The sequence below is a fragment of the Thamnophis elegans genome, chromosome 2 (assembly GCF_009769535.1).
Source record: "Thamnophis elegans isolate rThaEle1 chromosome 2, rThaEle1.pri, whole genome shotgun sequence".
NCBI lineage: Eukaryota > Metazoa > Chordata > Lepidosauria > Squamata > Colubridae > Thamnophis > Thamnophis elegans.
Window position 1 is genome coordinate 141,881,414 of NC_045542.1, and position 227,466 is coordinate 142,108,879.

At 40.0% G+C, this 227,466-nt stretch overlaps 5 protein-coding genes and 2 long non-coding RNA genes across 16 annotated transcripts; 3 read left to right on the plus strand and 4 right to left on the minus strand.

Moving 5' to 3' along the window:
- Positions 1 to 26,588: 26,588 nt before the first annotated feature.
- Positions 26,589 to 29,605, minus strand: LOC116502825. The gene is made up of 2 exons (XR_004254598.1): positions 29,454 to 29,605; positions 26,589 to 27,044 (listed from the first exon to the last, which is right to left on the minus strand). It is a non-coding gene; the product is annotated as an uncharacterized LOC116502825 (long non-coding RNA).
- A 19,423-nt stretch (positions 29,606 to 49,028) lies between these two features.
- On the plus strand, positions 49,029 to 89,146 carry FAM107A (family with sequence similarity 107 member A). Of its 2 annotated transcripts, XM_032208528.1 has the most exons (5): positions 49,207 to 49,274; positions 72,536 to 72,663; positions 76,758 to 76,932; positions 85,627 to 85,777; positions 87,480 to 89,146. In XM_032208528.1, exons 3-5 carry the CDS (start codon positions 76,763 to 76,765, stop codon positions 87,576 to 87,578), a joined length of 420 nt encoding a protein of 139 aa, XP_032064419.1. In that variant the 5' UTR covers positions 49,207 to 49,274; positions 72,536 to 72,663; positions 76,758 to 76,762; the 3' UTR covers positions 87,579 to 89,146. The 2 variants fall into 2 exon arrangements, with proteins under 2 accessions (XP_032064418.1, XP_032064419.1); XM_032208527.1 differs by lacking the exon at positions 72,536 to 72,663 and having other exon boundaries at positions 49,029 to 49,274.
- A 4,532-nt stretch (positions 89,147 to 93,678) lies between these two features.
- On the minus strand, positions 93,679 to 94,398 carry LOC116504922. Its single transcript, XR_004254869.1, has 2 exons — positions 94,357 to 94,398; positions 93,679 to 93,966 (listed from the first exon to the last, which is right to left on the minus strand). It is a non-coding gene; the product is annotated as an uncharacterized LOC116504922 (long non-coding RNA).
- Positions 94,399 to 94,943: 545 nt separating this feature from the next.
- On the plus strand, positions 94,944 to 127,407 carry ACOX2 (acyl-CoA oxidase 2). Its single transcript, XM_032209556.1, has 15 exons — positions 94,944 to 95,111; positions 98,850 to 99,026; positions 104,284 to 104,446; positions 105,367 to 105,518; positions 108,019 to 108,126; positions 108,457 to 108,576; positions 110,412 to 110,527; positions 111,673 to 111,845; positions 113,963 to 114,125; positions 116,600 to 116,790; positions 117,676 to 117,837; positions 119,353 to 119,458; positions 120,524 to 120,741; positions 123,777 to 123,909; positions 127,243 to 127,407. The coding sequence occupies exons 2-15, from the start codon at positions 98,867 to 98,869 to the stop codon at positions 127,303 to 127,305; spliced, it is 2,028 nt and encodes a 675-aa protein (XP_032065447.1). The 5' UTR covers positions 94,944 to 95,111; positions 98,850 to 98,866; the 3' UTR covers positions 127,306 to 127,407.
- A 6,085-nt stretch (positions 127,408 to 133,492) lies between these two features.
- KCTD6 (potassium channel tetramerization domain containing 6) lies at positions 133,493 to 150,731 on the minus strand. The gene is made up of 3 exons (XM_032212366.1): positions 150,626 to 150,731; positions 137,647 to 137,748; positions 133,493 to 135,011 (listed from the first exon to the last, which is right to left on the minus strand). Exons 2-3 carry the CDS (start codon positions 137,671 to 137,673, stop codon positions 134,325 to 134,327), a joined length of 714 nt encoding a protein of 237 aa, XP_032068257.1. The 5' UTR covers positions 137,674 to 137,748; positions 150,626 to 150,731; the 3' UTR covers positions 133,493 to 134,324.
- A 4,455-nt stretch (positions 150,732 to 155,186) lies between these two features.
- PDHB (pyruvate dehydrogenase E1 subunit beta) lies at positions 155,187 to 169,898 on the plus strand. Its single transcript, XM_032211749.1, has 9 exons — positions 155,187 to 155,344; positions 159,883 to 159,990; positions 160,088 to 160,150; positions 160,300 to 160,335; positions 160,609 to 160,894; positions 162,417 to 162,527; positions 168,173 to 168,264; positions 168,689 to 168,830; positions 169,396 to 169,898. The coding sequence occupies exons 1-9, from the start codon at positions 155,231 to 155,233 to the stop codon at positions 169,539 to 169,541; spliced, it is 1,098 nt and encodes a 365-aa protein (XP_032067640.1). The 5' UTR covers positions 155,187 to 155,230; the 3' UTR covers positions 169,542 to 169,898.
- Positions 169,899 to 170,795: 897 nt separating this feature from the next.
- On the minus strand, positions 170,796 to 223,560 carry PXK (PX domain containing serine/threonine kinase like). Of its 9 annotated transcripts, none has more exons than XM_032209936.1 (18): positions 223,315 to 223,559; positions 210,160 to 210,210; positions 205,996 to 206,043; positions 200,861 to 201,047; positions 199,739 to 199,816; positions 198,522 to 198,595; positions 196,615 to 196,689; positions 195,641 to 195,745; positions 194,272 to 194,373; positions 193,305 to 193,466; positions 190,551 to 190,668; positions 189,639 to 189,717; positions 188,432 to 188,480; positions 185,983 to 186,060; positions 185,244 to 185,330; positions 184,233 to 184,302; positions 181,948 to 182,007; positions 170,796 to 171,821 (listed from the first exon to the last, which is right to left on the minus strand). In XM_032209936.1, the coding sequence occupies exons 1-18, from the start codon at positions 223,414 to 223,416 to the stop codon at positions 171,616 to 171,618; spliced, it is 1,731 nt and encodes a 576-aa protein (XP_032065827.1). In that variant the 5' UTR covers positions 223,417 to 223,559; the 3' UTR covers positions 170,796 to 171,615. The 9 variants fall into 9 exon arrangements, with proteins under 9 accessions (XP_032065827.1, XP_032065825.1, XP_032065826.1 ...); XM_032209934.1 differs by having other exon boundaries at positions 170,796 to 171,824; XM_032209935.1 differs by having other exon boundaries at positions 181,948 to 182,010.
- Between the last annotated feature and the right edge of the window lie 3,906 nt (positions 223,561 to 227,466).

Here is a 227,466-nt window from a genome sequence, read left to right on the forward strand (position 1 = left end):
TAGCCGTCACAGCCAAAAACGCATACTGGGGAGCCCGTTTTCGCTGGCAGAGCGCTCAGGCCACCACAGGCGCCCCCGACACAAGTGACGTCGAGCTGGTCAGGTCCACCTTAGCCCCATGAGATCAAACACAACTTTAATGCAGCCCTCAATGAAATTGAGTTTGACACCCCTGCATTATCATGGTTTTCCAGATATCCACAGACTGAAGCTTGAAATAGCTCACTTGTGATTCCATCCTATAGTTTTGTTCTGTATTTTGGGGAATAAAATATAATAAACTTTCTTTGCAACAGGACTTTCAGACAAAGCTGCTGCCCTAGCTTGCCTCGCTCCAACCGACTGCTTCAGAGGCAAACATTTCTACACTTATTTTTTTTTTTTCATTTCAAGGTAAACACTTTATTGAATAACCAAAATGTTTTGAATTAGGTACAAAAGTAATTGGAAGTTGGCCTGTCAAATTCAGCTTCTGAAGAACAGGCTCTGTTCCGTGAATCGAACTTCATATTTTGCTTTGAGATCATTCTAATTTGTACAAGATGGATTTTTCATGCTTTCTCATACACTCGAGTGGAGACAGTTTTGTTCATAACACACTCCACAACCAATTTACCATCCACTATTTTTCTTTTCATTATGGTCTCTTTGCCATCCCATTTCTGCACCTGATTGAGTGAGCCATTGTCTAGTGTCACAACACTCTCTGCACTTCTATTTTTTCCAAGGATAAAGCAACAAGTTGCAATTTCATCTTATAACCAGCAGGTGGAAATCTTTCCTTAGGAAGAAATAGAAAGAAAGAAAATGTTGGAACTTTATAGTCCTAGGTTGATTTCTTTAAATCCAGGGACATATTGCAAATGACAAAACCTGAATGGACACAAAAGTGCTAGCCCAAATAAAGCTCTTTCATGCCCCAATAATTTGAAGATGCAGTCCATGCTTTTTATATTAAAATCAGTGCATATAATTTACATTTCTATTTATAGCATATTTAGACGTTGCATTTCAGTCCCATATGTGGCAAACAGATATCACCAAGTTGATTTGCCCCATTTTTGACATGACTCACCATTATCCCTCTCCCCTGAGGCCCTTCCTCTACTATAATATCCATCTTCCAGATCATCAGCACACTCCCCCAATTCGTCTATCGGGACATTTCTCTTGGATCAAGTCCACTGCCCATCAGGATTCCAAATAGCATCCAAAATTAAATCAGAGTTAAAGGCAAAGCATTCCTCAAAGTTCCAATTTATTAAGAGAGCCATGTTGGGACATCTGGGAAAACCCGAATCTGAAAGCTTCCCAGGTTTCCCCACCCAGTTGAAAGTTCAAGGCTTTGCCCCCACACCCACAAGTCCATCACATGGTTCAATCTTCCACTGCCATGCTGGCAGCTCCACCCATTCAGTTCCAGTCAGGTGCAGGGTGCAAAGACAAAGGATGACCTTGGCTTTTTAGAGAAAATTTTGTTATGGCTACATAGCATCTAACTCCATATAACCCTGTCACATTTTCCCACAATAGAAAATGCATAGTAAGATAATCAAAAGTGTGGAAGGCCAAAGATCCAAAAGAAAAGATAGCTACAGACTTGACACTGCCTTTCCTCCTAGCATGTATTTTTCAGAAAAACTTCCAATATTCATTTCTGGACATAACACATCACCCTCGCCATTTTCTCCTCCATAAACACCCAATTCTGCTTTATCTTCAATAGTACGGACTGTGGTACTAGAAACTTTTAAGGAGAGGGAAAGAATCAAAGCTTCAGAAAGCAAGAATCAGAATGGTACATTCCTTAAATTTTGCAAAAAGGAAGATATTATATTAAGTCATGTATGAGCCTTTACACAACTTCATGGGGACATGGCTTAAGGTGTACCATTCTGACACATGATACAACTTCAAGGAATCATTTTTTTAGATGACAGGGAAATTTCCCTATTTTCATATAGTGTAAAAGGTAAAGGTTCTCCTCACACATATGTGCTAGTTGTTCCCACCTCTAGGGGGTGGTGCTCATCTCCATTTCAAAGCCAAAGAACCAGCGCTGTCCGAAGACGTCTCCGTGGTTATGTGGCCAGCATGACTAAACACCAAAGGAGCACGGAACACTGTTCCCTTCCCACCAAAGGTGGTCCCTATTTTTCTACTTGGATTTTTATGTGCTTTTGAACTGCTATGTTGGCAGAAGCTGGGACAAGTAACAGGAGCTCACTCTGTTACAAGGTGCTAGGGATTTGAACCGCAGAACTGCCAACCGTTCTGATAGACAAGCTCAGCATTTTAGCCACTGAGCCACCGCATCCCTTTCATATAGTCTATATCCTATATAATGGTTTTTGTTATACCAATCCTGAAGAGGCAACCTGGCAATTCTCAGCAAGGATAAAAATTGTTACATACTACTTTCTAGCAGTCAATATACGGAAAGGGCAGAGAGAATAACCTTGAAGAAGATCCCCTACCAAGGCAATGGTTAGATAAGAGGGATTTGAGCCATGGCCAAGAGAGCATCTTGAAAAAATGTCTCATACAAGCCTCTCCCTACTTCACCTGTAGATAAAGGGAAGGAGGAAAGAAGTACATTCAGAATTGAATGTGAATGCACAATGAAAGTAATCCCGGAATTACTGCGGAATATGGCATTGGGTTCTTAGTCTGGTCTAACTTTTAGCATTGACAATACAATACGAAAGCAAAAATATTAGTAGACGTTGATACATCCTGGGAACCAAGGAAGGGGGAAACCTATATCTAGACATAGATGAACCAAAGAGGCACTTGATTTGTTCAACTGCTCCTCTGGATCAACCTGTTGAAGACACAAATTATTTGCAGCCGCTCTAAGGCTCAGTGCAATTGATTCAAAGCCCTCCACCCTCCCAAGTCTTCTACAAATATAGAAGATACCAGGTGTGACTGCTTGATACCACAATAAAAGGTTCCCGGTAGATCCCAAAGGTGCTTTTTCAGGAGGCACCTAGATTTTCTTGTTTTTTCTGTGAAGACATTTCATTTCTCATCCAAGAACCATCTTGAGCTCTGACTGGATGGTGGGGAACGGAAGGATTTATATATCTTGCAGTCAGCTGGTTATTTGCATCCTTTTCGAGAGTTGTTGAAGCACTTGGAGATTTATCTATATCCTCAGGGTCACCTGAGTATCTGTGTCCTCAGGGTCACCTGAGAAGCAGTGGTGGGATTTAAAAAATTTACTACCAGTTCTGTGGGCATGGCTTTGTGAGTGTGGCTTTGTGGGCATAGCAGGGGAAGGATACTGCAAAATCCCCATTCCCTCCCCAGCCCACTAACCTGCTTTCCAGCTCCGTTCTCCTATTCAGGGCAACAAAAGAAAATCAGCTATGAGGCTGGGAGGCCGTGGGGGTGGGGCCAGCCTATTTGCTCGCTCAGCTGCTGCCCCTCCTGGAGTTCACAGGCAGAGAACAAAACCACATACTCTTCTAACCCTCCAGCTCTCCTACATTCAGCTCGGCGCGACTCAGGTTACTGCTTTCTTTGGCTTTTTTAAAAAAGCTTCATAGCATATTTTATTTCCCATCTCCAATCTGAAGCATAAATTTGCTAAGGCACGCCCACAAAATAACACCCACAGAACCAATAGTAAAAAAAATTGAAACCCACCCCTGCTCTGTGGTAGACCTGTCTCTTGACAGTCCCAATCTACGTCATGATAACTCTGGGGTTCTGCTCCAGTTGAGGGTTTCTGGCTGGCTTTCTACAGGAGAATGGAAAGATTTGGAAGGCAGCTGCAGCAAAACGTACACTGGACTTGCCTCTTCCACTGCTGGTGTGCTTGAGTGGGATTTTTTTTCTCAAAAGCTCTGTTCCTGCATTACCATCAGAAGAAGGTTGCAATGGCCAACAGTCAATGCATTAAAATGCATCAAAAGGTACAGTGTGCAACCTGGGTTTTGTGTTGTTGGCTACAGAGCCAATGAAATTGAGGCCTTTTCTTAGAACAGTATTTCAAATAGTAAAGTCATCTTCTAGCCAGGAGGTTGTCTTATAAAAGGATTATGAAGTTGACATTGAGCTATTTTCTCATCTCGAATATTATTTCATGTTCTCAAGACTGCTATGAAACTGTCATTACATGCTTTGGCAAATCTAGTCTTTCCACATTCTTGTTCCTGCGTTAGGTCCTCCCAGAAATCCAACATTTTGAAAGTACACTATATTGCCAAAAGTGTTCGCTCATCTGCCTTTACTCGCATATGAACTTACTGTAAGTGACATCCCATTCCTAATCCATGGGGTTCAATATGACGTCGGTCCACCCTTTGCAGCTATAACAGCCTTCAATTCTTCTGGGAAGGCTGTCCACAAGGTTCAGGAGTGTGTTTATGGGAATTTTTGACATTCTTCCAGAAGCGCATTTGTGAGGTCATACACTGATGTTGGACGGGTTTACGTGGCCCACCACTTCGTGGCGGAGTTGCTGTCATTCCCCAAACACTTCCATGTTCATATAATACAGCTGACAGTTGACTGTGGAATATTTAGGAGCAAGGAAATTTCACGACTGGATTTGTTGCACAGGTGGCATCCTATCACAGTTCCACGCTGGAATTCACTGAGCTCCTGAGAGCGACCCATTCTTTCACAAATGTTTGTAAAAACAGTCTGTATGCCTAGGTACCTGATTTTATACACCTGTGGCCATGGAAGTGATTGGAACACCTGATTCTGATTATTTGGATGGGTGAGCGAATACGTTTGGCAATATAGTGTATATCAAGTGTCCTGGATTCTGCATAGTGTCGGAGATTTATAAAGCTGTTTGAATAAAATAACAAATGTGATCTTGTTCTGCGGTGACAAATTGGCCATTGGTGGTAAATGACAGTTTTGGGAAAGTGGAGGCTTAAGAGAAGATTGCTGCCATGGTACCAAGCACTGCCTACAAACATCTTCTTCTGTCGAATCTATCCATTTACAATTTGTGAGATAGATAGAATTAATGCGGGGGGGGACAATAATGAATTGATCAAATGATTTGGAGATTGAAAGAGCCCTCTTTTTTCCCTTCTTAATTTGAGCTACGGCTGTAACAATAATGGTTGTGGTTAAAATCTGGCTTACTCAATAAGCTTTTCATCCTGGCACTGATGATGTGAGATTCAGCTGGTTCAGACCAGTTTAGGCCAGTGGTGGGTTTCAAAAATTGTTCAAACCTACTCTGTGGGTGTGGCCTCCTTTGTGGGAGTGGCTTGCCATCCATGTGACCGGATGGGAGTGGCTTGCTACCCATGTGACCGGATATGAAGATGCCAACGACACTTGTCAGAACCACCTTAAACTGCCTCACACACAGCACTGGCATGCATAAGAATATGATGTAAACTTGTTTTTTAAAAGGCATCTTTGGTTTGCGTTAAAACAACTTCAACACACACAATGTTCTGATTGCACCACAAACGCAGTCGTCATCCTTACCTTTCACAGAGGTACTGAGTTTTATAAATATGAGCATGATAGTCAGTGGTAGGTTTCAAAAAAGTTTGGAACCTCTTCTGTAGTTGTGGCCTGTTTTCCGGGTCCACTGGTGGAACCTCTTCTAACCGGTTTGGTAGATTTGACGAACTGGTTCTACCAAATAGGTGCAAACTGGTAGGAACCCACCTCTGGTTCAGGCAAACCGGTATTTACGGTGATCAGTTGGCCCCGTCTACCCACCCCTGCCTTACTCTGTCCTATATTTCCTTTGTTTGAGCAAGCCCAGCTGATCGGCGCAGCAGATTTACTGCTTTTACTGTTTTCTCACTGGGGCTGTAGGAAAAGGTAAGATTTAGAGCGGATTTCAAATGCAATGTAGGCACGCGAAGCGAACTGGTTGTTCCACTGATGTTACCTAGTTTGGGCAATGAAATATCTGCAAGAAAACAATCAACCAAGGACTCCTTATTTCAACCCTGAGCTACAAATACTCTCCTTATGTTTCTATCCATCACGCCACAAAAGCCATTATCATGTAACCCAGACAGGTAGATGAAATCTTAGAGACTGGAAGCAACAAGAGGAATGAGTCTGTCTCAAACTACATGCAGCAGCAGCAGCCCCTTGCCCTGATGCTCCTTGGGGCCCTTTGGTCCACTGTGGTGTTTTGCTACATTTCTAGTGAGCAATGCCATCCGACGGCACGGGATAGGATACCACCAATACGCGGACGATACTCAATTGTATCTGTCCGCCCCATGCCAACTCAGTGAAGCAGTTGACGTGATGTGCCAGTGCCTGGAAGATGTGAGGGTCTGGATGGGGGTGAACAGACTGGCTCTCAATCCTGACAAGACCGAGTGGCTTGTGTTTTTTCCTCCCACAAATTGGCTCAGTATTCCATCTCTCAGGCTGGGGGGTGAAATTATACGCCCCTCAGACAGGGTGCGCAATTTGGGAGTCCTCCTGGACCCACAGCTGACTTTAGATCATCAGTTGTCAGCTGTGACCGGGGAGGCGTTTGCCCACGTCCGCCTGGTGCACCAATTGCGTCCCTACCTGAACCGGGAGGATCTTACAACAGTCACTCATGCCCTCGTGACCTCAAGACTGGACTACTGCAATGCGCTCTACATGGGGCAGCCCTTGAAGAGTGTTCGGAGACTCCAGCTGGTCCAGAATGCAGCCGCGCGAGCGATTGTGGGTGCACCCTGGTACACCCACGTTACACCTATCCTCCGCGAGCTGCACTGGCTACCTATTGGTCTCCGGATACGCTTCAGGGTGCTAGTTATTACTTATAAAGCCCTACATGGTATTGGACCTGGGTACTTGAGAGACCGCCTTCTGCCGATTACCTCCCACAGACCCATTCGATCCCACAGATTAGGCCTCCTCCGTATTCCATCTGCCGGCTGGCGACTACTCGGAGGAGGGCCTTCTCTGTGGCTGCCCCGGCCCTTTGGAACGAGCTCTCCGTGGAGATTGTTCGTATTGTCCAATTGTTTTTGTCTTACTTTTTGTAATTTCCCCTCCCTTTGCTTTTGTTCAGCCGCCCTGAGTCCCTTCGGGGAATAGGGCGGCCTACAAATTGAATAAACTCCAAACTCCAAACTCCATGCTTTGGGCCCTTCTTTGAAAAAGGCTGGGTCAGACTATGAGGCCAGCTGGGAGTCTGAAAGTCAGGCATACAGGATGTGTAGACAGCCTAGAGCCCATCCAGATTCCCTCCTCCTCTTCCTTCTTAAAGCAGCTCCTGGGACTTTGATTCCCTTGCTGTTGTTTTTCCCAAGGCTGCACTGAAGTGAGGAGCAAATTGGGGGCAGAGGGAGGGGAGAGGAGGAGGAGGAGGAGGGAAGGATGGCACAAATCCTTGATCAAGTAAAAGGGCTCCCGCTGCTGCGGCCCAGCTGTGTGGCACAGGTTGGGTTCCTCCTCTGATCAGCTCTGCTCCCAGTGACATCTTGTTGTGTCAAGTCTGATTAATCTAATCTTCAAGAGGCTTTCACATACACGCACACACACACACAAGAGAGAGAGAGCTCTGTTAAGGAGATGGCCATCCCCAGCATGAAAGCTGCCTTTGTATGTAGCCCCGGGCAGCATGCAAGCCAGTTGTTAGGTATATTCAAAAAATGAATTCTTTACATGCCAGGATCAGCAATCAAGGGGAAACTGCTTCGCTCGTCCTCTTGAACCTCTGGCTGCTATTTTCTGACCCTTCTTACGCGATGAGTAAATGGGAGTGCAAGGAGCTACATAACATCACTCTCTGCAAGACTGAAGACCGGAGGCATCTCTCTGGGAAAAGTGCCCTGGACTTTTTGAACCTGGCAGAATAAGACGACTCCATATATAGGGCTGGTGTGTTCTGGCTTTCTCGCTCGTCCACATGCAACAAAACCCTGGAGGGAAATTCAAACTGCTGCAGGGGGAAGAAGTGAACTTCGAAAATCATGGGCGCAGCTCAAGGGAAAAAGGTAAAGATTTTCTATTTTGCATTTGGAGTTGGGTAAGAAGACACGGTGTAGCCAGCAAGGGGGGGTGGGGGATTGGGTTGGATTCATCCATTGAAATGGGTCAACTCGTAATAGAGCGAATCTTTCTATTTAATCCAAGTGGGGAGAACAGATCTGGTGGGCTGGAAGGAAAGTTTCAAAGGTGGCTCAGTGGCTAAGACGCTGAGCTTGTCGATCAGAAGGTCGGCAGTTCGGCAGCTCGAATCCCTAGCACCGCGTAATGAAGCGAGCTCCCATTACTTGTCCCAGCTTCTGCCAACCAAACAGTTCAAAAGCACGTAAAAATGCAAGTGAAAAAATAGGAGCCACCTTTGGTGGGAAGGTAACAGCGTTCCATGTGCCTTCAGCATTTAGTCATGCCAGCCACATGATTACAGAGATGTCTTCAGACAGTGCTGGCTCTTCGGCTTTGAAATGGAGATGAGCACTGCCCCCTAGAGTCGGGAACGACTGGCACATATGTGCGAGAGAACCAACCTTCATAAAGCAATGAAGGGGACACAATAAGAATTACTGAAATATTGGACATCATTGGGGATGCATTTTGAAAAGCTCCTTAAAGATATTCTTAATGAATGCCTGCTAAGAAAATTACTTTGTTCCCAATAAGACACCTGACTAACATAGCCATATGCGCTTTAATGAACTGGAACCCTGTTAAGATTTTTATCTTATTCTCTGTGGCTAAATATGGTAGAAAATGGAAGAATCTGGGGAAGGGAATATTCTACACTAAACTTAAGCTTCTCTAACATATCCTGGTATGATTCTGAAAATTATTTTTAATACATTTACACTGGCAATTCACAATTACACTGTACAGCAAGGGGGAAGGGGGGAGTAGAAAGAAGAAGGTGAACTCAAGTGCACCTCCTAAGAGTACTTCAGTGGGCTGTTCTAGGAGAGGAAAAGTCAAGTGGCACTTAGTCCCACTTCTCCTTCCATTGGAATCTGGTCAAGTGGCTGCTAATGAAAAGAGTCCTTGGAAGGGAGGAGTTACCAGCTGCTTTTCTCCAACCCAATCTGGTTCTATCCAATCTGAAGCTTGGAATGTCATTGATTGGGCCACCTCCCCACTTCTCAAAATTGGAAGGAGTTGCAGGGGAAGCTCTAATTCAGGCCTGTCAAACTCAAGGTTTGCAGGCCAGATATGGTCTGGGAAGTGCTTAGATCTGGCCTGCGGGGCCGCCCTGGAAACAGTGAAGGACCGGCCTGTGGTTCCTCTGCCAGCAAAAATAGAGCTCGGGAGGGCTGTAGGCAGCCCTTGCAAGCACCATTTTTGCTGGCAGAGGGTTGCAGGAGGTCGTCACAGCCAAAAATGGAGCTTGTAGGGCCACGCACAGCCCTCCCGAGCTCTGTTTTCACTGGCAGAGGATTGCAGGAGGCTGTCGCAACCGAAAACGGAGCTCTGAAGCCCATTTTAGCTGGCAGAGCACTTGGGCCCCACAGGCACCCTGAGACAAATGATGTTAAGCTGACCACGCCTACCCTGGCCACGCCCACCCCAAGATCAAACACAACCCTGATGCGGCCCTCAATGAAATTGATTTTGACACCTCTGCTCTAAATGGTTTCCTTTGAAAGAGGAAACCACTCAGACTATCTCATTCGCCTTATTCAGTATTCAGATTATCACAAAGGGGTCATTTTGTTCAATAAACCCTGAACGTTCCCACACCTCTATGAATCCTTCCCTCTTCCCTCTTTTCATTTTAGCTTTCTTCTTGATCTCCTGTCATCCTTGGCTCTTCAAACATCAGAAGGTTGAAATTGAGGTGAGAGAGAGAGAGAGAGAGAGAGAGAGAGAGAGAGAGAGAGAGAGAGAGAGAGAGAGAGAGAGAGTTTCCCAGCTGAACTACTCTAACATTGGAATAGCCATCTGCCTTGTCCTGGGAAATGTAGGGTTGAGTTGAGTTGAAGGCTTGACCTGAGCACCAAAGTGCTCTGAAATGAAGCTATGGAAAAGACACTTTTCATATTTTATAATGCCGTATGGGATAGTAGTTTCATCCCCCAAAAGATAGGAAAGTGTTGCAACATTTAATGAAATATACCTTGCAATCGAAGAAAATCAAATTATTCCTCATTATCCTGAGAACTGGCATTTGGAAACGGCCTTCAAACTGTCAGTTTGTCCCTATAGTCTAGACTGATGCATTCTGACCTGCAACAATCCTCCAGATTCTCAAGTAGATAGTTTTCCACCAGGCTTTTAAAACTAAAAGTACAAGAGTTTGAATCTGTGGCCAGCAAAATACAAAGGAAAAGTTTTGGAATGAAGGTATGGCCTCTTCTCTCCTATATAGATGTTTAAATGCCTCCTTGCTTCCCCCCCCCCCCCACCCAATCCTGCCAAGGGCCCTACTAGGGCACCTGGGAGACAGTAATAAGTAAGTGAGGTGAATTTTATTTCACAAAATTTTACATCTTGTTTATGTGATTCATGGAAATCTCTGCTGTTTTCCAGCAAGACTTCCTCCCTCCCTCCCTCCCTCCCTCCCTCCCTCCCTCCCTCCCTCCCTCTCTCTCTCTCTCTCTCACACACACACACACACAGAGAGAGAGAGAGAGAGAGTTTCCCAGCTGAACTACTCTAACATTGGAATAGCCATCTGCCAACAAAGCAAGCTTCCTGCAAATGATTCCAGTTCTGATTTCTCCTTTAAATTTCTCCTCTTTGCCCTTTCCCTTCATCCAGCCTCCCTCTCTCCTATCTGAGGGAGAGAGTTATTTTAAGCCAAAGCCTATTAGTTTGGCCAGCTTGCCTCCTAATCTAATCTAATCTAATCCATTGTCTGGTGTCTTCCTTCTTGTTTACAATTCTTGCCTGACGAGGACTAGAAGGCTTTAAGCACCCCAAAAGCCCAGAACTGCTTCAGCCTTGTGTGATGCACCCCAAAAGGAAGGGGTGGGCAACCTTTTAGCAAGAGCCACATTTCACTTTGAGGGGGAGAAAAGTATAGCATTGATTGTGGTGATGTGGGCAGGACCATGTCACACAACTATTGAGAACTAGAATATTCTTTGTGGGGTACTGCCCTTTTTGTCTTTGTTCGTGACATTTCTTTGTTAACTATATAAAGCCACAGAAACTGTTTTAGATTGCACAGGATGTGTTTTCAACCTTGAAATGGGGTAGCTAAGGTATTTGAGAGACCCAGATAAATGCCCAGGAATAAAGTGTTCTAACTGGGTATTTATATGAACATATAGAAAATTGAATCCATTTTTTTGCAGTTGGCATTGTAATTTATAATGAGGCTCTAAGAATGATCCCTCTACTAAAAGTATATTTATCATATACATTTGTTTAAAGTAGTGTGAAGGAATAAAAATAGATCTCTTAAAATAAAAGTCAGGCTCAGAGTTAAATTCATCTTGAACACATTTGTCTTACTCTAAGTACTCAAACAAGTTCTAGCTCAATTGTCTAGATATGCTTTTATTTGTGTTAGAGTAGAGTTTTATCCTGAGCTCGCTGTACTTTATTACAAAAGAAATCAAATGCCAAAATATTGACCTGGAATTAGATGTTCCTACATTGTTTGAAGGTCAAAAACATTACTGTGAATTGGGACTGGAAGCAAATTGATAATCAGTGCAAATGCAATAAATTAGAGTAACTTGCAATGTACAAAAATATCAGAGAATCAACTGTCTGCTATCTTTGGATGGATTATTTGTAGGCCTTTTAAAATTGGGGTAATTCTTCAAAGCAGTGACGTGTGGTGAGTTTTATACCTGATGAGGCTCAGCTGGGCATCCTTTTGCGAAGCAGCGAAGCAGGGCAGTGGTCGGCCTCGGCGCAGGGGGGGGGGAATTTGCATCGCGGGAGCAACCAAGCGCCCGGGTCTGCAGCAAAGGCGCTTGGCGGCTCCCGCGATGCAAAGTGCCCCGATGCCGCCGCCCACCCGCTGCCCCGGCCTGCGTCCGCTGCTTCTCCAAGTTCCGCTGCTGGAAGTCCCGGATCGCCTCTGGGAGAAGGCTGAGTGAGAAGCAGAGCGAAGCTTCTCCACGGCCTCCCGGCACTACACAGAGGCTCTCACAGGAGCGCGTGCCAACGGCTGGCGGCCCCGGCTGCGAGACAAGGCAGTGCTTAAAGCAGCCACTGCCACTGCCGCCGCCACCGCCCCGCCGGGCGAAGGAGGGGCGGTGGCGGCGGCAGCAGCTGCTTTAAGCGCTGCCTTGTCTCGCAGCCGGGGCCGCTCCAGGCCGCCGGTTGCTGACACACGCTCCCGCGAGAGCCTCTGCGCAGTGCCGGGAGGCCGCAGAGAAGCTTCGCTCCGCTTCTCACCCAGTCTTCCCCCAGAGACGATCCGGGACTTCCAGTGGCGGAGCCTGGAGAAGCAGGCCGGGGCAATGGGCGGGCGGCAGCATCGGGGACAGTGAGGCACTTTGCATCGTGGGAGCCACCAAGCGCCCAGGTCTGCAGCAAAGAGCCAGCCTCCTCCTTCTCTCCCACTCCTCTCTCCTCTGAAGCACGCCCCACCCAACATAAGCGTGCTCAAGAAGACATGTTTCGCGAGCTTCCTGGGAGGAGCCTACTGGTGGAGGCAGCAAAAAATCAGCTGCCTCCGAATTCCTGGCTACGTACCTGTTTAGAGGATCTTCCATCTGACGTCTTATCAGGTTTTCTTATCCTTCAGGCAAGAAGGAAAGAAGAAACTGTTTTGCTGGCAAATGCTCTTCGATTTTTGCAGCTTTTGTGCTTGCAAGGAAAGGGGGGCTAGCCCAAGGCAGAACGGCTGTCCGTGCTGGGAACTTCAAACTGCCTTGTGCAGGACAAAGTAGGTCTCTCCCACTCTGCTCAAAGTTTTGTTTGATTTATTCTTATCACGAGCTGAATCCGTTTACTGTGGACAATAATTGCTTATCAACATTTTAGCTTCTTTTCTTTTTCTCCTCCGAAAAATTATTTACTCAGAGGCTTCTAAAATGGCGCCGAGCAGGCTGGTTTCTCCGGTAATAACGAACACTTTTTGCTAAATCCACAAGAATTCAAAACAAAAGAGATTGCTTATCATTTGTTTTGGTTTCACAATAGAAGAATTTTACTCCTTCATTAACCTTGCTTATTTGGAAGTTAAATGGTGATGAATCTGCTGAATGGTCTTGTTACAATGTTTACTCACTGAAAGTTTTGCCAAGCCTTAAACTTCAAAATAAAAGCCTCTTTACTTAAAGCTGCATATTCAGGCAATAGAGTTTCATTAACTGCAGGCAGATAAATTTTGAAATGGCCTCAAAACCAAATATTAACTTGAAGTCGTCACCCTCTACTTCCAGGGGCACATCTTCAGTGCCTGGCACAAAGCTGCAGCCTCCGCTTCCTACACCCCCTGCTGGGGATGTGTTAACGAAAGAATTTTTCCTGAGTAATCTAAGCGAGGCTCTTAATGCACAGACAATTAAAATGGAAGATAAGTTTAGAGATAATAGAGAGGTGGTAAAGCAAGAGAGAAAAGGGGAAATGAAAGAAATGAAAGAAGAAATTAAAAGTGAAATAAAAGGACTTAAACAGGAGCTGTATGAGAAATTTGATGCTAAGGTTGATAAAATTAGAGACGACATGCTGAGTCTTGTAACTGTATTAACAGAACATATTTCTGGAGTGGAAGATACTCTAGAGGTTCTTAATGATGCCAATGCTAACTTAACAGTGAAAACAGAGGTGGTGGAACAAAAAGTGGAAAATGCTGAAAAAGAAATTATTATGATACAGTACCGACAAATGGAGTTCGCATTAAGAGTAAGGGGGCTGCGTGAGGAGAAACAGGAGAACCTGAAACAGATCCTATCGGAAGCTTTTGACCGCCTGATGGGAAGACCAGGGACCAATCAAGACTGGCAAATTGACAAAGCTTACCGCGTTAACTCCTGGCTGGCAAAGCAGAAGCAGCTTCCTCGAGACATCGTTATATACTTTACTACAAGAGAGTTTAGAAATATGGTACTGCAAGCATCTTATAACACTAAGCTTCAAATTGGCGGTCAAGACCTGGCTGTTTTGAAAGAGATACCACCTGAAATGTTAAGAGCCAGGAGAGACTACGCTTTTTTAGTCGAAGAACTCAGAAATCGTCAGATACAGTATAGATGGGATGCACCATTTGGCATCATATTTACATTTGATAAGCAAAGGTACCGCCTCAACTCTGTATGGAAAGCCCGAGATTTTTATTATAATATATTGAAGGCCGGACACCCTGCACCATCTGGACCTAGAGAAAGACTACAAGAAGGACAGGATAGACAGCAAACTACACAACCACCAGATAAGATGGAGCATCTCTCTTCTCTAGAAGTGCAAGGTGCTATGGAACCAAGACCAAGCCGCATGACTACTAGACGTATGGAGAAACAAGCTAAAAAGCAACAGCATCAACAATCATCGGCCATCGATCAAGGATCTACAACAACAAATCTGGAAGCAATGGGAGGAGCTAGACCTAAGGTTAAACAGGCCGTGCAGGAAGCTCTAAAAATGCTTCAACCAACCAAAGATGACAACTAAGATTTTAACATGGAATGTCAACGGACTGAACTCTCCACAGAAGAGGAAGAAAATATTTCATTATCTCAAACAGTTTAAGAACGATGTAATTTGTTTGCAAGAAACTCATATCAAGTCAACTGATCAAAAATATTTGATCAACTCAAAACTTGGTCAACATTTTGCAGCTTCTGCTATGGAAAAGAAGAATGGTATAGTTGTATACTTAAGAAAAGATATGAAAGCTGAATTAATAGAAGCAGATCCCTTCGGAAGATATATTGCTTTAGACTTAATCTTAGAAGGGAAAAAGACATTACTTTTGGGAATTTATGCTCCCAATCAACAGCAAGATAGATTCTATAGAAATCTTCATGCTAAATTAGTACAGTGGGACTATAGTTCCTGTATACTGTTGGGTGACTGGAATGGAGTGATAGACACTAAGAGAGATAAGAAGATTTCCCGCCTAAATACCAAGATGCGAGCAAAGTTACCCAAATCTTTCTTTGACATTATGGATGATTTTGAATTGAGAGATATTTGGCGAGAAAGAAATGCAGAGGAATGTGACTTCACTTTCTTCTCGGACAGGCATCAATCCCTCTCAAGGATTGATTTTATTCTAACCACTAATGATTTGCTTTCTAGGGTCAAGAAAACAAAGATTGCAGCTAGGATCCTTTCGGACCATAACCCAGTTTGGATGGAGTTGGGAAGGGTAGTGCAGGCAAGAAGGTCTTGGAGATTGAACGAAAACTTATTTAGATATGAAAAGTATATTAATGATTGTAAAAAATTACTATCTGAATATTTTGTTTTGAATATGAATAAGGGTACATCTATGGAATTTGTATGGGACGCAAGCAAAGCGTATATGAGAGGAGTTTTGATGAATATAAATAAAACACATAGAAATAAGCAAGGGTTAAAACGAACAGAACTGGAAGAGGAAATTAAGAGAAAAGAGCTCGAGTTAACAATGAACCCAGATGATACAAAGGTTAAGGAAGCTATTAACATATTAAAATCTCAATTTGACATGTTGATCTCTGACCAGGTGGCTACTAATCTATTATATGCAAAACACAATACTTTTTGTAATGCAAACAAACCTGGCAGATGGTTAGCTTATCAGATTAGGAAAAAAAGGAAAACTCGAAATATATCTAAACTGATTTACAGAGGGAAGGAGGTGTTTCAACAGGAAGAGATTCAAAAGGCTTTCGGGGAATTTTTTACAGAACTGTATAAAGGGGATAAAATTAATGGTTTAGACATAGACAAATATTTAGACAAAGAGAAAATACCTTCAGTTAGAGAAGAACACAGGCAAAAACTGAATCAACCAATAACCTCGGGGGAAATCCTGCAGGTAATTAAGCAATTAAGGTCAGGGAAAGCACCAGGTACAGATGGCTTGACAGCGGTTTACTATAAAAACTTACAGTTAGAAATGGTAGAACCTCTTAGAGAATTATTTAATATGATTCAAACGGAAGGTAAAGTCCCTCCATCTTGGAAGACAGCGTTTATATCTTTGATACCCAAAGAAGATCAAGATACTACTCAACCCAAAAATTATAGACCTATTTCATTACTGAATGTAGATTATAAAATTTTTACTAAAATATTAGCAAATAGGTTAATGTTGGTCACTCAACAATTGATACATACGGACCAAACAGGTTTTATACAAGGGAGACAGATGAAAAGTAATGTTAGATTAATTATTAATGCATTAGAATATTTGGGAAAGAACAACCAGATCCCTGCTGCATTTATATTTTTGGATGCTGAGAAGGCCTTTGATCGAGTTAACTGGCAATTTCTGTTGAAGATATTGCAAAAAATGCAGATAGGAGATAATTTTTTACAGTCAATTAAAGCAATATACCAACAGCAAACAGCACAAATCATAGTCAATGGAAGTTTAACAGACTCTTTTCAAATTGGAAAAGGTACAAGACAGGGCTGTCCTTTGTCCCCATTATTGTTTATTATAACTTTGGAAGTATTGTTGAATAAAATACGGGGCTTGGATGGTTTAAAAGGGATCAAGATTAGGCAGCAAGAATATAGAGTCCGCGCTTTTGCGGATGATTTGGTCATAATATTGGAACAACCGCAGGAATCCAGTATGGTTTTAATGAATATGATTAATCAATATGGTCAAGTGTCGGGCTTTAAAATAAACTTAGGAAAAACCAAAATATTAGCTATAAATATGAATATTAAACAAAAGGAAGAATTAGGATTGATGCTAGGATGTGAGGTAGTTAAAAAAGTCAAATATCTTGGAGTTAACATTTTAACTTCAAATGGGAAATTATATAAGCATAATTATGAACCACTTTGGCATAGCATACAGACAGAGATGAAAAAATGGGAGAAATTGCACTTATCTTTGCTGGGTAGGATAGCGGCAGTGAAAATGAACATTTTACCAAAATTTTTATTTCTCTTCCAAATGTTACCTATACTTAAAAAAGATGCGAACCTTTTAGAATGGCAGAAGGGTATCAATAAATTTGTGTGGGCAGGAAAGAAGCCGAGGGTAAAGATGAAAATAATGCAAGATGTACGTGAGAGAGGAGGATTGAAGCTACCTAATTTAAAACTATATTATGATGCAGTGGCATTATCTGTAATTAGTGATTGGATTCACTTAACCAATGATAGAATATTGAACATTGAGGGACACGATCTGGTATTTGGGTGGCATGCTTACCTGTTATTCAACAAAAAATTGGATAAGAACTTTAAAAGTCATATTTTAAGAAATGCTTTATTGCGGGTCTGGAAGAAATACCAATATAAATTAAATGACAAGTTACCCATGTGGGCAATTCCTAGACACGCAATTGAAAATATGAATACAGCACAAAAACAGGACAGAATTACCTACAGACAGCTTCTTACCTCGGAAAGGGGGGTATTACAATTAAAATCTTTAGAGGTATTAAAAGAGGAGAAGGTAGTTCAAACATGGTTCCAGTATGGGCAATTACAGGCTAGGTGGAAAATAGATCTAAAAATTGGTTTTATTCAAGTTGAGGATAATCTGTTTAAACAAATAAGAGATCAAAGCTTAATGCATATAAAGAGGATATATAATGTATTAATACAGATGGATTCGGAAACAGAATTAGTTAAAGATTGTATGATAAAATGGGCTCAAAATATTGAGGAACCAATAATGTTGGATACATGGGAAAGAATCTGGGTAAGAAATGTGAAATTTACACAAGCTCAAAATCTGAGAGAAAATTTTTACAAGATGTTCTATAGATGGCATTTAGATCCTAAAAAGTTGGCTTCTATGTATCCGAATGTACAGCCTAAATGTTGGAGGTGTGGTTCTCTCGATGCTACATATTATCATATATGGTGGACCTGCCAAAAGGTTAAGGCATTTTGGATAAAAATATGGTGGGTCATGCAAAATGTTTTTAAAAGAAGGATAAAGTTTAGTCCTCAGTTATTTTTACTAGGTATATGTACTGACTTTACAGTGGTAGAGACCAATTTGACTCTGCACCTGATAACTGCAGCAAGACTGTTGGTGGCGCAATATTGGAAGAAGGAAGACTTGCCTACAATCCAAGAATGGACATTGAAAGTAACAAACTTAGCTGAAATGGCTAAAATATCGGCATATCTCAAAGATCATTCAAATGAGAGATATAAACGAGACTGGAAAAAATGGATTGACTATATACAAAATAAATACGGGACTAAGAAATTCCAGTTAGCCTATGCTTAAGATCAGAAATGATTTAAACTGTTAAAAGTCAGTTCAGTAAGAAGAAGCTAAGGTCAATCTAGAATGTTATTAATTTCTTTATTTCTTTTTTCTCAATAGATTTTAGACTGTGTTAGTTAAAAATCCATACCGTGTACGGGTTCTGGGAAGTCAGGGGGGGAAGGAGGAAGGGGGGTGGGGGGGTGGAGGGAGGGAGGGGTACACACAACAACAAAAAATTGTACTTCAATGTCTTAATGATTGACAAATGATGACATATTTGTGTTTTTTTTAAAGAAAAATAAAAAAGTTCTGTTCCAAAAGGGGACATTCTAGAAAAAAAAAAAAGAAGACATGTTTCGCTACTTCCAGATCAGGAGGCGGAAGAATTAGTGCTTCTTTTGCATCTGAACTTTTTTGCCTTTTAACTCTTTCTTAACTTTTAGAAGGCGAAAACTTCCTTATGGAAAGGAGGCCCCGAGTTCTCTCGCCTCCTGCTTTGGTTAACACTAAGCAGACACCAAGCCACTGTGACCTGGAATCTGGTAGCAACTATCTTGGCTTTAATTATTTTTTAAAAAATATTTAAATTTCTTTCTTTTTCCTGAGGAGACTGGTGAGGCTCCGCCTCCCTTGCCTCTAGTGACTGCACGTCCCTGCTTCAAAGGCAAACTAAGAATGGAATGGAATGGAATAGAATAGGATAGGATAGGATAGGATAGGATAGGATAGAATAGAATAGAATTCTTTATTGGCCAAGTGTCTCGGTTGTATAAACTCTCAATCTACATACAAACAGCAAAGTAATATAATCAGAAGATACCAATAAAAGATTAGAAGTAGTAATACAACACTACCAATGGGTAAATATCCATAGGCATAATACAATGGTACAGGAATTAGGTGTTCAGCAGAGTGTTGGCACAAGGGAAAAAACTATCTCTGCGTCTATGGTAATTCTTTTGGCCAGGGGTGGGTTCCTGCCAGTTCTAACCTCTTCTATAGAAGAGGTTCCACAAATCTACTATGCTGTTTAGAGCCAGTTCCAGCTCCCTCCCCCCCCCCATCTGCACCACACTTGCCCCGCCCGCCGCTCACTGATTGGCTGGCTCACCAATCGCCCCACCCACCTCTAAGAGTCCTATCTAAATCTTAAAGACTTAAAGCTGTCAAATTTGAACACCCCTGGGGTTTTTTTTTCTAAAGGATTAGGCGTGCAAGGGTCTTGTAACTTAACAGCTTTAAGACTTGCACACTTCAGTGCCAGAGTTCCTGAGCCAACATGACTGGAGGAGGAATTCTGGGAGTTGAAGTCCACAAGTCTTAAAGCTGTCAAGTTTGAATACCCCCTGGGGTTTTTTTCTAAAGGGTTAGGGGTATAAGGGTCTTGTAACTTGACAGCTTTAAGACTTGTGTGCTTCAAATGCCAGAGTTTCTGAGCCAACATTTTGATTGCTAAACAAGAGGGTTGTTAAGTGAGTTTCACCATATTTTAAAAGTTGCCCACACCTACCCAGTCACATGGCCAGCAAGCCACTCCCACAAAGCAGGCCACACCTACAGAAGAGGTTGTAAAAACTTTTGAAACCCACCACTGGTTTCGGCATATATAAAGCACATGACCTAAATTCAGTTTTGCCTATCATGATGCTCTCCAGAAGTATTTACATCTTCCAGAATCTAAAACTATAAGCAATAATGGCTAGAGCTGTTGGCGAACCTTTAAGGCACCAAGTGCCAAAAAGGGAGCACACACATGGGCAGGCGGCACTGAGTGCCGAAAAGGAAGCACTTCTCGTTTGCGCGTATACGCATACGCATGCACACATGCTTTGCATATGCGTGCACGCTCATCTGAGCCGCAACCAGGAAGGGAAGCTCCCCAGGAAGCATGCGTGTGCTGGAAAATGAACTTCCAGTTTCTAGCGCTCACAAGCGCACCAGCCAGCAAGTCTTTCAGTTACTGGCCAGTGCGCATGCTCATGTTGCAAAACAGAAGACCAACTCTTCCGGTTTCCAGCCTTGCTGCCCGCATGCCAGTTGATCATTGCGTGCACATGTGCACCAGAAACCCAGCAAAGGAACAGGCGATGCTGCGCATGCCAGGTGACATGGCTCCACATGCCATAGGTTTGCCATCACGGAGCTAGATATTCTACGAGTTCTCATGCCTTCTGGAGAGCACCAACCTTTACAGTCTCATAGAATCATATTAATATCCCATCTGCTTTTGATTTTTGACCTAATTCTGGGAAGGTCATTTCCAATAGGGATATATGTCCTTCTCTCCCTTTGGTAAGAAATCAAAAGTATCTGCCCCTCCAGCACCAAACTGCCGCATCTTCCATCTGTAGAACTTCAGAAATAATCTAACTCCAATGACCCAAATCTCACAAAAAAATTAGCACTCCTACATGAGATCAGATTTTAGCAATCTCATGCGATCTCAGGGAGGAGAGTGACCAGAATCTCACGAGATTTTTGCTTATAAGTCTGAAAAAGATGGTCTAGTATTTCCTGGGGATAAATCAAACCATTTCTAGTTTTTTCAGTCGTACCTTTTCCATTGCAATTTCCTCTGAGATACTTATTCCGCATTCTTTTTGCTTCTTCTCGATTTACTGTATCTTTTTATCAAGGGAGTTGGAAGAAAAAGATAGCGAGACAGAATTAATGCAAGCAAGCAGAACACAATACATGAGTCTAGCAGAAGAGAGGAAAGCTTTATCACATCTGAAGGAAAGGCCTCTTTCCATTCAACGGAGGAGGTTAATGGCAATGTCCAATGTTCCCAGAGGTGAGCATATTACACTGGCCACTTAGACAATTCAGCCCCATGTTTTCTGCCAGAGAAATGGGAAAGATCCCCTAATGAAAAGCTAGACCCCCTTCGGGTTTCTCCATTCCCCTTGCTTTTATCTATTCCTCTTCTTCGAGGCTGAAAATAATGTCTCCCCCATAACCGAGATGGGAAGGTAGGTTCAACTTCATTCATAATTAATTTTCAGCTAGTGTAGAAGAGTTTAGCTCTCCCTGGTTGAGCATTTAACACAATGCAAATATTATTTCCGTGGCCTAGCAACAGGTAAGGCCAGCAGCAGCAGCTGGGCAACCTGGGCAGCTGCCCAGACTTATTAGGCTGTGAAGAGGCCTGTTCCAGCAGCCACTGCCAGCCAAGGGGAACCGAGAGAGGGCTAAGTTTTGTCCTTTTCTCTAGGGCTTTAATTGCAGGAGGAGAGAAGCATTCATGGCTGGCTTCTAGGAGCATGAAGGCTTTGGATAGCCCTGAATGCAGGATGCTGGCAAGGAAAATATTGGATGCTGTCAAGTAAAACCAGGGGCAGCAAGATGCTAAGCCCTACAAGGGACAATAGCCTTTCAATATGGGGCTGTAGAAGAGACCATGTGTGCCCAAATCAGTACTGTGAACAAAGGAATGAGATGGAGAAACTGAGAAGCTCTCTATCCAAGCAACCTATATCTCTAGAAAGAGTGCAGAGAAGAGCCACAAAGATGATTAGGGGGCTGGAGACTAAAACATATGAAGAACGGTTGCAGGAACTGGGTATGTCTAGTTTAATGAAAAGAAGGACTAGGGGAGACATGATAGCAGTGTTCCAATATCTCAGGGACTGCCACAAAGAAGAAGGGGTTAAACTATTCTCCAGGGCACCTGAGGGTAGAACAAGAAGCAATGGGTAGAAACTAATCAAGGAGAGAAGCAACTTAGAACTGAGGAGAAATTTCCTGACAGTTAGAACAATTAATCAGTGGAACAGCTTGCCTCCGGAAGTTGTGAATGCCCCAACACTGGAAGTCTTTAAGAAGATGTTGGCCAGCCATTTGTCTGAAATGGTATAGGGTTTCCTGCCTAGGCAGGGGGTTGGACTAGAAGACCTCCAAGGTCCCTTCCAACTCTGCTTTGTATTGTATTGTAATATGGGGCTGCAGAAGAGACCATGTGTGCCCAAGGAATGAGATGGAGAAACTGAGAAGCTCTATCCAAGCAACCTATATCATCATTAGACATCAGGAAGGTGGATGTGGATCATTCTTCTTGCTTCATCAGCTCTATCATTTGATGAAGGTTGGATAGTTCTACTGGTGTAAGAGTTACAATCCACCCCTCCAGGATATGGGGAAACTACATGTACAGCACAGGCTCATCCACATGGCTGGATCAATAACCTTTCTCCCTATGCTTAACTTGGGAGGAAAATAAGAGCATGTTGATCCTACAGCAGCTATTTCATGCTAGCAAGAAGAGTAGGCAATGTTGCAATTCCATATTGTCCCTTTCCCTTCAGCCCCAAAATCATATACTCTGTTTCCAGGTGCTTCATTTCATGTTCCTCTTGTACTCCATCAGCAAGCCATTTGGAATATTATTTCTTCTTCTTCTTCTTCTTCTTCTTCTTCTTCTTCTTCTTCTTCTTCTTCTTCTTCTTCTTCTTCTTCTTCTTCTTCTTCTTCTTCTTCTTCTTCTTCTTCCCCCACTCCCCCTTCTCTTTCTCCTTCCTCCTCCTCCTCTTCCTCCGCCTTCTACTTTTTTCCTCCTCCTTCTCCCCTCTCTTTCTCTCCCTAAAAGGGTCTATCGGTCATTGCTGATTCACTGATGAATCGATTGCTTGTCACATGGTTTCTGTCTTCTGGAAGGATAGATGAAAGTCAATATTGACATGGTTAAAAATGGTATTTTTCAAAGCTATCTCACTAAAGTCCCTTGCCAAATTATTTCTAACAATAGCCCTTATTGTTTTCAACATCTCCACCTAATATTCCAACTCTGGATGAAACAACTCCCTTGGGTTTCAGCAAACCCGTTCTCCCAGATAAATTTATCTGAAGATCACCATCTGTGTTGAAATGGGGAGATTTCTGGCCAGTCAAATTATATGCTTTCAAAAAGAACAAATATATCTTTTGAGACTCTTTTTTTATAGATGGGTGTGCACCTATCAATCCAGAATGTAATTCTCAATATTTAACTGTTTTAATTGATCATGTTTCAACTATGGGAACTCTCAAAGGAGATGTGAATCCTGCACTAACAAGAAATCCAAAGGTTTAAGGCAGTGATGGCAAATCTTTTTCGGCTCGGGTGGCAAAATCACACATGCATGCACACTATTGCATGCGCTCACATGCCCACCCCCCATAATTTAATGCCCCCTGATCCAGCACACGTGACACCACCACCACGTTGCCCTGCGCATGTGCTCATGGCTTCCTAGGAGCCTGGGGAAGGGCGAAAAATGGCTGAAAATCAAGGCCAAAAATCAAGCCCAAAAGCTAGCTGGCCAGCATGTGCATGCGCGCGCTGGAGTTGACAGGGCAATGCCTCGCGTGCCCTCAGAAATGGCTCCGCGTACCCCCTTTGGCACGTGCTATAGGATCACCATCACGGGTTTAGGGGATTACAATATCAAATCTACAAACATCTAGATTTGATTTAGTTGCTAAGAAGAGCTGAAATAATATGTTTTTCGTTTTCCCATTCCTATTTGTTCTTATTTGTTCAGCTGCCTAGAGCAAAGGAGATTCTTTTGTCATTAAGGTCCAGGTCATCTTATTCCTATTTATAGGCTGCATTTTATTTTATTTTTTTGCCATTCCGAAGGTATAATAACATGCCCATTTTTTGGCAAGATTACTTATTTATGTATTTATTGCTTGCTTGCTTGCCTGTCATGGGAACATTAATCTCTCCGTCTCCATTTATTACATTGTTGTTAGAGGGCCTGGTAGACTGTCTGCACTTTAAGTGTAGTAAAAGCCATATCGTCTAAAAGAAGGCTTAAGTAAAAATCTTGGTGTTCTCCAACCCCATTCACAAGAAAGCCCCATTGAAGATCTGTCAATCTACTTAAATCTGAAATATCATGATCTATCAGGAGATCAAGAGACATACTTCCTAGTATGTCTCAAAAGCATCCTATCTCAAGAACGTATTTTACCAGTCATTGGGGGGAAAGTGAGGTGGAGAGTAAGAATGGCATTTGTATTGTTAAGCAAATTAAATACCCAGACAACACGATGTTTATCAAGCACTAATTAATAGAAAATCAATAAAATTTAATTATAAAAAAAGCATTGTGTCACGGTTCCAAATAGCATTCAAAAGTAAATCCCACCACTGTACTGAACCCAATGAAGCTACTTGTCAGGATTCCAAATAGCATCCAAAAGTAAATCAGAGTCCAAGGCAAAGTATTGCTCAAAGTTCCAATTTATTAAGAGAGCCATGTTGACACATCTTGGAAAACCCGGATCTGAAAGCTTCCCGGTTTTCCCCACCTAGTTGAAAGTTCAAGATCTTGCCCCCACACCCACAAGTCCATCACATGGTCCAATCTTCCACTGCCATGCTGGCAGTTCCACCCATCCAGTTCCGGTCAGGTGCAGAGGTGCAGAGACGAAGGATGACCTTGGCTTTCTAGAAAGAATTTTGTTATGGCTACATCGCATCTCACTCCTACAATCCCCTCTCCTATTTTCCCGCAATAGAAAATGCATAGTAGAATAATAAAAAGTGTGGCAGACCAAAGATCCGAAAGAAAAATGGCTGCAGGCCTGACACATCGTATCTCAAAAAGGGGCTGTAGAGAAGTTACCTGGGGCAAGCTATGTGGAGAACATGTAAGCCCAAGAAGAAGAAATGATTGGGGAGAAACTCAGTCTGGTGCTACCCTAACTCCTTCAGATATAAAACAGGAAAAGGGAAACTCTGTTGATCTTTCAAGATTCTGTTGTTGTAGCTTGTATCAATAAATACAGTTGTAGTCAAATTTGTGAAGTCAGTTTCCTGGTTTAGCCCTCCTCCAACAGTTGACGGCCATTGATTTAGTATTAACATAAAACTATTAGTTGGAGGACTGATGGGTTGATCACCCCACCATTTATTTTATCTCTGTCCAAATAAAAATAAAATAGAAATTCTGTCATAAAGCAGTGCTCAGTGTCTTTGAATGTGTCATTTCCAGGTTTGTCATTCTAGATTATTTTTATGGAAATCTTTGCCTACTGAGAAAAATGAAAGCCTTGTTTCCACACTGGAACAACTGAAGCCAATTCTGGGTGGTGTCAACAGTATTTAGAAGTCAAGGCAGAGGTAATGTCATGAGGTTGTGTCTTTCAGAAACAGTTAGTGAGGCATGTTCTTGCTGTGGCAAATATGACACATAGATGAGCCCCAGGCTGGCTATTACTTTACTTAAACTGAGGGAGAAAATGTCCCAATTACAATGAAATGTGGACTACTCTCAGCCCTATGTGAGATCAGAGACCAGATTAGGAAACTGAATTCAAAAGAAGAGTAGATCTATCTTCATCGAAAGATGATCTGGCTATTGTAGCAGAATCTTGTTATTCTACCTTTTTTTCTTTTTCCTCTATCTTAGACCTGTCTCATAATTTTCCCCCTCATAATTTCCACTTCTATTGGGTGGTTTAATGCATACATCTTTAGCACCTATTGTTGTCCTTGTGGCTTCTAGATGCCTTCTGCAAGGTCATCTCCATTGCTCCCTACAATTGCCTTAAGGTTGCGCATTGCATTTATTAGATACAGGAATATGCTTAAAAATGAATGAAGTAGAATTATATGACACAAATAAATGTCATGTGGAAATTTGAAACAGGTGATGTGTTTGATCTCTCCATTTGATAGCTGGGCAACTTTAGTTTGCTTGCTCAGTTGTTTTTTTTCCCAAAATCTTCATTGGTGGGGAATATAATATGGCTTTATATGAACCCTATACTCTTTCTCTACTTTCTTCGCAAGGAAATATTACTGGATATTTCATTGGATAAACATTACTTTGCAATGAAATAGAGGATCTAGGTTGTTTCTCTTTCCTGTCATTTACTGAAAGTCCAACTATGATAGCTCTAGTCAAAAGGAAGCCTTTCTGGCAGTTCTTACAGACTTGACAAAAAAAAAATTCTGAGCACAGAATGAGCTTGAATTTGAGGTCTTTTTTCGGTATAAAGTTGTTTTTTTCCTTTTATATACATTCACAAATATACATTCTTGTAAATACTATTAACATTTATCTACTAATATTAACATTTATCACTATCTTCTTACAAATATAGAAAACACAGTTGGGGTCACTTTCTTGCCACCCAGTACCTCCATCTTTGCAATAATCCTACTCCTTCCTTCTTCTCTACCTCCCTTCTCTACCTTCTTCTTTCCTCCTCTCCTTACTCTTTTCTTCTTCCCCTCTCTTTCCCCCACTCCTCCTCTCTTTTTATTTCCCTCCCTTACTTCCGCTGCTTTGCCCTTTCTTCCTTTCCCTCCTCATCCTCCCTCCTTTCCGTTGGTGCCCTTACTTATTTTCTTCCTCTGATGGATTCCCGGGGTGGCATTTCAGTGATCCCGAGTTTATATTTGCATGAAAAAATAATTTTCTCTTCGACATTTTACTTTCCAATAATAAATCCACTTGTACCATTTTTTTACTTGTATATTTGTATTTTAATACTTTTCTATTTTTCCCTTCCTCCCTGAAGTTGAGGTCCTTAGTATGCAAAGCATGTTTTACTACTAAGCAACAGGCTTTTCCTCAAGTACTTCTCATTGTTCCTATTAGGAGGGAACTCTTGTACATTCTTAAATTGCACCTTTCATATGCAAAGAAGTCCTTCCATTCTGAAGAAGTATCTCAGATTTGGTTTCTTAAACTTCCATCACACCACCCTTTCTCCATTCTTCCAGCAGTTCCCCATTTCTGTGGAACAGGAGGATTAGTGGGGGAGGGAGCCACATTTCATTGAGTCTCTGAATCCGCTCTTTAATAGCAGCAATAATTTCCTAAAATACAAAATAAAATTTATTAGGGAGCTTGATTCCTTCCCAACATTTCCTGCTGAATACCAGCAAATTTTCTGCTGATCCAACCAACTTACCTTTCAGTTGGCCTATCTTCATTCAACCTGTTACCAGACCCAGAAAGCATCAATTATGTTTAACAATTTACTTAGAATTATATAATGTTACAAATGCTGGTAGCATTTGTTCTGGTAATATAGATGGCTAATAAATGTGATTGACAAATAAGAAACAAACATAAGCACCTCACTGCTGTTTTCAATGTCACCTCTCAAATGGCAGCTAGAAGCAACTTCAGTGCTTAAAAGACTTCCTTGTTTGCTAAAATATAAAATGAAAACAAAATAGCAATAGCACTTAGACTTATATACTGCTTTACGGTGCTTTACAGCCCTCTCTAAGCAGTTTACGGAGTGAACAGATTGCCTCCAACAACCTGAGTCCTCATTTTACCCACCTTGGATGGGAAGCTGGTGAGATTTGAACTGCCAAATTGCAGGCAGCCAGCAGGCAGCAGAAGTAGCCTATAGTACTGCACTCTTACCACTGTGCCACCGTGGCTCCAAATGATAGCCTTGCGAACTCAAGTCCTATGAATTCAGCATGTTCCACTCTAGTATTATTTTTATTGTGTGCCATCACAACAGTGTCAACAACTACATAGATATTCTCCATGGTGATGTGCTCTTCCCAATGGCACACTCATGGCCACTAACTGAGTCCATCCACTTTGCTGATGGTCTTCCCTTTTCTTCCATCTTTCCCAGCAAGAGAGTCTTCTTTTGAGAACTGGCTCCTAATATCATATGTCCAAAGTAGGATAATTTGAGCCTGGTCATTTGTAGCTTGAGTGAGAACTCTGGATTGATTTGTTTCATAATCCATGTGTTTGTTTTCTTGGACTCTGGTACTATTACACAAAACACATTTGTGCAGGTGTTCCTACTCCTTGGATTAAATATGATTTTGTGGCCAGTTTGCCTAAATTAGCTAGCTTGGATAACTTACCATTTCTGCATGAATGAAAATGTGTTTAGGTTACTATGATACTAAACTAAAAAGGTTGTTCTATGGAGTGTAGACATTGTATGTAAATAATGGAATTATGGGGAAAAAACCTCCTACAGTTAGAATATTCTTTGTTTGTAGCCAATTTATCTTTTACATATCAAAGAATGAAAAAGGATACTATTACAGTGTGTCCCTTCTAACATAATTTGCTCTGGTGGAGTGTTAGTTTGATTAGTGTCCTACTGTGAGGAATAGGGAGTTCTAGCTCAAGAGCAAAATCTAAACTAGAATTCCTCCCCTCCTGTCATTCACATTTACTACATATTGCCAATGGGGAATGGGCACCAGCACTAGCAATTTTAGTAGGCATTTGGCAATTCCAAGGGCAACAAGGGTGGGAGCAAAAGTTTAAGTCTTTCTTTCATTTTTGAGTAGCGAGTATAGGAAATCAGAAGCAGAGGTGGTATTCAGCCAGTTCTGACAGGTTCTGGGGAATCGGTAGGGGAAATTTTGAGTAGTTCGGAGAACCGGCAAATAGGCTGCCCTTGCCCCTGCTGCCTCCCTGCCTCCCAGCTGATCTTCTTTTGTTGTCCTGAACAGGAGAATGGAGCTGAGAAGCAGGTAAGTGGGGGATGGGGAGGGAATGGGGATTTTGCAGTATCCTTCCCTTGCCACGCCCACAAAGCCATGCCATGCCCACAGAACCGGTATTAAAAAAATTTGAATCCCACCACTGATCAGAGGAAATAGGAATAGGCATAGTAATAGTAATAGTAATAGTAATAGTAATAGTAATAGTAATAGTAATAGTAATAGTAATAGTAATAGTAATAGTAATAGTAATGGAATGGAATGGAATAGAATAGAATAGAATAGAATAGAATAGAATAGAATAGAATAATTCTTTATTGGCTAAATGTGATTGGAAACTGCAAGGAATTTTTCTTCGGTGCATAAGCTCTCATTGTACAGACAAACAACAAAGTAATATAATCATAAGATACCAATAGGAGAAGGTGGTACAAAAGATGAGAAGGATAGTAGTAACACAGCCATACTACATGAATAAATATCTTCAGACATAAGATAGTACTGTGGGAATTAGATCTTCATCAGAGTGATCACACAAGGAAAAAAAACTCATGGAAAAAACTGAAATTAGGAGAATAGTAGAGACAAAACGGCAACGCTCCCTTGTTCCATTATCATGATCCCAACCCATCCCACCACTTGTGCTAGTTAGCAATAGAGCATTAGCAACAGTATTTAGACTTACAGTATATAATGCCCCATAGTGCTTTACAGCACTCTCTGGGCAGTTTACAATGTAAGCATTCTTTACATATTGCCCCCAACAATCTAGGTCCTCATTTTACTGACCTCAGAAGGATGGAAGGTTGAGTCAATCTTAAGCCCCATGAGGATCGAACTCCAGTATCTGCTTGCAATACTGCGTTCCTTCTACATATAAAAAAAAATTGTGAGGATGCAAACTGCCTTAATTGTATTTCTTCCCCGGTTCCCCAGTTTGGAAGTCCAGCTGCAAACAGGGTAAGGCAGCTTGGCATCCTTCTGAGCTTTCATTGTTATCAGCCTTGGCCAGCATGATCAAAGATAAGAGAGTTGGTGTTTTGCCAGATGTCAATATAGTGATTGGCAGTTGGTTCATTTGGATCCAAACTAGAAACAATAATAAGCACACCATTAAATAAATGGATTTTAAGCTGTACTATTAACTCAAGCAAACGGAGTTAAAGCAGAACATAAAAAGCATAGATACCAAGCAAGATGTCACCCATATCTCTTGTAAGCTGCCAGGAGCTCCTTAATAACGACAACAGAGATACCCCATAGATGGCCAATTTCTACAGTACTTAATGCTAAATTCTGTGCAGAAGCTCCCACTATAACAATAACAACCCCACCATTTGTATCAAAACCTGGCACCATAACTATTCATGATCTGTTATGGTCCGGAGACTGTAAGATCTGATCTTGAATGGTTGGCATGCAATTCTGGGATGAGAATTAAAAGTCTGAGACCTCACAGTGAGGAAAAAAAACTTTGAATCTACATTAAGATTCTCTCACCTTCTCCTTTGTTCAGCAAGCAAGGGTGAAAAACAAGCAGGGTGGCTCAGAATGAACTCTAAACTCCTAGACTTTTCTTAATATGGAGAAGTCAAAATCTGTCACTAATTCCTCGCAATAGCAATGGTCCTCCACATTGCCACTACGTTGTAGAGTTGTGGTTCAAAACTTCTGGAAGACACCAAGTTGCCTACTCATTCATTTTAGGCACATCTTTTACATCAGTGGTTCTTAACCACTGTGGTCCATGGACCCATGATAGGCCATGATGTCATCACAGGAGGTCTGTGAAGGCTTGAAGGAATGTTATGATTTTAATCTTGAGATAAGTCAGGGGTGAAATTCAGCAGGTTCTGACCAGTTCTGGAGAACCGGTAACAGAAATTTCGAGTAGTTCGGAGAACTGGCAAATACCACCCCTGGTTGGCCCGAGTGTGGGGTGGGAATGGAGATTTTGCAATATCCTTCCTCTGCCACACCCATCAAGCCAAGCCCACCGAACCAGTAGTAAAAAAAAATTTGAACTTCACCAATGAGTTAAGTCTTGGAGGTCCATGGCCACAAAAGTTATTTAAAGAGGGTCTGTGGTGAAGAAAAGGTTAAGAACCACTGATCTACATTCTTTCAAGTGGTAGGAGAGAGAATATTATCCTTGAGTAGGTAAATTTGTCCCTGGATTGTTCTATTTCAAACTTTAATAGTGGGCTCACAAGACTAAATGTGAATATGGGGGAAAACTCACAACCCCATCTCAAAGGAAGAAATGTTCTGTGTTAATCTTGCTCCCAACATGCTACAATTTTCTAAATTGATACTTATTGGCATGATTATGGTAGCTGTAAGCCAAATTCAGCAGTTTACTAAGAGAATATTCCGCTTTTTTCCCCAGTGGAATGTGTTAATCTGGCAGCTTTCCAGAAATGATAATTTTAGGACAGGAAAGTGGTTCATATATTATTACAGAGTGATGCTCATTTTTATGTGTGCATACATATATAAAAAGAGCCGGAAGCACCACACATTCAATTGAGTCCCTAAAATAAGATCAAAGACCATATTATAATACACAATCATTTTTAGAAATTCTCAAAACGCCCCTAGAATGCCAATTCTTCATATAATTAATTTTATTCAAGTTTTGCCAAGTCAGTATGCATATGGTTTGCATTCTTCATGGCTCATTTTTTACACCATGGAAACAGAATCCTGTGATAATATCCATATTAATGAGCAGTGTGACTGATGCTGATACAAAATCTTAATTTAAAAACTCATCATTATTGTTATGGTCAGTCAGAATATAATTTTACATAAATATCCCCACTCCGTACTTTCTGCACCTCTTTCTTTCCAGCATGGAAATCATGCTAAGATTTTCCTCTAAAAATAAAAAAAATAAAAACTAGTAATAGGGCAGTGTTACAACCACAAGCACTCATCCCTCTTAAGATGTAATGTGATATCTACTGGAACCAACTGTGCTGAGGAAAGGAACAAAGGTAATCTAATAGTTGAGTATTGCTTTAAAAAAAAGAGCCAATATCTTGCCTACCATTTGTCCAAGAAACTGGGAGGACAAATAGAAAAAAGAAAAGCATATTAGCCAAATAATGAATAGAATATTAAAGCATCATTGTGAGCAAAGCTGAGGCAATAGCCAAATCCACTCAACATTTGCAGCCCAAACTATTGTAGTTTAGTGTGCTCCATGGATGAGACCATAGTGAAACAAACCATGGCTTACTGACTAAACCACAATTGGATGGAATCCAGAGATGGGTTGCTCACGGTTCGGAACCAATAGTAGTGGTGGTGGAAGGCTCTGCCCACCCACCCAGACACTTCTGCACATGCATAGAAGCTTCTGCGCATGCACAAAAGCATTGCACACAAGTGCAAGTGCATGAGAGTGTGCAATTGGACCAGTAGTAAAACATTTGGAAGCCCACCACTGATGGAATCCCCTAATATGCTGAGACATTGGCTATGATTTAGAAGTTGCAATATCTAGATTCACATAGTTTATCACTCCTGCAACACTATGGTTTTCAATCCCAAACCAAAAGCAATTTGAAGCTGAGTAGCAACCATCTTCATTAAAATTAGCCTCAAAGTAGGAGGTTTAATTAGCAACCTGCTTCCTTTGGTGATTTCTCCCAACAACTGGACGGGTGTTTGGTACCATATCTTTGCTGCAAAAATCCAGATGACCTGCAAAGGCTCTGCAGAAACCGTCAGGCCCCAGAAGTAAATTGGAGTAGTAGTTAAAGGCACCAGGCTAGAAACCAGAATAGTATAAATTTTAATCCTGCCTTAGGCAGGAAGCCAGCTGGATGACCTTGAGCCAGTCCCCCTCTCTCCATCCTGAGAAGGAGGTAGTGGTAGTGGCAAATTATTTCTGAAAATGTTGCCAAGAAAACTGCAGAGATTTATCCAGGCAGTCCTCTCAAAGGCACATCAAAGCACTAGAGCCCTACTGAATGGCTATGACAAAAGAAGCTGCAGAAATATCACTGCCACCTCCCTCAGCAGTATTTAAAAAATTTGCTATTGTATTTAAGAACCTATAAAATACAATAGCAGAACTTCGACAGATGGGGGGGGGGGGAATGTCTCAAGCCCGAGAAATAAGGAGATGAAAAAGTTCCCACTGAGGAGAAAACAGGCCACCCTCAATCTCTGCAGAGCTTCAATTGGGATATCATTTTTAGGGTCATCCTGGATACTTACAGAGCCAGAAAATAAATAGGCTTATCTGCCAAACACTAACAATGCCACAGTCAGTCATTTGGTTTAGAATTAATGCAGTTTTCATAAGTCAAAACCACATAAACTGTATTAAACAATCTGGATAAACCCTGTCAATGCTTTCCTTCCTTCCTTCCTTCCTTTTCTTTTCTTTTCTTTTCTTTCTTTCATTATTTAGTTATTTACTTTATCACTCATGTACAAGATAATAGGAATAAGAATAAACATGAATAAGAACACAGGAAATGGGTACAAATGCCTGCTGCCAATTACCTCCCAAAGACCCATTAGATCACACAGGGTAGGCCTCCTCCGGGTTCCGTCTACCAGCCAATGTCATCTGGCTACGACCCGGGGGAGGGCCTTCTCTGTGGCGGCTCCGGCCCTTTGGAATGAACTCCCCGCAGAGATTCGGACCCTCACATCTCCCCAGGCCTTCCGAAAAGCCATTAAAACCTGGCTGTGTCAGCAGGCCTGGGGTGGATGAGTTCCCTTCCCCTCTCGAATTGTGTGGCTGTTGGTTATTTTTAAATGCCCTGTACTTTTGTAGTTTTGTGTTTTTCCCTTCCCCTCCTTGAGTTTGTGCGCCGCCCTGAGTCCCGCCGGGAATAGGGCGGCATATAAATAAAATGAAACTCGAAAATGAAACTCGAAATAAATTGGGACATTACAACAGAGATGTTAGCCATGCACACCCCTACTGACCTCTTAGGAATGGGGTGATGTCAACAGTAGACAGTTTAAGGTTAACATTTTTGGGGTTTGAGGATGTAACAACAGAGTCAGGTAGTGCATTCCAGGCATTGACCACTCTGTTGTTGAAGTCATATTTTCTGCAATCAAGTTTGGAGCGGTTTACCTTGAGTTTGTATCTATTGTGTGCCCATATATTATTGTGGTTGAAACTGAAGTAGTCATTGACAAGTAGGATGTTGTAGCAGATAATTTTAGGAAGAACATATCCTATAAAGCTAATTTAAAATCTGATAAATTAGAATAAACTTCTAAAATAATATTTTTTTAAAAAAAACTTTATTTAGTGTAAACAATTTGCCAAACTGCTCTATTTCTTGTGCTAAGGTTTGGATTATATGGAGAAGAGGAACATTTATCTCAGATTTATTTAGTTTCTTGGGCCAGAAGATTCCAAGAGTTTAAGATGAAAATGAAGGGGATGAAGGAGACAGAAATACATGGCGACATTAGACATAAGACAAGGATTATAAGATTTGATTATAAATGGGGGAGACAAAGCATGAATTGGCATCTCTGATTGAGTATTGAGTTGGGATGCTAAGTATTAAGTCCTGGATTCACATGTAACATAAACCATTAAGTGGCTTGACTTATACATTAAACTAAATCAGTAAACCTGTGGCTCAGATTTGTGGCTCACACATGCACCCCATCTGGGGGCTCATATATGCATCCCATTTGAGGATCCCTAGGAAGGATAGGCTAAAATCCCCTGACCCTTACAAGAGTTTGAGGTACCCTGAGGGTGGACTGAAAGGCCAAGAAAAGATGCCTTCAGAGCTGCCAAGAGAGAAATCTCCAAACAGAGAGAGATTTCTCTCTCCTCTAAGCTTCTGCCAGTCATTAAGAACGCAATGGATCAGTGAGCTGGATCAGAATAATGGAGTTTCCTTGTTCCGTGAATAGCAGGAGCTTTGATCAAATGTCAAAGGGCATCTCAATGTCACCCATTTCAATGCCATTCTCTTTACTCGGGAACTCTGAGTACGGTTGAGATTTCTGACAGAATTAGTCACCAGAATTATTTGGGGAGGATAATGGAGAACCTTCCTAGGGTGGTCTGTGATCATAATAGCAATTCGATTGATCAAGGTGAGTGGAATGTCACAAGAATACCAGTCAGTGGAAGGGGGGAAAGGGGCATTAGAATAATATTCAAAGGATAGTGAAGAAGAGGCAATGAAACTAGTACACCATGAAGGCTTATTGGGTACTGGAGAGATCAAAGCGGCCTATGAGAAAGACCAAATGAAGAATAGAAAAGAGACGTGACAAGGCTAAGTATTACATGCCCAATTCACCAAAAATTAGATAAGGACAAGACCAGGCAATGGCTAACAGCAGGAAAGTTGAAGAGAAAAGGGGGCTAATTCCAATGCATACTCGGTCAGAATTGAGAAAACAGCAACAGACAGTAAATGCTCTGTTTGCAAAGAAGCTGAAGAAACAGTGGATCTCCTAATCAATGCTGTAAGATCACACATACTGACTACAAACGGCGGCCTAACAAAGCAGCAACAATGGTGCAGTGTAACATCTATAAGAAATGCCATTTGCCTACAAGCAAGAATCGATGGATCCCCAAAATAGACAAAATAATAGAAAATGAAGAAGCGAAGTGCCTTGGAGCCTTAGAATTCAGACAAACAAGCGCTCGACACATTACTCCCTAGACTTAACAATTGTTGATATGGAAGACAAAAAGGGTCTGGATATTGGATGTTGTAGTACCTGGAATCAGCAGAGTAAAACAGAAACAACAGGAGAAAATCAGATAATACAAAGACCTGCAAATAGAAGGACAATGGTAAAAAGAAAGCAAATACAGCACCTCTAGCAATAGGTGCCCGGGGTGCAATCCCAAAATTTATTCTAAAGACATAACTAGCATTGCATTAAAAAAAAATGACCAGCATCTTGAACTGAGGTCGGAAAGAACCTGGGAACTTTGATTGAACAAATGTCTACCCCAATTTAAAAAAATGTCTGCTTGATCTGTGTTATTTGGTACTGATTAAATGAGTCCATCAGTCAGGGAAAAAGCAGGATGTCTAATACCTTCTCCAAATCATAATATGCTTTTCATATCCTTTTTCTGCTTTTAACAGGAAATATACATGATGACCACATATAGACTGATCCTGGGAGTTTATTGTATTACATTCTATGTAATATCCTGATTGGAAGTTAGTTAATTAACTTGTTCCCAAGAGACATGTAACCGAATGTCATTCAGAGTGTTATTTTCAGCAAAATGGCTCAGTGGTGTCATGCCACCTTATGTCACGCTGTACCACTCTGCAAAGGAAATCTGAAATGTCAATTTTCTGAGAAAAACAAGGTTACAAGATAGGGATGATAAAAGGGAATAATAAAATGGTTGGATGGCCTCCCACACAGCTTGCATTTCTTCCCGCTTTATATTTTATTAATTTCATCATAGTTTGGCCTTTGCGGTTTAGATCTGAGTGGTTTTTTAAAAGCTACCTTTTGACTTTTTAAAGAAAAAAAGAACCAGCCACAAAGTAGTTTATGGAATAAAAAGAAAGAAAATGTTTCTTAAGAAAAGGATGATCACATTGTTTTTTTTTTAATTTAGGGATATGGTGGCACAGTGGCTAAGATGCTGAGCTTGTCGGCAGTTCAGCAGTTCAAATCCTTAGGAGTGAGCTCCTGTTACTTGTCCCAACTTCTGCCCACCTAGCAGTTCGAAAGCATGTAAAAATGCAAGTAGGAAGGTAACAACATTCGTGCACTTTCGGCATTTAGTCATGCTGGCCACATGACCATGGAGACGTCATTGGACAGCGCTGGCTCTTCAGCTTTGAAACAGAGATGAGCACTGCCCACTAGAGTCAGGAATGACTAGCACATATGTGTGGGGAACCTTTACCTTTGTTGTTTTTAAAAAAAAATAGGAAAAATTTTAAAACAATAAAATTGTTTCTGTTCAAGAGACTTTTGCTTTTCTCTTTCTGTACCTCTCTCTGTGTGAGAAATTTAGATTTTCAGGTTTTCAACATAGGAGCCTCAAACATTTAAGGTACAAATAGAAGCCACAATTAAACTTTTTGAGATCAAGGACAATGTTCCTATGCTTTAAAAACAAGATTTTCTGGCAAAGAAGGATTAATTTAATTTCATCCCATATGTGACCTGAAATGATAAATGGGCTTTATGTGCCATCTTTAGGAGAGAGTATCCTTTTGTTCAGTATCCTTTTACTGAGATGTTTAGTGAAGATACAACATTAAAAAAAAAAACATTACATAAAGTTCTTTGAGCCATTATATTCTAAGGCTAGAATAGGCCCTTGTGCTTTGTCACATCATTTGATGTGTTTTTAAAAATCACAAAAAAACCATGTTCGGCAGCTATCCACTTATAAATTAAAACAGGGTCAAAATGGCTGAGATTTTAGTCCAAACATATAATGTCTACAAATTTTTCTTGGTAGATGGAGATTTTCTGCAAGTTTTTTAAGAGCAGCATTTTATCAGGGTTCCAAGTAATATGCCAGTAGCAAACAGAACTCTGAGGCAAGTAGGTTCCTCAAAGAACAGGTTTATTGGACATATCATATTGGCACAGACTGGTGAAAACTGACTCTAAAGGTTCCCACAGTTTTCACCTAATTAAAAATAAAACTTATTCCCAAAAATCAGTTACATGGTACAATCAAGGTGCTGTCCAGTTGCTCCTCCTCTTTCAGCCACCTGTGGGAATGTCCTTGGTTCTCAGGGGAAATCTATTTTGTTTTGGCTATAAAACCCCAACTATCTCTATTCCCCCCCCCCATCCCTCAGCACCATTGTGGCAACACTGAAGCTTCCAAGATGGCCTCAGTCAGGCCAGCTTCAGAGTTGACACATTTCTTCTTAGCGGTTATAGAAGATTACCAATAGGATGAGATCCGTCGGCTTTATTATACCATATTGTTTATCCATGAAATTCAGCAGAAGACTCAGAAGCCAAGAAAACTGCAGATTGTTGAAGAAATGACTATCAAGAACTGAGCATTCTCACCCAGACCTCTTGGCAGTCTCATAACTAAACAAGTACAAGAATTGTACAATGATATATGAAAACATATGATGAATTGGGTATGGCTAAGGTAGAGAAAAGTAGGACTAAGGATGACATGATAGCATTATTCCAGTATCTGAGGGGCTGCCACAAAGAAGAAGGAGTCAACCTATTTTCCAAAGCACCAGAAGGCAAGACAAGAAACAATGGATGGAAACTAACCAGGGAGAGAAGCAACCTGGAATTAAGGAGAAATTTCCTAACAGTGAGAACAATTGGCCAGTGGAACAGCTTGCCTTTAGAAGTTGTAGGTTCTTCATCATTGGAGGTTTTTAAGAAAATACTGGACAGCCAACTTTCTGAAATGATTGAGCAGGGGATTGAACTAGAAGACCTCCAAGGTCCTTTCTAGTTCTGTTGTGTTTGAGTGATTGATTGATTGATTGATTGATTCCTCCCCGGGAGAATTTCTCCAGAGTTCTCATGTGAAAATTTTCTTAATCAAATTCTCTTTCACCAAATTGAATAACAGCAGATAGGGAAACAAAGAAAGACTGCCTGCCAACCTTTATCAAACTTCAACAAACTAATAAGCTATGTCATAAAGATGGGATGTGGGCATCTGGATAAATCAGTATCCACCTGCTGCTTAAAGTTCAACCCTTTTATGGCCTTAATTTTAGGATTTTTTGCTACTTGACTAGAATAAAATTGCATCAAATAGGTTAATAATTGAAAACAGCTTCCTCTGCCACTCACCCACCAACCATATGCCCTCCCATCTTCATCTCCCCACCACACATATGCTGAGCCTCTCCATGGATGTTGGCTGAGAATTCAAGAATTACGGGTACCCGTTCATCTGGGGAATGGCAAGTTGGGGGGGAAAACGGGCAAAATAAATGGAGGAAAGAACAGCCCTGTTCTCGGAGAAATGAAATGGGCCTTGTCCAGAACTTCTCAAGATATTAGGGCCAGCATTCTTTTTGAATTATCATATTACATGATAACCCACTGATTTCCAGGATTCTTCTGATTTAGAATGAAACTTTCTTGGAACATACCATGCTGGATGTTAAAATGCTGCAAAAACTGATTTTGGAGAAGAGATGTGTGCAAATGTCATCATCTCAGGGTGTCACGTGCAGGAATTTCACTTTTGTAAGTACAGTTGTGGGAGGAAAAGTCTTCTTTTTAACCACAAGACACAATGTCCAAAGGAACAGCTCCAGATAAGCATCACCTAGCAACCAGTTGTACTGACATGCGGTAACCTTCAGGGAGCCATGGAGAAAGACAAAGCCTTTTTGTGCAGAAATCTGTAAGAGGACAGGTTGGGACTGTTTCTTAATTCTGATGCCAAGCTAAAGCCTAAACTAAATAACTTTTGGAAAACTGGATCTCGATGTGAAAGTCATCTCATTAATGGGTGCCCAAGATTAAAGCGGCCAGGAGTATCTTGTTTCCTTTAACATGGTTATTTTGTGCAAACCAGTGGAATTAATCTGATATATATACAGGCCAATTTGTCTACTTTTCATGATACCTGGATTGGCAAGAGTAGCCCCAGATACTTGACTGAATTAGACATAGAAAATTGTTTAGCTTTACAGGGAGAGGCTGTAGGAAGTGAGCACCCAACCCCCTCCTTGAAAAATGATAAATGAAATATCCTGAGAAATATTGAAAAGGCAGAATATTGTATTTCCCTGGATAAGAAATGGAGAAACATGTTTTTAGACAGGAAACAGACTCATTCTTAATAGCCCCCACCTTTGTCAATGGTCCATTAAAAGGCCTGAGCCAGTCTATTCTACATAACAAAGATCCCCCTTAAGCTCCAGGGTGATGGGTTTAAGACATGATAGTATTAGCCCTTTACCCATCTTACCAAAGGGCACCTGGGAAGAACAATGCTTAACCAAACATGGACTCAAAGCACAGCCTACAGAGTTTCCCCTGCATGGCCTCATGGGAGTCTGACAATCAGTCAGAATACAAGATCAAGATCAAAGGCCAGAGAGGGCATAAAACCAGGGACTTTCAGCATCTTGGCCTCTTTTCTTCTTCACCCAAAATCTTGAAGCATGTGTTCACCTTTTCTGCTCAGGAACTCGAGCCCTGTGGTCCTGTTCGTCATTAAACCATCTTTCCAAGCAGCCTCCATGTTTCCAGTGTCTTTTTCCCCACTTGGAACTGAACCCAGGAGGACATTTCTTCCAACAAGACCATTTGCAGTCATCTTCTTTTTCAAAGCAGCATTAAGCCTATTCAGTAAGACTCTTTTAGAACTGCTGACCTGTTTTTCAGGTATTTGGCACATCAAATCACATTGGCTTCACCTTAGCCATTATTTGCATAGGGTTAAATAAGATGACTAGGACAACAACATAAAAAGTCATCTGTGGAGTCTCCAGAATAACTCTCAATAGTAAAAGGAAAAGCTTTGAGATGAATCCACACTCCACAGAGCTTCTTCAGGCAGCCGTTACGTGACTGTGTAATTGGACTCTTCTTTTGGAGAAAATGTACTAAGCAGAAGATGCACCTTCTGCTGAAGAGGTCTTCTCTTGGTCCAACCTCATTAGACAGTTTCTACTAATCCGCCATCTCTTCTCTGAGCAGGTGGTAGGGGAAAAATTCAGAAGATGATAGTGAAGCACAGATTCCTACATAAAAGTAGATTATCTGGATTCATTTCAGATATGGAAAAGAGACTGAAACAGCACTAATCATTAGTGGGTGACTTTCATGGCCCCTAGATGGAACAAGCCCTATTAAGTTCTAATTCTATGAAACCTTTCTCAGCAATATTTGACACCACCAATTAAGGCAATAGTGAAATCATCACTGAGTGAAATTGTGCTGCCATCCTCCTTAAAAGTAGCAATGGTATAACTACTTCATCACTTGACTCAGATATGCCTCCATCCTTCCATATTGAATTTGGCTAGATTTTTGCTACACAGTGCATGTTGTCATTGCCACATATTCTCTAATTTGTAGCCATTGTATTTTCTGTGGTATTCATCCAATTTACAGAGTGGGAATTGTATACATAGTTGGAATTGCCTATAAGATCTCTAAAAGTGAGTGAGTGAGTGAGAGTGAGTGAGTGAGTGAGTGAGTGAGTGTGTGTGTGTGTGTGTGTGTTTTGGACATCCTGCAAAGGTTAAGATTGGGAGACGCTGTTTTATGATAGTTCCACTCTTTCTTGACTGAACATTTTCAATGAACAGTTAATGAAGAAAAACTTCTGGCTTCTTTGTTGTGAATTCTATAGGACTCAGATCTTTCTCCCGTTGTGTGATTTAATGCGTAGACCTCTGAATACACATTGCTTTAAAAATTGTTGCTCTCACTGTTGGTCTAAGAATTCACTCCCACCCTCGTGCGATTTAGCATCTACAGTGCATGAAATTGCTAAGTGATATTATGCATGGGTTGGGATGAGGTACTATCAATACGCTGATGATACATTGTCACTATGAGAGTGTTTACCTTCTGGAGGCTATGAAACTAAGATTGGGTACAGTTCTTACATAACCATTTTGGCTTGATCCTGGGTCCTTGGCTGATTCTAGGTGGGATCATACTACCCCAGAAAGAGGACTGTAAATTGAGGGTCTTCTCAGATTTATGTCCATAATTCCTCAAGAGGTGAAAGCAACAAACAAGATGATATACTAGTTGGAACAGCAAGCCTGACAATGTTAACTCATGTCCTTAACACCTCAAAGATAGACTACTGCATCACACTTGCAGTCATCTTTGAAGACTACCTAGAAACCAGAAGTGGCGCAAAAAATCAACTGCCAGTCAATGAGAGATGCTTTATCCAAATAATACCTTCCTTTTGGCTGTTGCATTGGTTACACAATGTAACCCTGGAGCTCATCCCATAACAAAACAAAGAGAAAAATGTTATTCAAGTTGGCAAAAAAAAATTCTAAGCTTTAGAGAAGCATTAGGAATTGAAATAATGATAAATTGTGAATTCATGGCCCTTTCTGTTCCCCACTCTTTTTCCTAGAAAGAATACTCTCCTCGGTCCAACTGTCGCCAGAGAAATAGAAAACATGTTAGCAGTCACACAGGTGAGTCTCTGAAATGATACAAATCCTAGCGAGGAAAACTGTAACAATATTCAGGCTGAAATTCTTTTATAATTTTGGATTCTGGCAGCAGAAAAATATGAGGTACAAATAAATATTTTTCCCTAGATGTCTCACAAAAGAAGAACCATATTCTCTTGTCTTTCCCTCTCAATTTCAGTGAACTGTAAGTGGCTGCAATTGGGGATTTCATTTTTGAAATCTATTAATTTTGATATTATGTGGGGTCCTTGGTGCTGTCTGAGCCTGCTTGTTTTCTTGAAGACATTTCATTACCCAACTAGGTAACATCATCAATGCTAGAGGGGAGAGGGGTTTTTCTCATTTTATAGACTAGTGGCTTGCCCTGTTGGTGTTGGTGGGAGTGGCCTTGGTGGTTCCTTGATTAAGCTATTGTTTACTATTCGCTTGTTCGTCTGTGATGGTAGTGGTGTTAACCTAAATTCATCTGGGTGTTGATTATTGCTGAAGAGATGTTTTGGTCTTTTCACTTCCTTTTTGGTTTTTTGATTGTCTCATTTAAATTTAGACATTTTCGGTTTTAATGGATTTTAATGGATTTAATGGATTTTGCATAAGATCAGCTCTACTTTTGATCCTACAACTGGGTTTGATTCAAAGTATGGTGACTATGACCTTCTCAGGTATGATGCCTGATTGTGGAATTTTCCTTGCAGGGAAACACAACTGGATCTCCCACTATTTAGTCCAAATAGTATTAGATATGTTTATTCATGCAGAAATTGACAGTCACATGATGACCAATGTTCCAGGAACTGACTACTTGTTAAATAAATATTATTTTGAACTCTTATACAATTAAACTGTAAACTGTATTTCATTTGTTTTATCACACACTCGGGTTTTCTGGGAGGGAGGAAGGATGATGATGATGATGATGAGGAGGAGGAGGAGGAGGAGGAGGAGGGGAGGAGGAGGATATCTATGGAGATTCTTAGTCATCCAGGTCATGGCTGTCCCAAAGGTGCTTTTTCAAAAGGCAACTGGACTTTGGTTTTTCTTGAAGATGTTTTGCTTTTCATCCAAGAAGCATCCCCAGTTTTGACTGAATACTTGGGAATGGAACAGGGGTGGGGTTTTGCCAACATTACTGCTGTTTTATGCATGCACCAGTTTGCGCACACAGACACTCTTCGCTTGTGCATATGCGCAGTTGCTGAAAAACTGTTCTGCACATGCGCAGAACATTTTAAAAGCAGTAAAAAAACATGCTGGCAACAGCATGGACAATGGGGGATCGGTTCGGGGGTGTGGCCAGCCAGCCGTCCCTACCGGTTCAGTGATCCAGTTGCAATCTCCACTACCGGTTGGCCCGAACTGGTGCAAACCAGTAGGAACCCACCTCTGGAATGGAAGGATTTATATTTCTTGTAGTCATCTGGTTGTTAGTACTTTAAAGGTGGGTCATTAGGTTTCTGAGAATCATTGAGGCCCCTTGGGAGTTTATTTGTGACTTCAGGGTGACCTGAATCAGAGGGCAAATGGGTGTGGAGCCTTCTTTGAACTGCTGAAAGGACTGTGTTGTAACTAGGAGATGGGTGGTGTTGTATCCCTCCCCCTTTGTTGAGAGAGGACTATTCAATCTTAATGTAGATGGTCACTTTAGCAATAGCAATAGCAATAGCAATAGCAGTTAGACTTATATACCGCGTCATAGGGCTTTCGGCCCTCTCTAAGCGGTTTACAGAGTCAGCATATCGCCCCCACAGTCTGGGTCCTCATTTCACCCACCTCAGAAGGATGGAAGGCTGAGTCAACCTTGAGCCGGTGAGATTAGAACCGCTGAACTGCAGATAACAGTCAGCTGAAGTGGCCTGCAGTACTGCACCCTAACCACTGCGCCACCTCGGCTCTTCTTTGACCCCTCTTTCAGACCACTGGTCCTCTCTGTCCAGAATGAAGACTGCTGCCTTCAAAAGAGTGGTTTTTGTCTCTCAAATGTAGATGGACTGCTGAATTTTCTCTGGATGATTTTTTTTCTCCTATGTTGTGCCATGCATTTGTGGATGGGTTGTTTCATTTCTCCAATGTACAGATCTGCATATGTCTTAAATTATCCTTGGGCAGTGATGGCGAACCTATGGTATGCGTGCCACAGGTGGCACACGGAGCCATTTGTCAGGGCACGCGAGGCGCTGCCCTGTCAGCTGACCAGCACGCATGCACGCGCTGGTCAGCTGACAGGGCAGCCGGTCCTACGGGTAAACTAGAACTTCAGGAATGGACTTACGGTTTGCTTGGAGGGTCATTTTGACTGCTCCGGAGGCTTCAGGAAAGCCTCCTGAAGGTCCCTGAAGCCTCTGGAAGGCTTCTGGGGGGGGGGGGCGGGGGAGGCTGTTTTATAAAGCATCTGGAGCCTGGGGAGGGCAAAAAAAGCATGCAAAAAATAGGGGGCTGTAGTGCATGCATGCACACTGGGGGGGTCGCGCATTGCATTATGGGTACAGCACGCCTGCACATGACCCCCCTGCGGTCCCCCCCCCACTTATGGCATGTGAGCCAAAAAAGTTTCGCCATCGTTGTCCTAGGAAGTGTTTAAATTGCATTTTTTCCTCCTTATTCTAACATCGTTCAAGAGCAGTTTCAATATATATATGTGTGTGTGTGTGTGTGTGTGTGTACACACACACACACACACATACACACACACACACACACACACACACACCACATATACACACATACGCATATATATATATAAGGTTTTGCAGCCAAAATCTAAGATTTTTCAAAAGAAAGTTTCCCATCTACCAATGATCTGGGATATGTTTTCCTCCATTTTGTGAGATAATTTCCCATGTTTGTCTTTGCCAATTCACACTGTGTATTAATAATTGGTAACCTTATATTCTGTGACTTTGACATACAACAGATTTCCAATAAATGGTGCTAGAACAGTTCTATGAGATCCACAGAGAAAGACTAAATCCCAAGGTAGGAGTTGATGTCAATGATTAATTATCTACAGCACGCCTGTCAAACTCCCAGGCTGCAGGCTGGATGAGTCACATGCTGGCCTTGCCCACATCCAGTTTAGTAAAGGGGGGAATAGTCAATGATGCCGCTGTGACAAGTTTGACACCCCTGATCTAGAGGATTCATAAGACTATTCTGAGGTAGTGAATGAGACGAAGCCAATAATTTTCTCTCCCAGTGAATTTTGCCCAACAGACCTTTGAAGTGGTCCAACATGACCATTTAGAACAATATTTCTCAAATCTGTGAACTCCAAGACTTGTGGACTTTAACTCCCAGAGTTCCCTAAACAGCCTGCAAACTGGGTTAACCTGGGAGTTGAAGTCCACATTCCTTAAAGTTGCCAAGGTTGAGAGATACTGGTTCAGAACCCTTGGGAGCTTGGTGTCAAACATTTGGGTAAACATATCACTTTCAGGATAAAATTAATCATCTTAATCATGCCTCATTCTATAGTATTGGCAGTTCATCTTCTAAAGTATGTCTAGGATACCTGCTAGTCAGATTTGTTTTTGTTACCTTTTAGATTAGTTTAATAGAGTTCAGCCATTTTACCTGTTTACTCAATCTTTCTCTTCTTGGCTTATTACATTTAATATGACAGAGATATTCACCTTGATTAAGGAGCTTATAAATGGCTCCTTTAAAAAATGATCTCATTTTCATTAAAGCCAATCATAATGTGGACAGTTTGGAACATAACATACTTGGACGGAGAAGTATAAGCTTTTCAATGTTCCTTTCCTGGACAAAATGTTCAAACAAGTGACGGTTAATTAGAACCAGATATCTTGGATGAAGATAAAATCAGGTGCAACTCACCTAACCACTATGGGAAGAAATATCCATCTGGTTCATTTCCAAGTCAGGAGAAAGGCACTGGAGACAAAAGGGAGGCTGGAAGCTGATTGGAAAGAGGGTCCATTTATTGATGAACAGAACCATGTGTTTATGGTTTGGGTGCATCTGACCACTTGGAGCTAAGAGTGGGTGGCTTTTATACCGTCTTTGGGCTTTGCACTTGAACTTCCTGTTCCTGTGCAAAAACATGTATTCTATTGGCTGTTGTAGGGGTTATGCAGGGGTCATAGCTACATAGAGCTACATAGAGCCATGGTGGTGCAGTGGTTAGAATGCAGTACTGAAGGCTACTTCTGCCGATCACCGGCTACCAGCAATTTGGCAGATCAAATCTCACCAGGCTCAAGATTGACTCAGCCTTCCAAACCTCAGGTGGGTAAAATGAGGATCCAGATTGTTGGGGGAAATATGCTAACTCTGTAAAACTGCTTAGAGAGGGCTATAAACCAGATTGTTGGGGAAAATATGCTGACTCTGTAAACCGCTTAGAGAGGGCTATAAAGCACTGTGAAGCAGTATATAAGTCTAAGTGCTATTGCTATAGCTGGCTCTAAAGGATGTCTGAGCTCCCAAGTTTGCTTGAAGTTTGGACCGCTGAGATGATGCAATGAAGAGGCTGAAGAGGCTTGTGTTCTTAAAGGGTATTGGACAGGAGTGTCAAACTCACGTTGGCACAGTGGTGTCACATGACGCATCAGGACTTCCCCCCCCCTCACTAAACCAGGCATGGGTGTGGCCAGCAGGCCGGGAGTTTGACAGCCCTGATGTTGGGTAATTCCTATTTATGGCTTAATGGCTTTTTCTTGTGTTGGATCTTGGGTGGGGGTATTTGCTTATGAATAGAGCTATCTATCTCTTTATCACTTATCTCTTAATCTATCTTTTTATATCTTAACTGCTGACATCTGCTGTGGGCTATTAAGAAAAGATGGGGGCTGCTTTCTCCCTCTAAAAACCTGTTTCTTCATTTCTAATCCAGGGAAATATAATATTCTGCTTTTTTATTTCTCAAAATATTTCATTCTTCTAGGAGAGGGGTGGGTGCTAACTTTCTACACCACCTTGCTTAAGGACAGAAATTCTGGTCCTAATTGTGGTTTTAATGCAAGGACTAGACTGCATTGGCTCCCAGTTCATTTCCAGTCCCCATTAAAACGGCTGAAAATGATATAGAAAAATGCCCTTGGAAATTATACCATGTTTCCCTAAACATAAGACAGGGTCTTGTTTTCTTTTCACCCCCAAAATAAGTGTTTGGCCTTATTTTTGGAAGGTCTCATTTTTGAGGTGCAGAAGGAAACGAGTGTGGTCACCTCATGGCTGTTGCTGTGTTGCAATACTTTTGGGGAGGACTTATTTTAGCTCATGCACTCAAAAGCCCGATTGGGCTAGAAGATGGAAAGTTGGAGGGGGGCGAAAGAAAGGGTGTATGGAGGGTCGAAGAGGTACATTGGGTTTCTATTTTGGGGGGGTATTGTTGACAAGAGGAATGGCTGTGTTTATTGTTTAATGTTATATGGCCCCGGTTATGCACAGTATATATGTGACTGTACGAAAATGAAAATGGAAAATAAAAACATATTTACAAAAAAAAAAGCCTGATTGGGCTTATTATCTGTGGAGGCTCATTTTCAGGAAAACAGGGTAATATCTGAAGAAATGTTTCTTCCTCTACCATGAAATCTTGATTTATTTGTTCAGCTTCTTTGTTAATTAGATTTATGGATTGTCCTTGTTGTTCATTTAATGGACTAATTGGGGAAGGAAGAATCCATCATTCTTGATTGTCTTGTTAAAATCAGAATGTATGTTGCGCACCGGGGATACAATTTGTGCAAATGACATAATCACATGTGCACATTAGCCCAGATAGCCTTGTTAGACAAATGACACAAATGCACTGCTGTTGTTTTTTATCCTCCTTTTCCTAAATTCATTGCATTAAAGCTAAAGTTTCCTTACTCATAGCTTGCGATCTTTGCTGGAGTCTTATATCATTCTTTAAGATCTATGAGTCATGTCAGTGAGCCTTGGGCAACCGAGCTCTGTCAATCTAAGGAACAAGCCAGAACAACCACCAAGGAACAAAAATCTCTGCAACTAACATTCACACATTTGGCTCAGCGTTTTGACTGAATCCTGCCTGCCTGTGAGTTCATTCAATCAGTAGGGAGTTAAGAAAAATCACAGAGGAACGGGATTCATATCTGATGCTCTCAAAGGGTATTAGGTAGTGGTGGGGTTCAAAAATTTTACTACTGGTTCTGTGGGCGTTGCTTAATGTGCGTGGCATGTCTTGATGGGCATGGCTTGGTGGGCGTGCAAGGGAAGGATGCTGTAAAACCACATTCCCATCCCACTCCAGGGGAAGGTTACTGCAAAATCCCCATTCCTTCCCAATCACCTGGGACTTGGGAGGCAGGGAATAGATGGGGTGGGGAAAGTCAGAGGTGGTATTTGTCGGTTCTCTGTACTACTTAAAATTTCCACTACCAGTTCTCCAGAACTGGTCAGAACCTGCTTTATACCACCTCTGGTCTTGGGTTTTGCTAAGCATAAAAGTCTGTAGAGGTTCTCAGTCAGCCATATTGCCCCAAAACGGGTGGGGGTTTCAGGAGGCAACTGAACTTTCTTGCTTTTTCCTTTCGAAGAGCTTCTCATCCAAGAAGCTTCTTCAACTCTCACTGGATGGTGGAGGAATGGAAGGATTTATATTCCTTGCAGACAGCTGGTCACCGGAATCCTTTTTTTAGAGGGTCGTTGAAGCACTTGGAGGTTGATCTGGGTCCTCAGGGTCACCTGAGTGCCCAGCGTGGGTTTTTTTGGGGGGGGGGGGGGGTTTGCAAGCATTTCTAAACGGCGCTGCAACCTGAGCGCTGCGGATGGCGATGACGCCGGCTTTGATTTGGCGACTGCCGTTCGCAGCGTAGGAGTTGCGCAGAGCAAATGTTCCTGCCTGCCTTCATTCCCGTTTCGAACCAACTCCACGCTCAGCTCGTCGTCGTCGGAGGCCGCTTTCTATAGGTCTCTTTTTCTCGTCAAAGTGCTGCCTAATTGCTAACATTGCATGGGGGTGGGGGGGCGCGGTGGACCTCCCAGAAAGAAACACAAAGATTCATTCTCAATACCGAAAGTTGCACGCCTTTGTCACCAAAGTTCCCAGCAGGAGTGAGCCAAACCTGGCACAAAACGCGTCTGCAAGCCTCCCACCCCCCCAAACCTTCCCCAAAGTGTGAGCTTTGCACAGATTTTGCACAGCGACTCATGCCACGTTACAGGATCCGAGGGGGGGGGGCGGGAAAGGTTTCGTAGGGGAGGGGAGGGGGAGGCGGCGGCTGTACAGAACGGCCGCTGGCGCCTTTCACGTGACTCGTCGCCTGAGAAAAAGATCCGTGCGGGAGCGAGAGGGCTTCTCCGACGATTGCCCCAAAGTCATGCCCACTTAGAAACCCCGGCGCAATAAGGCAGAGGGGTTTGGCGCAGCCCGAGTAGAGTTACGGAGCCCGCCAGGAGCCACTTGCCGGCGCGATGAGCCAGAGGAGGGGCGACCAGGTGAGAATCCCACCTGGAGCGACGGGGTTGTACAGAGCGGTGCTAGTCAAATCAGGTAAGGATTTACCTGGGGGGGAGGTATTGACTGAACAGGAGAAGCCAATGCTGGCTTTGCAAGGTGGAGCTTGCCCACCTAGTCCAACGTGATGCGCCCCTTTTCTTTGCAGATGTGCGTATGGGAGTGTGTGTTCTTTCGCTTGCACCTCCAATGCACCCTTGAGCTTTGACTGCTGAGTTTCCTAATGCTCCTTCCTTCCCGTCCTTTCCCCTTTGTCCCCTTCCTTCCTCACTTCCTAGACTGTGTTGTTTCTCTTGCATATAATTTATGTGGACATATGCACGATTTTCTATTTATTTTGTCATGTTTATGTAGTGTATATTGGACCTTTTGTGAGCTGTATGCATATAGAAATTTCATTTTGATGTATGCCGATTAGTTTATATTCAGAGTGACAATAAAGTCTATTCTATTCTATTCTATTCTATTCTATTCTTCCTTCCTTCCCTTCCATGGCCAAATCTGAAAGCTGTGAAATGAGTTGTGCTGAGCTTTGCAAGACATTTTTCAGTGGAAAGGCAGCCAAGACGTTAACCCACATTTTGACATTTGTCTCACATTGTAAACTGTGTAACTGGGGGAGGGGAGGACTGTTTTATGACAAGACTGTGGGTAATGATGATCTAATAATGAAATGAGGAGGCAGAGGATTAAAGATGTATAGTGATAACATAGTTTCACAGCGCTTATCACTGTTTAAACTTATTAGGATTTTATTTACAAAATATAATATGTATGCACCGGTAATTGGATTCCTGCAAATAATTTTTAAATACTTACAGCTGGTTGCGGGAAAATCAGCATTGTTACTCCTTTCCCCTTTCCCAATAATTTTTAGAAAGATAATTTGTTACTGGAGTAATGAATTGTAGCGTGCTTAACCCTTTAGCAATAGAATAATAGAGGAATAAATGTGCGTCATGATACTTAACTTGGCTGCAATCTTTTGACCACTTTTTAAAATTCAGTTTCATTTTGGAGCAGGGCATGCTTGCCACTAAGTAAATAAAAAATTGAGTTGCACCTCTGTATTAATTTCCAGGTGGATTACTATGTGCATGCTCAGGCATGAGTCTTTGTAGCAAAGAGATTCATTGGAGAGCTCCATAATCTGTAGAATTTAATGCGAATTGACTCCAGAAATATGAGGAAGAAGTTTGAATACCCAAGATGAAATCAGCTTCCAGGTGCCTTGTTGTATTATAAATACAAAGCAAAATTATGCTATTTGATGATATATTTGCAAATATCATCACAAAAAGGTATTTCAGAGGTTACATACTTAGAAGGTACATGAGGATGGGCGATAGCAGAGGTGGTAGGTTCTGACCCAGTTCTGGAGAACCGGTAACGGAAAATTTGAGTAGTTCAGAACCGGTAAATACCACCGTTGACTGGCCCCACCCCCATCTATTCTCTTCTTCCTGAGTCCCAGCCCATTGGGAGGGAATGGGGATTTTGCAGTATCCTTCCCCTGCCACGCCCACAGAACTGGTAGTAAAAAAAAAAATTGAATCCCATCTCTGGGCAATAGACAAACAAGAAAGCAGCATCTAAAGTTATACTATGCTTGGTTCTGGTAAGCAAAGTCACGATGTTGGAATTGCCGCACGCGCCAAAGGTTTGAAGCAAACATACCACAGATAAAGAAATTGCACCATGTCCCAGGTGCTTAAAGAGATAACACTATGGAATGGGTTTGCCAAAAGTTGGCTAGACAATCAATTGTGATTGTTGTTGCTGAGAAAGAATTGTGCCTAGTCCTGGAGTCAGTCTAACCCTGATCTAATAAGAACTCCAACGCCTGAATTGTAGTCCCAACCCATCTTTAACAGATAACAGATTAACAGAGTTGGAAGTAAGAGGGTTAAGAATGGTGAAATCCAAATGAAATACAATAGTAGGGGAAATATTATAAAGTGAGTGGTATCAATTGATAATTGCTATTATAAAGAACAGGAAGTTCCTGTTCGTATTGTATTATATAAATGTGGTGTACGTCTAAATCCCTATACCAGTGATGACAAAACTATGGCATCCCCCCCCCCCGCTCTGCTTTTGGTGCCAGGAGGTTTCAGGGATGGCCTCTGGAGCCCAGGGGAGACTGTTTTCGCCCTCTCAGAGGCTCAAGGAAAGCCTCTGGAGCCTGGGGAGGGGAAAAAATAAGCCTCCTTGAAGTTCTGATAGGACGGAAACGGGTCTGTTTCCTGCCTCCAGAGGGCCTGTGGAGCCCCGGGGAGGCCATTTTTGCCCTCCCGGATGCTCGAGGAAAGCCTCCAGAGCCTGGGGAGGGTGAAAACACTCCCCTACCCAGGCTGGTGCAGGAGGTTGAGTATCTTGCAGGGGGGGGTTGTTCATGCATGCATGCGTGGGGGGTGGGGTTGCACATGCGTGTCCAGGGAGAGTGCATTGCATTGTGGGTGGGGGCATGTGCACGTTTTCATCACACGAGGACAAAAAGGTTAGCCATCACTTCCCTACGCCATTTCTGACAAATGGCAGCCCAGTCTCTTCTTGAAGGCTTCTAGTGATGAAGCTCCCACAATCTTGGAAGGTGCCCAAGAGTGCTGCAATATTTACATTATTAGGAGTAATGCAGATGTTTGCTGGAAGCTGTCTTGCTCCAAAAGCAGCTGGAAAAGTCACAACATGAGAGGCTTCTGTACTAAATTCAAGTATTCATGGTTCGTTTCACAAAAATAAGCTACCTGACAGAGCAAATCTCCTAGGAATCCAGTTTACACCATTGTAGCAAGAAATGAAGTTTTTTAACTGGTCTGTTTTAAAAAAAAAATAGATATGTCAAAGTCCAGGAGGCAGAGAATGTTTGTTCCACCTATTCTTTATTGTTCTCCTGTAGATGCAGTAGTTGGGTTGTTTCTCTTGGCTACTAGCTCCATTTTTAAGCAATATTAAATATACTGCAATTTCATGGTTATATAACCAGCTTACCACAGTTAAGCCAAGGTACAGTATATAAAACATAATACCATCAATACAATTGAATTTAAAATCAAGTGTTGGTTGAAAGCTTGGGGGAGCTGCACAGAAGCAAGCTGTTTCCTGTGTGGTCTATGAGTAAGCTGCTGGTTACAGGAACATCTTTAGAAATGATCTCCTTTGCTGATCTAAATTACCAAACAGGTTTGTAATGAAAAAGGTGATCTCTCGGATAGATTACGAATTAACAGAATTAGAAGGGACCTTGTAGGTCATCTCTTCCAACCCCCTGCCCAAGCAGGAGACCCTATATCATTTCTGACAGATATCATTTCTAACAGATGGCTGTCCAGTCTCTTCTTGAAAGCCTCAAGTGATGAAGCTCCCACAACTTACGAAGGGGAAGCTGTTCCATTGGTTGATTGTTCTCACTGTCAGAAAATTTCTCCTTATCTCTAAGTTGAATCTCTCATTGATCAGTTTCCATCCCTTGTTCCTTTTCGGGCCTTGTCTGGGATAGTCTGGTCCTAAACCATTAGGACTTGAAGGATCAATACCAGGGCCTTAAATTGTGTCCAACAGGTAATGGGCAGGCAGGATCAATTATTCCATTCAGACATGAAGTCTAATGTTCAGTTTTAACTGTTTGCCACCAAGAGTTCCTGCAATAGTCCTTCCTTGGAAACATGCTCAATTAATTGGATGGATTGTGCTGTGGTCCACAGTAGCTTACATGGTGATACGTTGAATAAAATAGTCCACAAGACTTTTGCAAAGTTTATGTAAGTGAACCTAGAAGTCAAAACCATCTCCAACAAGGATGCAGTGGGAGATACAAGATCTCCACAAGACTTAAATGCCTGCAGCTCTATTGCAAAGGTACCATGAATCTGAACTAGGACTATTCTGACTGCAGGGAAGTTTAGATTCTTGTTTATGATTGAACATTTACTAGTTTCTCTCTGAGATAGTGAGACCCAACTAATAAAAGTCTAAACAAGGGACAGCATAGTGCCAAGTCTTCCCTATTATGCAGGGGAGGGCTTCAAAAAATTTAGCAAGGGGATTTCTGCCTGGTTGCTGGGTGGGCGTGTCCATGGTGGGCATGGCCTAGTCAGCCTCCTGCATAATGGTAGGGTGTGTGTGTTTTTGCTCTTCCCAGGCTACGGAGACTTTCCTCGAGCCTCTGGGAGGGCGAAAATGCCCTCCCCAGGCTCTGGAGGTCCTCTGGAGGCTGGAAATGAGCCTGTTTCCAGCCTTTCTGAACTTCCGGTAGGCCCGTTTTTTGCCCTCCCCAAGTCTCCACGCACACCTTACACTTACCTAGATGAGTTCATATCACCAGGATCAGATGGATTACACCCAGGTTTCTGAAGGAACTGGCAGACGAGATCTCAGAACCAATGAATTGTATCTTTCAAAGATCCTGGAGCACCGGGGAACTGCCAGAGGACTGGAAAAGAGCTGATGTGGTTCCCATCTTCAAAAAAGAAAAGAAAATAGATCCAGGAAACTACAGACCTATCAGCCTGACCTCAATACCAGGAAAGAGTCTGGAAAAGATAATCAAGCAACGAATTAGCAAACACCTAGAAGTAAACAAAATAGCCAAAAACCAACATGAGTTTGTCAAAAACAGATCATGCCAGACTAATCTTATTGCATTCTTTGACAAAGTGACAAAATTAGTGGACCAGAGAAATGCCATCGATATAGCTTACTTGGACTTCAGTAAGACATTTGATAAGGTAGACCATAACCTACTACTAGATAAAGTAGAAGAATGTGAATTGGACAGCATCACCACCAGATGGATTCGTAACTGGCTGACCAACTGCACTCAACGTGTAGTCCTCAATGAAACTGCATCTACATGGAGGGAAATATGCAGTGAAGTACCCCAAGGCTCTGTTTTAGGCCCAGTACTCTTCAACATCTTCATCAATGATTTGGATGAGGGAATAAATGGGGAACTCATCAAATTTGCAGATGACACTAAGCTGGCAGGAATAGCCAAAACTCCAGAAGATAGGCTTAAGATACAGAAGGATCTTGACAAACTTGAACATTGTGTACTATCTAATAAAATGAAATTCAAGGGTGAAAAGAGTAAGGTTCTACATTTAGGCAAAAAAAAAACCCAAAATGCACAGGTACAGTATAGATGGTACTTGCTCAATAGTAGTAACTTTGAGAGGGATCTTGGAGTCCTAGTGGACGACCATTTAAATATGAGCCAGCAGTGTGCAGCAGCTGCCAAAAAAGCCAACACAGTTCTAGGCTACATAAACAGAAGGATAGATCACGTGAAGTGTTAATACCATTTTATAATGCCTTGGTAAGGTCACACTTGGAATACTGCATTCAGTTTTGGTCTCCACGATGTAGAAAAGATGTGGAGACTCTAGAAAGAGTGCAGAGAAGAGCAACAAAGATGATTAGGGGATTGGAGACTAAAACATATGAAGAACGGTTGCAGGAACTGGGTATGTGTTGTTTAATGAAAAGGACTAGGGGAGACATGATAGCAGTGTTCCAATATCTCAGAGGTTGCCACAAAGAAGAGGGAGTCAAACTATTTTCCAAGGCACCTGAGGGTAAAACAAGAAGCAATGGGTGGAAACTAATCAAGGAGAGAAGCAACTTCGAACTGAGGAGAAATTTCCTGACAGTTAGAACAATTAATCAGTGGAACAGCTTGACTCCAGAAGTTGTGAATGCCCCAACACTGGAAGTCTTTAAGAAGATGCTGGATAGCCATTTGTCTGAAACAGTATAGGGTTTCCTGCCTAGGCAGTGGGTTGGACTAGAAGACCTCCAAGGTCCCTTCTAACTCTGCTATTGTATTATTGTATTACATTACCTGCATCCAAAATGGGCCATGTAGGGACTCCTGGGAAGGGAAGGGTGAGCAAGGCCAGCCAGGAGTGGGATTTGAGGGTTCTCCGAACTTCACAGAATCTTAGCTAGAGGTTCTCCCAAATCCCAGCAGCTCACCCCTGCTGTTATGCAGCCCATTGGATATGTTGGAACTACTATTCTTCAAATTCAGCACTGGAAAGGTTTCGTTTAGGTAGGCAATATTTAAGGGGTTTTGGGACCTGCAACTCAACTGCCTGGTTTTTCCAAAAATCACAGAAGGCTATCTAGTAATATAGCATCAGTGAGAAAAAATTCCTTTGTGTAGTAGTTTAGGGTGCATGGTGGTTAATGTGGCTTAGGGGAGGAAGAGTTTCTTTTTAATAGAAAACCAGTCTCACTCACCCTTAGCCCACTCTTTCTAAAAAGAATGAAAAAAATTGTCATATTCCTGTAACAACATTGCACCTATCTCTGTATTTGAATCATCGGTGACTATGTGGAAATAAATAACCAACACATTTATCTCAAATACTTGTTAGCACTCAAATACTTGTTAGCACTCATAACACTTATCGTTTGTGGAGCATTCATAGAAGCTTATCCAAGCATAACTTTTTAATTAAATCAGTCAAAGAAGACCCTAAAGAAGGGGTGTCAAACTCAATTTCATTGAGGGCCGCATCAGTGTTGTGTTTGAACTTGGGGGGCTGAGTGGGCATGGCTGGGGTTGGCGTGGCCAGCTTGACATCTGCAACCAAGGTGGCGCGGTGGTTAAATGCAGCACTGCAGGCTGACTGCTAGATCAGCAGTTCAGCGGTTCAAATCTCACCGGCTCAGGGTTGACTCAGCCTTCCATCCTTCCGAGGTGGGTAAAATGAGGACCCGGATTGTTGTTGGGGGCAATATGCTGACTCTGTAAACCGCTTAGAGAGGGCTGAAAGCCCTATGAAGTGGTATATAAGTCCACTGTTATTGCTAATATTGTCATCTAGTCCACTCCCAACAAGCTCTTCATCTAGCTAGGGGTAGCTTAGTCCCACCCGGATCTTCTCTACTAAGGTCAGGTGTGAACACTTTTAAAATGCCCACCTTACTCTTGTTGTTAAATAAACCCAACTCTGTTGAAATGTTGACAATGTTCTCTTTTTCTGAATCCCATTTTAGCAACATAAAAGTAGAAGTAGCCTTCTTTTGAGTTAGAGCTAGTCATCTAGTCTGTAGTCTGACTGACAATTACTTCTAGACAGGAAACTTCCTATTTTTACTTGATGATGTAAATGGTTGTACCTAGAGATTTTCTTATCAAAATCTATGCCCTCTGCTCTATGTTCCATTCTCTAATCATTCATTAAAGGAAAACCACATGATTTTGTATATATGAACAAGATACAGGAACAATTCCATGCTAAAAATACTGCTAAGAGCTGGTGTCTGATTTCTTACTCTTATTTTTTTTAAACTCTGCAGTTTTAGATGGCCAAGGACAATGCTTTGTGATATAGCTCTTTTTTTACAAAGCAAGAAAAACCATTCAGGATCCTATTCCTTCTTCAAAGAACTGAAGGTAGCACATTTCATCTTTAGGACAATCTCCCCCTGCTCAAAACCATCCTACAGATAGGCTGACAGTGACTCTCACAAATCATCCAAAATAAGGTAGGAATTAGTATGTTGGACTAAGACCAGGAAGGCTCAGACTTAACTCCATATTCAGTCAGAAGTTGATGGGATGATATTGGGCCTCCCATCTTTCTCACGTCAAGGTGATTTTAGGTAGAAAAATTGGAGGACATAATACTTTCAACTCAAGTGAAAGAATGTATGGAAAGGCAGTGATTTCCTTGTTTTAGGAAAGAATTGGATCAGGTATCTTTGGCCAGGATATTCTAAATACATAACCAAGAAGGGTCAATGGTCAATCAAAATCAATGGTCAATCAAACCCAGAGAGCTTCTAGTTACTTTGTAAGCCGTCCAGATAACACCAAGCATGCCACATATATATGTAGAATATATACTACATATATTCTCTTCTATTAGACTTTTTTCTTATGGTCGGGGCTTTGGGGAAAGACAAGGGTTCATGTAAGTTAGATATTTCAGGCCTAAAATGATATATTTATTTTTAAAAGACACAGCACCAATATCAAACTAGAGGGTCTCCTAGTTGCTATCCTTGTATTATAGTATGTATCTCGGCATTCTAAAGACAATGATGGTGAGATTACTGGTTATTCAGAGAATAAGTTGAAATGCTCTATAGGTTCCATGGAGCATAGAGACCCAGAGAGATTTTCTGTCCAATTGTTCAACAGTGGAGGAAGGAGAAATCCTAAATAGCCTGGAAGAAACTCATCACAAGAGTCTTCTTTCAGGGGGGGGGGGGTATGTAGAAATCTTAGAAATTAGGCAGTGGAAGAGGGTAGAGGTGGGTGGAATACCTAGACTGAACATCCAAGAAGCAGACGTAAACAGAGATAAAGAGCAAAGAGGGGAATTTGGAAGGCAAGTCAAAAAACATAGCAATTAAAGTATTGAAGCAGGCGAGAGATGATGGATAGGTGATTTTTTTCCCCATTGTTGTTTTGATTTCCTATACCTTTCCCTCTCTCTTAAAGCATAGCAATTAAAAGTATTGAAGCAGGCAAGAGATGATGGATGATTCCTCTTTTTTGTTGTTGTTTTGATTTGCTTCTCCTTTTCTCTCTTTGCTTATCACTTTTTTAGGTAGGTGACATGATTAGAAGTTAGATAGGAAAGAAAGGAAAAATCTTTTAATAAAGGGTGATATGGTTAAAAGCTAGACTAAGTGATAGAAATAAGAGAAGGGGGAATTTTAGTGTATACATTTTTATATAATAAAATGAAAGTAATAATAAAAGAAAATGTGGAATAACTGAACAATGATAGATTGCAACCTAATGTAAATATGTATTACCGTATATACTCGAGTATAAGCCGAGTTTTTCAGCCCACTTTTTGGGCTGAAAAAAGCCGCCTCGACTTATACTCGAGTCTACAACTGGATCCGGCAGTGCTGTTGCCTGTTGGAGGAGGAGGAGGCGAACCAGCCTGCCATCGCCAGCCACCGCTAGCCCTGCCGCTCTTCCCACCCCCTTCCAAGCCCCACAGTCCAGCGGATGGAGCAGCGAAGCCCCGGGGCTTCGCTACTGCTCCCCGCATTTTCTGCACAGGGATCCCTTGGAGAGGGGATTCCAGCCTGCCATCGCCAGTCACCGCTAGCCCTGCCGCTCTTCCCACCCCTTTCCAAGCCCCACAGTCCAGCGGATGGAGCAGCGAAGCCCCGGGGCTTTGCTACTGCTCCCCGCATTTTCTGCACGGGGATCCCTTGGAGAGGGGATTCCAGCCTGCCATCGCCAGCCACCGCTAGCCCTGCCGCTCTTCCCACCCCCTTCCAAGCCCCACAGTCCAGCGGATGGAGCAGCGCAAGGGATCCCCGTGCAGAAAATGCGGGGAGCTTCGCTGCTCCATCCGCTGGACTGTGGGGCTTGGAAGGGGGTGGGAAGAGCGGCAGGGCTAGCGGTGGCTGGCGATGGCAGGCTGGAATCCCCTCTCCAAGGGATCCCCGTGCAGCAAATGCGGGGAGCAGCAGCGAAGCCCCCGAGCTGCTTCTGCTCCATCCGCTGGACTGTGGGGCTTGGAAGGGGGTGGGAAGAGCAGCGGGGCTAGCGGTGGCCGGCGATGGCAGGCTGGTTCGCCTCCTCCTCCTCCAACAGCACTGCCAGATATCCGCCCAACGCTGCGGGGGCGCCAGCGGGAGCTTTGGCGGCTTCACCTCAGCCACAGCGCTGGGCAGCAAATGTGCTGGTGCTGTTGGAGGAGGAGGAGGCGGCGGCAGCAATAGCACCTGAGGACAGGACAAGAAGCAATGGAAACTTGTCAGAAGGAGACTCAAGCTGGAAATAACGAGCAATCTGACAGTAAGAACAATTAAAATCCTAGGAAAATGTCCTTTCATGAAAAATTACTTTTTCAGTTAACTCTGCCTGACATTAGTTGGGTGAACAGAAATATTAGTTGGCCAATTCTAAAAGGGAGCACCAGAAAGAACTTAAAATATTTTTTAAGAGAGCTGGGTTTTTCATTTATATTATATGTATGAACAGAATTAACACAAATTGCAGATACCAATCAAACATAAAGAAAAAAAGGATGAAATAATGCTCATTTTAAAAAACTCAGTGAAAATAAAAACAATATACCAAGAAGGTGGCATACTGGTTGTGATTTGATCTCTTCGGGGGATCCCGGGGATCCCCTATACAAGTATTTTAATATTGCAGACTTGCAGTATTATAAGTCATACTGATATTATAGAACACTTTAATTAAGCGGGTCCCTTGAATAAACATAACTTTGAGTTTCAAATAACACTGATTTTTTATTTTTGAAATTTACCGTAGCTGCTGCATTTCCCACCCTAGGCTTATACTCGAGTCAATAACTTTTCCAGCTTTTTGGGGTAAAATTAGGTGCCTCGGCTTATATTCGGGTCGGCTTATACTCGAGTATATACGGTATTATTATTAGAAATATATAAGTTGGCTGAATGTAATAATTATGACTAACTTTACTTGTTTTATTTGTATTAGAATGTATGACACCCAGGCGCCACACTGTTCCCGCATTGATTTGATGCATTTATAAAAAATAAAAAACTTGGAAGAGGGAGTCTTCTGTCAGGATTAACCTTCCTTTTCCTTCTCTATGCTGTTTTTATTGCCCGAGGATAAATACAAGGGGTGAAATCCAGCAGAGTGGGGTGGGAATGGAGATTTTGCAGTATCCTTCCCCTGCCACGCCCAGCAAGCTATGCCCACCAAGCCACGCCCACAGAACCAATAATAAAATAATTTGAATTTCACCACTGATAAATACGCTTTTTGATTTGATGAAATGTATACTCTGCATTTTATAATATGAATATACTAACTATGACGTCCTTAACTTAAGTGTCCCAAGATGAATCTAGTTAGAAATTTCTAATTCCTGCATTAGAAGTTTTGGAAGTTTTGTTTCTTTGCTTGTTTTCATTTATCCAATTTTAAAACTGCCCATCTCCCTCACCAAGAGACTTCTCAGATTTCCATGTTGAGGAGCAATTCTGGCTCATTTAACCTCAACCTAGAGAATCGGTGTGGTATAGGAATAATGGAGTGGGATTGGGGAAACTCAGGTTATAGTCCTTTCTTAGGCATGGAAATCAATTGGGTGACCTTGGTCCAGTCATTCCCTCTCAGCCCAAACTCAGCATCAGGAGCGTGACAAGCTGATGGAAAACAAAGCCTGATGTGACAAGCTGATGGAAAACAAAAACAAGTCTGCACCTTGCGTTACTGTGAGACTGCAATTAGTGCAGTGCAAATTCTAGTGGACATAGCTTGTGTCATAATGCTTCAAGGAAGGAATTATCGGCTTGAAATAGCCACAAAAGGGCAGAAAACTGGGGCAACCTACAAAGAAGTCACACTGAACTTTCCAGAGAAAGTGGCTACTTTTGTACTTATCAGAAAGATGCCTTACTTATGCCAGTATGTTTTGCAAACCACTCCTTTCAAAATGCTCCTAGCAAATAGGCAAGAAAACAGCATTAAAAATTAGTGAAATGCGTATATATCCTTTTTACTTAACTCACTTAATCTGGTTACTTGGATAATCTGTTTTCTGAATCCGTGAAATACTTTGAACCATAAATTAATCATAATACAACATGCTATATCAAATATGGCCAAAATGAAGGTTAAAACTAGTAAAACGCCACACACTCTCTTCCAGATAAACATACTGTATTGTACAACCACAGCCATCATCTCACAGAAATGTTTTATACGTGAGAAGCATTCAAATTGCAACAACTATTATTTATATCTATAAAGCAATGAGGAAGAGTGCACTTCTGCTAAATCTAGGAGGGCAAAAGATTTTAGAGAGGGATGTACAAGACTGAATAATTCATATGTTTTTTGAAGCAGTGCAATGGATTAAAATTAGGGCAAAATTGCTTACAGGGAATTATATGATTTCTACATTTATTTCACTTGTCATGTGGACTAGTAAAATATTTTTATGAGATTTCAATTTGCATATTTTGAAGGAAATTGATTTGTTGAAAAAGAAGGGGATTCATCAATTCTGGTAACTTTAGAAATCAGATATAGGTTTACTCATAAACCTCTCATGATGGTTAAGCCTGAGAGTCTTTCAAACAACCTATAACTATAAGACATATAGTTTAAAATATTTAGCGAGTTTCTATTTGCTGCATTATGGATATTGTAACATTTCATCCAGAAGTCATTTTGCAGCTCAGAAATTTCCATGAATTTGGGTGGACTGAGCATTCAAGACATTGTTTCTCCCCTTCCCAAAGAATACTCATTATCTACTGCTAACAATGTTTATTTGTTATCTTCTTTCTTTGCTTCTGCTGCCTCAATTGTTTCTTCTAAAGCATATGACGTGCAGTTTGTCCTTCATCTAAACCTAAAAATCTCTCCCATGTATGTGCTTAAGTCGGTTTTGCACATGGAGCTGCTATTCTCAAATAACTTGACCATGCAGTTCCCGTATAGATATTTTCCACTATGCAGGTGATCATTTTTAGATATTATTCTATTCCCAACCTGCTGTGATAACTTGAAGGAATAATTTGGATCACATTAAGGATTTTATCATTTTATAAATTTTGTAAGCCATTGTATCTTCAATTAACCAATTAAGCATGCTGTTAAGTGCCATAAAAAGTATCAAAAAGCAGTGAAGTCAGAGATTATAGGTAGTCTGGTGGGCACCAAGGAAAATGTCCACTGACACTAAGTGTCCTTAGACCCCAAAATATCTAGGCTGGGCCCATAAAATTAGATAAGTAGACAATTGATATATCATAGTGATTGGTTATTGCTTCTCAATTAAGTTGATATTTTTCAAATCCCTGATAGTAACATGAATATAGCCCTTGCTGCAATATTCTCAAGCTAATTCTATAAACTAGGGATGACCAACCTTGGCAACTTTAAGACCTGTGGACTTGAACTCCCAGAATTCTCTAGCCAGCCATACCAACCATGCCAAGGTTGAACACCCCTGCTATAAACTCTTCTGAGAAACCAGTTCTCTTTCAAAGCTATTGGTAGCAAAAGAGTTTGAGTCATCCACATTTATAGTGCTTTCTACCAGATGTGTAATGTGGGGGCGATAAAGCTTTTAAACCAATTAGTCTACACAATGGGATCACCACATCAACTTGTTGCAACATCAAAAGACTAAATCAGCCATTCCTAATAGTTAGTTGGGCTGGATTTTAGAAGACTTTTAAAATAGTGAAATCCTCCTCAAACGCCTTCATATTTCACCCCAGCAATCGCCATAGTGCCTACTTTTAGTGTTAGTTCAGAATTAGCTAAGGAACTGTTTTATCCTGTTAATGCCCCATCTTTTCAAGTCAAATGATTAAAAAAGAACATGTTTCTTTCACTATAGCCCTCCAAACCTAAGAAGAAATCTACGTGAAAGATAGTGTCCATTTTTAAAAGGACTAGTTTTTTGTGGAATTTTAAAAAATATTTTAAAATATTTTTATTTAGCCTTTCCCCACTACCACTACTCAGCTTCCTGTTACACAAGAATTTGTCAAAGATCAGACTTGGGAATGAAATTTTAACAAGGGAGAAACTGAGTTGGTATGGCAACCTTTTTTTGTATTTGATATTTGTACTTGGCAAGTAAAATGATAAGCTTTGTTTAATGGACCATGATGATGTCAGCTTCTCTGATGTAGCAACTGCCATGTGTAAAGGTAGCAAAATATGAGAAACTTTTCCCAGGCACGTATTATATTTGCTTGTTGAAATAAAGTACGATTTTTGCAGGGAGAATTTGAGATCTTTATAGGATGATGGGATCTTTAATGGGCACAAGATTGAAAGATAAATATAGGTCTGTGAAGATACACTATATTGCCAAAAGTATTCGCTCACCCATCCACATAATCAGAATCAGGTGTTTCAATCACTTCCATGGCCACAGGTGTATAAAATCAAGTACCTAGGCATGCAAACTGTTTTTACAAACATTTGTGAAAGAATGAATTGCTCTCAGGAGCTCAGTGAATTCCAGCGTGGAACTGTGATAGGATGCCACCTGTGCAACAAATCCAGTCCTGAAATTTCCTTGCTCCTAAATATTCCACAGTCAACTGTCAGCTGTGTTATAAGAACGTGGAAGTGTTTGGGAACAACAGCAACTCCGCCATGAAGTGGTAGGCCACATAAACTCATCCAACATCAGTGTGTGACCTCACAAATGCGCTTCTGGAAGAATAGTCAAAAATTCCCATGAACATACTCCTGAACCTTGTGGACAGCCTTCCCAGAAGAGTTGGAGCTGTTGTAGCTGCAAAGAATGGACCGACATCATATTGAACCCTACGGATTAGGAATGGGATGTCACTTACAGTAAGTTCATATGCGAGTAAAGGCAGGTGAGCGAATACTTTTGGCAATATAGTGTATATATAAGTCTAAGTGCTATTGCTACTACTAGAAAACTATGCAGTGATCAGTCTGTGTGGTTCAGGGAATGTGTATGAAATATTTATCTGTGGCTCTCAAGTAGTCTATCTATATAATGCAAATTCAGGAGGATAAATTAAGGCCACCTCCACAAAGCCACTGCATTCACTCTCTTGCTCACACTTCAGAAAGCATCCTAACTTTTGTGAATATACTGTTTCCTTCAACATGAGAGTGAGGTGGTGGAAACTGGGGATGCAGAGTGAATGGTGAGACTAAATCTTCAAGTCCTTCAGAAGATTATGAGAATGGGAAGACACATAGATAGTCCTCAATGTACGACTGAAATTGAGCCTGGCAATTATGATCATCAGTCATGAAGGTTGTACAAGCAACTAATCACATGACTGATCTGGCCCAAAGGTGCTTTTTTGGGAGGCAATTGGACTTTCTTGTTTCCTTTTGAAGACTTTTCACTTCCCATCCAAGAAGCTTTTTCAGCTTTTACTGGATGGTGGGGAATGGAAGGATTTGTACTCCTTGCAGACAGCTGGTTATTTGCATCCTTTTATAGAGTCACTGAGGCCACTTGGAGGTTTATCTCTGTCCTCGGGGTTACCTGAGTAGTGCAAATGGGTGTGGAGCCTTCTTGGCTGCAGATGTTTTCTGCCCTGTGTCCCTTCACCGTTGAAGACAGGCATGGGCTGTTAGGGATGAGTCTGTGTTGTCTGCATCTCAAGATGAAGTGCAAATGATTCCTGTAGTCTGCAATTTTTCTGGAAATCCATTCAAGCTCCCGCACCATTTGAAGGGTGTTCATCCCAAAGTGATTTTCTAAAATTCTACGGAGATTCTCAATCATCCAGGTGGACTTTTCTTGTTTTTTTCTTTTGAAGACGTTTTGTTTCTCATCCAAGAAGCTTCTTCAGCTCTGACTGAATGATGATGATTGACCTGTTGTTTTTTTCCAGAGGTCGTTAAGCAAATGCCATGGTTGTTAAGCAAATCCATTCTTAACTGTGAACATTTTTTGTCTGGAAATCAGAAGTAAATTCTGAAAATTGGAAGTAATTTTCAGCAAAGATGTTGTAAATTGTAGTCATGTGAGCATGGGTGTTGCAAACAGCTGTAAAAATGTGGGATGGTTGCTGAATGTCCAAAATATAGTCACGTGAACTGGAACCTAGTTAAAAATCTTTTGGAGAGTCTATCATAACATCAAACAGTTACCAAGCAACTGGTACTAAACTGCGGACTATCTGTAACTGGGAGCCACTGTTTAGATCTTCAGGTCCAAAGCTTTTCTCAGTGAAGAAATCCAAATTAAATCATCCTAACAGGTATATGTCTAGCATCCAATTGAACACATCCAGTTAAGGAAAGGCTATTAGCTCCCTCAGTCATTCTCCTATCAAACTGTTTTACAGTCAGAAATATTTTTTTTCAACATTTATTTGGAATCTGTCTTCCTATAACTTAAATCCCTGTCTCTGTGCCATATTCTCTGAACATGTCCTGAACTTCGTCTTGCCTGTTTGTCTCACATTGCTGACTCATACTCAATTTGTAATGTACTATTCTGAGACTTTTCACAAGTACAAGTATGGTCTCACCATACTTACATATTTTCACAAGCACAAGTCTCACCATTCTTATGTATTTCACTTCTTTTTCCCAATTTCTATAAAATGGAACTCTTATTAGTTTCAGTCCATATCCTAACTCTGTGATGGCGAACCTATGGCACGCCAGAAGTGGCACAGAAAGCCATCTCTGTGTGCATGCGCGCCATCGCCATCTGCTCTTCATGAGTGCTGGAGCACCAGAAAATGGCTTGAAAACTGCCAAAACCAAGGTTGTTTTCTGGGCTGTTTTCAGGCCGTTTTCTGGCACTCTGGCACCCGCAAAGACCAGCTTGTGCCTGTGAAGACCATTACAAAAATGGCATGAAAACAGCCTGAAAACAGCCCAAAAAATGGCATGAAAATGGCCCCAAAAACAGGCATGTGTGCGTCAGGCAGCTGGTCTTTGGGTTTCCAATGTTCCAGCATGTGAACACAAATGCACACACGTTCCAGTTTGAGTGCTCAGTGCCAAAAAGATTCGCCATCACTGTCCTAACTTATTATTGTATTTTTCAGAGTATAAGATGCACCTTTTTCCCTCAAAAAGAGGCTGAAAATCTGGGTGTGTCTTATACACTGAATACAGCATTTGTTGCCTCCTGAAACCCTGCCTCTTCACCAAAATGGCCGTGCATAGCTTTATAGAGGCTTTCAGAGAGCTCCTGGGGGCTGAGGAGGCCATTTTTTGCTCAATTTTGCCCCCCCCCCAGCCTCCAGGAACACTCTATAAGCTTCCTAATGCCCGTTTTTTGTCAAAAAACGGGCCTGTTTTTGCGAAAAACAGACCGGTTTTTTGCTTGTTTTTGGCTCCCACCCCCAGGAACACTCTACAAGCCTCCTAAGGGCTTTTCATACCCTTTTCAGGGGGGAAACGGGCCCATTTTTGCAAAAAATGGGCCAGTTTTGGAAGGTTTGCAGAGTGCAAAAACTTTTTTTAAAAATTTGCCTCTTCAAAACCTTGGTGCATCTTATACTCCGGTGCATCTTATATTCTGAAAAATACAGTAATAGGATTCTGCATTTTATTTCTGTTTTCTAGTATTATGGTAGCTATCCCTCCAAATTTTATGTCATTTGCAAATTTCATAAGCATTCCCTCCATCTCTTCCTCCAAGTTATAAACACAAATGTTGAAATGTTCAAGTCCAGAACTGAAATCAATAGGACATTCTCTGTATCTCCCTCCAGTTGATAAATATTTTTGAGCGCAATTTTCAACCAGTAATATATAGCCACTTCCTTGTCATGCTACGCAACCATAGCCAAGTAGCTTGAGAATCCAAATGTCATGGGGTACTTCATCCAACACTTTTATGAAACCAAGATATATTACATCAGCATTTCCACAATCTATAATAGAAGCACCTTGGATCAAGACATGTCAGGCAAAAGCTACTGTTGACAATACATGCTAGCTTTTGATGATTTTAAAAGTGTTCACAGAAGAGACTACTTGTGATTTGCATTATGAGTAGTCCTCAGTTAGCAATTGCCTCAGACAGTTAGTGTTTGCAATTACAATGATAAAGAAGTAACTTTGCAAATAATGCTTCTCTCATGTTCACAATTAAAGTCTGTTAGTACCATTGTCCTGTGCAGGGGTGGGTTCCGGCTTCTTCTACTGCTAGTTCATTCACGAACACACTTTGGAGGTGCACACACTACAGGTGCATGTGCAGTAGGTAAAAACCTGTAGGTAAAAAAACAAAATGGTGCCACGTATGGCGCTGCCGATAGAACCAGTTCAGGGGCATGGCCAACCAAGTTACTACCTACTCGGCCGAACAGGTGCAAACAGGTAGGAAGCCACATCTGGTCCTGTGCCTGGCCCAGGCATATTCCCCCCCCCCTCTTTTTTTTTTTTTTTTGCTTCCTCACAGAACAAAGAGCTGTTTTTCTCCATCTCAGATTTTAAAAAGTTAACTTGAGCTCTGTGATCTTAATTGATTAGAAGCTGGGTGCTTGGAAGCTGTTGGCTGAAACTGACATGACCCTAAACAGTTTCACATTAAAGGCCTTTGTTTGCTTCCTCAAAGGCTGGCAGCAAGCACTTTAGGCAAACAGCCGGTTCTGTTGCATTGCCTTTCATGTATATTTCCCCACTGTGTGTCTGCTTACTCTCTTGCAATCTCTTTCTCTTCAATGAATATAAATATAAACTCTTTTTTTCTAATTACCATATCTCAGCACCGGGACCAGCATTCCAAAGGGCGGGGCAGTTGTGGGAAAAGGACTACAAGATTTGCCCTTTGATCTGGTTTTCTCTACATATGAGTTCTAGAACCCTTCTCTACCATGTGGGCTTACCCAGCTGTTGGAGATATATAGTTCTCCTCTCCAAACCACCACCACCCTCGGGCTTCCAAGCCGCAAAGGTTGGGGACCATACCTTTACAGCCCTGCCTAAGCAGTTTACAGAGTCAGCATATTGCCCCCTACAATCAGGGTCCTCATTTTACTGATCTCAAAAGGATGGAAGACTGAGTCAACCTCAAGCCCATCAGGATTGAACTTCCGACTGTGGGCCGAGTTAGCCTGCAACACTGCATTCTAACCACTGTGTCACCACTGCTCTTGAGGCATTTAAAATATTTAAAGAGGATGATGAGATGCATGAACTTTGAGACAGAGCAGGCGCATGCCAGCAAAAGGCTGTGATGCCCCACCTTCAATTCAAGATTAAATTTGTTGAATACTTGCTCAACTTGTTGTAGGAGTACATACCTTAATCACGGTGAACTTTCAGGGATTCGGTCAATCTTTCAAGAAATCGTTCAAGGAATTTTAGCATCAAGATTCTGTCCTTTTTCAATCTTTTAACAGCATTTTAATAGTATTTTGATGTACTCTGGCTTTTGCATATAATGATTATCGATTTGCATTGCTAACAATATTCCCGCAAGGCCCTTGTGTAAAGTGTGCAAGTTCTGGTGGTTTTGCCTGAAATCACAAAGAAAACACATGGATGAATCAAAACATTTATAAAGCTCTAATGTATTTTTGGTTGGCCAGTTCCCAGAAATCCCTAAAACTCTTGTCAATCTACTGACCATCAGGGTAGTGCAGGGATGTCAAATTCAATTTCATTGAGGTTGTGTTTGACCTTGGGGGGCTAAGGTGGACATGGCCACCATGGGCTTGGCCAGCTCAACATCACTCGTGTCAGGGGCGGCTGTGGTGGCCCAAGCGCACTTCCAGCAAAAATGGGCTCCCAAGCTCCGTTTTCAGCTGCTATGGCCTCTTGCAACCATCTGCTAGCAAAAATGTGAGCTTGAGAGTGCCACCCACAGCCCTTGCGAGCTGCGTTTTTGGCTGCGAAGGGCCTCTTGCAACCCTCTGCCAGTGAAAACAGAGCTTGGGAAGGTGACACACAACCCACCCACCCCCAAGCTCCATTTTCGCTGACATAGACACCGCAGGTCCTTCACTGTTTCCAGGGTGGTCCCTGGGGTCAGATTTAAGCACCCCGTGGGCTGGATCTGGCCCCCTGGGTCTTTAGTTTGGCACCGATGGGGTACAGGGATAATGTCAGAGAGCCGGTTTGACTAGTGGTCAAGACGCCAGGCTAGAAAGTGAGAGATGGTAAAAAAGGGCTTCAAGTCCTGCCTTAGCCATGGAAAGGTGGGTTTTTGTGTGTGGAAAATAAGAGGAGAAATACTGGATATGTTTGCTGTCTTAAGTTTTTTCTAAAAATAATAAATGTGAGATACAAATGAATAAATGCAAGCTGATATCCATCAAGTAGATGGCAGACGCTCTAAATTAAAGGTGTGGAATTATTGACCTAATAGTCACTGCACTACAAATCCCAGCTGTTCAACCAACATGACCAATTCAGAGGTGGTATTTAGCAGGTTCTGACCAGTTCTGGAGAACCGGTAGTGGATATTTTGAGTAGTTCAGAGAACCGGTAAATACCACCCCTGACTGGCCCCGCCCCCATTTATTCTCTGCCTCCCGAGTCCCAGCTGATCAGGAGGGAATGGGAATTTTGCAGTAACTTTTCGCTGGGGTGGGGAGGGAATGGAGATTTTACAGTATCCTTCCTCTGCCACGCCCACCAAGCCATGCCACACCCACCCAGCCATGCCACGCCCACCAAGCCACACCCACAGAACCAGTATTTAAAAAAAATTGAATCCCACCACTGGACCAATTGTAAAGAATGTGTATAGTTCAGAAAGATATAGACAGCCATAAGTTCTGCCTCCAGTATCTGCTGTAAATGTTTATCTTGACACATGAACTACCATATCCATAGAGATTTTACAGCTTTTAATGCAGCCATGTTTAATTTCTTAGGATATGGACAGCTGAAGCCTTAATATACAGAAACTCTTTTAATTTGAAATGGGTATCCAAGCCGTAAAACCAAGCTAAATTTCTTTTTGAGAAACTTTGTAAATTTAGAGATCTTTTCAAGCGGAAAAGCTGAGAACTTGTTCCTTCTGTGACTGAAGCAGTGCAAGGAAGTAAAAGCCATTTTTCTAACTAGCAACTTTTTGGTATTTTTGTAAAGATTTACCTTCACATGAATTGTGAGCATTAAAAATTTGTTCCCTTACACAAGAGAACATGTAATATTATATCGGTGTAATAGGATTCATAATTTATTTCCTGCTCTTTGGAACATGACTAATGAGCAAGGAAAAATGCATAATATGTGGTGCAGAATTCACACAATCAATTGCAGTAAATAGGACAGCAGAAAGGGATTTTGTATAAAAATAGGTTCAGGCCTACCATTAAGCAAAATGAGCAGCAGATGCCACGGTGGGGGAAGTAATAGTAGTCTCTGGGTTTTTCTTATCAGCTACATAATTGTTCTCTCTCTCAGGGAAAAAAAATCAAAACTGGAGGTCTGGAATTGAATATAGGAACTAGGACAGCTCTCAGACTATAATTTTATAGGATTTGTCTGGAATTTATAATCTGCAAAACACCAGAATGAAAATGGGGCAGAGTACAATGTGAAGCTTCTAATGTTCTAAGGCTCAAACGTCCATCAATTTCCTCTGCATGTTCTATGCCTCGTTTATGGGGGCATTTAAATTGAGCCTACTAACCTTCCCTCAAGAAGGGTCCTATTTTAAGAAGATTCCTGCTTCAGCTAAACCTACTTACATCAATCTTACATCTGTATTGCTCAATACCTCAAACAGGTGAGAAAAGCCGAGACGGTAGGTCTGTTGGTGGTAGGCCTTGTCTCACCATATTGAAAAATGCCCACAGAATTTAAGGATGATTCTCTGAAAGGCGTGCCCATCCAGAACTGTCATCTGCACAAGTAGTGGAGATCAGAATACGTCAAGATAGAAATGTCAGAGCCTAAAAAAAAAATCTGGCAATTGAAATCCAGAGTAGGTCTATGTCAGAGACAAGTGAAGTGGTGTAAGAAGTTGGGCAAGATCTAGATCAGGGGTGTCAGACTCGCAGTGTCATGTGTCATATCGTGACTTTTCCCCCTTTGTTAAAATGGAGGTGGGCGTGGCCACCATGTGATGCATCCGGGCTGTGAATTTGACAGCCCTGTTCTAGATCAAAAAAATTAGGCGTGGTTGCATACCAATTTCTTTCCCAAATAAATTGGTCGGAATTCTGAGGAAAGTAAGGCATGAAGACAGTTTTTCTCAACCTTGGCAACTTTAACATGGGTGGACTTCAACTCCCAGAATTCCCCAGCTGGCTGGGGAATTCTGGGAGTTGAAGTCCACCCGTGTTAAAGTTGCCAAGGTTGAGAAACATTTGTGAGGGCCTCATTTGGGCTTTTGGGTCCCTTGATTCCCATTAAAATGGCTAGCTGGATTTCTTTTTCCATCACTGTTGGGATAACAAAGCTCCCAAGAATCTGTTCCTGGATACTAGGGACTACAGTACATATAACCCATAACCTACTTACCCCTAGCCTTGGTACCAGGTTCTCTGGTTGAACCCCAGTGTTATCAACCGGAGCTGAAAAATGAGACATCTCTACCATTAAAATAAAAATTGCTTCATTCGGCTTCAAATTAGCAAGCAGTAATTTCAATAAGCAAAGGAGCTGCAAATGCCAGCCCTGAATTTCTCTCATGTGCCCTTATGCCGTGTGATTTTAAAGATCTTGAGCAAGTAACAAACCAATTCAACCTTTTTGCAAAAAATTCCTTCTCCTTTTTAAGGAACAAAATGGTCACAGAAGAAATATTTTGTTGTTGATGCTAATCAGTGATAAGTTACTGAAATTCTTTGTTCTTACGATGAAGTGGGGAAGTCATCTTTTTATATATCCCTTTTTTCTTTATTATGTTTTTTCTTTGTTTTTGACTCATATTTTTCTTAGTTTGCATTAATTCTTTTTATCTTTGTAACTGTAAACTTTAATAAAAAGTTATTAGAAAAAAGTTTACAGAAGAGTGGTCTGAATTATTCCTTTCTTCTCCTGCCAAGGTGACTAGGAACTGTGTCTTTCAGTACCTCTCATTTTACAAGAAAAGGTCTTAATAGAAATTCTTGGTTATTGCAAGCAACAAGGGAACATGAAAACATTCCTCAGCTCTGTCACTTTGCTTTTCATCTCATGTTTACCAAAAGGGACATCATTTTACACACATGCACACACAAAGAGAAAAAAACATATCACACTCCCTATTGAAGACTGTTTTTGTCCATAGCAATATCTGGTCTGAAACAACCTTAGGACTTACATAATTCAAGGACAAAACAGTGCATTAACAGAAAGGCAGTTTCCTTTGCCAAAGGCACTTTTGTGCAAAAGAGAGAGATGATAGGAGATGTTGATCACAGCATCAGATTAAGCCCAGAAGATATAAATCTCCAGGCATGAGGCCTAGTACTGCATCCAGGGGTGGGCTGCTGGGGGTTCACAGGGGTTCGGGAGAACCTCTAGTTAAGATTATTTGCAGTTTGGAGAACCCCCAAATCCCACTCACCCACCCACCCCTCCCCTCCCAGGAGTCCTCATGCAGCCTGTTTTGGATGCAGGTAAGTGCAGGGAGGCTCGGAGATGGCAAAAAATGGGGCTACCAGAAGTTTGGGAAGGCCTGAATCAGGCCATTTCCAGCCTCCAGAGGGCCTCCAGAACCTGGCATTTTCACCATCCCTGAACCCAAGGAAAGCCTCCGGAGACCCGGGGAAGGCAAAAATGCCCCCTCCCAAAACTGTGGTGCAGGAGGCTGCCTAGGCCATGCCCACCATGGCCACACCCACCATGGCCACACCCACCCAGCAACCGGACAGAGAACCCCTTGCTAAAAATTTTGAAGCCCACTCCTGACTGCATCTCAACCCAATTTACCTTTCAGAGCAGAGATGAGGACAAAAAACGAGGGTGAAGCATAAGAAGACTATTTCTTGCAGAAGGGCTGGGGTGAATGTATTGAAATTGGGAAAGAAGAAACAAATTGCAGGTTCAGGAAGACCATCTAATCATGTAAGTTTCAGAAGAAAAGGCCCCTTTCAGTGTGCTTGAAGGACTCTGTCTCAAAAGTCTCTGATAACTTAGCTCCACGGCTTATCTGGTTCAGCTGTTTTATGGTGATTTATGATGTTGGCAGGAACTCTGTAGGGCAGGGGCCCCCAGGCCACAGCCCAGGAGTGGGCCACAGACCATTTGGACCCAGGCCCTACAAGCAACAGGTGAGTGTACAAGCATACATAGCTCCACTCACTCGAGCCCTGGGAGCTCATGCATGAAGCCCCACTCACACAAGCGGCGGGCACGTGCACCTGGCATTCACTCAAAGGAAGCTATGCACACACACATGTGCCTGCCCCTCATGCAAAAGCATCTGCTCTCCCCCCCCCCCTGTGCCAGGCTGCCAACCTGGAAAGGTTAGGGACCACTGCTCTAGGATATCGGACAGAAATACTTCAAAGTTGAGATACTTTGTTGTAAACCACCTAAGAGTTGCCTCTTAGGCAAGATGGGCAGCATATAAATTTAATAAATAAATAAAAATAAATTCTGGGAACTAAAATGGAATCCTTCATGGGCAAACAGTGGGGTCTATCACTGAGTTACCAGTCCTTCCCTAATCATACCACCTCACTTGCTGCCCATATATTTGAGGGAGAACATCACAGATGTTTTTCTGCTGTCTGTACATGAATCCTTTTTCTTCTTGGAGAAGGGTGCAATGACCCCACTTACCCAGAAGTGAGAATGATGGGAGTCGTTTTATTTAAAGGATGAATAGCCTCCCTCTTGAGCAATTGGCCCTCTGCATCAGGTTTTGTTACGTGTCTGATCCAATAAAGGGATCTCATCTTTTTCATCAAGAAGCCATGGATGGCTGAATAGCATTTTTCCATTGTTGTAAAGTGAATACAATGTACAATCTGTCTCTAACCAATTTTGTTGTATACATCATGTACAATGACAATAAAGGCTATACTATACTAACGTGGCGACCTCTCATGCAGATCCAAGGTGTCTGGAGGGCACCAGGTTGAGGTAGGCAGATTTCATCATCTGCTTTTGCTATGAACTGTGGAACTGTGGATCATTTATTTGATATACATCATAAATGGTGTTCAGTTTGGCTTTCCTTCACTTTTCTATTGATTTGAGCCTGGGTATTACATATTCATGTTCATGTCAGGGTTCCAGATAGCATCCAGAAGTAAATCAGAGTCCAAGACAAAGTATTGCTCAAATTTCCAATTCATTAAGAGAGCCATGTTGGCATATCTGGGAAAACCCGAATCTGAAGGCTTCCCAGTTTTCCCACCCACTTGAAAGTTCAAGATCTTGCCCCCACACCCACAAGCCCATCACATGATCCAATCTCCCACTGCCATGCTGGCAGCTTCCACCCATCCAGTTCTGGTCAGGTGCAGAGGTGCAGAGACAAAGGATGACCTTGGTTTTCTATAGCATAGCATCTAACTCCATATAATCCCCCTTCCCATTTTTCCACTATAGAAAATGCATAGTAGAATAATAGAAAAGTGTGGCAGGCCTAAGATCCACAAGTAAATATGGCTGCAGGCCTGACAATGCATATAATGAATCTTGTCTCCTCCGTATTACCCTTGCAAACTTCTTCTCCCATTTCTGTGTCCCAAACCCATGATCTTAAGAATATCGGGTATTGCAACATCTTGAAAATAACCATCTGCCTGTAAAAGCAAATAAAACACGTTCCTTAGGCAAACATTTCTAAATCTTGAATTGGTAAGACACAGCCTTCCTGATTCCTGTATTTTATTAATGGGCTTGTTTTTACTAGGCAAAATTCTGATTTTAATTGTTCTAAAATAGCATTGGGAGTTCAATGCTATTCCCAGGTATTGGCAGCACAAGGGTTTTTATGCAAATTCTTCAGTCTTAGTGCTGTAACTCTCCAGGAGCTATATTAGACTCAGCTACCCTCCCCTATAGTTTGTGGACTCCCAAACCAAGTTGAGTTTTCCAAGTTACAGAAATAGTCTGCATCATTTCAAAGCATAACCAGAAAATCTTTCTTGAAAAAAATGGAGTGAGATAAATAGGCAACCTCCCTTGTGGCTTTCCACACCGTTAGCAATTTCCTTGGACCAAAATGGTAATAAAACCTACTCGTACTTGGTGAAAGGAGTCACAAGACCCCCTTATTCCTCCTGTGGTGCTTAATTGTAGCACTGAACTTTTCACCCCAATTATAGGGATGTAATCCATGGCGGTTGGCTTTGCTTGGGTCTTTTTTCCATAGCCATCAGAGAGACCTGTCATTGTACCAAGGCAGGAGGGAACTGTTGTGGTGGTATGAATTGAGTCACTTTCTCCTTTTACAAAAGAAAAAATAACTATGAACGTTTTCTGTTTTTCAGTACTAAATGTGCCCATCTCCCTTTCAGCTTCCTATTGGACTCTGGAGATATTTGATAAAAAATAGAACAAGTTCAATAATCAGAAAGGGAGAGGTAGAAGAGCATCATGGAAAGGGATCAAGTGCTGCTGTAGCTCTGTATAGGTTTTCAAAATAAACATTCCTTGAATATGCCTCCCTCTCCCTCCCTCTTCCTCCTTCTCTCTCTCCCTCCCTCTCTCTCCCCCTCTCCCTCCTTCTCTCTTCCCCCTCTCACTCTTTCCCTCTCTCTCTCCCTCTATTGAATGCCTCCCAGTCATCCCATGCCCATGTCAACCAGATATCTATGGCCATCTGAAGTATATTTTTCCAGGATCGTTCCTTCAGGAGACAGACAATTAAAGCTTTTAGATTGTCCAGGGAGACTCAGATCCATGTCCACTTTCAGCCATAGATTAGCTGAGTTGCTTATCTTGCAGAGTCTGGTCCACCCCACATGGTTACAGTTATGGGAGACTGATGAAAGAGGAGGACTTGCAGTGAAGAGGAAGAGGAAATGTTTTGGGGGCATTCCAGATGAACTCTTTAAAAAGGAATACATTTTTCAACATGCATCAAGCCAAAACATTTTTTTTAACTGCCACTCCTTCTGCCTCTTGTTTGTTCAATTTATGTATAAACTCTCAGAGAAAAGATGGGGTTTAAATCTTATCACATAAATCTCACATATCAGATGAAAACATAAACATGAGCATACCAACCATTTGCCACGCCGGTCAGGGATTCTAGGTGTTGTCGTTCCAATTTATGAAGGGGACTTCTGGTTGTAGGAAGCTAGTGTGGCTTTTTGATGAGCGTACAAACTTTTGTGCATTATGATCCTGAGCTAGGCATGATCTGCTTCCAAGTTAAAGAAGTCATTTACAGGTAAATGTGGCTCTCAGCACTGACTAGGGGAGGGGAGAAATTTGGATAGCATGCACTTGAAGGAAAGCAATTCCAAATTTGTATTTCTGGAACCAATTCCAAACTGAAGAATTTTTATTCAATTTAGAATTATTATCATTCATTTATGACTATGTACACGAGGGAGTTTAGGCATGGAAGAGATTGATTTACTTTGATTACTAAAATATTAACACAAATTAAATGAGAGAAATTGATATTGATTGCTTGTCCAAAATTCTAGTAGTAATACAGTATCCCTGCACGTCTACCACTTGTACTAATCAAAATCACAGGGGTTCAAATGATATTTTACTTAATTAGTATTCTGGGCCTAAATCAGAGGTGGTATTCAGCAAGTTCTGACCAGTTCTGGAGAACTGGTAGCGGAAATTTTGAGTAGTTCGTATTGGCATTTGAGTAAATACCATCTCTGACTGGCCCCGTCCCATCTTCCCGAGTCCCAGCTGATCAGGAGGAAATGGGGATTTTGCAGTAACCTTCCTCTGAAGTGGGGAGGGAATGGAGATTTTACAGCATGCTTTCTCTGCCACGCCCACCAAGCCACCCCCACCAAGCCACCCCAGAGAACCAGCAGTAAAAAAAAATTGAATCCCACCACTGGCCTAAATAATTCTAAATTAAAGTGTACGATTGCCAATATAAATGAGTGACTTTCTTCAGAGATAGGAATTTAAAATCCGGAGGTTTTGAGTTTGATGTATGCCTGATTTCTGAGAGTTTCTTTCAGTTGTTGTGATGCATTGTCTGATGTCTCTTCCTCCCCAAGCATCTATGTATTCAGAAATACAATCGGAGCGGCCTGATATTGGGAATATCATGACTCATCCTGATTATCTTGATGGAAACCCTGATCTTATCAAACCTAAAAAGCTGCTCAATCCTGTAAGAGCCTCAAAAAGCCACCAAGAACTTCACCGGGAACTACTTATGAATCACAGAAGGTGAGCAGAGGGTTGGAGCCAAAGGCTTCCTTAGGAGGGATGGAGTGGGTATTGCATTATGTGTGCTGTGACATCTCTGGTTTTGTCTGAGACATTCTATGAAAAAGAATGTTGAAGAAGTAGGATAGAATATTAACACTTTGATCAATACTTTGACATTGGAGATAACCTCCAAGTATAGCAGGGAAGCCAAAAGAAATTAACCCAATGCATCCTGGAACAAGTCAACACAGAATTCTCACTTGAAACTCAAATATCCAGGCTCAGATTATTATATTTCAATTAAAGCAGTGATGGATGCTCTTTTTTGGTCCTGAAATTTATCGCATTGGTGACAAATTGATCTGCAGAAAGTCTACACATGGTGTCTAAAAAATAATACTAACCTGATGACACTTATGCCATAGATGAGGTATAGACAATCTTACAGGTAGAAGAGGTTTGCAAAACAGGTTACATTTATTGGGGCAACTGTGTTCTATGTTGTTTTTGAATGCCTGCATTTGTAGGGAAATTGATTAAGGAGTTAATATTTCCATTCTTTTAAGTTCAAAGAAGTATTTTTATATTTTGATTCTCAGAGCCCTGCCTTTACACCTTGAATAGATGCTATGTCACTCTATCTAATGAATTTGCCTTCTGTAAAATGGCCTTGCCTGTTTGTCTTCTGGGTTTCTGGTGCGCATTTGTGCGTGATGATCAGCTGTCCTTCGCATGCACAACAGTGCCAAAAACCGGGGTGCACATGCACACCAGCCAGTTGATTGTTGGGTGCGCATGCGTGCCAGAACCCAAAAGTTCAACTTTTCCGGAGCGCCATCCCTTCATGTGCACAGCAGTGCTGAAAACCGCCCTGCACAAATGCACCAACCAGCTGATTGTCAGGTGTGCATGTGCTCTAGAACCCAGAAGTTCAGCTTTTCCAGAGCACAGCCCCCGTGAGCATGCAACATTTTCACACGAACCTTTTGCACTTGGTGCCAAAAAGGTTCACCATCCACTGCTCATCATATGATTTAGCCTCCAGGCCCTTTTGTGAACCTCAAAAATGGATTGAGAAAAGCATAATTCAGCTAATCATGGAAAGGCAGCATTTATTACAAAATAAGATACATATACTAACATTTTTATGAATCATGTATCTGTGATGATATTGTGTAGCTCCACATAAAACTTTGAAGAAGTTTTTTTTTTTTTAAATTAAAAATCATACATAGGTTCTTAATCCTGGAAAAAAAGCTCTCTCATGATTCAGCTAACATTTTGTCCTCATTTGGTCCCCTGCAACATCAAAGAACACCAAAACCGAGCTGAGATTTTCCAAAGCCTCACAGAAAGGTAGATACTATATATCTGTAGATGAAAGGCAAATGATGGACTCGTCAAGAGCTGTCTAGATGAAAAGAGAGAGACGATCGGGCCAATATCCTGTTGGTTTCTCAGCCATATCTGCTAGCCTTATTAGTTTTATGAAACACAACTTTCCTTTGCAAAGAGTAGAAAGGTAGGAGATGGAGTGAGTCATCCAGACCTAATAAAGAAGGCCTGATGCGATGGGAGTTTGATTAAAAAATAAAATCTCAAAAATGCAATTCTGAAATTAAAAGGAGGGCTGCTGATCTATATCTTTTTAATAACAGTTGTACTTTAACAACAGCCACTAGTTTAATATACCACCTCCTCAAGAAGGCACAGCATTTTGAAATGCAAATATAAAAGTATACAAAATCTAGATACAAGATTGGGAAAATAATGGTATATGGAGCACATTGTGAACTATATAAATGCAGACTGAGGGAATCTGGGTTATTCAGTCTGATGAAAAGAAGAGTTAGCGGAGACATGATGGGAATATGACTGCCCATCTCACCAAAAAAGTGACTGGGCAGCGTACAATATCTGAACCCTTCCGTTTGTTTACTGCTTACTTAACTTTACTGTAATAATTAATCACACAGCTGTTTGTTTGTTTGCCATATTTATAAGCCATCCATTTTTAACCAGCCGAGGTGGTAAACACAATAAATCAAAAAGAGCAATCAATAAAATTCGACAACATCTTAAACTTTGCAGTATAAAATCCTTAAATTAGCTCAGTACTCAAAACCATGCTACAGTATGGCACGTGAAACATCTGTGCAAAAAAACAAAAATCCTAAGGCTTGAATGTGATATTGAGCCTTCAGTCTCCTCTTGAATTCAGCCAGGAAGGGATTAGACTGCACTTTGCAAGAAAGGGACTCCATAAATCAAGTGCTCCATAAGAAAGTTCTTGTCCTAGTTGATTCCATCAGGCTCCCTGCTGGTTATATATAACCCACAAGAAATTGTCCTTTGAGAATAATAGGTTGATGTTTTCAAAAAAATCAACTAGTTTGTTGCAGTTCCCTGTTCCTTGAAGGGACATTGTAATTGGGAAGATTAGGGATGGGATTTGAGAAATCTGTCCTGCACATGCCTAGATTGATCTAAAAGAGGTTGAAAAAAGTGTTGGCCACGGAATTATAAATAGAATCCTTCCTTTGCTATCCATCAAATTATCAAGCGCTGAGTCGTCCCAAAGGTGCTTTTTCAGGTGGCAACTGGATTTTCTGTTTTTTCTTTGGAAGTCGTAGTGCTCTGATGAGAGAGAGCTGAAAAAGCGTCTTGGATGAGAAGCGAAATGTCTTCAAAAGTATTGGAAGAAATGTCCATCTGGGTTCAGTTCCAAGTGGGGAAAAAAGATACTGGAAACATGGAAGCTGCTTGGAAAGATGGTTTAATGATGAACAGGATCACATGGCTTGAGTTCCTGAGAAGAAAGAGTGGAATCATATGCTTCCAGATGTTGGGTGAAGAAGAAAAGAGGCCGAGATGCTGAAAGTTCATGATTTTATGCCCTCTCTGGCCTTTGATCTTGATCTTGTATTCTGATTGGTTGTCAGACTCTCATAGGACCATGCAGGGGCAACTCTCTAGGCTGTGTTTTGAGTCCAGGTTTGGTTGAGCATTGCTTCTTCCCAGGTGCCCTGTGGTGAAATCGGCAGAGAGTTAATCCTATCCTTGTTATGTAGAATAGATTGGCTCAGGCCTTAATGGCCTATTGACAAGTGGTGGGGAGGTGAGATGAGTTCCTACCTCTCTTGAGTTTCTACTTCTCTTTTTAGGGGAAATATTTTTCCTTTTTAATATTTCCTAAAATATTTCATTTTTCTAGGAGAGGGGTGGGTTTTGACTTCCAACAAAAGAAAAACAAGAAAATCCAGTTGTCTCCTGAAAAAGCACCTTTGGGACAACTGTGACCTGGATGACTGAGAATCTCTGAGCTTGAAAACATAGAGTTAACCCAGTAATTGATAGTGAAATGTCCCCAAAATATATAGTTTGTCTTAGTTGTTCAGTTTGCAAGACTGACCCCTCGGAATATGGAAACCAGTTAAGAAAAACAACTTTTTCATCTGACCCATGTGACTAAAGCCAGCAACTGGAAAGCCCATTAATTCACTGCACTTCTAGCAAATACAGTAGTGAAAGTTGAGATCTTCCTTGGTGGAAACCACACCAGAACTTCTAATGCTAAATTCGGTCATGAGATTGTTGGTTATATTACTCCCCCTGCTGGACAAGGGGGGAAATAGAGAATATATTTTTTTGTCTTGTTTCTTTTAATTAATTCTAAGAAACAATATATTTTTGAAACCTAAGTACTTTCTTCTCTGCCTGGGCTTCTCCTGCACTTTTGCAGGTTGTATTTATACATAAACATTCAACAGGTTATGCATTTGTCTGAAATGGAAACAAGGAAGCTCTACTCTGCCAAGTTTTCACTCTTCCACGTGAAGAAGTGCTCAGACCTTTAGCAATCTTATTTCAAAATAAACCGTTTTCCTCCTTGGCACTTCAGGGCTGCCAATCAGTTTATGAGAAATGTTTAGGTGCTATACTTTACATGAAATTAAAAGATAAAAACAAACATTGCAATTGAGATTATATAGCTCATGTAAAGCAGCAGATCCAAACATTAACCAAGATTGATAACAATTCAGTCAGAGGATGATGTAACAATTTGTTAAGCACAGATTGTGTTTTTGGAAATAGCACATATGGTATGTTTTTGGCATGTGCAATACTACTCCAAAGTGCCCTGTTTCCCTGAAAATAAGACCTGCCCGGATAATAAGCCCAATTGGGCTTTTGAGTGCATGCACTAAAATAAGCCCTCCGCCAAAAATAAGCCCTCTCCGAAATATTGCAACGCAGCAGCAGCCATGAAGCGACCACGCTCGCTGCCTCCTGCACCTCAAAAATAATAAGACCTCCCTGAAAATAAGACCAAGCGTTTATTTTAGAGGTCAAAAGAAAATAAGGCCCCGTCTTATTTTCGGGGAAACACGGTAATTTGCTGGGATCCATAGTCTAACACAGTGTTTCTCAATCTTGGCAACTTTAAGATGTGCGGACTTCAACTCCCAGAATTCCCCAGCCATCTAGCCAGGGAGTTCTGGGAGTTGATATCCACATATCTTAAAGTTGCCAAGGTTGAGAGACACTGATCTAATGTAACGGGATCATAAAATAGTCCAAGGGTCAAGCATAATTGACTAAACCACAGACTAGACAAATAATAGGTCAACATCCAAGGAAAAATCTGAAGGTATTCCTAATACAGAGAAGGATGGAGAAGTCAAAAATTCATCTCTTCAAAGGCTAGTTCCTAAATGATGTTGGAATGCTGGTAGGAAACAGACTGAAGGCTTCTTTGCTTCACACTACCTCAAAGGCTAGTTTCTACTAGTTAGAAACTAGAAAGATGATGAGTTTTCATCATGGGCAAAACACTTCCTATTTTCTGTTTTCTGTAACCTAACATTGGCCTTTCAAAATATATTAGCAATAGCATTTAGACTTATATACCCTTTCTCAGTCCTTTACAGCCTTCTCTAAGTGGTTTACAGAATCAGCATATTGCCTCCAACAATCTGGGTCCTCATTTTACTGACCTCCGAAGAATGGAAGGCTGAGCCGGTGAGATTTGAACTGCTGAGCTGTTGGCAACAGGCAATCAGCAGAGCATTCTAACCAAGTCGGTCTTGTCTTGTTCAGTGTTATGATCTGACTCAAAATTAGACTCAGGTCTAAAGTAGGGATTTTCAATAAGCCCTTCTATCAGGGTTGGGATTGAAAACTTTTAGTAACTGGTTCTCTGCCCGGTTGCTGGGTGGGCATGGCCATGGGTGGGCGTGGCCTCCTCATGGTAGGGGGGAATTTTTGCCCTCCCCAGGCTCTGGAGGTTTTCTTTGAGCCTCCGGGAGGGCAAAAATGGCCTCCGTTGGGCTCCAGAGGCCCTTCAAAAGTTTGAAACGGGCCCGTTTCCAGACTTCCAGAACTTCCAGTAGGCCCATTTTTCACCCTCACAGAGTCTCCACACAGGCCCTGCACCTACTGGCATGATGAACGGGCCGCGTGGAAACTCCTGGGAGGGGCAGGGTGGGGCCATCCGGTCCTTGCAACTATCTTCCAGTTCACCCAAACCTGTCCAAACTGACTGAATCCCACCCCTGCCTTCTATAGAACTCTATGAGTTCCTTAATTCTGTTTTTATTGTTTTAGAAATACTTATAATTAGGATTTTGATGTTTTAATGCTGTAAGCCACCCAGAGTCATTTCAATGTGGTCAGCAAATAAATTTAGTAGATAAAGTTTCCCGATGGGTTCCCAGGAAACTCGTGAAAGACTAAGGGGAAAAAATCACTTGAATGCAGCCAGAGGCATCAATAGTGATTTTTTTTAAAGGTGAAAGGGTGAAAATGATGACAATGAACCTTGCCTAGAAGAATGCCTCAGGTGAGAAAAAAGATCATAAGCCTTATTTTGCTGTGCTTCCTACAACGTCATCCTACCCCAGCCCAGCCTTCTTGTGCAAATACCAAGCAGGTGAAAGATAGCAGGAGCATCCTTCAGGCAGTGATTTCTAATTGGCCTTTTTGTAGGGTCAGCCAGCAAGTGGCAGTTAGCACAAATTTCATTAAGGAAGGAAAAGGATGAGAGCAACCCTTTAATTATCACTGCATCAACACTGCATCAGGCAGTATTATCAATTCTATACCTTAATCAAACTGGTGGGGCACTATGCATTTCTATTTATCTGTGTTTAGTTTCATATTTTACTTTGTTTTGCTTTTAAGGAGAAAATGAGATTTAATAAAAGTAACATGTTAATTTACACATTCACATTTTCTTCTAGTGCTCTGATACCCATTTTGATTATGCTCTTTGCAATTAATTATCAAACTTCAATGGGGGAAAATATCTGGAGACATTTGGAAATTCAAGGCTTCAGATCTCTTCTGCTCCACCATAAGGGGATGGAAAAATAGGGGAATGAACCCGTTTTAGGAATATGAAAAGAAATGATCTTTTAATGAAGCATTCTGAGCAATTTTGTTATTTTATAACACACTATAAGAAGTTTGTTATTTTATCCTAGCAGTTTTTCATGTGTCCTTTGACTTTACACATTCTGATGTTTACTTTCCTGGACGTTCCATTGAACCTCAACTTCTGTGTTGGATTCTCCTCTCAGTTCTTAGAAACATAGATATTTTTCCTCTAGACATACAGTAAACTTTCTACACATAAATAAACTTTCTCCAGAGTGACCTTTCCTCAACTTGGCCTATTCAGACTTTCAGTTCTACATCCATTGCTTTGTAATTGATCCATTTGGATTGTAGGTCTTTTCATAATCTGTCCAAAATATGATTAATTGACCCTGGTTATCTGTTTCTCAAGTGAGAACTCTGAGTTGATTTGGAAAAACAGTTCGGTTGCCTTTTTGAAAAGACAACTATGACCTGGATGACTGAGAATCTCCACAGACATTGATCTGTTTGCTTGTTTTCTATGCTACCCTTGGCACTCTCAAATGTCTTTTCCAATACCAAAGTACAAAAGCATCAATATATTCCTATCCTACTTCTGCAGATCCATCCTATGCTTTCATGGAGTGTCTCAGGGAATATCTTGTATGATTATTATTTTTGTAGGTGTAGCCACATCCCTAAATAATTTCCAAGGACTTCATAGCTACTCTACAAGTGCTAGTCTGTGGTGTATTTCTTTAGTGCTGGTAGCTTTACTGTTGATTGTTGATCTTAAATGTACAGGCTATCCACCACTTTAATTTCCTCCTTGTCAATTCTAAGACTAGTTGTTGCACCTGTTGCCATTTCTTGGGTCTTCTTTATGTTCAATTGTTTATGTCTTTCCGTTCACTTCCTTTTTCACTTTTTGTCTGGAGCACCATCAAAAACTGACCTGCCAATGGGTGACATGGAGAAGGACCCCAAGAAAAAGGATGCAGACAGAATATTGAGCTTCTTGTATTCCATATTCCCACCATAATTCTATTTTTACAGCTTCGGATTATTTTTTACTGGCATTGTTACATTAGCAACCATCTGGAAAGCTTTCATTTAGCAGTGTCATAACACCATTATCATTCTGAAAGATCTTAACTAGGCTGCTGTGTGGCACCCAACTTGAAAGGCCTATATCAACATTTACTACATTTGACTACCCATTTGATTTTCTCAATCAAGTGGCTTCCCATGCCTTCTTTTATGCAGTATGAAATGATGCCTTTGTGGTTGTCACTAAAATGATCACCCACTTCCAGCATCTGTTGGTTTGAGTTGAGCAGCTGGGGTGTGAAATATATGCTCTTGGCATGCATTCCCACTGCAGTTTGCTTACTTCTCCAAGGAACATCTTCCCCCTACAATGAGGCAGCATTGCAGGATACTTGGAATACTGCACCCAGTTTTGGTCGCCATGATGTAAAAAAGATGTGGAGATTCTAGAAAGAATGCACAGAAGAGCAACAAAGATGACTAGAGGGCTGGGGGCTGAAACATATAAATAATAGTTCCTGGAACTGGATAACTAGTCTTATGAAAAGAAGAACTAGAGGTGGAGAGAGCCGAGGTGGTGCAGTGGTTAAATGCAGCACTGCAGGCTACTTCAGCTGATTGCAGTTCTGCAGTTCGGCTGTTCAAATCTCACCGGCTCAGGGTTGACTCAGCCTTCCATCCTTCCAAGGTGGGTAAAATGAGGACCCGGATTGTTGGGGGCAATATGCTGACTCTGTAAACCGCTTAGAGAGGGCTGAAAGCCCTATGAAGCGGTATATAAGTCTAACTGCTATTGCTATTGCTATAGGTGACATGATAGCAATGTTCCAATATCTCAGGGGCTGCCACAAAGAAGAGGGAGTAAAGCTATTCTTCAAAGCATCTGACGGTAGAACAAGAAGCAATGGGTGGAAACTAATCAAGGAGGAAAAATTTCCTGACAGTTAGAACAATCAATCAGTGGAACAACTTGCCTCCAGAAGTTGTGAATGCCCCAACACTGGAAGTCTTTAAGAAGAGGATGGATAACCATTTGTCTGAAGTGGTGTAGGGCTTCCTGCCTAAGCAGAGGATTGGACTCAAAGACTTCCAAGGTCCCTTCCAACTCTGTTATTCTATTCTATTCTATTCTATTCTATTCTATTCTATTCTAAGACTAGGGTGGATTAGGAACAGAAACCTATCTAGAAAGTTGAATTTATTTTACAGGGCAGAAGAGATACATAGGATTACCCTGGTCGTTATTTTACTGCAGTATTTATCTTTTTGGCATTGAAATTCACTGTCTACCTTATCTTTTAGAGGAGTTGAGAGTAAACCAGAACTGCAAAGAGTCCTGGAACATCGTCGACGAAACCAGCTGTTGAAACAGAGGAAAGAAGAAGATGAGGCAAAGAAATTAAAATCTCCATTTGAACAGGAGCTCTTGAAAAGGCAACAGAAGCTTGATGAGGTAGAAATAATTGTGGATTCTACTAGGCTAAATTCCTTTAAAAGACAGAGAGGTTTTTTCCAATACTGTTAGTTCTTGACTTACAACCATTTGTTTAGTGACCATTTCAACAGCACAAAAAAAAAGTGACATGATCATTTTTCACATTTACGACTATTGCAACAGCCCCGTGGTCATGTGATCAAAATTTGGATGCTTGGCAACTGGTTCATATTTATGACAGTTGCAGTGTCCTGAGGTCATGGGATCATCCTTTGCAACTTTCTGACAAGCAAAGTCAACAGAGAAGCCAGATTTAACCATGTTACTAACGTAACAACTGCAGCGATTCACTTAATAACTGCAGCAAGAAAGATTGTAAAATGGTAAAACTCACTTAACAACTATCTCGCTTAGCAACAGAAATTTTGGGTTCAGTTGTGGCCATAAGTTGAGAACTACTAGCAGTGTAGAGGGCAAGGGAGGTGGCTTTGAAAGAAACAGTCAGAAACTCTTCTGTAAGTAAAAAGGACTAAAGTATTGTAGAAGTCAGTTAAAAGCTAATATATGCCCAGGTAGGAAGATAGAGAGAGTCTGTTTGGTAATTTGGTGGTGAGGACATCAGGCTAGACAGTAGGGGACCATGGGTTCTAGTCCCGCCTTAGCCATGAAAGCTGACTGAGTGACTTTGGGCCAATCATCAGAAGATTGTGAGTTCTAGTCCCACCTTAGCCATGAAAGACAGCTGGGTAACTTTGAGTTAGTCATTCTTTCTCACTCCAATACTTCACATGTTGTTATAGGAGAATATAGGAAGAGGAAAGTGTGCTGGATATTTCATGATCATAAGTTATTTATAAAAAATAATAAAGGCAGGATACAAAGGGGGGGGGTGGAGAGATGATGATGAAAAAGATTGGTAGGTAGGTAGGTAGGTAGGTAGGTAGGTAGGTAGGTAGGTAGATAGATAGATAGATAGATAGATAGATAGATAGATAGATAGATAGATAGATAGATAGATGATAGATAGATAGATAGATAGATAGATAGATAGATAGATAGATAGATAGATAGATAGATAGATAGATAGATAGAATAGATTAGATTATACCTTTGACTAGGAGCTGTAGATGAAATTGCTGAGAAAAGAGGGAAAAAGAAACAACATTTTCCAATGCAGCACACATGTTAATTTAATACATGTCTGGAAGAAAAAGAATTAAACACTAATAAAGAGTTGATCTTTTTTTAAAAGAAAGAGTTTGAAACATACATGCAGGTACCTGAGGATTATTTATTACTGAATCTTATTACTGAGCACAATTAGAGACAAATTTTGAACTGTGAAAGCTTTACATTTTACAACAGTTATTGCATCAAGAAAATAGAAGTGACCTTAAGGTGTGGGTTGAACTGAAAATCAAAGCTGATGAGTTGATAAACTATTAGTTGCCTGATATAGAGCTGAGAATTCAAATAACCCTTTAGGTTCTAAACTGTGATTAACAAAAAACAAATGTTTGTTTTGGTGACTGGATGCAGAAGGTGACACTTAAGGCCAGTTGTCTAAGCATCACCGAGTGACACATCACATAGCCTATTAACTTCCCTTAAAAGTTTGGCTGGTCTCCCATTTCTATAACTCATAAATGTTGCAGGGATTATTAAAAAATTACCAAAAAATTCATCTAATTATTTCTTCTGCCTGGTTTTTTTTAATCAGCTGGAAAGGGAAGATGTGAAGCAAGAAGAGAATGCACCAGAATTTATTAAAGTCAAAGAAAATCTGAGGAGAACATCTACGCTACCTGGGGCAGAGTAAAGCATCAGCTAAGACCAAAATAGATTAAGACCTTCTGCTTTGAATACCTACATGCTGACATTTTGGTAAACAGTGGACATTCAAAGTTTTGTCTCGGGGGCTACTTACTGTACATTAATGCTTGCTCCAATTTTTTTTTTTTAAAAAATGGGGCATTTTCACATCTGGGAAAAGAAGAACACCCAAACAAGGTGGCTTTTCGTTCACAAGGGTCCTCAGATGAGAAAAAGACAGGGAAGGTAATAGAGACCTCACCTTCCTTTCAAGTACTGAGATAATACGGTGCCCTTTCCCATCACTAACCCTTGGCTAATCCTTTGAGATTCAGCAGGACAGGCGCACGTGTGCAATGGGGGATGTTGTCTGAAGAGAAATTACTAAACATTTGGGATTCAGATGTTTATACAGCAGAGCAGTTCTGTTGCTGGTGTTGAAATCTTCAGTTTAGCTAAATTAATGCTTGAAGGAGCAAGTTGGGAAACTAAAAAGCGGGGTAAAAAGAGAAGTTGCAATCAATAAGGAAAGTACTAGCTAAGATTTAGAGCATACCAACCTTAGGCTGGCATCTTAGGTGCTGTATCCCATCAACAATAACCAGTAAAAATATGTGTGTTTCTTTGTTATTGGGATTTCAGCAGATATGAAATGATGTTTAAGATTCTTGTCACAAATTAACACCCATGATAGTTATATAGTCAAGTTTACTATGACAAATAGATTCTGAGTTATTTCCAAATAGTGGGATTGTCAACCAGTCTTTCAGCATTTAGTTCTGGGATCCAGAATGAGAAGCAGTAATAAGATACTTTCTGGAAAGGATCCTTAAGAGCTGCAGAGAAAGCAGGAGAAGGTATAGTCCTCTGAATGTGTAAAAAAAAAAAACTATGAGAGCGACACAAAAAGCATACATCTATGTGTATGTCTCACAAAAGCAAGTGACAAATCCACACAAAAAAGGGATTTGCAAGGGAAACAGCAAAGAATTCTAGGGAGAAAGTCAAAGAACAATAGCAGATGCAGGGTCATCTGAATTTTACACAAACAACATATTAAAGTAAGATCCTTTTTAAAAAGATATATATATATAATAAAATTGAAGATTATTTATAGACTTTAGCTACATGAAGTCTATTCCTCCCAGGTGCCCTTCCCTGTTTTTAAAATCCTGAACATGCATACTATACAGATATTTACTATAATACAGACTGTTTTAGATGGATTTTAAAATATATGATAAGAGGAAGGCAAAAAAGGTGAGTTGCCAACCCCTCTTCATTTCTGTTTTCTGGAGGTGGAGTCAAGAATAGGTCACATGTCTATCCAAAGGAGGACCACTCGTTTTTGGTTTCAGAAGGATAGCTGTGTTTTTTAAACCAAAAACAAGAGACTTCTTCTAAAAACTTCTTAAAAGCCTTTGTTATTCGTTTATTATTCATTTAGTCTTGAATCAAAGATAACCAAAAGCCACAATAGGTTTTTTTTCTTAGTTTCACAATTTATATTACAGATTATGGTCAGCTTTTCTGGTAGGGTGGACCCTCTGAGATGCAGAAGACCACCAGGGAAGGACCAGCCAAAATAATAAGTAACACATATTATCTATATGTATCATCTAGAATTCATATATGACTTGATTGTAACCACAATTTTTTTTTGGGGGGGAGCTTATTAATAAAGAGCAGTTGTATATTTTGTGGAGTCTATATTCTGTGAATTAAAGCAGGCAACAACCAAATAAACTTAATTTTACTGTTTAAAATGAATAAAGTAGAAGGATTTGTGATTTCATTTTTAAAAAGTTACACCTTCAGAAATATCAAGAGGAAGAAGTTTGTTTTCTCGTGCCTTACGTGTTGCTTTTGAGACACAAGGAGATCAGAGGTGGTATTTAACGGTTTCTCTCCGGTTCGGGTGAACCTGTAGCGGCGGCTGCAGGAGGCTCCGCCCATCCACCCTGACGTAATGCTTGAGCACTGCACATGCACAGAAGGTGGTGTGCATGCGCAAATGAGCACACTCACGTTTGTGAACCGGTAGGGAAGGTAAATGAATCCCACTTTTGATGGAGATGTGTTGGGACCACAACATCATGGCAAGAAATCTGAGAAGCTGATTGTGGTAGGATATAAAGATTGGAGCACCACTTATTAAATGGGATTATAGGAAGATGAGCTCCAGAGAGAAAAAAACCAAGCAGAACATAACAAGAAGAAGAAATTCCTGGATTTTCAAGTTGCAGAGCTACCAGGCTTGAAGTCAGCTAAAACCTCACAGGAACGATGTGGCAGAGTTAGGCAAGGATCTTGATTAGATTCTGCGATGAAGCTGCAGAAAAGAACACACAGCACTGTGTCAGAACGTTGCTGTGTTTTTCTCCTCCTATTCTAGGGCATTTCAGGTCTAGTGCCTCATGGCCTTGAAACTCAGTGGTTGCTTAACTGTTGATTTAATTGTTAAGTGTGCTCTGAGGTTTGCTGGCTGTAGATTTGCCTCTCCTACCTGACCTGAAGCTATTCTCTGCGTATATAAAATAGCCTTTACATTGAGTGGATGGGTTCATGCATGATTTTCTTATACATATTTCTTTTTGAATAAGTCACAATTAGCCAGGTTATTCACTCAGCAAATACTCTGCAAACACAATGGATACATTTCTAACTTACTAGGCCTATCGTATCTGGACTACTAAAAATAAGGAGTTTAAAAGACAATGAAAGCTGGTGTGTTTTCTATATTTCTCTGCTACTGTCTCATGATCCTTTGGATTTTTGCAAAGATCTATGAATCACGCTGAGCCATATGTAGCCTTTGACTTGTAGCATAGCGCAATGTAGAGAGTCAAGCATCCAAAACCATTTCCAGTGTAAAAAAAAAACAAAAGCAGAATGCTCTTTAAATAACTGGAAGCAATCACATTGAATTGGCTAGCTAGATGACATGCATATTGGGCTATTAGATCCTGTCTTAATGAATTCAGTATGTAAGTAGGAGTGCTTAGAAATAGGATACAGATGCATCAACATTCCTGCTGTGTGCGTAGTTTAGCATTTTGGAAATGTTTGGGGGAAGGAAGTAACATGAACTTTGCATTTCTTCAGGGAAATGTTTCTAAATCTCAGTGAACTTAAGATGTGTGATGACCCAGGGCTGGGCATAGAAGCAACACAGCTGGAATGAAAGCTTAATTCCTCTTTATTGCTCCAACTTGCCTCCTAAAGTCCCACTGTTCACTGCAAGTCCAGGAGCCAATCTCTAAATACGCACCTCCAATAGTTCCTGCCTGCTGTTTTTCCAGATGTCCAAGTAAAATCAATTTCCCTCTAGCATAAATCCATTACAGGTAGACTTTGACTTACAGCTGTTCATTTAGTGACCATTCAAAGTTACAACAGCACTGAAAAAAAGTGACTTATGACCGTTTTTTTTACACTTATGATCATTGCAGCCTCCCCGTGGTCACATGATCAAAATGCTTGACAAATTGTTCATATTTATGACAGTTGACACGTTCTGGAGTCACATGATCAACTTTTGCAACCTTCTGACAAGCAAAGTCAATGGGGAAGCCAGATTCACTTAACCACCATGCAACTAATGTAACAAATGCAATGATTCACTTAACAATGGTGCAGTGGTGGGTTGCAGGCGGTATGCCCCGTTCTGGTACGGTGTTACGGAGGGCCCACCCGCCTGCCCGAGCTCCTTACCTGTCTTTTAAGTCTTCGGCACTTCCGTGCACGGGCATGGCATGTACAGAACCTGCATGATGCTCCACTGAGCAGCTGGAGCATCGCGGAGGCTCACAGAAATGCTAAGATGCATGCGCACGCTGTGCAGATGTGCGCTGCACAGATCCATGTGGACGCCGCCGGGCCCGTTCCAACCGTACCTGGTGGAACGGGATCCAGAACCCACCACTGCAATGGTGCCAAGAAAAGTCATACAATTGGACACTTCTGAAAACTCCACCCTACGTTCCTCCCAACAGCCATTCAGCTACTGTGTTTTTCTGCAGACTTTTCTAGGCTGAACATCTCCAATACCTCTAACTTTATGTAAGTTTTTTTCCTTCTAGGTTCCGATCAGGCAATTGCAACACATTACAATCTGAATGTACAGCTATATTGCTTTTGGGGTGCATTTAAAGTTTCCTACTAGTGTGACTTTTAAGATCTACAATTTTTATCGTGCTCAGAGGACCGCAAAGTCAGCAGAGAACATGAATTGCAGAGGTGGTATTCAGCAGGTTCTGACCAGTTCTGGAGAACCAGTAGCGGAAATTTTGAGTGGTTTGGAAAACTGGTAAATACCACCTCTGACTGGCCCCGCCCCCCATTTATTCTCTGCCTCCCGAGTCCCAGTTGATCCAGAATTTAAATGAACTTAATATATTTAATTAGTTAATGGATCAATTATTTGAGAATCTTCAAAATACATTACTTCTGCAACTAGGTTATACATGATGTGTTAATCAGCCACATGATGATTTAGTGAGATGTGTAACTCAGGTTTCAAAGCCCTGCAGTGTTATTAACCAACAGAAGGCTTATTTAAAATCAAATGATTTCTCCACCCAGCACACCTTCTCGTTACATGTCCTTCAGATAGGCCAATAGGTATCTGCAGAACATCTACACCCTATCCTGCTGTGCTGTTTCTTCATGGCAGGGGTTGTTCCTAGGAGAGAGGAGTGAAGCACACTGGAAGTGTACACTAAAGTTGAGCAAGAGAAACATAGCAAGCAATGCAGGGGTGGGTTCCTAATGGCGTTGGTACCACTGCATGCGTGCTTCACTTATGTGCGAGTCAGATATGTGTTGCATGTGCAGTTCACTGTAAATTGTTCTGCCCATGCACGAAGACCATGAAAAGCTAATAAAAAACATAACAGCAGTGGAGACCAGGGAACAAGTCCAGGGTGTGGCCAGCCTGGATCACTGCCGATTCTGTGATCCACACCAAATTACCCAAACCGGTGCGAACCAGTAGAAACCCACCTCTAAAGCAATGGAAGGAAAGGTTTTAACCAAACTATACCAGCAGATCTGGAAAATGACACAGTGGGCAACATGTTGGAAGAAGTGGGTCTACATGCAATAAAAGCAGAGAAAGGAGACTTAATGGACTGAAAAATATTGCAAAGTATCTTTAATTTCATATGCTAGCAAAATAATGCTTTAGGGTTCTCCTTGAAAGCAGGAAGACTCCCTCTAAAGGAATTTGACTCTTATGTGCCATGCAAGAATACCTTGTTCCAAGATTTATTTTTTACTTCCTAATATACTATGGTAATTCAGTGGAGGCTACATTGTGACTACAGCACATTGGATCACATCCAGGTAACCCACTCCTAGTAAGCCTCTGGAACCTGGGGAGGGCGAAAAATGTGTCCATTCGCAAAAATGGGAGGGGGGGCCACACACACATGCGTGTGAGGGGGTCGTGCATTATAGCATTATGGGTGTGCCACGCCAGCACATGACCCCCCTGTGCTCCACCCAGCTTTTGGCACGCAATGGCAAAAAGGTTAGCCATCGCTGGCTTAGAGAGTTGACCCTGCATGGCCCCAATGGAATCTGACAACCAATCAGAATACATTTCTTACACAGGAACAGGAAACAGGTAGGTGGGGCCGAACAGATTATTAAAAACCCTGCAAGCCCCTCCCTCAGCCTGTGAAAAGTTATCACCCAGCTTCTCCCAGAAAAATGAAATATCTTAGTGTAGTAAGGTAGCAGAAATAACCCAGAAGGCATGTACAGAAAAATTAATAAACACGCAGCCAGGACCCATAGCCAGATAAAGCCACACACATAGCCAGGAAAAGGTTACACTCAGTCACAAAAGAAACATGAGATAATAGGATTAGGAAATTGGGGAAAACCCCAAATCTAGCAATGACCAGTCAGAATAATAAAAACACAAAATCCAATTCCAAGATGACAGAAACATCATGACTCTTTACATAGAGCAGACACCTTTGTATAAGCTTCCAAACAGGAGAACACCCTCCTCATGTCTTATGATAGGATTAGCCCAAGGACAAGACGTCGGGCGAACAAAATCTGAAGACAAGAGAATCAAGATCAGAGCAATCATCTGGAATAAAATAACTTTATAAAATCAAAATTTACACAATAGCCTGAAGTAAGAAAAACTGTATAAAAGGGGAAACCAAACTGTATATAGGGAGTTGCAGACCCGGGAATGACGGAGCTGTGTCTCATCCTTCCCGTTCTTTCTTTCTTCAATAAAACTCATAACTTCCAGGCAGCTGTCTTCACGAAACTTTCTTTTAGCATCGGTGTTGACTCCCAGCTGGGAACGGACCGGAAACCTTTTCCTTCCAACATTAGGAAATATTGAAATGGCAGAATATTACATTTCCCTGGATGTAAAAAGGAAGAAACATGTTTTATTAAAGAGAGAATAGCTCCCTGCAGCTTCCTGCCCCCACCCACTTTGTCAATGGACTATTAAGAAGGCTAAGCCATTCCTTTACATAATAAAGAGTTCTCCCCTTCAGCTCCAGGGGGATGGGATTAAGGCATGATAATATTGGCACTTTACCCAACTCACCACATGGCATCTGAGAACTCAACCAAACCTGGATTCAAAACGCAGCCTAGAGAGTTGCCCCTGCAATGCCCCATAGGAGTCTGACAACCAATCAGAACACAAGCTCAAGATCAAAGGCCAGAGAGGGGATAAAACCAGGGACTCAGCATCTCAATCCTCCCTTCTCTTTTTCTCCACCAACATTGAAGCATGTGATCACCTTTTCTGTTCAGGACTCAAGCCATGTGGTTCTGTCCACCATTAAAACCATCTTTCCAAGCAGCCTCCATGTCTCCAGTGTCTTTTTCCCCACTTGGAGCCAAACCCAGAAGGACTTTTCTTTCAACACCTTCTTTCTTTCTTTCTTTCTTTCTTTCTTTCTTTCTCCTTCCTTCCTTCCTTCCTTCCTTCCTTCCTTCCGCCTTTAAAAGCCTTCTTCTTCTTGTGCCATATCCCTCATTGGACATTGTTGGCCTATTTTCATCATCAGCCCCATGAAAAAGTGCTGCTGCGTTTTTTTCAAACAAGTCCAGTCCTTTAGATTTTTATTTAAAAGCCTACACCTTTTATATAAGATACACTAGTCTGAAAAGATATTACCAGACTACTAATTTTTGCCTCTATAATGACTCTGTAACTTTTCATTTTAACCCTTTCTATGTAAGGTTCCCATGTGGTACTATCTGCTAAACCAGTTCTTCCTTCCTCCCTTCCCTCCCTTCTCTCCCTCTCTCGCTCTCCTGCCTTTAAAAAAAAACTGCTCTCTTTCCTCCCCTCCCCAAAGCAGCCAATTGGATTTCCCTACCAGTTGCTGTAACTTGCCTTCCCTCCAGAAGGAAGCAGTAGCGACTCCGCCAGAGAGAAAGAAGGAGAAAGCAGGGAATCATAGAGAAGAGAAGGAAGTCTGAAGGGTTACTCTAGTGTAGGAGTTCGATAACCGCAGCGTGCTGGGATTCCTTTTGGAAAGCCTGCAAGGTAGGTTCGCGCCCGAGGTGAGCATTCAAGCCAAGGCAAACGGGACGCGTCTGTCGCCGTTCGCTGATCGAAAGGAACGCAAAAGATTTATTTTCTTCTTGAAAGTTTCTTGAAAGTTTCTGCGAAGCATACCGACTGTCCAAGTTGACTCTTTTTTTGAGGTTTCTGGGTGGGCTGCCTAGGTTTCTAAGATTAGGATGAGGTTGAATTGAGTTTTCTCGAAGAGATGCAAACGGATCTGCTTCTGCAGAGCTGTCAGCTCGTTGGACGGAGTTTGACCGACACAAGGTTGACAACACTTTGTCGTGCGTAAAGCTGCAACGAAGCCATTCCGGCTTCAAAGCGGGGCGGGGGGCGGGAATGCTACTAGGGTTGCGAGTCGAGGCACACTTCCCTGATAGTTTGTATCTTTGGAGATTTAACTCCCGAATAAGAAGTCTGTGCTGAGGCAACGCAATGTTTTGCCTGCTGAGACATAAGGCCAATTAACTTGATGGAATGCATTCAGAGAAAACTCCTGTAAGTTTTCATTCGAATTAGGCAGCTAAAGCTTCCCATGAATTTGTGGTAGAGGTAGCAACTTCATAACTGAACCTCCCATAGGTGGTTGCCTGCAATCTTCATTTCATTTCTTTTTGACTCTTCGATTTTGTTTTAGTGTAATAAATTTATTCCCGCCACCCTATCTTTTCTACTAAGTTGAAAGATGGCCTTGCAAAGGTTTTTTCTCTCCTGGGCTTAAGCTTCATTCCTGTAAGTAAGCCCCATTCAATTCTGTGTCATCTAAGGTGTTTGAGATAAGTTTCACACTCCTTGACTTACACATTCCTCTCTTTTGAGGTTATTACATTGGAATAAGTTGTACTTTCTCCTCCCTAACTATGCAGATGTTTGAACTACAAATGTAACTGGCAAATTGCCTTGATAGTCTTGTGTAATGATCAGAGTTGAATGTAGCTTTAAAGGGCAAAATGGTGGTTATAGTAGCTTTGCTTCTTCTTTGTGTGTGTTGCATGGGAGACATACATTAAACCAAGGTCTCCAAACTTGGGAATTTTTAGACTTGTGGACTTCAAGTCCCAGAATTCCTCAGCCAGTCATGTCCTGCTGGGGAATTTTGGGAGTTGAAGTCCACATATATTAAAGTTGCCAAGTTTGGAGACCTGTGCATTAAACATTGGTAGAACTTTGATCATTCTGTCAGGGTACTAGCCTTAGGCTAGAAATTGAACCATCTAGATTAACATCTCCATTCATTAGTTCCTTCCATTTTTCCTAATTTGCAATTTTACAGAAGGCTGTTAGAAGGAAGGATTCAAAGGTTCCTGTGAAGGATAGATTGGATAAATGATACACAGTTAAATTATCAGTTGTAGTTAGATGAATTATCATTTTAATAGAGACTTTGCAATTTAAAAAAATAGCTTTAGTTGCGATCTTGTTGCTGAAGTCATGTAATGATGAAAATAAAAATAAAGTATGTCTTGGGATGTAAAGTAGGTGCTATCATTTTAGCCATTGTCTATCCACTGCTGGATGAAGGCCTCTTTCACATGTTTCCAGCCTATATAGTCCTGAGCTTTCTTTTGCCAATTGGGCCCACAATATTTGCTGATGTCGTCAATCCATCTTGTTTTATGTCTCTTTTGTGGATGGTTTTATCAAGTGGGATCCATTCTATGCCTGCCTTGGTCCACCTGCCATCAGTTCCTCGCCATGTGACCAACCTATTTCTCTTTCAGTTCTTTTACTCACTTGATAACATCATATATTTTTGTTTCTTCTCTAATCTTAGTCTTTTTGTCTTGTCTTGTGATGCCGAGCATTTATCTTTCCATGATTCTTTGCACCATATGTAGCTTTTGTATAGATTGTGAGGTTTGCGTCCATGTTTCACTGGCATATGTTAGAGCAGGAGGTGATATACAAAAGGCTTTATTTTTCTTCTTTTACCGTGAACATTTGTCTTTCTTGTAGTGCTCTATTAATTTGTCACGCATAGCACAGTGCAAAGGTTAACTTGTGCAGTGCAATACTTGTTAGTTGTCAGGTGGTATGAGATGGCTGACAAAAAAACCCAACCATTTAAAGATGACAGATTTTTCAGTGGCTATCCTTCATAATACTGTCTTTCTAATAGACTTTTATAGGAAATAATATTTTCCACTTGGATGTTACAGAAAGCATGAACTGAAATGTTTTTCTAAAATTATATAGGTTATCAGATAGTATTGTGGGATGTGAATATGTATTTTAAGAAACTTCCTAAAAGAAATACCAGTATGTAATTATATCAAAGAAATACCAGTATGTAATTCACATAGAGTGCCAAGCCAAATAGAACATTTTTATAGCTGGACATACATAGAAGCCAAAAACACATTTGAACTGGTCTACAGATTATGAAACATATGAAGGTCTGAAACACGTGTGAAGGTCTCTTACCTTGAAACCTGTTTCACCTGTCTAGGGACTTAGTAGTGAATACTCTTGACTAGCATGAAGAGATAATGGTGGAATTTATTACAGTAATAAATTCACCCACACACACTTTCAAAGGAGATAAAGGAACTCAGGATCTTATGCAATAAAGTAGCCCTTGGTTAATAACTATTCATTCAGTGACTGTTTGAATTTATGATGGCAGAGAACATCTATGACCAGTCCTGGGAGTTGTGGCCATTGACATGTCCCTGTGGTCATGTGATCAACATTGGCAACCTTCCCTGGCAAGGAAATCGGCAGGAGGTCATAAATGATCAATGGGGAAGCCAGCAGGAGGTTGCAAATGGCAAATGTCATATTTAACAACCTAAAGTGCCAGAACATTTGCCATAAGTTGGCATAATCAATGACTTCATGCTTTACATGCTTTACAACTAGTTGACTTAGTCAACTGTCACTGTTAACCAAAGACAAGTGAGGACATTGTGTACTTAATTATACGATGAAAAACACAGCATACTGAGAATCATTTCAGGTCCTCACCACATCATCTAAAGCATACAAAGAATTTCTTCAGCAGCTTTATCTGAGAGCAACTGCCTTCCCTGCTTTCAGAGGTTTTATCAGAAATCATGGAGACAGCCCTAAAATGGCGGCTCCAAGCCTTCAAGAGTTGTGGCTTGTGAAATCTTCAAGTAGTAGATTTGAAGAAATGATTCAATTGCTTCACAAGCTTCTCACCAAAGGGTTTGTACGGGTAGAGCTACAAAAGTGTATAGCTCTGTTGCATAAAAATTATCACCTCTTTCAACAGCTTCATATCTGCATAGTATAAACTTGGTGGCAAGTTACTGTATCCTTGAGCTATCTGAAGTTTTCTGTAAGGTTAGAAAGCAATTCTAAGGGGTGAGGTCACTGAAATCTTGATAATTTAAAAATTATTTATTTACAGCATATAAAAATTTGGCAACTGTAGCTCCACATTGCCAACAGAACATAACAATGCTATTGGTAATCACAATAAACAAGCTCATTCCCGAGAGTTAAGTAGATTATATCAAGTCAAATAGACTCTTGCAATGATAGCACAATCTTGAGAATGATTGTTTAGAATAAATCCCACTGTATTTGAAATTGGTTACACCCAGCAGGAAAGTAGAGATAAAATTGTTTTGACACTCTCCTAGACCCATTTCTAAGAAAGCCTCCTTTCTATACTCAAGTCGTTGGTCAATTACATATTTTTATGAGATCTCAGAATCTAAGATAACTAATTTTGGATGCTTTTCACAGGTGCTAAAGTATTCAAAATGGAAGCAAAGAAAGCAAATATATTTTCTCCAAATTCTCCGGGACAAAATGTGAACCCTGATCTCGACATTGAACGGAAAAATATCTCTTTCCCCATTGAACATCTTACTAATATACTGGACAGCGGAGCAAACAACACCAAGCTCCGGAGGGAAGTTGGTTAGTAGATAAAAGAACTCGTGACAAATTTAATTTCTATTTATTTATTTTTATTTGACTCCTACATCTCTGTGTCTCTTTATATACAATGTCTTTCTTTTTCTCTATCCTATGGACATCTTCCACCATTGCAATATTGCATATGTTTGTTTGTTTATTTGAATGTTTGCTTTAAGACTGGAATCATCTCTTTGATTTTAAGCTACAGAAGCCAAAAGAAGCAGCAAACATTAAAACCAGGCCGACTACATTCTGTGTAGTCTTTGGAATTTAGTTCATGAAATTATCAGTTTTAAAACAGGAAAAAATATGTCCCTTGATCAAGGAGAAAAACACACACAAAAAAGCATACATCTAGGATTCAGAAAGAAACCATATCTGGGTTGAGAGTTGAGGGAAGAATCTTTTTTTTATTTTTTATTTATTTACAAACATGTAAAATACACACACACACAAAACTTAGATGTACACCACATTTACACAATACAATACGAACAGGAGCTTCCTGTTCTTTCTAATAGCAATTATCATCGATACCGCTCGCCTCACATTATTTCCCCTTCTATTGTATTTCATTTGGATTTCACCATTCTTAACCCTCTTATTTTACTCATAACTATTGTTTTGAGTGTTGTTGTATTCCTTCATTGACTCCTGTTTCTTTCCTCCATCCACCTATACCATTTATCCCATATCTGGTAGAATTCTGATTCTTCTTTTCCCTTGATTTCTTTAGTTAGTTTCTCCATTTCAGCACAATCCATAACCTTTCTTATTATTTCATCTTCATTTGGGGTTAATTTGTTTTTCCATATCTGGGCAAAGGCGATCCTTGCTGCCGTAATTATATGTAGTATTAAATAATGGATTTCTTTTTTGTATTTCGCAGACATTATTCCTAATAAAAAAACTTCAGGTTTCCATTCTATTTTAACCCCTGTTATTGCCTCCAGCCAATTTTTGATCATTTTCCAAAAAAAATTAACCTCCTCACAGGTCCACCATAAATGGTAATATGTTCCATGTATTGATTCGCATTTCGAACATTTGGGGGAGGTATTTGTTAAGATTTTACCTAACCTTGTTGGTGCCAGGTGCCATCTGTAAAACATTTTGTACTGGTTTTCCTTGTATGCAAAACTGATAGTGTCATTTTTAAGTTTGTTCCCCAAAATTTTTCCCATTTTCTAATTCAATATTATAGCCAAAGTTCTGGGCCCATTTTATCTTTTGTTCTTTCACAATTTCCTCTTCCATTTTATACTTCAGGAGAAATTTATATATTCTCCCTATCATCTTTCTGAGCTTCGAATAATTTTATCCAATTCGTGTGGTTCTGTCATTTAATTCAGTATCATTATTGTATTTAGTTTTGATTTGAAGGTAAGTTAGCCAGTCAACTTTCATGTTCTGTTCTGCCAATTCTTCAATTGTTTTTAAATTTCCCTGTCTGTCAATTACTGTAAGTCTCTGTATCTTAGCTTTTTGTTCATATGTATAAAATTTGGATGGGTCATCCTTTCTGGCAGTGAGAGCCAATTCAGGATTTTCACATAGTGGATTTTTTTTATTTTGAGCCAATTTTGCAATAATGCTCTTCTAATTAAATGATTTTGAAAGTATTTGTGCGTTTTATTTTTATCATCCCATAGCCAGCCTGCTTGCAAATCATGGCCTTCTAAGGTCAAAATTATTTTATTCTTTAGCTCTATCCAATCCTTCACCCATGTTATTGTTATTGCTGATGTGTATAATTCCCAATTTGGTAATGCTAAACCTCCCCTCTCCTTGCTGTTTTGCATTGACTTTAGTTTAATCCTCGCTTTTCGTCCCTGCCAAATGAAGCTAGCGGTTATTTTGTTTAATTCTTGAAAGAATGTTTTACCCGGATTAATAGGTGCGGCTTACAACAGGAATAGGATTCTTGGTAAAATATTCGTTTTAATTGTCGCTATACGTCCCATGAGTGATAGCTGAATATTTTTCCAATTTTCTAAATCTTTCTTTATTTGTGTCACTAATTTATTATAATTATCGTCTTTAATTGTAGAACATTTTGCTGACACTCAGATCCCCAAGTATTTCACTTTCTTAATTATTTGCATTCTGGTTGCTACTTCCAGTTCCTCTTCTTGCTTTTTTGTCAAGTTCTTGGTTATCATTTTTGTTTTGTCTTTATTCCTAGAGTCCTGCCACTTCGCCATATTCTTCTAATTTTTGAATTAATTTCAGGCTGGATTCTAATGGATCTCTAGAACAAATACTAAGTCATCAGCATAGGCTTGGGCCTTATATTCTTCATTTTTAAGTCTTAAACCTTTTATTCCCTGGTCCTTCTGAATTTCATTTAATAAAATTTCCAAAGTTAATATAAACAGCAAAGGAGAGAGGGGGAATCCCTGTCTGACTCCTTTTTTATTTCGATCTTCTCTGTTAGTTCTCCATTCATCAGAACATTGGCTGTCTGACTGTTATAAAATCCTTCTATCATTTTTATAAATTTTTCTCCAAATTTCATCTCGCCTAATAGTTTTATTATAAATTTCCAGATTACGTTGTCAAATGCTTTTTGTGCATCAAGGAAAACCAGTACCATTTCTTTTTCTGGATGCGCCTCGTAATACTCTAATGTCTAGGGTGACTCTCGTATTATTTTTAATGTGTCTGTGAGTAAAAATCCGTTTTGGTCTGGAGGTATTCTATTATTTAAAACCTGTTTAATTCTGAGGGAAGAATTTTTATGTTCTGAAAAATTTCTGTTGCTAAAAATAAAAACATGGTGTTCCACATTAGAAAATGTATTATACATTCAGAAGATTGGAAGTTCAGTCTAAGCCAGAAAAGACCTTGTTCTGAAATTCTGAGTATACACAATAATCGGACCTAAATTAGTTACGTCAATCTTCTGATTCAGCATTCCTTACTAAACCTGTGAGCTTTGCAACAAATTATCATTACACATATTATATTCATATTTTCAAGAGGGAGATATGTAATATCACAGCATTCTTAGTAGTAATAGTTATTTCTTTGCCCTATGATACAAAATAGAATGTGAACTCTAATAGTAACAAATTCCTTCAGTGTGCAATTTGTCCTTAGACCAAGGTTGAAGAATAGCTCATGTGACACCTAATTGTCACATCTAAATTAATTAAGGGCCTTTTTATTTATGTTGTCATGTGAAGAAAAGCCTGAAAACTTGTGTAATCTTTTGTAATACAGTAGTTGGCTTGGCTCTCATATATCATTGTGAAACACTGGTAATTTATTCTTTAGTGAGCCAGTTATTGTAATAACTTTTAACGTATTCATCAGTAAGTCCCTTTGGAACGATCTCCCCGTAGAGATTCGCACCCTCACCACCGTCCAGACCTTCCGCACAGCCCTTAAGATCTGGCTATCCCGGCAGGCCTGGGGATAAGATTTTTATCCGCCCCACCCGAATGCTGAATGAATGTTGTGTTTTATTGTTCTTATTTTTATTCACATATTATTTCATGTTCTGTCTTGCACTCCCTTCCCACGAATTGTAAGCCGCCCTGAGTCCCCTCAGGGAAAAGGGCGGCCTATAAATGACAATAAAATCCTAAATCCTAATCCTAAGTCACTGTAACTATTATTTTAAAAATAAATTAAGTCAATATTTTTGGCACATAACTCAAATTCAAAAAATATTCATCTTTAGAGAATTGTGTACGTTGAAGTTGGAGCTCCAGCCTTGGCAACTTTAAGACTTGTGAAGAATTCTGGGAGTTGAAGTTCACAAGTCTTAGAATTGCCAAGATTGGAGTCCCCTGTGTGTATGTGTGTGTGTGTGTGTATGTGTATGTGTGTATGTATGTATGTATGTATGTATGTACGTACGTACATACGTACGTACGTATTTAGTGTCACAACCCCTGGTATGCCCAAATATGGGAAGAAGCCTACTGTTTCCTTTGTCTATCAGCTCGTCACAAGAGACCATCCAGACAGAAACCCAATATTTTTACTGTTGCCTTTGTTACATTTGTGTTGTATTTGTGCTGATAAATAAATAAAGGGAGACTAGTATAGATCTATTTCAAGCTATTTAGCTCTCATCAGCTAGCCATACCCTTACTGGGATTCGAACCTGGGCTGTATTACATATTAGGCAGATGTGTTAACCACTAAGCCACTGTCAGCGAAGTTAGCTGATAAAGGAGGAGAATCTTGTGGCTTAGTGGTTAACACATCTGCCTAATATGTAATACAGCCCAGGTTCGAATCCCAGTAAGGGTATGGCTAGCTGATGAGAGCTAAATAGCTTGAAATAGATCTATACTAGTCTCCCTTTATTTATTTATCAGCACAAATACAACACAAATGTAACAAAGGCAACAGTAAAAATATTGGGTTTCTGTCTGGATGGTCTCTTGTGGCGAGCCGATAGACAGAGAAAGGAAACAGTAGGCTTCCTCCCATATTTGGGCATACCAGGGGTTGTGACACTAAATACATACCTATTTCCCTGGCTCAGCTGATAAAGGAGGAGAACCTTGTGGCTTAGTGGTTAACACATCTGCCTAATATGTAATACAGCCTAGGTTCGAATCCCAGTAAGGGTATGGCTAGCTGATGAGAGCTAAATAGCTTGAAATAGATCTACACTAGTCTCCCTTTATTTATTTATCAGCACAAATACAACACACACACACACACACACACATATTGTGTGTGTGTATGTTATGTATATATATATGTGTGTGTGTGTGTACACACACACACACACACACACACACACACACACGACTGGCCCAAGGTCTTCCTGTTAGCTTCCGCCTCAGGCAGGACTAGAACTCAAAAATCTCCAACTTTCTAGCCTTAATGCCTCAACCATTACACCTAACAGGATCTCATTAAAGTCAAAGGTACTATAACATAATTTTTAACTGTAGCTTATGTCTTCTTCACTGCTTACTCTTGGCATTAAGTGGGGCATTCTAAATAAACCTGACCAAATTGTATGTTACATCATTTTGTGATTTCTTCGCCATTATATTAGACTTTTTTTTTTCCATTCAAAAGTACTTACTGGTCAACATACAAACCTTATCTGTTAGAGGCATCTGTTTTGGAAGTAACAGCTAAGCAGAAACAACATGAAATTCCTACAGTCATTTGCAATGCTCCGGGGAATTCTTTGGAGCAAAATCTGAGGAGATAATTGAAGATGTTGTAATGTTCTTCCCTGTGTTCCCATGTGTTAAAAGAATGCTTATATATTCAACAGAGGCTGTGCTTGAGGCTGATCCAGAGTTTAGCCAAGAAAACCAGTATTTCCAGAACCAGAATGAAAGATATGAAAGTGCAATCCGAAAATCTGTTTACCTCTCACAAAAGATGGCTAAAATGGGATGGATTGAAGATAGCCCAGAACAGAACTACTGCTTTAAGTAATTTTAATTTGGTAGTATATTTTTTTCTAAATCAGTGGGTTCAGAAACACATTGTATTCCTTAACAGAATTGGAGAAGGGCAATTGTAACCCCATGTTACAAGCCACGTGACCTATAGAAAGCAGTAGAGCTTACATGCCTAGGGTTTCACTATAAAACTAATTGATTTACTGGAAGCAATTAGGAATTATTTTTGCTTTCTGCTCTGAGTATTTTCTTGGAGGCTGTATGCAGAGATAATAAAAGAGGCAGATGCGGCTTTCGAAAAGGGTTAGCAAGATTTATCAAGTGGTTTGGGTTATGATTTTTAGAAAGGAGAACAACATCTAGAAATAGATCTCACTTATGGAGGCTAAACAAGGTTGCTCCACTGAAATTTTAAACATCTAGCCCTCTCACTGACTACTAATGAATTGTATATTGAATACACATTTTTTTAAAAAAATTATTTAAACAAATCATACATCATTAAGCAAACAATGAGTCATCTGAGTACAGTTTTGTGCCAACATATTTAACATTTACTATCATTTTTAAAATAATTTTATCTCTCTGCTTACCTTTACATTTCATTTACATTTCAATTCAGCTTCTACCCTATAAATCTTCTTTCCTTCCCAGTTTATTTAATTTTATTATCTCTTTTTGTCTATATTTGTTTTCTATTCAGTGATAAAAACTCCCCCAAATATTATAATACTCCGATTCTTCCTTCCCCTTAATTGCCAATGTTAATGTATTCATTTCTGCACACTCTACTTAATTACCTCTCCCTCTGGAGGGATTTTTTCCATCTTCCAATTTTGTGCAAATACAATTCTAGCTGCAGTTATTACATGAATAATCAAGTACCAGTATATTGAATACACATTTGTGAATCATTGTTAGAGGGCATAATGGCATCTGTGTTTTTGCAGGTTTCTTAGTGACGATTTGGCATTTGGCCTACATATAATCTTTATGAAGAGCATTTTGGCTTTAGGCACCGATGAACAGATTGACAAATGGATTCCTTTAGCAAAAAAGAATTTCATCCTAGGGACCTACGCCCAGACTGAATTGGGACATGGTAAGTATCTTTGGCTGGCATCGTGATCCAGATTTCTGATTTCATAGACTCTAAGCCAAAGATTCATAAAGTGCCATTACTTGATATGAACTAATTTGCAACACACACACACACTTCACCCAACACCCAGGAAGGCTGAAAGAAGCTAGATTTTTTTTTCAGTAGGATTTTTATTGGGTCTTACTGAACAGCAAGAGAGAGGAGAAATTGCTCCATTTTGTGGCATCTTCATCTGAGTGCTTTCTCTTGTTTTCACATACACAATGAGGTTGGATTAAGAGGCTGACCTAAATGCAAATCAAGTGCTCTAATATCCAAGTTGTTTACTGAAATTTTATGGAGGAGGCTGTAACCATAACCCTTAGTGATTCTGCAATGGAAAGTAGGAGAGCAGCAGCCAAAAAATGATTTTATCAGGTTTGCTCAATGGTGGCAACTTTAAGATATGTGAAAGTTTGTAGAGATTGTCTACCTTTGGGTCAACCATGACCTGGATGACTGAGAATCTCTACAGATGTTTAGCTATACAATTTGGGATGAATACCCTTGGAATGGTGTGGGAGTAGGAATGGATTTACAGAGAAAAAAAATGCAGACTACAGGAACCAGGAGCACTGCTCAGGTGACCCTGGAGATACAGATAAACCTCCAAGTGCTTCAAGGACCCTCTAAAAGGATGCAAATGACCAGCTGTCTGCAAGGAATATAAATCCTTCCATTCCCCATTATCCTTTCAGAGCTGAAGAAGCTTCTTGGGTGAGAAGCGAAATGTCTTCAAAAGAAAAAACAAGAAAGTCCAGTTGCCGCCCAAAAAAGCAACTTTGGGTTTAAGATATGTGGGTTTCTTTTAAGAGAAGCTCTTGTTAATATGACTATTTTTAGTTGGTTATTGTTAGCGGTTATACTTTTGATTTGCAGAAGTTCTCCTTAACATGAACATTTTTCACGGGTTTTCATTTATGATTTTCTCCATTGTTGTATGGCCACTTCCATTGCCAAATAGTATCCCATTATCATCATCATCAATCTTCACAATCAACTGCAATGCAAATTTTGTACAGAAAAATAGTTATACAAATAGAATGTAACCTTAACCCTAAAGAAATAAATGTTCATAACCTCCATGTCTTCCACTCGGTTGGCCATAAGCACTTGAGAATACCCAATGCTAAAGAAATAAATACTCATAACCTCCATATCTTCCAGCCAGTTGGCCATAAGCACTTGAGAATAACCTAATGCTTAGGTAAAGCGGCCTAGCAATTGACCAAACCAAAACAATACAAGTCTAGTGTATATATAAAGTAGTTCTACATTCTGGATACTGCCAGAGAAGATCTTTTGCTTAGTTAACTTTTAGTACAAAGACCTTCAGTTCAGTTGTCCTTTACAGTCACTGAGCAGTATGAGGCACTGTCTGTCAACAAAAATGAAAGCAGAATCTTTTCTCCAGTTATCTATTGTGTCTGGTCCCTAAGTGATTTGGGGACTTATAAGTCCACCTGGACAGGCACCCAGCCTTCCAGCCTATAACTAGAGCAGGGGTGTCAACCTTGATTTCATTGAGGGCCGCATCAGGGTTATGTTTGACCTCAGGGGGACATGGCCAGGGTGGGTGTGGCCAATTCAATGTCACTTGTGTGAGGGTCGCCTGGGGTGGCACAAGCGCTCTACCACCAAAAACGGGCTCTCAAGCTCCGTTTTCGGCTGCGACAGGCTCCTGCAACCCTCTGCCAGTGAAAATGGAGCTAGGGAGCACCGTGTGTGGCTTTCCCAAGCTTCATTTTCACTGACAGAGGCACTGAAGGCCGGTCCTTTGCTATTTCCAGGGCAGGCCTATGGGCCATATCTAAACATCCCGTGGGACGAATCCGGCCCCCCAGGCCTTGAGTTTGACACCCCTGAGTAGGTGCAGAATGATTCTAATTTTGTCACAAAGGTTGAAGCTGATCTTTAGGTCAAAGCTGTGATCTCTGAAGGATGGAATGGAAAAATTAGTCATAATAAGCTATTAGACAAATCCAACCAGACAGTGATTTTATGATTTTGTATAGATGTTTTAGAAACCTCATATTTATTGGTGTATGTATGCATGTGTTTTAAGAATTGAACTAGAAGTCCAGACAAAATGAGATGATCATTCAATGAGTTCTTATACCAAAGTCAGCTCTACTCCCAAAATCATGTTAGGAAATATTAAGTATGTCTAAAATATTACCTTACTTTTAACTGAGATCTTTACAAAGTTGGAATTTGCTCACACCAAGAGAAACTTTACACAAATTTCATTCTTGAGGAAAGAGCAGCTAGGATTGCTAAATCTTGCTAGCAAACATCTATGGAGATTCTCAGTCATCCAGGTCATGTTGTCCCAAAAGTGCTTTTTCAAAAGGCAACTGGACTTTGAAAATGCACTTTTGGGAATAGTTAGCAAATATTCAATCTGCTGCTAGTTGTCTGATATGCAGAAAATGGTCTGTTTTATCTTTTTGTTGCAAAGGATCTAATCTTCGAGGCTTGGAGACCACGGCCACATTTGACGTAGCCACTCAGGAGTTTATCCTAAACACACCAACCCTCTCTGCCATGAAATGGTGGCCAGGAGACCGTAAGTACTAAGCATGCTGATGAATTGGAATTAAATGGAATGAACTGCTAGATTCATTTATTCTTTTGTTTCCTTCCAGCCTTTATTTAATGTGAAGGCTAGAACTTTCTTGGTACAATCACTGTTGTGGAATGTGGAACACATTCCAAAATCAGTCAGGACCAAGCAGTGAACTTTTCAAGTCAGTTTCAAGTGTTTGGGTCTTGTCTTCCTTATGACGACTTCAACAATTAAATTGAATAGTTAGTGAGATCATATAGTAAGATACGGATATTCTGGACCATTATTTTTAACCAAATGATAATTTCTTTTCTTCCCATCTTCTTGTAGTGGGCCGGACTGCAAGTCATGCTGTGGTTTTTGCTCAACTTTATCTGAAAGGACGTTGTTATGGCATGCATCCATTCATCGTACAAATCCGCAGTCTCAGGGACCATTCTCCATGTCAAGGTGATGTTTTAATGAAGCTCTTGAGAAGAATAAGCTAGTCTTTCTATTCTGCCAGGCACTGGAGGAAGAAGAAGAAGCCACCCTTAAACAAAGAATGCCATATTCTCTTTTTGATCTCTGGAGAATCTTCTAGATACCAATGGAAGATTAGTTTGTAATTTCCTAGATCTTTGTTTTTCCCTTTTCTGAAGACAGAGTCAAGATGGGCTCTCCTTCAGACATCTTGCACTTCACCATTTCTCCTGGATTATTCATGGGTTCAGCCAAACCATTGATTAATTCCTTTATTACCCTAAAGCTGTGATGGCAAACCTATGGCACGCAGACCCATTTGTCCGGGCACGTGAGGAGTTACCCTGTTTTGAGGCCATTTTTCACCCTTTAGAGGCTTCAGGAGCTTCCCTGAAGCCTCCAGAGCATGAACAACCGGTCCTATGGGCAAACCGGAAGTTTGGGAACGTACTTCTGGTTTGCTCATAGGGCCAGTTTTAGCCCTCCGGAGGCTTCCCTGAACACTCTGGAGGGGAAAAAAATGACCCTACAAGCAAACTGGAAATCAATTCTGGGTTGCTCATAGGGCCAGTTTTAGCCCTCCGGAGCCTTCAGGGGCCTTCCGGAGGCTTCCGTGGAGGCTCTAGAGGGCAAAAAACAACCCTATGAGCAAACTGGAAGTCACTTAAAGGCTCCCCAGGCTCCTATAAAGCCTCTGAAGCCTTTGGTGTGTGAAAAAAGCACACCAAAAATGGGGGGAAGCGCTGGTTGTGTGTGCATGCGCACTGGGGTCATGCACATAGCATTATGGGTGTAGCACGCCTGCGCATGACCTGCGCTCCCCCCACTTTTGGCACATGAGCCACAAAAGGTTCACCCTCACTGCCCTAAAGTGTAATTCATCCCACCTTGGAGATTTAAGCAAAGAGGTACATCCTACCATGTTTCTAGCAATTTCAAAGATTTAATCTTGCCTCAACACTCTGCTTTTTGGGGGTTCTTTGGTTTAGTTGCCTTTAGTTGAAAAAGACTAAACAAATGTAAGAATTAAATAGCTCTGCCTGATGATGATGTTGATGATGGTTTCCCCTTATTTTGAATGCATCTAAAAAAGCCCTTTTTGTTCTTCAAAGCATCTTTTTCTAGCCTCCGCTCATTCTGAGCTTTTTGCTTCCCGACACCATTTCTATTGTTCAAGATTATATGCTTAAACAGGTGGTCCTTGAGTTACGACTATTATGGAGCCTGCCCATTACAATTGTAAATCATAGTTGGTCATGTGACCAATCTGATTTTATTGCAGCAGTCATTAAGGGAACCTATTGTTCACTATGACATAATTTGGCTAAAACCTAAAAGTGCCCATTTTGGGCAAAATTGTCATAAAATGAGACTATGTGACTTACAGGATGCTGCAAATAGCCATGAATATGGCCATGTTGCTGAGCACCCAAAGTGCGGTCATGTGACTAGAGGAGGGGCAACCATTCAAACTTTGGATCTGGGTCATTAGTTCCCTTTTTGGGGTCTAACTTCAAATGGTTGCTAAGCAACTGGTCATACATTAAGGACTACCCACACTTTTTCTTCTTCTCATATAGATTATTTCCATACCTAAAGAAAAATGAGAAAGCTTATTTCTCTCTCTCTCTTTTTCTCCAAACCACCTAAGTTCTTGTTCAACTTTTCCAGTGGTGGTTTTAAGGTCTTCCCCACACAGCCTTCCAATACTTGCCCCCTTTTGCATTTATTTTAACAGATTAGCTTTGTATCCTCGTTGTGCAATGGAAGATTTCCATTTTATGAAATCATGTTACTTATTGCTTTTTTGTTTTATTCCTCAGGAATAACTTTAGGGGATATAGGTCCCAAAATGGGCTTTGATAATGTTGACAATGGCTTTCTCATCCTGAAGAACGTCCATGTTCCAAGAGAAAACATGCTGGCCAAATTCTCTCAGGTATACAGTAGATAGATAATTCTCATGTATTCCAATCAGTTTCAGAGTACCAAAGATCACAGAATTCTGATATCTGGTTCAGAATGTTAATAAATATTCCTCTCCTCTCCCCACCCCTCCCCTCTCCTCTCCCTCTCCTCTCTGAATTTGTAGTAGCCGGGGCTACAGAAGGTTGAAATGCAAAAAGTTGTGCCCTGCATACACTACCTACTATTACTACTAGTATTGTTGTTTGCACAATCAGCCAGATTTTTGGACTGTATTTGGCATATTTATCCACCTATCGTCCTTCCCAAGTACCTGGGCAAGACATGTCGTTGTTTGATAGTGTTAAAGGCATTGTTTCAGGAGTAAGCGGTTCCTAGCAAAGCTACCTTTTGCAATTGACAGATGGAGATTTTGTCAATGATGAAAGTATTCAAATAGTGCTCCAGAGGTTTTTGGGATTTCCACCCAAGGTGCCTATTATTATTGGTACTATGTTTTCTGTTGCCACAGTCATTCTACTTCTACAAACAGGTCTTTGCATTTTGTTATTTTCTCCAATTCTTTCTGGAGTCAATCATCAGCTAAACATATACCAATGTCACATTCAATCTAGACAGCATCCTATTAACCAGAAATATTTTATGGAAGAACTAGTTTTGATTTCCCTTTTAAACATACATTTAAAAAGGAATGCTCAAATCATTCAGCTTTTGTTATGATTTTTCCTTTTCAGTGTTACTTTGGGGGGGAGTGTGCTTTTGCAACTAGACTTTGTTTCTCCAGAAGCTTCTTAGATGAGAAGCAAAATATCTTCAAGAAAAAAACAAAGTCCAGTTGCCTTTTGAAAAAGGACTTTTGGGGCAACCATGACTTAGAATGTTGAGAATCTCCTTGAATATTTGGGGGAGGGGTATTACTCTCGTACACTTGGGTTCATATTAAATATACTACATTCACCCATACTTTTTATATAGGATGAAGAAGCAAAATTGGCCTATATTTGCTTCTCAGCCTCAATCTTCACTGGCAATGTTGCATTTTCTTTCTGATACTCACAAAATATGCAGGATTTAAGAATAAATTCTGAAAATTATTTTTTTCTTGATGCCTATCAGCTCTGTTCCCCAATATCTTTGTCTTTAAATCTCATCTTCCAGGTTCTACCAGATGGTCAGTATAAGAAACAAGGATCTGAGAAAATCAACTATTTGACTATGGTTGTGATTCGGGTGACCATCCTTCGGGGTTCAATTGTTCCCTGTCTGATGAAGGCTTGTACTATTGCTATCCGATACTCTGTGGTGCGGCGGCAATCTGAGTTAAAGCCAGGGTATGATATGAAAAGAGAGAAATGCTTCTGTCTGAATGTCATAGTTTCCCATAGTTACATACCCACAAAAGGGGGACATGGTGGCTCAGTGGCTAAGATAGTGAGCTTGTTGAGCAGAAAGGTTGACAGTTCGAATCTCTAGCGCCACGTAACGGAGTGAGCTCCCGTTACTTCTCCCAGCTTCTGCCAACCTAGCAGTTTGAAAACATGTAAAAAATGCAAGTAGAAAAATAGGGACCACCTTTGGTGGGAAGGTAAGTGTTCCGTGCGCATTCGGCATTTAGTCATGATGGCCACATGACCATGGAGACGTCTTCGAACAGCGGTGGCTCTTTGGCTTTGAAACTGAGATAAGCAGTGCCCCCTAGAGTCGAGAATGACTAGCACATATGTGCGAGGGGAACACACACACACCTAATGCTAATCTCTTCTTACAATAGTGTTTTTTTATTTTGAGCAGGGATAGATTTAGATTTAGATTTAGATTTTATTAATATTTATAGGCCGCCCTTTTCCCTGAGGGGACTCAGGGCGGCTTACATAAAATAGGGAAGGGGGGTACAAGACAATAAACACAAAACAATACATAAGAGTAAAATAGTACACAACATTCATTCATCATTCGGGTGAGGACAGATTATCTTTATCCCCAGGCCTGACGGGCTAGCCAGGTCTTAAGGGCTGTGCGGAAGGTCTGGACGGTGGTGAGGGTACGAATCTCCACGGGGAGATCGTTCCAAAGGGTCGGAGCTACTACTGAAAAGGCTCCCCTCCGTGTGGTTGCCAGTCGACACTGACTGGCAGATGGAACTCGGAGGAGGCCTAATCTATGCGATCTAATTGGTCGCAAGGAGGTAATTGGCAGGAGGTGGTCTCCCAAGTACGCAGATCCACTACCATGAAGGAAATTGGTACTGTTTTGTATGTTGCTAGACTACAATTTTCAGCACTTATTCTGAACACTATTGCCTAGAATTGTTATGTTTCTGCTCAAGTAGAAAAAAAATATTTTAGAAATATTTGGGGGGATCCAGATGCCCTACAATCTGATTTTCCCATGGATGCCATAGTCACAGATTAATTCTCCCAACTTCGATTAAGAAGCCTTAACGGCTTTTTTTTTGCAGACTTCATAGAATTGAATGCAATATTTGATTTTATTGCTCTGGATGGTATAGTAGAAATTGAAGAATCTACCACTAAAAGGCTATTTATTATTAATGCTCTTTGTAGCATATCCTGCTTTGGTTCAGATTTGGCTATGCTGGACATCAGTTTGCTATTTCTATGTCTAGGGCAGGTGTGTCAAGCTTAAGGACTGCGGGCTGGATCTGGCCTGCAGGTTGCTTAGATCTAGCCCACAGGGCCACCCTGGAAACAGCGAAGGATCAACCTGAGATGCATCTGCCAGTGAAAATGGGCTCCCAATCTCCGTTTTTGACTGGGTCTGCCTCCTGCAATCCTCTGCCAGTGAAAATGGAACTCAGGAGGGTCCCATGCTGGATCAGCCTTGTAGTTGCCTCTATGGACCAGCTGGGGGGATGGACGGGACGGAATGGACGGCAGATGGGACGGACGTGTCCTGCAGCACTTTGGTGACCCATTTTAACTGGCAGAGTGCTACAGGAGACCATCCAGGCTGAAAATGGGATGCGGAGGTGTGTGTTTGTGCACACAGCCCCCCCCCCCCCCCCCCCAATGTCCCATTTTTCCTAGCAGAGGCACCGCAGGCCAGTCCTTTGCTATTTCCAGGCTGGCCCCGCAGGTCAGATCTAAGCAACCTAAGGGCTGGATCCAGCCTGCAGGCCTTGAGTTTGACACTCAAGTTTGAGTTTGGGATGAGGCAAGTCTATTGGAGGACCAAACTGTATCACCCATGGCTATGTCTCATGCTAATCTGCTGTCTTAGATGAAATAAAGAAATGTAACTCAATCTTTCCATTTTCCTATTGTGAAAAAGAGGGAAAAGAAGCTGAGATTTTGTGGTTTGCACTAAGTTTGCTAATGGAGGCCAAAAGTGTAATCAAGTAGAATGCTCCTATTGTGAAGATAGTTTGAAGATATGTGGGCAAAGTTTCCATTCATCATGGTTAACCCTCAATATTTCCTTTCCTCAGTGATCCAGAAGCTAAGATTTTGGACTATCAGACCCAGCAGCAGAAGTTATTTCCTCAGCTGGCCACTGCCTATGCCTTTCACTTTAGTTCTGCCTATCTGGAGAAGACTTTCGAAAAATGCTACAACCAGACCAAAGAAGGAAAATTTGACTTGCTTCCAGAGGTAATGTGAAAGAGACATATAGCATCTTTTCATGTATTTAGAATGAGCCACAGTGACGCAATGGTTAGAGTGCAGTACTGCAGGCTACTTCTGCTGCCTGCCTGCAATCTGGCAGTTCAAATCCCACTAGGCTCAAAGGTGACTCAGCCTTCCATCCTTCTGAGTTGGTCAAATTAAGACCCAGATTGTAGGGGGCAATAGGCTAACTCTGTAAACTTAGAGGGGGCTGTAAAGCAGTATATATGTCTAAGTGCTATTGCTATTGCTAGAAAACCTTTGGCCCATTTCATCAGTCAGCAAAATTATTTTTCACTTATCCACTCAGAAAAAATATCTCATGGTCTTCAGTAAAAATTACTCACATGTCAGTTGCTATTGAACTGAGCTCTGTCCTATGTCTTGAGAATCCAAATAAGGATGCTTAAAATATTAAAATACAGTATAAAATAGAAAACCCTCATATACTCCAAACTCTAATGCAAGCACTATTACTCAGACTCTGGCAGCAATTCCTGTAGGTTCAAGATATGTGCTCTTTATAGATTTTAAAGATGTGATTATATCTAAAGATGAAAAGATGGAACAATATACTTCAATATGGTCCACATTTAAAAGCGTAGGCATTAACTATATTTGTATCATTATGAGGACTGAGATTGTTGGGGGCAATGTGCTGACTCTGTAAATCGCTTAGAGAGGCCTGTAAAGTGCTGTAAAGCGGTATATAAGTCTAAGTGCTATTGCTATTATTATATGGATCCTTTTTTTCTTTTGTTTAGTTTCCTTTTAGTTTAGTGCTGTAGTGTTCCAGATTCCATTCCAACCGTACCGGTTGGAACAGCCCCGGAGTTACCCACATGCACGCATGCAGCGTGTGTGTGCCATCTATTGTCAAATGATACTTCCGCAAGCCTCTGTGACGCTCCAGCTGCTCCGTAGAGCATCACGCAGGCGCCGTACATGCCATGCGTGTGCGCTGAAGCACCAACAGCATAAAGCACCGGTAAGGAGCGTGGGTGGTCCCTCCAAAGCACCGTACCGGAATGGTATCCGGTGCTCTGGGCAGGATCCGGTACGCCCGTACTGGGGCGTACCGCTTGCAACCCACCACTGGTGCATACACATTATCAACTGTAAGATCTAGAGCAGTGTTTCTCAAACTTGGCAACTTTAAGATGTGACTGGGAAATGTTGGGAGTTGAAGTCCACATGTCTTAAAGTTGCCAAGTTTGAGCAGCATTGATTTAGATTTTTTAATTGAAATGTATTTTCTATTGTTTTCTGTACTTCACTAATAAAATGAATTTTAAAAGCAATCCAAAGGGACAGTTTCAGAAGGAATGTGAGTGGAGCTTTTTCCTTGTTTGAAACAGAAGACTTTGGCTCAATGGAGAGTTGTGGTTTCAAGAGATATTTGTGCATTGGCTTGTTTCACAACCACAAAACAAAGGCTTCGGACATGGTCCAAGTAATGTTAAGAGCTTTTAAACCTGTTGTCCAGTATGGATGCTGTTATTAATAGCACTAGTGCTTTTTTAATAGATGCAATATTGATTTAAGAAAGTAGGGAGAGTTTTAAGTGTGTGCTTAACTCTCTCCAGTATGAATCAGTGGGACTTGATCTAACCACTGGTAAGCATTTCTTGCCTACATTTGAGCGAATAAAATATTTTCCAAGCTGATGTCCTCCAGATGGAGGGTCATTCCAATAGGAGGTTCTCAGACTTACTGTGCAAGACTTTTGAAGGCTAGAGAAGACTAACCTAAAGAAGTTTTTTTTATTTATACTGTACTTTCTCCCATCCTCCAATCCCTGGTCTGAATTTACCATATAAAGTGTGAATATAAAATGGAAACAGATGTAAAGCCTCATAAATGTACATGAGAAAATGAAAATGTGCTTGCTTAATCATTTATTTTTCATGTTCTGAATGGAAGTATTGGAGTTATATACCATTTTTTAAAAATGTATTTGAGCCTGTGTTTACTCTTGGCAACATCATAGGCAAGTTCCTACAGTTTTTTTGGCAAGATTTTGGAAATGGCTTGCCATTGCCTCCTCCTTAAGATGAGAGAGAGGGACTGGCCCAAGGTCAGCCAAATGACTTTGTGCAGTGGTGGGATTCAAATTTATTTTTACTATTGGTTCTGTGGGCATGGCTTGGTGGGTGTGGCATGGCTTGATGAGTGTGGCAGGGGAAGGATACTGTAAAATATCCATTCCCTCCCGATCAGCTGGGACTCGGGCGGCAGAGAATAAATGTGGGCGGGGCCAGTCAGAGTTGGTATTTACCAGTTCTCCAAATTACTCAAAATTTCCGCTACTGATTCTCCAGAACTGGTCAGAACCTGCTGAATACCGCCTCTGGCTCTGTGCCTAAGTACAATTCACAATCTCCCAGTTCTAGTCTGATGAATTCACCACTACCTCAAACCGGATCTATCTTACCATTTTAATTTCTGCCATTTCGCAGCTTCATGCCCTGGCAGCAGGCCTAAAAGTGATCACTACCGAGTATTGCTCAGCTGGAGTGGAAGTGTGTCGAAGGGCTTGCGGGGGACACGGCTACTCTCTTCTCAGTGGCCTGCCTTCTATTTATACGAAAGTGATCCCGTCGTGTACTTATGAGGGAGAAAACACTATCCTCCTCCTGCAAACAGCCAGGTAACCTCAGTGAAAAAAATGTTAACTTACATCTCTGAACCTTTGCTAGAAACATCCTAGATCTAAGCAACCTAGAACGAAAAATAAATTTCCTGACTATTAGAACAATTAATCAGTGGAACAACTTGCCTCCAGAAGTTCTGAATGTTCCAACACTGGAAGTTTTAAAGAAGAGATTGGATAACCATTTGTCTGAAATGGGTGTTTCCTGCCTAAGCAGAGGGTTGGACTAGAAGACTTCCAATGTCCCCTCCAAATATTCTATTCTATTCTAAAGCTTTTCCAGAATACCTTTTACAAGCACTTCTGCAGCTTGTTTATAAAATGAGCGGTCTCTAGCAGTCCAGCACTTGCATATAATGAAAGGAGTTCCTGCAGGGAAATGCTGCAGGGAAAACTTACATTTGCATTCTTACTTCTAAGTGTGTATATTCCTTTACTTAAAGATGGGGAGCTATTAGTGCTCATTGGCTCCTGATATCTTAAGGAACAGAATATCCGAGAACATTCCAACTTCTTAGGAGTCAAAGCTGCAAGAATACTTGAATTACAGCTTTTGTGAGAAAGGGGGTGGGGGGGTTGGCTGGAGTGGGTTGAGTGTCTCTCTAAGGTTCCAGAAAAGAGTACTTTTCCCTTTCTTTTTATTGTTGTGGTTATCTTTAAAGGGGCAGGGCTGAACTAAGAAGTTATGGAAATATAGTGGTGTAGCATTTATAAGGAAACAGGGAAAATAATGTGAGCACAGATTACATAGTAAAGTTCTTTTCTGTATTCTGATGTCCAAATCTTTTTTTTGCATCCCTATTGTTCATCTCTGAAAATAATTGTCATCATTCAACTCATCTTAGGATGTGTCTTGGTTTTCATTTTTCTTTTTATTTTCAGATTTCTTATAAAATGCTATGGAATGGCACAAATGGGCCAGCCACTTCCTTCATCAGTTGCCTACTTTTCTTCGGTGGTTTTTGGAAAATGTCAAGCCCAGGGAAAAAATGATTTCTTAAATCCTGATATTTACACAGATGCCTATAAGCATCGAGCCCTCAGGTTGGTACAAAGAAACTGGAATAGGGTTCAATATATACAGGTAGTCTTTGCTAAGTGAATTCCACCTGATTTTATGAGTCTTTTTACACAGTCCTTAAGCAAATCACTGCAGTTGTTGAGTGAATCATGCAGTCACCATTAAGCAAATTTGGCTTCCCTTGCTGACTTTACTTGTCAGAAGCCAGCTGGGAAAGTCGCAAATGATTTATCTGTTATGTACCTGGGATGCTACAGCTGTTGTAAATACATTCCAGTAACAAGCACCTGAATTTTGATCACGTGATCTTAGGAATGCTGTGATGCTTGTTCAATGCAAGGACCCAGTTATAAGACACCTTTTTTTAGTGCTGTTTTAACTTCAAACCGTCAGTAAATGAATGTTGCTGGTACATCTATTACATGCCAATCCAATAGTAGGATGGTAAAAGATCAGAGAAAATTAAAGATGAGGCAGAAGACTTTAGCCTAAGGTCTTATTTCTTAATATAAGCTTCTTCCCAGAATTCATATCTTTTTCAGTTGGTTCCCCTAATTCTTAGGATTAAACAAATTGGTCATATGAATATAATAGCAGGAGAAAATCTGTGTTGTCACTAAGAGTTGACACCAACTAATCGCGCACCATCATTAAAAAAAAAACGTGTCATTCAGTACTATACATACCAAAGGAAGATGATTCTTCATCTCCAAAGGAAGAATAAACCGAGGTGTGTGTGTGTGTCTGTATGTGTTCAAAAAATAGAAATCTTGTGTAAAATTCTCTTTCCTGCCTTGTCCATTTAAGGATGCCAATTGCAGCTGAAACCATACTGAAAACATTGGTGTATACTTCTGTCCACTGTCCCATTAAAGTAAAATGTTAACTACTGACTAACATAAACTCCTTGTAAATTAAGATTCCCCTTTATAAAATTAAGTGATTTACCCCATCATTCATCACTTTACCTCATAAACAAGAATGCATGCATGGCCATGCATGCAGTTTCCTCTCTCCTTCTAATGAGGAGGAGGAGGAAATTATACTTTTAGCAAACAGATTCCATGCAGGCCTGCTTTCCCAGCCAAGTAAATAGGATCAAAGGCTCCAGTTTTGTTAGCAGGACTGTTCATAGTCAATTTCGTCTCCTGCTGATCCTTTTGTTTCTATCAGCCTCTATTTTCAAAATGATGCCCCTGTCTCATTCATAAATAATTGGTCGAAAGAGGATTCTATTGAACTTACTTTCTGGGAAGGCCACTGGATACAATATTTTTAGATTCCATGACTTCAGGACTGTTGATGAAACACCTCAACTGAGATGTTTTACCCATAGCATCACAATCATCTCCACTGATTAACATTAGACCAAATACTCACATAGTCAGAACTTTACACAGATGGTACAGAAAAACAATCCATATTGAAATGTAACCGACCACGGAGACGTCTTCGGACAGCGCTGGCTCTTCAGCTTTGAAACGGAGATGAGCACCGCCCCCAAACGTTAATATTTGTTTGTATTCTTCTCTTCTCAGGTTTATAAGAAATGCAGCGATGAAGCTTCAGCAGTTGGTTCAGGCAGGAAAAACACAACATGAAGCCTGGAACCAGTGCACTGTGCAACTAGCAAGAGCTGCAATGGTTGGTAACTACATTGTGCTTTTCTCCCAATTAGTTATTTTACCAGGAATTGAGAATCCACCAATTAATCTAGGCTCAGGCAATGAAGCCAAGGAAAATAAGGCCATTCACACTTTGCAAAATCACCTTTCGTGTAGGAAGAATGGAAGGGAAAGATGGCATTGATTTTTTAAGCTTTAAGCTTCAAGGTGTGCAAGTTTTTTTCCTAATCTGCCTTCTCCCTATTGCGAATGATTCCACTGAATCCTGGTTTACTGATTTCTGAAGCTGATAATCTTGAAGCACAGGCTCAGCTGGAGTAGCATTGTAGTATTCTAGGGTAGGGGTCTCCAACCTTGACAACTTTAAGCCTGGCGGACTTTAAGCCTGGCAGACTTCAACTCCCAGAATTCCCCAACTAGCTTGCTCTGGGAGTGAAAGTCTGCCAAGCTTAAAGTTGCTAAGGTTGGAGATGCCTGTTTTAAGTCAAAGGCAGACTGTGAATCATGACTTATAACAATTGTCAAATTGGTGTGTGTGTGTATGTGTGTTAGAAGAACAGAGTCCTACCTTACAATAAGCAGCTATTAGGGCCAGCTGTTTCCTGCATGGTCCACCAATTTGTTCTTTCTTAAGTTTTCTGTTGACTTTCCTTTTTTGTAGTAATATCTCACGCCTTGTGTTAAGGTCTGTTATATTTTCTTCGAGGAGTTAGGTGAATGTAAATTCAAAATGGCGGACAAAAAAGGATTACTTAGGTTAATGCTGCTTAACAGGCCTACTAATAAAAACATAGGGATTTGTCTAGAGCCACCCACCTCCAACCTCAAACTGGCCAAATATGGAGGGACATTAACCAGTTTGGAGAAAACATGCCTTTCAAATGTACCTCACAGATATGTGAAAATATTTCCAGACAAATTTTCTGACTCCAGTTACTAAAATCACTTTGATCAGCTATTGCAGATATTGAAATGGAAACCCTACTGTGTAGAAGTAGAACCTCTCCAATTGATATATTTCCCACCATCTTTGACATACAGACTTTAGAAGATCAGGGATATGACTCTCTGTTAACTTTTTCAGGCTCATTGCCATTACATCGTGATACAAAAATTTGCTGAAGAGTTGGGGAAACATGCAAAAGGATCTGCTATCGGGAGGATTCTCAAAAATCTCTGTGATCTCTTTGCACTACATGGGATTTTCTCTAATGCAGGAGATTTTATGCAGGATGCCTATTTTTCTACAGAGCAAATTGACAGGGTGACTGAAACTTACCTAGACCTCTTAGCAGTCATTCGGTGAGGTGATTTTCTTCTTTTTGCAAAAATGCATTTAATTGCGTATTTGGGTGGTGTTCTTGCAAACCTAACAAATTCCCTAATCTTTGGGTAAACTAAAAGGGAGGTTGGCATATTTCGGGATCCTTCAAGAAGCACTGATATCGCTTTATTGTTCTCCATAAACCTACTTTGCATGTGCTTCTCTATCAAGATTCACGGTATCATGTGACATTTCTGTGGGCATTGTATGAGTGAGTGAATATGAAAATGGAGTTACTGTTTACTTGCAGAGTCTGAGCAAAAGCCAATTTGCCCAAGAAATGTCTATTGTTATACAATTTAATTGTATCCTGCCTTTATTATTTTATAAATATCTCAAGGGGGTGAACATCCTTCCTTCATCCTCTAATTTTGTCCATAACAACCTTGTTGGTGAGCTGAGAGATTGGCTGAGAGACAGTGACTGGCCCAGGGTCACCCAGCTGGCTTTCATGCCCTAAAGTGGGACTAGAACTCATTGTCTCTGGTTTATAGCCTTAACCACTAAATCAGACTGGCTCTAGACCACAGTCACTGAGGAACACACTAGGTGCAATGACTTCCTCATTGAATTTTCCTTGTGGAAACCTGGCAGTGAGTGTTGGAAATTCCTTTCCTTCCTTCCCACCTTCCTCTTTCTTTCCTTCCTTCTTCCTTCCCTTCCTTCCTTTCTCCTTCCCTCTTCCTTCTTTCCTTCTCTCCTTTCCTCCCTGTTCCTTCCTTTTCTTCCCTCCCTCCTCTATACTTTCTTACCTGAACAGAAAAACAGAAGACTAACTTACTTACTTCCCTCTCCTCCCCAGTAGGCTGCTGCTGGGTGGGGGACTGAAGGATTATGTAAATGGCTGGGAAACTGTCACAGAACATTAAAAAACAGGAGTGTCAAAATCAAGGCTCGTGGGCCGAATCCAGCCCATGGGATGCTTAAATCTGGCCCACGGGGCTGGCCTGCAAATAGAAAAGGACTGGCCTCTTGGTGCCTCTGGCAGCCAAAACAGGGCACGAGGGTGTGTGTGTGTTTTGGCCTGGACGGCCTACTACAGCATTCTGCTGGCCAAAACGGGATGTGGGATTCTTTAAGATTTAAGCACACACCCCCAGCCAGCCCACAGAGGAGAACTACAATGCTGATCCATCCCTTGAAGAAATCCAGTTTGACACCCCTGTTAAAAAAGAATCACATGACCATAGTCGCGGCCCAGCAGTGCTGAAGCAGCCACAACTTTCCCATATTTAATTCCCTCAGGAATAATGGGTCCTGGCATTCTATAAGTTAGCCCAATACTGTACCTTTGCTGACAAAGTTTTGCCTTATGACACAATATTTTGCCCTCTTAAAGGTTACAGACAGAAGAGTTTTAGCAATATATACATCTTGTTTGACAAGAGTGAAAATAAATGGAAGAAGCAACATCTGTTTGGCAGCAGATAAGACATGTTGATTTTTACAGAGTGCAGAAAAGCAGCCTAGATCTAATGTGCTTGACTTATTATAAACAAAACCATAATTACTACTTTTTTCATTTTGTGTTCTATTGCTACCATTGAAATACTATCCTAGTATTCCCCCCACCTTACCCCAACCCATTCCTTTCCTCTGTAAAACAGGATTATATGTCTTTTGGGGGGTCTGAGAATCATCCTAGTCTTTAAGATTGTAAAAAGGCTGATTTGTTTTGGGAGCAAACTAGGGTGAATGAAACCGCTGAGAAAAATTTCCAGTGGTCGTAAGAGGGCATAGCTCCAATAAGCTTCTTGCTTTATCTTCAGTTAATAGAACAATTATATTGTGAAACAAATGGACTGTGTATATAATTTATAAAGCTTGCAGAACCTGGTTATATTGGCAGACAACTATGGCACATAGTTTTAGTTTTGTTGAAGTGATATGTGAAAGAATGTACTGTAATCAAACAGCAAACGAAGAAAAAATGTAGAGGGAAATTAGAAGGTGAGATTTTTTAGAAGTGGGTGGAAAGGGTAAAAAAGCAGCCTCCAGTAAAATGAATGGAATTAAAAATGAAAGTGATGATATTATTTGGGAGGAAATTAGGAGAAACTCGTATTTTAGAAAGTGGGAATTATAATGTACTTAAAACCAGAATTAAAATTAGAGCCATCAATGTTAAACCCCACCCCCCAAAAAGATGCAATTGAAGTCTGCATAAATAGGGGGAGGAGACAAAAGTAAATGCAAAGGGTATGGGGCAAGGGGTTAGGTTTCTGGAAAGGAGAGGGACAAGACTTGGATTAAAATTTAAAAGAGTTGACAAGAGCAAGATATATGACTTTATTCAGCTGGTATGCCGACTAAATTTTTGCTCTAGCTTGCCCAATACTTTTTATATCAGATGAAGGATAGTTTATGCTGCACTACTGTTTATAATATAATTATTGTTAATTATATTAATAAATGGGAGTTGTATTGTGAACAAAATTAACTCTTTATACTATTGTTTACCTTATGCAAATTGTTAATCAAATTACCTTTTTCATTCTGGCTCATATGCATAACTTTCATTAGCTTCCATGCTCAGTTACTGATTCTTGACATTTGCTTCTGAATTCCTGTTGTTCTAGATTTTACAAACCTAGAGGCACATGTGCTTCTGTAGAGACAGAAGTCTGGGACCCAAATTACTACTAGCAGGAACTTAAGGCCAGGGCCAATGGCAAGAGATACTGAGAGCTGTAGTTCTGTAGTATTTGGACAGCCACAGATTGTCTCTCTAGGTACTTCAATTCCAGTGGTGATCTATCCATTTCCTGCCATGAGTGACATGTTCTACTATTGCTTGATTTTTTTAAAAAACTTATTTACATGGATGCTTAAAAATTGCTGCTACCTCTGATCTGTACCTTTAGTTCTTATTTTCTCTAATCTGAGTTCAGTCAAGTTTGATGTCTATATGAAAACTTCTGCTGGATATTTGGGTTGTACTTTGACTACTTTATAGGGTAGAACTAATGACTAATAAATTATGACTCATAAAGTATTTTCTGTGCTCTTTCAGGAGAGATGCAGTGCCACTGGTGGATGCTTTTGACTTTTCTGATGCACTTTTAAATTCAGCCCTGGGAAGCTATGATGGCCATGTCTATCAGAGGCTTTATGAGTGGGCCAAGAAGTCACCAACCAATCACCAGGTGAGAAGAATCAATGAAATAACAGTAGCATTAGTACTTAGATTTATATACTGCTTCACAATGCTTTCCAGCCCTGTCTAAGTGGTTTACAGAGTCAGCATATTGCCCCCAACAATCTGGGTCCTGATGGAATGGAATACCAGGTTTGCATTAAAATAGCAGAAGCACTTAGACTTATATACTGCTTCATAGTGCTTTTACAGCCCTTTCTAAGCTGTTTATAGAATCAGCACATTGCCCTCAACAATCTGGCTCTTCATTTTACCCACCTCGGAAGGATGAAGGCTGAGTCAATCCTGAGCCAGTGAGATTTGAACTGTCGAACTGCAGCTAGCAGTCAGCTGAAGTAGCCTACAGTACTGCACTCTAACCACTGCGCCATCTCGGCTCTTAAAAGGCAGTGTTTAACAGGAAATATTTGCTTTTTCAACATCAGATGAAGACAAAATCTATTTTGCAGGCTGAAAATATATTTGCATGATTCCCCATAACCTGGTTAATCCTATATAAGCGTATAAAATATATACAAATCTGGACATAAGAAGTGATAGGATAGAACTAACTGAAACCTAACAAGGGTTCATTATTAACAGAACTCAGAACAAACAGAAAAGGTTAAATTTGAAATGATTTGGGATGCGCCTTAGAACGAGAAAAAAGGAACTTGAGGGTTGATTCGGAGGAGAGAAAATGCAGGTGGCAGCCAAAGAAAAAGGCAGCTCTGCAAAGGGCGAGAGGCAGGATAGCCGGGGGGGTGGGGGGTGATTGTCATCACAAGAATACAGATTACCTGGTACAAAGAGAGATGGAAAATTGAAGCAATCATCCTGAATAACTTTAAATTCTGGATTTAATAGTCTAATAAGATTTGAAATGGGCATGTATATTACTTCTATGCCTCAAGGCTGATGCAGAGACCTTCTCAATGTTGCTAAATAGGATCTTGTACTCTTTTTCTGAAGTCCTTTCATGACATGTTGAACAAGAAAATGCATTAAAAGGCAAAACTATGTACCTACATGTTTTACAAACATGGGAACAGGCAATAGCCAGTTTAGTTTGTTTTACATAAGATAAAAACTTGCATTAAGAAAACATGGTACCTAACCAATTTTACAAAATATACATATACAGAATAATAGAGTTGGAATAGAGCCTGGAGGTCTTCTAGTCCAACCCCCTTCTCAAGCTTACTGATTGTGAAATGTTAGTAGGTTTAGACCTGGTTAGTATTGAATAGGAGAGCTAAAGAGAAAAGCAGGGCTAGTGGTTGGTCTGAGAAGGTGGGAAGATACTTTTCTAACCTTGTTTTTTTCCCCTCCCTGAGTGGAAAGTTAAAATGAATTAAGTGTTAATACCACTTTATAATGCCTTGGTAAGGCCACACTTGGAATATTGCATTCAGTTTTGGTCGCCATGATGTAGAAAAGATGTGGAGACTCTAGAAAGAATGCAGAGAAGAGCAACAAAGATGATTAGAGGACTAGAGGCTAAAACGTTTAAAGAATGGTTGCAGGAACTGGGTATGTCTAGTTTAATGAAAAGAAGGACTAGGGGAGACATGATAGCAATGTTCCAGTATCTCAGGGGTTGCCACAAAGAAAATTTGTCAAACTATTCTCCAATAGGGTAGAACAAGAAGCAATGGGTGGAAACTAATCAAAGAGAGAAGCAACTTAGAACTGAGGAGAAATTTCCTGACAGTTAGAACAATTAATCAGAAAAGGGGGGAAAAACTAGACAGTTTCATAAATCAAGGACAAAGACTTGGCATAGGAAAGCTCTGCAATAATAGACAAGGCCTGCATTGCCACACTATAAGTAGTCCTCAACTAACAACCATTCGAAATTACAACGCTGCTGAAAAATGTAACGTATACTCAATCTTCGCACGTACAGCTGTTGCAGTATCCTCACAGTCATATGATTAAAATTTGGCCACTTGGCAACTGGCTGTATTTGTAACAGTTGACTTCCCTAGGGCAGTGTTTTTCAACCACTGTGCCGCGGCACACTAGTGTGCCGTGACATAGTGTAAGGTGTGCCGTGGGAAAATTACTTTATATATAGTCAATATAGGCACAGAGTTAAATTTTTTTAACATTTTCTAATGGTGGTGTGCCTCGTGATTTTTTTCATGAAAAAAGTGTGCCTTTGCACAAAAAAGGTTGAAAAACACTGGACTAGGGTCATGTGATAACCATTTGTGACCCTGTAACCTTCTGACAAGCAAAGCCAATGGGGAAGCATGATTGTATGATTTACTTATTAGTAATGATGCATTTAACAACTGTGGGGGATAAAGGTCATAAAATCAGGTGTGACTCACTTAACAACTGTCTTGCTCAGCAACAGAAATGCTGGTCTCAATTGTGGTCGTAAGCCGAGGACTAGCTATAATGGATTGCCCTTCATCCTTGTCAGCTCTGATCATCAGATGCTATTTGTGACAGCATACAATTATTCTAAAGTTCTCAGAATGTAGCATACAACCTGGGCTTGCAACATTCCCCTTTTTGTCCATTTTCAAATATTTGAGGGGGAATCGTTCACTCAGGCCCTAGCTCCCTTGCTATAGTGGCCATAGAGAAAGGCCTTGAAGGACAAGAGGAAGAACTACCAAAGCAATGGTCAGATAAGTGGGCTTGTGTCCATTCCAAAAAGTAATTTGAAAAAGCATCAAACACACCCTCCCCAGATTGTACAGATAAAACGAGGGAGGGGAAAGCACAGTCAGACTTGTAGGATTCTATTACTGTTACAGTGAAAGCAGCCCTGATTCCTGACCTATATGGCATTGGTTTCTTTGTCTTAAGATTTTTAAGGACTATTTGCAGACTGCTATTTTGTTTTGGATAAGAACTTGTTCTAGCTGGGTTTATCAACTGGAAGGTTGGCAGTTTGAGATCCAAGCACTGCATGACGGGGTCCCAGTCTTGCCCCAGCTCCTGCCAACTTAGCAGTTCGAAAACATCTAAATGCAATTAGATAAATAGGTACCACCTCAATGGGAAGGTAACAGCATTCCATCACCTCGGCGTATAGTCATGCTGGCCATATAACCACAGAAGCATCTTTGGACAATGCTGGGCTCTTCAACTGTGAATTGGAAATGAGCACCGTTCCTTAGACACAACTGGACAGGGGAAATTTTTACTTTCTATTAAGAACTTAGGAGCCCTGGTTACACTACATTTAGTTTAACACAGTGAAAATATAAACATGGAGTTAGTTATGAAGCTGTAATGAGAATATCAAGCTATTATGTTCTGTCTTGTCTTTGCCAGCAAATCATATGTCTAATGCTTTCCCTTCCCTTTCCCTTTCCAACAGGGTGATCGGGTCTTCAAGACATACTTAAAGCCACTTTTCCAGAACGCTCTCTCCAAGCTTTGAAGAGGAGTCTGGCATGGGAAAACTCTTTTCCAAACTGCCTTCCAAGCAACACTATGTTTTCCTTAATAAGCACATGAAATGTAATTGCAGACTGCCTTTAAGCTGGATAAGCAGCAGACTCAATTCTCCCAAAGGTGCTTTTTCCAAAAGGCAACTGGACATTGGGGTGGGGGTGGGGTTCCCTTTGAAAATGTTTTGTTTCTCATCCAAGAGGCGTCTTTCTTTGAAGAGAAGAAGTTTCTTGGATGAGAAGCAAAATATTTTCAAAGGGGGAAAAAATCCCCCCCCAAAAATCCAGTTGCCTTTTGGAAAAAGCACCTTTGGAACAACCATGACCTGGATGATTGAGAATCTCTATAAACAGCAGAGTTCTTTTGCCATACAAAAGGCAGGCAGCTGATTCCTAAAGAGCATATGATGGTGGGATGTTCACAAGATGTTTCACCACCGGATAGTGATTCACAGATTTTGCATACAGTCAAACGAAATCCATCCAGTTAGAACTAGGAAAAAGTCATACATATTCCCAAAAGAATCTTATCCATCCTGATGCCCTTCAAATATACTAGACTGCAACCATCCACAGGGAAGTTGTAGTCCAAGTCATTTGGGAGCCAGTAAGCTAGAAGAGGATGCCCTAAAGCAGCACCCCACAATCTTTTGGGTGCCAGAGACCAGTTCCATGGAAAGAGGTTTTTCCATGGGCTGGAGGGGGTGTGGTTTCACATGCTGCCTGCCTCCTATAGATGGGGCTTCACTTGTTTGCGTGGACCAGCTTCTGGCATCTCTTGGACTGATGCCTGTCCAAGAACCAGGGGTTGGGGACCCCTGCCTTAAAACAGTGGTGATGAGGTGCTAATAGGAAAGGGTTCGTAGAATTGGATTGCTTTTGAGTCAGTGCTGATTTCTAGCAATTGCCTAGACTAGTACTTGCAGTTGGGATAATAATAATAGTAACAGTTGGAAAGGACCTTGGAGGGCTTTTAGTCCAACCCCCTGCTCAGGCAGGAATCCCTATACCATTTCAGACAAATGATTGTCCAATCTCTTGTTTAAAACTTCCAGTGTTGGAGAATTCACAACTTCTGGAGATAAGTTGTTCCACTGGTTAATTGATCTAACTGTCAGGAAATTTCTTCTTAGTTCTAGGTTGGTTCTCTCAATGATGAGAGGGAGGGACTGGCCCAAGGTCACCGTTGGCTTTATGCCTACATTGGCATTAGAACTCACAAGTCTCCCAGATTCTAGCCTGGTGCCTTAATCATGACACTAAAGTGGTTCTCACAAAAGCTTTAGGGCTTATTTAATTTTTGAAAAAGTTCCTAGTGAAACTCCCTTTGGAGGCTTACTAGATTTATGGACCAAATCAATTTCACAAAATGACCCTGAGATAGTATCGCTGGGGGGCAATTAGAAAATTACACCAGCTGTCCTTACTGATTGAATACACACTGACCTCAAATCTAATTTTGCTTTACTTAAGTGCATTCTCAGAACCAAACACATCATATATATTGTGCTGCCTCTCCCTTCCATCCCCTTCCAAAATCTCAAAACTTGGGATGCTTTTTCTTACAGCGCATATTACAAATGTTTGACGTTTTATCTTGCGATTGTTAATACTGGATTCAGATCTGTATTCAAACTGGATCTCATCTCAAGTGTGTTTTGGACATTTGCTATTTCTCCATCTTCTACAAATAAAGCAACAAAAAAAATCACTAAGAAGTTAAAAGGAATATGTTGAAATATAGTGACCTTGAAACATAGATGAGAATTGAATAAAAGAGTTAGGTACAGCCAGAGGTATTATAAATACATTTACAGCCCTCTGTGTGATGAGCTAGTAAATTTAAACTGGAATATGGGATTTGTCTGCGACTGCTTTGTAGTTATATTATATTTGTCTCTGTCCTACAATCCCATTTACAAAGGAGCTTTTGAAGGACAAAAGAACACAATCAATACACGATTAGTTATATTTGATATCTAGTTTAATTAAGAATAAAATTACTGACAGTCATTATATTTTTTTAAAAAAACTGTGTTCAACATGCCCTGTTTCAAGTTGGAAACGATTGTTCAGACCTTTCTGGAAAGTTTCCAATAGTGTTTTATTTTTTCTGGAGAAGTTACAAGTTCTAAATCAAGCATTGAACATCTTGCAACATCCAGAACATTTCCAACAACCTCAGAATAACCCATTTCAAGCTTGAAATGTTTTGAATATAAAACAGTCTCCTCTTAACATTCCACTGTGTAAAGGCATGTAAAGGCATGTAAGGGCATAAAGGCATCAGGCATGTATTTTAAATTAGGAGTGAAAAGGTTCCTTTTTAAAAAATCTAAGGGGTATCACAAAATACATACCTACAGAAGCAGCCTTAGGTTTGTTCCCCTGAAGGGTAGCAACCAGGTGAAAAGGATGGATTCGGGCAGATCAGGTGTCACAACCAGGGGCCTCATTTGGGTGCTGCTAAAAGTTATAAAGGCAGCTTAATTCACCTCATAAAGCTATTAAAAAATGTTTCTTGACGCACTCAACTGAGGGACCTGATTGGTACAGTGTTGAAGGTGCAGGCCAAGAAACCAGAATCCCAAACCAGGAGACTGTGTCTTCTAGTGCCCCCTTAGGTACCAAAACCAGCTATGTGACTTTGGGCCACTTTTTCTCAGGTGAGTCCACCTTGCAGGCTATTGCTATGCAGCAAATGGGGATCAGAAGCATTAGATATGCTGCCTTGAATTACAGAAAATAAAGACATAGAGATCAAATGATAAATTAAAATTTGGCAATCAAGTGTAAAGATTTAATTACTATAGTCATGAGGAATTGAAATTTTAAAGTTTAAGAGGTGATATTTCAGAATCTCGACGAAGTGCTATGAGTAATAAAAACCATATTTTATTATAAAAGATTTTAATTAATAAATTATGATGTGGGCTAGGCATAGATGAATGACTCCTGTGATTTACAGACAATAAAAATTAGCTTGCTCCAGATTTACTTTGCTCTACAACAGTGTTTTTCAACCACTGTGCCGCGGCACACTAGTGTGCCGTGACATAGTGTAAGGTGTGCCGTGGGAAAATTACTTTATATATAGTCAATATAGGCACAGAGTTAAATTTTTTAACATTTTCTAATGGTGGTATGCCTCGTGATTTTTTTCATGAAAAAAGTGTGCCTTTGCACAAAAAAGGTTGAAAAACACTGCTCTACAACATTTAACATTTATTTCAAAGTTTCTATTCATTTTTAGAGATAATTTTCCCTCCCCAGCAAAAGAAAAGAAACAGCAAAAATAATAATTAACCACACAAAGATTCTTTACGGTCAGAAGTAGAGGCACAATTTCCTGCAATGTCAGCAGCAATAACAAAAACCAAACCATTGTCTTTCATTGCATATTTCAGTGCTTACGAAAATCTTTATTAAAACTGCTATTTTTTCTCAAATCCAATAACATACACACACCCTGTTGTGGTGACAACAGAACCAGATAAGTCACTTGATCAGCTCTGAGTGGGATCCCCAAGCCCACTGACAAAAGGATGTCTTCAAGGCCTCGCAAAAAAGCAACAAGGTGGGGGGCCAATCTTATCTATGAGGGAAATGATGTTCCAAAGGGAGGGAGCCACCCAGGGGTGATTTCCTGCCAGTTCTAATGTCTTCTATAGAAGAGGTTCCACAAATCTACAGTGCAGTTTAGAACCGGTTCCAGCTCCCTCCCCCCGCCTGTTCGGACATCATCAAGATGAAGAGCGAGAGGAGGAATTCTGGAAGTTGAAGTCCACAAGTCTTAAAGGTGTCAAGTTTGAACACCCCTGGGTTTTTTTTCTAAAGGGTTAGGGGTGCAAGGTCTTGTAACTTGACAGCTTTACTTGTGTGCTTCAAATGCCAGAGTTTCTGAGCCAACATTTGGTTGCTAAGCAAGAGCGTTAAGTGAGTTTCACCACATTTTACAAGTTGGCCACGCCCACCCAGTCACATGGCTGGCAAGCCACTCCCACAAAGCAGGGCAAACCTACAGAAGAGGTTCTACAATATTTTGAAAGCCACCACTGGAGCAACCACAGAGAAGGCCCTTTTCCTAGATTCCACCGGATGTACTTTCCTGATAGTTGGGACCTGCAACATGCCCTGCCTTTCTGCTTTGTTGGGCCAGAGATACGTAACCGGGGAGAGTCACACTGTCAATTAGCCTGCCCAAAACCACCTAGGGCTTTAAAGTTGATAACCAGCCCCTTGAATTACACCTGGAAGCAAATCAGCAACCAGTGCAGCTCCTGCAAAAGAAGTGGCACAAATGCAAATTTGGACTCCCACAAAACCATGCAGGCCACTGCATTTTGAGCCAATTGAAAGATTCTGGATGTTTTTCAAGGACAACCCCATATACAGTACACTGCAATAGTCAATTACATTGTGCATGATGCATCCCTCTTGTTCCACATCGTTTTATGTTTAGGGATCATGTTGGAATGGATGCCACCTCTTTCAGGAGAAACGTGTTTTTTGAGTGAAGTATAGCTCCTGCTTTGTTCCTTATGCAATGCAATGCTGGCAATGCTGACAGCATGGTTAGGTTATATCAGGATACCTGATACTTTAGTTTCCTGTTTCAAAACATTAAAGGTGTAGGCCTGAAATAATAAGTTGTTGTAGGTCTCCATCCTCTTTTTATTTCCATTACCAATAAAGTGTCTTTTGCAATTTGGGGGTAGGAACTGAACACAGTGGATGTAGCCTGAGCAGTTTCAGTGTCACAACCAGGTCCTTCTAAACTTACAGAGGTGAAATGGGAATAGTTGCTGGCATTCAGAGAATCTGAGGTTTGCTTTTCAGCATGACAGCTGCCCTTATGCCCTCTTCCTACCGGTATTTGCCTCTCAAGATTGTCCCAGGCTAGTCTGAATTTGGTAGATTTATGGGTTTCCGGCCACCACCCAATGCCCTGTAGCCTATAAGCTCTGTAAAATAAAGTAACTTTTCATGACAATCTGCCATGATCTGGTACATCAGTTTAAATAGCCTAGAATCAGCATGCTTAGGAAACACCTAAACTTGACTGTGCATCTCTTAAAATAGCATACTCTTAAATGTATTTTAAAGCAATTTCTGTACTGTTCTATATAGTTGTCAAAATATTGTTCCAGGATTCAAAATTATGTATTCAAGTCAGGAACATTTAGGCAAGTTAGTAAAAGCTTTGGAAATATATAAGAAAGGCTTGGACTCATAGCTACATGGCTTAATTCCCTAAGGATGCCGGTCAGCAACAGCCTTTTTCTGTTCCAAATTGCAAACAACATGACTATGAAATCAAATCCATATGAAAAGTACATACATACAGACTTACTGTCTACATTTGCGCATATTAAACTATGATTTAATATTATATATGAGTCATGACAAACTCAAGGAAAACTTCCATCTTCTCTATATGGCCACGAAGACAAGAAAGATTTCAGTTTCCATAGTTTTTGCTTTCTGGCTATAAACTATGAAAAAATCACCAAGTTGTTTAAATATTCATCAAGGTTAGTTCTAAAGTATAATGCAGGGTTCATAAGCAAAAGTAAACCCCTGGAAATTTTAAAGAGCTCTGGGCCCAATGGACCAAGTATTCAGATTCTATACTGGAAAGAATAATATTTCTGTATCTGAATGGATCCTTGAAATTTTGAGATCATGTTGGGGAGATTGTCAACAAAGGATTGCCATGGAAAGATAACTTATTCATGAAACAATTGCTCTAAACGGCATAGGCAGAAATGCAATTTATCAGAACCAAAATAATAAACTCGCTTCTGCAACCAGTTTTTGCTCTCTACACCCCAACCTACTTCATTTTCAAAGAATGCCTTACATGAGGCCAAAGGCTCCCCTAGGGAACAAACGCTACACTAGAGAGTAGGGCTTTGTATAGCATGCCAACTTCTCATTTAATTATCAGATGGGGCAGAGATCAGAAGAGGAGGTACGGCATATTGGTTCCTATTCTAAGAAAATGTCATTTGCATTGTCCAGCCTATTTTCCATTTACAAGTGCTTTGAAAAGCCTAGCCAATAATTTTAAGTTCTGTCTCTACTTTAAATGTTCTTTCCTTTGCTATTATTACATGTCCTAGAGTATAAAACAAATAAGTAGGAAAATAGATAGGAATAAACAGCTTGCAAATATAATTTCCAGACTGTGTTTTATTAGCGTTTTGTTGAAAAGCATTACATTTGGACATAATATTGCACATGGCATTAAAAAACAAGGATTTCTACCACAGGATGGATTTGCATTCAGAATCCAATATAAATACTTCTAATTGTACTTTCATAGCTGCAGATATAATATTTGGTTGCTTGATTTATAATGCATAGAAAGGAACAGTTGCCATAACTGCAAAATGCTGCATTTTGGAAAATAAAAGCAATGGAGGTTTGTTGGTAACTAAATTGTTATAATACTGTTCACTCACTGATTAAGGAAAAACAAGGTTAGGTTACATGATGGCAGTATTTCATCTCCAAAAGCACCGTAGCCATTTCTGGGGACAATCCAGATTCCAGAAGGAATTTCTCCAGTTTTAACTCTTTATTTAACTCTTTAACGCTTTTTCCCAGACGTTGTAATAATAAGGGGATGGATTAAGCAGTTTAAACCTGGACGCTGATTTTTATCATTCTATATTGTGGTCCATGACCATAACAAAACACAAATGTTATAATGTGATCATCTGCCATGTTTTTAAAGGATGCCCTCTTGTTTATCCCTTGTTTTTAAAAAGTCATAATATTAAGAGCAGCCACATGCATACGTTTCTCACGAGACAAAAGACAGAAGAGTCCAGCACATGTCCACTCTCCAATCTTTAAAAACCAATAATAAATATTCATAACAAAATAAGAACAGAAAGCCTCCAATACTGTTTTAGACAAAGCCAGACCCATTCCTAATGCATTGTTCTAAGGATGCTGGGTCATCTTCTTGAAAATTAAAAACAAGAGAATGAATGGAAAATCAATCATCTGATTTCCGCGCCAGCCTGCAGAAAGTCCAGTTGTGCTCGACTGTGTTTTCATTGGCTCGTTCACTCATGTGGTGGACCCTCGTGTTTCGGATGGTGAAGCCTTGCTTTGTTATATACTCCATCAGGTGGACTCTGAGAGAGACTTCTTGGTGGTAATCGCAGGGCCCAAATGTGAAAGAAACTTGGCAGTCCCTGGTGTCCATCATATGCTTATTCCACTTGGTGAAATAGTTGGAAATGCCTTCCAGCAATGAGTGGACCTTGGTTGTGATGGTTAGCTGTGTGATGATCACTGCCACTGGGTTGGAGTACTTTGATAGTTTGCGTGTACTAGACAACTCTACTACCTCTTCAAAAGTATCCACCGAATACAAAGGTTTAGGATCATTCAGACATTGTATTAAGGGTTCGATCTGGTAAAAATCCGCCTCTTTCCGAAGCAGATCGAATTCCTTAAAATCCAAAGGTAGTGTTAGCTCTGAGGTTCGTAAAAAGTTGAGAATGTACCGGAAAAGTGGCCCATCTCGGTCAATGAAGTAATTGCCCTGAGAATCTCTGGCAGTCGGGAAACCGCCCCTGAACATGGCCCCCAACATCGAATCAGGATACCTCGAGAGAGTTGTAAACGATGTCGTATACAAGTGTCCACCCACATTTAGAGTGATCGGCTCAGTCATCTTAGGGAGGAAAAAGTAAGTTTCAGAACTCTTTTACACTCATTTGAGTACACATTACCTGGTTTTAAATACAGGTAGTCCTCGACTTACAACAGTGGCCATTCAAAGTTACTTATGACCATTTTTCACCCTTATGACCATTGCAGCAGCCCCAAGGTCATGTGATTTACATTCGGATGCTTGACAACTAACTCACATTTATGACAATTGCAGTGTTCCGGAGTCATGTGATCCCCTTCTGTGACCTTCTGACGAACAAAGTCAATGGGGAAACCAGATTCACTTAACAAACATTTTACTAATTTAAGAACTGCAGTGATTCATTTAGCAAATGGGGCGAGAAGTCGTAAAATGGAACAAACTTGCGTAACAAATTTCTCACTTAACAACATAAATTTTTGGGCTGAATTGTAATCATAAGTTGAGGACTACCTTTATTTAATAAATCACCATAAGTCATCTGCATATCAAAAAAACAACTCTTATCAGTCTGAACTAATGTTATTGTTAAGAAGTATTTTTCAAACATTAAGTGGAAATTGCCTTTCTGTAATTTTAACCCATTATTCCATCTCTCTGGAATGGGAAACAGGTTTAAGCTTCTAATTAACCTTCTTTCAGATATCTAAAAAGCTAAGCAAATCCAATAGATCACAATTTAAAGTGGTATCCCTGTACCCTTTAACTTCCCTTACAGGCCTTGTTGGTTGAATTCCAGGATAGCTTAACAACAACAAACCAATTGAATAATATATTTAAAAGAATGCAATGTCAGAGGACCAATGTATCAGATTTGACTGCAGCTTTCAGAAGAGTCAAATAACCATTTGACTGAAATGGTGTAGTGCCGTGATGGCGAACCTACCGGTATGTCACACGTGCCACATGTGGCACACGGAGCCCTCTCTGTGGGCATGCCAACTGTTGCCCAGCTCAGTTCCACCACGCATGTGCGTGCGCCTCCCACTGGTCATCTGATTTCTGGGTCTCTGCCATGCATGTGGAAGATGCATGCACATGTGGGGGGGAACGGTGCTGTGCTCCCCCCCCCGTGCCCCATTTTTGGTCCCACAAGGCTTCAGAGAGGCCTGCTAGGACCAAAACAGGGCACAGGGGGTGTCATGGGCATGCGTGGAAGCGCGGGGAGGTTGCATGCATGCACGGGGCACGGGTGTGATGCATGCGCAGGGGCGCATTGCATTATGGATGTGGGCACGCTCGCACGATTTCAGCACACGAAGACAAAAAGGTTACGTAGCCATCACTGGTATAGGGTTCCCTGCCTAAGCAAGGGGTTGGAATAGAAGGCCTCCAAGGTCCTTTTCATTATTATTCTATTCTAAATAACAAAAAACAACCATCCCTCACTGAAATAATTTATTTAAAAAATTGTACCACTGAAAAACAGTGATTCTGAAATGTGCATCAGAGAAAGAATACATTGCTTCTGGCGTGTAAGGCTCTTTTAAATATGACATACAGGCTCTAGAAAAGGTAAACAACTTGCAACATTTCCTTGTTTATTGGAGGAAATAGTTGAAGTAGCAATGGTTATTTAAAACACAATTGGAAAGTAGTTTGTTACTGCTTCACTGAAAAAACAATAATGCAGAAAGAACATGGGGCAGAATCCAAAGTACACAGACATTTTTTAGAATACAGCGCTGTGAAACTAGAGATGTTCACTTGAATTAACTAGAACATCCAAGGAGGACAACTGGGAAATTCTCCAATATAAGCTTTACTGAATGAGGTTTCACCACACAACAGCCATTTTAGCAGGCAGAGATTAATTGAAAACAGGATCACTACAGCAGATTTGCTGAAAAAAAGGGTTGCATGAAATTTCTCCTCTTGAACCTCCATTTCAGCTTAATATCATTTAATTTCTGTCACCTCCACTATTTAAGCATCACTTGTGTTAGTCCTCTCCTTACCTTATACATATGTGCATGTGCTCACACATCCATTTCAATTCTTCTCGTGATTTAGAAGTTAATTTGCTTATTTATATCCTATCTTTATTATTTTTACAACTAACTTAAGACAGTGAACATTTCCAGTAAATCTTCCTCCTCCTATTTTCTCCATAACAACTACCCTATGAGGTGAGTTGGGCCAAGATAGAGTGACTGGCTGAAAATCACCCAGCTGGCTTTTATGGTGGGACTAAAACTTATGGTCTCCTGCTTTCTAGTCTAGTGACTTAACCCTCTAGACCAAACTGGTTCTCACATGTTTGGTAATGGCAGAGTTAGGAACAACAAAGATACTGTGCTAAACCTCAAAACTCCGAGGCATCTGTTGGAGGATCCAAAACTGAGGAAGACCACTCATAGGGGGAGAAACAAGAATTTTTTATGTATAAACTGACAGAGTCTGAATGCTCTCCGATTAACCATTTCAAAATAACCTAACTTCATCCAATGCATAAAAAGGGCTTTCCAATCAGCATAAACAGGGTCTCTGAATTCTTCTAATTAGCTTAGCAAATTAACTTTTGCTATAGGTCTGTGACGTCTTTAATATTTTAAATGTGGCTTTAGGATTAAAAAAAACTATAACAGCACCACTTTGTATGAGAATTTTTTTATATTCTGAAAAATGTATGTTATTGAACAATAGAAATACTTACTATATGTCCCCAGTCTCCATTATCCATCTGTTCCAATGCACGGTCTGCACAAATCTGGATTTATCTGGTGTTTTTGAAAAGATGTAGAATTCACCACTTACTCTGTTTGGTGGAGAATTGGGGGGGGGGGGGGTGGAGAGAAAGCATTGTACATTAGGAGCACTTACAATAAACATAAAAAGCAAGTTGTCTCTATCTTGGATGCCAGCTACAAAGAAACACAAATTAAATCAAATATGATAGAATTCCTTCTGCATCCTGACTATTCTGAACCTTATACAGCCTCTCAGGAAATATGAAAACTGGTTGAGAAATGGAAAGACAGAAATTTTTCAACATAAACCATGCATGTGTTTTCAGCCTGATTTTTTAATAATAAAACAAATTATTTCAGCATATATTTTAACAATGTTCTAATCCAGATCACAACACCCGAATTACTAAAGCATTTATTATCAAGTACATTTTTATGGATTTCAGTCCAAAGTCCACAAGAAGATTTTGCAATAATAATATCTTTTAGTCTAAAACATTTTTAGCTGTTTTTACTGGAAAAGGTTAATACAGCTACTGTTCTAGAAACAAACACAGATAAGGTCTTCGAAACAATTCAGATTTTTCAAAACTCCTATCCCAAAAAATATTCTAGGAATAAGAATGCTAGTACCAACTAGTATTCTTATTCAATCCTGCCTAACATACTAGAGATGAGAAGATTTTGATATGAAAAATAACTACAACTTTTATTTTTCATTCACATTTAAGTCAGCTATTGTATGGGCCAGACTAAAGTCCATCTCAAGTAGAGCTCAATTCCTGGTAATAATATGGTCTGTATATTTTTCTTGGCAACAATACTCTATGAAAATGGTTCATTCCTATCTTCCCCCAGAATACTTTTTAATTTCCCAAGCTCCAGCTCTGGTGTTACTTTCTTCTCCAAAGCTAAAATTTTGCTCTCCAATAAATAGCAAGCTGGGAATCGGCCATTATTATGGAAACCCACGGTTTCTGGTACCACGTAATGGGGTTGCCTTTTATTACACTGCATAAGCAAAAACAGAAGTTCACATATATCATTCTTTGCCTCTTACAATGGGGAATTATTATAAATCACCCCCAATGGTGACCCACGCCCACAGCAGAACAAGACTCCTCTGCAATATTTAGCGAAAGATCAATGAGAGCTTAATGCTTAGTTAGAAACAGCAGTGTCACACTCATTTTTTTTAACTCTCATTATACCCCAAAAGACAAGTTTCCTATACTGAAAAATGTAATTAAAATGTATCTTCACAGAAAAAGTGTGAGGATAAAGGAAAAAAGAGAGAATAGAGAGCCGCTAAAGCAGATCTAAAAATGGTGACCTATTTCTAGATATTGTCTACTTACAGTACAATACATTTGCACCATCCCATATCTTTGGTATTGCCTATTTAACATCCAAAGTTGCAAGCTGTATCATCAGAAGAAAATGTGTTTTAAGTCATTAAGTCCATTACCAATTATTCTTACCTCTGAAAGATGCAGATCTTACCAAGGTCTCAATTTCATCACATGTGCCTTATTGCAGTGATTCCCAAACTTGGCAACTTTAAGACTTGTGGACTTCAACTCCCAGAATTCTCCAGCCAGCTGGCTGGAGAATTCTGGGAGTTGAAGTCCACAAGTCTTAAAATTGCCAAGTTTGGGAACCATTGCCTTATTGGAATTTATTTAGAAACTAAGTTGATCCATAGTGTAGTAGCTCAATTGCGAAGCAAGATTGGGTGCATGGAGCATGATGGCTCCCTTGTTTGAAAAAACTGACTCCCAATTTCTAAATGCTAAGATCCACTAAATTGTTTAGGGTCAGAATACTTAAATGGCTATTTTCTCCCATGTATTTTATTTTTTTATTTATTTTGTCAAGCATGTATTAGACAACATATATAAGTATAAACATGATTTGGATCCATGAAATGGATATGAATAAAAAGAAACATTAGGACAGAGACGGTAGGCACATCGGTGCACTTAGGCACGCCCCTTATTCATCTTCTATAGTTACCTACCCTGTTTCCCTTAAAATAAGGCCTCCCCAGATAATAAGCCCAATTGGGCTTTTGAGCGCATGCGCTAAATAAGCCCTTTCCTGAAAATAAGCCCTCTTCAAAAATATTGCAACACAGCAGCAGGCATGAGGTGACCAAGCTCGCCACATCCTGCACCTCAAAAATAATAAGACCTCCCCGGAAATAAGACCAAGTGCATATGTTGGGGATCAAAAGAAAATAAGACCTTGTCTTATTTTTAGGGAAACACAATATTTGTCTATTGAGATCCTCTGCTATGACATTTTCTATGACCAAACAACTCCTAAAGCATGGCCTTTTGGTGACTCACTTAAGCTTGGTAATCCATTTCACTTTTTGATGTATTCTTGACAACCCTGTGGCCCCTTGGCTAATCCTCTGAGAGAAAGTAGTGTAGTATGATATGACGAAAATAAACATTTGTATTTTTTTTTACCCCAATCAATGCCCATGAAAAAAAACAACCCAAAAATGTATTGTAGTGGCAAAACAATATTTACTAACCTAAAGAGATAAAAGAATTAGCATGGACAGACCAAACAGAATGACTATGTGTGGTCCAATTATGACTTTCTACTGGCTTCCCAATTGATTTTGCTGTTGGGAAACCAGCAGGGAATATGATTGCTGGAGTTCTAGAACAGCCACAACTGGTGTAAATATCATTCAAGTTTCAATTCCACAGGGTATAATGGATCCTGAATTGTTTACTTCTTAACATTACATTTATATTAACGGATTTTAAATACATTGAGACAAAAAAATGGTGCAGTATAATACACCATTTGGGCTAACTAAAAAGAACAAACAGATAAATACAATGTGAGTTTTAGTAGTATGTAAATTATTTACTGAAGATCTTGAGGAAAATATATGTATATAAAAAGAAGAAAAAGACTCCAGAAAGTGAAGGACCAAGTAAATAAACAATGGATTTAGAAATGTGTTAAAATAACTAATAAATTAACTTTTCTAATATTTCAATAAGTGATTAAATTACACAAAATACAATATCAAAAGCAATAGAATACAAAATAAATTATAATTAAATTATGAAATGTAATAAATGCCATTATTTGAAAAATACGTATTTAAAAAGCCCATAAAAATAAAGTAAAGCATTTAAGAAACTACTTGGTTGCAAATTATACTGTTCACTCTCACTGTACCCAAACTATTAATTTAAATCCATTTATTTGTAAGCCTTAGGAATTAGGAATCTAGTTAGGTCCCTTCATCTATTTTATCCTCTTAGAAAGTGTGATAAGATGTGTATATAAAAGAGCCGTTCTTGCTTGCATTTGAAGGGGGCTCAGCCTCAATAATCTTCCAAAATTAACATTATTTATATAAGAAGGAATTAAACATAATTATAAGTTACCATTTTAACCCAGTTCTTTTTAATACTCCAAATATTTTGATTGCTGGGTTTTTGTGTTTCATACGATGCTATAATTTGGAAGCATCCTTTTAAGTTACGATTTGGTATAAACCACCTAGTGCTTTTCAGAGACAAGATTCTGTATATATATATTTTCAAACATATCTGTTGACTAGGCTGGACAAACCACTGCCAACTGCAGAGGTTAATCTCAGTTCTCAATTCCCTTTAATATGAAAAGAAGTTTATGAGGCCTGAACATGTAAAAGCCTAATTTTTCTCAAGGCAGTAAATCAAATTCGGGTGCAATCACATTTGACTACTTGGTTAGTTCACTTGATCAATAACACATACAAGAAAAGAACAACTAAGCCTATGCTTCAAAAATGCTTTCTAAAGAATAGGCTGTTTCTTGAAAGAAAGAACAAATGAATGAAAATCCCTTCAGTTATACAAACACATAATGGAAAACAAATGGGGCCTTTGGTAGAAGCTGCTAGTAGCATTCATTCTCTCTTTCAAAACTTGAGTAACCTACTACATATTCATGAGAAAGGTTACCACAAGCAACAATATTTTCTTTTTTTTTTAAATCCTATTGGAAACTGTCATAGAATTTCACTGATGTTTCATTGTATGGGACAGGGTGGCCTTGGAAGTCCACCGACATCCCATGTAGACTCCTTGCCTACATAGAGCAGTCTGACCAATCTATTTAAATTCACTGACCAATTTCCATTACCTTTAATATCCCTGAAGGCCTTAAATTGATGAATAAACAACAACTCTGGGGGAAGTAGCAAAGATTTACATCTTCCCGTCTTCTCCATGGCAGACGAAATAGCTTTTGATCACAATGTTGTGCAGCATCAGAATGCATAATTTATTAAAGCAATTGGTTCAGGTGAGCGCTTCCTAACCCTTTTACACATGTAGACATTTGCTCTGCCCCACACAAAACACACACACACACAGCCTTATTGATTAAAGTAGATTTCCAGAACTATGCAGAAACCTTGTTTTAAAATGCAGCATAAAGCTAAAAAAGAACCAAGTAGTCTGTCTTGTACAAGAAAACACAGCAGGGCTGCTGATTCTGATCAACAATTCTAATCTGGAAATAATAAAGCTGCATTTAGGAAGGGCATTGTTTCACCCTGGTTTTTTTTCCCTTGCAGCTTTCAATAAAAGAAAGGCCTGTATTTCTACATAAACTATAACCATCTTAAAACTGAAAATGTGAAAAATATGCAGAATCAGTCCCTAGAGTAGAAATGCAAGAATAGTACATATAGGACAAGAATAGAATAGAATAGAATAAACAGAATTGGAGGGGACCTTGGAGGTTTTCTAGTCCAATCCTGCTTAGACAGGAAACCCTATACCACTTCAGACAAATGGTTATCCAACATCTTCTTAAAAACTTCCAGTGTTGGAGCATTCACAACTTCTGGAAGCAAGTTGTTCCACTGATTATTTTGTTCTGTCAATAAATTTCTCTTTAGTTCTAAGTTGCTTTTCTCCTTGATTAGTTTCCACCCATTGCTTCTTGTCCTGCCCTCAGGTCCTTTGGAGAATAGTTTGACTCCTTCTTCTTTGTAGCAACCCCTGAGATATTGGAACACTGCTATCATGTCACCCCAAATTCTTCTTTTCAGAAGACTAGACATACCCAGTTCCAGCAACTGTTCTTTATATGTTTTATCCTCGAGTCCCCTAATCATCTTTGTTGCTCTTCTCTGCACTCTTTCTAGAGTCTCAACATCATGGTGACCAAAATTGGATGCAGTATTCCAAGTGTGGCCTTACTAAGGCATTATAAAGTGGTATTAACACTTCACATGATCTTGATTCTAATCCTCTGTTTATGCAGCCTAGAATTGTGTTGGTTTTTTTGGCAGCTGCAGCACACTGCCGGCTCATATTTAAGTGATTGTCCACTAGGACTCCAAGATCCTTCTCACAGTCACCACTATTAAGCAAGGTACCACGTATACTGTACCTGTGCATTTTGTTTTTCTTGCCTAAATGTAGAATCTTATTTTTTCACCATTGAATTTCATTTTGTTAGTATGTTAATATGAACAACACACCACAAAGCAAATTGCTTGTACCAGGTTCCTGGAATACAAAAATGCATATTCATTTGACATTTTCACATCGTGCCAAGTCTCATTCCATAAAAGTAACAATAGGTCTGATTATTATTATTATTTATTACAATAACAAGAGTAAAATTATATATTTTTGGACAATTCTAAACAAAACATTTTTATTGGCTTATAAGGAATGATAGATTGTCCTTCTTCTCTCCTTTACTTCAAGAAATAAGTTAAATAGATATGTGATTTAGGTTAAGAATGAATTCATACCTCCAAATATAGGGCCAAACAAATAAGAATGTCTCTTTCATTACCTGTAAAGGATCAGTGAAATTACCTTAAGGGAAATAAGCAAGAATTACTACATCTGTATTTTTACACTGCTAAGGCATAATGTGGTTTTTTTAGTTTCAAGTATTCTGTGGCCGTCATGTTTGTAAGATGATTTCTGGATCAGGCAACACCATAAACCCATGGTTTACTACACAGTGTAAATTCAGACCACTGATTTATCTCAAGCAAGATGTTTTCCATATTTTTTATCCAAGTTCCTTTTAGCCAAAGATCCCTGAAATGGAATATGGGTTGGCAAACTATGCACAAGGCACATTGTTCTTCCCATTCTGCCACCAATGGGCAGGTTTTCTACCCATCTAGGACATTGAAAGCATTTTGACTTTTTAGTCTTGACAAAACCCAAAAATTCAAAAGGTCTGTTTTAAAAGAATTTACCTAACAAGAGGCTGAAACCTTCATTACACAGCGCTGTCAGGCCCTCAAGCTGTTCCCAGACTGACAATTACATCCCATTATACCAAGCTTCCTGCCTCTGGCACTGAAATGTTTTATATATTTAACAGATGGAGCATGTGTCCTAGCTTCAAGGAGAAATACACTGCTATTTCTGCTGAATTTCTTCCCTTATAAAACAGAATTTGGCAGAAAGAAAAAAGAAAAGAGAAAAATGTAAGAGGAGATGGAGGAGGAAAGGTATTTTTAAACAGCTTCTCAAAGCAAGAGGAATCAAAGTTAGTACAAAAGATAATAATAGTACAGAGGAAGTTTTCTGGTGACTTTGGGCAAACTGTGGCATTATTGATCTACCAGGTCACAAATGGGAGAAATAAATCACAGCTTACTCCTTGATCCCCTTCTCTCTATCCAGGTCTTGCTGATTTTAGGCAAAGAATGCTAACTAGCAAAACCAAAGAGATTCACTACTAAGCGATCCTAGAACTTGGCAGAAGTTTTGTTAGGCTTCCAGACTGTAAGATTTGAAAGACACACTGAAAAAACTGTCCAGGCATACAACAAAAGACATGATTCTCCCAGCAACAGTGTTCTACTACCAAAGGTATATACCACCAAAACCTTAAGTTACAATACAGGTAGTCCTCGGTTTACAACAGTTTGTTTAGTGACCTTTAGAAGTTACAACGGCACTGAAAAAAGTGACTTATACCATTTTTCACAACATACCGTATTTTTCAGAGTATAAAATGCACCAAGATTTTGAGGAGGTAAACTTTTTTAAAAAAGTTTTTGCACTCTTCCAAACTCTCTGCATGCCTCATTTTTTGTGAAAAACAGGGCATGCAGAGTTTAGAGGCCTGCAAAGTGTTCCTGGCGGCTATGGGGTGGAGCGGGGGAACTGGCCCATTTTTCATGAAAACGGTCCTGTTTTTAGGGCATGCATAGGCTTTGGGAGGCTTGTAGAGTGCTTCTGGAAGCTGGGGGGGCGGGAGGCAAAAAACGGCTCATTTTTTGCTTGTTTTTGCCCTCCCCAGCCCCCGGGAGCACTTTGCAGGCCTCCCAAACCCTCTGCACATCCATTTTTGCGAAGGGGACGGGGTTTCGGGAGGCAAAAAATGCTGTATTCAATGTATAAGATGCACCCAGATTATCTCCCTCTTTTTTGGAGGGAAAGGTGCATCTTATAGTCTGAAAAATATAGTAGCTTGCAGATGGCTGCACATGGACCGATGCACACCTCCCAAATACCACCTGCAAATAGTGAGAAGGTGTGCGTCCTATGTGCTGATTGATTGATCTGACTTCCTGTTCTATGCTTTGCTGTTTAAGCACTCCCTAGCCAGAACTAACATTTGCAGATGTATAAATGCAACAGCTAGCCACCGTCTCTGAACGACAGGTGCATATGTTCCCTGACCTGCAGTGATGGAGAAGTCCAATCCAGACTTTACTCTGATGCAGCAGAATCTACTCTGAAGCAAAAATTAGTAGTGGCACATTCCAGCTATGCCGTAACAGTTAAGCAACCCTTATTTTGTAAATGAAATGAAATCAGATTTAGATTTTGTGGCTATTTCTACATTTTGGAATGTGACTCTCTTTCTTCACAATAAACGTGCCTCACAATAAAATGCTATATTCCTTTCCAACTACAAGCAAGACATTTAAATCTTCAGGATTCAAAAGTCTTCAGCTCCATTCTACTATTTCTACCTTGCATATCATTACAGCAACATAGTTTAAATTATCTGTAAATCCACTGGGGCCATGGAGGGTATGAAATAGCAAGATTTTGTTGACACGACTTCTATCTATGAAGTACAAATGGACAGCAAAAAACCCCATCATGTATCTAATGCAGGAAATACCTGCGCAGTACAAAGATAGATTGAGTACAAGATGAAAGGCCAGGAAAGGAAGGGTTACTGTAGGGCATACATGCATAAACAAGACTCAGAATAACAAAAACAGTTTGTTCATAGTCTTGAAGAAATAACTTCTCTCTGATTTCCACTGGCCAGTTCACTGCTTTAATCCTCAGCCCTTCCTTCTGACCTATTCTCCAAAAACTGAGGTTCCTGCTCAGGTAACATTCAACCACCCAGGACCAATGACTGATCTAGATAGCATTTGGCTGTGGAAATTGCTTGAAGGTGTTTCTTACCCAGACACAAAAAGGTTGAATCAGTCTCTCTAAAGTCACAGAGTTGGAAGGAATTAATTGCCGCCAGCCTCCTGTTCAGTGCTGGCATTCAAAAAAGATGGTTGTTTAGCTTCTCCCAGAACTCATCCAATGAAAGTCATCTCACCACTGTTGGAAAATTGCATCTAACGTTCAATTAAATTTTGCTTAAATCCACTATTCTATTCCAGAAAAAAATTCTAATCGTGACCTTTTTTATGATGTTTTTGAAGCATGGATGTTGAAACATACAGGATCATCTTTTCCCAAGGTTAAATGTTGATACCAACATACAAAAGATTCCATCTTTCTGTAAGTATTGGTTTCTAGTCTCCTGATCATTCTGGCTGCCTTTTCTGAATCCTTTTTATAAGAAGCAATATTTGAAATAGATATTTAATCAAGGCAGAATATTGCGCAAAAATTAAGTCTGCTTTTTTTTTATAGCCCTATCATTCTGCTGGTTTATATTCAGTTCACAATCAACTCTTAGTCAAACATCTTTTTCATAAGTATAATTTATTTACCCCTCTAGGTACCTTCCAAATCAAATAAGCAATCAAACTTGGAATGTGTCTGATTTTATTCATATCAGCAGCTAATACCTTTGTATTGCAGATTCGATTCATTCAGAGCAAAAAGCCATTCCCAAGCCACGTTGTTATCCTTTCCAAAGCATCAAATATGCCTTTTCATTCATCTCTTCAGATTTTCTGATGAAGACATACTTTTTGTTAGAAAATACCTAAACCAAAATAAGATCTAGCGCTGCCTTTTTGTTCACTGAGCAATTGCAATCAGTTGTATCAGTATATTGGCAATATATGAATTCTTTTTTCTCTTTCAATGTGAACATTTCAAAATAAGCTCTTTCTATTAGTTTCCTTCCCTAACCTCAGTTCATATTATTATTTGTCTTGGTACCAACTTCACAGTTATAGAGTCTGCATGATTCTGTGTGACCTAAACCTCTTTCCATTTCCTATTTGTTCTTACAGCTTTATGTTTTCACTAAACTTTTCGTGTAACTACATTGGCTTCTTCTCCTGTTATTTTTTCATTTCAGTAAATTATTTCTAATTTCCTTTTAATATCTCCATCTTTAAAACCCCTTTTTCCAGCAGTTTTTCTTTCAAGGGCATCCTACTTTTAACTACTGTTTATTTAAAATTTTTAGAATACATTTGTGGTTTCACTAAGTTTTAGGTTCCTTAAAATTAAGCATTAAATATATTATTTAAATTGTAAGTCAACCAGAGTCACTTTGCAGAGTGAAAAGGATAGCATGTAAGTTTAATAAATAAATTACATATTGTCAGTTTTCCCCAATGTTCCTACTCTTTCCTCAGTGAAGTCTTTTCTAGCATATAGCCTCACCAGGAATTTTTTTCTGGCTGACAAGCCACACAGCAATGCTTTAAATTAATAAAATCCCTGTGGAAAAATACTAAGATTCATAGCTTGAGGTATGATTGTTTTTCAATAGGTGTGAGGAATGAGACGGGTACATTTAATATTCCTAAACGAGCAATGATAGTGTTCCTCCAGCTATACTTACCACTATCCATTATCACTAGCAGAAAATCAGCTACTCTAGATATATCAGAGATCCTGCTTGTGTGTGGGGAGGGGTGGGGGGGGTTGGAGTTTTCCTTAGTATACTAACCACCCCCAAGGCAAAAAAACAAAAGAACAAAACCACTCAAAATTATTGACAGAGCAAGGAAGACCAAAATGAAACCCAAATTTTATTTTTGATCATGTACATTTAAAATAATTAGATATACTCAATTATTCATGTATATAGCAATTCCTCCTTACGTTAGCCTGAAAAATCTTTCATAGATGGTGCCACCCCTCACAGATTTTCCGACAACCTATTAGCTGATCAATAACCTATTAGTTGATCAGTAAGAGATTGGTTTTTGAAAAGAGGAAAGGAAAACCAAGAGAGAGAACTGAAAATTGCAATATTTCTTTTGCTAATAGCTATTCAACATTGTATTTCAGGATGCATTACTATTTCTGCATTAGCAATACTACACCAAAGAGTAGTCCTGGGTAGGTAGAATATGCAGCAATCACTTATGGAATGTCACAAACCCACAAAATCTTTTATTCATAAATGAATTATGAATTACAACTCATTGATTGAAAAGAGGTTTATAAACCTTCAACAGTATTCTAACTGGCAGGCAACCATGAACTGTCTAACAGAGCACTAAGACCAGACATCGGAACTTGCTTGAAATTCTAAGTTAGCCATGCATGAGCCTCAGGGAAATCTTCCAATTTTTACCCTCAATTTATGTACTTTAAATTCAAACAATTTGAGGGGCATAGCTGTTATTTTTACAATATACATTTTTACATAATTTGCATGAGGGATACATAGAATATGCTGAACAAGGAACATGCATGGACATGGCTGGTAGGGAGGGAATAATAAATGAACTGTGAAATAAACAGCCATAAATGTGTGAATATCTGTGTCACAGCTAAATACACTTTTGTGAATCACCACTATTAATTTCTACATTTCACTTCCTTCTGTTTATCATTTATCATTCCTCTAACATCACATAAACTTGTATGACACCTAATTCTCAATTTATTGGACAGTTCACAACAAAGAAATTACAATAATAAATTGATCACTTTCAAATTCCATAAGAGAATCATAAATGGACTAAAGCTTCCAAGTCAAAATTATGAGAATGTTATGAAAACTAGTAGACCATTAAAATTTATGCCAAGCTGCTACATAGATAGAATTACTGAAATTAGTTTAATGTCCCTGATTAAGAACTCTGGTCATCCAACACCTATGAAAGCTTCCAAATTAATCCATCAATTTCCAACATCTACTTATCCTCTTGCTGAGAAGTCTGAACCTGTCATTAAGCAGGTTGAAATAAACAAAACCTATTGACTCAGCTCAATCATCAGGACAAACAACTCGCTGCTTATTTATTAATTAGTGTTAAATATTATATCATCACAACAGGAGCTGCCATCTGAATTTTCTGACCCAGGCATCAGGATTTGCTTGAAACTGATCTTTTCCTATCAGTACTTACTGCACAATGTGCACCTCTATTTTGATCTACAAAGCAACCAGACTAGCTCTTCTCAGATTTAGGCTTTATTCCTATGAAGCAAATAAAAAATGAAGCTAGATCATTTTTAAAAATAACTTGACTGCATTAGACTACTGAAATCCTGTATCACAAAAGCCCAGTTTAGGTTGGTGTTTACATTCAGTGCAGAAAAGAAAGTGAAATGTAAGTGAAGTCTGCTGCACTTGAATGTTAAATGGATTTTCTGCAGTGCAATAAATATTCTGATGGGGGAAACCCCAACTGACAAGCAACAAATTAAAAAACCCTATTATTTTATCTCCCAAACTACTTAATGTAATAATGCTAGGCTACCTTGTGACTTTAAAAGGAATGCACCAATGATTGTTACAGAGGAAGTTGGATTTGCAAAGAAAAACGCACACTTTTCTTCTGCACATCTTTCCCTGCTTATACATTCTTGAGATGTCTCCCGCAGGCACACCACGGATTCTAATTCCTTGCGGATGCATCCTTTCCTTCCACCTCACCTCACCAGCTCCCAAACCACCAGGCAACCCTATTATTTCAAGGCAATCAACCCACTTTTTTTCAAACGTCCTCCTTTATTGTTTTTTTTTAAGTTTAAACTTTGTAGACACACATTCTGCTAGCCCTACCTAGTCCCCAAAGAGGGAATTACTGTACATGGCTGACTCTTCCTCGCCGCGGCAGATGGCTGCGATGCGAGGGGCAGCCCTCACGCATCTAGAGGGCTCCCGCGGGATGGATGGATGGATGGGATGGATGGATGGCTTGCCTTTCTCCTAACCGCGCTTGCTCAAGCACTTTTTATTTCTTGAAAAGCAAGTTTAGGATCCCTCTTTGGTGACAGGTACGAAAGTCACACGCCCTGACGGGTTCACGCGTTCTTCAACGGGGGAGGGAGGAGAAAGTCCATCGAAAAGCTAGCACACTATGGGGAAAGGAGGGCGAGAGGCGGTGGGGAATTAACAGGCAGAAGCAGCAGCATCCAAGGTTGCAGAACTCCCTCTTCGCCCTTTCATATGCCGTCCGCATTCCCCCGCTCCAAGTTAGCCCTCCCGCAAAAGAAAAGAGCCAACCTGCCTCGCTCTCCTCGAGATGAGCCCAGGGACGGAGTTCCCCCTGCCCCGTTTCAATCCCCGCCCTCGCCCTCCCCGCGAAGAGCCCGGGAGCTCCGACCTCCCCTTCCCTTGGTCTCCAAAAGGGCGCCCGGGCTGCACATCCCTCTCCTGCCTGGCCCTCCACCCCCATCTCCAAGAGCGCGGGGCTCTCTCTCTCGCCCCTTCCCCTAAAGCGCCCGACCCGCCGTCCCAACTCATCCCCGCGCTAAAGCAGCACTCCGCGCTTCCCGCGCCATCTTAAACCCCGCTGGATTTACGCACCCGGGGATTGTGGCGTTCCGCAAGCTCCATCCGTCTCTTCCCGCTCTCTCTCAATCTCCGGCTGTGTTCGGACGCAGAAGAGGCCGGTGGGTGCGAGCACAACCGAGCCTGAATCCGCCTGCGTGTCTGGCTCCTCCCCGACGCCGCCTTCTCCTCCTCTTCTCCTCCTCCTAGCCTTTGGGAGCCTGCTCGCTTCGGCTGAGCGAGGAGGAAAGGGAGGAGCGGGTAAACCTGGGTAGCGAGGCCGAGTAGCGGCGAGGCCAGAAGCAAGGCTGCCGATGCGTTTCGCGCCCCGCGTCTTGCAAGGCCTTTGTTGAAGAGAGAGAGAGAGTGTGTGTGTAGCTCTCGCTCTCTTCCTCCTCTCCCTGTCTGGGTCCACCAGTACCGAACAGCTGGAGCGTATTTTCGACGCTGAGCGTGTTTACTCAAAGGCTTGATGAAATCTGCTCTATGTAGCAAACTGGTTTATCTGGGGGTAAATGGCCGCATAGCCGGCTGCAGTCAATGCGTTCCAAAGGTATTCCAAAACGCGTGAAAAATCTAGTTGTACGACATATTCTTTCATGGTTCATATGTTATATGCCCTATTTGTCGACCTCTAGTTCTGATTTATATCCTTCCCTCTCACATACCTTTGTAGCAATCACACATTGGGCTGGATTTTGCACATGGCTGTATTGTTTCACTCATAGTGAGGCCTGCGCTGCAGGATGATTAAACAAGGCTATTGAAGAATCCAAGCATGAGACTTTCACTTAAATTTCATGCAACTCTTTTGTGAAAGTGATGGCTTATTTGTATATGATCACGCAGGTAGTGGGTTTCTTCAAAGTGAGGTCAGAACTTCAGCTGATTCTTTTAATCCTTTTTGTAAGTTGTAGCAACTTCTTTAGTTAATGGAAAACATGTCTTCTTATTAGAAATCTCAAAGTTCCTGTTATTTCTTTGGCAGCCTAAAGAGTTCCTTCCAGTTAATTCATTTTCAGCTTTCCAGAAGGCAAGATATTCCCATACAGTTCTTTCATTAAACTATTATCACCATTATTATTATTTTGCAGGATCCAGAATCCTGGGACATGTATATTCTCCTTCATTTGTGACCCATTTTTCTCCCTGTTGTAGATTTTCCCATCTATCTTCCATTCGTGCTCTAAAATGCTGAATAAAATAGAAGTTGCTGTAAATACAAATTAAGAACTTTAACTACAGAAATTGCAATGAACCAAATAGCTATGCAAACATCAATATTTTATGTATGTTTCTCCAAAATGTGACAAGCCAAAACATACACTGGGTGCACAATTATTAGGCAAGTTGTATTTTTGAGGATTAATTTTATTTATTTCAAAAAAACAACAACCAAGGACCAATATAACCAGTCATCCTTTCAATAACAATCATAAGCCTTCCATTGATGAAGTCTGTCAGTTTCTTGTTATGTTGATGTTCAACTTTTTGTGCAGCAGCAACCACAAGGTGTACTGTTTTCCTTCACCGTAAATCTTCCGTTTTAAGATGGGCCCACAAGTTCTCAATAGGGTTTACATCAAGAGGAAGGGGGCCGTGCCATTGTTCTTTCATTTTTAAGGACTTTAGTAGCTAGCCACACAATGGAGTACTTTGATGCATGTGATGGAGCATTGTCCTGCATAAAAATCATGGTTAGACTTGATACAGACTTTCCTGTAGCACTGCTTGAAGAAAGTGTCTTCTAAAAACTGGCATTAGGTTTGGGAATTGATTTTGAGTCCATCTTCAACCCGAAAACATTTCACTATTTCATTTTTAATAATACCAGTCCATACCAGTGCCCCACCTCCACCTTGCTGGTGTCTGAGTATAAGTGGAGCTGTGTGCCTGTTACTGATCCAGCTAGGGTCCTATGTATCTGGTCCATCAAGAGTCATTCTCATCAATCCATAAAACCTTTGAAAAATCTGCCTTCAGATATTTCTTGGCCCAGACTTGCCTTTTCAACTTAAGTGTCTTGTGTGATTGGATTTCAGCTTTCTTTACCTTGGCCATGTCTCTGAGCAATTAATACCTTGTACTTCTGGGCACTCCAGGTAAGTTGCAGTTATGGAATATGACAGCACTGGAGGATAATGGGTTCCTGGTAGCTTCACATTTGATTCTTCTCAAATCTTTGACAATTAATGTGGATCTTTTTTTCCTAACACATTTCTTGTAACCCTGTTAACTATTTCCAACAAAACATTTTCTTAGCTTAACAATTTCAAGAGTGCTGCATCCCTCTAAAAGATTTTTATAATGTTTGACTTCTCAGAGTCAGTTAAATCTCTTTTTTTGGCCCATTTTGCCTGAGGAAAAAAAGCTGCCTAATAATTATGCAAACCTTGATATACAGGGTGTTGCTCTCCTTAGGCCACATCCTCATTACACAAATACACGTCACCTCATAAGCTTACATCCACTAAGCATTCAAGTTTATACAGCTTGGAGGTGGAAAATATGCATTAAAATGAGATACAGTCAAAATACACATTTGCCTACTAATTGTGCACACAGTGTAGACTTACTCAGTTGATTGATTAATGTGGCCACCACCCATGTCAAACATGTCTCTAGGCAGCTAAGAGGCAATAAAAACAAAAATATAACTGGGAAGTTACATTTTTAATTGTTCTAATTGTTTTTAATGGTTCTGTTTTAATCGTTTTGATTGTTCCTGGTTTATGTTTTTGTGAACTAGCTGGAGTCCTGTAAATAAGGAACTATAAATTTAATTAATAAATAATAAAACTATAGATAAGGAATATAGCAGCCAAGATAAAACTAAAGAGCATAATCAACAGAACCACAATATGGGCTTAACTGCACTCCTCAGGCTCCAGGCTTACTATTTTGGCTTTGGCCATTAAGTCAAATCTTGTGTTAATATATTAAGGTTTATGGAACTATTAAACACATCATTCTAAGAGAGTTTTTTTTCTGAACCACACTTGAATGCACCTATAAGATCATGACAAGCTTGCAAACTCAGAAGAAAAAGAGTTCTTACTGATATATTGGGTCTTAGTTCAACTTTGCTTCCCAGAATGCTTCATTCTTGGTTCTTTCGTACACATAAGATGTACACTTGGACAAGGTTATGGTTATTCAGGAAATGTACGTGTGTGCATATATAGTTCCATATGTATGAGGCCCAATTTAGCATATTATTTCTTGTAATGGCCTCATGGATACAGGTATTCCTGAACTTAGGATCGCAAATGAGCTTGGTGCAATGATAACATGAAAGATCCTGTGGGCTAGGAAAAAACCTTGCATATGAGAGACTAATTAGTTCAAAAATCAAAGACAGATACTTATTGTATGTGCAAAGAAAGAGAAAGCTGCAAAGAATCTAGCTGAAGAGCAAAGAATGATTTATTTGAAAAGAGCCACAGCATATATATGCAGAGTAAGATGGTGTAAACATTACAGAAATGTGCCTTGCATATGGCGCGGCTATGGGATTTCTTTTAACATGCGCAAAAAATTGTAGCCATAGCTGACAACTGGAAGAAAACTATTGTCGTTTCCATATACAAAAAAAAGGCAGCAAGAACGAATATACAGAGGAATTAATTTGTTCGATTGCCTGGGAAGATATTTGGCTGAAATCTGATTGAAAGAGTAGATCATTTATTCATAGTGAATACTGCAAGCCCAAGGTAGCAGTGCTAAACAATTAAGTTGGAACTGAAAGATGCCTTTTGTATCAATTCCAGCTGCATATAATGCATTTTCATATACTTGTAACAGAACTTACATCAAAGAATGGGTTTCGTTTCCAAACTATGATTAGCAAGTGTATTCTATCCATTCTACTTTTTCCTTTTTTTGCAAAGTAACTATAAAGAAAACGTCTTTTCCAGGAGAAAAAACAAAATATCCAAATGAGTTCTGATATGAGGGCTCAATAATCTTAGATGAGCTTCCATTCTAAAGCTTTATTCTTCGAGTCCTACACACACAACCTTATGGCCTTATTTATTATTTTGGAGTGAGGAAAGGTATGCAAATCCTCCTTAAATAGCATTGTTTTACAGTTTAAAGTTGTTTACAGCTTTTTCAACCTTCTTCTACCCGATCTCTTCTTTATTAACTGTGAAGCTTTTTCTATTTAAAATCTATTCAAATACATAAAATCTGCCCTGGAATTGGAACGTAGGGGGATTTTTACGTAGGGCTCTGAATTGGAAATATCAGCTGATTCCATTAGGGTAAAAGGTGTTAAGGTTTTTTCAATTATCTGGCTGAAAAATTGGGCTCTTTTCTATGTTCCCCAACCGAGACAGGTTTCATAATAACACATATTTTTTTCTCTCTGTCTCATCCAGCCAACTTTCTGTGACCGCCTCGAATTACAGCTGGAGAATATTCTCTGACGTTGAAATCCCAGCGTTCTCAACTGTGGGCGGAAGCGGGGCAAAAAAGTACCAACCAACAACTACAGGGGCAGTTCTCGTTGGTTCAACCTCGCGAGAAACTTTCTCTCGCCGGGTTACTGGGCAACCGTGGAGAGCGAAAGCGGGGTGGCTGGGCGGGCTGCGCAAAGATTACGTGACAGCTGCGCGCCGGGTGGAGGGCAGCTTCAAGATGGCGGCGAGTCCACTCCGAGGTCTTGTCCGGTGCGTGTGGCGGTTGGAAGCCGGCCGGTTCTCGGCACCTCCAAAGCGAGGCTTCCGGTCGTCTGGGCTTGCAGCTGTTCAGGTAGTAGGGCTCGTGTGAACTGTTAAGGAAAGATTAAAACACCTTTAAAATCCACGGAAGCAAAGGTCAATTTCTCCCCAAATTAAGGGACAGCCGAAAAGATGCTTGTCTGGATGGAGGTGACCTAAATGGGCATTACTTGCTTGACCTAAAGGGAGAGCAGGAGCGAATAGGAGCATTTGCTGTGTTTTAATTTTTCAGACAAGGTCAGTTTAGCTTTCTATATTTTTCCACTTTAAATCTGGCACCTAATAATACCTATTTTGTTGTGTTGCAACATTGGAAATGTACCGGGAGAAGAGAGATATGTGTAATTTCTTCAAAAATGTTCAACCAAAATCAGCTGAAATGGACACTGCCATCAAAAATGATTAACATGAATCTTAATCCTCCAGTTTAGAAACAATATAATTGATAGAATACAACTGTAAGGAATGGGTATTGGCACCCAAAACGCTAATATAAGTGGTTCTTGGTTAACAACCACTTGTTCAGCGACTGCTAGAACTTATGAAGGGCACTGATTGTACATACTGGTACTTGCAATTATAACTGTTGCTTGTTGTCTCCCTTAAGTTAGGACATTGCAGCATTCCATGTCATGGAAATAGAACAGGAATAGGAATAGAAATAACTGTATTTTCACTTTGAATGTACACTAATTGGCATGCATTAAATGAAATTTTGTTGCATGCAGCTCTCAAAGGGTCACCACCTCCAATATACATTACATGTAATGTAACTGCTAAGTGGTGTGGTCCTGTGATGTACTGTGTTGCTTAGTGACAGAAATTCCAGTCCTAATTGCCATTATTAATCAAGGACTACCTATACAACCAATCTAACCACCTAGTTTAGAAAGATTATATGGTAATTAAAATAACAGTTTTAAGGAAGTGTACCAAATAGGAATTGAAAAGAGTTGTTTATTGTACATATTATGGATAAATGTCCAGGGGATGCTAGTGACTTTCTAGTTGTGTTTTGGGGTGTGTGAAAGCATATGTACTTTTGTATGGAGACAATCATGTTAATGGCCAAGAACCTGAATAACTTGTAGCAAAGTTCAGATTGTGTGATACTACAAGGAAAGCGGACATGGCAGTTAATATGGAAAAGAGGTATATAGTTGTACTTGACTAGAAAAAATGGAGTAAATGATTATAAGTAAATAGAGAGAAATTAAAGCAATGTATGCATCATTAGAATATTCATTGAAGAAAAAGGTTGGTGACATTGCAAGATGTGCAAATACAAGTAGAGATGGTATAATAATTCACAAAAGTTATAGGAACTATTTCAGTTTTAGCAGACCAAAGACATGATTATGAACTTCCTATTCTCTAAACATTTATCAAATACCTTCAAAAAGAATCTAGTTATTTGGCTAGTGCCTCTAGGTAAAGGAGTTATATCCATCAAAATGAAGGAACTAATGTTATTCTCTGAGATTTTGATCAGCTAAGTATTCCGTTGGAAATATTTTCTGCACTAATAAAGGAAAATATTTGTAGCTCACGGCTGACATGAGGGGTCCTTGGTGTTCTCTGAGCTTGCTTGTTTTCTTGCAAACATTTCATTACCCAAACTAAGTAACAACAGTGCTAGTAAGGCAGGAGTATCAAACACAAGACCCATCAGATGCATCCTGTGGGGTGTTTAGCTCTGGCCTGCAGGGCCGTCCTGGAAACAGCAAAGGACCGACCCACAGTGCCTCTGCCAGCAAAAACAGAGCTCGCTGGCAGAGGATTGCAGGATGCTGTCATAGCTGACAACAGAGCTCGCAAGGGCCACGGGCAGCCCTCCTGGACTCCGTTTTTGCTGGCAGAAGGTTGCAAGATGCCATCACATTCTAAAACGGAGCTCAGAAGCCTGTTTTTTCTGGCAGAACGCTTGGGCCACCACAGACAACCCCGCTCTCCCGATACAAGTGATATTGATGTGGACAGACAACACCCCCTCTTCCCGATATGAGTGATGTCGAGGTGGCTATGCACCTCTCCCAGGTCAAACACAATCCTGATGTAATCCTCAATGAAATCAAGTTTGATACCCCAGGAACCATTTGCTGTTAGTTTATATTCTAGTAGTTTGCCTGTCAGGGTTGGTGGGAGTGGTTTTAGAGATTATTTGGTTGGGCTGTTAGCTGTTGGCTTCTTTGGCAGTTTGATTGGAGTATTGTATAGCTAATTGCTGGTCTGATGTTAACCTTGAATTTAATCTCTGCTGATCTGGGTGCTGATTGCTGATGAAGAGGTGTTTGGGTCTTTTTGTTCCTTTTTGGCAGGGTGATAGTCTCTTTTACATAGTCTATAGATGCTGTTAATGTCTATGTATCTAGTGATGGCTGAATTGTTAGAAATTCTCTGACATTTTTGGATTTGGCTTAGTCCAGGATGATCACATTTTTCCAATTGAAACTGTGGTTAAATTTGTCTATATGTTGTGAAATTAAAGAATTTTCATCATGTCTTCTGACTGCTAGTTGGTGTTCATGGATGCGTTCTGCCAGTCTTCTGCCTGTTTGTCCTACATAGTGGTTGTTGCAGTCCTTACATTGTATGTTGTAGATAAGTCCTGTTTTTTGGGGTCTTTTTTTCTGTTTAGGACAGGGGTAGTCAACCTTTTTATACCTACCGCCCACTTTTGTATCTCTATTAGTAGTAAAATTTTCTAGCGACCCACCGGTTCCACAGTAATGGTGATTTATAAAGTAGGGAAGTAACTTTACTTTATAAAATTTATAAAGCAGAGTTACAGCAAACCCCTACCGCCCACCATGAAAGCTGGAATGCCCACAAGTGGGCGGTAGGGACCAGGTTGACTACCACTGGTTTAGGATGTTTTGAAGGGCTTTAGTTTATTAAAGAAACTGACAAAGAAGCCAACAGCAAACAGCCCAACTGAACAATTTTTAGACCATCCCCACCAACGCTAACAGGCAAGCAACTGGAATCTAAATTGACAGCAAGCTGCATTCCTTACTAGCAATGATAATGTTTACCTAGTTTGGGTAATAAAATGTCTGCAAGAAAACAAGCTCAGAAGCACCAAGGACCCTTCATATTTTCTGCAACATGGTTGTTTAGTGAGTGGTTGCTACCTAATCCTATTTATATCCATCCAATCTATCTTTAAACATAGAAGTTACATGGAAATAGCATTGGTTAGGAATGCTAGCATAATGATCCTTCTGGATTTTTCAGGTTTTTGACACCACTGATTATTTGTGGAGCAGCCCAGCAGTTGTAAATTAAAAGCAGGTTGTTACTGCAGTCTTATTTCTAGGACCATCACTAGACAGTAACATGGGAGAAATACTAGTTTAACCTCAGTGTAATGTGTATTCTGAGATTGTGATTAAAAACTTTTAAACTTTGCATACCATAGTTTTAGTGCTTATAGTAGTGGAAATGTTTACACACTGAGACCTAGCTGCTGGCTTGCCATTTTGCTGTTGTTATAAACATTGTAAAAGGTGCATTGTGTAGGTTAGAAGTGAATTGTATTGCAAAGTTTTTATATTTTTGAAGAGGTTCCTTGAGACTTAAACAAATATTTAAGAGTAAAAAGCTTGAGGAACATCTAGAGAGTGTCTTGAGTGCTCTTACTATTCAGAGAATATGTGCTATTAATGCCCCAGTCCAGGAGAAAATTATTCATGATCATGCTGGATCAAAATGTGATTTGCTTAGTCTTAAGTTAACACATTTTTTGAATCCAGATATTGTGATTTGTAAGCCATTATTTTACCTAAGTTTAATGTGTAAAAGAGCTGTGATTTATTGAATCAATAATAGCAATCAGGACTTAACATGAAAATGCACAAAAGAATGCCAAGATACATTAAAAATACAGATAGTACTTGCTTAAGGTTATGATCAACCTCTCCAAAGCTACTTATGACCCAGTTTCAGAGTTCTGATTACTGCACACATCTCCGCCCCCCGTGTCACATGTGATCGCATTTTGGGTGCCTATACAACCATTTGCAGTATCCTGTGGTCATGTGACTGGTTTTTTGCAATCTTTTCCTGTTTCTGGCGTTTACTTCCAGTTTCTGGTAAAAATGCCCATTGAGTAAAATGAGTTTGCTTAACAACTGCTGCAAAAATGATAATTAAATCGGGCAATCATGTGGTGACCTGCTTAATTACCGCCGTAACGTACAAACATAATTTCGGGCTCAAGTAAGTTGAGGACTAACTGTAGTACAGAATAATTCAGAAAGTTCTATAGTAGTCACATAGTCTTTTCCCCTTTGTAAGTGCCAATGTAGGAAAATAGTATTTCTCAAACATGGGCACCATTCATTTTCCCCTGTACAGAACTGAGACAGATACCCTTCATCTGTTCAGTACATTGTTCTTTCTAATCCTTTGGTAGGATGTCAGATTGGTGTAAAATACTTGCTCTTAACTATCAAAACTGTAATCCAAATTCCAGTTAAAATATTGCAGTATTCCTTCCTCTCATGGGACAGTAACTACTAGAAGTAACAGTTTATGGATTTTGACTTAGATATCTTATCATCACAGGTCACTGTCCGTGATGCTTTAAACCAGGCCTTAGATGAGGAGATAGAGAGGGATGAGAAAGTTTTCTTGCTCGGAGAGGAGGTCGCGCAGTATGATGGTGCATACAAGGTAAGGTCTATCAAAGCATTCTAGTATAAGTATTAGTATAATTATTTAAAAGGATATTGTTTTAGCAGCAGTTTGACCTCCTTTTTCAAATCTACAGATTAGCAGGGGACTTTGGAAGAAATATGGAGATAAAAGGATAATAGATACTCCTATATCAGAGGTATGAATTCAGAAAATACTTTTAATCTTTTTATTTTATCTTTAAACAAATTGGCTTGCAAGTGAGTTCATTGGTATCTGTAAATCTTATTTCACAAAGTGATGGACTGTGTTTGTGAATTTTTTTATTTGCTTGTTTTCCTTCCCTAGATGGGATTTACTGGAATTGCTGTTGGTGCTGCCATGGTATGTAGCTCCCATATGTTATAAAGTATTTTAAGTACCTTTAAAAATACCTTAGTTTTTGTTTACATACCCACCGACCTGATTCATTAAAAGAAACAAGATTTTTAAAGAAACTATTCTTTAAAAAGAACAGGCACTACAGTTTTGTATTCAAGGGCCCGGCAGTTCCAGTTAGATATAGGAAATGAATAGAGGACGATATGGAAGGATTAAGCAGCAATAGACTGTGCGAGTTTGTATCTCAATATTAATCCATTTGGTTTGTTTTACTAGGCTGGCTTGCGACCTGTTTGTGAATTCATGACCTTCAATTTCTCCATGCAAGCTATTGATCATATTATAAACTCGGCAGCTAAAACCTACTATATGTCTTCTGGGTTGGTGTCCGTCCCTATTGTCTTCAGGGGTCCCAATGGTGCCTCAGCAGGAGTAGGAGCCCAGCATTCACAGTGTTTTGCAGCCTGGTATGGGCATTGCCCTGGACTGAAAGTAGTTAGCCCGTGGAGTGCAGAGGATGCAAAAGGTCTCCTTAAAGCATCAATCAGGGATGATAACCCAGGTAAACCAATCCCAAAAATTACTATGTAATATGAATGCACTGACTTCTTATATTTTATCTGCATCAAGCATTTTCTGTACTTTCTTATGAACTCTAAAATACAGTCCTTGTTTAGCAACCACAATTGGGACCAGTAATTTGACTGTTAAATAAAGCAGTCACCAAGAGAAACCACAACTGTGCTGTCAACCTTACTTCAGCTTTTCTTTGCTTTACAGACCTGCAAAGGTTGTAAATGCGAGAATTGATTACAAAGTTATTTTTTCATCATGGTCATAACTCTGAACAGTCTCTAAGCAAGTCAGTCTCTAAACAAGGACTGTCTGTATGAATTGCTGAATTTATATTAGAAAGCTTTCACGTTTATTAAAAATCTCAACATCTTATAACCAGGATGCAACAAGCTGGGGGAGCCCAAGTTAACTTTCGCAATAGCAACCTATTTTCCAGATGCAGGAAGTATGTCTTGGACTATCACATGCTTTTGGGAAAGTTTTCAAATTCAGGTAGTTTATATTTGTGTGGGCCTAAACTAATGTACTGCCCTATTAGTGCATTTTTTTATTATATAATTAGAATTTTGATGGTTGGAAGTGACCTGATGGTTTTCAAAGGCAAACTTTTATGGGTAGAGGGATGAAATATCAGGAAAACCCCACAAAAAGTCACTTTATATACATTTATTTATTTATTTATTTATTTATTTATTTATTATTAAATTTATAGGCCACCCAATCCCGGAGGACTCCGGGCGGCTTACAAAGAAAGAGAAAAGAAAAGCAAAATAAAAGAATAGTTTAAAAATTCCCACCACGCATACATTCTAATCGGGGCTGGACCTTAACAATAAGGAATATAAGTATTAAAGGAACCATTTCAGGAAAGTTGCTATAACCCTTTGGCTTTGGATTTAGCAAGCATTGTCTGAAAGTTTCAGGAATGTTCTGTTCTCCTGAAAGATTAATAATAATCTGTAAAACTGCGTGCTTTGATTTTTTGCATTAACATTTCATATGCTGTGCAGAATTAATTCACTATTTGCATAGGTTTAGTTGAAAAAGTAGCAATGTTTACTTGGCTATTTTAAAACTAAAACAAAAAATCTAATGTGAACTAAATAACCAAGTTTCACTTGTGGTATAAAATGTATGGAGGTGTTTCATGGTAGAGAGGCACAGATCAATTATTTCAGGCTTGAAATATTTTAACACCGGAGCTTCTAATACACTCCTGATTCCCATTTGATTATTTCTGACATTAGATATTAAAGGCATACCCAGAATGTTACTTTGCATGAATGCACACGCACTGCAGAATTTTGACTTTTGGAACTAACATGAACTCCTGGTACTTATGTTTCATCAGATATTTTTTTGTACTTTAGGTTTCACTAGGTTTCACTCCAAAGTATCAAGCTGGTAATGTGCAGGCCTTTATTGTGTCTTAAGAGTCTTCATTGTAAAAGTAATCTGTGAAGAGCACAAGAATTTGTGATTAAAGCACTTTTTTTTATTTCTCATAGTTGTCATGTTGGAAAATGAGTTAATGTATGGTGTGTCGTTTGAGATGTCTGAGGAAGTACTTTCAAAAGATTTCATTGTTCCTATTGGAAAGGCCAAGATAGAAAAGCAAGGTGAGCAAGCATTTTTTAAAATGGCTTCTTTGCATCGTCAAACTTACTGAATTTATATGCTGCCTGATTCCCAAAGCAAAAAGAAGATAGACTGCAGAGTTACTAAATTTAGAAAGAAACAGAGAAAAAGAAAAGGCCTGGATGAAAAATAGAACAAACTGAGTTTGCAAGCTTCCAGAATTCATCCTACCCCTAATGATCACCCATTATTTCAATCCTTAAAACATACATTATTCCTTGTAGAAGTATGTTTACAAACTCAATAAGAATAGAAACAATCCAAAACCTTGGTCATTCATTGATTTTGATTTTTGAGAGGTAACTTTTGAGTGTGCATGATTAATCCCTACGTTGAATAGCTTTGTCTGGTATATTCACTCCTATATTGTTATGTATGCTCCCCATTGGTCCATCATGTTTGCTTAATTTGGTGATAGAAGTATACATAAACATTCCTTGATCTTTTTAAAATTGATTTACCCTTTTCCATTTCTAGATGATTCTAAAATATTATTCACACATGTAGAAATTCTTCTAATTTGCTGAGTTAGAGTTTCAACTCCTATGTTTGACAGCACCAGTAGTCTTCAGGTTACGACCATTCATTCAGCAACCATTCAACATTACAGTGGTGCTGAACAAGGGGGGCTTATGAGCAAGCTTTAAAATGTTGCAGAGGGAGAAGGAGGAGCCACATTGCGATGTCACAATGTTCGGTCTCGATATTCCACCATTGACACTTTTGCCGCTGGATGGTCCATTGAGATCTAAACCGTCCCGTAGAGATGGTGATCAGGAAGATGAAGCCTTGCTGGTCTCAGGGACATCGCAAAGTCCCTGCTCGACCCAAGGGAAGCACTTCAAGACGGCGGTAAACAGGCAGCCCTCAGGCTGATGAAGTTGGGACTGCTCCGGAAGGAAGGAAGTGAAAAGAGAAAGTGAGTCCATCTGGTGAGGTATTTTTTCTATTTTGCGAAAGACTGCCCAAATAAATTTTTCTTTAAAGTCAAATTAGATCCTTAAGCAAAAGAATTGAACGGCGAAATTAACCCTAATTGGATTGCTTTGGAAAGCTTTTTTTTTCTTTGTAACTATTATTTGTAGATTGAAGTGCTCGCAATGTTTCTCATTTTTCCTCTTAAAGTGAACAGATTGATTTTTTTTCTTCTGCTTTTTGTTGCTTTATTTTTTGACTTCTGGATTAAAACCTTCCTTCTTATTTTAACAATTCTTCCTATAACTTGTTATTAAATTTCACTAAAAGAAATCTAAAGAACTTTGTTTCCTATAAACCAGAGATAAATATTAGAAAGTGAAAAGTAGCACACTGCCACTCGGAGGTCAGAGGCTGGGTTTTTTGAAACAACATATCTCTTCTCTTCTTTCATTTCACTGACTTGGTAGCTGAAGGGTTTGCAACTTGTTTACAGAAACTGATAAAGAGTCAAAGGCATGAATTGTTTTCACAGGTGCCTTTGAGAACTATTTTGGCAGGGGAAAGAAAGGGGCGGGGACAGAACCCTTATCCTTTGATAAAAGAACTTGTGTTCAAGTCAATCTAAAATAAAAAATAAAAGAGGCCTGGAAGGTTAGAGTGGCAGTGGCTATTAGTTTTTTTATTTCTTCTTTTTTTGGAAACATGTATCAATATTCAGATGGGGAAACCTTAAAATTCCAAAATATCTTGGCTGGAATTCAAAATCTATTGGAAGGATATGGGAGAATTGAGAAGAAGTTGGAAAGACTAGTCTTCCTCACAGCAAAAGATGAGGGGGTTGGAGCCCCAAAAATTAAAGGGGAGAATGAAGATATAGAAGATAAAGATAAGACAATAGATGAATTTATTAATGGAGCAAATGTGGGTGACAGTGGAAAGAAGAGAATATGGAAAAGGGAATTCGACGAATTGAAGCTCCACCCCAGATTCCAGGATACAGAAGAAAAAACATGGTAATGATGATGGACTTAAGAAGAGAAATTTTTTCAGAAGCAAGATTGATAACCAAAGACAAGCTAATTTTAGTAGCAGCTGGTGGGCAACGAGATTACCTGAGAGATTCTTCAAGCAACAAAGTGCAGAGAGAAGTCTATAAAAACCTTATAAAGGAGATAAAAAGAAGACTGACACCACAATTGGCAAGAGAGATAAGACTGTTTTGTTACTGGAAAGATACAGATTGACAATGAAAGTTGATAATAAAAAAATAGTTGATTTTGGTGATTAATAAGTAGGAATTTAGTAACCTTAAGATTGTTTTAGATTGTTATTAAATGTTTATTTGTTAACAAATAATTAACTATAATAACAATAATGAAATTATAATGGATACAGCTTAATGATATATACATGTACCGGCAAACTAGTAAAAGAAATTTGGATATAAATAGCAAATTGTGACTTGGGAAAAAGGCCTATAAATTTTATTAACAAATTTTTATTTAGATCTTGTTATAAAGGTGTAAGGTTTTTTTTGGGGGGGGGTTCTGACGAGAGGAGATGGGACATAAATAGTAAATGATTTTTAGCCAATTATAATAATATGAATATGAATATGAATAAGTTTATTTATAGGCCGCCCTTTTCCCTGAGGGGACTCAGGGCGGCTAACAACTTATATGGGAGGGGATACAAATAATAACATATAACATAACACGTAATTAAAAAAATAACAACATTCATTCAACATTCGGGTGGGGGCGAATCAAATCTTTACCCCCAGGCCTGACGGGATAGCCAGCTCTTAAGGGCTACGCGGAAGGTCTGAAGGGTGGTGAGGGTACGAATCTCCACGGGGAGATCGTTCCAAAGGGTCGGAGCTGCTACTGAAAAGGCTCTCCTCCACGTAGTGGCCAGCCGGCACTGGCTGGCAGATGGCACTCGGAGGAGGCCTAATCTATGAGATCTGATAGGTCTCGAGGAGGTAATTGGCAGAAGGCGGTCTCTCAAGTAACCAGATCCACTACCATGAAGGGCTTTATAGGTGGTAAGAAGCACCTTGAAGCGCACCCGGAGATCGACAGGTAGCCAGCGCAGCTCGCGGAGGATAGGTGTTATGTGGGCGAACCGGGGTGCACCCACAATCACTCGTGCGGCCGCATTCTGGACTAGCTGAAGCCGCCGGATGCTCTTCAAGGGCAGCCCCATGTGGAGCACGTTGCAGTATTCCAGCCTAGAGGTCACGAGGGCGCGAGTGACTTGTGAGAGCCTCCCGATTCAGGTAGGGTCGCAACTGGCGCACCAGGCGAACCTGGGCAAATGCCCCCCTGGTCACAGCCGACAGGTGGTAATCAAAGGTCAGCTGTGGGTCCAGGAGGACTCCCAAGTTGCGAACCCTGTCTGAGGGGTGTAAAATTTGGCCCCCCAGCCTGAGCGATGGAACACTAACCAAATTATTGGGAGGGAAACACAACAGCCACTCGGTCTTTTCTGGGTTGAGTACAAGCTTGTTAGCCCTCATCCAGTCCCTGATGGCCTCGAGACCCTGGTTCATCACGTCCACCGCTTCATTGAGTTGGTACGGGGCGGACAGATACAGCTGCGTATCATCCGCATATTGATGGTATCTTATCCCGTGCCTCCGAATGATCTCGCCCAGCGGTTTCATGTAGATGTTGAATAGTACGGGGGCAGGACCGACCCCTGCGGCACCCCATATGTTAGGGGCCTCGTGGTCGATCTCTGTCCCCCGACTAACACCGACTGCGACCTGTCCGAGAGGTAGGAGGAGAACCACTGCAAAACAGTGCCTCCCACCCCCACCTCCCGCAGTCGTCGCAGAAGGATACCATGGTTGATGGTATCGAAAGCCGCCGAGAGGTCAAGAAGAACCAAGATGGAGGCGTGGCCTCCATCCCTGGCTCTCCAGAGATCATCGGTCAATGCGACCAAAGCGGTTTCTGTGCTGTAACCAGGTCTGAAGCCGGACTGGAAGGGGTCCAGGTAATCGGCTTCCTCCAAGGACCGCTGAAGCTGGTAGGCCACCACCTTCTCAACAACCTTCCCAATAAAGGGGAGGTTGGAGACTGGACGGTAATTGTTAAGTACGGCTGGATCCAAAGATGGTTTCTTCAGGAGGGGTCTCACCACCGCCGTTTTAAGTACGGCGGGGAAGTGCCCCTCCCGAAGCGAGGCGGTAATAACCGCTTGGATCCAGCCCTGTGTCACCTCCCTGCTGTTAGCAACCAGCCAGGAGGGACACGGGTCCAGTACACAGGTGGAGGCACTCACAGCCCTCATGGCCTTGTCCACATCCCCAGGGGTAACATCCTGAAACTCAACCCAGCGATGGTCTACCAAATCGTCCACTCGTGCCTCGGCTGGATCTGCAAAGGTGGAGTCCAAATCCGACCGAAACCGAGCAACTTTGTCCGCCAAGAACTGGGCGTAGTCTTCAGCCCTACCCTGCAAGGGGTCCCTCGTATCCCTCTTATTTAAGAGGGAACGGGTTATCCTAAACAGGGCGGCTGGACGGGACTCGGCGGACGCAACCAAGGAGGCAATATATGATCTTTTTGTTGCCCTAAGTGCCCTGATGTATTCCTTGGTGCAAGTTGTTAAAAGTGCTCGGTTCGATTCGGATTTATCGGACCTCCACAGGTGCTCTAGGCGTCTCCTTCGGCGTTTCCTCTCCCGGAGCTTTCCTCTCCCGGAGCTAACAACAAGGAAACATCAAATGGACATTGTTTAACAATATTTACATGCTATTGTATTGGCAAAAGTAACTTGGATATAAATTCTAAACAGTGAGTTGGAAAAAAGGGGGGGGAGGTTTAGAAACTTTATTAATTGACTTTTACTTAAAAGATGTCATAAATGTGTAATGTTATTGGAGGATTTTTTGAAATAGCTAATGAATGCCATTATGTGGTTGTGTATGAATGATTTGAGGTAAAAAACATGTTCAAATAATTGTAGTCAAATGAGAATTGTGATGCATTGATAGTAAGATATACAAAGATTTTTGATTTAAAGTGTATAATCTAATATGAACTATAAGTAATGGCTGTGGAAGAAATGCATGAAAGTTATCTGTAACCAATCGACACGCATTCTACAAGATGTAATGAAGGATGATTCTTTTTTTGTGTTTTTGTTCAATTATAATAGAATAAAATATTTCTAAAAAAAACATTGCAGCGTCCCTGCAGTCATGTGATCACCATTTGCAACCTTTACTGCCAGCTTCTCATAAGCAAAGTCAGTGGGGAAACCAACAGGTTGTACATTGCTCTCGTTCCTGGTTTTTTTTTGTTTTTTTTTACCTCACTGTAATATTCACCCAAAATGTCTGGCCATGCCCACTTGCCAGGATTCCCACTGCTTCCTCTATCATAGTCATGTGAAGTCCTCACAATGGTTCAAAATTCCCTGATTATGATGGCAACCAGGGTTGTCATTGCTAAACCATCCCGATCCCAATTACTATTGCAACCTTAGGACTTACTGGTAATTACAACACTCTTATAGTGTTTTGACAATATTAGGTATCATTTTTAAACAGTAAAACATTTTTGAGATAAGTTCAACTTCAGTTCAAGGGTTTAAACGTTGACACGGTGACTATTGGATAATCTTTCTTTTAAAAAATTGAATTTAGAACAGATCTATGCTGATGTTACAACTCTTAATCAATTTTGTGTTTCAGGAACCCATATAACCTTAGTGTCTCACTCAAGATCTGTTAGCCACTGTCTCGAAGCAGCTGCTGTCCTTGCCAAAGATGGAGTGGAATGTGAGGTACACATTATTTGGTTTGGATACAATTCACAAAAAAGATATCTTTGAAACTTGTTTCCTGCCTTTAAAGTGTGTTAAGAGTTCTGCTGGTTCCTTGGCTGCATCTACCTCCCCAAGCAACCGAGGCAGCCTTAGAAACCAGCTTTGATGAAAATCTCAGTTACCCATCATTCATATTTGCAGGTAACATATTAACAACTAGCCAAGGTAGATACTTGGAAGGAGAACAGTTATCTACCATGGCTGAATAATTTTCAAGATTTTCCAAAGTTTTTTAAAAAAATGATCTTCAGTAGTACACAAGTGTGGAACAGTACCATTCTGTGAATTTTCTCTATTTACTGAGAAAAAGTTACAATCTCAATTTATTTTCCAGACTACAATGGAACGGATAACTGGTCAATTTCTCAAATCTTTCTCATAGGTTATAAACCTTCGTAGTATTCGACCATTGGATATTGAAACCATTGAAACTAGCATCATGAAGACCAATAATCTTGTTACAGTAGAAGGTGGCTGGCCCCAGTTTGGGGTGGGAGCTGAAATCTGTGCCAGAGTTATGGAAGGTATTTGAAGCATCATACTATTGTGGTTATTCTTAACATCAGGACACTGGTGTTCTCTTTGCAACTTCCAATGAAAGTTCAGTTACCCTCATCCTTCATTAGAGTGAGTTTCTCTTTAGACTGCAAAGGCCATCCAGAGTGCAGTCTTTCAATGAAGGTCTAATGGTTAAGCACCATGCCAGGACTTGGGAGACTGAGTTCTGCCCAATTCACATCACAGGGTTGTTGTTGTGGGGAAAATAGGAGGAAGAAGAAGTATTAGGTATTTTGCTATAAAAATAATGAGATAAATTAAAATCTAAATGGATAATAGAACCTTCAAACTTACAAACCCCTACTTGACATATCCTCAACCTAAATAAAATATGACTTTAGGTTTTTTTTTCATGAACTATGCTAGTGACCCACAGTACCTCTTTCTAGCCTCTTGCTTCCCGAGAGGAATGATAAGTTAAATTTGGGGATACAGATTCTTGGTTCTATAAACTTTCACAAGCAGTTTCTTAGACATACCAGGCCAGCTTAAACTCGGAGGATGAATTTCTACCCATTCTTCTGATTTCAGGTCCTGCTTTCAACAATCTGGATGCACCCGTGGTTCGTGTCACAGGTGCCGATGTGCCAATGCCTTATGCAAAGGTCTTAGAGGAAAATTGCATACCTCAAGTAAAGGACATAATATTTGCTGTGAAAAAGACGCTCAATATCTAGATCTTGTGTGAAAATTTCGTTCGAGAATTTATCTTTTAAAAAAATATTATTTATGGAGCATACTGCAAGCCACTGTATCCAGAGCTGCACCTTATATTGCACGTGGATTGGAATAAGGCATTACAAAAGGAATAATAGAAACCATGTTTGATACAGACCATGTTGTCTCTCTCTCGCTCTCTCTCAAGAAGTCAATGCAAAGGGAGATGAATTATTAGGAACTTTCATTATATGGTAAAATGTCTTGTTATTGCCTACAAGATCAGGTTTGCTCTGATGAGCAGCCTATTATATCAAGAGTCAGCTTGTGATATTTTGTAACTTACGTAGCTTGTAATAAAGATATTAACTAAATTGTGTCGGTGTTGTATTTCTTACTTTCTCCGTTTATATCACAGAGAGCACAATCATGCCCCCTGCTATTCTTTCCTCTAAGACAGAGTTCCCGAACATTTCTGGCCTTGCAGGCCAGTCAGGAGAAGGAAGAGGGATTGGTTTTGCATGTGAGCGCAACTCCATTTGTGCAAGCAGAATGCACGTGCACCTGCCACTCATGCAATTGGCACGTGCATGCACGGATGTACATGCGCTCCCCCATTGCTCATGTAAGTGGGGATGCGTGTGCGCGCTTGCCCGTTTTCATGACCCAGTTGCAAACATGGCCCATAGGTTGGGGATCCCTGCTCTAAGCCACTGATGGTGAACCTTTGGGGCTGGCATGTCAAAAATTTGGAAAATATTTAACTTGACTTTTCAGGCATGTCACACACACCTCTCCAAACAAAAGAAAAACAATTTCTTCACCCCAATCTAGGCCAATCTGGAAAGTGGCACTTAGTGGCAGTGCCAAGGGTAGGCCTGTTTTTTAAGTAATTTTGGAGAATGCTCTTCCACGGCTATGCAGTTGCCCCAAACCACACAAAAGCATCTATCCCATTCTCGTGAAATTTTCAGAGGCTGCACAAGAAAAAAACCCATTTCTGTGTGGCCTTCAAAAACCACATAAGAATCTGAAAATTCACTTGCTGAGTATAGCAACCCGATATTCATTAAGCTAATATGGAGAAAGATCTTGATTACAGCTAATGCATCTAAACTGATCTTCAGCTTAGAGTAGTGATGGTGAAACTATCATGTGTCAAAGGTGACATGCCATTTTTTTGATGGCATGCTGGCATTCACCATACCCAACATCTATTCTTGATACCACGTCTCATTTTCAAGGCATTTATGCTTTACCATGTTTAGCAATACTACTGAAAGATTAAGCAGATTTATTTTCTTCCAACATCAATGAAATTCTATTGACATTTTAATAAAAATATGAGTATATTTCAGACTACATCAACTCTTCTACACAATGACATTGTCTGCATAGGAACAAACACTGACACATACTTGACTTTAAAAATGGATTACTAATAATCCTTAAAGTGCAATTTTCAACAAATCAGAAAAATGACATTTTTTCACTAAAACATTAAACTTATGTAGGTTTTTTTTAAACACCCAGCCCAATAATAAATCATACATTGAGGTTAAATTTGAATTAATGGAAACCCTGCATAGGTAAGCTTGATATCCAATTTAATCTCAAGTCTAATGGCATAATTTAATGCCCTCTTTCTAAATTGAGTCGCATTGGGAGCTGTACTTCTAAACTTTGAATAATCCATGGATTACCTGCGTTTTGCAGGACAAAAAAAATATATCAGCATTGCCATATTTTCCAACATTGCTGAAGTAACTTAGTACAGTACAGCTAACATCAATGGGCCAGGGTTTATAATTCATCCTTTTTCAAAAAGCAAGCCTCAGAATTTAAATGGTCACTCTATCAGAAGAAATAATATCCATCCCAAGAAAGATTCCACCAAAAAGAAATCTCTACATGGGATCTTTTCACCCTTCAACACAAGCCAAAGACTCTGATCATAGTTATTCAATTATATTACTTTAGGGGGGGGGGAGTTTGAAATGACTAAACAAAGAGTGGCTAGGTCAAATGATTACAGGAAAGACTGGTTCTGAGGACAGAAATAGAAAATATATCCAATTTGATTTGTAAACAACTTCAGCTGATTCTGGGAGCACTGTGGTCATAGGTTTCTCTTTTCTTCAAAGCTGCTTTCTGGAAATTCTGAATGGAACTGAGTAAGGCGCTCCTGTTTGTGCTGTTCACAGGCTGCAGCTCAGGGGGAGTTGGCACATCCACGTTAGGAGGAGGACCAGGAGCTGGTGGTGGTGGTGGTGGTGGTGGTGATGGAATTGTTGAGGCACCTGCTAGAAAGAGAAAGAAAGAGTTCAAGAGCTGAACTTGAAGGAAATGCTGCTGGCAAATGATGGATAACAGAAGCATGATCTGGAGAAGCTCAATACACACAAAAAAAGAGAGGTAGGAAATCACACATGGTAAAAGTAAAAAAAATGGTTTAAAATGAATAACGGCATACTGCAGAAAAGTGCAAGTTTTTTTTTAAAAAAAATCAACATTCTGTACAACTATTAAGGACCGGCAACCCTTAATATGGTGAAAGTTTTGTGAACTCTTTAGAACTATCCATAATCATGCAGTGGTATAATCTACACAATGTTGTCAAAAGCTTCATCTGAGGCCCATTAAGAGATAAGAGATTCTGGTTAAGTAGTAACTCTACCCAGTCTTTGGTGGCATCTCTTTTAGCAGTAATGTTTCAATGCAAACATTTCTGTACCTGTTGATCAATCCATACATTTCTTGGAAGTATTTTAGTCCATTCCTTTTGTTTAAAAGCTTTTAACTAATTGATATTATTTGACTGTCATGCATGAATTATTCACTTCACTTGTCCTACATTTCAATTGAGTTCAGTTCAGTTTCTTTGACCATCCATTCACATATATGAATGGCTTCAGCCTTTCTACTGTAGATTTATTTATTTATGATAGGTGTCCTGTTGCCGTGGCCCACATTTTTAAAAATCTTCAGTCACAGACAGGTATTCTGACATTCTCCTGTAAAATTTGCTGCCACGATTCAGAATTCCTTACTCTCTCACTACTTGCACACCTTCTGAATGATCATACGTAGGTTACAATACTGTTTGATTATGGATCTCTATAAAGTGTTCATAAACTTTCATCACTGAAGGAAGAATTTCACACCTGATCCCATTCTTAGTCAGAAAAGCTAAGCTATAAGATGGTAGATATCAAGTTTTTAGGGTGCATCCCCTACTTTAATACCATTTGATAACAACTTGCAATTCAAATTCAGAATAAACTAACTTGATCTGTTTCCAATTTTAAGTAGATATTTGCGTAAGGCTAAGTATCTCAACTACTATTAACTGTATAACATTTGATTAATAAAAGCAGATCTTCCTGTATTAAAATTGGCAGGTTTTCCTCCATAAACCTATGAGTCAGTTCTTACAAAAATAATTATTAAATTAAATTAAATTGCCACCAATCTCACTATCAAGTTACTTTGGGCAGCTTCCAGTATCATAAAACCATGTTGTAAGGAAAAATATGAACATTATGTGAACACATTTGATTTACATTTGATTCAGGGCAGTGTTTCTCAACTTCAGCAACACAACTCTTTTAAGAATTCTGCAATCTAAAGTCCACACATCTTAAAGTTGTTCAAGTTGAGAAACACTAAGAGGATTTGTGAAGAACAAGGATTTATTCCAAAATATTTTTTATAGAAAACTGTTTCCAAGGTGTAACATGTTCAAACCCATGAATCTTTGTCTCAGTTTGGGAATATGAGACCAGCTAGGTAATTTTCAGAATGAACTTTAAAAAGCGGCTCCATTGCTCAGGAAAGAGATTATTCAAGTATAATATCAAAGCTTTAGGACTTTTCTTGAATTAAAGATGAACTGAATTATCTTCATGAGAAAATTAAAATATGTACAGTAAGTCTGTTTAACAATAGAAATCTGGGGAGAAAATCTTCTATCAGTTACATTCTCCTGAACATGAGAATACAAAAATAATTCAGAGTGGACAGATCACCCAATTAACTAAAGGAGTTTCCTATAGATGGCACGCGTGCTGGAAGTGACACACAGAGCCATCTCTCCGGGCATCTGAGCTGTCGCCCATTGCTCTTCCGGGTTCTGGTGCACCAGCCAGCTGGTCTTCATGTGTGCAGGAGCGCCGGAAAGTGGGAGAGCAGCTGTTAGTGCGCTTGCGCACGCCTGGCGGCTGTTCTTCCTGTTTCCAGTGCAACCTGGTCTTCCAGCTTCTAGCACGTAAGCACGTATGAAGACCAGCTGGCTGGTATGCATGCATGAGCCGGAAACAGGAAGATCATTTTCCTGGCGTGCACATGTGCACCGGGCGGCTGCGCTTCTGGTTTCCTGTATGTGCGCACGAGCTCCCATTTCGGCATGGTGTCAAAAAGGTTTGCCAACACTGCTGTACATCCACTCTTTCTTAAAGTGGCTCTTTCTAAGGCATTATAATGGCAGGGTGAAGTAGTTAAGACACCAGGGCAAAAACCAGGAGAGTGTGAGTTCTAGTCCCACCTTTGACATGAAAGCCAGCTGGATAACTTGGGCCAATCCCCCCCCCCTCTCTAAGGCCAAATATACCTCACAGGCTTGTTGGTGGTGGGAAAATAGGTGGAGGAAGGAATAAAAGGCACATTTGCAGCCTTGAGTTATTTGTAAAAATAATAAAAGCAGGATAAAATATCTTTAAAAATTTTCCTCAGTAGAGAGACTAAGTCCTGCCAAGGTACTTTGAAGCAGGCTTGGTAAAGCAGTGCTGTATTTAGGTGCTCATCATCCCAACTGCAGTAACTTTTCTGTTACATGAGCCAAATTTGATCAACCTGGTGAGTATGGTCAGTGACTCCATCTTTTTAAAAAGAGGGCTTGAAGTGCAACCTCAGGTAAATGCTTTATGAAAGTGAAGGCTCTTGCTGATACCGTATTTTTTGGACTATAAGACGCACCGGTGTATAAAACGCACCAAGATTTTGAAGAAGTAAGGAAAACGTTTTTGTCCTCTCTGGCCCCCAGGAGCACACTGCAGGCTTCAGCAGGTCTGGGGGATGGCAAAAACGCCATTTTTGTGAAAAATGGGTGGAAAACGGGCCATTTTTCACAAAAACGGGGACATTTTTGCCTTGCCCCAGGCCTGCTGAAGCATGCAGAATGCTTCTGGGGGCTGGGGGAAGACAAAAATGCCTCCATTTTGGCAAAAACCAGCCTATTTTTCACAAAAATGGGATGCAGGGCTGGGGCTTTGGGAGACCAAAAATGGCTGCATTCGGTGTATAAGATGCACCAACATTTCCACGTTCTTTTAGGGGGGGAAAGGTCCGTCTTATACTCTGAAAAATATGGTAATCATTAGAGTGTGAATTCTGAGTTAGGACAAACTAAATAGGAAGAAATAAATGCTGTAATAAAAGTTGACTAAGTATATAAGATGCTCAAAGTACGAATTCAAAAGAATATGAACTCAGTGCCAAGTTATACTGGTCACAAATAACAGTCCAATGAATTGTAGCTATTCCATCATTTTCCAGTTATATGATGAAGTTATTGGGGCATCTATTTAACTTTGGTCTTACACAGATGATTCCTTTACTAACCCTGATTTTATTCCACAGACAGTTTTTTTCCAGCCCAAAGCCTGAATGGCCTTTATCAAGTGAAAAATGAAAACAGTTGAGGGACCCAAAAGCTATTAACTCTAGTGACATTATGTTGCTATGCTTTCCATTAGCCAATTTGACCATTTCACTAGTGAACTATGCATGGAGTTCCCATCAGAAACAAAGGTTGCCATGGCTTCACCAGCACTGAACAGCACATCCTTACATGTGATTTTTTAAAATAAAAGTAAAATGTTCCTCTATATCACTGAAGCAATGGTGGGATTCAATTTTTTTTACTACCGATTCTATGGTTCAAGAGTATTCCTTGGGTTCAGCGCAGAGTTGATATTCAGCAGGTTCTGACCAGTTCTGGAGAACTGGTAGCTTGGTGGGCGTAGCAGGGGAAGGATACTATAAAATCTCCATTCCCTCCCAACTCCAGGGAAAGGTTACTGCAAAATCCCCATTTCTTTCCGATCAGCTGGGACTCGGGAGGAAGAGAATAGATGGGGGGGGGGGCAGTCAGAGGTGGTATTTACCGGTTCTCCGAACTACTCAAAATTTCTGCTACCGGTTCTCCAGAACTGGTCAGAACCTGCTGAATATCAGCTCTGCACTGAACCCAAGGAATACTCTTGAACCCCACCCCAAAACAAAAACTCCCAAAAGCTAACACTGCTCCATTGACCCTAGAATATCATCCCAGAAACCATGTTTGATGTTTAATTCCTTTAAATCTATGCCCTTTCTCTCCTTAACAAAGGAGTGCATCTCTTTGCTTTCAAGATGTAATTTGCCTTCATGTGGAAAATCAGCCCTACAGCAAAAATATTCCCCCAAGTATCTTACATAACTCCTACAATATCAGCAAACAATATGTTTACTTGAATATGGTAGCTGGAGGTACCTGAATGTTCTCTCGTTACATAATGCTCATGTAAATAAATGAACTGCTCAGGCTGCTAAATAGGTTGGGTGATCTCCTATTCCTAGCTACCATTACATCTAAAATATTTTTCTAAACGGAGAGAGCATGTACACAGCATTTTAAATTATTTATTTGCCCAGTTACTTCATAAAGACATTAAAAACATCAATAGTTCAGGCTAGATCTATTTAAAAAAAGTTTAAAACTGCAAATTTTTATTTGCTCCATAATTGGTAGGGCTAAAATACCGGTAGATGGACATACTTCCAAAGTATATCCCTAAATTAGTGAATATTTTATATTCCTTCAAGAAGCAACTTACTTAGCTGATAGGAACTTCCCAGTGTCGCTCTGCTAGTGGTACATTCAGTAAAACCTACTATTCTTCCTACACGGAAAAATAGGAAATACTCTGATGGGTTAAGTTAGGTTAAGAAACACTGCTTGCTTGAAATGAGCTACTAAAGGGGCTTCCTCATTTTACTCCACTATGGAAATTTCTTAATTTAATTATTTACCTTTTTACTATGGTGTGGTATGATTTATCTTTTCTATGTGAAACACCAAAATATACAGAGTTATCCTTGAAACCTGGTCCTCCATCTTTATATCGGACATTTTCTACCTTTGGATTAATATTTTTAAAAGTTTAACAGAGGAAAAGCTTCTTGGAAGTTTTCTTCCAGTTTTTTTTTTCCTGTTGTAATTCCCTAGGCTCCTCTTTTGTTTTACAATTGACTAGGGAAAAACATTGTTTTTAAAATGCTAGCAGTGTATAGTACTGCTTGCTTATATGCTTATTTGAAGAAAACATCTACTTCAAATTGCTTGAATACTGGATAATCCTAATGCTAACAAACCTAAGGAGGAGTTTAAAAAATGTTTTCTAAAAAAAAAAAATATTTCAAGGATTTGTTTAATAGTAGTAGGTGCCACTTTGATCCAGGGAGGAGGAGGAGGGAAAATTTTCTGCCTTTTAACATAATTTAGAAAATTATTAAAATCAATATTTCATATTTTTTCCTTTCAGCATCGATATTCTCATACTCTTAACATATCATTTTTAAAAAGGGACATCAATATTTACTTTACCGAGAATTCATGTTCAAAATGGCGCATGCTCTACTGAAGACAGAAGAAAGGAAGAAGAAAGACAGGGAAAAAAGAGCACAACAGTCAGTATTCCAGCATTCGATTATATCCATTCAACAACAAGAGAAGAGAAATACAGATATAAGTAGCCTGATATACAGGACCCAATGCACATAATTGCATTAATTGGTCTGCTGATGTGTTTGCCTTATCCATAGGTTCAAACAGGTACTTGTGACAAATACAATAACATCAGACACGTTCAAAAATTTTAAACATTAAAAACTGCAGTGAACATATTAAGCTACTTAATATGATTGAACTATCTGTCCTGATTTGTCCATTCTGATTGGCAGAAATTTCCCACAATCTCCGGAAAATTGGGTGTTCCTCTGCCTTTCAAACTGGCGATGCTAAGAACTGAATCTAGAAAAAGAACATAGGCTCTATAATTCTGCTATGAAATACAGTTTCTATATTATCAGAACTACTATAAAAATATGAGGGTTTGATGGCTCAGTGGTTAAAGATGCTAAGCCTGTCAGCCGGAAAGCTGACAGCTCGGCTTCAAATCTTGAGTGCCAAGCAATGTGGTGAGCTCCACTTACTTGCCACAACTCCTGCCCACCTAGCAGTTCAAAAGCATGGAAATGTGAATAGATAAATAGGTACCACTTTGGTGGGAAGGTAACAATGTTCCATGCATCTTGGCGTACAGCTATGCTGGCCACATGACCACGGAAATGTCTTCGGACAATGCTGGTTCCCTTGGCTAAGAAATAGAGATTAGCACCACCCCCTCAAGTCAGATTTGATTGGAAAGGGGGAACCTTTACCTTTACTATAGAAATACTCCGCCAAACTTAACTGTGAAAAAGCTACATCCTTATAGCCTGTCTTGTCCAATTCAGACCTGGAAATAAGATGCCTTGAGGAGGTATCACGAATAAACAACATTGAAATTGGAAAATAAGGTGAAAAAATACACAAATGAGGTAGCCCTCAATTCACAAAAGTTTACATTTTTAGTGACCATTCAAATTTACACAAGCACTAAAAAAAGTAACTTATGACCATTTTCCACACTTGCGACTTTTGAAGCACCCCCATGGTCACATGATGAAAATTCAGACATTTGGCAACTGGCATGTATTTATGATGGTTGCAGCCTCCTGGGGTCACACAATCTCACCTTTTCTGACAAGCAAAGTCAATGGGGAAGCCAGATTCACTTAACATCTGTGATAGTAACTTACTTAACTATCTTAAAACTGCAGTGATTCACTTAACAACTGTAGCAGGAAAGACTGTAAAATGGGGCAAAAGTCACTGCCTTGCTTAGCAATGGAAATTTTGGGCTCAATTGTGGCCGTACATAAAGAGGTCCACTCCATATTTTACTGTACATAAAACATCCCAATGATACTGGGTTGCTTAAAATCTAATAACTGGCATTTTTCATCCTTGTTAATTAATGATAGTAATCCTTATCAATCAGCTTTACAGTCTCATTCTACTCAAGTGGGAATTAATCAGAGTAACTGTGCAAGTAGCAGTTATTTCTATATTCTCACCTTATTAGTGATATACAGACAGAAACCTATTTTTACACAGTTGCTGTCTCAGGCTAAATCAGCAAGTGTCTGTAACAAAATTATCTAAGATATGGCACTACTGATCTCCATCACTAGATGTCAAAGTAAATTTACAATGCAAACAGCCTCAAAGAAACGTAAGACAGGCAATGGATTCATGTTACTGTGATCAAGTGGGGAACTTAAATACTAAGTTACTGTACTATTCTGTAACTGTCAGAATAGATGTCATGGGTTAGTCATATGAAAGCATTCTCTCATTCATTCTCCAATTTGTCTCTCTGTAATGCTTTTGTGCAGCCACACTTGAAAGTAGAGAAAAGAAAGTTTTGAAACCAAGATAAAAACCGTGTAGTATAACATGAATATGGTATGATTTATATGTTACTATTGGGTTCAATGGGATTTACTTTTGAAGATCGCAGCTAAGTTCAAGCTTATCTGATTTAAGCAAGATAGATATTTGTGAAAAGTGTTTTTTTTTATATTGCAGAACCACTCTCCTACTGGGATCAATGACAATTTTTCTGCCTTTTTCCATGTAAATGTTTTAAGAATAAAAGCTAACAAGCAACACACATATGCTTCCATCCCTTGAAAAACTAACTAAATGTATTGCAAACATATAACCATAAACACTCACCTATCACTCAATGTATGTCAGAATATTCATGAACTGGAATAGGATATAGCAATAGGTCAGCCAATGGGGACTAGCTGGAATAGGATGTAGAACAAAGTCAGCCAATGTATAGGCATGGCAACTGGGTCAGCCAATGGGAACTATTTGGTGACTTGAGAGCCATGCCAGACGACTCAGAGCCTGGGCGTGGGTTACCTATGTAGCTCTGAGCCTGTGCAAGTAAACTAATCTAGTTTGCTCTCTGAACTCTGAATTGAAACTGTTCTCTCCTCTGCCTGTGAAGCTGTTGGTATTGCTACCTTCATATACCACATTATTATTGATAATTAACTTGCAAACATTTTCTAAGCCAGCTTTCTCTGATCTTTCCTGTGATTATTCTACTATTTTATCCCTTCATTAAACGTATCTATTAAGTTTAATTCTGGATGTTTCCATTCCACTGTTCATTCCTCAAACTAGCAGCAGTAGTTTGAAAGAAATCTATTATTACTTTTATCAGTCTGAACTGAAGGAGAACAAAGGACAAAGATGTGGATCTGGCAATAGTGAAAATCCTCTTTCTCCACAGAAGAAACAGGACAGAACTCAGCAATCTCCTTTAATGAAGAGAAGGGGAAATTAAAAAAAAAACTATTCTCTGTTTAATTCATTCACTATTGGTCTGGGATACCAAGGGGGGAAACTGATGTAGGTAAGCCTGCTGGCCAGATTTGATGGGTTTTAGGTTTTGGTAATATTTTTATTGTTGTTTTTAACTTGCTTTTTTGCCTCTCTTGAGTTCTATATCCAATGTGCACCATATAAATTGAATAAATTAATAAAACCAGCCAGTATTTCCTTTACAAGCCCTGGCACTCATACGCTGGGAAGACAAGTAAGGCAGGTGTCCTGTCCACTTTGCAACAATTTTAGCTACATTTAAGTTTAAAACAAACACCTTAGCCTTCCAATGTTATTAGTACTGCAGAAACACAAAGGTCTGCAGTTGTTTTCAAAGGGACTTAGAATCTTGATAGATTCCTCAGTTCATTATTGCAAGATGCATAACTGCTCTTTTACACCTATACACCACTCCTTTCTTTTGTCTTTGCTACTTAAAAAAAAACATATCCTGGCAATGGCTGAAATAGCACATACAATCCAATAGCATCCCACAGTCAGTGGGATGCCAAAGGATGAAAAGCAGATTTTTACTCAGATATACTTGTGTTCCAGACAGATGTAGAATCTTTAAAGGGCCTCAAATATCTTTTGAATAGAATAGAATAAACAGAATTGGAAGGGACCTTGGAGGACTTCTAGTCCAACCCCCTGCTTAGGCAGGAAACCCTACACCACTTCAGACAAATGGTTATCCAATATTTTCTTTAAAACTTCCAGTGTTGGAGCATTCACAACTTTTGGAGGCAAGTTGCTCCACTGACTAAATGTCAGGAAATTTCTCCTTAGTTCTACGTTGCTTCTCTCCTTGATTGGTTTCTACCCATTGCTTCTTGTCCTACCCTCAGGTGCTTTGGAGAATAGTATGACTCCCTCTTCTTTGTGGCAACCCCTGAGATATTGGAACACTCCTATCATGTCACCGCTAGTCCTTCTTTTTATTAAACTAGACTTACCCAGTTCCTGCAACCGTTCTTCATGTTTTAGCCTCCAGTCCCCTAATCATCTTTGTTGCTCTTCTCTGCCCTCTTTCTAGAGTCTCCACATCTTTTTTTACATTGTGGTGACCAAAACTGGATGCAGTATTCCAAGTGTGGCCTTACCAAGGCATTATAAAGTGGTATTAACACTTCACGTGATCTTGATTCTATCCCTCTGTTTATGCAATCTAGAACTGAGTTGGCTTTTTCGGCAGCTGCTGCACACTGCACTTCTTGAAACTATTCTGTGTAACAATTCAGAACTGTGATCCTCATATTACAAAGGAGGAACAGAAGGTGGCTTACTAAAGCTACCTTATCGCCCAGACAAGGTTTTCTGATTTATAGTTCAATCTCTTAATCACTATACCGTGCAACTATTGAACTAGAACCAGCTATTGCCACTGCAGGAATAAGCAGTTTGAAACTTCCTTTCCTCTTGCTAGGAACCAACTGCCCAAGTTTCGAGATTTATTTCTTTTCTATGACGATCTTCTGTTGACATGCCAAACAAGGGGTGTGTGTGTGTGTACTATTGACACAAAGGGAATAAATTATTAGTCTTATTGCACACAAAGGACAAAAGCAGAGCACCCAGACAGAGTCTGCACGGCGTGACATATTACTCATTTTGATCAACTCATTTTGAAACCTATGAATCCTTCCTAAAACGTACAAGGGAAACAGATTAAGTTAACACAAATTATGCAGCAAGGGCACTTCAAAAAAAATAAAACAAACGGAAGTTGGAAAACTAGAATGTGGAAATATTTTCTTTCATTTTTTTAAGTTTTATTTTTACAGAAGCCAAAAGCCACCAGATTTCATGATCCATGAAGAACAAGGTTCGAAGCCAAACCATGTTAGATGAGCATGCAGGGTACTGATTCTTCAACTCACCTGCTGTAGGAGGAGGAACAGGAGAGGAAGGTGATGTTAGAGGGGAACTTGTGCCAGACCCTGCTGGATAAGAAATATTCACAATTAGCATGAAGATCATTTCAGTTTCAACACTTTTTTTTTTTTAGTGAGAAAGAGACTTCCAATCTAAAGGGCACGTCCCAAAATAGTTATATAAAAGGCGATTTGGGCCAAACTATAGATACATACCAGTGGTGGGATTCAAATAATTTAACAACCGGTTCTCTGCCCTAATGACTATCTGGGTAGGTGGGGCTCAGTGGTCATGTGACTGGGTGGGCATGGCCAACTCAAGGTCACTCAGGTCGATGGGCGCTTCGCCTTAGCTGTTACAATGTAATAAGGGTTAATCGGAGAGCCAGTTTCTGTAAGCAGGTCAATAAAGATTAGGCTAGAAACAACACTAGAATGTTTCTTTTCTGCCTTGTTTACAGGATTAGCCCTATAAGTGGAAAAAAACAAAAAGAGATTTCTTCCAACAATCGATTCTCTGAACTACTTTGAAAGTTACCAACCGGTTCTCCTGAATAGGTGCGAACTGGCTGAATCCCACCACTGATACATACATATAGTCATTTGCTGAATTTATATAGCACTGAAATCACAAACAGTTTCTCCGTTAATGCTCTTTTAAATTGGGTCAATCCAAGTCAGAGGCGATTGCTTTGCAGGTATGAGAGAATCTGGAGCTGGCTTGCAAGAAGAATGGGGCTCTTTCTCAAAGAACTAAAAGATAAATCAGCCTTGAGTCACTGGTATGCAGAAACAGGCTCAGAAGGGATTCTCCCCAAAACCTTCATAGGATTTAGCTGATTGTTATGAAGAGTGTACTTGAGTCAGGCAAGATTCCCATCTATAGGCAAGCAGCAACAAAGAAACTATTCTGTGAAACTCATCCTATCATTCTTGGTTCCTTGCGGGACATTAGTATTGCTGTTATATGTTCCCAGCATCAGGAACCTGTTGATGCACTGTGGACCAATTGTAATTTCTGAGTGACTTTTGAAGGAAGCCCCATGTATTGTCAACACTGCAATATTTTATCTGATTAGTAGCGAGGGTATTACTGGTTCTCCTACACCATATAAGATCCCAAAGGGCACATCAGCTGAAGCTGGGCAACAGCCCTTCTCGCCATGGCCTCTAATTGTTGTTTTAATAGGAACTGTGAATCCAGGAAGATCTTAAATTGCTAATCTGCTCCTTCAAAGGTAGTGCCTGCTTGTCCAGAGAAAACTTTTTCACAAATAGCAACTTTACCTAGCTTTGGCTTGTTCTCTCCATCCAGATCTTTACAGCCTCCAACCCCTGAAGAACAACATCAATAGCATCTCCCCTCTAGCCTGAAGGGGGCGATGTATACCAACAGTATACTCAAGATAGCACTCCAATCAGTTGACTGGCCCCAATAATTTCATATAGATGTTAAAAGAGGAGCGAAAGATGATTGCATCCAGTGGTGGGATTCAGCCAGTTTGCACCACTTTGGGAGAACTGGTTGTTAACTTTCTGAGCAGTTTGGTGAACTGGTTGTTGGAAGAAATCATTAGGGCAGAGAACCGGTTGTTAAATTATTTGAATCCCACCAATGATTGCATCCCATTCTGTAACGTCATCCAGGGCTTTTCCCTCAACCGATGCCACCTCACCTCGGGCATCGCATTTGAGCAAGTCCGGCATTGGTTGGGTTTGATCTCCTGCACGAAGTGTGTAGATAGTACCTTATCCATGCTTACAATTGTTATCTTCACAGACCAAAAGGAATTTCCAATAATATAGCAAAATATAGTCACCACCTGCCCGTTAGGAAGTAAGACTTCAGCTGAGACTAGAAATGTGATCACTAACACATGTTTATGGTAGCTGCTTTTCCTCTACCCGGGTTTACAGCAGCTTAGCTCTTGGCCTCAAAGAGATAAATTGCCCAAATCAGATTTTATAAACAGAGATTAACATTTGCATGTACACACAGCAGTATTCAAATCATTAAAAATAAAGGGCACAATCTAAATTGAATAATTTATCATGCATATACCAAACACAGCATGTTCTTTTGTGAAGATGGCATTGTAAGTAATCCCTGCTCTTTATTTTCATAACAGGAAAGAATAACCACCTTGAATTCCTATATATTGTAGCTACCATTACGAAGAAAGCTTCCCTAGTCCACAACCTGAACAACAGCAAAACCCCTGAGAGTGTCCCTGCGACAAAAATAGATCACTTCGGTGCCATGCATTACAGGAAAAACCACACTTGGTTACCTGAATTGTTTGAGTTGCTGTATTTCATCGACTGGTCTTCTCCGCTCTCAAAGGCTGAACGTTTAGATTTCTTCAAACAGCAGAAAGAAAAGACTCATTAGTTTCTGTTTGCTTGATAAATTGTGTTCATACACCATGTTGCTATCAGACAAGGTTTTATTACACACCTCCCTTTTCTGACAAGAACTTTCCTAAGAATGATAATTAAACTGTCTCTCATTTGTTAATTAAGCTGCCTCTTCCTTGTTTTCTATCCTTTTTTTTCTGACTTCTTAGTTACCAGAAAGAAAAGTATGATAGGGGAGTAAAGTCTTTTGATTAGTAGTACTAGCAATGAGAACTGTCCTTGATTTCAAACTGTCATTCATTCCAATCCATTCCAGTCCAAGTAACGTTAACCCCATTAGCATTTACTGTACTATTAAGTATGGTTTGAAGACTATGAAAAGATAACGAACACCAAAGTTTAACTGCATTTGCCATATCATTACATTTGATAACACATATTGTTTCTTTATGCAGATAATGTGGAAAAGGGACAGATATCACTTTATATGAGCAGAAAATTTCCTGCAACTGCGGATTTTTTCATGGAAAACTCTAGGAATACCAATCTGGCTCAGAATAATGTGAATTCCACATGAATAGCAGATGAGACTAATGCACACAGAGAGCTGCACAGGATATAATGCCTATCTATTGATGAGAATTTCTACACACAAAAAATGAAACTATAACTTTATCTCAAGAAAGCCATGCGGGTGACATAGGATTACTGCAAGGCAATGAAGAATGGGAATATCCAAATATCTAAATCCCAGGTTATCACAAAAAACTATATGGTTTTTCTCACTAGATTTTAGAAGAAAAGAAATTCACTTTCCAGATTTTCTACAGTACTTCAAATTCTTCAATGGAAGAGTTGACAGAGCAGTTCGTGGTTGTTTAAATATTTGATAAAAACATGGTTGGAAATATGCTGCATTTATTTTAAATTGGGCTGAGGCTTACTTTTCGTGCCAAGATTTTCCTCCTTTTTTTCTCTTCTTCTGACCCATGATGCGACTGAGCTCTCGTCAATCTTCTGTGCTGATGAATCTTTCAGTGAAAAAAGAAAAGTATGGACTTAGAACAAAGTATGCTACACTACTGTGTTTCCCTGAAAGTAAGACAGGGTCTTCTTTTCTTTTGAACCCCAAAATAAGTGTCTGGCCTTATTTTCGGGGAGGTTTTATTATTTTTGAGGTGCAAGAGGCGGCGAGAATGGTGACCTCATGGCTGCTACTGTGTTGCAATATTTTTGGGGCAGGGCTTATTTTAGCGCATGCGCTCAAAAGCCCGATTGGGCTTATTATTCAGGAAGGTCTTATTTTCAGGGAAACAGGGTATAAAAGCAAAAATCACTAATGTCTCCTTAAATCTCCTTTGGTACATTTATTTATTGGTTTGTTTATTACATTTCTATACTGCCCATCTTGTCAGAGACTTTTTTTTCTAAAATGACTTTTGTTTCTTTTTATCAAATTGCCAAGTCCTCAAGAACAGGCCTCTCCATGGAAACACAGGCAATCATATATGCATAGTGGTGTAGGGTTTCCTGCCTAAGCAGGGGGTTGGATTAGAAGACCTCCAAGGTCCCTTCCAACTCTGTTATTCTAAGATTCTAAGATTCATATTATTTGCTGTGCTTCTTATTACAGCATATTATAAATTTTAAGTATGGGAGCACAGAATAAAGTTTGTAAGTTACCAGTTTCTGTTCTTCTATTAGCCTCTTCTCTATACATTCTTTGGCAATCCTTAAAGCTTCTTTTAACTTGGCTGGAATCTGATAAAGAGAAAAAAGTTTTCAAAAATTACAATCACAGAAACTAACACCCTTATGGATATTTTCATGTTAATTAATAGTCAAATTAAGCACTGTGGAAAAAAAGGCTTAACTTTGCATAAGAGGCAAATTTATTCTGATTAATGTAATGCAAAGCAGGATTTTCTCTCCATGAAGAAGGGTGAAACAAGATCAGAAGCAGAAGAACTAAATATTGCAGTGGTGAAAATATTTACTGAAGTAAGCAGAAGAATCAGTTAAGTTTATTGATGAGTTCAAAAATAGTAACTTTTGCTGTGTCTAAAGTTGGCTTTTATTGCATTCTATTCCTTCTCTGTCTTACTGAACCATGTTATATGAAGGTCTCAATTCACCAAAGTCACAGTGGGTATCAGAATTCAATATTTATGGACAATCCCATGATGTTCATGCCTTGTAGAATGCTGTATTGCAACTTGGAACGTAAGCAAAGTGAATTGTAAAGAGCATGAATTATCACATGAAAGAATAAAAAAAAAAGATTTTGGGTCTCTGTGATGCTAAAAGAGGGGGGAAATGGAACAGGTCTGAATTCAATCTTGTGTTGTACAGTTGATGAATTCATGCAAGGAAGTATAGGTGTAGCTTTAATTAAAAATAAATACACTAATATGTATATTAGAACATAGGAACCACCAAGATTGTTACAGAGGTGGTAGGTAATCAGAGAAGTGATATAGACATGTCATACTCTAATGAAGGATATAATAGAAGAACAAGACATGAGGTTTTTTTTGGGGGGGGGAGTACATCATTGTGAACAAATGTGATCCATGGAAAAAGCTTTTCATTCATTCTGACATAAATGAACTAATGTATGAAAATTAGTATTTATTTATATCTTGCCTTCATTATTTTCACAAATAACTCAAGGCAGCGAACATATCCAAGATGCTTTCCTCCTCCTATTTTCCCCACAACAAGAACCCTGTGAGGTGAGATGGGCTGAGAGAGAGTGGGTGGCTCAAAGTCACAAAGAGCTGACTTTCATGGCTAAGGCAGGACTTGAACTCACAGTCTCCTGCTTCCTAGCCTTGTGTCTTAATCATTAGACCAAACTGGGTCTCTGAGACAGTTCCTATGAAATGAGTGAAAAAGTACCGGTAATTACTATAGGCTGTTTAGAGACTCGAAAATGAAAGAGAAGAATGATTTAGAATAAAATCTCTTTGTTTTGAATACATGGCAGACTTAGTAGAAGGCACAAGTGTAATCAGAGGTTTTGTAGGACATACTATTTCATGATTGTGTTAACAGCAGGCTTTAGGAAAAACATGGGGAAAAAGAAAACAGTGAAAAAAAGTGAAATTACAGAAACTGCAGGAAATGAAAGTACAAGTCTTGTACGAAAAAGTAATAGGAGATACATTTCTCCTCCAACAGAATGAATGGAAAGAGGGCATGGAAACTTCACGGGACAAAAATGAAAAAGAAATTTTTAGAGAATTCGATAGAAGGTGCGAAGTTATGCTACTAGGAAATATACAAAAAGATGTGGAATGGAATGGTTAAGTGGGAGAAATTGGTAAGAAAAATTCCCACAAGCAAAAAATAAAGAGGAAAGAAAATTATATAAAGTGTACAAAGAGAAAAATATACTTTCAAAGAGAGAAAAGGACAGTTAAAATTAAAACAGAGAAAAGGCAGACTGATTTTTATGGAAGTAAACAAATGTTGGAGAAATGAAAGAAAAATATATAGCCAGTAAGGTAAGTTTAAATCAGTTTAGCATTATAGAATTGCCAAAATCCTGAGAAGACTAAAGTCCGGAGTGGCAGATGCCGAATCTTAATGTGGAAGTTACCTAAAATGACATAACGATCTAGAACAATTGGTGGAAAGATAGCAATGAGCTAACAATTGTATGTTATGTGAAGCACTGCTAGATAAAACAGTCCTGCTTTTAGGACCTTTTAGGATCTTTGGCCTGCCACACACTCTTTTATTTCACTGTGCAGTTTCATTAGTGTAGTACTTGGGAGGGGAGGGGAATAGAAAGGAGTAGAATTGTGGAATGTGTTGTTGTCATTCTTTTCTAGAAGCCCAAGGCCATCTTTTGTCTCTGCACCTCTGCACCTGACCAGAACCAGCTGGGTGAAGATGCCAGCATGGCAGAAGAAGATTGGACCATGTGGGGATAAGATCATGAACTTTCAACTGGGTGGAATCCCAGGAAGTTTTCAGATTTGGGTTTTCCACAGATGTGCCAACATGTCTGTCTTATTAAATTGGAACTTTAAGGATAGCTCTGCCTTGGACTCTGATTTAATTCAGCATGCTATTTGGAACGCTGACATATACTCCCAAACCAAATAATATCATTCAACTGTACCTTAAATTGTGTTTTTTCTGAATTTGTTAGAAGAACATCACTGAATAACCTAATGGAAATTTAAAAAAAATCAGTCACCTGGAAGAAATCATAGCCATCCTACAATTTGCACTTGGACTTAACTTGTTCCTTTTGCACAAATGTACAGGAAATGTAGGTAAATGATTTTGTTAAACCAGTTGGCCACAGCAGCTTCAATCAAAGTCTATACAGGTAGTCCTCAACTTATAACCATCACTGTTTGAAGTCATCACAGCACTGAAAAAAGTGATTTATGACTGATTTTCACATTTATAACTGTTGCAGCCTCCTCAGGGTTACATGATCAAAATTTGAGGGCTTGGCAACTGGCAAGTGTTTATGCCAGTTGCACCATCCTAGCATCATATAATCACCATTTGTAACCTTCCCAACCAGCTTCTGGCAAGCAAAGTCAATGGGGAAAGCAAGATTCACTTAAGTACCACATGATCCACAACTGTAATGATTAGTTTAACATCTGTGGCAAAAAAAAGTGGTAAAATGGGGCAAAATTCACCTAATAACTGGCTTGATTTAGCAACAGAAATTTTGGGCCCAATTGTGGTCGTAAGTTGAAGACTTCTTCTATTCTGCTTACTGTATTTTTCGGAGTATAAGACGGACCTTTTTCCCTCAAAAAAGAGGCTGAAAATCTGGGTGTGTCTTATACACTGAATACAGCATTTTTGGCCTCCCGAAACCGCGCCCCTTCACTAAAATGGCTGTGCAGGAGCTGTAAAAGGCTTTCAGGGAGCTCCTGGGGGCTGGGGAGGGCAGAAATGAGTGAAAAATGGGCCTTTTTTGCTCAATTTCGCCCTCCCTCCAGCCCCCAGGAGTAATCTATATGCCTCCTAAAGGCTATCCATGCAATTTTTTTGACAAAAAACGTGCTGGTTTTTGCTTGTTTTTGGGGGGGGCACCCTCAGGAGCACTCAGCAAGCCCCTTAAAGGCTATTCATGCCTTTTTTGGGGGGGGGGAACCAGGCCCATTTTTGTAAAAAATGGGCCGTTTTTGGGAGGTTTGCAGAATCCAAAAACTTTTTTTTTAATTTGCCTCTTCAAAACCTTGGTGCGTCTTATATTCTGGTGTGTGATATACTCTGAAAAATATGGTAGGTTTCTAGTTCATTTTTCTTCAAAACGTTTCTCAATATCTCTGTACTCTATTTCATTGCTACAGACTTACGGCATTTGTAGCAGCCTGGAGACAGTTGGCATTCCGTTCTTCATGGCCTCAGGAGAAATAACAGATTCTAAAACAGTCACTAGAAAGAGAAGAGATTTGGGAAACAGAGATTCTAATATAAAGTTGGACATAATGCACCATTCACATATAGACCTTACACAGTATCTTTTTAAACTCAGATTATGAGCTTGGCATAGAGTCTTTATTGACTTTTAAATTAAAAGATAACATTAATTGTACAGACTACAATCATATAGTGGGAGGGAAGTAGGGGCAACATATTAAGATTTTCCTCCATGCATCTCTCCACACATCTACCACCAGCCCAAAGATCTACCCTTTCATTGCAGAGAAATGGAGCACAGAATCAAACAGGACTTCTCAGAGCTTGGACTGACTAAATGAACTTATTGCTTCCTGCAAAGGCTCACATCCATTTGCTCCTCTTTTATGTCTTATGGGAGGGGCCAATCATCTCCAAGCCTTACTCCTGAGTCGCCCTTTTGGTCTTAACTGTTCTTGCCTCCTGGCAGCTCTGCGCATGGACACACTGAGAACAGGCTCACACTGTTCTTCTGCCTCACTGATGTCAGGCTCTGGAGGCAGCATGTAATTACCAGATGGCCCTGGCCCCCTGTTTGCCTCCGACGCAGAGCCCTCGTCTGAGCCTTCCCCAGACTCCAAGACTGGCCCATGTTCCTCCACAACCTCCTCACTGACCAACTCTCCTGCCAGCTCTGCAGGCTGCCAGTAGACCACAACAATCCCCTTGGTTATTCTGTCAGGAGATGATTCTATCCTCTCACGTGTCTTTGCCTTATATCTTAGTCTTAACATATGGATTAAAATTACATGAATCATTCAAGTTTCACTTTAAAATAAGACAAGCATTGATCCAAGTTATTCACTGACCTATAGACATGGATGGTGCAGGAGGGAAGCTATCCACTGGAATAGAATCTGGAGGTCTCCCGTATGTCATTTCATATAGCAAATGTCCAAAGCAGTGTATATCTATAGCTTCTAACGTCTACAAGAATGAAAACAAAATAGACTGGTAGAATGATTTTAAAATATCACATTGGATGAGTGATGCTGAGCGTGGGGAAAAATTTTTAAAATATAAATGGCAACCATCAATACACATGGACTTATCAACAGCAAACTCTTTCTAAAATGGAGATTGAAGATATTTGGGACACATCTCTTTTCTAGTTCTATCCTTGGAGAATGCTTGATAAAAACAGGAGGTGGCACTCTGGAAGACTACTCCATATTTAGGATTTTTTAAAATTTATTTAGATTTATTAAGGTTGCCTGTTCCAGCTGATTTTAGGTAGCTTACAAAATCCACTTTCCTACCAAAACTGCAAATCCTACGGAAATGTTCCTATTCCTGTAGGCATTTGATATTTATGGTCTACTGTATCCTTTTAATGTGTTTAAATTATTCAATTTATGTTATTATTATTATAATTGTATCTCTTAAAATATATTGTTAGCTACTTGGAGCAGTGTTTCTGATGGATTACAGTAGTTATAAGTTGAACAAATAGATATTTGAAATAGCAATAGCAATAGCAGTAGACTTATATACCACTTCATAGGGCTTTCAGCCCTCTCTAAGCGGTTTACAGAGAGTCAGCATATTGCCCCCAACAATCTGGGTCCTCATTTTACCCACCTCGGAAGGATGGAAGGCTGAGTCAACCCTGAGCCGGTGAGATTTGAACCGCTGAACTGCTGATCTAGCAGTAGCCTGCAGTGCTGCATTTAACCACTGCGCCACCTTGGCTCACCAAATAGCACAGGGGTCTCCAATCTTGGCAACTTTTAAGACTTGTGGACTTCCAACTCTCGGAATTCCTCACCCAGCATGCTGACTGGATAATTCTGGGAGTTACAATCCACAAATCTTAAAGTTCCAAGTTTTGAGACCCTTAGAGTACAGAACTATATACTATAATATAAGATGATTCATATATGTTTAGGAGATTCTGTTGGTTCTTAAGAAACTATAACAAAAGAACTCTTAAACATTTTACAGTTTGTTCAACAAGGCTTTTAATTATAAATATAAAGTCCAAGTCAAGAGCTTCTCTGTCTCTCTGTGTGAGCTCTCACACACAAATAGGTGATTTTAGGATTAGTATTAAAACAGAGCTAGAAAGCTTTTCCTAGTTACTTAAAAAAAATCCCTTTGCAAACTATGATTATTCTTAATCGCATAATACTACAGTGCACAATTTTGAAACACAAAACTTACACCCATCCGAGTTGTGTCTTGCAAATCATATCCACAAACTGACTACGCCAAGATATACATTAAAATTTATCTTTCCAAATTACATGGCTTTTGGACTATAGGCTGTGCATCTCTTTTAATAAGTGAGCTCTCCATAACTACATATTGAGGAAAAGACATGGTTTTTGTGCAGCAAATGAATTGCAACTGTATGTTTCTTGTGTACAAGAAGATTAATCTGGAAAATAAATAGGACCGTAAAACTGCATTTCAGTTAGAAGATAATAGTTGTCATTCTGCTGCTTCTAGTTGCCTTTCAGGTAAAATTTCCTATTCTTTTTCTTCCTAAATTGAAAAATGAACTCTTCATTTTGAACCCAAAAGGCCAGAAATGTATGATTTACTTTGTACTTCATGTTTATAGAGAGTTGTTAAGCTCTCAATATATCCATTCAACCCATTAATCATAGGAACCAGAGGACATGGTTAAACTTCTACCAGGTCTGCCTGGTACGCCAGTTGCGTCCCTTCCTGGATCGGGATGCCCTGTACACAGTCACTAACGCCCTCGTCCTTTCTCACCTGGACTACTGTAATGCTCTCTACATGGGGCTGCCCTTCAAGAGCACCAGGAGGCTCCAGTTGGTCCAGAATGCGGCTGCGCGGGTTATCATAGGGGTACCTAGGTGCTCCCATGTTACACCCTTTTTAGGCGGCCTGCACTGGTTGCCGGTTGTTTTCCAGGTGCGATTCAAGGTGTTACTTATGATCTTTAAAGCGCTCCATGGCTTAGGCCCAGGGTACTTGCGAGATTGCCTACTGCCACCGGTAGCCTCCCACCGTCCAGTATGATCCCACAGAGTTAGCCTCCTCAGGGTGCCGTCGGCCAGGCAGTATCAACTGGCGACCCCTAGTGGGAGAGCCTTCTCTGTGGGAGCGCCTTTCCTCTGGAATGAGCTGCCCCCAGAGCTTTGCATAATCCCCAACCTCCAGTCCTTCAGGCATGCCCTAAAAAGTTGGCTTTTTCAGCAAGCCAGCCTGGCCTGAATAGAATAAATTAAATTATTAATTTTAAATTGTTAATTTTAATTTAATCCTAAATTTGACTTAAATTGTCAATTGAAAGTTATTGGATTTAATCTTTTTAAACTTTTGTCATATGTGTTTTTATATTGTACATCGCCCTGAGTCCTTTGGGAGAAGGGTGGCATATAAGTCCAATAATACCAAACCAAACCAACCAAACTAAACTATCTTAGAAAAGCAAAATGTATGCACCAATCCACATTTCTGTATGCTTCTTGAATTAAATTACTTTTCTCACAACACTAGAAGACTTTTTGCTTTGTTTCAAATAGATTATTGGCATGTATCACATTCAGAATTAATTCCCACTTGCAATAATATTTGCTTCCACTTACATTAATTTTACGGAATTGTGTGAAGTAGGATCGATAGAAGGACGGGAGCCCTAGTAGAGAATTCTCCAAATCCAATAACCTACACGTGTCCCCTTCCAGCACAACATTGGAAGCATGAAGGTGGCCATATGGGAATCCTTTCTCATGCAAGAACTTTAGGACCTAGAACACCAAACACACAAAAATATTTCAATCTGACAATCAGAAATTGAAGTTCCATCTACAGCGTTTTGCCATAGAGACATCCCAGCTTCAAAGGCTAAAAAAGCCCATTGGGAAAAACAGATGGCATTCATTTAATGAGCAAGGATTCGCTTAATGACTGCTGTAAAAAGATTGCAAAATCAGTCACAGCCACATGGTAGTCCGCTTAACAACCACTATGACTTACAATTAATTCTGGGTTCAGTTATAGTTATAAGTCGAGGATTACCTGTATCAAAGTTTCATCTCATGTTATCCATAGCAGGATATATTCTCTCTTTCTAAAGCAAGGCTGGCGGCATCACATGATGTATCGGGACTCTTTGTCCTTCACTAAACCGGGTGTGAGCCTGGGCAGCGAGTGACGCATCCTGCCCATGGGATTGACAGCCCTGCTCTAAAGCCAACACTGTGTTCCAAATGGCATCTCTCCCTTCTGAATTCTTTGGTTAGGTATTTATATACCGTATCTAAGATATATCAGATGATTTAGAAAAGGATCTAGTGCCATTTCTTCCAGTACTTTTTTTTTATCCAAGTATAATAAGAAAGGACAAAATTCTCTAAAAAGGTGTTTGGGAGGGAGGGAATTTTAGACACAAAAGTTGTGGTTTTAACTCATATAATGCTACAATAAAGCAGTGAAATATGGTGTTTGGTACACTTGTTATCAGCCTCCGACAGACGTAATTTTTTTGATCTTTCATCTGATCATGTCTTGAAGCCACATCAAAATTCATGTAGAAGATTAAACCTTTCTTACCTCTAATATTTGTCGGCCAAATGTTTTAATTTGTTGAAGTTCAAGACCTTGAATTTTCTTCGGGTTACAGTACTTCTTCAGAAACGGATCTTTTGGTTTTGCCTTTCAAAAGAAACCCCTACTATGGTTATAAGTGTCAAATATAATATATATGTATGTGTACATGTGTGTGTGTGTATCTATCTATCATCTATCTATCTATCTATATATCTATCCATCCATCCATCCATCCATCCATCCATCCATCCATCCATCCATCCATCCATCCATCTCCTATTGCTAATAGCAGATAAAAAGATTCAGGAATTGACACACCTCAACTATGATTTCTTTAACTATTTAAATATGGCTAATCATTAATTAATGTTGAAATTCCCAGAAACATAAGTTTATCTGTACATTAAACAAGACTTTTGAAACAAAAGAACACAGAAATTTACTTTGGTTTGAAACACCAGTGTAATAACAGAGGCAATATTAAGTGCAGAACTTCTCTCTTGGATAAAAGAGAAAATGCCCTGAAGATAGTACTTGCCAGCTCTATGTTATATAAGGTAAAGGTTCCCCTCGCACATATGTGCACATTTTTCTGACTCTAGGGGGCAATGCTCATCTCCGTTTCAAAACTGAAGAACCAGCACTGTCCAAAGACGTCTCCATGGTCATGTGGCATCATGACTAAACGCCGAAGGCACATGAAACACAGAAGCTGTTGCAGAAGCTGGGACAAGTAACAGGAGCTCACACCATTACGTGGCACTAGGGATTCAAACTTCTGAACTGCCGACCTTTCTCATCGACAAGCTCAGCATCTTAGTCACTGGGCCACTGCGTTCCTCCTTTGTTATGTATATTTATTTATTCAATTTTTATAGCCACACCTCAGCCAAATATGTATATCTAAGGAATCAGGATTTACCAAAAAAAATTTGTATCCAATAGTATAACAGACTAACATAGTTGGAAGGGACCTTGGAGGTCTTCTAATTCAACCTCCTACTCAAGCAGGAAACTCTATACCATTTCAAATAAATTGTTATCTAATCTCTTCTTAAAAACCAAGGTTAAAAGATGCTGGGAGATGAAATTTCCCAGAGTGCCTATTATATAAAGAGGGGCTAAATGTATGAGTATTTACTGCCCACAAAACAGAAGAATTGTTATTAATTTATTAAATGTTGACATCTCCCAGCATCTCTGGGTGGTTTGTAGTTACAAACACAGAGTATGATAGAATACCACAAAATGAAAGATAACACCAAAACAAATGTATTAGTTAAGCTGTATCCTTAATCAATTAAATCCTAAATATATAGTATATGTTGCACATGTATGGAATACATTGACAAAGGCATGTTATTGATATTACCTTATAAATAAGGTCTTTTAGAGTTCCTTTTTCACTGAAGTGTCTAATTACTAGTGCAGAAGATTCACTGGCTGTGGCAAAAATGACTTTGTAAATATAAGGATGCTGTCCAGAAAAGAAAATGAATTAGCATTACCTTCATGGAATACATATTTACATAAAGCCTTTCCCAATCCCCATTCCTCAGCAATTTAAATGAGACTAAGTCACACATTGAAGTGCAGAGGATCGCAATTCATAATACACTTTAAGTAGGCTTTGGTAAACTTTTGTCTAAGTTGGCTTGCAACATATAGAAACCATAGCCAGCCATATTATACGTATGTGAGGGGTGTCAAACTGGATTTCTTCGAGGATCGGATCAGCACTGTAGTTCTCCTCCATGGGCTGGCTGGTGGGGGGGGGGGGGAGTACGGGAGACAGGATGGACGCCTCCTGCAGCACTTTGCTGGCCAAAATGGGGCATGGGAGGGGGAGGAATGCAGGGCCCATTTTTGACCAGGATGGTCTCCTGCAGCACTTTGCCGGCCAAAACGGGGGTGCCCCCACCCCATTTTGACTACCAGAGGCATTTTGCTATTTCCAGGCCAGCCCATATCAAACTCAAGGCCCGCGGGCCAGATTTAAAGACCCCATTTGCTGGATCCGGCCCGCGGGCCTTGAGTTTGATATGCCTGTTATAGATGTGAAGTAGTAATACAACATTAGCCTCTGAGCTTAAGGCAGAAGAAACTTTCATTTTAAAAAAATAAAATAAAAATGTTCTAGTGGAAATTTGCAACTGGGAGAGACGGAGGAAAGGAGATAAGGACAAGAGATCTTTACAAAGAATCAGTGTTTCCTCCTCATGTTAACTCAGATGGCAATCTATAGGCCAGTCTCTAAAATCAAGATGAATCATGAACAAATCTTCATTGGTGACCTCTAAGTGTACAAATACATATTTGCCTGTTTAAAGCTATTTATCTACTTACCGAACAGGAAGAAAGAAACTTGACAGCACATTGAAGATCTCTGTCAGATAAATATTTATCTGGACCCAGGTCAGCCTAAAAATATAATATTTACTAAATGACATGGTGTGTAAAAGTATTGCTATATTTAAATTATTTAAACATTTACATTTGATGTCATTCAGAAATGGATTTTCCCCCTTATAGTACAGAAACTTTGAGATATGTGAAAGCAGATAAAATGATCGCATAAATCCCATTCCTTTCCCTCTTTAATAAATACAGTTGGACAAGACAGAAGAAGGAATTCTGCTTGGCACAGAGGGAGCTTTAACTAATTCTAAAAGGGAATATGTCTAGGAATGCAATAGAAAATATTGTCACAGTGTTCAGGATCCATATGCTACATAACATACTTGCAAAGATAGAAGAGTCTCAGACTGTAAGCCTTCTGGAAAGAAAAGGGACCAGCTAACCTAGCTAGTTCTCGAGTTACAATCATAATGGAGCCTATGACAGTCATAGGTTTTTATTTCCTGTAAGCCACCTTGAGCGAGTAGGCGGCAATATAAATTTTCCAAATAAATAAGTTGTAACAGTTGTAAAAGCTGACCGACCCAATTTTACAATGTTTTTTGCAGGGGTGGTTAAGCGAATGCAGCAATCATTACATGCAAATGTGCAGACATTAAAAGAACATGGTGGATTTAAGGACAGAGCCATTGTTTCACATTGGTACAGTTTGGCCGAAAACCAGAAGTGCTACTTTTTGACAAAACTGTCATAAAACACAATCACATAATTGGAGGATGTTGCAAATAGCTGTAAATGCAGTCATGTTGCCAAGTACCTGAAATGAAATCATGTGACCGCAGGGAGAAAGGGGGGCACTCATTGGAACTTCAGATCCAGGTCATAAGCACCTTTTTCCAGGTAGGATGGTACCTTCAAATAGTTCCCAAGCAACCAGTTGTAAGTCATAGATTATCTGTCTCTCATTTAGGAGGAGCTGAGGTGGCGCAGTGGTTAAATGCAGCACTGCAGGCTACTTCAGCTGACTGCAGTTCTGCAGTTCGGCTGTTCAAATCTCACCGGCTCAGGGTTGACTCAGCCTTCCATCCTTCTGAGGTGGGTAAAATGAGGACCCGGATTGTTGTTGGGGACAATACGCTGACTCTGTAAACCGCTTAGAGAGGGCTGAAAGCCCTATGAAGCGGTATATAAGTCTAACTATTGCTATTGCTATTGCTATTTAGCACTTGTTTTCCATTTCTCCAACTGCTTTCACAGTTTAGCAACAGAAATCTAATGAATCATTGCCAATCAACACAAGATGGTCTCTTTCTATTTGTCAAGTTGCAGGGGTTTTTTGTCTTTACAGTAAACAAGTGATTATCTAGTACTCCAGTTTTTGTATAATGTTGATTTAACAAATCAGTACTGTACAAATTATATTATCAGGACTGTACAAATTATAAACTGACTGAATATCTTGTCTAGTCTTTCTGCCGATTAATATTTTCTTACAAAAATCAACTCTTCAAGATAAGTCAAGGAACAGACCTTGCAGGGATACCAAGAATGCTATTTTATTGTTGTAAGATATAATAATAGACTCTTGAAAGCCTGTCCTAGTTTCTCTTCTATCTTATACTAAAGAAAACAAAAATGAATCTATTTTTATTTCTTTCTCATGTTTGCTTGGCTCTTTAGACTATGCAATTGTTCTCTAAGTGGCTTTACAACTACTATTCCATATTTTCCCTAAGGTCCTCACTAAACTCTGTATAATAGCATAGTAGTTGCTTAACTTTAGAGACAGTGCTCAGTTTTCTTTAAATATTAGTTAGCACATAAAGCAAAAATCAATGTTGCAATTTTGGTAAGAGATAATGCCCCCCCCCCCCATACACAAAAAACAAACTAACCCAACTTAGCACTAGTCGCTCCTTTGGTTGATTCTTAATCTTCATTAAGAAATACTTCTTTCGTATCCTCCAGCCTGAAAAAACATATAATTCATCAAAATAAGTTAAAGTGAGTTGTAACCTCTGTACATCATGCAATGTAATGCTCTTGTGAGATTCGCGTGGGTGGGTGGGGGGCGCATATAAAAAAGAGAGAGAGAGAAATATGCAGAGGGAGAGGGAAGGCTCAGAGGGAGAGCCAAAGAGAGAGGTATTGTACAATATAGGTAGTCCTCGACTTACGAACACAATTGAGTCTAAACTTTCTGTTGCTAAATGAGACAGTTGTTAAGTGAACTTTGTCCCATTTTACAACTTTTCTTGCTACAGTTGTTAAGTGAATCACTGCAGGTGTTAAGTTTGTAACACGGTTGTTAAGTGAATCTGGGTTCCCTGTTGACTTTGCTTGTGAGAAGATTGCAAAAGGTGATCACGTGACACTGGGACACTGCAACCGTGATAAATATGAGTCAGTTGCCAAGCGTCTGGATTTTGATAACATGACCATGGGATGCTGCAATGATCGTAAGTGTGAAAAACAGTCATAAGTCACTTTTTCCAGTGCAGCTGTAACTTTGGATGATCACTAAATGAACTGTTGTAAGTTGAGGACTACCTGTAGTAGCATTTAAAAAAAACATTAATTTTTTACTGATTGTACAATTCAATAAGGCACATTCCAAGATAAGAAGGAGAATTGCTGTTTTAAAAAATGGTGCAAAGCTTAACATTCAGTAACATAGTATGTGATAAGGATCCAGTCAACACTTGGCATTTCCAATTACTAGGATTTTAAGAACGGAAAGACCCTTTGACTTAACGTCCAAGCAAGAAACAAAAAACACAGCAATTTGTAAATATTTGCTTTATAGATCAGGACTCTGCTTGGTGGGAATAGGAAGGAAAGATAATTAGGGGATTTAAATCCTTTGTCCCCTGCGGAAGCGTAGAGGTGGAATGGAGCCCACAAAGAAGGAATCTATAAGTTAAATAGAATGACAGCAGAATCTTGATTCTGACAATCAGGAACTGCATCAAAGTTTGCTCCCTATGTTTGCTTACAAAACAATCTATCTTACAACACAAAACACAATAGAGAGATGGACAGAGCAACAACATATTCTGATGCCTGTGATATATAACAAATGTTATATGTCTAATAAAACTAATGTTCTTACCAATATCTTTTAACGGTTCTACCACTTCCCACTTTGGTTCTGACCGAAAAAACATTGAAACATGCTGTAAGGCAATTTCTGCAGAGAGAGGGATTGCGAAGATGTTGTATCAATATTGACAAATGTCTACAGTAAAGTTAATTCCAACTTTAAAATTGTATCTGTATGTCAACATTCAACAGTAAGTTATCTTCAGGTTGGCTGATAAAGGTTAAACTAAAATTGGAAAGTATATCTACAAACAAGATGATATGGGAGGAATTTTCAAACAATATGAAGGCATCATGACATATTTTTTCCAACTTCATCAATACAAAATACATGTATAATTTGTGTGGCCAAAAAACCCTAGATTTTGTACATAGGCATGTACGAGATCTTGAGAAAATATTTGTATATTTCTTATATTCTTATATTTCTTGTATTTCTGTAAGGCAACACATATTTTCTATCATGCTGGCTCAGTGAATTAATAGGTACATAAGGGCTCCCCCTCAGCCATCCATGCTAAGAAGTGAGAGGGAAGTAAGTAAATTGAAAGACATATTTACAGATATACAGAATCCAGGCACAGAAAATCCTATGTGAGATACAGCAAGTTTCCAATTATTATTTTTTGAATACAAGGACATGTTAAAATCAAATGCAAGGATAACGTCTCATCTGCCTGGAATATATGCTATTCACTAAATTTCCTTTAGTATGATTTGCCAGCATGGAGTTCAGTAATGATAACATTCCATGGATAAACATTGAAGCCAGAATCACAAGGGAGTCCAGGAAATTCAAAAGCTACGGGCAGCATTCCATTCTCAGGTCAACCTACTGTGTTCAGGTGTTTCATCTTTGAACATGAAAGAAATGCTCAGTGGGGGAGAAATCCTTGAGCTGTGAAATGCTTTAATAAAATAGAGCAACAAGGACATCACGTCTATAGTGCTGGCAATTCCATGAACTGACATAACTGACATATTTTCACTTCATTAGTTTCAGATGTGCAGACAACTACTGCTCAAAGTCATGCATTCTTTTGCAGAAAAAGAGAGGAAATATGTGAAATCTGCGCTGGCTATTTGAAATATTTGATTTTTCAATGAAAAATTTTCAAAATTGTCTCCTTACCAGTGTAATTAATAGAATAGCTGTTTGGATCCAAAAATTTCTTTACTAGTTCACAGTTGGATAGGATATGATTCGAAGTAATCACATTGAGATAGTTCTGAAGGCCCTTCTGTCTTTCAGCAATGAATTCACGGTCCATATTTCCAATCAATTTTTTGGGAGGAAGAGGTAGGCTAAGAGCAGAAATCTTAAAAAGAAGAACAGGCCTAGTGAAAATTACTAGTACAAAATATGTTCATTACATCTGCAATAAAAAATGCAATCAATATCCCCATGTTACAAAAGTGTTGACTGGGTTCATACACTACAAAAACCATATAATGGGTTGTTTACTACAATACACTAACATAGTCTTTCTGATGGTTTCTAGCGTAAATGTAAATTAGACCTCTGTGACTCGTTCAATGAACCAAACTTACAAGAAATCATGGCTTCAAACGTCTCATCATGATTACCAAGGATGTTGGTTTCTATAAGAAGCTATATTGATAGTTCTTAACTTATAGTTCTTTTGCCCAGGTTCGCCTGGTGCACCAGTTGCGGCCCTACCTGGACCGGGAGGCACTTCAAATGGTCACTCATGCTCTCGTCATCTCTAGGCTTGATTACTGTAATGCGCTTTACTTGTGGCTGCCCCGAAGAGTGTTCAGAGACTACAATTGGTCCAGAATGCCGCCGCGCAAGCGATATCGGGTGTACACCCATGTTACACCTATCGGGTGTACACCCATGTTACACCTATCCTCCACAAGCTGCACTGGCTTCCCATCAGTCTCCAAACACGCTTCAAGGTGCTGGCCGTTACCTTTAAAGCCCTACATGGCTTGGGACCTGGATATCTGCAGGACCGCCTCCTGCCACATACCTCCCAACGACCCATAAGATCCCACAGGCTGGGCCTCCTCCGGGTACCGTCGACCGGGCAATGCCGGTTGGTGACTACTCAGGGGAGGTCTTTCTCTGTAGCTGCCCCGGCCCTGTGGAATGATCTATCCGCAGAGATCTGGGCCCTTCCCACTCTCTCGGCCTTCCGGAAAGCCATTAAAACCTGGCTGTTCCGGCAGGCCTGGGGCTGTTGACCCCAAATACGGTCCAGCTCCATTCAGAATGGAGTGCATGATATGTTGTATTTTATATCTATCTTTCTTCCCTGTATCTTACTTTTTTTCTTTTTTGATTATTTTTGTATTGTAAGCCACCCGGAGTCCTACGGGATTGGGCAGCATATAAATGTTATTAAACTTATAAACTTATGATTTAGTACCCGTTCAAAGTTACAATGGCATTGAAAAAAAGTGACTTATGGCCGTTTATCACACTTATGACCATTGCAGCATCCCCATGGTCACATGATCAACATTTGAATGATTGCAACTGGTTTGTATTTATGATGGCTGCAGGTCATATAATCACCTTTTGCAACATTCTGACAAAGTCAATGGAGAAGGCAATTAGTTTAACAACGTGTTACAAGCCTAACAAGTGCAATGATTCGCTTAACAATTGTGGCAAGAAAAGTCATAAAATGAGGCAAAATTCACTTAACATCTTATCTCGCTTAGCAACAGAAAATTGGGTCTCAATTGTGGTTGTAAATCAAGGACTATCTGTAACTTTCAACAGGTCTAACCATCTTAGCAATAGTGAAAGATGCTGCGAATTGTATTTCAATAATATGAGAGGATCAAAGATTCAAACTTGCCTCACAAAGAATAAAGGCTTCTGATTAAAATTTTATATTAATTCATTAGCAATAAAATGGCAGTTATAGTAACAAAGCAAGGTTACATTCCTAAATATGCTCTGATGGTTCTATGTCACCAGAACAAACTACTGTGTTTCCGCTTTTGACTCCCAAAATAAGCCCCCGGCCTTATTTTCGGGGAGGTCTTATTATTTTTGAGGTGCAGGAGGCAGCAAGTGTGGTCACTTCATGGCTGCTGTTGTGTTGCAATATTTTGGGGGAGGGCTTATTTTGGGGAGAGGTTTTTAACACGTGCACTCAAAAGCCTGATTGGGCTTATTATCCTGGGAGGTCTTATTTTCGGGGAAATAGTGTACATCATGTAATGCAAATGAAGCAGTATGGCAACTTTTGGTCAAAGTCTTGGGTTTTTTTTTTTTTTTTTAAAGCTAGACTGTGTATGTCAGCATTCTCTATTTCTTTAGCAGAAACTATAGAAAAACTTTCAAAAGTATTTCCCTGTCAGTGTTTGACTCATTCTTTCATATTAAGAGGAAACATTTAAAGATCTTAGAACTCCTAGTTCTAGGAAAAATGATTTACATTGTGACGTACTTCTATTATTGCTAACATCTGCCTTTTTAGCTCATTTTTTTGAGTCGAAGTCATTATTAACATAATTTAGAGAACATCATGGTAGTTAAAGCTGTAGCTGTGATTACTGAATTAAACTAAACATTTGAAATAACTCTTTAAAAGCCTGAGGTTTGGCAAAGGGAATAATTTTGTAGAGAAGAAATTTACAATCCAGATGTTAAAGAATAGATTCAAAAGATGTGCTCTTTATCAATTTTGGAAATGTATAGATATATTAAAAATGAAAAGATGGAGCAATGATTTTACAGTCTAACTATAATAATACACTAAAGAACTGGCTCTATATTAATTAGTTCCAGGCTAACAGAAATGAAACGGTCCTTTTTTATTTATTTAATAGTGTACTGTTTTGGTTTATTTATATTTTCGTTGTTACATTTCACCAAATTTTTAATAAATGTACATTTTATAGCAATAGCAGTTAGACTTATATACCGCTTCATAGGGCTTTCAGCCCTCTCTAAGCGGTTTACAGAGTCAGCATATTGCCCCCAACAACAATCCGGGTCCTCATTTTACCCACCTTGGAAGGATGGAAGGCTGAGTCAACCCTGAGCCGGTGAGATTTGAACAGCTGAACTGCAGAACTGCAGTCAGCTGAAGTAGCCTGCAGTGCTGCATTTAACCACTGCGCCACCTCGGCTCTCTTTTAAAAACTACTTAATACTTGTCATTAATTGTGAATATATATGGGGAGAATCATGGCTAGCACATAACACACAATATTTATGAGGGGATGGAAGTTTTTTGATATTGATGTAAAAAAAGTATCCTCAAGATACAAAGGATTGGAGGGGGGATTTGGGTGTTTTGGGGTCAAGGGGAACACTTAATTATTTTCAGAAAGAGCAATTTCTTTTGAAAAAATAAAAAAATAAAAGAAAAAGGGTAAAAACAAACCCAGATTATCAGTTCGAACAGAAACAGGAAGGAAAGTTCAGAGCTTTTGTGAGTACAGCAAAAGTGTTTCTTCCCTTTATCTGAGGAATGTTTTTTTTTTTTCAGAAACTCTCACTGAGTTCATTCATTCTCAGGAAAGGAAATCATACATTTGATTAATGCCTTTCAACAGTTTTGAAATAACAAGAAATTCTGCTGAAGCTAGCTGAGGAAATGCTTTATATTTCTGTTCTATTTATCTAAGTCTGAACAAAGCTGGAATCATTAACTTCCAGGATGCCTGTATTAGTCAGAAAAAGCAGGGATGTATTACAGAGACAGGATTCAGAGCCATCACTACACATCCCACAGGAGAATCTGTTAATGTATTAAGTCCATGCTATCATGTCCGCTGTATGTTATGCAACCTTTATGCAAAAAAGTGGTGTAGCAATAATTACCCTGCCGGACATGCAATTGCAGTACTATTGTGAAAGAGCATAATTATCCTTGAACTTAGGAACAATCTAAAAAACAAACTGTACTCTGTGGGAGGAAATTATTTTAAAATAAATTGTTTACTGATGCCCATGCACAAAAAATATTGATTTCTAAAATGGCACATCTAGTTTCTTGCTCATTGATTACAACTAAAGAGGAAGATGGCGGGATAAAAAATATATTCTCATTTGTTAAAATTTTCACCTTCCCATGGAAACAATGAATTTAAGTCAGTCAGTCAGTTCCAGAAGTGACGTAAATTATATTAATCTTCTAGTGCTGTAGATTTATCTTGTTACTTGACAGCCATTACTTTCAGAATAGCGTAAGCAACAATAAATGAGCTTTTTGCCACCACTATGAAAGGACATGCATGGAGATGAAAGCCTCCATTATCTAATGGTCTCTCAAGATTCCCACCATAACAATATAAAATGGCTTATATGTAATCTTTCACTTTTATATTTGCGATATATTTCTTATACTGTCCATCAATAGAGTTCTTTGATGCTTCACAAATTAGACCTGAAAAATATATCTTCTTTGAAATTCAACATTTTTTCAGTCCAGCACACATTGAGAATGGGCACAGACTAGTAATGTGCATTTCCACTAGTATGTATAGCAGGATCAGTGAATGAAACCACATTAACACAACTCTTCCGCTATTAGTATCGGACAAAGCACGAGTAGCAGCAAGGGAATTGTTGAAAATGACTATAATGTAGCTACCAACTTCCTTCTTCTGCCTGCAAACCACTAGACACTTTAATATACAGTCTCTCTCTGTTATTTTCCCACACACACTAAAAGAAACCAGTGTCCTGGAAAGTAAAAACACACAATTACTGCAGTGTTTAAAATGCAAAAGGACACTATTTCACTGCACAATAAATAGCACCATTCAGAAAGGCCTTTCAAAATTGATAAAATGGTTCTCTACACTGCATGTCAGTACTTCATATTAAAAGATCAATATGACTTTTGCTTTTGTAGCAGTGAACGAGAGGAGCCTTTAAGTTAAATGACTGAGTGCCAACACTTGCAACTTTCCCACGTTCTGATTTTACTCTTCCGTAATTATTTATAGATTGTTCTAATATCTATTGCCTGGCTTAATCACTTAACTAACACTCAGCTAGCTGCTAGATTTCACATTGTGTTTTCAATTTTCTCAAAACAGTTCTTGTCTCTCCAACAGTTAATCCTAATTATATATCTGTTTTGAAATAATTTTGAAACGGGTATTTAAAATGTATGCATGTTTACTTATTTAAAATACAGATTTCTATCAGAAAATTTAATCACAAATTAATGTAAAAACATCTGAATGAAGACAAACAAAACTGATACAACTACTGTATACAAATCAAAAATTTTAAAACAGTTTTACATAAAAAGAAAACTAATTTACCTGTAAAGTGTTATTCAGCAAATCAAAATCACTGTATCTTCGTATAATCTGCAAAATAACATTTTATTAGTTGGGTACAACTCATTCAAATACACTTTAAATCTCATCTAACGTGTAATTCAGACATAGGTTCGAAATTCTCCTATTGGCCCGTGTTGGAAGATTCCACGACAAGAAGGATAAATGTCAATGTCAGACACAAAATCTTTCAGGAGTTGGAAAAAGCCAAAGCTGCTTTCTCCTCTACACAGAGCCTATAAGAGCAAAAATTATTTCAATGTAATTACACAAGGAATAATAGAGTGTGCACAGGGAAATTTAATGGACTTGTGCTTGACTAATGAATGACATGAATAATGAGTAATTGTTCCCACCTCCATTTATAAAATTGGATCTCTTCTACCTGGAACAAACGGAAGTAAAGGACAGCATGATAAAGGTATTTAAAATTAGGTACGGTTGAGATAGCAGACTTTTTCCTCATTCTCTCAAACAGTACAGCTAAAACCTGAGGTCATTTAAACTAAAATTGTAGGAATATTCAGGGCCAATACGAGGTAGAACTTGTTCATGCAATAAACCCATGATGATGAACCTATGACATGTGTGCCAGAGGTGGCATGCAGAGCCCTCTTTGCTGGCATGTGCTCTGTCACCCCAGGTGAGATATTCGTGGTGTTTCTTTCATGAGCATCTGTTTCCCTACAAATGACGAAACAGAAGCTCACGAAAGAAAAAGATCTTACCTCTTGCCCTGCTTCCAGTATTGGGATACCCTGCCTCCCACCAGCCAGCTGGTCTTTGGGTCTCTGCTGTGGATGCATGCATGTCCGTGCACGCGTGCATGTTCATGCGTTCATGCACACGCACACACCTTTTAGTTTGAACATGTGTGAGCATGCAGTTTGGACACTCGGTGTCTAAAAGGTTTGCCATCACTGCAATAGACAGTTAAACTGAGGAATTCACTGTCAGTAGTTGTGTTATGGTAGTTAATTTGGATAATATTAAAAGATGACTAGATAGGGTCCTGGTAGATTAGCATTTAAACTTATATACCGCTTCACAGTGCTTCACAGCCCTCTCTAAGCAGTTTACAAAGTCAGCATATTGCCCCCAACAATCTGGGTCCTCATTTTAGTGACCACGGAAGGATGGAAGGCTGTCAACCTTGAGCCTAGTGAGACCTGAACTGCCAAACTGCTGGGGCCCGGTGATCAACAGAAGTAGCCTGCAGTTCTGCATTCTAACCACTGTGCCACTGCTGCTGTTTAGATTAGACGCATGATGGTGAGCCTGTGGCACGCCTGCCACAGGTGGCACATGGAGCCATTTGTTAGGGCACGCGAGGCATTGCCCTATCAGTTCCAGCGCACATGTGCATGCTGGCCTCAGCCAGCTGACTTCAGCCTTCTTTTGAGGCTGTATTTCGCCCTCCAGAGTGTGAAAAACTGGTCCTACACACAAACCGGAAGTTCAGGAACAGACTTCCGGTTTGCTCGTAGGGCCATTTTTCGCCCTTCGGAGCCTTCAGGAAAGCTCCTAAAGCCCCCGGGGGGCCTCGGGGATGCAGGCAGTTTTTGCCCTCCCCAGGCTCCTAGAAAGCCTCTGGAGCCTGGGGAGGGCGAATAAAGTGTGCTGGGGTCACACGCATAGCATTATGGGTGTGGCACGCCCACGCACGACCCCCATGTCCCCCTCCCGTACTTTTGACACACGATCCAAAAAAGGTTAGCCATCACTGGATTAGACAATCAATGATTCCTGATATTAATATCGGTAGCTGTTTACTATTTTAAGAACAATAAGTACCACGTGCCTAAAATCTTCTCTCCTGGGGAGGAATATCAAAAGGAAAATTTGGAGCGTCTGGCAACATTGAGACTTGTGACTTCTCAAATACATCTGGCCCTTCACAAAGAAGGTTAGACTAGCTGAGTTTGTGATCTAATCCAGCAGGGCTCTTTATAGGTAATAAAAATATTTCTTTCTCCTATGGCATCTGTGCCTCCGGAACTAATGTTTGCAAGGATCCTAATTAGTAGCACCCTCTGTCCTTCTGAAATGAAATACAGGACCAGCTTCTTAAAAAACATCGAAAACTTTGGCATTCTCACATATCACAGACCTGGATTTCAAAGGATGAAGCTATCAGGTCTCTTCCCAAGAGTGATACAACTTTTCCTAACTCCATCATCCTATCAGCTATAAAACCATTTCTTCTTTGTACCTGTGTCAATCAAGTATACTTCATGTCTTTACTCAACATCATAAATAAGAATTATGCAGCCTTACAACTCTTGCTCAGGGCTGTTCTGGATGCAAGCAGCCAATGATTCATTATAACCTGCCAGCTTTAGAAATAATTTAAAAAACAAGAGTTATTGGATCTTCTCCAGTAGTTAGCATTTCATGGATGACTTTTTCACCAGAAGAGAAAAGCAACTGTTTTTAAAGATACTTGAAAAAGAGCAAAAGGAGAGAAAAATGATTAATGTTGCCTTTCTCCTATAGCAGCAGGTGAAAAGATCACTGTTGAGAAGCACAGAGCTTCCTTTTCACTCCATACTAGATTGGTGAGACTCAGATTCAGGTAGCCCCAACCTACTTTCTTCAAGGCAGACTATGCAAAGAGTCTGACTTCTGTTCATATCCATTAGATGAGAGGACTTTTATTTTAAGTAAAACTTTTGGAAGGGCCCCTATTCTGTCATTATCTGCTAGTCCAGGTTCTAGGCTTGGGGCCAACTGTAGTCTGGACTTCATAATTTGAGAGAAGACAGGAATAATGAAATAATTGTCAGCTGGTCGTGTCCTGGAGTTAGTTTCATTTGTCTTTAAAATAGAGTATCCTTATTACGGTACTCCGGCGTTTAGTCATGCTGGCCACATGACCACGGAGATGTCTTCGGACAGCGTCACTTTGGCTTTGAAAAGGAGATCAGCACCGCCCCCTAGAGTCGGGAACGACTAACACGCATGTGGTAGGGGAACCTTTACATTTACCTATACTTATTACTAGCATACCACAGAAAAAAGATCTTATGAAAGTATAAGTTTAACACTAACAAACGGAATTCAGTTTATTCCAATTGGCTCTTATTCCGATTTTAAGAAGATCACGGGGAAGAGAATCTATACTCGATTTACAACAGGTGGTCACTTAATAACCATTGGAAGTTATGACAGGCTTTTAAAACAGTTCCTTACAACCTGTCACATTTCAGGCACTTGACAACCGTCTCACATTTACAACTGGTTGCAATGTCCTGAAATCATATGATTGCAATTTGTTTTCTGCTCTTTTGTGCCCATTAGATGTACTGGATTCGTTTAAGAACCATGTGGTTTACTTAACCATAGTGACTCATTTTATGACCATTGTTAAAATAGTCATAAAATCAAATTTGGTCACATGATGTCTTGATTTTATGACCACAATGACTTAATGGCCAAACTCCAAGCTCCATTGTGGTAGTAAGTAAGGGCTACCTGTAATAGACTTTGGCTTTACTGATTTTAATTACTTTAAGTAAAGGTAAAGATTTCCCTTCCACATATGTGCTACTCGTTCCTGACACTAGGGGGTGTTGCTCATCTTTGTTTCAAGCCAAAGAGCCAGCACCGTCCAAAGACATTTCCATGGTCATATGGCCGGCATGACTAAATGCCGAAGGTGCATGGTGCGTTGTTACCTTCCCACAAATTGGTTCCTATTTTTCTACTTGCATTTTTTACCAGTTTTCAAACTGCTAGGATGGCAGAAGGTGGTACAAGTAACAGGAGCTCACTCTGTTACTCGACACTAGGGATTCGAACCACCAAACTGCCGACCTTTCTGATCGGCAAGCTGAGCATCTTAGCCACTGAGACACCACGTCCCTCTTTAATTACTTTAGTTACCTTAAAACTAGTGATGATTTAACATGTACCAACTGAGTTACGGCTCTGTTGGTTCATGCCAAGAAGACTGAATATGAGAAAGAGAAAGCAGAAATAATGAGCTAAGCTCTGATCTCACTCACAACTTCTTTCATTCAAAAATAAAATTCATTCATTATATCAAATGATTCTTAAATGGTGATTATATGGTGAAAATACTGTATTATCCTAGTTTAGTTGAAAAAAAATGTTATAATTTATATTAAGAAATCAAGAAGTTACCTGCCAGCTGTTTTCCATTGAAATCCCTCTTTGTACACGAATAATATATTCCTAGAAATTAGAACACAATTAACATATAACATGTTATATGATCTGTCAAATGAAATGCAGTACTGCTTTTAAAATAATTTCAGTATATGACATGGATTAAGACAAAAAGACCTTTAAAAGCCACTACAGCCCTGAGCTTGGTATCTAGACAACTATATATTTTCCAAAGTTAACATTAGAGCCCCATTTTGCAACCCGTTCACTTCTCTGTACTAGTTTATTAGGGCATGTTTTATTTCATTTCGTCACTTGTTAATATTTTTTCCTGACATTGCAATGAATTGAACGATTGTATCCCTCATTATAAAATGAAAATCTCTCCTATTCTGCTTTTAGGGTGGATAAGGCAATTCATGCCTCATCGTTATAGAGATATTAACTTACCTAAACAGAGAAACAAAATGGCCATAATTGCACAAAAAAGCAATGGAAGCAGGAATGTCTTCTGACTTCCTGCTGTCTTCCCCACTGAGTTTTCTTGTGGGAATTGGGTAAGGAACATTGGAAATTTCTTCCCCTCCCCAGCAGGCAGGGAAGTGGTAGAAGAGAGGGATTGTGGGACTGGCTGGGAAACTATCATGGAATGTTGAAAATGAAAATCACATGACCACAGCAGTAGCCAGTGGCACTGAAACAGCCACAACTTTGCTGTGTCTGTTGTGCTTTTGTTTGTATTGTCTGATTGTTTTTGTCTTACTTTTTGTAATTTCCCCTCCCTTGGCTTTTGTTCAGCCCCCCTGAGTCCCTTCGGGGAATAGGGCGGCCTACAAATTGAATAAACTCCAAACTCCAAACTTTCTGATCATTCACTCCCTATCGATGGAGGTCTGGATTTTGGACATGTCTTATTAATTAGTCCATTCTGAGATACCTGGGTTTAAAAATTGTTGCCCTATGATGTACGTTTCACACAGTCATGACCCCATTTCACCAGGTCATGACAAGATGAGTTTTAGTAGAATATACATGTTTTTTGGGGGGGGGTTTCCTCCTAGAAATTTCACACCAATGGAATTAGGCAAGACACGTTTACTAATTGGGATAAAATTATGATAAATGTAAACAAAATATTAAAATGCAAAAACATCACAATAACAATAAAGGTATGAACTATCAGGCTCATGTAGCATGTCAGTATGAAAGCTGAACCATCAGAAAGACTGAGTGAAGCCAAATTGATGCTTCTGAATTGTAGTGCTAGAAAACTTACTGAGAATAATTTGGACCACAAAGAGAATATTGTCACTGAGATCACAAGGCTAAGCTTACAACGTCTCAAAGAAGCAGTTACTGGTAACCCTTGGTTAACAACGGGAATTGGGACTGGAAACTCCTTCACCAAGCAACACAGTCCTAAAGCATGACACCACCAATTGCAATAAAGTTACAACAGCAGTTCCAGCTGTAGTCGTCATGTGAATCATGACAATTACTCGGTGCAACATCATGTGATCTTTATTTGCAACCTCCTGCTGGCGTCTCCATTGACTTTGCTTTGTCAGAAGCCAGCAATGATGGACACAAATGGCAATTGTGTGATCACGGGATGCTGTGATGGCCGCAACAATGAGGACTGGCCACAAGTCTTCTCATTTAGTACCATCATACGGTAGCTTCAAACAGTCTTTGAACGAATGCTTGTTATGCAAGGCCTACCTCTACTGAAAGGCAAATTTGGCAAACTCATGTGCATTGTCTCAAAGGAGGAAGCAATTGTGTGACAACAATATCCAGATGGATGTTTCTCCCTCTGTTTCTTAATACTGCATTCCTAATCCATTAAAAACAGGCAAATTTCAAGTAAAATGTACCAAGAATGTAACCTAAACAACATGTGAATATTATGCCATTTATTTTGGATTTTACCTCACATGATAATTCTTCTTGCACATATAATCCTCCTTCACCTCTACTGGATGGACCACTACAGGTAGTCCTCACAGCCACAACTGAGCCTAAAATTTCTGTTGTTAAGTGAGACATTTCTTAAGTGAGTTTTGCCCCATTTTATGACCATTCTTCTCATAGTTGTTAAGTTAGTTCCCCATTGTGTCAAGCCTGAATGTTAAGTGGGTATATTACTTGGAGCCTAACATATTGATTTTGCTTGTCAGAAGGTCGCAAAAAGGGGTTGTAATAAGGATAGCAGGACCCTGGGATACTGCAACCATCATAAATATGAGGCACTAGCCAAACATTTGAATTTTGATCACATGACTAAGGGGATGCTACAAAGGTTGTAAGTGTGAAAAACGGTCATAAGTCACTTGTAACTTTGAACAGTCACAAAATGAACAGTTGTGTTAGGTAAGCTCCCCATTGGGAGAGCGAGTGCATTCAGAGAAGTGTTGTGAGAGTGTTGTTGGAGAACACACAAACCAGCATACAGAGACACTGCAGTTTAAATAGAGATAATAGAGGAAATAGAGGTATCAGAGTCCATCAAACAATCCAAGTCATACACAGATAAGTCAATCAGTCATCAATGTCTTTCAGTTAAGGGATAATCCAAATAACATAGTCCAGTATCATATAATCAGTCCAGTACACAAAGTTTGCTAGCAGTTGCAAAACTTACAATAGCTCACGCTGATCACCACACGGCACTTCTAACAGCCAGCTTCCAAACACTCAGATCAGATCAGCATCTAACAGTGACTCTGGCTCCATCTTATGGCCGATTGAGGAAACAGCAACCAATCACATTTACAGCATGATTTAAAGAAACAGGTACAGCATTGTTCCATGATTTATATATTGCCAACCCAACCATCAGATTACATTCCTAACAGTAAATCGATGACTATCTGTATTAGTATGAGGACTCCGATATTTCACAATACTAAAGACAAAGAGCATGGAAATCACCCTAACATTTCTGTATAATGTAACATCCTATGAAATGTTTCTTCTGCCTTCTGCAATAGAATATTTGCATGCCAAAAGAATTATATCATACATTTTTAACAGATACCGGTAATTAAGCACATAATAATTCATACTCTCCCTATCTACTTTTGAAGGAAAAATGTTACCGAAGATCTAATGATAATTTACGGTTCCATGTGACCTCAATATATTCATTTCTATTCATCTATTGAATAACCAACTCCACAAGATCCTGAGCTCTATGTAACATTAACAATGTAAATAAGAAAAATAAAAAGTAAAACATTCAATTAATCTATGAGTACTTGTTGATCATGTGAAAGTACATTTTCTCTCTCACCTCACTGATTATAATAAAATGTTAGTACTATAGAGAGATTAACTATCCAAAGAAATATTTCTGATTGCCATTCTTAAGAATCTTAAGTACTCATATTCAGACCCCACCTCCATCCCAAGAAAGCTGCTTCTGGCCTTTCGAACAGATCTTTATCTGTAATCACCAACATGTGAAAGCAGAATGAAAAAGACATTTCAGTGCATCAGTGGTGAAATGGGAAACTTATAGGAAACGAACAGCTTTTTTTTAATTTAACGGCAATAGTAAAATTTGTAAAATTAGACTGTCCATCACTGTTGGTCATCTGCTACATGACACAAATAAATCTCAGCTCTCCATCTCCGTTGCTCCCAGCTGTGAGAAAGAACTAAATAAAGCACCAAATTCACAAAGAAATTCTCAAAACAAACTTACTACAATTCTGCATGTAGTCAAGAACAAATAAGCCACAGAAAGCTGATGTGTACTGCAAAAGCTATTTGTTATATTGCATAAACTATAATCCCAGTATTAAATGATTAACATCTCATGCTTAAACATTCTGCTGTATACACAGACTTCTAATTAAACTTTTCTTATGATCCTTAGCAGAGAAAATGTTTTGCTGTCTACCATTGATAATTTAGGTTTTGCTCTACAAAAAAAAAACCTAGCTTATATAGAAAAGCAGAAAGATGTTTCAGAAGAATCTTTTTCCCTTTTGTACCTAAAGATAATTGATATGTTTGGGTAGCCCAATAAGTAAAGCATATAATTGGGAAAGGGGCTAATAAAATGCATGACTTTATTTGCAGGCAATTAATTAAATGAATAATTTACTGAGCCTAATAATATAGGCATCTAAATAAAGCTGAGAAAGCCAAATAAAATAAGGAGCAATTAAGGGAGTATACCAGCAACCTGAGATTAGATCAGGACAAAAACTTAGTAGAAGTAAACCAACTTATCTTAGCTGCACAAGAAAAGAAAAACTTTGTATTTAGAAGTCATTTACAGGCTCTTATTTCAATATTCTCCAAACTAAATTGTGCTACAGCCCCTAAAGGCATATTTCCCGAGTCAGTACTGAAGCTAAACAGGTCTGGGACAGCTCAGCACCCAAATATGAAATTGCATAGAATCCCTGCCTTGGATTCCACAGAACAAAACAGAAATGTAAACGAATAAATCATTCAGCGATGTAAACAAACATAAATGTGGTCACGAATGACTAAACCCAGCCTACTTTTGTCCTCATGTATCATCATGTAATATCTTGCTCCTCACATAATGTTAGCCTGTCTCACTGCTCTCATGCAAGTCATTTGCTCACTGATCATGTGATAAAAACAGCCACGATCAAAGATCTGTTGCAATCATAAGAGAAGAGTATGACTGATACATTCATCAGAACACACAGAAACTACCAGATAATTGGTAACTGCTTAGCACAAAGTACTGTAACATTTAACTGAGCTCTTATTATGGTTCATGGTGCTTACAGATAGACTGAAATGAAAGTTTCCTTTAACGTTATGGTGGTTGTTAAAAAATGGTTCATTTATGGAAATATTAGGGGATATTATTTCCAGTGCCCACATACTGAAAACGTGTGTTTTTATTCAGCAAACTCATATGATATTAGCGGTTTTAAGAAGCCAATTTCCATATATGTCAAGTTTATGGGAAACAAGGTAGTGAACTGGAACAGCAAATCAGAATTGGACGTTCAGTTACAAGCCAAGTCTATTTTCTGCAGGGCTATCAAAAAAGAAAACCAATTATGTTTTATGAACGGTAAGGCAAATGTGTGAACATTTTTGATTTAGTGGCTACTTCTGCAATTTTGAGAACATGCTGTGAACATTCTCAGAAAGTGTCTTAGAAGGTCTGCCTATTCACATACATAGTTCAGTTAAAAGCATGACCAGAATACAGACTAATCAGATTTCTATCTCTCATTTCTTATAGATGCCCACAATAACTTTATTATTAGCGTTTATCTTCAGTTTCGGGTTTTTTCTGGGCAGGTGGGCATTTTTTCCACCAAAGTATTTGGTTGTAATGACCTGATAAGGATACTTACAAGGTCTAGGTGGGAGATCCACAGAAATTTTGTAAATAAAGAGACAGATAGTTGGAAATTTAAATTGCAGCATGCTTCTTCTTTTTTTTTTTTTTGCATAGGCTCAATTCAATTCAGAATAGAGCTGGAAGGGACCTTGGAGATCTTTTACTATAATCCACTGCTCAAGCAGAAGATCCTATACCAGTGATGGCAAACTTTTTCTGCACCAACTGCCCAAACTAGAACACACATGCATGCGTGTACATGCGTGCGCCAGAGAGCCAGAAACCCAAAGATCAGCCCTGCCGGCACACACATGCCTATTTTTTTGGATGTTTTTCAGGTTGTTTTCAGGCTGTTTTGGGGGGCTTTTTCAGACTGTTTTTCAGGCCATTTTTCAGGCCATTGTTAGGCCATTTTGGGGTCAAAACACAGCCTAAAAAGGGCCCCCCAAACAGCCCAGAAAACAGGCTGTTTCCTGGGCTTTTTTGGGGGGCCATTTCAAGCTGTTTTCAGGCAGTTTTCTGGTGCTCTGGCACCCACAAAGACCAGATGGCCGGCGTGCCCTATACCATTTGAGACAAGTGGGTATCCAGTCTCTTCTTTAAAACCTGCAGTGCTGAAGCTCCCACAACATCTGAAGGCAAGCTATTCAACTGGTTAATTGTCCTCACAGTTAGGAAGTTTCTCCTCAGTTCCAGGTTGCTTCTCTCCTTGATTAATTTCCATCCATTTTTTTTCTTGCCCTGCCCTCTGGTACTTTGGAAAATAGGTTGACCCCCTTTTCTTTGTGACAAATCTTTTATTTAACATGATTAATGAAAAGTATATTTAAAAAATAAAGGTATGTATTAGGTACCAAAGGAAAGATCCTTTGACACTGTATTGTCCACTGATATTTATTTTTATCCTTCCATTATTTTTACAAATATCTCAAGACAATGATTATACCCTATACTCCTTCCTCCACCTATTTTCACCACAACAGCCTAGTCAGGTGAGTTGGGCTGAGAAAGTGACTAGCCCAAAGTTACCAAGCAGGCTTTCATGCCTAAGGCAGGATTAAAACTCACAAGTTCCTGGTTTCTAGGTCAGCACCTTAACCACTATACCAAACTATCCACCCATCTGACCAACTTTCCTATCCCTTTCTCTCTCCCACTTGGTTTTTATATACCCACTTTTGCAAGTTGCACTGTAGGAGAATCCTAAGTGGACTGCAGAATGTAAAATGACAGATCCTGTAATCAAGCCAGCCGAAGTCCTAGAAAAAGCAGCAGAAAACCTTCCTACAGAATCTAGCATCAATTGAATATCAACAGTACTGCAAATCCTATTCAGAATACACAATACAGGCACTTTTGTTTCTGGACACAAATAGAGATCGATCAATGCGCTATTCTATCCTAGCCTAACACTGATGCAACCTGACATTAATGTTTATGCACACCAATATTACATACTTCCCCCCTTCAGTTTGACTATAAGGCACAACTTCTGGTAGTATGTAGAATCTTGATTAAAGATGCATTTAGTTAAAAGAAGTAACATTGATGAAGCGTGAGGGTGTCATATGACTCTGTTGTTAAAAAAAAATTCACAGAACTCATTTATCAGTTTTTTTGCCTGCTCTTACATTTAACTTGGATTTCTTCAGATGATGACTGTACCAAGCTTCAGTCCTTTAGTCTAATTTTCTTCTAGCTGCAAACCATAGAGTCTAGCACCTGGGTCTCCAATATAGCACTTGCTAACATGTCCCTTGTCCCCTGCCCTGCTTAATTTTGTTTATGTTTAATTCTTAGAAGCACAAATAGGAAGCAAACATGTTGCAAAGAAAAGCAACTGTGAGAGTTAATTCTTACCCTGTCAGTGAAGAACAGTGGCAAATTTTATCCCTACGAAGGGCATAGCAAATCCTATTCCTATGAAAAGAAGGACACACGGAGATGCGTGTCCAAAGGATGGGGCAAAGAAATCTGGCAGGAAAGAAAATGACTTGGAAATAGGCTTAGAGTAGGCCATGATGTGCAGAATTCTTATATTTCTTACTAGTGAGCAACGTTTTGTTGGATAAACACCAATTTCAAGTTGGTCAAAATCCTTTTGAATTTTGAGCCTATCTTCTGGCATGCTAACAATCCCCTCTTTACCTCAGTTTTAAGTCATCTGCAAATTTTATGTGCATCTCTTCTGTTCTTTCATCTAGTTCATTTACAAAGCGGTTGACGCGTACTGGGCTGAATCCTGAAGTACCTCACTGCATACTACTCCACGTCCACCATGCATTAGCTACGGCTGTTCAGCCAATTGTGAATCCATTTTTGGTAGGGCAACTATCCATTCCATATTGTTCCAGTTTATCAAGGAGGAGGCTGGGCCTACTGAAATCTTACATCGAATGCCTTAAGTTTAAGTAGACTCTGTTTAAAGCATTTCCTTTGCCCACAAATACAGTCACATTGTCAAATATTTGTCTGGCATAGTTTTTTACTGGTTTTACTGCTGGTTTCTGAGTATCACCTTGTTGATTTCTTAGTGCTTGCAAACTTATTTTTCTAACAGTTTCCTAGTACAGGATAACTTCAAACTTAAGATAGTTAACGTAGGGGAGATATTATTATAGGGAAGACATGTTCTGACCTGGATAGTCCAAAAAAAAGTATAAATTCTGCCAATAGAATTATAAAACGTAAAGGGTAGTTTTGAAGAACTCTAGCTCACTGATGTCAACCTCGCGGTCGTGGGCTGGATGTGTCACGCACTGGCCACATCTGGTTTAACGAAGGGGGGAGGGTCGCAATATGTCACATGACACCATGGTGACAATGCAGGTTTGACACTCCTGATCTATCTTAACCCCCTGCCCAGTGTAAGAGTAATTTATTAATTCATCCCTGATGAGCAAGTAGGATTTTGTAGGATTATTAAATAGATTACACATGTATGGTAAATCTTTAAAAATAATGAAATCTTATCCATTTTCATGACTATTCCAGAGTTTGTGTATTAGTACTGACAGTCTGGAAAACAGTATCAGTTTGAAATGTGTTTTCCGCTCTAATGGATTTCATGAGTTGCTAAAGGCCAAGAGAAGAATGGTTTACAGGCAGATTATTTGTGGCTTATAACAATGAGTCTAACCTTCTAATCCTTTGCTGGTAAAAAGCTAAAAGAAGGAAGTGCAAGGCAGCAGTTTTTGGTTCCCTTATGTAATTCACATAAAACCTTATTAACTTAGGTATTGAGATATTCCCACTGTACAATATAAAGAATTCTTACTTATCTGCTGCTGAGTAACTTAGACATATCAGTGATGGAAAGGAAGCTAGAGAGATCAAAGCCACCTTGTTTCAATAATTCTTGGCTCTCTATTCAGAACCAAGATCCTTCTCTTGAGTAGACACTCATAAGTTGTAGGTAGGTAGGTAGGTAGGTAGGTAGGTAGGTAGGTAGGTAGGTAGGTAGGAAGGAAGGAAGGAAGGAAGGAAGGAAGGAAGGAAGGAAGGAAGGAAGGAAGGAACTCTGTAAACATTTACTATGAAGTATTTTATATTTCCAGTTGCAATACTATCTGGTTTAGCAAACAGTACCACATGGGAGCCTTACATAGAAAAGGATTAAAATGAAAAATTACAGAGTCACTACTACTGAGGCAAAAATTAATAGTCTGGTAGCACCTTTTCAGACTAATGTATTTTATTAACAGGTGTAGGCTTTCATGGAGTTTATCAGATGCACAGAGTAACTAAACTGACATAAAATTTAAACTGGGGATAGGAGGGGAAAACATATTGGTTATATAGATACAGGCTACATGTGGGCCAGACTGTTAGTACCTTATTAACAACTAAATATGTTAAAAACTTCATTTCTTGAGATCTTTTAAGGTACATTTCAAGAATCCCCTGCTGTTATAGTCTCCATTTTTAAAATGGTTCCTTTGAGATCTGCAATAGCATGCTCTGGGAGTTAAAATACTCTGAAGTACTCTGAAATGCTGTGCCTTCTTTTGAGTCCTGCTATCAAACTTATGTCTGTTAATTCTTTTGCACGGAATTTGTCTCATTCCTCCTACACAGAATTTAAAGGGTCGTTGCTTGCAGGTGACAGCATATATTATATCAGAGAAAACTTCTGAAGGCATCTCTAATTTTGCATGTTTTTTGATTGGTGCCTATGGTGGCTCTGTTGGTGTAGACACAGAGACAGCTAGGTATCTGGGTTGAAAACAGGGTCTGGTTCCCATGTTATCATAATTACCTTGTTGCTTGAGAGCAACTGCTCAGGCTGGGTGGTTGCCTGTATGCATTTCTACAAAACTATGGAAATGTCACCAATCTCAGGAGGGGCTTCAGGAAATAAGAGTTGAGAAAGTGTTATTCCAGATGAAGAAGTTATGCAGCTATCTGTGTACTATGGCTGGTCCATTAATTTGCAGGCATAGTATGCATGCATACATGCAATAGTATGTGCGAAAGACCTTGGGAGACTTGGGGAGGGATACTGCCAAGGGAAGTAAGATAAGACAGCAGAGCCCACAGTCATATAAGGGGTGGGACAAGAGGCTCCGAAGACACCCTTCCTAAGTTCTTGGACTGTAAGAATACAGCCAAGCAAGAATATAGATAGCAAGAGATTTATACTTTCAGACTTGCAAGATTGTTAATGTAACCTTACAATAAAGTTGTGCTAGCTCATCTGCACATCTTTCTAGTCTGGTAAAGAAAGGCTTGGGAAAGTTTGTACTACCAAAGGTAAAGTAGTGAGTAGAAAATTTACACTGTCTGCTGGCAAGTCATCCTTTATTGGCATCCGTGATTACTTTTTTGATGGCTTGAAGTCCATATTTGTGGGGAAACTTCATGTATAGTTTCTCAACATCCATGGTGGCTAAAGCGGCATTGTTAAAACAGATTGCCTATGGAATTCAATCTTCTAAGGAATCTGTGGTGTCTTTTATATAGCTGGGAATGCTGGTGGCTTAAGGTCTCAGTATAGAGCCCTTGAGACATGATAGTCCAGCTATGATTGTTTCCATGGTTGAGACAATGGGACAGAGTGGATTGTCTGGTTTGTGTAGGTAGGTAGGACTGCTGGAGTATTTCCAGTAGATACTGTCTTGTATGTCCTAAGGAAATTGTTTCATCAGATTATGTAGTTCTGTTTTATGTACAGGTAGTCCTTGCTTTACAGTTGGTCACTTAACATGTGAAGTTGCAATTGACCTACCTAGTCAGGGGTGGGTTATGACCTGGATTTGATATTCTGATGGTCACCCTCCTTGATCATATGAACATACTTCAGATACTCTGCACCGTGGATGCATTTATGAGCCATCTGCAGTGTCCCATGGTCATGTGACTGTGTTTTAGGACTGCTGTTTTGCCCCAAATCCAACATTTGGGTTTTCAGCAAAACAGCACCCACAGCAACCATTGGTTGTGGTTAACAACCACTGTGTTTGCTTTACAACAGCTGCAAAAAATGTCATAAAAACAGATCACATGATCAAACCACTTTATAACCCGCACAAGTTACAACCGTGACAGGCAAGCTTCATTAGGGCTGTAAATCAAGAACGACCTGTATTGCTGTGAAATCTGAGAAGTTGTCTAACATTGTGTTGGAGAGTTCCTTCTCAGCTTCTTTGACACAATTTGTTTTATAATAACAAGGTCTACTCCTTTGTCAGGTTGACTATGACGTCATTATACTTAAAACCTTCAATAGCATTTTGTTCTGCTCTGCTGAGATTATTGAATAGGGGGAGGTTTTTTAAATTGATTGTTGTGGGGCTAGCTTGTTGGTGAAAACATTAGGTGTAGGAAGGAGAATAGCTTGGTAACAAATGCCTAAGCAAGCAGCACAAGTGTTGCTCTGGCATTAAATTTCTGAGATATGCCATTTCCATATATAAAAAAGCAGCAAACATACCTAGTACTCCTGCCTATTTACCCCTGTGAGATGGGCTAGGTTGAGAAACAGTGACTGCTCTAAAGCATTCAGCTGGCTTTCAGGCCTAATGTAGGCCTAGAACTAGAACTCCCAGTGTCCAAAAGTAACCCTAGGCCAGCACCTTAACAATTATAAACTGCCTCCCTGTTATTGTAAAAAAACCCCGCAAAGGTTTCCCCTCCCCAGTCATGTCCTACTCTAGGGGAGATGCTCATCTCATTTTCCTAGCAAAGGAAGCAAGTCATTGCTTTCTTTCCTCTCCCCATTAGGGCCACCAATCTCATCTATTCTGCAAGTAAAAATGGCACTGAAAAAATCTCATTAGCTCCTATTGCAAAACCAATTCAAAAATGATTGGTCCATGCTGGGTAATAAAGAGCATAACCAACTAGCCAATAACTATATTCACAATACTTTAAATTTCCCATGTATATGAACTACATTTAATTAAGTTTTGTTTTTAGTATGGGCAACTTTTTGAATTATTAAAAAAAATATTAAAAATCTGCCACTATCCAAAAGCCTCAGTTCTCAAAGACAAAGGAATACATACTGTTGCTTTTCTTCTTCTTCACTAAAATCTGAATACCATAGTGAACACTGTCTAAATGTAACTATATTGGTCTTTAAAAAGGCAATTAAAACTTAGCTTTTCCCTCAGGATTTGGAGCTTCAATGTTTGGGGCTTTTTGGGAGATGAATATATGATTTCCTGGTTGCCTATTAATGTTTCGGATTTTAACTTAATTGTTCACTTGTTTTTTAATTTATTATCATACCACCCACACAGTCACAATGTCTGAGTTGGGTGGCTCCATCAATTAAAAGTTGCTTCCAGAAGATTACTAGATCTGATTAACCTTTTCTGTGCTCAGTTAAAATATATTTCAGTTTTGAAGGTTTATCCTCACCCACTAAAAGAGACTTTTATTCTTCCTTTCCTAGCTGGCCTTTTCAACCAGGGTTTCCAGCTGAATCTAACTAAAAACATTCCCCTCCTCAAATAAATCACTTTCCGGGAACTGAATTAACAGGCTTCCGTTGGTTTGCCACTTTTTTTTTATAGGCAACCTTTGCTAGAAAATATTATACAACAACCCGTATATTACACGTAGCAGCAAATCGTCACACGCCTATCTATCTTGTTAACCTATGTACTTTAAAGGGGCAAACGATCCCCAGGGCAATCCCATCCCGCCACACGGGGCAGCGTGGTTTCAATCAGGCGTTCGCTTTGGTTTCAATCACAATCACGGAGCGTGGGGGAAGACGGGACCGGGTAGAAAATTTCCTCCAGGTAGCAACCGTTTTCAGACTCGTCCCATTCGGAATTTGCAACGTTTTACAAATTGCTCCGCGCCTAACATTTACCAACACTTGGAATGACCGCCCACCCGCATCCCAAGCGTAAAAAAGCCCCCGCAAGCGAAACTCTACGAGGCGTCTTTTGCTTGCTTTTTCATTGAGAAGCAGCGGACCCCGCCGAGATTTGAACCCAAGTCTTTCAGCGGGAAGGAGCTCAGTAATTGCCCCAATCGAAGGCCATCCTCGCTCGCTCCCCTTGGAAAGAAAGGCTACTTCGCGCCCACGCCTGCGACCAGATCTTTCCCCCCACCATCAGGGCCCTTCCAGATGGGGTTGCAGCTCGACACCCATAATGCCCAGCCGGGACCCCAGCTCCACAAGAAATGCCCGGCGCTGGGAAAGCCAGAATAGCGCCGCGCCATCCTCAGACTGACCTCCCGCACCCAACTCCGTCCTGTCCGCGCCGCGCTCACGGATTCTTCCAGGGCGCCCCACGCCCGCCAGCCGCCGCCGCGTTCTTGCCGCAGCCCAGCCGGGGCCCAGCCGTTCCGCTCGCCTGGCTCACCGTGTGCGAATGCAGGCTCTGGCTCGCCTCGATGACGGCTGTCAGCGGCACCGTATCGTCCAGCAGCACTTTCCCAGCCGGCGGCTTCTCCATAAAGGCCATGCCGAACGCCCGGGGCAGAAACCCAGCGCCCCTCGCGGTGCCTTCGCCAGTCGGCTCCCTCTGGCTGTGAGCGTCTCCGGCGGCTGTCAACACAGGAACCGCCTGTCCGGAGCCGTCCCTCCTCCGGGTCTTAAAGGCCGACGAGTAGGCAGAGCGGGAAGCCCTCCCCCGGCCAAGGACGGCCCCGCGACGTCAGCTTGGCCGGCACAGCGCTTGGGCGAGGAAGGCCGGGGTGGATATGGAGCTATTGCCTTGCAATAGCTTCTTGCGGAGCGTGCAAAACAGCCCATCGCTCCATTGCAAAACCGTATTTTCCTCTACGTTTACTCCTGCAGGTTGAATTGCCTGAAACAGATGAAACAACGCGTAGTATCTTAGGGACTTACGCATTATGGCCAAAGGGTTTACGGCTTCATGGGAGGCAAGGGGCTTTATTTTCCCTGTAAGGCCGCCTATACTTTTACAGCTATAGCACTCATGCCTCATCTTGGAAAGTTAAAAACGGTGAAGGATGCCTAAGGAAAGTGAGGGCGAGTGATGCAGGTGAGAGGACAGCAACCCAGTGGCCAATCTAATATGGTGGCCTGGCTCAGGATTAAATTCCCAGAAATATTTTGGTTTTAATGCTACTTCATCATATTTGGGTGTTGTTGCCCCGGAGTATATTTGAGAAAATATATATGACAACCTATTCACTTCACCTAAGGTAACAGTCTTCTTATTCAGTGTTTCCCAACCTTGATGAAGTTAAAATGGGAGAAAGTAAATTCCCAGAATTTCCCAACCAGCATGCTGGCTTGGGAATTTTAGGAATTAAAGTCCACACAGCTTAATGTTGCCAAGGTTGAGAAACATGCTTATATGCTGCTTATAAATTGCATCATTTTGGAAGGGGGGGGGCTAATGGAGGAAAATATTTAGAAACATCAGTATAGAAAATAACACTTGCATAAATGTGCAATGCTGTACTTGTACGAGGAAACAATTCCTAAAATGTTTAAGGAGACTGACTAATAGTGTGTTTAAGCAAATTAATCAGTTTTTGGCAGCAAAGACTGTCTTAAGCCAGGTTTGAAATAACATCCTATGAAAATTTGGCATTTAACTTATCTTTAGTGATATGTACAAAGAGAAGTTTTAAAATAGGGAATGTAATGTCATAAGACCACATATCTTATTCAGCAGTTATGTAGGACTTTTAAAATAAAAGCGGTGACCTGTAAAAATTGGACAAAGATCACCTTTCTACACACAATACTGCTGTTAATTATAGTGCAGTTGTGTCTCACATTGGTTAATTCTTTGGACAATGTTTTTATTGTACCCTAGAGAGGCTGTGAATTAATCAACCATTTCCTAGAGAAACGAAACCGAGATGGTAAAGACTAGGAGAAAGGAAAGTGAAACTTAAGTACTATAGTTCAACTACAGGGTCATGCCAACCTTCACTTATTTTAAGATGCCTCTTGATTAAATACTTTTTTTAAAAAAACAAACAGTAAACTAGACAAAACTTTGTGGTATTCTCATTGTTGTCTAAAGTTATATATATTGATCATCTTTTTTAAAAAAAAAACTTCTGCAATTTAACACCCTTGTAATGGATTGAAAACAAAAACAAACTTGCTAGTATTTAATGAGTCTAGGAGAGGATTAAGAGGTCTGCTGGAATTGATCCAAGTTCCTACTAGATAGTGTAGGGTGCTATTACAATATACTTGAATAATAACTGTTGATCTCTCTTTAAATACCTCCAATTATAGAAAACAGCTCATTCTGTTAAGTATCACCTCTTAATGTTAGCCAGAATAATCTTTCTTGCATTTTTCTACCATGCTTCCTGCATGAACAGGTCTTAAGTGTTTAACAGCAATCAACACGGCTCCCTTTAATCTTGTCTTTGTGATAAATATATAATATTCTGATTTTTTTAACGTTTCCTTTCCTAACTTGTTTAACTTATTAGTGCCTTCATTTTCTGAATGACAGAGATACTGCCACCACCATAGAATCCAATGGTACGTTAATCCTATTTAACAATTATTTAAAAAGTATGATCTTCCCCATTTGGTTTATACTTCCAACCTTCCTAAATTGAGTGGAAGAGAGATTGAAAATTCTTTGTGGATTTGGGAGATCTAAATTCATTTCCTCCAACCAAAATCAACCTGTATGAAACAGACAGCTTAGTAAAGAATGTACATGTTTCTTCACTTGTGACATTTTCCCATTATGATACTGTTTTCAGACCGAATGTTGATGGGGTGGGGGTGGGGATTCTATTATTTTTAATTGAGCTAGGGACATTTTTTTAACCATGGATGTATGTGTTTGTGTTACCAAGTAACTTATGATTATGACTGTATAGAAACTTATTAAAGAAATATGCTGTCAAGCCAGCCTCCCTCAGCAACCAAGAAAGAAACCACTTAACTCCATTTCGCAGAATTAAGAGTACTTTTACTGGTTATGAAAAGATAGCAACTAAGCAAAGCAAGATCTGAGGCAAAAGCACGTGAGATCATACATATCAATATGTGACCCAACCCCCTTCCCCTGGTAACCCCATCCCATAGTCCAATCTGCAAATCCCTTAGGTGTCATGTGACCTCCATCTTCAAAAAGCATCATCAGGTTGGTATGCGGGACAGTTGGCCTTGGCCACCTCAATCACTATCTCCAGCATGCGTAGTAGATGGTGAGAACAAAACTCCCTTTTTACAATCTCTCCTGTACTTAAAACTTCCCTTCCCAAATACCCCCCCTCCCCGTTTCAATGGCAGCCGAAAGCAAATAGCGAAACAGAGGCTGACATATGCATTAGGGCAGAAACAACACATAGAGCCTGTATTTGTCTTCAGGGTTTTTGAAGTTATGCCAGGAACAACTCTTACTAGTAGTTTTTCTCATGATCTAAACATCATACATACATTAATGATAACATGTGATTGTATGTTCCATAGGTGCTCATTGTTGAGCACTCGGGAGCTGCTTTTCACACTGTAGGCAAGACAAGTGTACCATATACCGAAAGTTGTGCAATATACAAATAGGCTCATTTACTGTACACACAAAGTTATGGAAGCCACATACACATCCTTCTTTATCATCTTAATATATATGTAATTGAGATACCCAAAGTGAGTAAGAACCCCTGGAAATAGCATTTCTCAGTGTGCCTTAATTATTCCTCATTTGTTACCTGGCTACTCTCTCTAGGGAATATTAAAAATCCTAAGAAGATGAAATACCAGAGAACTAAATATAGTATATTCTACCTGTTACCTAATGGATTCATTAAGTTAATATTTTCACAACATTTACAGCTGTTTTGTCTTGCATCTCCTCTGCAGAAAGCTACAGAAAACATACAGAATACACAAAGAGTTATAATACCTTTATAAATAAATCATGACTATATAAATAGCCTGACTTTTCAGCTGCAGAAAGACACACCCATTTGTGTTACTATACTTGTTCTTCTCTTTCACACATGCAAATACGTTTTTGGGGAAACAAAGCTATAATCACATTTCAATTCCTTTCACCGTTCATAATCACTTTTCTTTCAAAAAAAGCTTTGAAACAATCTTTAAAACTGATCTGGAAAGTCAAAAGAACTGCATTTGAAGGAAGTATAATTTTAAATTGTAACTTATGTTGATATGCATTATCATAATGACTACATTAACTATGCCTACTAATACCTGTGTGACCAGATATGGTGAGGTTGAAAAATAGGCAAAAATAGAGGGAGAAGGTTACCCCACCCCTCACCTCACAAATGCTAACCATAACATTTCACTTCTCATCCTTCCATTCCCCGCCATCCAGTCAGAGCTGAAGAAGCTCCTTGGATGAGAAGCAAAACATCTTCAAATAAAAACCAAAGTCCAGTTGCCTCTTGAAAAAGCACCTTTGGGACAACCATGACCTGAATGATTGAGAATCTCTATAAACATATTGTTTATAACCTTTATGTAAATAATTTGATATATGTAATGAACAGAAGTATACTATTTTTAGATATTTAAAACAAGTTTTATTTCA

Bases quoted from the DNA above. Each gene is read 5' to 3' on its own strand.
- KCTD6 (XM_032212366.1), bottom strand. From the start codon at position 137,673: ATGGATAATGGAGACTGGGGACATATA. The intron at 135,012-137,646 runs GTAAGTATTTCT...TTCCTCCCTAAG, and splicing joins ATGGAGACTGGGGACATATA to ATGACTGAGCCGATCACTCT.
- ACOX2 (XM_032209556.1), top strand. From the start codon at position 98,867: ATGGAAGCAAAGAAAGCAAATATATTTTCTCCAAATTCTCCGGGACAA. The intron at 110,528-111,672 runs GTATACAGTAGA...CTCATCTTCCAG, and splicing joins TGCTGGCCAAATTCTCTCAG to GTTCTACCAGATGGTCAGTA. The intron at 119,459-120,523 runs GTTGGTAACTAC...TAACTTTTTCAG, and splicing joins AACTAGCAAGAGCTGCAATG to GCTCATTGCCATTACATCGT.
- PXK (XM_032209933.1), bottom strand. From the start codon at position 223,416: ATGGCCTTTATGGAGAAGCCGCCGGCTGGGAAAGTGCTGCTGGACGAT. The intron at 210,211-223,314 runs GTGAGCCAGGCG...TCTAATTTCTAG, and splicing joins AGAGCCTGCATTCGCACACG to GAATATATTATTCGTGTACA. The intron at 194,374-195,640 runs GTAATATCAATA...TTCTTTTGAAAG, and splicing joins TAAAAGACCTTATTTATAAG to GCAAAACCAAAAGATCCGTT.
- PDHB (XM_032211749.1), top strand. From the start codon at position 155,231: ATGGCGGCGAGTCCACTCCGAGGTCTTGTCCGGTGCGTGTGGCGGTTG. The intron at 162,528-168,172 runs GTGAGCAAGCAT...TTTGTGTTTCAG, and splicing joins GGCCAAGATAGAAAAGCAAG to GAACCCATATAACCTTAGTG. The intron at 168,831-169,395 runs GTATTTGAAGCA...TTCTGATTTCAG, and splicing joins CTGTGCCAGAGTTATGGAAG to GTCCTGCTTTCAACAATCTG.
- FAM107A (XM_032208527.1), top strand. From the start codon at position 49,196: ATGAGCCAGAGGAGGGGCGACCAGGTGAGAATCCCACCTGGAGCGACG. The intron at 49,275-76,757 runs GTAAGGATTTAC...TTCCTCCCCAAG, and splicing joins AGCGGTGCTAGTCAAATCAG to CATCTATGTATTCAGAAATA. The intron at 76,933-85,626 runs GTGAGCAGAGGG...CTTATCTTTTAG, and splicing joins CTACTTATGAATCACAGAAG to AGGAGTTGAGAGTAAACCAG.